Source organism: Saccopteryx leptura, chromosome 2 (assembly GCF_036850995.1).
Source record: "Saccopteryx leptura isolate mSacLep1 chromosome 2, mSacLep1_pri_phased_curated, whole genome shotgun sequence".
Lineage (NCBI taxonomy): Eukaryota > Metazoa > Chordata > Mammalia > Chiroptera > Emballonuridae > Saccopteryx > Saccopteryx leptura.
In genome coordinates, this window is record NC_089504.1 from 137,140,352 (window position 1) to 137,428,709 (window position 288,358).

The following is a 288,358-nucleotide window of genomic DNA, read 5'->3' on the forward strand; positions in this document are numbered from 1 at the left end:
CCCCCCCCCCAAAAAGATACATTAGAATCCTAACCCCTAGTACCTCAGAATGTGACCTTATTTAGAAAAAAGTTCATTGCAGATATAACTAGTTAAGATGCGGGTCACACTGGAGTAAGGCAAGCTATTAATCTAATATATGTGATGTCCTTATAAAAGAAGAAAATATTTATGACACTTGTTAGACAGAGGTAAAGTGGGTTTTATTTGGGGGTACTATTGAGATAGTACAGAGAGACCACTGCTATGGCTTTTGCAGTAGGAGTGAGAGAGACTGGGCTTGACTTTGACCACAACCCAGAACAGTGGGAATTTACAGTCAAAGAATAGGGTTGGAGTCAGTGGGATGAAAAATTCCTAAAACTAAACAGCAGGGTAAGGAGGGATTTATTGGTAAAATGCCCTAACGGGATTCTTGCTGAATGCAGGCCAGGGCAATCAGACTTTATCTGAGGGATGGTGAGGGTGACGAGCCCAATCAGATATTGAGGGTGGTCAAACACAGTGTGTGGGGAGTCTAGCTGAAACTGGGCGGTGCCAAGGAGGACATGGAACTCCAAAAAGTCAAGTCCTCATTTGAGAATAGAGCTCAGAGGAACCTGACTGGAGCAGATCAAGGACAGAATCATCATCAGGAAAAACAGCTTGTGAAAATACGGGCAGGGATTGCTGAGATACACCTACCAGCCGAGGAGCGCTGAGGAGCGCCAGCTGTCATCAGAAGCCAGGGGAGAGGCAGGGGACCGATCCTCGGCCAGTGCTCTCAAAAGGAACCAACCCTGCTGATGCCTTGATTTCAAACACCAAGCCCCCAGAATTGTGAGGGAAAACATCTGTTGTTTTAAGCCACCCAGTTTGTGGAACTTTGTTCCAGCAGCCCTAGAACATGAGCATATATGGCCCCTTGCCCAACTCTGAACGGCCTATTGTCTCCTGAGCTCAGATCACATATCATTTGTCATGAAACCTCCCTATGTCATCTCACCAGCTTCTCACTATACTTCACTCTCTGTGGGGGTTCAAAACCTAGTTCAAGAGTCCAGCAGGAACAAGCGATGCTGTTACCACTGAACCTGCTCCACCATGCCCGTTCCTTTCTTCTCTAGCCAGCACCCGCCATCCCCCAAGGCACAGCGTGCAGGGAGAACTTTGGCCAACACAGGGACACATTGCCATGGGTGCTCTTACTGACGGAGAGAATTCTTTGACCACACTGACTCAATACCTGTTAAGTTGGGCAGTTATATTTTTTTTTCTTTTTCATTTTTAAGATTTTATTTATTGATATTTTTAAAGACAGAAGAGAGAGAGAGAGAAATGGGGGGAGGGGGAGAAGAGGGAAGCATCAACTTGTAGTAGTTGCTTCTCATATGTGCCTTGACCAGGCAAGCCCGGGGTTTTGAACCAGCGACCTCAGCATCCAGATGGACACTTTATCCACTACGCCACCACAGGTCAGGCAATTATTTCTCATTGGAAATAAACTATTTGGCATTCTATTTTATACATTACTATCTTCAAGGTTTGTTAGTGAGTTAGTATCTTAGTGCAGTTAACAGTAGAATGCTGATTAATTTAAGATTCTGAATGTGCAAGGGTGAAAGCCAACCTCTTAGGCCTACCTGGAGGGACTGTCAGAAGGCCCAGGCGACACCTGTCTCCATGACATCACATTGTTCCTTTCCATTAAAATGTCTTCATGGATAAAATGGACTCTGGTCATATCATCTTTTTTTATTAATTTTTTTAAAAATTTATTTTTATTGATTTTAGAGAGAGAGGAAGGGGAGAGAGAAACATTGACCTGTTGTTCCACTCATTCATGCATTCATTGGTTGATTCCTGCATGTTCCCTAACTGGGGATCGAACCTGCAACCCTGGAGCATCTGGACGGTGCTCCAATGAACCGAGCTAACCAGTCAGGGCCACAGCATTCTCTGCTGCCCATGGACCTCACTTTCAGTCCTATTGAGAACTAGAACTAACTGTGGCTGTTTTTTTACTTTATCTCTAAAAGCTGCTCTAACTTTTATTTTATCTCTAATTGATTTTTATCATATAGAAAGTAAAATATGGCCCTGGCTGGGTAGCTCAGTTGGTTAGAGCATCATCTCAACATGCCAAGGTTGCAGGTTCGTTCTATCTTCAGTTACGGCACATATAAGAAGAATCAACCAATAACAGCAAGAAGAGGTAGAGCAACAAATCAATATTTCTATTTCTCTCTCTCTCTCTCCCTTCCTCTTGCTCTAAAAATCAATTTTAAAAAATGTAAACTACTCCCAGCCGATTAACTCTACTGTAATTCAGTTGTTACTTCAAATTCCCCAAAATACTTGTCCTTGGGCATAACGTTTTTATATCACTAAGTAGTTATAAGTGTCTGTATGTGTGCACGGATGCTTGGCTTCAAATGAGTTGCTTTTACAACGTGATAACCTTGTGCCATATGTTGGGTAAATATCTTGGCCATAATTCACAGGCAACTGACACATTAATAGATCCTCTGCCGTTCTCATTGTGGAAGCTGTGTTAGCAGCCTTTGTCTACCAGGGATCTGACAGAGGGGCAGGATTAGCTCCCTGACACTGGGAACACAGTTGACAAGGGATTTCATGAAAACAAAGCCAAACAAACGAGGCTCCTTCCACAGGCACCTGGCTGAATAAATTAAACTTGATTGAATCCTCTATTATGTAGATGACAGAAAAGGAGATAAAATATGCCTTTCCTAATGGGTTTCTTTGCAGTCACTATTGAAAACTTGCTATTCCACAAGAACAGCGACTTTGCAAAGCACCTTCGATTGGGTCTTTAAGGCCCTTTGACTGGGTCTGGGTCCCCAGAGGGACTGGGCATGCTTCCTGCACGCATAGGATCTGGACGATGTTGCTTCAAAGCCAGTGTTAGCAAATGAAGCCAACACTCTTCCCCTTGGCCTGCCCTGGCTACTGAGTGGCCATATGGAAAGGGGAGATTGAATGTGCCCAGAAGAGAAAAGACTGACTTGAAGTAACAGTCTAAAAAGGACTATGAGGCCTGACCTGTGGTGGCGCAGTGGGATAAAGCGTCGACCTGGAACACTGAGGTCGCAGGTTCCAAACCTTGGGCTTGCCTGGTCAAGGCACATATGGGAGTTGATGCTTCCTGCTCCTCCCCCTTCTCTCTCTCTCTCTCTGTCTCTCTCTCTCTCTCACTCCTCTCTCTCTAAAAAAATCAATAAATAAGATATTTAAAAAATAAATAAATAAAAAGGACTATGAGGAAAGCTAGCCCTGGCCCGATAGCTTGGTTGGTTAGAGCATCGTCCTAAACAAAATTTGCGGGTTTGACCCCTGGTCAGTGCACACACAGGAAGAGTTTCTGTGTCTCTCTCCCTCTCTCTAAAAGCCAATAAAGACATTAAAAAAAAAAGTCTATGAGAAAAGAGACAAAATCATAAGCCCAGATTCTACATGAAAGAAAAATACAACAAGGTTTACTTCTAAGCTTGGTGTAAATAAATACAGTATCATTGAATTTAACATTATCTGTGGGTCTTTCACTCACTACAAGTGGGCATTACAGTCAGCACGGGGCACCCGAATGCAAAAGTACAAAGGAAAAACATATTTCGCTTTGTAAAAACGATTACATACAGGCTTACATAAGTGCCTCGCGGAAAGGGGGAAGTCTGCACAGTGCGATTTTAACAGTCACACCTTTCCAAATAGAAATCCCCACTAACCTGCCACTGTCCTCCCTTCCTACCGAGAACGTCCACCAACAGAGCCCCTCAACAAAGGGAGCTGTGTAGGTTAAATGTCTTTGAAACACACTGAGATGAAAGAATGGAGTTAAAATACACGGAGATTAAATTGTTACCTAGGAGTGAAAGGAGTAACTGAGGTTAGCTTTCACCAGTGAGTAAATGGTCGTTGACCAGAGAATGAGCTACCCATTTTGGTAGCTGTGGGGCTGGTGTTTGATTTCTGCGTGGGACGGGGCGCCCTCCCCAAACAGGAAGTGACCGACGGTCATGCAGAGTAGAACAAACGAAGCGAGAGAGGCGCAGGGGGGCCGTGTGTGGGGTGAGAACACTCCCTGCACCCACTTCAGAAAGCTCTTACCCCTGCCACTTTCAAAACTGTATAATCTCTGAACACAGTACTGAAGTTTCACGGGCCCCAGTTTCCACATTTATAAAAACTAGGGTCATAATACCAATGTCATAGGATTGCTGTATTAACTAAATCAAATACAGATGTAAACACAAACATGAGACACAGTATGCATGTGAAGATATACACTTCCTACCTATGCTTTCCTACTGGATAAGTTAAGCCACAACTGTGAAGCGGAACAGTTTGAGGAGGGCACCGGGGCACCTAAAGAAGGTTCTAACAGGTGGACAAAGCTGGAAACGGCTACGTTAATGAACAATAAATGCCTTTCTTCCCAGACCTGTAATAATCAGTGCTGGACTTCAACTGGGGCCTCGGCAAAGTTTTTCTGTAAAGGGTCAGAGAATAAATGTACCGCTCACAATAACTAGGGGATATTTTATCGCTTCATATTCATTTTGAAACATCCCCTAACTTTTGTGAGCGGTACATTTTAAGTTTTGCCCTTCTTACGCTGTCGCGAGTGATTATCCCCGAAAAGCAGATCATCCACAGACAGGACCTGCAGGAGTGGCAGGGCTCCGGTAACACTTTAAATGCTGCACACTTACATTTCAATTTCAGATAATTTTCATATGTCATGAAATATTATTCCCCTTTTGATTTTTTTTTTCTACTATTTAAAACTGGGAAAGCATTTCTTAGCTCATGAGTCATGCAAAATAAGGTAGCAAGGGTGAATTTAGCAGGTGAGCTGAAGGTAGCAGAGTCCTGTTCTGGACAATGGACTATTTTCTTTGTATCATTATCTCTTTTTATTTGCATATCAACCTGGTGAGGAGAAGGAACTCATTTTACAAAAAAAAGGAAACTGACCTTGGAGTCAGATGTGTGACCTTGGGCAGGTTTCTTAACCTTTCTCTGCCTCAGGTTTCTTGTCTACCTTGTAGTCATGGTACAGGATTATATGAGTTCAAACACACATCAAGTCTTCGACTGGCGGCTGAAACACTATAGGCACCTCATATATGTGGACTGTTTCTTTCCTAAAGATTACAAGCTTTTCTAAAACATGATTTTTAATGACTGCCTAGCATTTCATATAGAATTTTTATGATGTATTTAATGAAGTCTCTAATGTTGGAGATTTAATTTATCCTTCATTTTCTTTCTTCAAAAGGAACTCATGGCCCTGGCCGGTTGGCTCAGTGGTAGAGCATCGGCCTGGCGTGCAGAAGTCCCGGGTTTGATTCCCGGCCAGGGCACACAGGAGAAGCGCCCATCTGCTTCTCTACCCCTCCCCCTCTCCTTCCTCTCTGTCTCTCTCTTCCCCTCCCGTAGCCGAGGCTCCATTGGAGCAAAGATGGCCCGGGCGCTGGGAATGGCTCCTTGGCCTCTGCCCCAGGCGCTAGAGTGGCTCTGGTCGCAACAGAGTGATGCCCCGGAGGGGCAGAGCATCGCCCCCTGGTGGGCAGAGCGTCGCCCCTGGTGGGCCTGTTGGGTGGATCCCAGTCGGGCACATGTGGGAGTCTGTCTGACTGTCTCTCCCCGTTTCCAGCTTCAGAAAAATACAAAAAAAAAAAAAAAAGACTCATAATTATTTAGAGAAAAAAAATTGAAATGGCAATACAAAAAATAAATAAAAATTAAAATTGCTCATAATGCCATTATCCAGATTATAATTGCTGTTATTATGTTTTCCAGGTTTATTTTTATCTTTAAGTAAAATTGAGGATACATTGCCTGAGCTGTGGTGGTGCAGTGGATAAAGCATTGTCAAACTGGAACGCTGAGTTTGCCTGTTTGAAACCCCGGCTTGTCTGGTTGAGGCACAAGTTGATGCTTCCTACTCCTCCCCACCTTCTCTCTCTCTCTTTCTCTCTACTATTTCTCTAAAATGAATAAAGGTTTTTGTTTTGTTTTGTTTGTTTACGGAGACAGAGAGAGAAAGAGTCAGAGAGAGGGATAGATAGGGACAGACAGGAACGGAGAGATGAGAAGCATCAATCATCAGTTTTTCCTTGCGACACCTTAGTTGTTCATTGATTGCTTTCTCATATGTGCCTAGACCAGGGGTCCCCAAACTACGGCCCGCAGGCTGCATGCGGCCCCCTGAGGCCATTTATCTGGCCCCCACCGCACTTCCAGAAGAGGCACCTCTTTCATTGGTGGTCAGTGAGAGGAGCATAGTTTCCATTGAAATACTAGTCAGTTTGTTGATTTAAATTTACTTGTTCTTTATTTTAAATATTGTATTTGTTCTCGTTTTTTTTTTTTACTTTAAAATATGTGCAGTGTGCATAGGGATTTGTACATAGTTGTTTTTTTTATAGTCTGGCCCTCCAACGATCTGAGGGACAGTGAACTGGCCCCCTATGTAAAAAGTTTGGGGACCCCTGGCCTAGACCATGGGGCTACAGCAGACTAAGTAATCCCGTGCTCAAGCCAGTGACCTTGGATCCAAGCCGATGAGCTTTTGCTCAAACCAGATGAGCCTGCGCTCAAGCTGGGGACCTCAGGGTCTCGAACCTGGGTCCTCCGCATCCTAGTCCGATGCTCTATCTACTGCGCCACTGCCTGGTCAGGTGAATAAAGTATTTTTAAAAATTAAAATTAAAAAGGAATTGGGGAGGCCCTGGCTGGTTGGCTCAGTGGTAGAGCGTCGGCCTGGCATGCAGGGGTCTCGGGTTCAATTCTCGGACAGGGCACACAGGAGAAGCGCCCATCTGCTTCTCTACCCCTCCCCCTCTCCTTCCTCTCTGTCTCTCTCTTCTCCTCCCGCAGCCGAGGCTCCATTGGAGCAAGGATGGCCCGGGTGCTGGGAATGGCTCCTTGGCCTCTGCCCCAGGCTCTAGAGCGGCTCTGGTCGCGGCAGAGCGACGCCCCGGAGGGGCAGAGCATCGCCCCCTGGTGGGCAGAGCGTCGCCCCTGGTGGGCGTGCCCGGTGGATCAGGTCCGGCGCATGCGGGAGTCTGTCTGACTGTCTCTCCCCGTTTCCAGCTTCAGAAAAATACAAAAAAAAAAAAAAAAAAAAAAGGAATTGGGGGATACATTGTACATACTGTGGTGCAACCTGAATATTCACCTATCGAAATAATAAAAGATTTCTTCTTTTTTAAATTAAATTTTGGGGGGACTAAAGTGCTTCTTTTTTTTTTTTTAAAGATTTTATTATTTACTGATTTGAGAAAAAGGATATACCTATAGAGAGAAAGGCAGGGGGAAAGAAACAGGAAGCATCAACTCATAGTTGCTTCTCAGATGTGCCTTGACCAGGCAAGGCCAGGGTTTTGAACCGGTAACCTGAGCATTCCAGGTCGACACTTTATCCACTGTACCACCACAGGTCAGGTGGGACTAACAAGTTTCTTAATTGCCCTCTAAGATTCTGATTTTGATCTCTGACCTCTGACTTGGTTACCCTGGTTTCACTAGTGCCTGCCCGTGCCTCACACCCAGTCCCTGAGGGAGGCTGCTCTGACCTTCTGGTCTTCCTGGCAGTGTATTTCTCACGGAACAACTCCTGACTGGTGACTGGCTAGCTCGTCATCTCTTAGGAGTTTGGTCACTCTTAGCTCCCACTGTGAGCCTGAGTGATTGCCTCCCAAACAGCAAAATAGGGAGTTCGGGAATCTTCAAAGCTGAAAACCTTGGACTTTATGACCTAAATAAAGTAACACCATCCTTTCTGAGTAACCAGTCAAACGCTGTCAGCCTCCTTTCCTGACACTTTTATTTTGCTTTCTTTTTTTTCATTTTTTTTCATTTTTCCGAAGCTGGAAACAAGGAGGCAGTCAGACAGACTCCCGCATGCGCCCGACCGGGATCCACCCGGCACACCCACCAGGGGGCGATGCTCTGCCCATCTGGGGTGTCGCTCTGTCACGACCAGAGCCACTCTAGCGCCTGGGGCAGAGGCCAAGGAGCCATCCTCAGCGCTCGGGCCATCTATGCTCCAATGGAGCCTCGGCTGCGGGAGGGGAAGAGAAAGACAGAGAGGAAGGAGAGGGGGAGGGGTGGAGAAGCAGATGGGCGCCTCTCCTGTGTGCCCTGGCCGGGAATCGAACCCGGGACTTCCGCACGCCAGGCCGATGCTCTACCGCTGAGCCAACCGGCCAGGGCCTATTTTGCTTTCTTTAAGTGCCTTACCAATTATTATACATGGTGACTGATATGTCTCAGTGTAAATGGCACACAATTCTAAGCAGTTCTGGTGGGGGGCAAGTTCAGACATCACTGTTGAAGAAATAGATGAAAATAGATGCCCGTTTGGAGTATTATTTGAAGGGCTGACTTCAGTTTTACAAAATGCTAAATTACCTCCCACTGTCAAAATTATTTTTTCTACATCTCCTTCCTGTTTATGCTATCAGGGAGGTCATATGTAGACTTCAGAACTCAAATTTAAATGTGCTCTTGATTAAACTGCAGTTTATAGAATTATGGTAAGTTTTTATAATGTTGAAAAAAAGTTGAAATGTTGCAATACTGGATTTTCTACGGGTATAGAAACTTCTAGCACTGATTTCAGCATTTAAAAATGTCAACGTAATGAGTTTGGCTCCTCATCTGATTATGTGTCAAGTCAGGCACTAACACACACTAGACCAGTGGAAGTCAACCTGGTCCCTACTGCCCACTAGTGGGCGTTCCAGCTTTCATGGTGGGTGGTAGCAGAGCAACCACAGTATAAATAAAAAGATAGCTTGTTTTATAAAGACTTATTCTGCCAAACTTAGCAAAAATCTGACATAAAGTACTTGGTAAGTAATTATTATTATATGCTTTAACTTGCTGTAACTCTGCTTTATAAATTTTATAAAGTAAAGTTACTTCCCTACTTTATAAATCAACATTACTGTGGAACCGGTGAGTGGTTAGAAAATTTTACTACTAACAGAGATACAAAAGTGGGCGGTAGGTATAAAAAGGTTGACTACCCCTGGCCTAGACCATAAACTTGACTGATTTGAAAAGACGGCTGAAATCCATGACTGGCTATCCTACGTACTGCATCCACTGGGCAATAAAAAGAAAGTTGGATACGCTTAATTGTGTTGATCTGGAAATTGAGTGATCTGTACGGGTACTAAGGGTCTGTCTACCTGCAGATAATGGAGAGGACGTGCAGCACGCTAGCCGTCGCATTTCATGAGCTCTCAGCGGCAACGTGGACACTTCTTTTTCATCTGTCACAGGACCCACACAGAGGCACAGACACCTGAATACAAATGCGAAAAATACCTTCCCACCTGGGAGTCAGTGGCAGGTTCAGACACATCCGTTCCTCAGGCGTGTGAGCAGCTGGTTTCCAGAGCATTGCCCCTGAACAGCAGGGGCAAAGGAGTCAGATTAAAAACCAATGAAAGAGTGGCTCCCCTCACACCACCTTCAACCTTTTCCTTCTCCATTTCTGGCCAAACAAACAAACACCAAATGTGGCACTCTGTCAACATTTTAGACATCAAAATCTTCTTTGGCTTTATATTTATATATTTCCAAGGAAAAATTACAAGGATTGTTAAGGTCCCTTTAAAACACGACAAGAAGCATTTATTGACCCCTTTCCACTACCGCATGCCATGCATTTGCAGACCTGTAGTTTGTTTATTTGAATCTCAGAACAACTGGGGAAACAGCTGTTAGCAGACCCAATCCAAGGTGAGGCCTAGGATGGCCAGGTAACACAACCAGGCTCAGAAATCAGAAATGGCAGAGCTCAAATTGAAAGCAGACCTCTGGCCCTCAGGACAAGTCTGGAGCACAGTTGATGGGCACAGCCCTCTTAGCAACAGCGAGCAGCTGAGCAGAAAGCAATCGCAGGAGGAAGGGCCAAGAGGGAACCTGCTGAGTGCTGGAGTCGGGCAGAAAGGACAGAAGCACGCTGTCCCGGCTGCAGTGTTATCTGGAAGCTTTCTTTCTTAGACAGACAGAGGTTCATACCCAGACATGTCTCTCAAACACTCACTCATCCTACTTGGGCACTATAGACACGCTGGCAGATTGTGGCCACAGGGGCGGGAGGCAGGGAGTAGGTGGGGGACTGGGGAAGTAGCCACTGTTGCAGAGTACCGCCAGCACAGGGTAACAGAAGGGCCACCGGGAGGACACAGCTGCCCTCCCTCTAGCAAAGCCCAGGGGAGTGAACCGGAGCCCAGAGCCCGCAGGACGTGCTGTTAACGTGTCCCTGGGGAAGTGCCTGCCTGGCCGCATACTCCAGGAACTCAGAGGCGGACCTTATTCAGATCTCAGGGTTAGGTCAGAGAGTGAATGGCCTATAGGTTGAGTCATCAGGAAAATGAAACCAGCAAGAAGCACCAGCGCCTTTTTTGTTTGTTTCCAGGAACTCACAACCATGGTTGGCTGGAAATAGGGTGGAGGAACTGAGCAGTTTAAAGGCGGAAGGCTCAGTACCGGGGTGGCTCTGCCTCCCCACAGTTCATTCAGAAAAGCCGCAAAACTGTAGCCGGAGGGTGTGTGTGAAAGGACGAGGTGTGGCTCCACCCCCTCTCCTCCTGCGTGAAGGGCAGTGGGCCCTGATGTGTGTGTACAGGCCTCCTGTGCAAAGATGCACGGTGTGTGTGTGTCTGGGGAGGTGGGGAGGCTCTTCCCGGGGTCACAGCATAGCTTTAGGGCAATCTCCCGAGGATACGGTGGGTAGATAAAGGTGAGGCCAGAAGCCGAGCAGGGATTCAGGCTTGAAAAGGAAAATGGTGACTTTCTTTCCTCCCTTCCTTCCTTTCCCTGCAGAACCTACACTCTGGGGGCAGAGATAAGCCAGATCTCTCACTATAACACTAAGGGCCAAGTTGTGGGGAGGACAGGTGGGAAGACCATTAGCTCTGGAACTCAGAAGGGCAGTGACTTTGGTGTGGATGGTGGGCAGGGGTCCAGAGGTGGTATTCGTTATCTATTTCGGTGTAACAGAACAAAAACATAGCTGCTTAAACATCAAATGTTTATTATCTCACCGTTTCTTTGCATCAGGAATCCAGGCACCGGCTTAGCAGCAACCTCCTTGGCTGAAGGTCTTCCAACTCGGTGGGTGGGAGGCTCAACTGGGGGAGGACCTGATTTCAAGCTCCCCCCACAGTAGCTGGAAAGATTCAGTTCCTCACAGGTGCGGCCTAGAGGCCTCCCTCTGTTCCTTGTCGCAGGGCAGTTCACAATAGAGCAGCTGGCTCACCCCAGAGCAAGCAAGCAAGAGAAAGCCCCAAGAAAGAAGCCACAGTCTTTAGGGAACCTGTCAGGAGTAACATCCCATCACTTCTGCCATAATGTTCTTCAGGATGCCATAGGAAATGCAGCTCACACACCGGGCATGAACACTAGGGGGCAGAAATCAGTGGGGTGTCTAGGAAGCTGACCTGAAGAGTGAAGGGAGGTTAGCTGGGCATGAGGGGGCTGGGAGGGAGCCGGGAAGGGCAGGGGCAGTGAGCTGCAGCTGTCATCAGTGTGACTGAGCAGAGTGCAGCTCGCTGGGGCAGACATGTGTGGTGGAGAGGCCAGCAGGGCCCACCAGAAGGTGTAAGACCGTGTAGCCCCAGTTTGTGAAGGTGGACTTCATCTGGGAGAGATGGAGAGCTAATGCTAGGGGCTAACCTTTAAGATTTGAGTTTAGAAAGGTTATGCTGCTGTGGGGAGAATGGAGTGGGCAGAGTCAGGGAGACAGAAAGAGGCAGGCCATCACGAGGATTCTGAACTACCACATTGACTCAAGAGGCAAAATTAAGCTTCGAGAGATTAAAGATTAGGTCGGATCCATTAGATTTAAGGTCTGATTGTGGATTGTCTGTCTTGCCCTTCTGGAATGCAAGTTCGGTAAGGGGCAGAGATTTTTGGTTTGTGGACTCTGGGGTCCCCAGTGCCTAGACCACTGGCTTTAATAGATGAGCGGGTTGCCCTAGGTTTGTGGCTTGAGTAACTTGGCACAGCCCTTCTTGGACACATGGCAAGTGAAGGGAACCAAGGTTCTACCACCTGGAAGCTAATTTTTGGGATACTGATTTTAAGCTGTTTATTAAAGAAACAAGCCTGACCTGTGGTAGCACAGTGGATAAAGCACCCATCTGGAATGCTGAGGTCAGTGGTTTGAAACTCCAGGCTTGCCTGGTCAAGGCACATACAAGAAGCAACTACTATGAGTTGATGCTTCTGCCCCACTGCCCATCATTCTGTTTATCCTCTCTCTAAAATCAGTAAATAAAATCATTAAAAAACAAAAACAAAAAACAGGCCCTGGCCGGTTGGCTCAGTGGTAGAGCATCAGCCTGGCATGTGGAAGTCCTGGGTTTGATTCCTGGCCAGGGCATACAGGAGAAGTGCCCATCTGCTTCTCTACCCTTCCCCCTCTCCTTTCTCTCTATCTCTCTTTTCCTCTCCCACAGCCAGGTCTCCATTGGAGCAAAGTTGGCCTGGGTGCTGAGAATGGCTCCATGGCCTCTGCCTCAGGTGCTAGAGTGGCTTAGATTACAGCAGAGCAATGCCCCAGAGGGGCAGAGCATCGCCCCCTGGTGGGCATGCCAGGTGGATCCCGATCAGGTGCACACAAGAGTCTGTCTGTCTGCCTCCCTCCCTGCTTCTCACTTCAGAAAAATACAAAAAAACACCCCCAAAAAACAGAACAAAAATAACCCAAACAAAACTCAGAGGGAGACTTGGACCCTCTCCCCCTTTCCTGCCCGAGATGCAGACAGAGAAATTTGCTTTTGGATGCGGCCTCAGCCTAATTTGAATTAAGTGTGGTAAACAAGAGGACTTCAGGCAGGTGTCAGTTAGCTAGATTCCACTGTTTCCACATTGCCTCACAGGAATCCTTCTGCCATGCGTGTGTTCTGTTCTTCCTTTTCCTCAACTACCTGTAAATCACCTATTTCACTTCTGAAATCTAATATCCCTGCCCTCCCTTCTCATTTGTCCAAAACGTCATGTATATCCAATGTTGCCTCACTGTCTTTGGAATTTTCAAGCCTCTGTGAAATCCCCATTCACATCATTTAACTTTGATTTTCTCCTGTCAATCTGTTTCTATTAGCTTGATTGTTAGTCCAGCCAGAAGTTAGAAAGTGGAAGGAAAGTATTATCTTTTAGCCTTCACACCAGAATCTTTTTTTTTTTTAAGTTTTTTTTTTTTTAATTTTTTAAATTTTTTTACAGGGACAGAGAGAGAGAGGGATAGATAGGAAGAGACAGGAATGGAGAGAGATGAGAAGCATCAATCATCAGTTTTTCGTTGTGACACCTTAGTTGTTCATTGATTGCTTTCTCATATGTGCCTTGACCGCAGGCCTTCAGCAGACCTATTAATCCCTTGCTCGAGCCAGGGGTTATTACTCACTGGTGAGCTTTTTATTTTTATTTTTTTGCTCAAGCCAGATGAGCCCACACTCAAGCTGGCGACCTCGGGGGTCTCGAACCTGGGTCCTTCCGCATCCCAGTCCGATGCTCTATCCACTGCACCACCGCCTGATCAGGCTAAAGTTTTTATTTATTTATTTTAGAGAGAGGAGAAAGAAAGAGAGAGAGAAGGGGGGAGTAGTGGGAAGCATCAACTCCCATATATGCCTTGACCAGGCAAGCCCAGGGTTTCAAACCGGCGACCTCAGCATTCCAGGTCGACGCTTTATCCACTGCACCACCATAGGTCAGGCCACACTAGAATCTTAAGATTTGAGAAATATTGAATTTGAGTTGCTTTCTGGGGACATCCAAGTAAATGTTTAGCAGGCAGTGCCCTGGCCGGGCTGCTCAGTTGGTTGGAGCGTCATCCTAATACGCCAAGGTAGTAGGTTTGATCCCTGGTCAGCACATATACAAGAATCAACCAATGCATGTATGACTAAGTGGGACAACAAATCAATGTTTCCCTATCTTTCCCTTCCTCTCTCTAAAATCAATCAATAAATAATTTCTAAGATAATATGGTTTTTGGTGTTTTTTTTTTAATGTTTAGCAGACAGCTAAAATGTGGGGTTCTGGAGAGCTTCCCGGAGAAACAGTGAGACATGCAGATTTGAGAATCGTAAGCACCCAGATGCCAACTGTGGAAGTGGATAATAGGCCCAGGATCAGTTTCCCCGAGTGTCCAGGACACCCTAAACGGCAGCAGTGCTTGGAAAGACAGTATAATAAGAAAGACCGGGCCTGACCTGATCTGTGGTGGCGCAGTGGATAAAGCCTTGACCTGGAACACGCAGGACACAAGTTTGAAACCCCAGGCTTGCCTGGTCAAGGCACATGTGGGAGTTGATGCTTCCTGCTCCTCCCCCTCTTCGTTTTCTCTCTCTCTCTCTCTCCCCCACACCTCTCTCAAATGAATTTTTAAAAAAAGGCCAATGGTCATTCACAAAAGAAAGCCTGAAACATGTGGCCAGAAAGGAGAAACCAGAGAGAACCCCGTGTGGTGAGAGTGACAGTGTGCACTGTGAGGGAAAGACTGACAGACAGAAGGACTGACAGGCACAGGGAGTTGAAGCCATAGGGGGAAGTGAAAAGGAATGTTCTCCAGAAATGCAAACCAGTCTTTAATATTTTAGAGGTTACAACTGCCATTTCCAAACGTGGTTTAAAAACAAACAAAAATACACAAAGCACTTAGATATCAGTTCCCCAAAATTTGTCTTTATAGCAGCAACTTAAGACTCACCTGGGAGGCTTTTCAAAAACACCAGTCCCAGGGCATGTCTCAACCCTGTAGAATTCATCTCCCCAGAGGGAGGCAAGGAAACAGTAATTTTTTTAAAAGTCACCAAGTGATTTTGAAGTGTGATGAGGTTTTGAAATCATTCACTTAAACCTCTAAGTACTACTGTTTCATGTTTGACTTACGTCCTTTTAGAAGAATTAAAGTGGCAGAAAATTCAGATGGCTATTAGAAGCTGACTGTTCCAGTTCAGATTTTAATGAGGAACTTACAGCAATCAAGAAAATAAACTTCCCCACAAAGTTTAAAAACAACAGTGATAAAACACATCCTTGTATGTTTACTATCTAGAAACTGCTGATGACTGTAATTAGGACTATAAATTTAGCTGAGGGTAAATGAGAGCTAGATTCGTAAATAAAATTGTCTGTAAACATCTGTAAATCAGTTCCCCTCCTGGGGACGGTTTGTAAAAGAACGCAGTGGCCAGCTGAGGAGCAAGGGAGCAAATCCCGGCTCTGGCTGGGGGAGAAGTATTCATTGTTCTGTAGCCAAGAAAAAGGTCTGCATCGCACCTCTTCCCTGGGAAAACGCCAGATCTGCCTTCTCACCACTTAAGGATCACAGCCTGAGCTGCCCCACGCCTCCACTTCCGTACCACTTTCCTTTGTCCCTGGCAGTTTAATCCTCAAAAGTCCATTAAAAGCCCCTCCCGCGTCCTCAGGGACCCCTGGCCTCGTCAGCGTCAGCTCCACGCAGAACAGCAGCCTCTCCAGTACACGGTCTCCAGAGCTCCCCTCCCCAACCATGCAGGCAGGAGCCCCCCCACCCCCTCCCTGGGGACTTACCTCTCATCTTCTGGAAATAGCCTTCAGAGTTCACCCCTCACCCCTCCCACTTCTCCAGGACTTCAGGTTGACGTTGTTGTCCCATTTCTGCCTTTTCTTGCTGTGCTTTAAAGACATGTAGGCAGGCTTTTCATGTGCACGGTACCACTTAGTTGTTATCAGGAAATGAACATAAACACAGGAAAGCAAGTAAGCCTCAGCTCTGCTCCCTGGCTCAGGGGAAGCCTCTCGGCAAGGCTCAGGTGTTGACAACATTCGGGTCAAATCACCCCAAACACAGGTGCTCTTGGGTATCACCACACTGGGCAGGATGGGCCTCGTTGCACAGATCTCCTGCCCCACACAGGATTTCTCCGGGTTTCATAGTGTGTTTCTTTAAAATTAGTTCAATCTCTATCTACCACAAACAGAGGCAAATCACATAGCATTTTTATTCTGTCAAGATGGTAAACATAAACAAACAAACAAATAAATAAATGTAAAGCCTGATAATACCCAGTTTGGGCCAATTTATTGGGACGCTGACTCATTTTAAAGTTTTTTTTTTTAATTTAAAATTTTATTTATTCATTTTGGAGGGGAGAGAGAGAGAGAGAGAGAGAGAAAGGGGGAGGAGCAGGAAGCATCAACTCCCATTTGTGCCTTGACCAGGCAAGCCCAGGGGTTTTGAACCAGTGACTCTCAGCGTTCCAGGTCTATGCTCTATCCACTGCACCACCACAGGTCAGGCTTAAAACTCATTTTAAAACTCTGTTTGCTGGAGGGGTTCTGAATTAAGAACTTTAAATGTGTGTCTAGCCTTCAACCCAGTAATCCCACTTTTAGGAAAATGTCCTAAGGAAATAATCAAGAGGCACAGCCAAGGATTTATGAACAAAGGATGTTCATTTCAAAGCCGTAACTGAGAAAAACTGGAAGGGCCTTAACATGCCTCCCAGGTGGGGCTTGGCTCCCCCAGTTCCTACATCTCTGTGACAAACGGGTGCATCCGGCCCTGCAGGCCTCCAGGCGGCAAGGACTCTGCACTAGGCGCTGGGCTGGGTAAACAAAACAGATTAAGTTCCCAGCCGCCCTGAAAGATGTACACTCTAAAATTCATGACCTTGTAAAGCAATTTTAAAATTGTTCACGTGACATTTTCTGGGGGGACACAGGTTACACGCACATTGTATCACCCCCATTTTCTCATCCCATGCCGTAAGCAGTTACCAACCTCAAGGAAGTTTTCCTTCCCTGGCTCTCGCAGGTCGACCTCCGCTTTCCTTTTCAAAAGCAGAGCCCAAGGCTGCGAGGTAACCTGATAACAGCGAAAAGAATAGCAACATGGAAATCTCCTGATTGGTTTCTAGTTCCAGGAAGTTGCACAACTTTGGGCAAATCACGTCACCTCTGGGACTGTTTCTAATCAGAAAAATGAAAGAAGGGACTGGACCAATCTTTCCGGTTCTCTGAGTCCAATAATTTTTGGCTGTGTGATAGAACCGGTCATAGATGAGGGGTCATGACCCGCGGCTACAGGGGCAGAGAGGCCGTGAGCCCCTGGAGGATCTGTGCATTCCGTGATGAGGAGTTCCAGGACAGGAAGAGGGCAGGGGACAATCTAGGTGGGAGGGTCAAAGTGGTGGGAGACAGGCCCGTGGGTCGTGAGGGGTCGGGAAGTCCCAGCCAGCTCCATTTGCTTTTCTTTCCTGTGGGTCGCAGACTCCAGGCCTGCAGCTGACTTTGATAAGCAGGCAAAATCCTTCCTCCGAGTTGTTATTTAATATTGATAAAGAACAAATTAACAATTATTGGGTGTTTCTAGGTGCAAAACATTATGTAAGTGATATACAGTAAGGTGACCAATTGTCCTCCTTTAGGGAGGACAGTCCTTCTTTTGTAAGTTCCGTCCTCCCTCAAAAAGTATCCTCCTACGTGTCCTCCTTTTTGATACTGGAAGACTAATCTGTAAATGTCCGTATTTGATCGATGCAGAGTCCATCCATTGCGTGTGATGTGATGTATTTGTATTTGTATTTGACATGCTGATTCGTCAAGGATCGGTACAGTGCAGTGAGATGCGATTATGAGACGCATGCGCTCTGCTCTGGAGACCTTGAGAGAGAGTGCGATATACCAAGCGCACAAATGGCTTTGTGTACTTCTTACTGAAACACGACACAGCACGTACGACATTGTAGACTCATAATTATTTCTTTCTCAGTGAATATTCAATCATAGATAGGTAAGCACAATTCAGGTTTTATTAATTCATTATCTATTTAATAATTTCCAAATACGTATAATTTTATTTACAAGTATTTTCCCGAAACTCAAGTTTTAAAATGGAAATCTAACCTTAAACCATATCTATTAATAACGTGTTTTGATTAAATAGTTGCATAAAACAGACATTTTTTAATTAGAAAATGATAAATACACCTGAATATCACTCCAAATTAGTGGTTTTGTTTGATATTTAGTTTTACTAAATGAGTACTTTTTTCTTACAATTATTATTAAAAATTAATAGGCATGTAAGCATAATTACAATATAAAATATTACAAATGTTTTTATTATGCATTTATCATATTATAGTGTATTATTTTTGCAATGAATAAAATGTTTCTTTTATTTACAATATTGTTTTCTTCCATTTACTTTTGTCCTCCTTTTCATTGTAAAAAAGTTGGTCACCTTATATACAGTGACCTCACTTTCTGACAACAAAAGAATGAGGTCCATTTTGCTGTTCCCATTTCTTCAGGCAAAACAGAGACTTGGGGGCAGATGCGGTGGTCAAAGAGTTTATAGGAAGTCACACAGCTGGGCGTCAGGCCCTGGATCTTCACCTTTATCCTGGGCAGCCTTCCTCTCTCCCTGAAAAGGCTGTGGGAGTCTCCCTGCGCCCTCTCCTGCCTAAGGCAGGGACACGAGTCATCAACTTAGTAAGGGCTTGTAAGTCACAAGCATGTAGGTTAACAGGGTTGCGAAGTTTATAAATGGCCTTAAAATCTATGACTACCATTTAGAAACCTCCTTCCTCCCAGCCCGCGGTCCCCCAGGGCTCTTGCCCATCAGGGTCGGTTCTGAGAATGCAGCCAGGAAGAAACAATGTGCGTCCTCTCCTCCAAAGGGCGATAGCAAGTTGCATCTCAGAGAATCCCAGTCTTTACTCTGACCCTTACAGTAAAGATCTGCTGGGGGAATTTCCTGTGACCTATCGAAGTTTGCTGATACAAACAAGAAGAAATCTTTGACATGAATATCATTTAATTCAGAAATCTAAAAAGTCAGTGTAGTGGCAGGGTTGTGTGAGCTCACTGGAACTGGGCAGTGGAGTTGGTGTGTGTGCATAGGTGTGTTTTTCTGGGGAGCGTGTTCACTGCTCTTGGGTTTTCAAAGGGGTTTACAGCTGCTCCAGGGTAAGATCTTCAAGTGACTAGTGCTTCTACAGGAAACAATGGCGCAAATCCTGTGGGAGAGGAAAGAGGGAGGAGGAAAGAAGGAATGACTTAACTAACAGGGAGGCGGTGGTGGCAGGGAAGACATGCAGAGAAGGCTTCACAAAGAGGCAGGATTTTGAGGGGGGTGAAGAGGGAGAGCTAACATCTATGTGCTCTTCCCATGTTCCAGGCTTGTTCTAGACTAAAGTTGACTAGCATTAGTCAATTCTTACAACAAGTTGTGAAGTAAATAAGATTATTATTGTGGCTTTGTAGATGCCTTCACCTAGTAAATATGTATTGATACTAAGGCGACCAATCTTCCTCCTTTAGGGAGGACAGTCTTTCTTTTGTAAGTTCCGTCCTCCCTCAAAAAGTGTCCTCCTACATGTCCTCCTTTTTGATATTGGAAGACTAATCTGTAAATGTCCGTATTCAATTGATGCAGAGTTGATCCATTGTGTGTGATATGACGTATTTGTATCTAAATGAGTACTTTTTTTAAACTTATTGATTTTAGTGAGAGAGGAAGGGAGAGAGAGAAGATAGGAACATCGATTTGTTCCTGTATATGCCCTGACCAGGAATCGAACCAGCAACCTCTGTGTTACAGGACCATGCTCTACCAACTGAGCTATCCAGCTAGGGCTCTAAATGAGTACTTTTTACTTACAGTTATTATTAAAAATTAATAAGCATGTAAGCATAATTACAATATAAAATATTACAAATGTTTTTATTATGCATTTATCATATTATAGTGAATTATTGTTGCAATGAATAAAATATTTCTTTTATTTATGATATTGTTTTCTTCAATTTATTTTTGTCCTCCTTTCCACTGTAAAAAATGTTGGTCACCTTAATTGATACATATTACTATATGTATCAAGTACTGTTTCCAGAGCTGGGGATATAGCAGTTAACAAAATCAAAAACTCATCTTTTTATGGACCTACATTCCCAAGGGGAGACAGATGAGAAACTGGGTTTACAGAGGGTAAGTGACAAAAAAGAGTCCTCAGCTAGTAAGCAGTGGAGATTTGAATCCAGGCAGTATAGCACCAGAAGCTATTTTTTTTCTTTTTTTAAAAAGGAATAATGGCCTCTTTATTAAAAAAAAAAAAATTTGGCCCTGGCCGGTTGGCTTAGTGGTAGAGCATCGGCCTGGCGTACAGAAGTCCCAGGTTCGATTCCCGGTCAGGGCACACAGGAGAAGTGCCCATCTGCTTCTCCACCCCTCCCCCTCTCCTTCCTCTCTGTCTCTCTCTTCCCCTCCTGCAGCCAAGGCTCCATTGGAGCAAAGTTGGCCCGGGCGTTGAGGATGGCTCTGTGGCCTCTGCCTCAGGCACTAGAATGGCTCTGGTTGCAACAGAGCAACGCCCCAGATGGGCAGAGCATCACCCCCTGGTGGGCGTGCCGGGTGGATCCCAGTTGGGCGCATGCAGGAGTCTGTCTGACTGCCTCCCCATTTCCAACTTCAGAAAAATATATATAAAAAAAATTTTGGTGCTCTGTGGGTCAAATAAGTTTGTAAATATGATATATATGTTTGCTTGCCTATAGTTTACATTGGGTATGGGAGACAGGCTGTAAGCAAGCCAGGTCGTTATAGCCTAAGGCTTAGTTTTAAGACTAAACCTTTCCCACCCTTGACTGTTGCATGATGTGGGGTGGTGCACTCTCATGAGGAATCCCATTTATGCCTCAGATAAGTGACTTTGTATCAGAGTCTTCCTTATTTGTATATTGGATTAAAAGTTTTGATTTCTACACTATAAAATGAGGCAGAGGATACCATAATGGAGGAGAGCAGAGAAAGGCCACATGAAGGAGAGGAGGGGCAGCCAAGATGGCAGAGTGCTGAAAGAGAAGCCAGTTTGTGCAGAGTTTGTGCAGAGAGAAGGAGATGGGGAACAGAGGTGAATAAGGCTGGTGAGGTACAAACCTTTGATTCTAGGAAACTTGGATAAGTCAGTGGCTTTGGGAGCCCTGAATGGAAAGGGAAGTGTTTTCCCACTGTGTGTATTTCTTGCCCGCCGGGTGCAAGCTAGGATTAAAGCTAATGGCCCACTAGTTCTCGGCTCCATTGTTTCATTACCATCTGTCCGAATCAAATGTGAACTTGCACAGGCCAGGCGGCTGTGATGGTGGCCGTGGCTACTGGCTTTACATGCCCCAACCAGGGAATCAGCCTGAAATCTTCATGTGTTGGAGACTATGCTCTAACCAATTGAGCTATCCTGCTAGGGCTGAATGGATAATGACTTTAAATAATTGAAAACTAAAAATTTCTGTGCAACCAAAAAACACCAAAAATTAAAAGGAAAGTGAGAAAATATTTATTGTATAGAGCAGATGGAATAGCTTAAAGAATGTTTTCAAACTACAAATGCAAATATACACATTGATGCCGGGTGGATCCCGGTCGGGCGCATGCGGGAGTCTGTCTGACTGTCTCTCCCCATTTCCAGCTTCAGAAAAATACAAACAAACAAACAAACAAAACAAAAAAAATATGCACATTGAAATGAAGAAATGTGCAAAGATTATTAAAATAATTCATAAGGGGAAATAAGAATGACCAATAATGTTGATGCTGGCTTCCTTTATTACCATCGAACCAATCTGTTTATTGTTTGCACAGTAAGAAGGAGCATTACCTTGATGGAGTCTTAGCAGTTTATCAGAGGGCAAAGGGCAAAGTCTGGATATTTACTGAGGGTTTGAAGATCAGTCTAAAGCAGGTTTTTCAGTGGAGAAAGGGTGTTTGGATAGGCCTGCGTAGGATCATAATGTAATAGTTTAGGATTGATGGACACAGGCAAGAAAGGATTTTAAGGGGACGAGGTAAAAGGGCATAACAGCATGCCACACGGAAACCCGGAAGCTAAAATGCAAGTTAGCCTTCTCTGAAGGAGTGTATACCTGTGACTGCAGTCATGTGCTTTGAAGGGGTTCGGAACAAGTCTCCCTAGAAAATGCCACTTTGGCATGTGGACTATTTTGAGCTAAAAGTACAATTTGGTTCAAAGCCCAACAAGGCTGAGGAAAAGTTCATTGTTTCCCCTTTAACAACTTAAAAGAATTTAGATAGCTGGCCTAGCCCAGGAAGAAAATTATCACTAGAGATAACTACAGAGTATGAGCTAGGTGTGTTAGGTGGGCTGGGGGAAACTGGGCAGGACCTGGAGGTCAAAGTCCTCCCTCTGCCCCCCCCCCCCCATCTCTGTGCTCCACTGTTCTCTCTGCAGACATAGCAAACATTTGTTTACCAAATATTTGCTCTTCCCATCTTCCTGTGAATTGTCTTCCTCCCCCTTGCAGGCTTCGGCACCTACCCCTTTCTTAGCCAGAATGGCATGTAAGTTTCCTTCCTTCCTTCCTTCCTTCCTTCCTTCCTTCCTTCCTTCCTTCCTTCCTTCCTTCCTTCCTTCCTTCCTTCCTTCCTTCCTTCCTTCCTTCCTTCCTTCCTTCCTTCCTCCCTCCCTCCCTCCCTCCCTTCCTTCCTTCTTTCTTTCCGCACCTACCCCTTTCTTAGCCAGAATGGCATGTAAGTTTTCTTCCTTCCTCCCTCCCTCCCTCCCTCCCTGCTTTCTTTCTTTCTCCCCTTCCTTCCTTCCTTCCTTCCTTCCTTCCTTCCTTCCTTCCTTCCTTCCGTCCTTCCTTTCCTTTCTTTCTTTCTTTCTTTCTTTCTTTCTTTCTTTCTTTCTTTCTTTCTTTCTTTCTTTCTTTCTTTCTTTCCTTTCTTTCTTTCTCTCTCTCTCTCTCTCTTTCTTTCTTTCTTTCTTTTTCTTTCTTTCTTTCTTTCTCTTTCTTTCTCTCTCCTTCCTTCCTTCCTTCCTTCCTTCCTTCCTTCCTTCCTTCCTTCTTTCTTTCTTTCTTTCTTTCTTTCTTTCTTTCTTTCTTTCTTTCTTTCGGGGCCCTTGTGCATACATAATTAAATTTGTTTTTCTCCTGGGTTGGGCATATGAGTTTATAAATTTCATTTTTGAGTTTGCTCACTTTTATTGTTAAAAAATAACCCTGGGCAGCGCCAGGTACATGTGGCCTGTGAAATTGCAAATTACCTTCCTGCTTTGGAAGGGCCATTGTTTTGCTAATGTTTGCTGGAAGGTTTTTGCACCAGAAAGTTTTGAAAAGAGAGAGAAGCCATGTTTGCAGAGTGGGAGAGGGGGAAATGCAGAGTGCTGAAGAAGAAGCCATGTTTGGCAGAGAGAGAGAGAGAGAGAGAAAGTGTGCAGCTGGGGACCCAGAGGTAAAGGGCTTTGCGAGCTCCACTGAGACTGGTGGGGTCTTTGATTCTAGGAGAAACCAGAGAAGATTCCCCTGGTTGTGGAACTGGAGAATGTGTCAGGGCTTTGGGAGCCCTGACTGAATGAAAGGGAAGTGTTTTTTCTCTGTGGTCCTCTTTGGCCGGTGCAAGACTTGAATAAAGGAATGGCCCACCATTTTTTGGCTCCACTGTTTCTTTACTGTCTGCCCGAATCCAGTGAGAACCTGAACCTGCATGGCCATGAAAGCCACGACTGCAAGTCTTATATCCTGTTAATCTGTCTTATGTTATGTTAATTGGACCAGTCAAAGAACCTAGAGGAGTAGAAGAAAAATTTTTTTCTTCTGTAAAGCCAGTAGCTAAGGCCACCATCACAGCCGCCTGGCCCATGCAGATTCTCATTGGATTCGGACGGACGGTAAAGAAACAATGGAGCCAAGAACTGGTGGGCCATTACCTTTAATCCTAGCTTGCACCCAGCGGGCAAGTAAAAACACACACTGGGCTCCAAAACCCACTTATTCAGCACTCACAAAGCTACTGACTTATCTGAGTTTCCTAGAATCAAAGGTTTCTAGCTCACCAGACTTATTCACCTCTGTTCCCCATCTCCTTCCTTCTCCCTGCACAAACTCTGCACAAACTGGCTTCTCCCTCAGCACTCCACCATCTTGGCTATTTCTCCTGGCCTCCTCCATGTGGCCTTTCTCTGCTCTCCTCTCTAATGCTAATCTCAGGAACTAAGAGAGCAAGCTCCTGGTCTGCCCCACTTTATAGTGCAGAAATAAAAATCTTTAATCCAATATACAAAATAGGGAAGTCTCTAATACAAAGTCACTTATCTGAGGCATGATGGGATTGTACCACCCCACATCAAAAAGGGTGGGAAAGGCTTAGTCCTAAAACCAAGCTCCAGGCTACAAGGATTCTGCCTGCCCATAGCCCGCCCCAACACACATTAATATAATCACGCCCATCCCAAGCAAGAAGGGCAACTAATATCACCTGGGCAATGGGCTTCTACGTGGGCAGCGCCATCTTTAACAAAGTGAGCATAATATATTTTATCTGCCCAACATCTTTACAATAGTTTCTTCATATTTGGCTTCTTTTTTTGTGTGTGTGACAGAGACAGAGAGAGGGACAGATAGGAACAGACAGACAGGAGGGGAGAGAGATGAGAAGTATCAATTTTTTGTTGCAGCTCGTTGGTTGTTCATTGATTGTTTTCTCATATGTGCCTGACCAGAGGGCTCCAGCAGAGTAAGTGACCCCTTGCTCAAGCCAGTGACCTTGGGCTTCACACCAGCAACCCTTGGACTCAAGCTAGCGACCATGGGTTCATGTCTATGTTCCCATGCTCAAGCCAGTGACCCTGTGCTCAAACTGGTGAGCCAGTACTCAATCTGTTGAGCCCATGCTCAAACCAGCAACATTAGGGTTTTGAACCTGGGTCCTCTGCGTACCAGTCTGACACTCTTATCCACTGCACCACCGTCTGGTCAGACTAGGCTTTTCATCACTGACCCATGAATGCAGTATATCTGATGTAAGGAAGTTTACTGAGTTGGTTTTTTTTCTCTAAGACATGATTAAATGTTAGAATTTGTCAATTTTCCTCTTGCATCTATTAGATATGTGTCTAATTTGCTTTCATTTCCTAGTCTGTAAATATGGTAAATTATATTGCTTAATTATTAAATGTTAAACAAAATTTTCATTCCTTGATAAACCCCAGTTAGTCATGACATATCGTTTTTATCACTGAATTTGAATTGGTAACATTTTGTTAAAAATTTTTGTTCTCTATGTTCACGAAAGCTGTTGATCTGTATTTTTCTTTTCTTGTTATTTGTTTGGTACTAGTATCAGGGTAATGCTGGCTCATGGAATGAGTTGGGAAATATTTCCTTGTTTTGGGCTGAATTGTGTCCCCTCAAAATTAATGTTGAAGCCCTAATCCTTCATACCTCAGAATGTGACTATATTTGAAGATAAATTTTTTAAAGAAATAATTAAGGTAAAATGATGTCATTAGGGTGGGCCCTACTCCAATATGACTGGAGTCCTTATAAGAAGACATTGGGGGGGATGTAGAAGAGGTTATGGGGGAATAAATGATGATGAACGAAGACTTGACTTGGGTGGGGATGAACACACAATACATGTACAGAGATGTGTTGTAGAATTGGGCACTTGAAACCTGTTGATTTTGTTAACCAGTGTCATCCCAATAAATTCAAATTTTTAAAAAGAGAAGGTTGGAACGCAGACAGGTACAGATAGAAGATCACATGAACACAAAGATGGACATCTATAAGCCAACAAGAGAGGCTTCAGGAGAAACCAACTCTGTTGACACCTTGATCTCAAACTTCTAGAGATCAAACCTCCAAAATTGTGAGAAAATAAATTTCTGTTGTTTAAGCCTCCAAGTCTGTAAGGTATTTTTCCCCACTGAGAAGGAAGGAAGGGGGCCGGAGCCACAAAGTGTGGAATAAAAGGCTTTATTGAGTACAGAGTGCTTCCGTCCCAATGAGGTTCCCTAGCCCCGGGGACAGAGGCTAGGCAAGTCGCAAGGATTGAACCGTGCGAGGGATATTTAAAGGATCCCTAGGGTGGGCGAGCTAATATGATGTAGTGAAATCTCACTGGCTGATGGACAGTTGCTCTTTTCCAAAGGGTTCCTGGGAAGTTTCTTTTGGCGTGCTTGGTTGTGGGTGGTCCTACGCAAAGTTCGCAGGTCTGGGCTACCCACGTGACCTTCCTCATTATCCACCGACCTTACAAAGTCTATGGTACTTTGTTATGGTAGCCCTAAAAAACTAACATGTACTTCATCAATTTTTTGAGTTTGTGTAGAATTTTCATTACATCTTTCTTAAGTTTTTGATAAGATTCACCAGTAGCCTGGCCTGTGGTGGCGCAGTGGATCAAGAGTTGACCTGGAACGCTGAGGTCACCGGTTCAAAACCCTGGGCTTGCCTGGTTAAGGCACATGTGGGAGTTGACGCTTCCTGCTCCTCCCCCCTTCTCTCTCTCTCTTCTCTAAAATGAATAAATAAAAAAAATTAAAAAAACAAAACAAAACAAAAAAACCCAAGATTCACCAGTAAAGTTATCTGGGCCTAGAGTTTTCTTTGTGAGAAGGTTAACTACAAGTTCAATTTGTTCAATAGACATAGCTGTTCAGGTTATCTATTTTTTTCTTCTTTTTTAATTTATTGATTTTAGAGAGAGAAAGGGAGGGCGGGAGGAGTGGGAAGCATAAATTTATAGTGGTTGCTGCTCATATGTGCCTTGACTGGGCAAGCCCAGGGTTTTGAACTGATGATCTCAGCATTCCAGGTTGATGCTTTATCCACTGCGTCACCACAGGTCAGGCTATATTTCTTCTTAACTGAGCTTTGGTAGTTTATATTTTTAAGAAACATCCAGCCCTGGCCGGTTGGCTCAGTGGTAGAGCGTCTGCCTGGCGTGCAGGAGTCCCGGGTTCGATTCCCGGCCAGGGCACACAGGAGAAGCGCCCATCTGCTTCTCCACCCCTCCCCCTCTCCTTCCTCTCTGTCTCTCTCTTCCCCTCCCGCAGCCGAGGCTCCATTGGAGCAAAGTTGGCCCAGGCACAGGATGGCTCTATGGCCTCCGCCTCAGGCACTAGAATGGCTCTGGTTGCAACGCAGCAACGCCCCAGATGGGCAGAGCATCGTCCCCTGGTGGGCATGCCAGGTGGATCCCGGTCGGGCGCATGCGGGAGTCTGTCTGGCTGCCTCCCAGTTTCCAACTTCAGAAAATACAAAAAAAAAAAAAAAAAAAAAAGAAAGAAACATCCATATCATCTAGGTTGTGAAACTTACTGCCAAAAAGTTATGATATTCCTTTATTATCCTTTTAATATTTGTAGGATCTGTATTTATGTCACCTCTCTCATTCCAATATTGGCAATTTGTCTTGTCTGTTTTCTCTAATCAATCTAGTTAGAGGTCATCAATTTCATTGATCTCAAAGAACCTGACCTCATTAATTTTTTGCTATTTCATTGATTTCTGCTCTAATCTTTATTGTTTTGTCTTTCTTTTTTTAGTTTCTTAAGGAAGAAACAGGTCATTGATTTGAGACTATGTCTTTTTCTTTAATTTTTATTTATAGAGAGAGAGGAAGGAGGAAGAGAGAAACATTGGTTTGTTTATGCATTCATCGGTTGATCCCAGTGTGTGCTCCGAGTGGGGATTGAACTGGCAGTCTCTGCTTCAGGATGATGTTCTAACCCAGTGGTCCCCAACCTTTTTTGGGCCATGGTCCAGTTTAATGTCAGAAAATATTTTCACAGACCGGCCTTTAGGGTGGGACGGATAAATGTATCACGTGACCAAGACAAGCGTCAAGAGTGAGTCTTAGACGGATGTAACAGAGGGAATCTGGTCATTTTTAAAAAATAAAACATCGTTCAGACTTAAATATAAATAAAACGGAAATAATGTAAGTTATTTATTCTTTCTCTGCGGACTGGTACCAAATGGCCCACGGACCGGTACCAGTCCGCGGCCCAGGGATTGGGGACAACTGCTCTAACCGAGCTATCTGGCCAGGGCTGATTTTTTTTAACATAGGTATTTAGTGCTATTATATCTCTTTAAGAGCTATTTTATATACCTACCACAAATTTTGATATTGCTTGTTTTCACAAAGTTCACAATACTTTCTGCTTTCATTTCTTATTTATTTTGACATGTGTGTATTACTAATAAACACTGGAGATTTTTCAGAAATATTTTCATTGATTTATCATTTAATTCCCTGTGGAACATGCTATGCATGATTTAAATCTTTAAAAATCTATGCAACTTGTTTTATGGCCCCCAATATGGTTAATTTTGGTAAATTTTGTGTACTTGGAAAGAATTGTAATCTGTTGTTGGATAGAGTATTCTATAAATATCAATTAAGTCAGGTTGGTTGATTGTGTTGTTCAAGTCTTCTATGTCTACTGATTTCCCTTCTATTTACTCTATCAATTATTGAGAAAGGGGTGTTGAAATGTCCTACTATAATTGAGAACTTTTCTATTTCTCATTGATTCCATCAACTTTTGTTTCATGTATTTTGAAGTTCTGCTATTTCTTAATAGGATGTGAGAAACTTAGGGAAAGCTTTGGGCCATTTAAGAACCCAAGTTACATAAGTTATGGATAGGTAAATAATAGACCACAGGAATATGTTATATTGGAGTACAGGGAACAGTTGGCCCACATGCTAGCTCTAACTAGAGTGATTTATTTTTAGGCATTACGGCTCAGAGATTAATTGTTCTTTCTAGGTTATGGTATTTATTTCAATTAAAGTATAGGACAGTCAGGATAAAGAATAAAAAATTTTATCAGCATAACAAGGTGGTGGTGCAATGGATAGAGCATTGGACTGGGATGCAGAGGACCCAGGTTCGAAACCCTGAGGTCACTGACTTGAGTGTGGGTTCATCCGGCTTAAATGCAGGCTCACCATCTTGAGCGTGGGGTCGCTGGCTTGAGCGTGGGATCATAGCTCGGCTGGAGCCCCACAATTAATGCACATATGAAAGCAATCAATGAACAACTAAGATGCCGCAACGAAGGATTGATGCTTCTCATCTCTCTCCCTTCCTGTCTGTCCCTATCTGTCCCTCTCTCTGTCACACACACACACACACACACACACACAAATTATCATATATTAAGTTGAATCATACGGAGCTGTTAACATTGTTAGCCTTTGACTTACAAAAATGGTAATTTCTCACAAAGCAAGGATGCTTGTGTATTATAGTATTTATTGTTCAGAGTAGGGAAACATTGGGAGCTATCTAGATGTTTTTCATCATAGCATTGTTCAGAACAGTGAAATAATCTAAATGTCAAACAATAAATCATACATATCCATATTGTGGAATTAAAATTTTGGGAGATTATTTAATAACTCACTCCCTTTGTGTCCTCACCCAGTTTTCTGACAATAAATCCCATCTATAAATGTTGGCAACTCCCAAATTTATATCTGAAGTCCAAAGGCTCACAAAATCCAGATTCAGACATCCAATTTTTCTGTTCACTATTTCTACTTGGATATCTAATTAACATATGAAATTTTAACATATCCAAAACTACACTCCTCATTATCGCCAAAACCTGTTCTCCTTACATCATTACTCATCTCAGTTCATGGAAATACAGTAATAGCTTCAGCCTTCCAGTTGTTCAGGTCAAAATCCTTGAAGTCATTCTCAATTCTTCTTTTACTCACTCCTTACCTTCAATCCATCAGGAAATTCTCTGGCTTTAGCTAAAAATACACCTAGAACCCAACACCTTTCATCACCTTTATTACTACCACTGTGGTCTTTTTTCCCTGAGACTTCAAAGCCTCCTAACCAGGTCAAGGCACATATGAGAAAGCAATCAATGAACAACTAAGGTGCTGCAACGAAGAATTGATGCTTCTCATCTCTCTTCCTGCCAGTCTGTCCCTATCTGTCCCTCTCTCTCTCTGTCAGAAAAAAAATCTCTAAGAATAGATTTTTCTGTATGATGTGAGGTAGGACTCTCTCTCTCTATATATAAATATATATATATGTATGTGCTTTACCCCTTCTAACCAGTTGCCCAAACGGTTGTTTTTACTATGTAATGGTTTTGGTTTTCTCTCTCTACCTCTGACTTCACTTGCTCTGTTATATAGTCAGTATTAAGGTTCGATAACGAAGCAAAATAAATTATCAATCCCACAGTTTTATTTGTAAAGAACAAAGCATGAAAAGTCATAATTAAATGTACTCCAAAACCTGAAAAACCCACGTCAGTTTCTCTGATATGTATGCTAAAGTGCTTGATATCACAATACTCTTTTAAATTTTATATTACGTTCAGATGAGGGGAAAAAAAATCCAGTTCTGATGCATTTTGTTAACAATACAATGAAAAACAATATAATTTAAATGCAGAAACGCTCATTTGTTAAAAAGATACACAGGGTACATTTATACATGGTTCAAGTGTAACACAGATTTTTTTTCTATATGCTTAACACCTTCATTTGACTGACAACAGGAACTCCTCACCACACGTCTCTGTCAAGATTTGGTGTTTGGAATCAAGATTGGAACCACACACACATAATACATTCAGGTAACTGAGTCAGCATTACTCCCTCCCATATAACCCAAGGATACCCTGGATTCCTTCAGATGAGAATTGTTTTTCCGAAGGAGAGATTTGTGATGCTGGTTTTCACTCTGGTACTCATTGCTCAAGGCGCTACCTCTCTGGAGCCAATCATTGTATTGTCCCTGGGAGGACGGTCAGTCCAGTAAGATCTGAAAGGATGTGGTTCTCCTTGGATTCTCCATCAGAACTCTCTTCAATCAAAAAGTTTGGAGAGCAGTTTGATTCAAGAGATTTATAAGTGTATCTTCATAGGAGTAAGGGGCCTCATAGTTTATTATTTGTTTCTGTCTCCTTTTAAGCTAAATGGTGATGTAATAAGCACTTACGTAACAGGGACTTCAAAAGACAGAGTCAACTTGGAAATAGGATTCTCTTTATAAGAGCAGAGAGGGGCTCAGGACTCCGTTCTCAGTCCATGAAGGTGTGCTAATACTGAAATACAGTGAAGTTCAGACAGTCCTTCCAGCGTGGTGAAAGGGATCGAATGGTTTCTGTAAACCTCAACAGAGAAAATACTCACAGCTCTCAAAATAAAAAGCTTCTGAAAAACAATAATTCTTAGCAGAGAGATATTTCATTTAATAGTGACACTCTCGGTGCTGTCAAATAAATATTCCCCTGGGGATCTAGGTCCTCGTCTGCCGCCTCGTGTTCTAAAGTATCTTAGAGGCGTCAACATACACTGCACACCCGCTGCTATGTATGGCTCCACCCCCTTCCACTTACATTTATGTACAACAGTGATTTATTGCCAAAAAAGGAAATATAAGCACTTCAGTATATCCCCTATACCCATAGAGTGTGACAAAAGTTCACTAAAATGATTTTTTTAAAAAAAAGTCACGTTAATGTAATACTAGAGGGTTAAAAAAGGTACAAAAACCTGTGAAAAATTTAAAATAAATTTTAGAGGGAAATCACAAATTTTTGCTAATTTTAGGTTACTTACATCAGATTCTTGCCCCAGTGGGAAGGAGGATGGGGAGGGCTGGGAGGCCTTAATACTTTCTCTCCTGGCAGCCTGCTTCCCACCACCTAGAACCCCACTTTGTACTCTGGGACACTGCGCCCCAGTCGATTTTAAGGCGACAATGTGCCCAGATAGGGCACAGCTGTAGGTTCTCACGCGTAACACCAACAGCATCGGTGTGATGCTACTGTGTCACAAAAGTTAAGATTAGGCGTTTCAGGACACGTGCAAAACACTTGAAAGAAATGTTTCAAGAGGTAATATTTGTTGGCAATTTAACTTTAAAACAATTTCTTTTTCTTTTTAATGCATTATTATGCAATGGTTCCAGGCACTCCTCTTAATTTATTCTGAGGGAAAAAAAGTCAATTACAAAATAGATTTTTACTTTTTTTAACTTTGATGTGTGGTTATAAAGCAATATACTAATTTTAAAAATAAATGTAACAGGATACCTCTAAGTGGATATGGTCTTTCCAAAAGTCAGCTCGGAAGGCTATGTGCATTTATTCTGAGGATTCTGCCACTGTTCTGCTCAAAATGAATCGGTATTGGCTCAGAGACAGTTATAAGCCATGTAATAACAAATTCTTCTTTAGAATTGTGTTTCTTACGATACTCAAACTTTGAGCATCCTTTTTATTCATCAAGTCGGATCCTGTGGGCTGTAGGCCTTTCAAGCAAGCTCATAAAGAGGCCCTCACATGTCTGCTCGCTGTCACTGGAATAAGATACATGGGCTCCAAAGGTGACTGACCACTTTGCAGGGCCCAGTAGCATAGAGGGTTTGTCTCTTTCCTTTGGAATCAGCCACTTCTCTGTTATAGTCATACTACACAAGTGGGATAAAACTTCAGGACTTTTGGGGCATTATCTTCTGTTGGCAAATAAGTTTGTAGAATTTGTATTACTTGGTTTTGCTCACTTTTAATTAAGAATAGAGCTGCTCACATGGGGTGGCTGGTTACCTTAATGCTTGGGAAGGGGCTTGGTTATGCTAATGTGTGCTGGGGGAGGAACTGTCCCACTGAAAGGTTTTAAAAGGAGGAGCTAGGAGGCCATTTTGAAGAGGAGGAGACCATGTTGTTCCAGGAGAGAGAGGTGGCCTGGTTGGAGAGGAGGCGGCCAAAATAGAGGCATGCAGAGGGGACTGAGTGAGGCTGGTGAGGCCTTTGATTATAGGAAAAAAACAGAGAAAGTCAGTGGCTTTGGGAGCCCTGAATGGAAAGGGAAATGTTTTCCCACTGTGTGTATTTCTTGCCCACCGGGCGCAAGCTAGGATTAAAGCTAATGGCCCACCAGTTCTTGGCTCCGTTGTTTCATTACCATTTGTCCAAATCTAATGTGAACCTGCACGGGCCAGGCAGCTGTGATGGTGGCCGTGGCTACTGGCTTTACACCTTTAAAGTAATGGTTTTAGTCACATACCCCCAAATTTTCTCCCAGTTTTTACAATTTGTAAGCAATTTGTTAAAATGAGTATCAATCCTTATAAATAATTATACCGGAATATTAATCCTTATTTCCTATCTGTATAGGTGAATGAATAAAGATCCAAGGGTAGAAAGACTACTATTAATAGAAAGGCCCTGGAGGTCAGTCTCATGCAGCTTGCTGTAGTTAAAAAAAAAGAGAATTCTAGACCCTGTGTTGTCGGTGACCAGCTGTGGGAATAAGTATTTAATCTTTTCGATCTGTAAGTGTCCCCGTCTATAAAATGAGAAGGCTGGACTAGATGACCCAATCCAGCCTAAGTTGTCTCCCTGGCTGCCCAGAGTGTCAGAAGCATGGCCTCATGGAAAAGGGATTAAAACAAATCCCTGGATTGAATCATTCTATGGTCTGATCACTGAAACACATTCAGAGCTTGGAGTAAAACAGGTTCTGGAGATCTCCCATTATAGTGTCCACGTCCCTGAACAGCCACACCACCACAGACACACTTTAGCCGCAAGCAAACAAATCTCTGGTCCCAAGTCACCCAGAACCTACTTCCTAAACCCTTTCAACGGGTTTCTAAATCCTTCAACCCCCTTTTCCTCCTCAAGTACGAGTAATACATCACAATGGGGTGTGCCTCAGCTGCCCTGCCTGTACACAGTGTGATCAAGGGCACGAGGCACTTCTCATTCATTTCTTTCTCCAGGAAACAAGGGGGAACAGCAGTGCTGGCTAAAGCCCCAAGCCCAGGTCCCTGAGGCGGCACAAGGGTCTGGAGAGGCCATGGCTTTGCATCTCAGCCACAACTGGGAATAAGACCCGAGCTCTGCTGGGCAATCCGACTGCTAACGATGTGCAAACGCCTAATGAGAGTTACAGGACCTACTGTATGATCCAGTCTTCAGGTAACTAGCTAACACCACATTTATTTAAGTCCCTTATAAAATACCAAACTGGAAAGTTACAACATTTGGTCTTTCAAAAACGGTTGCCTCTTGTTTTGCTTGCATTTTGCCCGTCTGTGTGTACTGGCTCTCACCTTCCTGGGGCCAGTTGCGCATTATTACCCTTCTGACAGAACATACAGCTTGCCCGAAACACCCAGAAAGGGTTCATTCTTTCTCGTTCCTTTCTGTTATTTGCATTATCTTGGTCAACAAATACTTTCACAAAAACATTCCAAGCCACATAGAGCCCTCCTCCTTCTCAGACATTCCTTCCATTTCCTGAGAGGGGGATGGGCACCGGGAGAGGGGAGGAGGTGATGGGAACCCAACAAAGACAGGGCTTACAGTTTTCCTTCCGAGGTGAGTGACCACTGTAGGGTTTAAATGGCCAAATAAAAAGTGCAGGATCAAACTGCTGTTTGCAGTTGTTATGACTATGAGGCCAACACTCTGAAATTCACATCTGCCCAAAGCACCTCAAATAACAAGAATAAAAATGCCAAGAATGAAGTTAGTCTCGGCTAATCTTTCCAAAGTGTAAAGAAGTTATAATCTCACAATTCAACACACTTCTTGGGGCTTTGTGTGTTCTCTTTCCAGTTAAGCCAAGCTCCTGGGGTTCAGTATTTGAAATATATCTTCAACTTGGGCAGATGAAAAAAAATTTCCAGAAGACTGGAAAAGTGACTCAATTCATATGTATGAAACCATCTGCAACTTAAAAGATACACGTGAGGGCTGCCCCACACAGTAGGTGCAGCTGTTTACATTCACAACACAAGGGTCAGACAGCAGGCTGGGTGGCCGCACACAACCATGCGTGCTGGGCTCCCCCGCGACCCCTGGGAGGAGCCCGAAGCCGAGCTTGTTTACGTTTCCGGCTCCTCCCGGGGGCACCGCTCTACCGCTCTCCCAACGCTGTTAAGCTACTTATGTTAAATCACAGGGATATTCAATCTAAGAAAAGTATCTTATTAGAGTAATATAATTTCTTCAAGAAGATAGCATATTTACACACATCTAACACATGAAAATACTCTATTTTATACTAAATTCCTGGTTCAAATGAACTACAATACAGCATGTTGCCTTGTCTGCAGCGTGAGGACTGTTCAGGTTGGGGGCTCCAGTGCACTGCCCCCCTGTGGTGACTCACTGCCTTGCCAGACAAGTCCAAATGGGTCCCGGAGACCGGGAAGGTTCAGGAGCAGCGGGTCTGGACTGAGTTCCTAGCCAATCGGGTTACACATCCACTCCTTTGATGAGAGATCCTTCTAAGACTATGGTGAAGTCCTGAATGGTCTGCAGGATGCGGATGAGGGAGTTGACGGTCATGCGGTCCCGCAGGAGGGCGCTCTCCTCATACATCCGGGTAATGGCTGGACACTCGGCTAACAATGGAATCCACAGCGAGAGCAGGCGATCCCTACGGGCACAAACAGAAACACGGCCTGAGCTCAGCTGACCTCGCTGCAGAACAAGGCACATACTGGAGCTTTCAACGTGAGGGGAAGGGGTGGTGCTGGACGGGGCAAAATCTAGCCAAGCTGTGTGGTGAGCAGAGAGAGACCCCCAAGTCACGAAGCTGGATGTTTACTGGTTAAAAAGATACAGAAATGAGACAGTGTAAGCTACTGGGAAAACCCATCAGTCAAAAAGTAGGCCTGGACGAGATGGCCATAAGGATTTCCGCACACGAGGGAAATTCTTTCTCATTTGACCACTTTTAAAAAAGAGGCAGAATGTCATTTTGCATTTATTTTTACAGGGCTGTTACTTAGATATCTGTGGGCAGACATGCCAAAGTACACTGACCTTTTGAGAAGAAAGACTACATCAAATGGCAGAGATTAGCTTTTTTTTTAAAATGAAAACTTACACAAGGTAAGGAATAAAATCAAAGCAGAACATTAAGTAGATTTTATAAACCAAAACAGGGATTGCACTGGTCTAATAAATCAGAACAGTAAACAGATAAAATATGATAAGGATCATGTTCAAAAGGAACTTTAGAAGCAGAGCTGAAATTGGGCCTCTTTTGTCAAAAAAATTCAGAACTTAGTTTTATAAACCTGCTGTTTCAGGAGGGCAATCTCCGTCTTCAGTGTTTCCCGATTCAGCTGACACTGATCACCTGTCACTAAGTCCCTAAGGCACCCTTCCTGAGCGTCCTCACTGTGCCTTTCATGACCGGGAGGGCCCCGACCAGGCCATCCTGCGTCTCTCCTTGGGGCTCCAGAGGCACCAAAAAAAAGTCTAAAGGTCTGTGTGTGTTTCATTTCTTACAATTCAGAGAGCTGTTTTAAAATAAATAAATTATACAGCTCACATGTGTCACTTTCAGGAAATAAAGGGGTAGGAAAGTGTTTTTAAAAGATTGTTGAAGAATTCCGCAATGTTATTAAATTTAATATGGTGGTACATATACACTATAAAAGCTCTAAACATGAGTATATATGTGCGTATGTGTTGGTGTGTCTATTACCTACCAACCTGCCTATTACCTATCTACCTCTCTTTGGAACCAGTCGAGTGTAACGGTTGAGAGCCTGGGCTCTGGAGTGAGACTGGGTGTGAGTCTTGGTTTTGCTTCTTTCTAGGTCCCAACCTGTGTGACCTTGGGAAAATGTGATAACTGATCTGCACTTCATCTATTTTATACTTTCTTATCTGTACAACGGGGATACTGGTTGCTACTTCAAGTCATGGTGGTGGTGAACATGAGGATTCAATAAGATAATGTAGGTAAAGTACTTAGCATAGTGCTTTATCCAACACATAGCCAAGAACCCAATAAACAGTAGTCTTGTAATGAAACTTGAAATGAACAAAACCCACAGAGCTTTGGAAGTGGCACGGTCTGGTTTAACCCTTTCTGGACTCTTACTCAGCATGTAACAAAGATAGGGAAAGTCAAGAACTGGCTTTATACCGTGTTCCAAGGCAAACTAAAATCTGGAATTTGCCGTCCTTCCCAATGTTCCTGGGTGCAGTATTAATAGCATTCACATAGTGGCAGAAGGTTTTGCAGGATGATTTCTGAATAAGGACATCATCTTCATTGTCTAGAATCTGGTCAGTGGTTTCAAAATAAGCAACCGCTTTTTCTGGGGAAGGAAATCAGAATCACATCACAATACATATCAACATTTCATAACAGAAAGATTAATCACTAGCTTTATTTTGTAAACACTAATCATGCTTTGCATTACAGCCAGTCCTGAAACGAAAATTGTTACTTTATCATTGGTTTCACAATGAATTCTAGAGGTCCATGTTTCGTGGTGGAATAACATGCTACTGGGGATTTATTTTCTAATCTAAACTACACTCTAGAAGGCTGAAAAAAGTCTGCTCTCTTTAGAATAGCTTTGTGAAATGAAAATTGGCATAAAAGAAAAATAAAAACAGACTCCTTTGTTAAGACTGGAACCTATTAGGAGTAAATAGCAGAGACATAGTAGCCACTGAGAGGGTGCCCTCTGTTCTCTCTACAGAATGTCAGGCTCACATTTGGCAACAAAATCTTTGAAAAGGAACTGAATCAGGCAGTCTGAGAAAGAGGTATGTGTACACATATCAGGAACAGGAGCAATACTCTAGGCATTCTAGGATGAAAAATATATTACTCCTGGGACCCTAATCTGTCAACTTTCCTTTCTTTGTCCAAAAATTTGGAATTAGATGAAATCAACTACTTCACCTAGGGTTTATGTACAAAACACAAATGATTAATTGCCCCTTTAAGGAAACTGGGAATTCTAGAAGAACTGCATACCAAAATAAAGATGGTAAAGTGAAGCCAGCTAGAAGGGCACATTCCATGGCACTTTCTGTAATGATGGAAATGGTTCTCTGCCTGTAAGGTCCAACTGGTATCTACTGTAGGGCTGGGAGACTAAGGAAATAACATTTAAATTTAAATGAAATCAACGTTAATAGCCACATGTGGCCAGTGGTTACCATAATGGAGAGCACAGAGCCAGAGTCATCCTTTTAAAACATGAGTCATGTCACTCCTAAACTCAAACCCTTCAAATAACTTCCCAATTCACTTAGGATAATGGCCGAAGCCCTTCCAATGGCCTAGAAGGCCCTACACAACCTGTCTCTGGCAGTAAAAGCCCTTCTCCCTCAATATCCCTTCTCCCCTGCACTCTGCCCAGGCCCGTGATCTCCCTGATATTCCATGAAAAGGCAGGCGCACTCCTGCTGTGGCGGCACTGGCACTGGCCCTGGCCCTCCCTCAGCCTGAGGGCCCTCCTCCCAAGTAACATAGCTCACTTCCTCGCTTCCTCAAAGTCTTTTTCCAAATGTCACCTTATCAACAAAGCCTAGAACCACCTCATTTAAAAGAGCACTCACCACTTCATTTCCTCTTATTTTGTTCTTTTTTCCCCCAGATATATCATCACCTTTTGACACATTAGGTAAACTGTATATTTGTTATGTTTTCATGTATTGTCCTCCCTGTCCCCACCAGAATGTTGTTTATTGACCCCAGAAATTTTTGTGTTTTGATTATATTTTTTTCTTTATGCAAGAGAGAAAGAAACACACAAAGGGAGAGAGATGAGAAGCATCAACTTGTAGTTGCAGCTCCTTAGTTGTTCACTGATTGCTTTCTCATATGTGCCTTGACATGGGATCAGAGACATGATCCCATGCTCAAGCTGGTGAGTCTGTGCTCAAGACAGCGACTTCGGGGTTTTGAACTTGGGGCCTCAGCATCCCAGGTTGATACTCTATTCACTGCACCACGACCGGTCATACAGATTAATTATATTTTCTTTTTTTTTTTAAACAGAGACAGAAAGATAGTCAGTCAGAGAGAGGGATACTCAGACAGGAACGGAGAGAGATGAGAAGCATCTATCATCAGTTTTTTGTTGTGACACCTTAGTTGTTCACTGATTGCTTTCTCATATGTGCCTTGACCGTGGGCCTTCAGCAGACTGAGTAACCCCTTGCTTGAGCCAGCGACCTTGGGTTCAAGCTGATGAGCTTTGCTCAAACCAGATAAGCCTGCACTCAAGCTGGCGACCTCGGGGTCTGGAACCTGGGTCCTTCCACATCCCAGTCTGACGCTCTATCCACTGTGCCACCACCTGGTTAGGCTAATTATATTTTCTTAAAAATTTATTTCAGAGAAAGGAGGGAAAGAGAGAGACAGAAACATTGATTTGTTTCTTTATGTGCCCTGACCAGGGATCAAACCAGCAACTTTTGCATTTCGCCTAGATATCCAGCCAGGGCATAGTTATATCTTAATGTACATCTTGAGCATCTAGAACAGTGTTTGGAATATGGTACACACTATAAATATTTGTTGAATGAATAAAAAGCAAGGACAATGTTTATTTGATATTTATTTTTAAACAAACATCCTCCCTTATTACTCACCCTTATTTGCCCAATTCCTGGGTCTTTAAGTTCTCTAACAAGCATTTCAATGACCTTATCATAATGTCCATCTGCTTTAATTTACCTATGAAGTCCCAGATGAAGACGTTCTTGTGAAAGATGCGGGCAGATTTGAACCCATGGTGGAAAACTTGTTCGAGTGCTGCCACCAGGCCGTTTTCTCCACACAGCAACACGGTGAGGCTTCCCCTCTGTGGAGCATAACACACAGTGCCAGAGAATCATCTGCTAGGTCCATGTGTAAGAACGTACTAGAGAAACAAGTGCTGAGGGTAGCTGTGGAGCACATTTTAGCAGCTATTGAAAACTCAGGAAAATCAAAACACTCTGTTTTGCCTTATGTCTCATGCATAAAAGCAGCTTTAGAAACCTATTATACTAAGTTTCATAGCTCATCATACCTCTTTTTCAGGTTTGTGAAAATGCTTCACAATGTTGTTCACAGCTTCTCCAATTCCTTCTTGGATCTGTCCAGCATTCGGTTCTGGAAAATAATAAACAGTGCCTGAATTCTCATGCAAGGGAAATAAACCAAAGTCCGATGGGACACCAACCGTGTCGACCTTGGCAGGGAACACTTCGCTGGCGCAGGCTGGCTTTGCCAGGGGCTCCATGACACCTGCCTTGGGGCCAGTCTGGCCAAGTGAGAGGCACCCTGGAAAAGAATCCGAGAGCCTTATCTAATTCCAGCCTTATCGTGTGTAATCCATGACCCTGGTCAAATGTCTAACTCCCTCTGAGTTTGAGCTTCCTCATTCTAAAATAGGGAAAATAAATACTTCATACATGGGTCACTGGGAAAACTGAACAAGACATTCGGTGTAAATCACCTGGCACGGTACCTGTCAGAAGTGCTAGCAGTCCCAGCTCTGAGGAGATAGGGAAGACCTATAGCTTCCTTCCTCCTCACACCCCACCCACCTCCACATGCCTTAGAGGGCATGGACAGAGGCTTCTCAAGCCCTATACAGCTAACCTGGAATTGGTATTTTTTGCTGTTATGTTTCAAGTAAAGAGAATGCCTGACCTGTGGTGGCGCAGTGGATAGAGTGTTGGCCTAGAATGCTGAGGTCGCCGGTTCGAATTCCCGGGCTTGCCTGGTCAAGGCACATAGGAGAAGCAACTACTAGGAGTTGATGCTTCCTGCTCCTCCCCCACCGTCTTTCTCTCGCTCTCTCTCTCTCTCAAATAAAAATAAAATAAAGAGAAGATGCCAGGTATACTGGGACACCCTGGCTGAAGCCCAGTCCTCCTCCCTTCCTGGCTAGTCATTCTGTCTGGGCACTGCTTCATTCCCCCAGCCGGCCCTTGCTCTTCTAAGCCCTGAGGGAGAGCTTGGAGGGCTGCTGGATGGGATCGAAACTGCCTTTGCCCCTCAAGCCCCAAGAACGGAAAAAAAAAAAAAGATGGTGATAAACAGGTTGCATAGGGATAGAAGTCAGTAACAAAAGAAAAATAATATATTTGGTATTTCCTTGTGGTTATTAATTACTGTATCTAATTTACATATCACACTATAAAGGACAAACTATAAATTCTAGTTTTTAACTCTCTAAATTCATTAAATTTTTTTTTAATTTATTGATTTGAGAGAGAGAGAGAAGGAAGAGGAAGGGGGGAGAGAGAAAGAAACATCAATTTGTTGTTCCACTTATGCACTCATTGGTTGATTCTGTATGTGCTCTGACAAGGGATTGAACCCACAACCTCGGCTATTGGGATGATGCCCTAACCACTGAACTATTGGGCCAGGGCCTTTAAATTCATTTTTTTTTAAAGGTAAAACTCAAGTTTTTCCTTCACCATAAAGACTGTTAAAATTGAAACCTCTTATGATTGAAGCACTGATACTGTGGCTTCTTCAGCTCCTGGTAGTTTTCTTACTTTTATCATTCTCTGAATACTTTTTCTCTTAAACATGGAAGATCTATTTTGGAAGCCTTTATTTATCCCAAATGATACCTATGCTGATCACTAATATATTGAAACTGATTTAAAACTTTGAGTTCTCTAAACATCACCTTGTACACACTGTGAGAAAATATCAAGTTATCCATTCTGAGTTTTAGGTTATTTAAAATTTCAAGCTTATTGAGAAAGAAAAGAAAACACAACCAAAAGTGGGAGATAAGGCTTCTCAAAACAGTTTTACTCTCTGAAACTGGACTGATTGGAAAGTTGTAATAATTTGGATGGATTGAAGTGAAATCTATTTTTAAATTTTAAGTCGGCATAATTAAGATATTTCATACAATCAATTCAGCAATTTTCAGCGTGCAACTTGGTGAGCTCTGACTGATGTATAGTCATATAATCACCACCACTATCATAACAGACAACTTCCATCAATCCAACAAGTTCCCGTGTCTCCATTCAGTCAATCCTGTTCCCAGCTCTCAACCCCTGGTACCTGCTGATCTGCCTTCTATCACTACTATATTGCCTTTTCTAGAATTTAATATAAATGGAATCATATGGTACCTAGTCCTCTGTCTAGTTTCTTTCACTCGGCAGAATGTCTTTGAGATTCATCCATGCTGTTAGATGTATCAATAGTTTGTCACTTTCATATATTGCTGAAAATACCACAATTTGCTTATCCATTCACCAATTGTAGATACTGGTGGGGTTTTTGTTGTTGTTGTTTTTGGCTACTATAAATAAAGCTGCTATGAACACCTAAGTACAAGTCTTAGTTTAGATATATGTATTCGTTTCTCTAAATATCTAGGAATGGGACTGTTGGGTCAAGTATATGTTAAGTGTATGTATATCTTTTTTTTTTTTTGAGAGAGAGAGAGCCAGGAAGAGAGAGAGAGAGGAACACTGAGCTGCACCTGTATGTACCCTGACCGGGAATCAAATCGGCAACCTCCCCATTCTGGGACAATGCTCCAACCAACCAAACTATCTGGCCAGGGCTTTTTTTTTTTTTTTGAGACAGAGAGAGAAGGACAGAGGGGGAGGGTGAAGGGAAGCATTATTTGTTGTTCCATTCAGTTGTGTATTCATTGGTTGCTTCCCGTGTGTGCCCTGACCAGAGACTGGACCTGCAACCTGGTTGTTTTGGGACGACACTCTTAACCAACTGAGCTAACCAGCCAGGGCGATACACGTCAGAGGCTCGATGGAAGAAGATGCTCCTTGCCTCTTCAAGCTTCTGGTGGCTGCCAACATTCTGTGGCTTGTGGCTGCATCACTCCAACTTCTGTTCTTTCTTTACACTGTTTTTTCTGTGTGTGTGTCTGATTTCCCTCTCCCTCCCTCTTTAATAATATATGAGATAGCATTTAGGCCCCAACTGGGTAATCTATCTCAAAATCCTTAACTTAGTCACATCTTTTTACAAATATAGTGACATTTACAAAATCTAGTGATTAGGATCTGATATCTTGGGGAGACATTATTAAGCATACTAAAGCTCAAACTAGTATCAATTAGGAGTTTATTATAGTAGTAAAAGTGCCATGTGAAGACAGTACTCGCTCCTTTATAGTATCTTGTTTCATCACTTCTATACGAAGCTGGCGTGTGGGGAGAGAGATTTTTAGAATCTCTCTTAGAATAAGGGGCTCTAGATAGCTAATGTGGCTATTTGGGAGGACTGTAATAGAAAAGGCCCTTACTCCTCTTTTAGGTTTCAGGCAAAATATTATTTATTCATATTTCCAAAGCTTAACTGAAATAAAATGTGCATTTTTATTGACTTCTAACATCTAAATTCTTCAGGCTTTTAAATTTGTAATATCTTGCTTTGTTTTTTTTTTCTTTTCTTATCTCCTTCCTTTTCTAAAGTCCCTTCTCCCAAATTAATTTTCCTTAGTTTTCTTCTTTTTAACCTCCCTAGTACAATTCAGTAACGCAACAGTGTTCTGTGAAATGGCCACATAATGCCTGCAGCATTTGAGACATACTGAAAAATAAAAGAGCAGATACTTACTGGCGGCTTTTCCGGTCAGAGAGGTGATGCTCAGTCTCCTGGCCGTGGTGGGCGACTTCTGCTGGGGCGGAGTGCGGCACTGCTTTCCCAGATCCTCATCTGCCGCTGGCGCCATCAGCTCTCCAATCAGAATTCTTTCCAGGCTTCCGTCATCAATGCCTTTCCCCAGCCACCGCCCACATGGGAACCTAGCAAAAAAAAAAAAAAAAAAAAAAAAAAAAAAAAAAAAAAAAAAAAAAAAAAGGGCCAAAACAATCACAACACCTTCTGAATCATCAATATTTTACCAGTTTTAATCAGAATTTTAAAAATAGCACCATGGGTAAAGTCCATAATTTTAGTGCCTGTGGGTTGTATCTTTTAATTATAAAAATTTTCAAACATATAAAAATAGAGAGAGCCCTGGGCAGATAGCACAGTTGGTTAGAGCATCATCCCGACACACCAAGGTTGTGGGTTCGATTCCCGGTCAGGACACAGAAGAATCAACCAATGAATGCATAAATAAGTGGAACAACAAATCAATGTTTTTCTCTCCTTTCCTTTCTTTCTCAAATCAATCAATAAAAAATTTTTAAAAGGTAGAGAGAATAGTATAATAGACACTTAGGTGTTCTTATCACCTACACTTAGCATTTTGCTATATGCTTCATTTTTTTGTTGAAGCATTTTAAAGTAAATTAGGACATATCACCCCTAAAAACACTTCCAAATAAACCTCTAAATAATAAAGACATTCTCTCTTTTATAGATTGTTATTATACCAAACCAAATTAAAATAATTCCTTAATATTTTCTCCTAACTTACATTAAAATTTTGTGATTAGTTCTAGAAAGAATATTCTCAAACTGTAAGTTAATGTCCGAGTTAAGTCACGGAAAAGAAGAGGAGGCTGTGCCCAAAGAAAGTGCAGGTTGTGACTGCAGAGTCCAGAGGCCCTTTCCTCCTACTGAAATTACTTTAAGCTTCTTTTTTATCAGAGTTGCAGCAATCTTTTTCAGCACAATATGAACACTTGTGATTAGGCATTAGCAGCAAACACAGTCTGTTTTTGTAAAGTATTTTGGAGGCAATTTTGTATCACATAAACAAACCAAAACAAATCAACTAAAGTAACATACAGAAGGCAGTGGGAAAGCTTCAAAAGGAAAACAATTCTTAAACCTTTTCTTGTCTGAAGAATCTCTAAATAAGAATTCTGAGCTCCTAAGGACATTTACTTACCTGTATGTATGTCCCGTGATTTCATTTCTAACCATGACGCAATCCACTAGCCATTTAGCTAACAGTCCTGAGTTATCGTGACCAATCTGAACAGTGGTCAGCTTCCCCAAGTTCTGGCACTGTAGGGACAAGACCATAGGTTATTCAGTACCAGATCCCATCCCACTACCTCTCAGCTTCAGCTGTGGAACAGTGGTCCCACCTATCTTAACTGCAGAGGACCCCCTCTGAGAAGTGTGCTCTGCTACACACTAGAGAAACATGTCCACATCTAATACATCCCATCTAATGAGACAGGAATCAAGTGGACATTATCTACTGCACGAGGTGCTAAACTCGAGATGTAAACACGTGGTAGGAGAACACTGGGATGGAACAATTATTTCTAACTGGAGAACCCAGAAAGATCACACAGACAGTGAGTTGTGCCTTAAAGGATGAGAAAAATTTCAAGAAATGGAAAAAGAATGCTATTTAGATTCAGTTAGAGGTCAGAAAAACAACTATAGATAAAAAAAAATCACTGACACAGCTATTTTTCTGTTTCTAATAGAAAACTAAGGCAGAGCTGGCCTCAAACCTCTCTACTATAAGTCTTTGAAGCAACTGTAAAAGAAAAACATAGTTATCAACATCTTTCCTCGCCCTTTGTGGACAAGTACAAAAGAAAGTGATAACAGGACTAGTAAAAAGAAATGTCAATTAAATTCTGACTTTTAAATTCTGATAAAAGATCACAGACCCCACTGCCTATGTAAGGCTGGGAGATGACAGCTAATAGTTCTTAAGGCCCTTCACTTCTTTGTATTGCAGTGAGAAGGCATCACAGTGACCTGGTGAGGGAGGATGGCATCTTAAATTAGTAGTGGCTGCAGAGAGGGAAAAAGTAGACAGATGTGAGTTTGGAAACACCAGTGATGACACTTATAATGCAGTTTATGTTCCATACCTGATAGTCAAAGAAAAGCTAAGGTGTTTTTGTTTTTGGAGGGGGAGAGTGAGAGAGGGAGAGAGATGGAGGGAAGGAGAGACAAGAAGGGAGAGAGATGAGAAACATCAACTTGTAGATGTGTCTGTCACTTTAGTTGTTCATTGATTGCTTTCTCATATGTGCTTTGACCGAGGGGCTCCAGCTGAGCCAGTGACCCTTTGCTCAAGCCAGCAACCTCTGGGCTCAAGGCAGTGACCTTGGGGTCACGTTGATGATCCCGTGCTCAAGCTGGTGACCTTGGGGTTTCAAATCTGGGATCTCAGTGTCCCAGGTCGACACTCTACCCACTGTGCCACCACCAGTCAAGCAAGCTAAAGGTTTTAATCTTGCACACACAGATAGTTGTGAGCTCACTGGACAGTCAGGGCCAAAATGCGATCCTGATGGAAAGTGCTATGCCCAGACCACAAGAAACACGAGAACAGGCTGTGCAGTTAGTACTGCTTCAGTCCTGAAGCAAGAGCAGGCACTGTCCTCCTCCAACACACCAGGACTGATCTGCATGTGAGCTCACACATGTGGGGACACTGCACCAGCTGAGGCCTGAACTCTAACACTGATAGGCATTTTTACAAAATCACTTTATAAATGTCACCATGTGATCTGAAAACCATAAGCATGGATGTCAGCTCTCCTGTCCTTCTGTCCTCTTGGTCAGGTTCAGGCAAGGAGCATTCTGCAGGAAGGAGGAGAACCCCTGTGGGGAAAGCGTTTAGTGCTCAGGCACAGGAATCCTGGGACAGGGCTTGCAAAAGGCCCAAGGCGCACCATACAAAGAGACAAACAGAGCTTATTAATTAAAATAATAACAAAAATTCAAAAATGAACACATTTACAACTTTAGGTATATGATAACAAAAATGACCCTGCATGCTTGAGAGTTCCTTTGTATTGTCTGACTTAATTAAAAATGAAAAACTGATGTGCAGAACTACATGACACTTTTTAAAAAACATTTTTTTATTCTTTTTTTTTTTTTTTTTAGAGAGGGGAGAGCGAGAGAGAGAGAGAGAGAGAGAGAGAGAGAGAGAGAGAGAGAGAGAGAAGGTGGGAAGGAGCAGGAAGAACCAACTCCCATATGTGCCTTAACCAGGCAAGCCCAGGGTTTTGAACTGGGCACCTCAGTCCCAGGTCAATGCCTCATCCACTGCACCACCACAGCTCAGGCAACACTTTGTGCTCAGAAAAGGTATTAGCTAAACCGACCTCAAAAGTCATCTCGAGGAGGTTTTTTGGAATCTGCATTACTCCTGTGTCTCCCAGCTCTCCCGACACACAGATCCAGGGGTTCGATGTGATGATCGCATTGCTCAGCTTTTTGATGGGGATGATCACTGACCTATATGGAATCACTGAAAGAAAAATGCTAAAATTAATTAATAATTACAATGAAATTCTGATAACAAAATGAATGTGACTAAGAACTCTGGTGGCTTTCACAGATGATGCACTTCTTATATCTATCAAGACATACTCAGTCTAGAAAAAGGAGGTACAGTTCATAAGCCGTAAGTTCTGATACTTGTGGTTTTCCCAGCATACTCATCACCATGTGTGCATGGCATGCGTATCATCATGGTGCATTTATAAATAATCTTAGGCATTAGCCCCAGAATACCTGAAGACATGAACGCTAATGGTGCTACACAGAGGGTCCCTGGGTTACAACAGTCTTGACACACGATGTTTCGAGTGTACAATGCTCACTCCCATAAAAAACTTAAAAAAAATTTTTTTACATTCATTTGTTTTTGTCATTTTTTCTGTTACTATAGTACAGTGTACAGTACCATATATTTATGTCTTTCTTTTTCTCTGTGGCTTAGTTGTATTTTTCTGTTCTAGACTATGATTTTACAACTGTGTTAGGATAGGTAAGCGACTTAGGCTAGGCTGTGTTTCGACTTACATCAATATTTGCTTATGTTGCTGTTGTAGAAATGGAACTGTGTCATAACCGAAGGATCCCCTGCATAGTATTTTCATTGCTTTAACGTTTTTATTAATTTTGTCTCAAAATTGAGTACACATGAGCATGGTACCTGGATGGTTTCATATGACAAAGGGGGTGGATGACTTATTGGATAGTATCTCCCCCCCTGTTGCAGACTGTCTTGGACAATGCTCGAAAACACCGCACTTCTGAACTTTCCCATCCCAGTTTTACAGCTCAATACGCAAAGCCAAGAATAATAAACAATGGCACCTCCATTCTGGACACAACATAAGATCTGTAAACCACCACTTGGAAAACTACTAAGGTGACTCATGGGGGCCCCAAGAAAAGAATCAAGATGTGGAAAGAGCTGTCAAACTTTTCCTCTGAAGATTCTTTAAAAGGCTCACCACTAGATGTCGCCGTCCCACCACGGTCTTTCGGTCTAATGTGGACACAATCAAGTTAGACACTCCTTCCATTTTCTTTTAAAGAATGGGGATGGTTCAAACACAGTAGTACATTTTTATACTTCAGAGCCATGTGTTTTCCTTTTCAAAAAGCAAGGCAGAATCAATTATGTTTTGTTGGTATTCTTGAGATTTCTGCTCACTCGGTTACAAGAGGGTACATCAGAAGCCCAGTCCTTGAAAGAAGTACAGGTAAGATGAAGGGCCCTGACTGGACAGGCACCCTGATCCCACCTCACAACACAGGCTCCTGGTTCAATGCACTCTAGGGTGCATAGGGAAGACGAATGGGATAAATGGTTCACTTCCCGAATTGTACACAGACCACTTTCTTTATGTTGAGTGAATAACCTCCCTTTGTCTTTTTATTTTGGCTGAAGGAAAGAAAAATGTCAGAAGAAAGGCTATACTTTCATGGTTTACTAATCACAAGAATCAAATATTTATAGTTTTTGAAACTGAAAGCAGAAGGGTTAGTGCGAGACTATTTTAGGTGCCACAGGCTTCTCTAATTTCTTTCATTTTCAGTATCAGAAAAGCCACAGAAAAGGCCTCTGGGGGTCAGCAGTTCTGCGCCTGCAAAGGGCCCACAGACACACAACAGTGACTTCATTGAGTATAAAAAGTAATATTATTTAAACTCAGAATATTTCTTTGATGAAGTATTTCAATTTCTCATATTGAAAGAGTTTCTTGGCTAAAGAAAAACCTGCAGATATATGGAGGGTTTTAGAAGTCCCATTTCTCTTTTAAGTTTCTAAAAGATTTCATTTATTCATTTTAAAGATGGGGGGGGGGAGAGACAGAGGGAGGAGCAGAAAGCATCAATGGGATCCCATATGTGCCTTGACCAGGCAAGCCCAGGGTTTCGAACTGGCAATCTCAGCGTTCCCGGTCGACACTTTATCCACTGTGCCACCACAGGTCAGACCAGGAGTCCTATTTCTTCACTTTCAAACTTTATGTAACATTTGAGCTTCTCATACCTGCAATAACCTAATAAACTTATAGTAGCTTGAAAAATATTACAGGTTGGTCTAATAACCATTCGAACTCCAGTTTTCCTTGTCTGCCTCTACCAGAGACTAGAAATAAACAAAAAATCTACACAATTCTGGCCAGTGAAATATTAGTGACGTTTATTAAAATTTCTTGGAAAATTATGTTTTTCTAGCACAGATTCTGACCCTTTTGCTTTGGCATTCCTCCCTTCTTCCTGCTGGAAGGTGGACTCAGAAGAGCATCTGTGACTATGAGGTGACAAGCACATGCTGAGGATTGCCTAGGAGGAGAGGGGCAAACAGCCTGTGTCTCTGATGGCACTGTGGACTGCCTACCTCAAGATTTCTCATTCTGTAATAAAAATAAAACTATTTGTTTGCTTAAACTGCTGTTTGCAAGTTTCTGAAACTTGCAGCTGAATACAGCTCCAAACCAATACCAGTAAAAATTCTCTAAACTAGAGAAGAGTCCACACTGCTAATAAGAATTAGTAATGGCAGGCTCTGGCCAGCTGGCTCAGTGGTAGAGCATCAGCCCGGAGTGTGGCTATCCTGGTCAGGGCACACAGGAGGAACGCCCATCTGCTACCCCACCCTCTTCACCTTTTCTCTCTCTCTTCCCCTCTCACAGCCATGGCTCAATTGGTTCAAGTGCATCGGCCTCCATGCTGAGGATGGAGCCTCAGCCTCAGCCTCAGCCTCAGGCACTAAAAATATAGCTTGGTTGTGAGCATGGCCTCAGATGGGCAGAGCATCAGCCCCAGATGGAGTCGCCAGGTAGATCCCGGTTGGGGTGCATGTGAGAGAGTCTGTCTATCTCTCCTACTCTCACTTGGAAAAGAAGAAGAAAAAAAATTAGTAATAGCCAAGAGAATAAATGCTTTAATTCAGCTTGTCCAAAACCCATCTCCACTCAGCATTTCCTCCCTCTACAGACCTACAATATCCACTAGATCCTCAAGTCTTTCTGAGTCATCAAGGTTTAATGTTCAGTTAGTTTATTTTTATCATATTCTGATTATTTGAATTTATGTGTTTTGGATAAGATACAGGAACATTTGTTTAGTAAAACATTCGTTTTCACGTCCATCCCATTTCCAATTGCAAACTGGGTGTCCTGGGAGCAGACTCTGGGTCAGAAATTAGCATGCGGAATGTTGTTCTGGGACCAACAGGTGAGGCAGAAAGCAGGCCTGGCTGAGGGACAAGTTGGGCCGTGATGGCTGACCCAAAGCTGAGTTCCGGAACAGCCCTTTGAGCAGTCACAGAGGCTGGCCGGCCCTGGCAAGGGGCCACAGTGGGGGTACAGCACCTTTCTCTGGTGAGGCATACACAGGGCTGAGAGCTCTCTTTCAGCGGCTGGGGCATAACCTTTATTCCTAAAGGGAGATGGGGGTCGGGGGCATCGGTGTCTATCACACTGTACTGTTTACGTCTCACTTTTTAAAAAATTTTATTTTATTGATTTTTTAGAGAGAGTAGGGGAGAGAGACAGGAACACTGATCAGTTCCTGTGTGTGCCCTGACCGGGGATCGAACTGGCACCCTCTGAGCTTCAGGATGATGATCTAACCAATTGAGCCATCTCGCCAGGCCATCCAGCATGTTGTACTTTTAAAAATATAAACTCTTATTCCATTAGTCACCTAAGCAACTACTCACTTAACAATTAGCTCTGCAGACTTACTGATAGTGGTGAACACGCTGGTGAAGCAGAAGTAGTCCACAGCGTTGAGGGAGAGAAGATGGTAAAGAAACTGTTCTCTTTCTTCTTCGCAACGTAGGAAAGCATACCGCTTATACAGCTTTCTGGGAAAGAGTAAGACAAGCACAAAACAACAGTATAGTATATTTTCCATTATGTCTTCCATTAAAAGTAAACGCCTCTGTTTAGACACACTGGGTAGAAACTCTAATCTGGAAAGGACAATTCAAAAAAATGAATATATGAACAGTTAACATTTTTAACCTCGTCAGCAATTAAAGGGGGAAAAAAATCATGAGTCTATTTTGTCTATCAAAACTAATAAAGATCAGAAAGTGATGACCTGAGCTGACAAGTGTGGGGGACAGTGAACAGCTAGCTATTCTGACAGATAGTAGGACTGAATATTTCAGGAAAGAAATTTGTTGGTAATACTTATTTTAAACCAAACTTTTTGACTGATTCATTTTACAAGCTGGGCAATCTTGTGACCATGAAGTGATTAGCACAGACTGAGGATTGTGTAGAAAGAGAGGAGGAAAGAGTCTGAGTACTGTGCACTGCCTATCTCGAGCCTTCCTGTTGGCTACAAAAAAGAAAACTGTAGTTTGTCACCTTATTCAGCTTTTGTAAGCACACAGGCCATAGAAGCAGAAATGCCTTGAGAGGCCATCTCTTACCTGGTGAGTGGCTGGTTAGAGAGCAACTGCTTGAGATGCTGGGACAAGAGTTTCTTTTCCAGAGACAGTCTGATCCATGCCCGAGCTCGTCCGACGTCAGTCTTAATCTCGCTCATGTTTTGAATATGCCTAAAGATCAGTAGCAACAGAAAAGATATAAATCCAAAGAGTAACCTTGAACTGGAAAAGACCTCCTGTACAACACTGCACAGGAAAGTTCTTTTGTACATAAGGGAAGCAGCAGGTAACACACAATTTATGTGACTAAACCTTCAAAGGCTCCATCTGAACCATGAATGAATGTAGCCCATCACAATTACAACACAGCACACAGGCTGTGCCCTTAACACCCACTTCTTCTTTCAGGTTTTATCATGTTCTTGTTTCCGCCTCACCAGATCTGTAAACTGGCACTTGGTTGTTCCTGACTACCAGGTAAATAAAAAGACTGAATATTCAAGATTTTATTAAAAATAACTGTTCTTTGGTTTAACTAAGTATCTGTCACAAGTTTAATCCACTGAATTATTTGCAAGCAGCCCTAGACAACACATGGAAAATATGAAATCTTACTTTCTATGGCATTTGAAGTCAAGCTGATAAATTCAAAATTTTAAGAATTTGGAAGACTTTGAAAATTGTGTGGCTACAAAAAATAACTATGTAGCCCTGGCTGGTTGACTTAGTAGAGCTTCCGCCCAGCATGTGGAAGTCCCATGTTTGATTCCCAGTCAGGGCACACAGGAGAAGTGATCATCTGCTTCTCTATCCCTCCCTCTCCTCCCTTCTCTTTCCTTCTCTCTCTCTTCCAGTCCAGCAGCCGTGGCTCGATTGGTTTGAGCGAATTGGCTCCGGGCAATGAGCATGGTTCCGTGGAGCCTCTGCCTCAGGTGCTAAACATAGCTCGATGGAGAGCATGGCACCAGATGGGCAGAGCATCGGCTCTAGTCAAGAGGTTTCCGGGTGGATCCCGGTTAAGGTTACATGCAGGAGTTTGTCTCTCTGTCTCCCCTTCTCTCACTTGGAAAAGAATATTAAAAAACAAAACAAAAACAACTATGCGGTCAAAGCCCAATTGAATGTTACATATATGTGAAAATTAATATTCTGAGTAGAAGTCAGTGTTAGGCCCTGAGGGACTGAGTTTACCTTCCTAAATGATAATCCTCCTGGGGGCGGGGGCAAAGACTGGCCAGGACGGGCAAGCTCAGGGAGGGGTAACCACTACAGAGAGTAAAACCACTACAGAGAGTCACGAAGTCTTTGTGATTACAACCCACCACTCCTTCCTTTGGTATTTTTTTGTCTAAATGACTCATGCTAGCTGTAATAAGTACTGCAAAGAAACCCTTTGTCTGGTGATTCTAAGCATTCAGAATGAGGAATAGCCTTATTATGCAAAATACATATTCTTTCTCTATTTTTTTCCTTCCTCTCTCTTTCCCCTTCCCTCCCACTCTCCCTCTAGTCCCTGGATGTAAGGATGGAGGCCTCCATCCTCAGCACTGATTTATAATCAAACACTCCTGATAAACAAGATGTAAAGCATTACATCACATCACAATGACACACTAAAGAGGTGGCATAAAAATGAGTCAGAATGAGATTTATGACAGACTTATTTTAGTTTTAAAGGGCTAATATCATTACATATGGTTATGAACACAGAGCACTGGTGACAAGCAGGCCTCCTTAGACCATGGTTCTTTTTTTTGTTTGTTTGTTTATTGAATTTTAGAGAAAGAGGAGAGGAGGAGAAAGAGAGAAACATCAATCCACTGCACAAAAATCATTCATTGGCTGATTCCCATACAAACCCTGACCATGGACCAAACCCACAACCCTGGTGCTCCAGGATGAGGCTCCAACCATCTGAGCCACCCAGCCAGGGCAGAGCCTGGTTCTTACTGATGGTGGTGGCACTGGAGAGGCACCTGACAACTCAAGTGTGACCATGAAACAGCACTGGCTGTTCCTCAACCTTCCTGACATTCCTCAAATGATGACGGCCGACTTAAAAAACAACAAGGGGGAAATACTCAGGCATTTACCACTTCAAGTTCAACAGTATTTACACGGTACCCTGTGAGTGCAGTGCCGGGTCCAAGCTCACACAGTGAAGGGATACCAAGTTGATTCAAAGTAAATTCACTAAAAATGAATCTATACAAGGGTTGATATCTCCTATGTGTTCTTCCTACTCCTAAACAGTAACATCTACTGAATTCATTCTCTCTCTCTCTTTTTTTCTTTCCCTTCCTCCCTCCCTCCCTCCCTCCCTCCCTCCCTCCCTCCCTCCCTCCCTCCCTTCCTTCCTTTCAGAGAGAGAGACAGAGAAAGGGATAGATAGGAACAGACAGGCAGGAAGGGAGAGAGATGAGAAGCATCAATTCTTCATTGCAGCACCTTAGTTGTTCATTGATTGCTTTCTCATATGTGCCTTGACTAGGGGGCTAAAGCAGAGCAAGTGACTCCTTACTCAAGCCAGCGACCTTGGGCTTCAAGCCAGTGACCTTGGGCTTCAAGCCAGTGACCTTTGGGCCCAAGTCAGCAACCACGGGATCATGTCTGTGATTCTACATTCAAGTCAGCAACCATGTGCTCAAGCCGGTGACCTCGAAGGTTTCGAACCTGGGTCCTCTACAACCCAGTCCGACAATCTATCCACTGCACCACCACCTGGTCAGGCTAATTTTTTCATTTAATGATATTTTTAGAGAGAAAGGAAAAGGGGGGGAGGGGGAGAGAGAGAGAGAGAAACACTGATTTGTTGTGCTACTTATTCATGCATTCATTGGTTGATTTCTGCATGTGCCCTGACTAGGGATTGAACCTGCAACCTTGGTGTATTGGGACAATGCTCTAACCCAGTGGTCAGCAAACTGCGGCTCGTGAACCACATGCAGCTCTTTGGCCCCTTGAGTGTGGCTCTTCCACAAAATACCACATGTAGGCGCTACCTCAATAAGGAATGTATCTACCTATATAGTTTAAGTTTAAAAAATTGGCTCTCAAAAGAAATTTCAATTGTTGTACTGTTGATATTTGGCTCTGTTGACTAATGAATTTGCTAACCACTGCTCTAACCAACTGAGCTACCCAGCCAGGGCTACTGAAATTATTTTTATGCTGGCTTTAAACAAGTATCTGAAGAATAGTAGGTGAAGAATGACAAAGTAGAAAATAATTATAATTTGAAAAACTGTGTTTAAGGAAAATGGGAAGATTTGGAATACAAAATGAAACCTAGTTTATTTAGGAAGCAATTAGCATTCCCATCATAAAAAAAATTTGTGCTAGGTTTCTTGGTGGGAGGCAAGAGATTTGGGAGATGAAGCCACCAGACTCTCTCCTCAAGCCCATCTTGTTCACTGGCACCAGGGAAATTACTCTGCCTAAAATACTGTCTCCTTAATAAAATTCCTGTTCCTAAACCTTTTTTCTTTTCCTTTCTTTTGGGTGAGAAACAGAGAGAGGAACAGACAGGGAGAGAGAGACAGGAAGGGAGAGAGATGAGAAGCATCAATTCTTTGTGGCGGCTCCTTAGTTGTTCATTGACTGCGTTCTCATATGTGCCTTGAGGGGGGGGGGCAGGACTACAGCAGACCAAGTGACCCCTTGCTCAAGCCTGCGACCTTGGGCTCAAGCCAACGACCTTTGGGTTCAAACCAGTGACCATGGGGTCATGTCTATGATCCTATGTCACCCTGCGCTCAAGCTGGTGAGCCCACACTCAAGCCAGTGACCTCGGGGTTTCGAACCTGGGTCCTCTGCATCCCAGCCTAATGCTCTATCCACTGCACCACCGCCTGGTCAGGCTGTCCCTGAACCTTTTAAAGCTCACAGGATTCAGTCTGAACTGCTTACTAGTCCTCAGCCTCAACACATCTTCCTAATGAGAAATCCTGTTCCATGAAGCGGACTTTTAAAACTGCATTCCATTACTTGAAGTACTTATTCTTCTCTCGCTTCTCTCTTGGATTCTATCCCTGTTTGAACACCAACTCCTTCTGGAAGGCTTTCCTCGACCATGACAGCCTTCAATAACCTCTCCAATTTACGAAATTCTGTAGTCTAATGTACATTTATCATGCACTGCCTACTTTTATCATTTTTCTTGGCATGTATTTTTCTCAGCTTGCCAAGTTCCCTAAGGACAAGGAGCTTTGCATCCTTTTCTGTGCCCTATAAGGCCTAGTTTTTCAGGACCTCAAAAAACCCTGTTGCTTTGTATATAAATATCTAATTTTATGCTTTACAACAATTTTTATGTGTTGTGTTATTAAACTTCAATAGAAATCTATTAAGTATTTTCCTGTGTAGTTATACTGTTTTAATCTGTTTTTAGTTGAAATAATTTATTATAGGTAAATATAATGGCATTCAGCATAATATTATACAAGTATTACTTCCAAAATAGAGCCTACTCATTCACAGAAAAGCATATATGGTGGGGTTTAAATAAGTTACCTACTTGATTTATTTTTTTAACCCAGATACAAAGCTTTCTTATTTAGAAAGGTTTTTATGTACCTTGACTCCTTTAGACTAGGTGACTCAGCCAAGGTCACAGAGATATAAGTATTATTCTAGAGGTGCTACCCAGTTCCCACCAATCACTTCTTCCTGGCACTCACATTCTTGGAGAAGCTCCCTTTCCACAGACGCAGGGCCACGAATCAGGCACCACCACGGCCCAGGGCCCCATGCTCCTACCCTCAGCGACAACAGACTGGGTAAGAGGCATGTGCCAGACCTAAATTGAGCCAGTCAGATTTTTCTCTCAGAAACTATGAATTAGTCCATTAGAAAATCAAGTTAGTTTTTATTAAATGCTTAAAATAAGAAAGGAAGTTGAAGCCAGGGCTTGGGTGAGCATGAGCACAATAGGGCAGAAAAGGAAGGGAAGGGGGGAGGGAAGAAGTGAGACAGAGAGAGTGACCTGTGACAAGACTGTTTCCATTCTGGCCCCAATTCTTGTTCTTGGATTCTGGAAAATACAAAATACCCTCATATACCTCCAATGAATCCCCCATTTTGCTGAAGCCAGTTTGAATGAGCTTCTGTTTCCCCAAATTGAATTTTTTCTAAGATTGGAAGCACCTAAATAAATTTGAATCTACATTTCCTGAGTCCAAACCTGGTGCTTACTTTGCCATATTACCAATAAAACCATATTACCAGTAATATTTATTAGAGAAATAAAAGAATTAGCCAATTTTAGTTTAAGCTCATATCCTATAGAGTCATAAATATTCCTCAATATATTCCTTCCCAGGGGTAATAAAAATCAATCTTGACTACTCAGTTTTAGTATAAAAAAACACCAGACCCTCAAGCACACATGTACACATTATTTATAGAAAGATAAGGTGATCTGCCCATTTACCATCAAGTAATTTATTCCCATCTTTATGTGTAAACAGAATATTTTTAGAATTCACTCACATCCTGTTCATTTGTTTACATATTCAGAATATATAGACTTGGATTACAGTACTCACAATCTCCAAGATCATACACTGTTCTAGTACACTCTGCATCATTAATTATATTTTGCCATTAAGAATAGAAGTCTCGACAGATGGATGATCTGTGCATAGCTACTTTGGAAAGAAACTGGTACTGATGGTAATGCCATAATATTCCTTTCCTACATGAAGATCGTCTGTACAGTTCTTTCCTGTTACCAGCTTTTCTCTTTGGGAAAAAAAAAGTTTAGAACTTAGTTTGGTAATACTTGGTGACTATGGAGGTTTTGGGAAGTAGCCTTCAGACCTGTCTGTCCTGGACTCGATACAGCTGCTAAGTGGTTTGGTGCCAAGACTCTCGACAACTGTGAGAACTCGAAGTTCCTACACTTCCAATGTACAGTGTGTCCGTAAAGTCATGGTGCACTTTTGAGCGGTCACAGGAAAGCAACAAACGATGACAGAAATGTGAAATCTGCACCAAATAAAAGGAAAACTCTCCCAGTTTCATGCCTATTCAGTGCAGTTCGATGTGGGCTCATGCACAGATTTCTTAGGGCTCCTTAGGTAGCTATCCTGTATAGCCTCTACAGACTCGTCACTGACTGATGGCCTACCAGAATTAGGTTTCTCCATCAAACTGCCGGTTTCCTTCGACTGCTTATCCCATCGAGTAATAATATTCCTATGTGGTGGCGCTTCGTTATAAACGTGCCGATATTCACGTTGCACTTTGGTCATGGATTCGAATTTAGCGAACCAGAGAACACACTGAACTTTCCTCTGTACCGTCCACATCTCGACTGGCATGGCCGTGGGCTGCTCCGCTGTATACACGGTGTTACGTCATCATCTGCGCATGTGCACATACTGCCACATCATCCTACAGAAACTGGGAGGGTTTTCCTTTTATTTGGTGCAGATTTCACATTTCTATCGTCTTTTGTTGCTTTCCTGTGATCGGTCAAAAGTGCACGATGACTTTATGGACACACTGTATTTGCCTCAAGATAAGAGATACACTTGGGAAGATATGAGGTAACCACAGAAACATGTGCCCAGCAGAGCTTGGATGCAGAGACAGACCATCTAATCTTTAGAAAATGTCTTTCTTTAATTGTCCAAATTTAAAGAAATCAGAGTTTAGAATATTACTTGGGTGTTTTTCTTTAAGGAAAAGCATCTACTATACCAACTATCTAGGTAGCAACTAGGAACTACACTGAAGTACTTGTCAAGAATTTGGAAATAGGGAAACAAGCCTGTCTACTGAGAGCTGAATTCTAAAGTCAACGTCTCAGGAAGAAGAACAACAATATATAAAAAGTCTTCTTAATAAAAAGGCAGAACGAAGCAGAGAAAGGACAGAGCCAATCACGGGCAGTGTTTCTGCAGGGCTCTGCTGAGACGGCCTCGGTCCTGTGAGCATTAGGATCACTAGTACGGAGTTGGATGATCTGACTTCCACATGTCCGCTTCTGAGCACAAGAAGCCTTCTGATCTTAATCTAGCTTCTAGGCAGAGCCTGCCCATATCAGTGAAAGAATATCAAGTCACCTGGTTAAGGAAATTATAAGTTGATTTCACTGGCTTCCTGTGACGCCACCCTTACCTGGGTGGCCATAGACAACTAGATAAGATAACTCAAATCCAGCTCCTATTTCCCCACCTTTCTTAGGTATCTAAAGTAAGTCTCTTGGGTTAGTAAGGGTCAGTATTTAGAGCCTGCTTACATTTTGGTTTACACATGATTTGGTTTCTGAGCTTATAAAGCTGAAGAGTCCAGCTTCCTAGGTCTAGAAAGACCTCTAACTTTGTATGCCATAAGAAACAGGGAAGTCATACCCATGAGGATGGCTGTCATCAAAAACAGAAAATAATGGCCCTGGCCTATTGGCTCAGCAGTAAAGCATCAGCCTGGCATGTGGAAGTCTCAGGTTTGATTCCTAGCCAGAACACACAGGAGAAACACCCATCTGCTTCCCCACCCTTCCCTCTCTTCTTTCACTCTCTCTCTTTCCCTCCCACAGCCAAGGCTTCACAGAGCAAAGCTGGCCCGGGCACTGAGAATGGTTCCAAGGCCTCCACCTCAGGTGCTAGAATGGCTTCAGTTGCAACAGAGCAATGCCCCAGATGAGCAGAGCAGAGCATCGCCTCCTAGTGGGCATGTTGGGTGGATCCTGGTCGGTGAATGTTGGAGTCTCTCTGCCTCCCAACTTCTCACTTCAGAAAAAAAACACAACAACAACTAGGAAATAACAAGTGATGGTGAGGATGTGGAGAAACTTAATACTTGTGCATTATTTGTGGGATTGTAAAATGGTGCAGCCAGTGTAGAAAACAGTAGGATGGTTCCTCAAAGACGTTAACACAGAATTACTGTATGACCCAGCAATTCCACTTCTGGGTATAGACAAAAAGAACTGAAAGCAGGGGCTTGAACACTCACGTTCACAGCAGCACTAGTCACAATAGCCAAAGGTGGAAACAACTCAAATGTCCATTGTGGAGAACTAGATAACAAAATGTGGTATGTACATATATGGAATGTTAGCCTTTAAAAGGAAGGAAATTCTGATATATGCTATAATATGGATGAGCTTCAATAACATTATGCTAAGTGAAATAAACCAGATGCAAAAAACATGATTCTACCTACACGAGGCACCTAGAATAGTTGAATTCATAGAGATTGAAAATAGAGTAGCGGTTACCAGAGGCTTGAAGGAGGGGAGGGGGAATGGGGAGCTATTGTTTAAACAGGTACAGAGTTTCAGTTTGGGACGACAAAAAAGTTCTGGGGATGGACAGTGGCGATGGTTGCACAACAATGCAAATATATTCAATGCCGCTGACTATACATGTAAAAATGGTAGATTTTATGAAATATGTGTATGTGTGTGTATGTATTTTTTTACCACAACTTTTTAAAAAGCTATAGAAAAACGTAAATGGTAGAATCTAGGTGATGGGTATATGGATGTGTTTACTGTAAAATCTTGTAATGTTGCTGTATTTAAATTTTTCTATAATAAAATGTTAGGGAGAAACCCTGATATATCAGCTTGTCTTTCCTGGGCAACTCCTTTCTTCCTTACAAACACCTTTTGAAAGTAACCAACAATCAAATTTTCATTAAAAATATTTATCGGCCCTGGCCGGTTGGCTCAGCGGTAGAGCGTCGGCCTGGCGTGCGGGGGACCCGGGTTCGATTCCCGGCCAGGGCACAGAGGAGAAGCGCCCATTTGCTTCTCCATTCCCCCCCCCCTCCTTCCTCTCTGTCTCTCTCCTCCCCTCCCGCAGCCAAGGCTCCATTGGAGCAAAGATGGCCCGGGCGCTGGGGATGGCTCCTTGGCCTCTGCCCCAGGCGCTAGAGTGGCTCTGGTCGCGACAGAGCGACACCCCGGAGGGGCAGAGCATCGCCCCCTGGTGGGCGGAGCATCGCCCCTGGTGGGCGTGCCGGGTGGATCCCGGTCGGGCGCATGCGGGAGTCTGTCTGACTGTCTCTTCCCGTTTCCAGCTTCAGAAAAATACAAAAAAAAAAAAAAAATAAAAATAAATAAATAAATAAATAAAAAAATAAAAATATTTATCGGCCCTGGCCGGTTGGCTCAGTGGTAGAGCGTCAGCCTGGCGTGCAGAAGTCCCGGGTTCGATTCCTGGCCAGGGCACACAGGAGAAGCGCCCATCTGCTTCTCCACCCCCCCCTCTCCTTCCTCTCTGTCTCTCTCTTCCCCTCCCGCAGCGAGGCTCCATTGGAGCAAAGATGGCCCGGGCGCTGGGGATGGCTCCTTGGCCTCTGCCCCAGGCGCTAGAGTGGCTCTGGTCACAACAGAGCGATGCCCCGGAGGGGCAGAGCATTGCCCCCTGGTGGGCAGAGCGTCGCCCCCTGGTGGGTGTGCCGGGTGGATCCCGGTCGGGCGCATGCGGGAGTCTGTCTGACTGTCTCTCCCCGTTTCCAGCTTCAGAAAAATACAAAAAAAAAAAAAAGTGAAAAATATTAATCACTTGGCCCAAACTTCACTTTAGAATACTTAGGTTTTTTAATAAGATGAAGTGTGAAAATTAAAAGCCAAAAGAACCAATAGTGAGAAGTCATAGGACATAATTTTTTTTTCTTTTTTGAGAGAAAGAGAGTAAGAGAGAGGGGAAGGGTGAAAGGCGAAGGAGGAGAGAGAGGGAGGGAGGGAGAGAGGGAGAGGGAGAGGGAGAGGGAGAGGGAGAGGGAGAGGGAGAGGGAGAGGGAGAGGGAGAGGGAGAGGGAGAGGGAGAGGGAGAGGGAGAGGGAGAGGGAGAGGGAGAGGGAGAGGGAGAGGGAGAGGGAGAGGGGGAGAGAGAGAGAGAGAGAGATGAAGCATCAGCTCATCCTTTCACTTAGTTGTGCCACTGATCGCTTACCACATGTGTCCTGACCGGGGTTCACACCAGCAACCTCGGTGCTCCAGGATAACATTCTATCCACTGTGCCATGGGCCAGGGCAGGACATCAATTTTTTTAGTTGAGTGTCCTGAACCAATATATATTATCTAAGATTACACTAAATTATATTTAGGCTGATGTGCCCCCCTCCACACTACTACCAACCAGGGCAAGTGATCTGGAATTCATCCTAAGATCACCATATTACCCTATATATTATAGTAGGGCAAGCACAGAAATATCAGGACCGTGACATAAGCCAAGAGAAGTCACAGCTCACTGATCTAATATTCAATGGAGTAAGTTAGCAGTAGTTTACCTAGAACTGTACCTAACTATCCCTAGATAATGATAAGCTATCGACTCTTGCATATTTATAATAACGGCCCCTATACATTTATTTTGCATCAAGTCTGGTTAAAAAAATATATGTTTTACTTTGAAATAATTTACTTACAAAAATGTGGCAAAAGTAGTATAAAGAGATGAATACCGAAGTCCCTCTATCTGATGTTAACATCTTATATAACCAGATTTTTTACGTTTTTTTTTTAAAAAGCTGGAGATTATTTTTCCCTTGTAGTTACAACTATTCCTCCTATACTGGCTAGCAAAAGGAAGGAGCCACTACAGACAACTACATTTCAACCAAGGAATCATGACATTTAAGATGTAAATATATGAACTGATTCAGATAACAAAACCAACATTTACTGAACTCTTACTATAAGCCAAGTACTTCTTGAAATTTTTTACAGTAATAGACTAATTCATTTAGTTATCATTACAATCCTATAAAATAGACTACTTTTTTTTTTAATCTCTACAAATTGAGGAGGCACAGAGAAGTTACAAAAATCGCCTGAGGTCACACCGCAAGTAAGTGGTAAAGCCAGGATGTGTTACCATTACATATGCTGCCACTCATAAAAGTTATGCTTTTCATTTGCTAATATCTGGCAAATCAAATAAACCTCTATATTTAATATTAATAAAGCAATACACATAAAAGTTACAGGTCTTATGAATGTTATAATATCCACTTTAAGCCCGCATATTTTAACAGTGTAAGTATTTTACCTAAAATGTTGACAACAAAAGAGCCTCTGCCTTCCACATTCAATAAATCTTTTTAGATATACTGATGCCTTTGAATAATTTCTAAGACCAGTAATTGCAAGTGATAACTCTCAGATTGCCTTTGCATCAAATTAAATCTACTTGACAGCAGTTTTTCTGCTAAGTAACCTGTAACTGTTTGAGGATTTTTTTATTTGAATTGTATCTGTGGGTAGCAGGTATTTAAAGAGGTTTTGAAAAACTGAACAAAAGAAATAGTAAAATAAGTGAGGAATGCTTTAAAACCCCTTTCATCTGTATTTCCTTTGGATTTAAAGCCAGGAGCAATATAATAGTATGAAAGTAAAATAAACAAGGTTATACGAAAAAAATTTTTTGAGAATACAGAAGAAAAAAATACACAGAGCCAAAATCATTTGAGCAATTTCAGTGAAAGCCATCATATTTCAAAGTTTTCACCATATGCCAGCACATGTAACAAATACCTCATGTCTTGGATAAGGGAGACCCTGAGTGTTGGCAACATAACTCCCGAGTCAGATTTTCTTCTTTCTGGTCCCAGGGCAACTATGTAGAAAAATAGCAGCAAAATATTAGAAAAATAATGGTAAAAAAAAAATCTGTATGGTTCACATTCTATAAATAAATATTTTAAAATTACTTTGATAAGAACACATTTTGACGACCAAAGAAAAGCTCTAATTCTTTTTCTCGAATGTTGCTACTTTATTAATACAGTAAACCATCTATTTTCTTTCTAGTTAATCTGGAGCTGCGTCTGTAAATTTAAAATAAATCATAAAAGCCCACTTAGCAAATCACACAATGTGTACAAATTTTGGCCATAAAGGCCAGTCATTTTCTGAAGTTATTCATTCTAATTAAACTGGATAATTATATGAAAGCGATGTCTGTAAACTAAGCTGTGAGCATGCAAATTATTTCTGGGCTTATGAATTGCAATCACACAATTTCCCTATATAGCAAGACTTCAAATAGTGCTGTTTCTTTATAATACTGAGGAGATGGCCCAAGGAACCTAACTCTTGTTTACATCAACTAGACTGTGGTAAAACTGGTTTCATTATATGTCGCTTCACTTCAAGACACAGAACCTAGCAACAACAGTAAGTGAGGATTTACTATATACTCTGAGAGTGCTTAAAAAGGAAAATCTATTTGGGCCCTCTAGTCTGGTAAGTTTCTATTTTAAAGTTCAGAATCCAAGTTATAGTATGTGTAGCATGCAAAATCTAAACGAACATTTAGAAGTGTACTGTCCATAAGTCTCGTATGAAATCTGAACAGCTAACATTTACAAAAGGAAAGATTTTTCTCTTATATACCAATAGCTAAAGTAACTGATTATTTGATAATGTATTGTAGCTGAAGTGCTCAGTCTCACTTTCAGCGAGACGCTGAGGAGTTTCATACTCTTCCTTTATTTCCATTTTACCATTTGTTATTGAAAACAAAATTGCAACACCACGCTTAGCAAATACAATAAACCACATGGGTTTGAACTGAACACGTTCACTTATATGCGGATTTTTCAAAAATTATATTGGAAAAATTTTTGGAAATTTTCTTGTTACTATGAAACAATAGTATTGATGACACTAGGGCACCATAAAGCAGTCATATTATTGCTTCTTTGTTATCAATGCATGAATTGTTATATCTGCAAATAAATGTGAACTTAGTTTTCACATTAATCTTTTCACTTTTGATGTCTAGTGTTAGTAATATGTATAACATCGACAGTGCTTTATATCATATAATACAATATTGGTGGAGGTACTGACAGATGAGTTGTGTTGTAAACAGATGACAAACTAAACTTAATGTATCATAAATACAGGACAGTATCGTAAATTTATTTATTTATTTATTTATTTATTTTTTGTATTTTTCTGAAGTTGGAAATGGGGAGGCAGTCAGACAGACTCCTGCATGTGCCTGACCAGGATCCACTGGCATGCCCACCAGGGGGCGATGCTCAGCCCATCTGGGGTGTTGCTCTGTTGCAACCAGAGCCATTCTAGCACCTGAGGCAGAGGCCATACAGCCATCCTCAGCGCCTGGGCCAACTTTGCTCCAATGGAGCCTTGGGAGGGGAAGAGAGAGACAGAGATGAAGGAGAGGAGGAGGGGTGAAGAAGCAGATGGGCACTTCTCCTGTGTGCCCTGGCTGGGAATCGAACCCGGGACTCCTCCACGCCAAGCTGACGCACTACCACTGAGCCAACCGGCCAGGGCATAAATTTATTTTCTTTACAAAAAATTTTTGTTTATTTTTATATAAAGAGAGATATTAACATCAATTTTGTTGTTCCATGTATTTATTCACTGCTGATTTTACATGTGCCCTGACAGGGAATCAAACCTGCAATCTTGGTGTATCCAAATGACGCTCTAACCAACTGAGCTACCTGGCCAAAGCTTATTTTCTCTTCTTTATTATTTTCTTAATAACATTCTTTTCTCTAGCTTACTTTATTGTAAGAATATGATATATAATACATATAACACACAAAATATATGTTAACTAAATCCTTTTGTTACTGGTAAAGCTTCTGGTCAACACTAGGCTGTTTATTAGTATTTAAGTTTTGGGGGAGTCAAGTTATATGTGGATTTTTGACTACAGGGGAGATTAGTGCCCCTAACCCCTATGTTGTTCAAGGGACAATTGTATGTATATCATAAAAATGAGAATTTAGGATGTTGGTTTTGCTGTATATTAAAACTGTATTTTCTGTTTTCAGATCCATCCTATTTTGGGGGGCTAGGACATAATGTCGGAACCCAAATCTATCTGAAGCTTGCACTGAAGTAAGACAGACAGGGACACGTTGTCCGGGATCCATGAGTTTTGGCACTTGGTGGAAGAGGCTGGGCTCACACTTGGCAGGTACAAATGACTCCTGATGTGGCTGCCATGGCAAAGAAAATGTGGCCAGACCAACCTAATGGCCCTTTGGGGAGGGAGTTTTCAGTAGGTTGTTGAAAACACTGGTTCATCCGATACCCAGGAGGTAAAAGACACTGAGGAAATTGTTCCAAAGGCTGTGCTGTGTTAGTCTTCCTGTCTGAGGCCATCAAGCACGTTAAGTGTGTTATTAATCAAAGTACATCTCTCTTCTTGCAAACAAAGCAAAATACACTCCAGATGATCGCAGCATGAAAGAGGGCCACATGAGTGGGAAGAAGCAGGTTGAAAATAGGAAAAAAAAGAAAAGATCATGAGGCAGGAGGAAGGAGCTGAAACCACAATCAGCAAGGTGGCCAGAGGGAGACATGACACCAAGGAGAAATCATGCCCCTGGGGGCAGAGAACAAGTGACAGACTTAGTGATAGTGGAGTTGGGACACTTAGAGAAGCATCTACAGGCCTGAGCATGTTCTGGGAACCATACTTTGGGACCCTATGGTCTGGCCACCCTTTTCTGACCTGTGCTCTTTACACATGCAATGCCCTCTTTCAGATCACCGGTGCAATCTGTTCAAGTCTTCAGTGTGTCTTTCAGCATTCCGTACCTTTCTCCTTGCTTACAGCCCCTTTTCATTTTAGATCAAGAGTAGCACAGCTTAATGGTTAAGAACATGGCTTTTGCCTGACTTGCGGTGGTGCAGTGGTAAAAGCATCGACCTGGAACACTGAGGTCGCCGGTTCAAAACCCCGGGCTTTCCTGGTCAAGGCACATATGGGAGTTGATGCTTTCTGCTCCTCCCTCCCTTTTCTCTCTCTCTCTCTCTCCTCTCTCTAAAATGAAATAAAATCTAAAAAAAAAAAAAAAATCTATAAAAAAAAAAGAACATGGCTTTTCAGACCCTATGGAGAACTGAACTCACTGACTTTGAGTGAATGACCTAAACTCTCTATGGTCTGTTTCCTCATCTGCAAATTGGAAAGAGTAACAGCATCTACCTTATTCAAATAGATGTAAAGCACTTTAAAACAGTGCTGTGTGAAATCATTCCTGGATATTCTCTCTGCCCTAGGTTCCTAGATATCACTTTTCTCAAACAGGACCTTTAAAACTGAACATCTATCATAAACTTACCACTATTTGACATTCCTGTTACTCCTATGCAATGCTTTTTTTTTTTTTTTTTTTTTTTTGGTATTCTTCCGAAGCTGGAAACGGGGAGGCAGTCAGACAGACTCCCGCATGCGCCCGACCGGGATCCACCTGGCACGCACACCAGGGGGTGATGCTCTGCCCATCCGGGGCGTCGCTCTGTCACGACCAGAGCCACTCCAGAGCCTGGGGCAGAGGCCAAGGAGCCATCCCCAGCGCCCGGGCCATCTTTTGCTCCAATGGAGCCTCGGCTGCAGGAGGGGAAGAAAGAGACAGAGAGGAAGGAGAGGGGGAGGGGTGGAGAAGCAGATGGGCGCCTCTCCTGTGTGCCCTGGCTGGGAATCGAACCCGGGACCTCTGCATGCCAGGCCAACGCTCTACCACTGAGCCAACCGGCCAGGGCCATGAAACGCCTCTTGAGGCTAAGTGATAGCCTATTCTTAGAATACTTCAAGGGCCTGGCAGAGCCCCCATACAATATACACACTCAACAAATAGTCATTGAGGAAGATGAGACAATTTAGGGCCAGATGGCAGAACCTTAAAAGACAAGTTAGAGCCTGACCAGGTGTGGTGCAGTGGATAGAGTGTCGGCCTGGGATGCTAAGGACCCAGGTTCAAAACCCCGAGGTCGCTGGCTTGAGCCAGAAGCCACTGGCTCAGCTGGAGACCCTCCAGTCAAGGCGCCTATGAGAAAGCAGTCAATGAACAACTAAGGTGCTACACCAGGATTTGATGCTTCTCATCTCTCTCCCTTCCTGCCTGTCTGCCCCTGTCTGCCTGTCTCTCTTGCTTCCTTAAAAAAAAAAAAAAAAAGACAAGTTAGAAATTTACAGAAATCCTATGGGGGGGGGGTAGGGATTTTGAAAAGAAATTATATGCTCCTGAGTACTTTTTAGTTATTAACTGCAGCAACACTGTGACGGTGTAAAAGAAATGAGAGGTGCATGAGGTTATTCCAAAGGCCAGTGCATGGATGAACTAAGACAGTGGCAACCAGTGAGAACAAAGAGGAGCAGGTGTATTAGCAGAAAACAGGACTTAATAAGGACCAGACATAAAGGGTAAGCAAGACTCAAAGGCCAAAAACATATTAAGTATGTGTATAAAATATCGGAATATATATTATCATATCTAAGTATAACTTTCCTTTAAGTTTTATTATTTTAATTTTTCAGATGAAGAAACTGAGGCTTAAAGAAACCTGCCTGATCGTAGACATTCATTAAAGGGGCAGAGTCATGCCCAGGGGGCTTCTGTTACATTACAGATGACTTTCTAGCTTCTGAGCTTGACTGACAGAAGGATGCCAACACCATTAAACAAGATGGAGAGAGCCTGACAATGACAGGAGGGACAGGGGCTGGAATAATGAGTCTGACTTAGGACATGTTGGGTCTGGGATCCCAGTGGGCCATCAAAAATGGATGTTGAGGAACTAGGGCTAGAGACAGAGATCTGTGAATAATCTGCTAATGGGACAGACAGATGATGACATTGCAGTAGGCAATAGTAGTTACGAGGTCATTAGGCTGGGCCCTAATCCAATGTGACTCATGTCCTTATAAAGAGGAGAAATATGGACACAGAGATAGACATGTGGAGGAAAGGTGATGTGAAGACTCAGAGAATACCATATGCTGGCCATGCAGTTCTTGAGACTATCAGGTATGGGACAGATTCTCCTTTATAACCTTCAGAAGGAAACCACCCCTGCTGACCCCTTGATTTTGGACTTCTAGCCTCCAGAACTGAGAAACAAAACACTTCTGTTGTTTGAGGACCCAGTTTGTGGTACTTTATTACAGAAGCCCAAGGAAACTAATATAGTGATTAGTAACTTTAGAGGGAATACCTTAGAAGCTTGTGAGCAGAGGGCAGATAGGAGTTAAGAAGTGAAGCCATGCTCTGACCAAATAGTTCAGTTGGATAGAACATCATCTTGATGTGCAGAGGTTGCCAGTTCAATCCAAGGTCAGGGCACCTACAGAAACAGACTGACTTTTCTGCCTCTCTCTCTCCCCTTCCTCTCTCTTTAAAATCAGTAAGTAAAATTAAGGCCTTGGCCGATTGGCTCAGCTTTAGAGTGTCGGCCTGGCATGTGGAAGTCTTGGGTTCGATTCCCGGTCAGGGCACAGGAGAAGCGCCCATCTGCTTCTCTACCCTTCCCCCTCTCCCTTCTCTCTATCTCTCTCTTCCCCTTCCACAGCCAAGGCTCCACTGGAGCAAAGTTGGCCTGGGCGCTGAGGATGGTTCCATGGCCTCTGCCTCAGGCACTAGAATGGCTCCAGTTGCAGCGGAACACCCCAGATGGGCTGAGCATTGCCCCCTGGTGGGCATGCCAGATGGATCCTGGTCTTGCACATGCAGGAGTCTGTCTGCTGCCCCTCGCTTCTCACTTTTGGGGGGGGGGGAGATAATAATAATAATAATAAAAATCAATAAGTAAAATTAAAAAGAAATAAAGCCATACATTTAATCTAGAGATCTAAAATCTCAAGTTTCCATGGAGTTGACTCCAGAAGAGAAATTTATAAACTATTTAAATGTGCACCTCTATTACTATTTCTTACTTCAATATACTTAATTGCAACAGGCTACTTACTCCTTCAATAAAACCCGTGGTTTAATCCTCAGCCCCAGGAACTCCCTTTGTGCATGTGCCTGAATCAATGCTGCTGCACAGGCAGCAAGTTTGCAGAGGGCAGAGACTGTGTATTATTTTTACAGAACCATCTACAGTCTATAGGGAGGTAAATAATTAATAGAAAACTTTTGATGAAAATCAGATGATTGAAGAGTGACTCAAAATTCTTGGGCTAGACCCAGAATAACCACTTAAAAGCAGCATTTTCACCCTTTTCTGCATCCGACCCTGGCCCTTGCCAATTCATTTAAAAATCCATTTAAAGTTTAGTGGAAACTTGTCTGAAGATGTAAGGTTTATGAACAACATCTAGTGTAAGCAGGCCAACATTTTTAAAAATAGGAACTTTGGGGTGATATATCAAGAAAAGTCCCCTTTCTTAGGATCTACTGCATTCTGAGATCCTTTCTCTATAACAGGACTTTAAACTCCTATGTGCAGGGACTTTGTTAAAACCTGACTAGGTAAAAATTAAGACTGTCTGAAAGACATGGAGGAAACTTAAATGTTTATTACTAAGTGCAAGAAGCCACTCTGAAAAGGCTACATACTCTATGACCTGGATAAGGCAAAGGATGGAGACGGTAGAAAGGTCAGTGGTTGCCAGGGGTTAAGGGAGAGAAGAAATGAATAGGTAGAGCAGAGGATTTTTAGGGCAGTGGAACTACTCTGAATGATGCTATAATGGTGTCTACTGTCACAATACATTTGTCTAAATTCATAGTTCAACCCCAAGGGAGAAACCTAATGTAAACTATGGACTTTGGGTGATGGTATGTCAATATAGGTTCATTAGTTATAAGAAATGTACCACCTTGGTGGGAGATGCTGATAATGGGGGAGGCTATTCATTGGGGGGCAGAGGGGGGGCATATGGGAAATCTCTGTATCATCTGCTCATTATTGTTGTGAAGCAAAGGCTGCTCTAGTATATAAAGACTACTGAAAAAAAAATTAAGACAGCCTGCAGGGCTAAGACAGGTCTTTTCCATTCTCCTGCAACCCTTACAATGTCTCTGACTCCTGAAGGAGCAGTAATGCTCTAACAGCTAGCCTCATCCTGGCTCAACATTAGTAAGAGCAGTGTTCCAACCCACTGTGAGTCTCTGAGGACTTGCCTTAATGTGAACATGCAGTCTGTTTACTGCCATCAATTAGGAAGCTTAACAGTTGGCAAACAAAAAGCATTTCTTAAAAAACAAAACCAAACAAAACAAACCATCCAGATTTAAAAGCATACAAGTCATGGACTACTTATTTCTATATAGTTAGAACACACTGTTTCTCAGTACTGAAATACTTTATTTTTAAACTCACGTTTTTATATATATTTCTCTGTCATATTTTTAAATCCTAACTTCCTGGGCTGAATCATCAAAAGTGTTAGAGCAATATTTATAAAATCCATCACTCCCAATAGACAATAACTTGATATCAAAAGTTTCATGACTTATATTTATCCCATTAAGGGTCAGTAAAATATTGAGAATACATTCATTTTTGTTTCATTAACCCTTCAACACTTGACAGAGCAGCACAGTGACTACTTGGGGCTTTGACACATTTGGTGCTTCTTAGCCTTGACTTCAGAGTTTTGCTGGCCCCACTGCTGACTGACTGAAGGCCACTGAGAACAGCTGGGTCTCTGGTCACCAGCTCAACCACCCAACATCAGACCAGGCAAAGCCAGGAAGCTGTTGGTAGTGCCGGCAGCTGCTTACTCTAACAGCTGGACGTTCTCACATGCCTCCCTTGGCACAAGAGGCAAAGGCTTCTATCTTCCTGCCTTAATTGAGGTTGGCTTTCCAACATTTCATTCTAAATATGGTTATTGTCCTAGAAATTTATTTTTTCTAATTAGGGTAAGTTATTTTGGTTATGGTCTTATGGGCTGAAAAACTGTATTTTCTGTGAACACAGGTTAAGGGTCAGAGACCACTTCAAAGCATATGCTAATGCATTTTTATTTTTTTCAACAGAAAAAGGGGCAAAGGAGACAGACACTGGAGAATGCTTTTAATCTTGATCTTAGTCTTTATATACACAGTTACATTTTGGGGCATTAGAAACATAACATCCTGTTTAGAGGGGCTCCAGAGCAATGTAGACTGCTCACAAAAATTAGGGGATATTTCAAAATGAGTATGAAATGACAAAAAAAAAGAAGCATTTTATTTTTTTTAATTAAACAAGAACATCAGAAAAGCAAACAAGTCAAAGAAAGTTGTTGGATTACACAAATGAGATGCAAAACCAACTTTTATTTCATTGGTGAAAATGCACTATACAAAAGGCTGAAAGTACTGGAGTATCTGCACATTCCCTGATCCCCTAAATTTTGTGAGCAGTGTAGCGTTAAATTCTTTTTTGTTTCATTGGATACATTTAAAAACCTGTTTCCAACAATAAGCACCACATTTAGGGTAGTATTGTGCTCTAGCAGCAGTGAGGAGAATGGAAATAGAGAGCTTCAATCACATTTGCAAATTTTTATTTCTTAAGCTGTTAGTTCGTTTATGAGTTAAAAAAATCTTTTTACATTTCTGAATGTCTAAAAAAATCCATAATTTTAGAAAATTTTCCCAAATTCAGTGTAAAACATTTTATCTTTACTAGGCTTTCCACTGTTACTTGTACTTTGTGTGAAACAGATGGCTATTTTACATAAAGAAAAACAAGCTTCTTGCTGTGAAAAATACCAGCAGGCGGAACGTCCTAGAACCCTAGGTAACTCTGATTAGCTAAAGAAGTATGACTCTTCTAATATGTGATGTCCTGTTATAAACTGAAGAAGAACTCTGGCTTCTAAAGATTTTGGAGACATAGAGGCATGTTTTTTCTCCTGAAAGGTCAATGATGGTTATAATTCTTTTTTTTTTTTTTTGATGACAGAAAGAGGGACAGACAGGAAGGGAGAGAGATGAGAAGCATCAATTCTTCCTTGTAGCTCCTTAGTTGTTCATTGATTGCTTTCTCATATGTGCCTTGACGGCGGGGGGGGGGGGGAGGGGGGGGGCTGCAGCCGAATAAGTGACCTCTTGCTCAAGCCAGTAGCCTTGGACTCAAGCCAGCAACCCCTTGGGTTTCAAGCCAGCGACCTTTGGGCTCAAACCAGTGACCATGGGGTCATGTCTATGATCCCATGCTCAAGCCAGCAACCCTGCGCTCAAGCTGGTGAGCCTGTGCTCAAGCTGGTGACCTTGGAGTTTTGAATCTGGGTCCTCCACATCTCAGTCCAATGCTCTATCCACTGTGCCACTGCCTAGTCAGGCTAAAACTTTTTTTTTTTTTTTCAGAAAAACATCAGTATATACTTCACCCTATTACTAGTGAGAGTATACGGTAAATCCTCACTTTATTATATTGATAAGTTCTTAGAAAAATGCAACTTAAAGCAAAATAATGTATGACAAAACCCATTTTACCATAGGCTATAAAGAATTAAGTACCCCAAAGTATATTTCTGGTCACAAAAAATATCACCAAACTCCTAAATAAAGATCCAAAACTCCTCTAATATTAAACCCTGAAATAAACGTGGCCATTTCAGAAAGAGTAATAGAAACAAATAAATGGTTTTCCAATCTGCTTATTCTAGCTCAGGGTCTCACTCAGGGCACACTCACACCCACAACCACACTCTCTCATACTGGGGCGATGTAGACACGCCAGTTCACCTCACATGCACCTCTCTGGGGTGTGGGAAGAAACAGGAGTCCCCAGGGTAAACTCCAGACAAACAGTGGCCACGGCCAGCCAGGGACTGATATTTTTCCTTCACTTACGTTATAATGAAACAACACTGAATGAAACATTAATTGAGAACCTGCTATCCTGTAGGTATGATCCTTTATGTATGTATGATTCACATGTTATCTGACTTGCTCAACATTACAGACTTGGCATAGCTACCATTATTTTTCCTGTCTTGTGAACGAGGAAGCTGAAGATCAGAAAGGTCAAGTGACTTTTCCCAGGTCTCACAACTACATAGTAAACAATATCGCTCCTTCTACTTTACCCCACTGCTGACAGATGTGGTACATTTCAGCTGGAGACAGACAGGCAGAGACAAAGCTATACGGTATTGATTCTTCACGTGGTCCAGGGCTGCCGCTTTTATAGAAACAATCAAACCAACGAACTCTCACCTGGCGATTCTGCAAGGTGCTCTTGTTTCTCTTCTCTGTCCTGAAACTGAATTAGATGTGACCACAAAGCTGACTTCCCCTGCAAGTACAAGGTATGTAAAATTTACCATTTTATCATTAATAATTCATCAAAAAATAATTTCTGATCAAAACCATTCACATTGGAATGGCCATTTTGAAGTCTGGAGAACCAAGCTCCTCCATTCCTGGCTGGGAGACATTCTGAGCCTGTCCCTCTATGTGTCACGAGGGTCATTCTCACTGAGAAGACTGGCAACAGCCTGGAACGACACCTACTCAGCAAGAGGCCAGGAGCAGAGGCACACAGATTTCTAACTCCGGCCTGACTGTTACTGGGCTGGATGTATTGAGGCCAGACCACACCAGACACAGTAACAATCACAGAATCAAAATGCTCTAGCCGCTCAGGATGTGCTGGTGGACATCCACATGCAAAATGTTTGAATATACGGAATGCCAACGAGGAAAGAAAACTGGGGCAAGAGGAGAAAGAGAAAAGGGAAAGAAGAACGAAATCACCCAAAAGAAAAGCAGACTAGAGAGAAAAAAAGAAGAAAAAACCATTTTAGTTGTTCCACCCTAAATAACTCGACAACTTAAAGTGATAAAGAACTGTTAATTCTGGCTAACAGACTTCTTGCTGTACAGTGATGAAAGCGGACGCTCAGTGGATCGACAGGGGACACAGCCTCTGCAGTGAACGTGCTGTTTCATCCTTTCCTGTTTACCAAGAAAGAGCCCCAAACTGCCTCCTAATCATGGGTTTTCTTTTCTTTTTCTGGAATTAAAATGCCTATGGTGCATTTTCTAGTCATCCTGTGACAAAGAAACACACCTTTTATTTTTATGATACCCTTTTCCTTGTTCCACGTCCTAACAGGGCTCCTCCCCGGCCATGCCTCCAGGGCCTGCCGAGACCTCACCTGCTTGACCTGCAGGCCGTGGCTCCATATCCTCTCCAGCAGGTCGCAGAGGCTGGCGATCAGGGTGTTCTCCTCCAGGCCCGTTATGTTTGCTTCTCCGTGGCCCAGCTCCACGGCTTCATGGCCCATCTTCTCCACCAACATGCGCTTTGTCTGAAAGCATTCCATGTGGCCACAAGCGTTACCCCAGCAGCGGAGCCAAGCCCAACAAGTCCACTACTGGATCAGGAGACCTGGGTTTCCTGCATTGTATTTCTAATTGCAGACTTTTAGTCACCTTGGAGAACATGCCTTAATCTGTAGTCAACTAACTGGAATAACATCATATATACTTATACTATTTTGTCAGAGAAAGTCACTGAAGAGACATTATGATACTGATTTAAAGTATTCTCATGTAAATGTTTATGTATGACAATTTTCAGCCATACTGAGGATTACACCAGACCTAGAAACGGGCTGTCATTTCTGAAGCCCCGCTGCCGGCATCTGCGCATACCGAAGACACCGCACTTCGCTTTACTGCACGAGGGCAGAAACCACAATACAAACCAGCAGCTCTCGTTTTTTAAAGAACTCTATAATCTGTGAGTGAACCTGGTCTCTTTTTTTCTTCCTTCTTTCCTCTTTTATTTGTTATCTTCTCATGAGTATGCACCAAAAAATGGAAAGGAAATAGAAATCAGTTTCAGGTAAGTTAACTTACAGCAGTCTTCACTGCTGTTATAATAAAATGTAAAGTAAGAGAGAATTTAGTTTCTTGGCAGGATCTTGTCTGTCTGATTCAGCACTGTCATGGGCATTTACTGAACTCACGGATCAGGTCCTCGAGAAATGACTGTCAAATAAATGAATAAAATTTTTAACTAAAACGATGCTTTGAGGTGTGTCAATCTGTATTGCCACCTCTGACAAACATAGATATGAGAGAGGAGACTAGTGTGTAACACATACACAAACCGACAACACAGCTGAGATCTTCCTTACGGGCATCCTTACACACGTACGGGCACGGACAAAGTCCCACACAGAGGCACATTCAGACACACACACAAAATGTGTTGCCTTTCGCATAAGATGACAACATCCCTGACACAACTTCTGGCTGGCTCAGTCTCTGCTTGAGTTGGACAGGAAGACAGGAGTGGCCGAAAAGGTGACAAGAACTGTGCAGGGCTCCCATGTCCCCGATTCTGGAGTGACGAAGAACCCGTGGAGGTGCAGGACCTCAGTAGGGAGCACATGAGGTTTAGGCCCCTCAGGTAAAAGCTGTAATACCAATTTTCCTTTAGGGAAGCTACAGGCTCCAATGGGGGCTCACTCTGCTCATGTTAGCCACACACGGAGTGAATATGAACATACCCTGTCTCCGCACGTCCGTGAGCAATACGTACCTTCATTCTACATTCCTTTAATAAGCCTTCTACAAACTTCCAGTTGGTCTGTGCGATCACTGCAGGAGAGAGGTCTGACAATTTGGGTTGCCTTAGGTTTTTTCCTAAACTTCGTGCCTCTTGCATATATTTCTGAAAATTAAAGAGTGTTTTTAGTGCATAAACATCAGCTATTCTTCTGACTTACTGACCTTAAGTAAACAAACAAGTGCAGGAACAACATAAGTAGATATGTGCAATGGCAATTCAAGTCTTCTGTGCCAAAGGGCAGAGGACATTCACACTCCCCCATTCACCCCTGTGAAGACACCGGTGACAGAAATCCCATCAGGTTAAAACTCATTCAAAATGAGATGGAATTTCACCTAGTTTAGTCTTTTTATTGGGAAGACCCAAGGGTGTGATTAGTCAGGATCATGGTTGGACTGAAAAAAATCTGATGTCTGGATCACAAATCCCAGGTTCTGCAGGAACCCGGTGATCCTCAGACCACTGGTTCCTTCCACACGTCTCCCACAGATCAAGAGTCTCAACACACTCCTAGCCTCTTGGACATGGCTTCCAACCCAACCCTTTCCTCTAGTCAAGTCATAACAGTAAAATCAGGAACTCTAGAATTCGGGTGCAACTGATTTTACTACCTCTGATGTATTTGCTTATTCATCAAGTGGGCATAAAACACTCCCACCTACCTCATAAGAAAGGTTCTAGATCGCTCCAGAAAGTACCATGTGCTCCACATGCAGGAGGACTCTTGTTTCTCTGACATGTTCACTACATCCCTCCTCTGCCTTCTTCCACAATCAAGAGAAAGTGGAAACATCACATTACTTGTGATGGCTCAGAGACTGGCATAGAAACCCAGTCTGCTGCTGAGTTCTGGTTAGCAAACTTCCAGGGGAAAAAAAAGTCACTACATGTGATTTGCGTGGGACACCTGCTGTCTCTTTCTATGCCACCTGCAAAAGCTCATCAGGACTGCAGGACAGAATCCCCCAAAGTCCAAGTGTCTTAGGGCTATATTTAGAGAGTAACTACTCTAAATCATATAGTAAAACTAGCAGTTTGTTGGGGGGAGAGAGACTGCAGGCCAGCACATCCTCCCACAGACACATATGTGAAATCTTACTCTCTTACGGGGAGAAGTTAAAATTTTAAGTGAAGATGTGTAAAATCCTTTGCATTCTTTAAATAAAAGAGTTTGTACATTTAATTTGTTTCCCCTCTGGAAGAAAAATAACCTGCTAAATCTGGTACAATTTTTTTTTTTAATCCCACTGATTAGGGAGTCTATTGACCAGTGTTGGGTTTTTTTTTGTTTTTTTTTATTGACCAGTTTTCCTGCTACTTCCCAACCCTCCTGATGAACTGCCACATTAATGAAACAATCTGTTTCTTTTCTAGTGCAATCATTCTAAGGATAGGCTTAAAAGGCAAATGAACTCCGCCAGCATTTAGTTCCCATAAACATGTGTACACCCCTTCCTGCTGTAAATTATTTTTTAAATTAATACAGTGTTTGTCTTCTCTCTGTCTGACCCTGAGCCAGCTGCTTCCCCCAGGCTGCCCGGGGAGGTACAGGGAAAGGGACACACAGGGCAGACAAGTCACAGGAGAAAGAACTATGAGAGGTGGAGACGGCAGGGCCGGAATGGCGTAGGAGAAGTGCTGTGGCTTCAGAGAAGGATCCCTGGCATAACCAGTGATGAGGCCCCCACACTCAGCCCAACTTCGAGCCCCAGAGCCAGCCACCCCGACTGGGACAGCCCCAGCCTCAGTGACCCGGCCGCTTTGCCGATGTTCCTGGAGATGGCGCTGGTTCGAAAGCTCCCGCTAGAAATAAGTGAGTCAGGGGACATGGGGCCACCAGGCTGCCGGAGCTCTGGTCTGCCGGGCTCTCCGGCCCTTCCAGTACTGCTGCGGGCGCCCTGACCAAGGAGGGCTGGGGACAAACCTGGCGCAGGCGTACACTGCTAGGGGACGAGGAGCCGCGGTAGGACAGCTGCTCCCAGTGAAGTTCCAATCTTTTCTAAAGGCTCAACCAAAGAGGGAAAATTGAGAATGAGAGACAACTTCCACCACTAGGAAAACTAACAAGGTCTATTAAAATACCCTGAAGGTTAGATTTCAAATAAATAAAAGCAGGAAATGAAGTGTCAGAAAAACTAACCCCAGAGAGAGGCAGGGATCTTGTGTGACAGTTCTATCTGCATTTCCTATTATTTCAGGTTATATTAACAGTATTTGGTGTATTACAAATCAGAGATAAAAGGTTGGTGAAAACAAACACAGATTAGCCTGGCCTGTGGTGATGCAGTAGACAGAGTGCCAACCTGGAATGCTGAGGTCACTGGTTCAAAACCCTAGGCTTGCCCAGTCAAGGCACATATGACAAGCAATCAAAAAACAACTAAAGTGAAGCCACTCTGAGTTGATACTTCTTGCTCCCCCTCCAACTCTCCTTCTCCTCTCCCTGTAAAATCAATCCATGAAAATATCTTAAAAAACAAACACACACACATAGGTTAACTGGTGGACGTTGAAAAGGTTCTGTTTCTACCCAGACTTGTGCAAATGCAGAACCACTACAGGACTCAATTCTCAAGAAGATTTACATGTCCAACTAGGCTTAGGGAGAAATACTGCATGAAGACAAAGAGTGAGGAAGACATCAGACAAGAGGGTAGGAAGAGAAAGTCAATAATTGAATTAAAAATTAATCACTGTTTAAAGTTTATTTTCCATTATATAAATGAAAACAAGTTAGAACAGGGCTGTCCTTTTTGAGTGGCCATAAATACCGGGCCACCTGCACACCACCCGTGAAGGCAGGGACAGTTATGAGCTAACAGTGAGCCCCAGGGGCCACCTGTGAAGGCTCCTCGGGCCTCTCTGCTGGGGCCACTGAATGAGCAACAGCCCTGGGCATGCAAGGAAAGGAGCCGCTCCTCCTCACACGAGTGAGGCTGCCTCTGTAAACTGCAAAATCAGAGCACTGCCTTTACAGTCCCTTTGGGGCAGCTGCAGGAAAACAGATATCTTAAGATGAAAATGGAGGAGAAAGAAACCTTTCACAAGGAATGTTTTTTATAATAAAGCTTTAACTGCAGAGGGAAGTCACCTCAGATTTCTTTTGAGATTTCTAATATATTCTTCTTCGTTTCTGTCAAAGCCAAAAGCAAGAGACCACTAGGAACTACCTATGATAATATATCCCTACTAATTAATAACCACGGAGCTCTTTAGTACAGGTTCTCCCTGAAAATTTTAATAAACACCTTGTTCTAACTGGCTCTAAACTAGTGAAGAGAAGACCATTGTAAAATTAAATAAATTTATGCTAATGTCACAAGGGGAACAAAATACAAACAGTGACAGTCCTTCTGCCCTCAGGGATAGCAATTTAGTGCCACCTGTTATGCAGGGTCACTGGGAAGAGGCCTGGCCAGGAAGTGAGGGGGCTGGAAGCTCAGCTCTGCCTCTGTGTGTCCATCTAATTTCAGACAAGTCTCTCACACTTCAGTTACATCATGTCAAGTTGGACAAGATGACCTCAACAATTCCTCTGCACAAAGATTTTCTAATGATGACCCTGATTTTCTGACCATGTAAAATATAGAGCAGAAAAGGTAAATTAAATGCTGTGGGCATGGCCTGATCTGTGGTGGCTCAGTGGATAAAGCATTGACCTGGAATGCTGAGGTTGCCAGTTCGAAACCCTGGGCTTGCCTGGTCAAGGCACATATGGGAGTTGATGCTTCCTGCTCCTCCCCCCTTCTCTCTCTCTCTCTCTCTCTCTTTCTCATCCTCTCTTCCCTGCCTCTCTAAAATGAATAAAAAAAAATGCTGTGGAGATAATACCTAACCAAAAAACTGTTGAAAATAAATCACTTTTGAAAAATGCTTAAATAAAAGGGAGTTTAATATTTCATATATTTCCATTTGGAAAAAACAATAATTTGCTAATTCTGTTCTTATTCTCCACTCCCCCCTCCCAAGCCCACTAATTAGGGATTTGAACAACCAGTTTTCCCTGCCAAGAGTATAGAACTATCCATGTAAACACACACCACCATGAAAAGGTACCAAACACAAGAAGCAGTGAAATGCAAAAGGGAGAAGCTGCGAGGTCACGTGCCAGGGTGATGTGGGGCATTCTAGAGCTATGTGCACTCACGCAGGTGGATAACTCAAGAACACCAAAGACAAGATTCAGGAACATCTGCAAAGCAATTTCAGGCAAAGAACATACCAGGCAGCACTCAGAGAAGGATTTTTTGGGAAGTCGTGCAGGAGGAGGTGGACCCTGATCCCACTCCCAGAATGCCATGGAGTTCTGACAGACCAAATGTTCCCCGGAAGGCTAAGAGGACGAAGAATGCCAAGGACAGAAAAGCAAAAAAGAACAGGATATGGGAGAAAGAGACAAACAAAACAAGCATGCGTATAATAGTTATAGCAAAAGAAAAAGGAGAGGAGAATATATGGTAGCACAAGAAAATGTTTAAAATCATATAGTATGAGCACATCAACAAAAAGCTATACATATTTAGAATGTTTTCTGCTTTATTTCTACACATTTGAGTTTAAAAAACAGTTAACAGACCTTCTCACTGAATTTTCCTTTGACCACAAAATATAATCAACTTATTTAAAATTATTCAAATAAATATAAATAATTATGGTTTTATTTTCAAGTCATGCAAATAAAGCACAGGATCTTAATCTTCATTTAAAACTAACTTAAAAAAAATTTGAAATGACGCCAGCAAGACAAATACAAAGAACAATCAAACACATCTTTACTTACTAAGTTTAAATTATGCTTGAAACTTAGAAATATCTATGTTTGTTTCTTTTCCCTACAGGGGACATACTGACCAAAAAGTCATCTTAAACTTGGCCTTGTAATTGTGATATACAGGGAGATTTGTTTTAGAGCCTTTTGGAGATGTAATGAATTTACAAATATGGAATAAAGGGTGTTTTCTGCCATAAGTCAGTACAAAAGGATTATTCTTTTAAAATATAACCGAACCTTTTTTTTTTAATGGGAGACAACCTACACAGTGCCACCTGCTGAGCCCAGCTGGTGGCCCCTGCATGCAGGCATCCCAGTGAGGCACCCACGTACCTCCCTCAGGTCGTTGTCCAGCCCAACGTGCTCCGAGTGCTGGCGAAGGCGATCTTTCCTGCGCTGCGTGGTGGCGCTCCGACTCACCCAGCGACTGAAAAAACAGAATGTGGAGGTGAAAACAAACAAACCAAAAAGAAAAATTAGTCCCTTACCTTTAAAATAGAAAGAATGGACTGTTCAAAACATGACTGACAATACTTCTTTTTCTTTTTTAATTCTATAGCAGCTTTATTAAGATATAATTTAAATACCACACAATCAGTGGTGTGTAGTATATTCACAGAGATATGTAATCATCTAAAACTAAGATGAAAAACCACATGGTATCTCCTGTGTAATGATCCGCTCCTTTCCATCCTGCCTGACCAACAGAGCCCCACACCCAGGGTGAGCGCTACCCTCTCACTTCTTTATTCTCAGGTCGGTTAGTTCTTGATTTCACCCATGAACCACTTCCCTGCCCTTTATCAAGTCTCCCTCTCCCCCCTCAAAGACAAGCCCCTATCTTTCACTTTACTCTCAAGTACCTCCACTCAGCTGAAGACCTACCTTGCCTCCTTCCTCTTGCCCTCTGTTTAGTGATGCACGGACACCTCAGCTTTCTCCTAATCCCAACATATCATATACAGTGTGTCTGTAAAGTCATGGTGCACTTTTGACCAGTCACAAGAAAGCAACAAAAGACGAGAGAAATGTGAAATCTGCACCAAATAAAAGGAACACTCTCCCAGTTTCATACTTATTTAGTGCAGTTCGATGTGGGCTCACGCACAGATTTTTTAGGGCTCCTTAGGTAGCTATCCCGTATAGCCTCTACAGACTCGTCACTGACTGATGGCCTACCAGAACGGGGTTTCTCCACCAAACTGCCGGTTTCCTTCAACTGCTTATCCCACCGAGTAATGTTATTCCTATGTGGTGGTGCTTCGTTATAAATGTGCCAATATTCACGTTGCACTTTAGTCATGGATTTGAATTTAGTGAGCCACAGAACATACTGAACTTTCCTCTGTACCATCCACATCTCGACTGGCATGGCCGTGGGCTGCTCCGCTGTATACATGGTATTACATCATCATCTGTACATGCGCACATGCTGCCACATCATCCTACAGAAACTGGGAGGGTTTTCCTTTTATTTGGTGCAGATTTCACATTTCTATCGTCTTTTGTTGCTTTCCTGTGACCGGTCAAAAGTGTACCATGACTTTACAGACATACTGTATATTGGCCATGGCTCAAAACTATTTCTTCCACTTCTCTCCTGCTTTCTTCAATCTGCTCTATTAGTCACCTCCTTTGCTGTCTCTGTTTTTCTCTCCCAACAGAGTATTTGTTTTCATTTCCAAGCATGCTGGCATCTCTCTCTTGATCCTCTATAGCAGCGGTTCTCAACCTGTGGGTCGCGACCCCGGCGGGGGTCGAACGACCAAAACACAGGGGTCGCCTAAAGCCATCGGAAATACATATTTTATTTAAAAATGTATTGTATAATAAATATGTATTTTCCAATGGCTTTAGGCGACCCCTGTGTTTTGGTCGTTCGACCCCCGCCGGGGTCGCGACCCACAGGTTGAGAACCGCTGCTCTATATTTACGTATTTTAAAATCTCAATTCACTCTTCTCATGTAAAAATTCTTAGAGAAAAAAGTTTAGATGTAAGGCTTCTACTTATTTACCTTTAGATCTTTAGTTCATGTCAAATCAGCTTCTTCCCATGAAAATGCTCTTGAAGAAGCCACTGATACCCTTACTCGCCATATGCAATGGTATTATTCATTCAATTCTTAGCTTACTCCAATTATGCTACATTTAGTACTGCTGATCGCATTTTATTTTTTCCAAAAATTTTTAACTGATTGCTTTGGGGGAGGAGAGGAAGACAGAAGGGGAGGGAGGGAGAGAGATGGAGGGAGAGAGAAAGGAAGAGAGAAGGGGAGGGAGAGAGAGAGAGAGGAAGAGAGAAAGGGAGGGAGGGAGAAGGGGAGAAAGAAAGAGACAGGAAAGAATTCATTTGTTGTCCCACTTAGTTATGCATTCATTGGTTCCTTCCTGTATGTGCCCTGACCAGGAATGGAAACCACAACCATGGCATTTTGGAACAATGCTCCAACCAACTAAGCTAACCAACAGGTCACTTCTTCTACCTTAAAACTCTAGCTATTTTCAGCTGCCTCAGTGTTTCGAATGAGATAAGCTCTCTCACATTTGAGTCTTTGTCCATGAAGTTTTCTTTCAACTTTTAGTCACCTTTCTGATAGCTTAGATGGCACACAGAAAGTATTCTATGATTCTTCCAAATTTAAATTAGCTACTCCTCCTAAATACTCCCAATTATTGTACTTATCAGTGTGTTATTCCTACTTGTCTCTATTTTCTATAACATCCTCTCTACTGGAAACTCTCAAAGGGCTCCTATCATGTCTGTCAGCCACTTTATTGGCAGAGTCTATTACATCGTCTGCCCCTCCTATAAATACACCTTAGACAAATAATCATAGACGCAACTAACATTTAGGTTTACAGATGTTCATCACAGAATATATGCAGAAACAAATTCTGTCTTTCCTTTATTCCAAGGTACATTTTAGCTTTGAAATGTTCCTGAAATTAGGATATAGCTTTCATTCCAAAATCATGCTGATTGCCTAATTCTTCCAAAAAACTGTTGAGTTAATAGTGGCTCTTACACCCAACAGTTACTTAAAACTAAGTAAATATGCTCAGAACAACCTAGGTATTCAACAGTAGGGCAGGTGCTATATAATAAAGTATCATATAGTCATTAAAAAAATCAAGTTTTTAGGAATATTAATATGGGAGAGTGCTCCTGATACATTAAGGAATGAAAAAGCAAGATACAACACTGTTAAAACAATATATTAATTTTGTAAAAAAAAAAGTGTGAACATCCAATGGGAAAACACCAAATGTTAATACTTCATGATAAAATTATGATGGTTTTAAAATTTATGCTATTACTTTCCAATATTTTAAAATTTTGAATGAACATGTATTATTTTACATTACACTATTTAAAAAATTTTCCCCAGGTCTCACCTATGTATTCATTGCAACATCCCTAGAATATCTACTCTTGAATATATTCTTGACAGCAGAGTTACACACAATTTAAAATAAATTTCTACATTTCTGCCATTCAGCAAAAGTCATACTGCACTTCTGAGAATTTATTACTTTTAATTATTTTATTAATAAATTATTTAATTTACAAAAAACTTAAAATGAGAAAGCTGCTTCTTTTGTTTCTTTTAAAATAATTTATGCATGGCCCTGGCCAGTTGGTTCAGTGGTAGAGCATCGGCCTGGCGTGCAGAAGTCCCGGGGTCGATTCCCGGCCAGGGCACACAGGAGAAGTGCCCATCTGCTTCTCCACCCTTCCCCCTCTTCTTTCTCTCTATCTCTCCCTTCCCCTCCCTCAGCTAAGGCTCCATTGGAGCAAAGTTGGCCCGGGTGCTGAGGATGACTCTGTGGCCTCCACCTCAGGTGCTAAAATGGCTCCGGCTGCAATGGAACAGTGCCCCCTAGTGGGCATGCCAGGTGGATCCCAGTCGGGCTCTCTGCCTCTCTGCTTCTCACTTCAGAAAAATACAAAAATAATAATAATAATAATAATTTATGCATGCCTTTGGTTCCAAGCTTCTAAATCATCTCATTTCAGTCTGCTAGTGGAACACTAAGTAATTTTAATAAAAATGGTAGCAAGAAAGGCAGGGCTTATCTAAGAAAAAAATGTACAAAGATATAGTGATAGCTCTCTAAAGTGGAATCCTTTGAAATGTTCCTAAGGATCAATGTAAGAGGCCCTGGCCGGTTGGCTCAGTGGTAGAGCATCGGCCTGGCGTGCAGAAGTCCCGGGGTCGATTCCCGGCCAGGGCACACAGGAGAAGCGCCCATCTGCTTCTCCACCCCTCCCCCTCTCCTTCCTCTCTGTCTCTCTCTTCCCCTCCCGCAGCCGAGGCTCCACTGGAGTAAAGCTGGCCCAGGCGCTGGGGATGGCTCCTCGGCCTCTGCCCCAGGCGCTAGAGTGGCTCTGGTTGCAACAGAGCGACGCCCTGGAGGGGCAGAGCATCGCCCCCTGGTGGGCAGAGCGTCGCCCCTGGTGGGCGTGCCGGGTGGATCCCAGTCGGGCGCATGCGGGAGTCTGTCTGACTGTCTTTCCCCGTTTCCAGCTTCAGAAAAATACAGGAAAAAAAAAAAAAGGATCAATGTAAGACTGTAAAAAGGACACAAAGAAAATTGGGAAAGCAAATAGGAAGATGCATAAAAAACAGTAAGATATTGACAAAGATTTTTTGTTTGACCAAACTACAACCAAAACCTTCTCATAGGTCCATCTGTGCACTTTCTTGTAAAATCCAGTTTTAGTGAAAAACTCTGATAAATCATTTTAGAAGGAACCCCCCCATCCTCAGGGTACACCCTGACCTGGTTCTTCATCCTTCCTCATCCCCTAGATAATGCCTAATCACCCAGCCTGCCTTCAGCAAGAATCCTGTTGGGTGAGTTTAGTCAGAATCCATCCTTACCCCTAAAGTTCCCTCTTAGTAATTTTCTATCTGCTGACTTCCACTCTGCTCCTTGGCTATAAATTTCTCCTTGCCCATCATGTATTTGGAGTTAAAGTACAATCTCTCTTCCCCACTGAAAAACCCCATTCTGGTGGTCCCTACAACTATCACCATGGCCTCCCTTGAATAAAATCTGTCTTACCACCTTCAACAAGTGTCATGAATATTTTTTTCTTTAACAATTCTGAAGCAGACTATTATAAACATCAGCTAATAAACTTATATAATAAGTAAAGGGGAAGAGTAAAATATAAGTAACAAAAAAATGTAGTAAGACCTTGGTATAGATTTTTGACTTGGAGGCCTTGGAAAAAGCCCTGCAGGAAAACAAAAGTCAGTGTTCAGAGTTTTAAAAAACTAGAGCTACTAGATAGGGTAGTTCAAATAAATAGTAAAAACCTGAAACAGAATAGAAACATCATCTAAAGAATTTATGCAATAAAAAGGAGAATAAAAAGAGCAGATGTTTCCCTTGAGAGGCAAATAGAAAAGACTTTAGGTAAAGAGATAAACATTAACTTACACAATATAATTAGCATCTTACTATACATTCTGTGGACAAAATGCCGCATTTGATTTTATTTTCAAAACAGATAAATAGCACCTGCTTAAGAAAATTACTATGAAGGTCTCATGTTCCTGGTCTAGTTAAACAATTTATTCTTTGCATTATTAAACCTCATTTATTAAGTATAATTTTACCAAAGGCAAGCATATTTGCTAAATCCCTAAAGCTTGCTTATTTGCTTTTGGCTTGTAAACAGCACATTAAATTCTCTCTAGCAGTTGATCAACCATTTACATGGGCATGGTTATATATCCCTTCACCCTGCAATTAGTTCTGGGATCTTTTTTTTTTCAGAGTACAATCTACCTGAAAATATGCTTGGCCTCTGCGTGGAAATGAGAAACCTTGAGATTAGATCCAAGATTAAAAGCAAGAAAATATGGCAGTAAAGTTTAAAAACTGAAATCTTCCCTCCGGAGTACTCCTAACCTCCTTTGCCTTCCCTGCTCTATTTTACTTCACAAATCTTACCACAGTCTGAAATGTTTCTTCTTCTTATTATTATTTTTTTGTATTTTTCTGAAGTTGGAAACCGGGAGGGAGTCAGATAGACTCCCGCATGCGCCCGACCGGGATCCACCCGGCATGCCCACCAGGGGGCGATGCTCTGCCCATCTGGGGCATTGCTCTGTTGCAATCAGAGCCATTCTAGCGCCTGAGGCAGAGGCCATAGAGCCATCCTCAGTGCCCGGGCCAACTTTGCTCCAATGGAGCCTTGGCTGCGGGAGGGGAAGAGAGAGACAGAGAGGAAAGAGGGGGGAGGGGTGGAGAAGCAGATGGGCGCTTCTCCTGTGTGCCCTGGCCGGGAATCGAACCTGGGACTCCTGCACACCAGGCTGATGCTCTACCACTGAGCCAATCGGCCAGGGCCTGAAACTTTTCTTATTTTACACATTAAGTTTCTTTGTTTTTTTCCTCTTACTTGAAAGCAGAGATTTTTGTTGTTTTGTTCACTGGTAGGCTTTCAGTGAACAAGACAGTGCTTTACATTTAGGAGGAGATCCATAAATATATTGCTAACAAAAATTAGGGGATATTTTATAGCTTTATACTCATTTTGAAAATATCCCCTAATTTTTGTGAGCAGTACATTTGCCAAATGAATGAGTAATCTAATGCTATCAAAAGAAAAGAAAAACTATTGAAATTAATAGTCTACCTACATCAAAGTGATTTAAACAGGATATTTACAAATAAAGAAAAAAATGAATAGCCTGACCAGTGGTGGCGCAGTATATAGAATGTCAACCAGAATGCTGAGGTTGCAGGTTAGAAGCCCCGAGGTCACTAGCTCTGAGCGCAGGCTCCTCAGCATGGCGTCCCTGGCTTGAGCAGAGTAAATTGTCCACATGATCCCAAAACTTGCTAGCTTGAGCCCAAAGGTCGCTGGCATATAAATCCCAAGGCCATTGACTTGAGCAAGGGGACACTGGCTCACCCAGTCAAGGCACATGTGAGAAGCAATCAATGCACAACTAAAGGGAAAGCAACTATGAATTGATACTTCTCTCTCTTTCAAAAAACAAAGCAAAACAAACAGATGACTAATCTGTTCTGATGGAAAATTCTCATCCACTTCTGAAAAAGAGGACATTAAAAGCCTGACCAGGCATTGGCACAGTATAGGACTGGGACGCGGAGGACCCAGGTTCAAATCTCGAGGTCGCTGGCTTGAGTGCAGGTTCATCTGGTTTGAGCAAGGCTCACCAGCTTGAGCCCAAGGTCCCTGGCTTAAGCAAGGGGTTTCTCGGGCTGGTGTAGTTTCCGGACAAGGCACATATGAGAAAGCAATCAATGAACAACCAAGGAGCCTCAACGAAGAATTGATGCTTCTCATCTCTCTCCCTTCCTGTCTGTCTGTCCCTAACTATCCCCTCTCTGTCTCTGTCACAAAAAAGAAAAAAAAGAAAAAAAGAGGACATTATGTCTAATACTACCAAGAGTCAACATCTCTTAGCACATTTTTAAGTTCAGTATTTATAAAAGTAGGAACAGCTCTTTAATGGAGGGTAAAACCTTGTCAATTAACTGTATACACTGCTGCTGCTTTTTCTTTAAGAGTCTAGTATTTATCATTATAAATCTCTACCCCTTATAGCTCTCAGTCACAAAATTTGGAAATTTTCATCAATGTTTTATTAAAAGCATCTTGGGAAATAAAGAGTTAAGTACCAAACATTCTGCAACATATAGTTCAGCAGTTCATCTGAAAGATAGAAACATCATATACCCTTAGGCCATCTTTCAAGAACTTTAATATTACTTATTTAGTTTAGGCCACTTAGATCAAAGCATACCTCTTTTTCACTGCTATCACCGATTCTATGCTTGTCTGCTGAAAATTTAGGTGGCTCAATGCCACTTCCATTTTGTGCACACAGTCTTTATTTCAGTCTTCTAGCCCATTTCTTTGCTACAGCCTGGCTTCTTTCCCCCTCCTTCTCTGACTCTTCAATAAGATCACAGATGTAGAATTTTATTTTCAGACTAAAAGAGAGGAAAGTAATTCCAACTTGTCCAAAGTTCCTAAGCTGGTTAGTACTTAAGAACAAACTAAGTTCCAGAATCGCTGATTTCCCATCAAAGCTCTTTCTAACCTATTGTCTTCCCCATTAATAACCTTCTTTACACCCTTTTTTGTTAATAAAACACCTGTATTCACCTAAAATCAAGGACTTCCCCTAAATCTGAATAACTGCTTTCATTTCTAACCACATTCAGATCTTTTCTGAATGAAATCATCTTTCATAAAGAATGAAAGGGTTTACCTTTATTTTTGGTTGTTCTGCAATTTTTGCACTTATACTTAAAAAGTAGAAAGCTGGTGTTATGAGTTGATTTGTGTCCCCCAAAAGATATGCTGAAGTTTTAACCCCAATACCTGTGAATGTGACCTTATTTAAAAATAGGGTCTTTGCAGATAAAGACAGGTTAAGATAAGGTTATTAGAGCAAGCTCTACTCCAATATGACTTATAAAAAGAGAAAAATCTGGACACATTCACAGAGAGATGACAGTCATATAAACAGGAAGACAGAGACAGGTTTTATGCTACAGCAAGACAGACGAATTTTATGCTACAAGAAGCCAAGGAATGCCTGGGGCCACTAGAAGTTGAAAAGGCAAGGAAGCATCCTCCCTTTGAAGCCGCAGAGGAAGCATAGCCTTGCCAATACCTTGATTTTGGACTTTCAGCTTCCAGAACTGTGAAAGAATAAATTTCTGTTGTGCGAAGTCACTAAGTTGGTAGTACTTGGTTAGGGCAGTCTAAGGAAACTAATACAGATAGTGAAATAATACAGATAATGAAAGTACAACTTTCTTAATTCCATTAGATAGTATTAACATTATATTTTAACACAGTTAAAGTAAAGCTATTCCCAAGTGCATATTACCTAAAAACGGGAAATCTCTAGTCTTTGTATATTTTTAAATGATTGGATTAAAAGACAAATAAATTGTCAATCCATATCTCAAGTGAATTAATTTGGTCTTTGAAAAAAGTAATCAGATAGGTAAGATGTTAAATGGCTTAGCACTAGTCCATCAGAGTTGCAGAGTACTCCACCTTTCATTTATTCCAACAAACTACCCAAGTAAAGAATGTGCTTACTTGTTATTAGTTGGTCCTGTTGCCAAGACATCAGACTGTAACTTTGGAAAGAACCCTTGCTCATATTTGCCTTGACCGATTTTCATATCAAGTAGATGTGGGTGGATTGCAGTGTGGTCCATTTTCATCAGCCGCTGCTCAATTGACTGGGCTATCAATTAAATGTACAGCAAATCAGAGATACTTCATTGGCGAAGTCTTAAAAAATAATGCTTCCTCCACTCATGTACCAACAAGGAACTCAATCTTTCTGACACTCTGAAATAGATTTTTATTAAAGCTCTTCGGAAATCAGTATAAGCACAAAAAGGTTAATTTAAAGTTAATACTGGATAATTAATTTTCACAATACTTCGGCCTTCGTCAAAAGCAAGGCAGTGGGGTTTAAAAATCTATAATTTAGTATTAAGACAATTTACCACAAGTGGGAAATGCAATATTCTTAATGAAAATATGGTTCTAAGTACAATATTAAAGAAAACAATGGGAAGTATTTCCCTTGAGCTGGAAGACAAGAGAAGGGAAAAGCAAGAAGTCTTATATTAACTATACTTCTTTGTACAAAGACCCATTACATATTCGTGGTTCTTTATTTATTTTTGATTGATTTCAGGGAGGAAGAAAAGGAGAAAGAGGGAAAGAGAGAGAGAAAGAGAGAGGCATCAATTTGTTGTTTTACTTATTTATGCAGTCATTAGTTGATTCCTGTATGTCTTCCTTGGCGTATTGGGATGACGCTCTAACTAACTGAGCTTCTCGTCAATGGTTCATGGTTCTTTTCGTAAAAACAAAGAATTTGTAAAATAGGAATTGTGTGAAGTTTATTACTTTTAGTAACAGTCACATTCTCATTAGTAGGAGTCATTTAGGCGTGTTTATTAGATCAAGAGGGGTGATGCAAAGAAAAATAAAATAAGCAGGCATTTAGAAAATGTCCAGAGGCTAAGAAACTGACCTTTCAAAGAATAAAATAGGACAAAGTTAAAAGATAGGAATTACTCAACATTCCTTTTTTTTTTTTCTTTTTGTTTTTGTATTTTTCTGAAGCTGGAAACGGGGAGAGACAGTCAGACAGACTCCCGCATGCGCCCGACCGGGATCCACCCGGCACGCCCACCAGGGGCGATGCTCTGCCCACCAGGGGGCGATGCTCTGCCCCTCCGGGGGCGTCGCTCTGCCGTGACCAGAGCCACTCTAGCGCCCGGGGCAGAGGCCAAGGAGCCATCCCCAGCGCCCGGGCCATCTTTGCTCCAATGGAGCCTTGGCTGCGGGAGGGGAAGAGAGAGACAGAGGAAGGAGGGGAGGGGGGTGGAGAAGCAAATGGGCGCCTCTCCTATGTGCCCTGGCCGGGAATCGAACCCGGGTCCCCCACACGCCAGGCCGACACTCTACCACTGAGCCAACCGGCCAGGGCAACATTCCTATTTTTAAACCACTGAAAGTTAGAGGATATCTCAAAGACCCAAGAAATAGTGAACTATGGCTCTGGTACCAAAAAAATAAATAAATCTGATCTTAAATGTTTTCATTAATTGAATTTTCAAGAGGGAATATAGTATTTGAGAATCAAGACTGTATCTGCAATCCTCTGCTTAGAAATTACTAAAATGGGAGAACAAACAGTGATTGTGGTTGCATGATAAACAGAGCAGCTAACCTTGGGATTTAAGTAAAAAAATATTTTTATAACTATTTCATAGAATCAGTTTATTTTGCCTCTTACAATATCAGCAGACTGAATCCTGCTAGTTATTCCCCAAATATTGTTTAAAAAATTATTTTCGGCCCTGGCCGGTTGGCTCAGCGGTAGAGTGTTGGCTTGGCATGCGGGGGACCCGAGTTCGATTCCCGGCCAGGGCGCATAGGAGAGGCGCCCATTTGCTTCTCTACCCCCCCCCCTTCCTCTCTGTCTCTCTCTTCCCCTCCCGCAGCCAGGGCTCCATTGGAGCAGAGATGGTCCGGGCGCTGGGGATGGCTCCTTGGCCTCTGCCCCGGGCGCTGGAGTGGCTCTGGTCGCGGCAGAGCGACGCCCCCGGAGGGGCACAGCATTGCCCCCTGGTGGGCAGAGCATCGCCCCTGGTGGGCGTGCCGGGTGGATCCCGGTCGGGCGCATGCGGGAGTCTGTCTGACTGTCTCTCCCCGTTTCTAGCTTCAGAAATTTAAAATAAAGAAAAAAAAATTATTTTCTGAGTGGGAGGGGTGTGCCCATGACACACACTCTATTCTTGTCAAAAGAACATGCTTAATACCATCTTCTGTGAGCTCAGTGTTTCCCCAAACCAGCTGTTTGTGTCTGATGATAACAGTGTTAAGGGAAGCTTTGAGGGAAGTCACTATTACCTTCTATGACTTAAACTTCAAATACAAACTTCCTTAACTTTTCTTCACAGGAATTTATCCAAAACTTTTTTGAATTTCATGTTATTTTTAATGTGTAACTTGTAACTTCTCTTGAAACACAATCCTTATGTTCTATGCTGGGCTAAAGGATGCCATGTTTAAATGTGAAATGATATTTAATTTTCAACAATGCCATGCCCCTGGCTCTCAAGAGCCCTATCTGTGCTCTCAATGCCGCCTAATATTTACACAGCACAGTTAACAGATGGTTTAGGCAAAATAATGCTTAGATTCATGGCATGGAATTTTCTGAAGTTCCTGCCAATTTTATGTTCCAGGAAATACTATAATTTTTCATTGCTGCCAATTAGTGCCTCTGTCCTCACGAAAGGAAAAAGGAAAAGTAGCGCCAGTTTTTCTGTTGATTTAAAATGACAGAGAAATCCATCTGATACTAAGTTATTCTCCTTTAATAGGAAGCTTCTAAAAAACAAAAATTGTAATTCACAATGAATTACTCGGGTTTCCATTTAAGACTGCCAACATAACGCAATGTTATTTTTCAGTGGTTATACCACCAGTGAATACTGAACATTCAGAGACGGTTAAATGCCTGCTTTGAGAGGGCATGGGCCCGTTGTTATACTCTGAAGGGTTTGTGCCAATACTCAGTTTCTGTGATCGGTAAGGGAAAAGAAAACTCCGCATTACTATCAGCTTGTCGCTTTTCTGCAGAGAAATCAGGAGGTTCTGGTGCCACAATGTCAACAGCAGATGGCCTCTGCCTAAAGAGTTCACCTGCAAATCAAAATCCTTTTTAGTCAGAGGCAAAAGAAAAACAAAAGCAAACCAACAAAAGATAAAAACAATACACAATAAAAATCCAATGCTGACAACAAAACCCCAACCTCTACAGCTTCTGTTGGGAGAAGGGAGGGAGACAACTTAACCTGATAAAAGAAATGACTGCACCCTCTTTGAGGGCCAGTCACAGCCAGCTGCCTCCCTGCACTTTTTTTTTTTTTTAAGTCTTTGATAAATTAAGTTCCTGGGAAACTACTTAGTGCTTTAGCTGAATCTCATTTTCATAATATGTTAAATCTATAATGGTATATTTTCAAGAGTATCATATAATTTCTGTCATGATAGTGGGAGTATCAAATTCTTTAAGAAGCTGAAAGAAAATATTTTAATTGAAAAGATTTTCTGGAAGCACACAAAGAAATCTGCCGAGCTCCATTAAAAAGAATTCTGTCAGGAAAGGAGGAATGAAGTTGGCTCAACAAGGCATTCTATTAGTCACCTGCACATTAAAGCTCTGAAGGTCATACTAGACTCTGAACAGGCAGGGGTCAGTTCATTCATTCCACCTCCTCAATTTCCAGAAACACAGCAGTACCTGCCACTTCCTGAAAGGCTCCAAGGATGTACTCTCAGAACATACAACAGGATGATGTTCCAATGACTTACCAAAGAGACCAATAAGGCTAAATAAAAGACATTCTTTACATATTCCTTTCCTTAAATATGCCACAACTACAGCATCACACCTCCTGTGACTTTGACCTACTTACGTAATGTGAGAAAGGCAAGCAACAGAGGCAAAGGAACTCCACATTTGTTGCCTCCTTTTCCCCCAGAGGAAATTGCTTTCAAATAGCTCCTACATTTGAAGAAAAATAAATCAAAGGAAGGGGCACTCAGGTAATAAATACCAGTTTAGCTGGCAAAGAAAGAGTTAGGAACCAGGTCTAATTGCATAAAATTGTGTGGAATGGCACATTTTAGGTGTTTCTTTACTGAACATACAGCTAATATCACAGTAGGGCTTCAGGGGCTAGAATCAGTCAAACCTGGGTTCCAACAAGATTCCACCAATCACTAGCTACGCAATCAGAAGTGAGCGGCTTGGCTGCTCAGTTTTCTGGCTACAAAATGAGAATAGTTATAAAACAAAACAAATATGCCTATACCCTCCTTCATCATTAAGTTCAAATGCAAAAAGGCACGTACAACACCTGGTATAATATTCAGCTCATAGTTAAAATTCAGTAAACACTATTAACAGAACTATTTATTTAGTGGACTACTATATAGCAGTGCCAGACAACACTGGCAAAATCTCATAATTCTCGGAGGGAAAACTGGTATCGGGGTTGGAAAACCTCAAATTTGAATATAAGAATCCAGAGGTGTAATTTCAATAAATAAAGCTACTATAATTAATGGCACCCCTAAGCTAAATATACTGTCATCATTATATAAATTTGGCAGCATCCCAGACTTACTACTATCTTAAATCAATACTTACCTTTTCCTGGATAAAGAGAAAAGAGGCCAGGTGTAAAAAGGCAATATAAGCAGCAAGATAGTAATTAACATTTTTTTCCATTAAGGTAATAAAGAAAACAATACAAAAATCATAGCAGTCTTGTGGCTACACTCCATTCAATTCTTTAAATTGATTTTTAGAGAGAGAGGAAGGGAGAGAGACAGAGACACAGAGAAACATCAATCTGCTGTTACACTTACTCATGCTGTCATTGGCTGATGCCTTTATATGCCCTGACTGGGAATCAAACCCACAAACCCTCAGCATGTTGGGATGATGCTCTAATCAACTTAGATAACTGGTCTGGGTCTATACTCCATTCAATTTGTTATTGCTTCTCCTCTTCCAAGAGAAAAAAAATGTCAAGTAGGGCCTGACCAGGAAGTGATACAATAGATACAGTGTTGGCCTGGGACCAGAGGACCCGGGTTCAAAACCCTGAGGTTATTGGCTTGAGCGTGGGGTCACTGGATTGAGTGTGGAATCATAGGCATGACCCCATGGTCACTGGCTTGAGCCCAAAAGTCGCTGGCTTGAGCAAGGGGTCACTCACTCTGCTGTAGTCCTCCGGTCAAAGCACATATGAGAAAGCAATCAATGAACAACTGAGGTGCCACAACAAGGAATTGATGCTTCTCATTTCTCTCCCTTCCTGCCTGCCTGTCCCTATCTGTCCCTCTGTCTTTCTCTTAAAAAAAAAAAAAAAAGTCAAGTAGGTAGGAGGTGGACCATAACTAACAGAAACAGAAGGAAACAAAACTAAAGAAAGCCCCTCTTGATATACAGTGTAAGGATTAACCAAGAAGTCTAAAACTGCCAATTAATTTTGCGTTTTAGAAGGCCAACAATTTATAAAAATATCATAGACTTTTACTTAAAAAGGCAAGGCAAATATACCTGCTTCTTTTAAAGTGCTGCATTTCTGATATATAGATGTCCTCAAGGTGGGGGCCCTTACATTATACAGTCTTATTTTCTCAATCCGAGAGTCAAAGACCCGAAGCAAAGGATCTTTCTCCTCCCACTGAGACATAATTTTATTATCAATAAAGGTGGCAAACATCTGTGTCTCAATGAAGCGTGAAAGGAATGGCAGGTATGGCTCAGGCTGGTCAGACAGAAAGGAAGCCTGTAATGAGAAAATTAAAAAATTATTAGTGCAAAGAGACCCATCCTAATACTACATGATGTAAGTCTGAAAATTATCTGTTGCTAAGATCCTTTTTAATTCTTTTAACACACAAAACTGACACTTAAAATTCAAAAAGCCTTAAAATTTCACTTTTCCTTTTTTCTAAATTCACGGAATTTAGGTCACTTAGGTCTTTGTACTGATCCTACCTTTCAAAACTGATCTACATGCTAATCTTCATGACCATTACGTAAAAAATCACTAATGAAAGATGGTTGATCAGTTGTTATAGGATTGTCAATCATCCTCTTCACTTACCATTAAATGTGACCCCTTTCCCCAGTGAGCTGTAATTTCTTCTGCTCTTTGCTTCTAGCCTGTGCAATATACCTCCAAGTCAAAGGTGATTAACTGATACAATAATAATACATACAAAATAACCTTAAATAAAAGCAATATGGAGTTGGTCCTTATGGGTGAAATCTTGTTCTAGTGAATGTTTTTCTAGGCCCCAACTCTGTTAAGAGACTGATGCGTGAGTGTTAATTCAAGATCAAACTCCTTCCACACCTGTGCTGACAGAATGGTCTGGGCCTTAACAATACTAAACTAAAAAGTTCAATGCCTAGAAAACCATCTGAAGTAAGCCGAGCCTTTGGAAAACACATCCAACACATTCCTGTTACCAGTTTGCTGCATAGAATGGTTCAATAAATTGTAATCAGTTTTTAATTCAAAATGTTCATTTTTTTCCTGTGTTTTTTCAGGTCTATATGTGTCTAGAATTCTTTTTTTTTTTTCCTGTATTTTTCTGAAGCTGGAAACGGGGAGAGACAATCAGACAGACTCCCGCATACGCCCATCAGGGGGCGACGCTCTGCCCACCAGGGGGCGATGCTCTGCCCCTCGGGGAGTTGCTCTGCCGTGACCAGAGCCACTCTAGCACCTGGGGCAGAGGCCAAGGAGCCATCCCCAGCGCCCAGGCCATCTTTGCTCCAATAGAGCCTCAGCTGCGGGAGGGGAAGAGAGAGACAGAGAGGAAGGGGAGGGGGAGGGGTGGAGAAGCAGATGGGCGCTTCTCCTGTGTGCCCTGGCCGGGAATCGAACCCGGGACTTCTGCACGCCAGGCCGATGCTCTACCACTGAGCCAACCGGCCAGGGCCTAGAATTCTAATTGCAGTTTGGTGCTAGCTGAAATCTGGAGGTGAATTATTATCTCAGCTGCTGGGCTGGTTTGACTTTTCATTCCTTACAGCCGATACAGAAGATGGAAGGGGAAAGATGGAAGGGTAAGTTCTGACATAAGGCTACTCTCCTTAATACTCATCAGCTTCTTCCTAGCATTTTTTTTGTTCTGAAATTTAGAAGACTTTGAAAAACTTCCTTATAGAAACCCACTTCCACAATTTAAGTGCTTCCACTGTTCAAATGTATTTACATAAATCCAAATAGCCAGAAAAAGGTTCACCGTAGTCTCTATAAATCAGCTCACTTCTTTAAAAAGTGTTTTAGAGATAAATATCAAGTTTACTTTTTATAGAACAAAAAAGTCTTTTTTTCTAAATGGGCCAAATGGCTGGCTGGCTTTTGATATTCAGACCTCACAGACTACAACATTTAAAATTAGCAAATGCTTGGCTTGCAGGACTAGTATGTGATAGTCCTGTAAATTTTCCTAGTGAGAAATTAGAAGATTATAAGCCTTCTGGAACCTGACATAAAACTTTCATTTTTCTAGGGGTACTATAAAAAGAACTCCATTTATAGTTTGAAGTTACATAAAGATTAAGGAGGAAGAAAGTACCAGTGCTTGAATTAGGTAAGAATTTGAACTGACCCAAGGGTAAATCATTAGTGTACACAGCACATCCAAATTGAAAAGCAAAAACATGTGGATAAATGGTTAAGCTTAACAAGAAAGGAGGGGCGCAAATACATTTGAAGTGAGGTCTTCTTAATCTATTAAAGAAGTTTACTCAAAGATAAATTGCACCAGAACTTAACTGTTCAACAGTTTATATCCTCCACCTGAAAATAGTATCTAATGAAATCAGGAAATAATCTTTTTATACTACCCACTTTTACAGAATTTTTTTTTTTTCATTAACACTTATTTGTCAGATGCTCCAAGACTCTAGATTAGGCTCTTAAAATGGATTGGCCCCTTGAAGGGTTCTTTCACAACACACAGATACCATTCAGCAAAAAGCCATAATACATGTTTGGTTTTTTTTTCCCCCCTTTTTTTTTTTTCTGAAGCTGGAAACGGGGAGAGACAGTCAGACAGACTCCCGCATGCGCCCGACCGGGATCCACCCGGGGCGATGCTCTGCCCACCAGGGGGCGATGCTCTGCCCCTCCGGGGCGTCGCTCTGCCGGGACCAGAGCCTCTCTAGCGCCTGGAGCAGAGGCCAAGGAGCCATCCCCAGCGCCCGGGCCATCTTTGCTCCAATGGAGCCTTGGCTGCGGGAGGGGAAGAGAGAGACAGAGAGGAAGGAAAGGGGGGGTGGTGGGGAAGCAAATGGGCGCTTCTCCTATGTGCCCTGGCCGGGAATCGAACCCGGGTCCCCCGCACGCCAGGCCAACGCTTTACTGCTGAGCCAACCGGCCAGGGCCCATAATGCATGTTAATAGCAGTATCATGCCTCAGCTACCAGAGGCAGGGGACTGAACTATACCCTGGTGACCCGAAGAAGTTCATGCTCATTCCCTTAAATGCTTTTGTCTGGGAAAAAAAAAAATCTAATGGATCTGTCAAGAAAATCTGGCAGGATACCCTATAGCAGGGGTCCTCAAACTTTTTACACAGGGGGCCAGTTCACTGTCCCTCAGACCGTTGGAGGACCGCCACATGCAGTGCTCCTCTCACTGACCACCAATGAAAGAGGTACCCCTTCTGGAAGTGCGGCAGGGGCCGGATAAATGGCCTCAGGGGGTCGCATGCGGCCCATAAGCAGTAGTTTGGGGATGCCTGCCCTATAGTAAACCTTAGAAAGAAGCTTCAACATAAGCAGGACAATCAAAATCTGGTGCTATTTTCTTTCTTCCCCCCAAAACTGGAAGAACAGAACCTTAGGCTTATAGTCATAAATCTAATTCATTTATCTTTCTCTCTTTTAATCCTAGAATGAGGTAAAAATTTGGCTTCTGAAACTAAACTGGCTCTGGCTGGTTGGCTCAGCAGTAGAGCGTTGGCTCGGCATGTGGATGTCCTGGGTTTGATTCCCAGTCAAGGCACACAGGAGAAGCACCCATCTGCTTCTCTACCCCTCCCCCTCTTGCTTCTCTCTGTCTCCCCATCCTGCAGCCATGGCTTGACTGCAGCGAGGTGGCCCTGGGTGCTGAGGATGGCTCCATGACCTTTTGCCTCAGGTACTAAGAAGAGATTAGTTGCTGAGCAATGGAGCAACACCCCAGATGGGCAGAGCATTGCCTCCTAGTGGGCTTGTGGCGTGGATCCCGGTCAGGGCGCATGCGGGAGTCTGTCTCTGCCTCCTCTCCTCTCATTGAATTAAAAAAAAAAAAAGATTAAAACTAAACTGCTACCATTACCTGGACAAATCATGACCTCATTATATTGAAGACAGAATAGAAAAACAAGATTAGAAAAGGAATAGACCTTATTTAACTAGACTTGACCTTAAAGTAAGAGTAAATAAAACTTACAAGGTCAGAGCGTATTAACTGATTTGAAAATCTGAAAATTTGACTTTCTATAAATTCAAAAATTTTCCAAGTATAGAACATTTAAAAATGAGATGAAAGGCAACTTAACATGCAATCCAATGGCCAGCTTCATGAGCTTGCTGATTTGCTTTCCTATGAAACTGTTTTGTCTAGTGTAAAATACTAGCAGAGAGAAATTCTTAATGGGAAGGGAGAGAGGGGAAAAAAAAAATCTGTGTTTAAAAAAAGTTAATGGCCTGACCAAGCAGTAGCACAGTGGATAGATTGTCGGACCGGTACACAGAGGATCCAGGTTTGAAACCCAGAGGTTGCCGGCTTTAGTATGGGCTCACCAACTTGAGTGCAGGGTCACTGGCTTGAGTGTAGGATCACAGACATGACCGCATGGTTGCTGGCTTAAGCCCAAAGGTCGCTGGCTTGAGCAAGGGGTCACTTGCTCTGCTGTAGCCCCCCAGTCAAGGCACATACGAGAACGCAATCAATGAACAACTAAGGTGCCGCTACGAAGAATTGATGCTTCTCATCTCTCTCCCTTCCTGTCTGTCCCTATCTGTTCCTCTCTCTGTCTCTATCACACACACAAAAAGTTAACAAAGTAAAATAACATAGCCCACTAAGAACCATAAAAAAGGAAGTTACGGTTCTTTTTACTTTGTCAAAGTTCTGCATCTGCTCCCGGTTGGTGAGCCAGGACTCCATGTCCTGGGCACTCTGGATCACAAAGGCTTCGTAGTCTGCAAACATCTGCGTGAAGCGGTTAGCAAACACCTCACGGAGCTGGACATTGAGCTGGTAGTCCCTTAGCTCTGCCTCTTCACACTGCAGTTTCAAATCCTTCTCTTTTTCACTCAGAGAGGCAGAGAGGTCCATTTTTTCCACGGTCACACCAGTCCTCCTGGCCAGGGCCTGGAGGCGGGCTATGGTTTCGTTGCCCTTCAGTAACTCATACATGCTCATGTTAGTGGAAGAGACATTGCCGTTCTTCTTGTCATTGACCAAGTCTTTCAGAACCAGGTTCTTCAGTTTGGTGGCGCTCTCACTGCAATGAACGCTGCCCTCAGGAGGGATCCCAAATTGAAGAAGAACTTCAGCAAGTTCCTGGATAAAATCCACTTTGTTGGGGAACTGTGGAAACTCTTCCGGCAACTCGATGAAATGGTTGTCAATATCCACAAAACATAAATTAGCCTAAAAAGAGATAAAAGAAATATAAAGGTTTTAAAATAAAGGTATTTTAAGTGTTAAAATATTGTTGGCAACTATTATTAACAAAATCACAAATTACAGAGCCTTTTATGTTAACCTCAAGGTTAAGAGTTTTTTATTTTTTAAAAATGAATCTCCATTGCCAGCAGTTTTCCCTATGTGAGTATTTTTATGCCATATTTAATATAAATAAATAATTTTCTCTGGGTCTCATCAATTTATAAACAAGACATGCGTCTGTAATTTAAGGCATCCATTAGGCATTCCTAAATAAGTAAAGGTGCACAGACTAATAGTACCTTACAAATCAAAGGCATTGGGTAAAATCCTCGCTAAGCGACCTTGAACTTTCTATGCCATTGCACTGCTCTCCTATCATCTGTGATGTAGAAATAACAATTGCTAAAATTTAACGGTTACAGTACCCCACCCCCCACAAATGGAATGACACTGGCAAAGAGCAATCCAATTAACAGAAGATCCACAAATTTTCATTTTATCCAAAATTACCTGCAACCTCTTGGACAATGAAACCATTCCAGAATCATTAGACAAATAGCAGGGGGTAGGGGAGGGAGGTTGTAGAGGCAGTGCTAGGGAACTAGAAATGATTAACCCTTGGATAATTAAGAGTTGACTCAGGAGATATTTCTGAGTTGAGAAAGGGGAGATAGAAATCAGAGGAAATGGAATTTTGCATTTGCTTATACTCTAGATTGGGGTAGTCAACCTTTTTATACCTACCGCCCACTTTTGTATCTCTGTTAGTAGTAAAATTTTCTAACCTCCCATTGGTTCCACAGTAATGGAGATTTATAAAGTATGGAAGTAACTTTACTTTACAAAATTTATAAAGCAGAGTTACAGCAAGTTAAAGCATATAATAATAATTACCAAGGATTTTATGTCGGATTTTCGCTAAGTTTGGCAGAATAAATCTTTATAAAACAACTTACTATAGTTAAATCTATCTTTTTATTTATACTTTGGTTGCTCCGCTACCGCCTACCATGAAAGCTGGAACGCCCACTAGTGGGTGGTAGGGACTAGGTTGACTACCACTGATCTAGATTATGAATAAAAAGACTTAAATACATTCTGATTGTCCCTCAGGTACTTGATTACAGTAGACTCCAAAACAGTATTTTACTTTCACTGTTCATACCCTCTTAATCTGAACAAGGTTGTCAGTATAAAGGACGACTGTGTTTCTAGAGTGGGGAGGAAGGGGGGCAAAGGTGAAGCCATCACATAAAACTATCCTGACAGCATTAGGGGCTGAACACAGGGCATGGGGTAGAAGTCAACAGATGGAACAGAAAGCTTTGCCTTGTGTCTCCGCATCTGCCTACCCTCCCCGCCAGCCCCCACCCATTCCCCCCTCCCAGGTCAGGAGGAGAGAATTCACATTGTCCTCTGACCCTGAATGCCAAGGGACGGTGAAAAGAAGAGAGCAAACAGTTGGATCTGTTTTTCTCTTCATGTTAGATACTGATGAACAAAAAGAATAATAAAGTTCCAAATCAAGCTCAATAAAAACTCAAGATATCCCCCCATCCTAAAACAGAGAACCAACAATGATTTCTTCAAGTCTGGTGCAACCTTTGAATCTAACCTATCAATTCTGCAGATGAAGAAACTTAGGGCCAAGAAAGTAGGTGACTTCCTGACCCCTGTCTCAGATATGGATCCTGAAAAGGCCTGGGGGCTTAAGGGATTTTTTCCTACATCTTTCCTCTTCTCCAATGTCTACAGTTTTCTGTAAATAAAAAGCTGAAGTCACATCTTGCTGAAGACAGTAGTGCTGCCTACAGTTTTCTTTAAATCCACATCTTTATATGTTTCTAGTCTCTAGAAAGCAGGACATAAAAAAATGCTTAAAGGGAAAAGTAGGTCACCATAATTCAAGTGGATGACTCAATATCTTTAAAAATGGAAGGAAAAAACCCCACTAACTTGCTAATCTAAATGTTAAACAGCAACCTCCCACCACTTACATTTTGTACTATCTCCTTCATTAATGCTTTCCTGCTATCCTTTTCTATCCCTCACCTTCTCCTATGAAAAGAAAAAAGATTATGCACTTCGGGAAATGTTACAGCTTGTTATGCTCATGGAATCACTGCTGAGCAGCAGGTATGTGGCAGGTGTGCTCCAGCCCACAGCCCCTGCCTGTGCCCGTGTTCCCAGGAGACTTACAGCCTCCTATGTCTGCATGGAAGAGCCCAGGTTGGGGTTGTGATTATCACTAAGCAGAAATAGGGACTGTGAGCTGTGTCATAAAAATTTATTGAAGAAAAGCCAAAAAGTTGTTTTCTAAAACAAATAAGAAGTCCATGCAATAGAGTATTCTGCTAAGTCACTTTCTCACTTTTTAATACCATTAAATTTTTAAAAATTCTATGAGAAAAGCTCAAGAAGTATTATACACAATAAAGAATATACTCAATATCTCAATTGTAAATTGTTTTAAGACTCAATATGTCTATATTTTTACTGATCAACAATGCCCAGAAGCCTTCCTGACATGTAATTACTTCCAATGAAAAACAATAAACATTCCCTCAAAAGTAAGGGAACAAAGACTTGAAGCTTAATTATCTCTTCTGCCAAGAAGCCTTCCTATGTCCCTATCCTAAAAGCATTTTGATTTCCTCTGCATATTTTCTTAGTTTATTCATTCCTCTTATTAACATTTTATTTTTAGCCTCTGTTATTGATATTGGTAAATGACTTATTTTGGTTTTTTATTTTAATATTTATTCTTTTTGGGGGGGAACAGGAAGAATCAACTCCCATATGTGCTTTAACCAGGCAAGCCCAGGGTTTCAAACAGGCAACCTCAGCGTTTCCAGGTCAATGCTTGCTTTATCCACTGCATCGCCACAGGTCAGGTGGTAAATTACTTATTTTGGAAAGCAGTAATCACCTCTTCTTGATCTTGATGCGTCCCAATGTATCCTACACTAGTAGTGTATGAAACACCTATTTGCTGAATGAATAAACAAGGCTGAAGGCGATGGTCATTTTGTGGAATTCCAAAAACGTAGGCAGGAGGGGGAAGTATCCAGGAATGCCAAAGAAACTCTCTCCATGCTGAGTAACAGATTTAGTTTCTCAATGGCAGAAGTTAAGCAGGCATAAGCATAAGCCAGAGAAGACCATTTAAAACATTCCCATAGAACTGCAGAGTAAGATGTGGCAAAAACAATTTCACTGCAATTTTCTCTTTTTTTTTTTGTCCACCATTTACGCAAAAGATGAACAAGAATGGTAGAAAGTGAGGTGTCATTCTAAGCAATTATTTCTTAGTGCTATATCCATCCACCATCACTCCACCCACCCTCCAAAAACAATACAACAAATGGTTACCTGTGCCTATCATTTTGGAAGCAAGGGAAAAGTGAGTGGGTGGTTAATTATAAGTCTAGTTACATTAGTCAGCTAACAACTAAAATCAGACCTTAAAATAATAATTTCGTAAACATCACTTTCTCAACTATTCTAAGAAGCCCTATTACTATTCTTAGCTATTATTTTAGTTTAGTTTTCAGAAATATTACTAATGAGTGTATTTAAAGCACATTTTTAAATGGCTATTTTTACATTCTTTCTCCCAAAATTATGTGAAGGAGGTTGTTTCATCTCATTGTAAAACAATCCCAGAGCAAAGTGATATACTTTTCTTCTAAAGTCATGTGCTAATTTATACTTTCTATAGAGAAGCACTGCTCTTTACACTGCTCATTCAAGTAGTTTCATATTATTCTACTTCATGAATAGGTAGACTGGTGTGTATATTTATTGAGGTAGGTTGATTTAATGAATAAAGAATTATAAAATCGCAGACATTACTGTAAGAACTTACAGAATTTTTAAGTTTGTTTATCTTTAAGAGTCAGAGGATGCACACAGACAGAGACAAAAAGATTTCCCGACTACATCAAGGTAGTATTTTTAAATCCTCAGCAATTATTACTCATGAAGAAATAGAAAGATAATATTTATATACCCAAGCAAAGGATCTTATAAAATATCACCTGACTAACATACAAACAAATCAGATAATCAAGAAACTAAAACATGCCACTGTTTAAGTCTTTAAATTGCATTTGGTTAGTCTATTTCTTTTTCCTTGAAAATTTACAGGATCTATGTCTTTGAACCAACAAGCTATTGTGATTAATTCAACAAATGAGAAAATAAGAGGGCTTAGATAACAGAAGAAAAGCGCTGTAACAGGGAGGCAAAAGCAGAGAACACGCACAAGCTCAAAAAGACCAAGACCGTTTGCATGTATATTTTATTTGATCTGAATGAACCTATTTTCCCCTGAACAAAAATGTTAATTTTAGTAGGGAAACATTCATTAGCATAAAGTAAGCAATAAATTATTACAGGAATCATTACTGGGTATAATGGCTATGGCTTATTGTGATATTTCAAATTCACTTATTAAAATGAGGCTTTCTGAGAAATAAGAAAAAAAAATGAAGCACAGCACAAAAGATTTTATTTTAAAAGGTGCTAATTAAATAGCTAATAATATAATGTAATGAATTATTTTATGTTTTTTCAATAGGCCACGGCACTCTCATCAAGATTTAATTTCAAGGCCCTGGCTAGCCGGCTAGATCAGGTGTTACAGAATTGGCCTGATAAACCAGGGTGGCAGGTTTGATCCCCGGTCAGGGCACACACAGGAATCAACCAGTGAATGCATAAATAAGTGGAACAATAAATTAATGTCTATCTCTCTCTCTCCCCTCTTCCTCTCTAAAATCAGTAATAAAAACAATATTTCATTTCAAAGGCTTAACATTGTAATTCTGAGTAGAATGAACAGCTAAAAATCGGATTCAAAATGCTTTCAAGGATTCCTACTGTCTTCTTAAACAACATCTGAAAATACAACACACAGAAAGCACAGTAACCTGAAGGTGGCCTAAAAGCTAGGGGTTAGAATTTTTATTTCTACCATCTAAACAAGTTGATATTTAGAAAAAGTTGATAACTATCTTTAGGTCTAAAAACAAATACTCAAGTATTTGATATTTACATTATCCCTAGCTTGCTGAAAGATGTTACTTTTCATATGATGAGGGTAAGGAATCAAACTGACCTCAATTAATACAATGATTTTAAAGGATGTTAAAACTTGGCTGCATCATGTAAGAAACAAAATGTACAATACGAGTGGAGAAAAAAAGAAAGAAAATGTTATTAGAATAATAAAGCAACTAGATAATACATTCTACTATTGTTCCATTTTCACAAATTTATAGCTGTGATAATTTGCTATTGTCCTGCTTTGAACCGTGTTAAATTAATGACTGTCACTGTAACCACCAGGAGTCAGGATCTGCATTCCGTGGCTCCGGCTGAGACCTACTTGGGAGATTCAGAACAGAGACATAGTTTGGACAAAGACAATGCTATCTAAGGAAAGTATCCTTGACCTAAATCAACAAACAGCAAATGCTTCATCATTCATTATAACTTTTACCTCTTGAGGAAGTTCTAGTTTAGAACGGTCAGTTCCTTCTTTTGACTGAAGGCCCATCAGATAAGGAACAGGAGCATCAAGAAAATGCAGCAGAGAAGCAGGGAGGATGGGCACATAAACATGCTGCCACTGAAATGGGAACAAAAGTGTGGTGATGCCTTCCGCCACAGTCATCAGGCGCTGATAATCTGCACAGAACAAGGAAAACGAGGGGAAGATTCCAAGTAAAAACAATTACTGCATTGAGCTTGAAAATATCAATTTCCAGAAAAATTCTTGTGCTAATAAATAAAGTATTTTTTTACGACCATATAAAAAATAGGTCATTTTTACCCCCACCATAATTAAAGAGTTGAATGGTTTTAAGAGAGTAGAAATATCATCACATTCTTTGCTTCTGAAATCACTTAATATGTGGAGGAAACAAGAACTAACAAAACTGCTCTTGGTACTTCTCCAATATCACAACTAATTACTTTTTGTATACATGTGTATCTACACGATCCCCAATTCAGAGGCTCTTTTTTTCCTCTTTCTATGATTATCCTGATTATATTGTTGTTAACCTTCACTTTGTATGTTCAAGAAATCAGCAGACATATGTATTCATAGTCACACTTTCTTTCTATATTTAACCTCCAACTATAGATCAAATCTGGAGACAATGTGAAAGTTACTACAAAACTAAAGGCTGATTTTTCTTATTGTGCTTTGTTTACATGAACTAATTTATCAAAACCAAAGACTCTAAAATTTTAAAGTGCTCTTCCCCTAGTTTTGAGATATAGCTGACATATAACACTACATTAGTTTTGTATGTACATGACGATATGATACATGTATATATTGCAAAATGATTACCGCAATAAATTTAGTTAATATCTATCACCTCACATAATTACAAATAAACTATCTTCTTAAACCACTCTGCCATGGATGCTTTATACAAACATATGGCTAGAACCTCTTGGAAGCAGGCATGTTTCAGAATTTAGATCCTTTTCTTCTTTTTACTTTAGAAAGGTAATATTGGGCATACACATGAAATATCTAGGGCAGCACCCTGCAATCAAACACATTAACACTTCTGCTGCAAACCATTAAGAGTGTCCCAGAAGGGCAGATAACGAAAAATTAAATAGATTCACTTTGGTTCTGGTGTGGTTTGCTAATAAATGAGTTACAAAAGAAATGTTTGGTTTTCAGAACGTTGTTTGGATTTGAGAATTGAAGAGATGAGATGTTGTATAATTGTAATAATCTCTCACAGAATTCATTGTGCACAAATACAGTAAAATCTGGGGGAGTAACACTTTGGAGAGTCTTCTTAAGAAAGTTGAAGAAAATTATCAGATGCTACTTAGTTCACATCAACTCAAAGAATACTTAACCAAACAAAACAGAGTATTTTCCATTTAAATTTTTTTCTTATGTTGTTTTATAACTTGTAAATTATTACCTTTAAGAGTCTACAATTGGGCCCTGGCCAGTAGTCTGTTTTATTTTGTTTCTTAGATTCCACATGTAAGTGAAATTATATGGTGTTTGCCTTACACTGTTTGACTTATTTCACTTAGCATAAAATTCTCTAGATCAGTGGTCCCCAACCCCTGGGCTGCAGATCAGCACTGGTCCGTGGGCCATTTGGTACCGGTCCTCAGAGAAAGAATAAATAACTTACATTATTTCCGTTTTATTTATATTTAAGTCTGAACAATGTTTTATTTTATTTTATTTTTTAAAATTTATTCATTTTTTTTAGAGAAGACAGAGAGAGGGAGGGAGAGAGAGAGAGACAGAGAGAGAGAGAGAGAGAGAGAAGGGGGGAGGAGCTGGAAGCATCAACTCCCATATGTGCCTTGACCAGGCAAGTCCAGGGTTTTGAACTGGCGACCTCAGCATTTCCAGGTCGACGCTTTATCCACTGCGCCACCACAGGTCAGGCTAAATGTTTTATTTTTTAAAAATGACCAGATTCCCTGTTATATCCATCTAAGACTCACTCTTGCTGCTTGTCTCATAAGTTCGACAATTATATTTTAAAATACCACAGTTTTTACACCGGTCGCATAATTTTATTTTGTGCATTTATCCGTCCCACCCTAAAGGCCGGTCCGTGAAAATATTTTCTGACATTAAACCAGTCCGTGGCCCAAAAAAGGTTGGGGACCACTGCTCTAGATCCATACACATTGTCACAAATGAGGTTTCATTCTTTTTTTATGGCTGAATATTATTCCATTGTATATATGTATCACTTCTTTATCCAATTTTCTAATGATGAACATCTGGGTTGCTTTCATATATATCTTGGCTATGATAAATAAAGCTGCAATGAACATAGAGATGCATATATATTTTCGAATTAGCGTTTTAGATTCTTTCAGATAAATATCCAGAAGTAGGATTGCTGGGTTATATGAAGTGGTGGGATTCAGCTGGTTCACCCTAGTTAAGCAGAACCAATACTTAATTTTTTGAAGAGTTCAGTGAACCAGTTGTTAAAATGGCACTTATAATTTCTTAATTTTTTGAAGCTAGATTACTGGAATATTGAAAAAGTAGTAGTTCCATGGAAAGCAACTGAAGAACAATTGTTCGTATTTAATGATATTTTTAATTATCAAATTGATATTAATGATCAATGATAGATTTTGTGGAAAACGTTTTAAAAAATTCCCAGAAATATGCAATTCTCGAAAGTGTTCAAAGAGCTAAAAATATTGTCAGAACAATTGCTTTAAGTTCAGCAGAAGTGGAAAGGGGTTTTTCAAAGATGAACAAAATATGTTCAGAGAAGAGAAGTTGGCTTTTTCTAATATGTCAAACACAATGACTATTAGTCTAATCAGCCTGTCTCTAAAGGAATGGGGTCCTACTCCTACAGTGAAAAGATGGTAAAGGATAAATCACACAGCTGATGAAGCTCGGATAAAAGTGAAGAAAATCGCAAGTGAGGAAGCCAATCAAGAAGCAATATAGAAATATCTTAAATAACAGTTTTATTGTTTTATTGTTTTTTTGTCAGGTATTATTTAATATTGTTTCATTGATATTTTAAAGCTCTTTCTTATAACATAATCTAGTTCTGTGTACTTCTTTTATTCTTATTTAAGTATTAAATGCATGAAATAATAAATTATCTTTCGGTACACCATTTTTTTTTAAAATACTTAAAACGGTCATTAAGGCAGAGAACCAGTTGTTAAATTATTTGAATCCCACCACTGGTTATATGGTAAATTCATTTAAATTTCTTGAGGAATCTCCACATTGTTTGCCACAGTGGCTGCACCAGTCTGTATTCCCACCAGCAGTGCAGAAGGGTTCCATTCTCCACACCCTCATCAACACTTGTTTGCTGACCTTTAATGATAGCCATTTGGACAGGTGTGAGGTGGCACGGTATTTCCTCACATATAACATGCACCCTTTTTGGAAAAATTTGGGGTCTAAAAACTGGGTGCATCTTATACAGTGGTTGTAGATTTTTTTTACTTTCATTCCCACTTTTTCGCACTTGTTTTTGGGCTCATTGTTGAAGACAGTAATTCATCATCAGACACAGATGAGGACAAGCTAATGGATGGGAGTTTTGACAGTGATGAGAAGTTGTATGAATTTTATGATGAATAAAACTTGAGTTCAATAACTTCATGTAATACTTTTTTTTCAAATCTTGGGCCCCAAAATTAAGGTGCATCTTATAAATGGGAAAATACAGTATCTCGTGGTTTTAATTTGTATTTTTCAGAATTGTATCTTTTAATCTCATTTTGCCCACAAAATACAGAGCCTAGTTCACAGCTAGTGCTAACCAAAATTTACTGATGCTACTAAATATTGTATTTTTCTCCTCGTACTGCAAAAGAGTATCCTAATAAAACACAAATATAAAAAAAGAAATAGGAAGGTATTCAGATAAGTTAACTATAAAAATAGCAAATCCAGCCTGACTAAGCAGTGGTGCAGTGGATAGAGTTGGACTGGGACATGGAGGATCCAGGTTCAAGACCCCGAGGTCGCCAGCTTGAGTGCAGGTTCATCTGGTTTGAGCAAGGCTCATCAGCTTGAGCCCAAGTTCACTGGCTCAAGCAAGTGGTCACTCAGTCTGCTGTAGCCCCCCCTCAAGGCATATGTGAGAAAGCAATCAATGAACTAAGGTGCCACAATGAAGAATTGATGCTTCTCATCATCTCTCTTCCTTCCTGTCTGTCCCTATCTGTCCCTCTCCATGACTCTCTCTGTCTCTGTTATAAAAAATAAGAAAAAAAAAAGCAATCCAGGGAAATGTCCTTAAGATTTTCTTCTGTGGGCATCCATTCCAAAGACTGGCGTATTTATTTATTTATTTATTTATTTATTTATTTACTTATTTATTTTTGTGACAGAGACAGAGAGAGAATCAGAAAGAGGGACAGATAGGGACAGACAGACAGGAAGGGAGAATGAAACCATCAGTTTTTCATTGTGGCTCCTTAGTTGTTCATTGACTGCTTTCTCATATGTGCCTTGACTGGGGGCTACAGCAGAGCGAGTGACCCCTTGCTCAAGCAGCGATCCTTGGGCTTAAGCCAGCGACATTTGGGCTCAAGCCAGTGACCATGGGATCATGTATATGATCCCACGCTCAAGCTGGTGAGCCGGCACTCAAGCCAGCAACCTCAGGGTTTCAAACCTGGGTCCTCCGTGTCCCAGTCCGATGCTCTATCCACTGTGCCACCGCCTGGTCAGGCTGGAGTATTTATTTCTGTAACCACAGCACTTAGCACAGTTTCTGACATATAACTGATGCTCAAAATATTTTTGAATAAATAAGTGAATCAATAGGATAAGACTATATAATTTTGCTGGATATAAACAACTTAAATAGAATCAATTAGATTTTGTCCACATGGGCTTAAAGAACCACCGATTTTTCACTAGGAGAAAACAGTAACTCCTCAGACAACTATTGAATCAAAATATACTTTTCCTGGATATTCATATATTCAGTTAATTATGTACATGCCCAAGCACAGTATAAAAGAAATTCAAATACACATTTACTAAGCCTTAAATATTGTGCATTATGCAGAGAATTGTTACCAAGTGACTCATTCTAACTATACATTAGTGGACTTTATAGGGATCAGAACTAGAGGACTTTGTAGGGATTATAAACAACTATCATACTTTAACATTTTTCCTCCTCTATATTATCAAGTGTAAAGATTTAAAATATATATATAATGCAGGCCTCTCAAGGCCCCTCAGAGTGGGAAAGGACTCCCAGGAAGCTCCCACAGCACTCTGGAAGTGACTGGAGGATGAACCCTTCATGCCTCCCCATCAGGAAGGGGCATTTCATGTGTCACTGTGGAAGTGTGAGAAAAGTAAAAGAAAGAAAAACATAATTCTATATCCATCTCATTTAAGTATTTCATGATTTGACTATATTCAAAATGTACAGTATGTCCTATGCAGATGGGATGTTACAAAAATAACATCACCACTCTTATCTATACTTGCTAACATTTTTTTTTGACAGAGACAGAGAGAGAGAGTCAAAGATAGGGACAGACAGGAAGGGAGAGAGATGAGAAGCATCAATTCTTCGTTGTGGCTCCTTAGTCTCCTTAGTTGTTCACTGATTGCTTTCTCATATGTGCCTTGATGAAGGAGGGGGGTGCTACAGCAGAGCCAGTGACCCCTTGCTCAAGCCAGCAACCTTAGGCTTCAAGCCAGCAACCTTTAGGCTCAAGCTAGCGACCCTGCACTCAAGCCGGCGACCTCGGGGTTTCAAACCTGGGTCTTCTGCATCTCATTCAGATGCTCTATCCACTGTGCCACTGCCTGATCAGGCTATATTTGGTAACTTTTAAAAATCACTATTCGTTTTACTCTGGGTTTCTATGGACATTTGCTGTCATAAAAATAGTTATAGAAATAAACTATTTTTGGTCTTTTCAGGGGTACTGTTAATTAAAGATTAGTATTCTAGAAAATTATTTCCTTAATAAAACAAAATACGAGTCAGCTACCTTCTTTAAAGGAAAAAAACCTAAAATCTAGGTTTCAAAAAAGAATTACATTTTTTATAATAGTGGTAGGCAAATTGTGGCTCATGAGCCACATGTGGCTCTTTGGCCCCCTGAGTGTGGCTCTTCCACAAAATACCATGTGTGGACACTACCTCGATAAGGAATGTACTTACCTATATAGTTTAAGTTTAAAAAATTTGGCTTTCAAAAGAAATTTCAATCGTTGTACTGTTGATATTTGGCTCTGTTGACTAATGAATTTGCCGACCACTGTCTTATAGTAATTGGAAGGAAAATAACTACTTAATAGTCCTTAAATAATTTGAAGTAGGGGTTACTGTATCTTATCCACCTTGAACTTCTGAATACTTTTTTTTCTTTTCTTTTTTTTTCTTTTCATTTTTCTGAAGCTGGAAACAGGGAGAGACAGTCAGACAGACTCCCGCATGCGCCCGACCCGGCTCCACCCGGCACGCCCACCATGGGGCGATGCTCTGCCCTCCAGGGGGCGATGCTCTGCCCATCCTGGGCGTCGCCATGTTGCGACCAGAGCCACTCTAGCACCTGAGGCAGAGGCCACAGAGCCATCCCCAGCGCCCGGGCCATCTTTGCTCCAATGGAGCCTTGGCTGCGGGAGGGGAAGAGAGAGACAGAGAGGAAAGCGCGGCGGAGGGGTGGAGAAGCAAATGGGCGCTTCTCCTGTGTGCCCTGGCCGGGAATCGAACCCGGGTCCTCCGCATGCTAGGCCGATGCTCTACCGCTGAGCCAACCGGCCAGGGCCAATACTTTTTTTTCTAAAGAAAAGGAATGAGGATATTCACTTGGTTAAGATATACTCAGTTTTCAGGTCAAGATGTTGGCATAGGTAAATGCAGTACTCACATTGTCCCACAACCACATCAAAATTACAACTTAAACTACAGAACAACCATCATTCAGAATTGCCTAAAGTCTAGCTGAATGGAAGTCCTACAACTAAAGATATAAAGAAGCAACCACATCAGTAACTGGTAGGAGGGGCAGAGAATGGAATAGGCTGTTCCCCCACCCACGTGGCAGATAAAAACTGGGAGACTGCCTGGCGTGTGGCGGCGCAGTGGATAGAGCTTTGACTTAGAACGCTGAGGTCGCCAGTTTGAAACTCTGGGCTTGCCACAACATGCATGCAATGAACAACTAAAGTGAGGCAGCTGTGGGCTGTTGCTTCTCACTACCCCCATCGCTCTTCTCTCTCTGTAAAATCAATAAATAAAATCTTTTAAAAAAAATCAGGAGGGATATCTCAGCTGCAGAGGTTCCTCCATAGGAGCAAGGGTCCCAATCCCACACCAGCCCCTCAGTCCAGGGACACAGTGGTAGGAAGAGAAGTCCCCAAAACTTCTAGCTGTAAAAACCAGCAGGAATTGTGGCCAAGGGAGATGGAGGGCTGCTGGAGGCCCTGGCAGTTTCTCCTACAGCTCACTCCCTCTGAGCTGCAGCACTGGGACAGCATTTCAAAAGGCACCAGGAAATTGTCTGGCATCAAAATGAGAGCTGGAGGGCAGCTTTCTACCAGACAGAAATGCTGGCAGAGGCCACTGTTCCTTTTCTGAGCCCTCCAGCCATGAAGCCAGCTGGTGGGTACCATACCTGAGTCTTCATCACCTGGCTAAGGAAGGATGTTAAGCCCTGCCTTGGTGATTCCCTGAGACCCCACCTCACCCAATTTGCAGGCCCACCTGATGAGCTATTTCCAGAGGCTTTTCCATAAAAATGGCCTGTCAAGGTTCATGCTTCAGACTTTCCTAAAATCTCTCAAACAAGCAGCACCTGGCCTCTACATACACCATACCTCTTGCTAACTGGCCTCAGGCCTGGCACTAGTGGCAGACAACCTCAGTTCGCAGCTTGACTTTTTCTGGCCACCTCCAAACCTAGAACAAGTAGCAGACATCTGCAGATTGCTCTGTAGCTCAAGTCAGGAGGCCCTGAGCAGAACACAGATGGCGGCTGACCTTGGCCTGTACCTCCTGGGAAGCCGAAGTCCAGTGCACCCAGTGGACAGCTTTAGACCCTGTCCAAGTACCACCCAACCACCTCCACAAGTGACACACTCAAGAGCCGGATTCAGTAGACACCATACACCAGAGCCCCACTGAAGTAAATTCTGATCCTCTATGGTGGTCCCAGCCAGTCCTCAGAGCTGATCGGCTTTGGGGTAAATCACTCCCATGGACAAGATCAATGATGACTCAACTAAAACAAAAGGTTGTACATAGTCTGCATGGGCTAGGAGTACACCTGGAGTGCCCAGCTGGGGTGAATGTAGGCAAGGCTGTGCCACTGGACCCTACAGAATATCTACTACAATTAGGCCACCGTACCAAGCACAGGAGACATCGCAGCTCTACCTAATACATAGAAACAATCACAAGGAAGCAGCCAAAATGAAGAGACAAAGATACAGGTCCCAATAATAAAAAGAACTAAATGAAATGGAGGCAAGCAAACTAACAGATACAGAGTTCATAACAATGGTTATAAGGATGCTCAACAAGTTCAGCGGGAGCTTCAACAGCATAAATAAATGACGTGGAAACCATAAAAAAAGAGTCAGAAATGAAGAATACATTAACTCATTGTTTTTCAACCACCAGTCCAGTGATTTTAGACTCTGTAATCTTCATACAACATCAGGGTGGCTAACTCTTTCACAGACTGGCAGGAAATTTCTAGCAGACCAGCACTGGTCCACAAATCAGTGGCCCTAGTCAGGGCATGTACTAGAAGCAATCTATGAGTCAATGAGTAAACAACTAAATGGAACAAGTGAAACTATGAGTTAATGCTTCTCTCTCTCCCTCCCCCTTCCTCTCTCTCAATCAATGGAAAATTTAAAAAGGATCCAAAACCATGAGGATAGTGTAAGGAGCCTCTAGGACAACTGCAAGTGTACCCATATCACATCCTGGGGGTGCCAGGAGAGAGCAAGAAACTGAAACACCTACTTGAAAAACTAATGACAGAAAATTTCCCTAACCTGGTGAATAGAAATAGAAACACAAGTCCAAAAAGCACAGAGTACCAAACAAGATGACTCAAAAAGGCCCACATGAAGACACCCATGAAGAGGCCCCTCATAACTAAAATGCAGAAGTTTAAAGACAAAGAATCTAAAAAGCAGTTACTTAAAAGGGAGCTCCCATAAGGCTGTTAGCTGATTTCTCAACAGAAATTTTGCAGAAGGGAATGGCAAGAAATATTCAAAGTGGTGAAAAACACGATTACTCCACCCAGCAAAGCTATCATTTAAAATCAAAGGACATATAAAGAGCTTCCCAGGCCAAAAAACGCTAAAGGAATTCAGAACCACCAAACCAGAATTCCATGAAATGTTAAAGCGTCTTCTATAAGCAGAAGGAAAACAAAAAACAAAAAGAATAAAATGGGCCCTGGCCAGCTGGTTCAGTAGCAGAGCGTCGGCCTGGCGTGCAGGAGTCCCGGGTTCGATTCCCGGCCAGGGCACACAAGAGAAGCGCCCATCTGCTTCTCCACCCCTCCCCCTCTCCTTCCTGTCTCTCTCTTCCCCTCCCACAGCCAAGGCTCCATTGGAGCAAAGTTGGCCCAGGTGCTGAGGATGGCTCCTTGGCCTCTGCCCCAGGCGCTAGAGTGGCTCTGGATGCAACAGAGCAATGGCCCAGATGGGCGGAGCATCGCCCCCTGGTGGGCGTGCCGGGTGGATCCCGGTCGGGCGCATGCGGGAGTCTGTCTGACTGCCTCCCCATTTCCAACTTCAGAAAAATACAAAAAAAAAAAGAAAAAAGAAAAGAATAAAATGGCAGTAGATAACATTATCTATCAACAATTTAATCTAAAAAACAAAATAAGCAAACAAGCAGAACTGAAACAGACTCTCAGAGAACATTTTGATATAGCTGCCAAATGGGAGGAAGGTATTAAGAAGTACAAAGTGGGGAAGAAAAAAAAAAAAAAAGAAGTACAAAGTGGTAGTTACAGAATAGTCATGGGGATGTAAAGTACAGCACGGGAAATATAGTCAAGAATATTCTAATTACTATATATGTTGTCATATGGGTATAATATTTATCAGGATGATCACTTAGTGAGTTACATAATATTCTATTATTGGAGTGAACATGTAAAATATAATGTATATCAACTGTAATTGAAAAATAAAAAAATACATATTTAGTAATCATTTATTCTGTCAATGCTCTCCAGTGAAAAACCTCCCAGCTGGCCTGTAGTGGAGCAGTGTAGATAAAGCATCATCCTGGAATGCTGAGGTCGCCAATTTGAAACCCTGGCCTTGTCCAGTCAAGGCACATACAACAAGCAACCAATGAACAACTAAAGTGAAGCAACTATGAGTTTATACTTTTGCTTTCCCCTCACCTCATAATATCAATAAATAAAATCTGAACACACACACACACACAGAACACACCTACATTTGAAGAGTTGAGTTTATTACTTATTGGAGAGAAGAAGAATGCATAACTGTGGGATGTCTTAGTAAGAGGGTTTAGAGAGAACCTATTATAGGATTTGGACTTTGTTGGGTAATTTTGGGCAGGGTCAAAGGAAGTAGAGCTTTGTTTTATATAGGATGCTGTCAGAAACCAAGGCAATTCTATCCCTGGAAATCTCAGTAAATCGGATCTATGGGAAGGGCAGACTGAAGTGGGGATGCAGCTGTGGTTGGTAAGGAAGTGAAGTAGCAGTTACCAATAAAGCGAGAGAGAAGGGTGCTTATTGTTTGTGGGTTGCATGTACAGTGACCTTGGTTGAAGTGGATGTTCTTGTAAGACTGTTTATGTTCCGCAGGAGAACAACATGGCTTAGTTGTGAGCATCAGGTTAGACTGCAGTAACAGTGAGGCCCAGCTCTGAGAGCTACATCAGTTCCTAAATGTTAGGGACTGCTTTTTTCTTTCTTGATTTAAAGTCAGACACAGACGAAAGGCTCTGGGTTTAGAGAAGTCAGCTTGTGTGCCAGTGATTTATTTTTTGCTTCTCAGCTCCAAATTCACTCAGTATATGGTCTGTGACAATGGACTGGACTGTAGGCATTTCTTTTACAGTGAGTATGATGTTAGGCTTTGGCAGTAGAGGGCACTGGGAGACACTGCAGGAGGAAGGGGCTTCTCAGTTCTGCTGTGCAGTGCGCAGTGTTTTGTTGTTCTTGCTCCTGTTGCACGTCTAATCAGTAGGGTGGATATGTGAGGACATCCGGTGTTATACTTACCCAGCCACATGCCCAGAGTAAGGAGTCTCAGTGATGGGCCAGTGGTCCCCTTCCTATGACTCTCCTAACATGGATACTACACACTCAGATCTCACATGCACAGTGGCACCCTGACAACTGGTTTATGTCTGCTCATGCCTGGGGGTTTTGTTTTCCACCTACTCAGTGAAGAGGATCAGCTCAGGCCCAGACAGCCTATTGACCTCCACCATCCAATGACCTGCAACCACACTTTCTTCAACGATGAATGAAACTTAGTCTTGTGAACTGGGGCCCTCTTCCAACTTTGTCCTTCCTAGGGTGCCCTTTAGAGTAGTGGTTTTCAACCACCAGTCAGCCAGAAATTCTATGCAGGTCTGCAAAAAAGTTAACTACCTTGATGTTATATGAAGATTATAGAGAAATTTCTGGTGGACTGGCACTGGTCTAGGGACTGGCAGTTGAAAAACACTGCTTTTAAGAGTTTCCTTTGTGTTTATAGTTTCTTTCCAGTATAACTTAATCATTCTCCATTTTATACTCCTTTGTTTAAATTATTGTACAGTTTAATCTGTCTCTTGAGTGGATCTAGGCTGAAAAGCAGAGGGTTTTAAGCAGTTGAATCAAACCAATAACAGCTTTGCTACTTCATGGTTGATGGGAAAATGTTCAATCTCATAGAAAATACAAATTCTTAAATAATAGAAACTAGCACCCTAGGCGTTTTTTCTTGCTCTTACTATAGAAAAGTTACACCCGGGAAGTGAAAATCAATTTTTCCTTCTTCTACTAAACAATAAGACTGATACACATGACATATTTTTCCTTTGACAAAGACAGCAGAACCTCTTGCATTAAGCTAGGACCCAAGAAGGTAAAAAATAAAAGCTCAAGGAAAAGAGATCAAGAAAGGAGGGGGAAAAACCCACAAAATAATATGATACCACAAAAATAAACCCACAACAAACTATACTGCCAAGACAGGTCGTCTGTCCTGCCCTGGCTTTGGGATAAAAAGGAAAAAAGGCTCATTGAGAATTCCTACGTATTGGCCAGCTGTCAGGTATGTCTGGAGACCAAATTCATGCTATCCTGTATGTCCCAAAAAACACTAAGTTGAGAATTTTAATTTCAAGTAAACCTGTGTTGCCAGTGAACTCAGTCAGATCCCTGGTCAGAGAAAATACAAAGCCTTCATGGAGAAATATATGCTCAATACATAACCCATCAGACACTGAAAACTATCTGAGAAAGAATATATACTGCCTGACCTGTGGTGGCGCAGTGGATAAAGCGTTGACCTGGAAATGCTGAGGTCGCCGGTTTGAAACCCTGGGCTTGCCTGGTCAAGGCACATATGGGAGTTGATGCTTCCAGCTCCTCCCCCCGTCTCTCTCCTCTCTCTCTCCCTCTCTCTCTCTCCTCTCTAAAATGAATAAATAAAATAAAATAAAAATTTAAAAAAAATTTAAAAAAAAAAAAAAAAAGAAAGAATATATACTATGTATATTTTATGTTTAAAGAAATTAAAGGAAGAATGAAGTAGATTTATAGGCTGCTGAAATTAAAATGTCAAAGGAAGGGTTAACTACAAATTAGATACAGGTAAAAAAGAGAGAGTGAGCTGGAAGATAGATGTGGAGAAATCACCCAAAATGCAGCACAGAGACAGAAAAAGAGGTTGAGAGACATGAGAAGTTAAGCAAGACAGATTTACATGCTTAATTAGTGTTCTGGAAAGATTTTTTTAAAAGATGAATGGAAGTAATATTTAGAAAAATGATTGAGAATTTTGCAATACTAGTAAAAAGTGTTAGATTTCAAAAAACACAATGAATCACACGCAGAACAAGTAAAGAAACCCTCATCTAGATAAATCACAGTAAAAATACAGGACACCAAAGACAAACAGAAAAATCTTTTTTTTTTTTTTTTCAAAACAAGTATTTATTTCCCTAGTCAAAATATTTTTTTTATAATTTTATTTTTTTAATGGGGTGACATCAATAAATCAGGATACATATATTCAAAGATAACAAGTCCAGGTTATCTTGTCGTTCAATTATGTTGCATACCCATCACCCAAAGTCAGATTGTCCTCTGTCACCTTCTATCTTGTTTTCTTTGTGCCCCTCCCCCTCCCCCTTTCCCTCTCCCATTCCCCCGTCCCCCCCCCTAACCACCACACTCTTATCAATGTCTCTTAGTTTCACTTTTATGTCCCACCTATGTATGGAATAATGCAGTTCCTGTTTTTTTCTGATTTACTTATTTTGCTTCGTATCATGTTATCAAGATCCCACCATTTTGTGTAAATGTTCTGATGTCATCATTTCTTATGGCTGAGTAGTATTCCAGAGTGTATATGTGCCACATCTTCTTTATCCAGTCATCTATTGATGGGCTTTTTGGTTGTTTCCATGTCCTGGCCACTATGAACAATGCTGCAATAAACATGGGGCTGCATGTGTCTTTACATATCAATGTTTCTGAGTTTTTGGGGTATATACCCAGTAGAGGGATTGCTGGGTCATAAGGTAGTTCTATTTGCAGTTTGTTGAGGAACCACCATACTTTCTTCCATAATGGTTGTACTACTTTACATTCCCACCAACAGTGTATGAGGGTTCCTTTTTCTCCACAGCCTCTCCAACATTTGCTATTACCTGTCTTGTTAATAATAGCTAATCGAACAGGTGTGAGGTGATATCTCATTGCAGTTTTGATTTGCATTTCTCTAATAGCTAAAGAAGATGAGCATCTTTTCATATATCTGTTGGCCATTTGTATTTCTTCCTGGGAGAAGTGTCTGTTCATATCCTCTTCCCATTTTTTTATTGGATTGTTTGTTTGTTTGTTGTTGAGTTTTATGAGTTCTTTGTATATTTTGGATATTAGGCCCTTATCTGAGCTGTTGTTTGAAAATATCATTTCCCATTTAGTTGGCTTTCTGTTTATTTTGTTATCAGTTTCTCTTGCTGAGCAAAAACTTCTTAGTCTGATGTAGTCCCATTCATTAAATTTTGCCTTCACTTCTCTTGCCTGTGGAGTCAAATTCATAAAATGCTCTTTAAAACCCAGGTCCATGAGTTGAGTACCTATGTCTTCTTCTATGTACTTAATTGTTTCAGGTCTTATGTTTAGATCTTTGATCCATTTTGAGTTAATTTTTGTACAGGGGGACAAACTGTAGTCCAGTTTCATTCTTTTGCATGTGGCTTTCCAGTTTTCCCAGCACCATTTATTGAAGAGGCTTTCTTTTCTCCATTGTGTGTTGTTGGCCCCTTTATCAAAAATTATTTGACTATATATATGTGGTTTTAGTTCTGGACTTTCTATTCTGTTCCATTGGTCTGAGTGTCTATTTTTCTGCCAATACCATGCTGTTTTGATTGTCGTGGCCCTATAATAGAGTTTAAAGTCAGGTATTGTAATGCCCCCAGCTTCATTCTTTTTCTTTAGGATTGCTTTGGCTATTCGGGGTTTTTTATAGTTCCATATAAATCTGATGATTTTTTGCTCTATTTCTTTAAAAAAATGTCATTGGAAGTTTGATGGGAATTGCATTAAATTTGTATATTGCTTTGGGTAATATAGCCATCTTGATTATATTTATTCTTCCTAGCCAAGAACAAGGTATATTCTTCCATCTCATTATATCTTTTTCGATTTCCCTTAACAATGGTTTATAGTTTTCATTATATAAGTCCTTTACATTCTTTGTTATGTTTATTCCTAAGTATTTTATTTTTTTTGTTGCAATCGTGAAGGGGATTATTCTTTTGAGTTCGTTCTCAATTGTTTCATGGTTGGCATATAGAAAGGCTATTGACTTCTGTATGTTAATTTTGTATCCTGCGACCTTACTGTATTGGCTTATTGTTTCTAGTAGTCTTTTTGTGGATTCTTTGGGGTTTTCGATGTATAGGATCATATCATCTGCAAAAAGTGATACCTTTACTTCTTCTTTTTCGATATGGATGCCTTTTATTTCTTTGTCTTGTCTGATTGCTCTGGCTAGAACCTCTAGTACCACATTAAATAAGAGTGGAGACAGTGGACAACCCTGTCTTGTTCCTGATTTAAGGGGGAAAGCCTTCAGTTTAGTGCCATTTAATATGACGTTAGCTGATGGTTTATCATATATGGCCTTTATCATGTTGAGATATTTTCCTTCTATACCCATTTTGTTGAGAGTCTTAAACATAAAATTGTGTTGTATTTTATCAAAAGCCTTTTCTGCGTCTATTGATAAGATCATGTGGTTTTTGTTCTTTGTTTTGTTGATATGGTGTATTACGTTAACCGTTTTACGTATGTTGAACCATCCTTGAGATTCTGGGATGAATCCCACTTGATCATGATGTATTATTTTTTTAATATGTTGTTGTATTCGATTTGCTAGTATTTTGTTTAGTATTTTAGCATCTGTATTCATTAGAGATATTGGTCTGTCGTTTTCTTTTTTTGTGCTATCCTTGCCTGGTTTTGGTATGAGGGTTATGTTGGCCTCATAAAATGTGTTTGGAAGTATTGCTTCTTCTTCAATTTTTTGGAAGACTTTCTGTAGAATAGGAACCAAGTCTTCTTTGAATGTTTGATAAAATTCGCTGGTATAGCCGTCAGGGCCTGGACTTTTATTTTGGGGGAGGTTTTTAATGGTTTTTCTATTTCTTCTCTACTAATAGGTCTGTTTAGGCTTTCTGCTTCTTCTTGACTCAGTCTAGGAAGGTTGTATTGTTCTAGGAATTTATCCATTTCTTCTAGATTGTTGAATTTAGTGGCATAAAGTTTTTCATAGTATTCTACAATAATTCTTTGTATATCTACGGTGTCTGTGGTGATTTCTCCTCTTTCATTTTGGATTTTGTTTATATGAGTTCTTTCTCTTTTTTTCCTTGGTAAGTCTTACCAAGGGTTTGTCAATTTTGTTGATCTTTTCAAAGAACCAGCTCCTTGTTCTATTAATTTTTTCTATAGTTTTTTTGTTCTCTAATTCATTTATTTCTGCTCTGATTTTTATTATCTCCTTTCTTCGGCTGGTTTTGGGTTTTCTTTGTTCTTCTTTTTCTAGTTCCTTAAGGTGGGAAGTTAAGTGGTTCACTTGGGCTCTCTCTTGTTTGTTCATATATGCCTGAAGTGATATGTACTTTCCTCTTATCACTGCTTTTGCTGCATCCCATAGATTCTGATATGTTGTATTGTCATTTTCATTAGTCTGTATATATCTTTTGATCTCTGCACTTAATTCTTCTTTGACCCATTCATTTTTTAAAAGTATGTTGTTTAGTTTCCACATTTTTGTGGGATTTTTTTCCTCTTTTTTGCAGTTGATTTCTAGTTTCGAGGCTTTATGATCAGAAAATATGCTTGGCACAACTTCTATTTTTCTGAATTTGCTGATGTTGTTTTTGTGGCCCAACATATGGTCAATTCTTGAGAATAATCCATGTACACTGGAGAAAAATGTATACTCAGTCACTTTGGGATGAAATGTCCTGTAGATGTCTATCATATCCAGGTGCTCTAGTGTTTTGTTTAAAGCCACTATGTCTTTGTTGATTCTCTGTTTGGATGACCGATCTAGAGCCATCAGCGGTGTATTGAGGTCTCCAAGTATGATTGTATTTTTGTCAGTTTTTGTTTTAAGATCAATAAGTAGCTGTCTTATATATTTTGGTGCTCCTTGGTTTGGTGCATATATATTAAGAATTGTTATGTCTTCTTGATTCAGTGTCCCCTTAGACATTATGAAATGGCCATTTTTGTCTCTGAGTACTTTTGCTGTCTTGTAGTCAGCATTATCCGATATGAGTATTGCTACACCTGCTTTTTTTGGGATGTTATTTGCTTGGAGTATTGTTTTCCAGCCTTTCACTTTGAATTTGTTTTTATCCTTGTTACTTAGATGAGTTTCCTGTAGGCAGCATACAGTTGGATTTTCTTTTTTAATCCATTCTGCTACTCTGTGCCTTTTTATTGGTGAGTTTAATCCGTTTACATTTAGTGTAATTATTGATACGTGTGAGTTCCCTATTGCCATTTTATATCTTGCTTTCTGTTAGTTTTGTGTCTTGTTTGATCCTTCTCTTTCGTTTTTCTATCTTTTGTTTTTATTTGGTTGTATTCCATACATCTTTCCTCTGTTGCTATCTTTTTTATCTCATGTGCTTCTGTGGTGGTTTTTTCAATGGTGGTTACCTTTGAGTAATGAAAAGGGTCCCTACCCTGTTCATTGTAGCAAACTATTTTGTGAGTACTTTTGCACTCCATCGTCCTTTGCTACTGTTAATCTCCATCTTCTCCCCCCCTTTCTTTTTGTTGTTGTCACAGTTTAAATTTGGTTTTATTGTGTTCTTCTTGGAGCTTTTACTGTGGCTCTGTTTTTTTTTTTGTTCTTTGTATCTGATTGGAGAACCCCCTTTAGTAATTCCTGGAGTGGGGGTTTTCTGATGATAAATTCCCTCATCTTTTCTGTATCTGTGAATGTTTTTATTTCTCCTTCATATTTGAAGGATAGCTTTGATGGGTATAGTATTCGTGGCTGAAAGTTCCTCTCTTTCAGGACTTTAAATATTGGGGTCCACTCTCTTCTAGCTTGTAGAGTTTCTGCTGAGAAATCTGATGATAATCTAATGGGCCTTCCTTTATATGTTGTATTCTTCTTTTCCCTGGCTGCCTTGAGAATTTTTTCTTTGCTGTTGGTTTGTGTCAATTTCATTATGATATGCCTTGGAGTAGGTTTGTTGGGGTTAAGAAAACTCGGAGTTCTGTTTGCTTCTTGAACTTGAGGCTTTAGTTCTTTCCACAGGCTTGGGAAGTTCTCATCTATTATTTGTTTGAGTATGTTCTCCATTCCATTTTCTCTCTCTTCTCCCTCTGATATACCTATTATTCTTATGTCATTCTTTTTGATGGAGTCAGATAATTCTTGTAGGGCTATCTCATTTTTTTTAATTTTTGAGTCTCTTTTTTCTTCTTTCTGTTGTGCCTCAAGTTGCTTGTTTTCTATTTCACTAATCCTCTCTTCTATCTGACCTGTTCTATTAGCTAAGCTTGTTACTTCGTTTTTCAGCTCGTGAATTGAGTTTTTCATCTCTGTTTGATTTGTTTTTATAGTTTCAATTTCCTTGGACATATATTCTTTGTGTTCATTGAGTTGTTTTCTGAGCTCCCTAAATTGTCTTTCTGTGTTTTCTTGTATATCTCGGAGGATTTTTAGGATTTCTATCTTGAATTCTCTGTCAGTTAGCTCCAAGGTTTCCAATATATTAAATTTTTTCTCCATAGATTTTTCCTCATCTAGCTGTGTTACCTCTCTTTCTTTTGTATCCATGATATTCGATTTTCTCTTCCTTAATGGCATCTGAGGGTGGTTTTGTTGATAGTATTAATGAAATTTAATAAAGAATAAAAAGTTAAAAAGAAGGGGGTATGGACCCACAAAAAAGCAAATAAGGAAAAAATTTGGGTCAAGAATAAAATGATTTGCTTTTAGGTGTTGGTTGACTAAGAGTTATGGGAGGAATAAGATGAAAACAGAAAAATGGGGGGACAAATTAAAAAATTACTATTATATTTAGTGGAACAAGGACTAGATGAAATGGAGAGCCAGGGATGGGAGCACTGCTAGTGATTTAAAAAGGTGAAGTAAAAACCCCCCAAAATGCCACAAACATAAGTTTGAGTCCCAGATAAGATAATTTGTTTGTTATTGAGGTTTGAATGAGAGGAGATGTAAAGGAGAAAGGAAGAAACTAATATAGAGGGAGAAAAAAGAGAGAGAGAGAGAAAAAAAAGAGGGAACCACTAAAAGAAGAAAAAAGAAAAAAGAGGAGACAGAGAGAGAGAGAGAGAGAGAGAGAGTTAAGGGTTTTGGAGTATAACCCTCATAGAGAGAAAGGAAGAGGAGAGAAAAGATCATGGGAGATGTAACACTTATGGGTAGTGTAGTTCAAGGAGAGGAGAGAGTAAGACCAGCAGAGAGTTAATCGGCCAAATTGGAGGAGGAAAAAAAATATCAAGAATGAAGATAAGAGAAACAAACGAACAAATATAATAAAATGGGATAGGTTATAAAGTCTGCAGATTATTCTTGATTTTGAGAGGTTATCTTCTTGCTTTTTCTTTTCTCTCCCTCTTCCTGGTCGGTGACTCTGTACCCCGGGTTCTGCCCCTTTGGCACGCTCAGGTAGAGGTTTGCAGTTGATAAGTCTCTATGGCGATGTATATGTATTGTGCTTTAGTCTCGTTGGCAGTCAAGGCTCACTAGCATTTATAGGCTCCCACAGTGAGAGAGTCCGTGTTCCTGGAGCCTTTCTCTTAGTCTTTCCTTCCTCAATTAGTAGCCTGATAATCCAGCTATGGGGTTGCTGCTGCCTCTGTCTGGATAGTAAGAGGCTCAAAGAGCTGGCAACTCCCCACTCTATTTCCAGTCAGCACAGGGCTCTGGGTAAGGCTCAGTCAGTCAGAGCTGCTAGCATAATCAGGCGGGGTTTCCGCCACTCAAAGACCTCTGGCTCTGCCACTCTGTCCGGTAACACAGGCGGGCTCCCACTTCCAGGACGCTTGGAGGAAACTCTCGGCTCACTATCTGTGCGCGCAGACCAGGATATCCGGCCAGCAGTCTCACGCTCTGAGTGAAACCCCCAACCGCATGGAAAAGTTGCAGCGTTGGAATTGGCTCTCGCTCCGTCCCCATGCGCGGCTTTTGCAAGGCGCTGGGGCGGCCTGAGATTCCGCTTTGGCCCACACAAAGGCCCCTGACTCTGCCCCTCTGTGTGATAACAGGGGCGCGCACTGCCAAGGCACTCGGAGGAATCTCTCGCTCACTATCTGCGCGCGCAGACCAGGATATGAGGCCGGCCATGTTTCCCTCTGAGTGAATCCCCTACCAGAACGGAAAAGATCCACTGTTGGAATTAGTTCTCGCTCCCTCCCGTGCGCGGCTTTCCCAGGGCGCTGGGGCTGCCCAGAGATTCCGCTTTCGGCCCAGAGAAAGGCCTCTGACTCTGCCTCTCTGTGGGGTAAAACGGGCACCCACTCCCGGGGCTTAGGAAGAAATCTCTCGCCCACTATCTGCGCATGCTGACCAGGAGATCGGGTAAAATGGCTGCCCCGCTTGTCTTTCTTTGTTTGGGTTTGGCGCAAGTGTTAGCTTGTATTGCCCGGGTTGCCACAGAATCAGTTTTTCCTCGGCTTGGATCTCCGTGTCACAGCCTGGTTCGGCCGTTTGTGCTGCGGCCTGGATCTATTCACCCCCTTTGCCCACCTCAGTTTCTATATTCACGGATACCAGAGAAAGCCGCCCTGTTTAAGTTAGTGAGGAAGGCGGAGCATTTCTTACTCCCTATTTCCTTCAGGGTTTGGTTATATATTTAGCCAATTTTTCGCTCGACCATACCTTCGGGTGTATTGCGAAACATCTGGAGGCTCCAAGGATAGGTTTTTCTGTTTCTGGTTGAAGATCTTGTTGAGTTTTGGGGGAGATTTATCGGTATCGCTTCCTACCCTGCCATTACTCTGACGTCATCTCCCAAACAGAAAATCTTACAAATAGCCAGAGTGAATAGACAGATATCTGGCCAAGGAATGACAAATAGTTATTGTAATAGATGACCTCTCAACCACTAATTTCGAAACTGGAAGACAGGAGAATATTATTCTCAAAGTTCTAAGAGAGCAAAAAAACAAACAAACAAAAAAAACAAACCCAAAAACTAACCTAGAATTTAATATACAATAAAATCATCTTTCAAAAACAAAAACAAAAAACAATTTCATATAAATAAAACCTAATAGAGAATGATGCCATCTCACTTAAGGAACTTCTAAGAATATACTTTGGGAAGAAGAAGACTGATCCCAGAAGAAAAATCTACAACATGAAATGAAATGTAAATTATCAAAAAATGGCAATGAAGGTAAGTTTAAACAAAACCAAGTGTATAAAATGAAATGTCTGCATTGAGAGGTTACAAGATTATTGAACAACTATAACAAGTAAGCCATGGTGGGGATGACTGGAGTCAAAGCATTTTACAGTATCTATATTTTAAAGATTCTGATTAACATGAGACTAAATGTTTATGTTAATATTTCAAAATTTACCATTAAGAAAAAGAAACAGCATATAACATCTATACTAATTAAATGAAAAAAGCTAAAATAAAAAAAACATTTTATTTCAAAGAAGGCAAAAAAGTAGTAAAGCAGGACAAATAGTTAAAATTAAAATATTTTTAGAACTGAATAATGAAAATATCAGATTTACTAAGACTTAGGGAATGAAGCTATCACAAGAGTAAGATGCTAAGTTTTAACAGTGTGTGTGTAAAATACTAAGCTCAAAGGAAGTAAAAACCAAAATCACAGAACAGAAAACAAAGATAAAATAGAAAGTACCAACAAAGGTAAAAGTTCTTTTAACATAACTGATACCCTTTAGGTTTAAAAAATCAAGGGGAAAAGAAAGAAGGCACAAATATGCAGTATTAGGAATGAAGAGGGGGACAAAACTACATATAGAGATGAAATTAAGAAGATAGGGAAATATTAAGACTGTATGTCAATAAACTGAAAGCTTAAGAAAATTATTCCTATATGTGATAAGAGTGGGGAAACTAGACGTATTGTGATCATTTTGCAGTGTACACAGATATCAAATTATTATGCTGTACACTGAATCCAATATCCTGTTATATGGCAATTATACCTCAATAAAAAATAAATTTAAAAATAAAAAAATAGGTCTGCATCTGGCGGCCTTGAGCTGGCAGACAGCTGCGGGAACCTGGTGGTGCGTGGGCGCGTGGATGCCATCGAGCAGGGTCCCTGTGCCCCTCCTCGCGCAGCCCTCGGTGGTGCCTCACAGAACCCGCTGCAACCTGCTCATTCAGAAGTTCTTCAACCTGGCCAGCGACCAGCTTGACGTGCACCACAAATTCGTGGTGCGGCTCTTGCGCTGAGGAGTGGGGCCAGTACGTGGACCTGCCCAATGGTTTGGTGGTTTTCGAGCACTGTAAGATGTGCCTCCTGCTGCTGCAGAGCCAGCTCATTACCGTGGGAAGTCTTACTCCTTCAAGCACTGAGTTTTTCCCTCTTTTTTTTAGTTTTTATTTAATTAAATTATTTTTAGTTTTATTTATTTTATTTTATTAAATTATTTTAATAATTTAATTAACATAATTAGAGAGGGGGAGAAGGAGAGAGAAAAAAAGGTAGGAAGCATCAACTCCCATATGTGCCTTGACCAGGCAAGCCCAGGGTTTCAAACCGTGACCTCAGCGTTCCAGGTCGACACTATCCACTGGACCACCACTGGTCAGGCCGAGCACTGAGTTTTTCCGCTGTGATATGCAGGAAACGTTCAGACCAGCCATCGAGAATTCTGGGTATATGATTAGTGTGAGACAAAGATTGCTACAAGGGGCCTGGATTTTAGGAATTCCGGTATTGTAACAGAACAGTACCCTAAAAGGTCTTGGAAGCACTGTTCAAGAAATTGATTTAACAGGTGTAAAAATCGGTATTTCCAAAGACCAAGTTATCAATGGTATTACCATAAGTAGAAGCAGTATTAGCAGAGATTTCTGGAGTCAGGAGTGTTGTGTTATTTGGGGTTCAAATTCATGTGTGCCTCCAACAGCTCTGGAGCTGATTGGCTGAGGCATCAAGGTTGATACTGTTGCTCATGCCACCCCACAGGATGTTTGCTCTCAAGCGTTTTGCTAGAACTGGGATCACAGTGACTACCAGCGAGGCTGTTCTGCTCTGTCTGGTGGCTGATAAAGACCATACACAATTCAAGTCAATTCAGAATCTAACTGGGGCAAGTGCTCTGGAGTGGGGTCTGCTTTCCAAAGTAAAGGGTGTTTGAAGAAATGGTATGCTACTCACCATCAGGGAACAGGACTGTAAGTGCAGACAAGCTGTCTCTACTAGAATTAAAATGTTAAGTCAATGCCTTCCCAGGTGGTGGCACAGTGGATAGAGCATCGGACTGGGACACAGAGGATACAGGCTCAAAACCTCAAGGTTGCTGGCTTGTGAGAGGGCTCCTCTGGCTTGAGCGTGGGCTTGAGCATGGGGTCATAGACATGATCCTATGGTCACTGGCTTGAGCCCAAAGGTCACTGGCCTAAGCAAGGGGTCACTAGCTCACTGTAACCCCCGGTCAAGGCACATATAAGAAAGCAATCAATGAACAAGCAATCAATGAACAACTAAAATGCTGCAACAAAGAATTGATGCTTCTTATCTCTCTCCTTTCCTGTCAGTCTGTCCCTATCTGACACCCTGTCTCTGTCAAATAAAAAAAAATTTTTTTTAATGTCAAAAATTGGCTTTATTTTTTACTCCTCTTAATAAATCTTAACCAATTAGTCCAGCATTCAGTTACAAATGTCAAAGGCTTCAGGTGCCACTTACCTTCCTTTTTCTTAATGTACTTTTATTTATATATAAAAAAGGTATAACAGAAGTATCTGTTTAGTCTATACTGTACATAATGATTACAACTTTCCGAAGTGCACACTTGTGAAGTTTTCTTAAATTGTGCACTGTAAAAAAAAAAGATGCATTGATAATAGTTTGACTTTTGTATTACTGTAACATAGGTTAGAACATTATGTGGGTCTGACCTATGGTGGTACAGTGGATAAAACGTTGACCCAGCTACTGTGCAGTGTATAAAATGGTGATGTTGCCAGTTCGAAACCCTGGGCTTGCCTGGTCAAGGCACGTATGGGAGTTAATGCTTCCTGCTCCTCCCCCTTTCTCACTCTCTCTAAAATGAATAAATAAAATATTAAAAAATAACCATTATGTGGATTCAGTGCTTTCACTTTACAGGTTGGCTTTTTCTTGATTATGCTAATTTTCTTATTCTGGTCACTATCACTATTTTCTGTTAATGTTCTCTTTTAGTTGAATCTTTTCCTAAAGAGATTTACTGCATCATTGTTTTAATTTTGTAAACAGATGAAATGATTTACAATGTCCTATAATTATTGGAGGTGATGTTTTAAAATTTCTTAAGTATTACATTAGCTGAATATCTTAATAAAAATCTTGAATATATCTCCTAACATACATAAGTTTAGCAAGAAGATAAAGGCTGGATAAAATATATTTTTTAAATGTTCATATTTTTGTTTGATATTTTCTTCACCTACCCTCCAATTATAAAGGCACCAAGAATGATTTGGTAGTATTAATTTTGTAGTCGTTGTTATTCTTCAATAAATTTATTTTCATGAAATACTTAAAAATAAGTAAAAAATAAAATAAAGAGGAAAAAATAAAAGTAATCCTGGAGAAATGAACAAAAACTGATTCAAGAAGAAGGAGAGAGGCGTCTGGGTTGGCGAACACAGGGGGGGTGGGAGGGCGGGGCGCTGGGGGAGGCAGGCAAGCTCCGCGCCCCTCCCCCCACACCCTCTCCTATGCCGCTCTTCCGTTTGACTATTCCTGAGTTGCAGCCTTTATAGTAAGCCCGTGACAGTAAGTGAAGGACTTTCCTGAGTTCTGTGAATCATTCTAGAAAATTATGAAACCTAAAAGGAGGGCTGTGGGAACTCTTGCACTTGTAGTTGGCTAGGCAGAAATGTAAGTAGTCTGGGCCCTACTTGTGGCTGGAGTCTGAAGTGAGAGCATTTCTTTGTGATGCACCCTTAAACCTGTGAAATAATCTGATGTTAACTCCAGGAAGTTAGTGTTGAATTGTTGGTGTTAGAAGATGTGGGATTCACTAAAATGGCGCAGGCCCACGGAAGCGTGTGATTTGGGAAGAGAAAGGGCAAGGACAGGGGATGAGAAATCTGATTCCCAGGTGTCCACAGACAGGGTCAACCATGGTATGGAGAAACAGCTACCGTGAGATAAATTACTGAAGGTAAAGTTACCAGTGGAATTTATAGATGGATCCAACTTCCAAGGAGGTGCTTCACTGGATGCATAAAGAAATGCAAACCAGTAAGAAAACAGCGAACTATTCAATCCCTTGGTTATTGTTACGTACAGTAGCTAAAACGGAAGTGCTGGATCAGACTCTGATGCTAGACTGAGCTCAGATTTTGGTCAATCTGAGCTTCTGCCAACCAGTTTGTGCCCAAAGAGAAAAATTACACAGGGACAACAAAAAGCACCTCTAAGACCTCTAGTCACCAAAGTCCATGGTGGGTGTGGGGGAACGAACCAAGAAACTACAGAAATCAGGGGATATGATGTTAAGGAGCTGTCTCATTTTGTAGACTGGTATCACCAGCCTCCTGAAAAACGTTTACTAAAATGGATTGAGAGAGTGAGGTAGAAGCAGTGTCCCTGTTTTTAAGTGCTGCAGAGGGGAAGAGCATGTCTGTGCTGATGCAGGCCCCACAGCTCACTATGAGACAATCACAGACGGCTATCTACAATCCAGACACACAGGAGGTAATGCCCGAGGTGGACTGGGTGAAAGCTATGCTCAAGTCTGTTTACCCTGAGAAGGGGGGCTTCCCAACTCCCCCTACAAATACCAAGCAGAGTACCCCCAGAGGAATCAGTTGATGATTCATTCATACATAAGCCATATGGAATTGGCTTTATGATAACTGGGATATTCACCCACTGACTAGGGCCATTATCCAAGTCATGATAAATACTGCAGCGGCACCCAGTGTGACTCACTACCAAAATCAGTAGATTTGCTGTCCCAGCTTCTCCTCTTGAATCTCACAGATCCTAATAAAAACATCAGATTATGTAACAAGAAAATACAAAGAATCAGAGGAGAGAGCTAAGGGACTAAACTCCAGTAGGGTAGAAATTTTTAAACAGTTATTAAGAAATCAGCTGAATAAAACAAACATGGATAGAAGCAAAACAAAGAGGAAAAACAAAGGGAAGTGTGAAGAAAACTCATCCCAGCAGGGTGGAAGTCTGTAGATGGATATTAAGAAATAGGACAAATAAAATGAATACTGATGTGGTTGAAACAAAGGTCTTAATATAGCACTACTATGTAAGATTAGGCAGACCAAAGGGCCCCTGCTGACCCCTACATTAAAGGTCTCCAAGCCAGTTTAGTCTCAATAACCCTATTTTGGAGAAATTTGAAACAAGGAAAAGGCAAAACTTGTTATGAGAAAGCAGACCTGGAATCGTCTGGGACAACAGTCAGGCAGAGGAATCAAGATGAAGACTGACAAAGGGCCAGGCGCTCTTGGCTCAGTCCCTGCTGGGACCCAAAGCCTAATGCACAAAGTGGTAACACAAGGGGTAGAGATGTTTCTAGGTCCCCTTTATACAGGAGCCTCAGGCACTGTGGTACCAAAACCCTTTACAAAGTCTTAATGCAGGCTACAATGAGGTTGATAGAAAATAAAAATTTTAAGGTTGACAGAGCTAAGGTGGAAGTTTGGGTGAAAACTGGAATGTTTAAACAGGCTTTAGGTAAATGTTTTATGGGAACAGATATCATGTTTAAACAGGGAACACTTCCCCTAGAAGTAAGACAGGAGGCATGTAAGTCACCCTTCAAGCCATATTAATTGGACATGCTAAATGGAATAAGACTGCCTGGGCTGAATGAGTATAGAAAATAAGCTGGAATACTGGTACAGACAAAACTTGCTCAGTAGCCCTCTGTGACGCACAGACTCTGGGGCTTTATGGTGACAGCCTGCAAGCGCCTCCCAGAGATAACTTTCAGGATGCTGGACTAGAAATTTGCCATTTGAGAAGCAATTACTACTAGATTGCTATTGAACATTAACCTAAACTATTCTTATGACTGAAAGACATTAAACAATCTTGAAACCTAAAATACCCATGGTATTTTGGGTGATGTTGGAAAAACACGCTAATGAGGGAGGGCAATGCTCAGAAGAGTTCCATAATAAAGGAAAATGGTTTACATTGGAATCATGTTTCAAGGGGAATGCAAGGAGGAGATACAAACAGGAGCCTCTTTTCCCACAGGACAGACTTTGGAACTGAGTGATGAGTGATGAGCTGCTAGGTTCTATCATCACTTGGACAGTGCCCTATAAACACCTCTCAAATGATCAACAAAGAACTGCTTGGTTTATAAATGACAGCTCCAAGGTGAATGGACAACATTCTGGTTGGAAAGCCACCACTGTGATTGAGGAAGGTAAAAACAGATCAGCTCAGTGGACTAATCTGCACGCTGTTTTCCTAGCAGTGATGGAAGACCTGAACAATGGTAAAAGCCCATGTTTGGGGATTTTTTACTGACTCATGGACAATGGAAAACTGGGCTACAAAAAGGATATCTTATGAAGCATAGCTCTATAGAAACCACTCTGGGAATTTATGGGGCACAGTAAAGTAGAACATGTTGATACCTGTCACAAGAACCTCCTTTCCAGGTTCTGGAAGTGACTGGCACTACCTAGTGCACCTTTTGAAGTGGCCACCTGGGTCCATACCTGGGTCCATGAAATGAGTAGACGTGGTGGGCAGGAGGTGCTGTAGCAATGCAGAGATAAGTTGAATCTCGACATATTCCTCTGACACCCTCTGAGGCACAAAACGCCAACAAGAATTGTTTTGTTTGCAAACGACAGAGATAGAGGCTGCAGATGGCTATGAGAAAGATTCCTGGGGAGGGGGTGGCCCTCCCCCCACATAGCTGACGAGTGGATTACATTGGATCACTGCTGGGAGCCCTGGGGGTTGAGAGGACTATAAATGAATCCTAACAGGAGTAGACGCTCACTCTGGATTTAGTTTTACATACTTGGTGTTAGAAGCAAATACTCAAAATACTAGGAAAGGACTGAAACAGAAATACTCTACCAATCTGGGCTGGCAAATTGCATTTCTTCAGAGCAAGGGACGTCCTTTGCACTTCACAGCACATAGTATTCAACAGTAGGCAAAGAGATATATCAGATGGACTTATCATATTGCTCATCATCCTCAGAGTAATAATAGTGTAATAGAAAACTGTAACAGCCAGCTGAAACATTTGCTGTCTAAATGGGTGGCAATAAAGGCATTAACGGTTGACTCACATGCCTTCCTGAGTGAGTGCTCATGCTCAACATGTGGGGGCTTAAGGGTGGGTCCCCATTAGATAAGAGTCCTCTGTTCTTCTGTTGTATATGGGAACAGGGATAGAGATGGATGCTGTACCATGACTATAGTTTTTATTTTCCTCCTATATCACCTCTGCTTTCTTTTTCCTACCTGATGCAGGACCAGACTACAAGTGGCAGAAGCAGGGAGGATTCCAAAGCAAGAAACTGTAAATCTACTTTTAAACCTTTATGTCAGAATTCCTAAGAGTCTGATTTGTCCTGCCTTCACCCCATCTGGCAAAATTGGGGTTAAAAGGCAATGCAGCTATACTGCCTACTGGTAAAAACAGCCCACTAGCTCTGTACCCATGTAACCTTACGCTGTATGAATGGTAGTGAACCAAGTAGGTAGTACTTGCTAGACGAATATTGCTGCCTCCAATCTAAACCAACTGTGGCCAAACCTAACGACCCTTCCAAAAGTGAAAACGTTCATTTGGGTATAAATGGAAGGAAGGAGGGATAGGAACTGAGGGTAAAGGAATGAACAAATAAGTTACGTAATAAGGTAAAACCGATATTACATTAACACTTCGAGAGAGACTCAGAACAAGAAATAATACTGACCCTTATCTCAATTATACCGAATGCCTTGAAACAGTGGAGCCATATATTGTTGAGACACTCCTGCTTTTGGAACCTGACAAGACCTAAAGGAAACCTGCAAACCTCAGTGGTCTTGCCCTGGAAGACATTCTCATCCAACAGGATGATGGAATGAACTAATTGTTAATAACGGAATGAGACTAGTAACGTGCCAGCATCTTTTAACTGTATTTTTTTTTTTTTTTGCTACAATGGATCCCTAGTCAAAGACAAGGGGGTAGCCTGTCATATAATAAGAAACATTTGGTCTTTGTCCCCAGTTGATGATGACAATGCTGATGATAATGGTGGTGATGGTGGTTGTGGAGAAGGATGGGAGGGAAGAAGAGAAGTAGAAAACTTAAACCATTAAAGACACTGAATTGTTACTTAATAACTGTTCCCAACAAGAACAGTTTACAAACCAGTTTTCTCAAGTAGTCGTGGAACAAATACTTCCAACCTTAAAGAAACCCTTCTCGACTTTATCCTCTAGAAAATAATGGAATACTTTCCAACTCTTTCTATGAAGCTAGAATGACCTTACTACCAAAAACCAGACAAAACAACATAAGCAGCCTGACCAGGCGGTGGCGCAGTGGATAGAGCGTCGGACTGGGATGAGGAGGACTCAGGTTCGAGACCCCGAGGTCGGACTCATCTGTTTTGAGCAAAGCTCACCAGCTTGGACCCAAGGTCACTGGCTCGAGCAAGGGGTTACTCAGTCTGCTGAAGGTCTGCGGTCAAGGCACATATGAGAAAGCAATCAATGAACTAAGATGTCGCAACAAAAAACTAATGATTGATGCTTCTCATCTCTTTCTCCATTCCTGTCTGTCTGTCCCTCTCTATCCCTCTCTGTCTCTGTAAAAAAGAACACAAAAAACAAAAAAAAAAACCCATAAGCAATGAAAATTATAAGCCAAATCATTCAAAAACACAGATGCAAAAATTCTGATGAAAATGTTAGAAAACTAAATCAAGAATGTATTAAAAAAGTAATAATACATCATGACAAAGTCAGGTTTACGGCAGGAATGTAAGGATGGAATGTAGATTAAAAAAAGAAAACGTGATCATGTTACTTGATACACAAAAAGCATTCAATAAAATACAACCCATAGTCATGATTTTTTAAAACTCTGAAGAAACTAGAAACAGGAGGAACTTCTTTAACCTAGTATGAGGTTGTTTACCAAAAACACTAGAGCAAATGTTGTGCTTCATAGTAAAACATTAAAAGTATTCCTTTTAAAATCAAGAAAAAGACAAGAATGCCTGCTACTATCAATTCCATTCCATACTGTGCTGGAGAGCCTATTAATATGTAAGGCAAGAAAAAAAAAAATGTGACAAAGACTGGAATAGAAGAAACAAACTGTCATTATTTGCACATTATCTACTTTACTATAATAAAATTTTATTGGCAGGCATTAAAGAGAATCCTTATAAATGGAGGCATATATCCTTTTCGTGGAAGGGGAGACTCAATATTTTAAATGTTAATTGTCCCAAAATTAAATTAAATGCATTCAATAAAAAGATGGTGGTCAAGAAAAGTGTCCTATGAGATACCATGACTTACTGTAAAACTACAGTAATTACAACAGTGTGATTTAGTACTGAGACAGAAAGGTTCTCAGAATAAACTGAAAGCTCAGAAATCCACCCTTACACACAAAAACTTGTATATATGACCACAGTGGCACTGCAGATCACATGGAGGAGAATGGTCTACTCAATATCTAGTTCTCACATAACTAGTTATAGATAGTTCTAAAGCATTAAATTCAATCTCTTTCTTATAACATAAACAAAAATCAATTTCTTATAAAGGCTTTAAATGCTAATTGTAACTTTAAAATATTTAGAAAAATATGTAGATATTGTTATGATGTTAGCATAGAGGAATTCATAAATAAAATTCAGTGATGAGTTTAAAAAGTTGATAAGTTAGGCCCTGGCCAGCTGGCTCAGTGGATAGAGCGTCAACCCAGTGAGCAGACATCCCAGGTTCAATTCCCAGTCAGGACATACAAGAGAAGCAACCATCTGCTTTTCTTCCCTTCTCTTCCCCTCTTGTAGCCAGTGGCTTGATTAGTTCCAGGGCTGGCCCCGGGCGCTGAGGATAGCTCGGTCAGTCTGAGTGTCTGCCTCAGGTGCTAAAAATATCTTGGTTGGTTCAAGCATCTTCCCTAGATGGGGGTTGCTAGGTGGATCCCAGTTGGTTGCATGTGAGAGTTCATCTCCCCTCCTCTCACTTAAAAAAAAATTGAAAAATTGGAATTCATGAATATTAAGAGTATTTTAACTCATGAAACAACTCCTAGAAAAAAAAATTAAGAAGCACAAATTGGCTCTGGCTGGGTGACTTAGTGAATAAAGCGTTGTCCCAACACACCAAGGTTGTGGGTTTGATTCCCAGTCAGGGCACTTACGAGAAGCAATCAACAAGTGCACAACTAAATGCAACTAAGTTAACAAGTTGATGTTTCTCTTTCCCCCTTCCACCTCTCTTCTTCAAATCAATGGAAAAAATTTTCAAAAGAACCACAAAATGGAAAAAATATTACACATAAATGAACAAAGGATTAATTTGACTATATGACAAAAAAATTAAGAAAAATGTCTAATATTAAGATTCCGGCCCTGGCCGGTTGGCTCAGCGGTAGAGCGTCGGCCTAGCGTGCGGAGGACCCGGGTTCGATTCCCGGCCAGGGCACACAGGAGAAGCGCCCATTTGCTTCTCCACCCCTCCGCCGCACTTTCCTCTCTGTCTCTCTCTTCCCCTCCCGCAGCCAAGGCTCCATTCGAGCAAAGATGGCCCGGGCGCTGGGGATGGCTCTGTGGCCTCTGCCCCAGGCGCTAGAGTGGCTCTGGTCGCAACATGGCGACGCCCAGGATGGGCAGAGCATCGCCCCCTGGTGGGCAGAGCGTCGCCCCATGGTGGGCATGCCGGGTGGATCCCGGTCGGGCGCATGCGGGAGTCTGTCTGACTGTCTCTCCCCGTTTCCAGCTTCAGAAAAATGAAAAAAAAAAAAAAAAAAAAGATTCCGGCCCTGGCCGGTTGGCTCAGTGGTAGAGCGTCGGCCTGGCGTGTGGGGGACCCGGGTTCGATTCCCGGCCAGGGCACATAGGAGAAGCGCCCATTTGCTTCTCCACCCCTCCTTCCTCTCTGTCTCTCTCTTCCCCTCCCGCAGCCAAGGCTCCACTGGAGCAAAAGATGGCCCGGGCGCTGGGGATGGCTCCTTGGCCTCTGCTCCAGGCGCTAGAGTGGCTCTGGTCGAGGCAGAGCGACACCCTGGAGAGCTTCGCCCCTGGTGGGCGTGCCGGGTGGATCCCAGTCGGGCGCATGCGGGAGTCTGTCTGACTGTCTCTCCCCATTTCCAGCTTCAGAAAAATACAAAAAAAAAAAAAAAAAAAATTCCATTATCACAAAATAGAGCTAGCTAATAGTACAAAAATACTGGCCAAAGCTAATCAAATTCTGCTGCTTTTATTTTATTGATTGATTTTTAAAGAGAGAGGAGTGAGAGAGAAAGAGAGAGAGAGAGAGAGAGAGAAGGGGGAGGAGCAGGAAGCATCAACTCCCATATGTGCCTTGACCAGGCAAGTCCAAGGTTTCGAACCGGCAACCTCAGTGTTCCAGGTTGACGCTTTATCCCACTGTGCCACAAAAGGTCAGGCAAATTCTGCTGCTTTTAAGACACATATCACAAGAATCCACCTTCTGCCATTAAAATATCAAGTTTGCTTTTATGATTTATAAACCAACAAACTATAATGTTCAGTTGAATATGATTAGCAACTTGTGATTACAAGACTCCCAACTTTTACAGGAAAACTTCAGGTGGCTTCCACTTTGGGACAAAGTTATTTCATGCACAACTTACAGGAGGGAGGAAGAAGAGCGCTGTGCAGGGTGGGCTGTAGGTAACTGCTTATTTTCACCATGAAGAATCAAAGGGCCCTGGCCGGTTGGCTCAGTGGTAGAGTGTCGGCCTGGCGTGTAGAAGTCCCGGGTTCGATTCCCGGCCAGGGCACACAGGAGAAGCGCCCATTTGCTTCTCCACCCCTCCCCCTCTCCTTCCTCTCTGTCTCTCTCTTCCCCTCCCACAGCCGAGGCTCCATTGGAGCAAAGATGGCCTGGGCGCTGGGGATGGCTCCTTGGCCTCTGCCCCAGGCGCTAGAGTGGCTCTGGTCACGGCAGAGCAACTCCCCGAGGGGCAGAGCATCGCCCCCTGGTGGGCAGAGCATCGCCCCCTGGTGGGCGTGCCGGGTGGATCCCGGTCGGGCGCATGCGGGAGTCTGTCTGACTGTCTCTCCCAGTTTCTAGCTTCAGAAAAAAAAAAAAAAAAAAGAATCAAAGGATAAAAGGAAGGCCCAGAGATGTTCCTGAGACTTTAGTGACTGGTATCAAAAGTTAGACACTGGTGTTTAAATTCCCCTATCTTTTATTCCTCCACCATCCCTTTGAAAAGAGGAACAGACTCCTCTCTTTCCTGTCTTACTCCAGGCATTTCCAGGCTGCAGAAGGGCTCTTTTCTGATCTGGGGTCCTAGAAAAGAGCTTTTACCTCCTGGGTGCGTCTTCTACCTAAAATTTCTAGCTAGTTACCACAGCAAAGTGACTGTGATGTATACACTCTCTAAACAACAGAAAGAATTTGTTTAAATGGGCTGTGAACAGAATTTCAAATCAGTAGATGGACATTTTCATCACTGAAATTCATTTATTTTGACTCACTTTGGAATTTCAGGGTATTTATTTTTTCAGCATCTGCAGTATTTTAAAATATTATGGTGCAGCTTTATTGGTGAACAAGAAATAAAGTATCAGGCCCTGGCCGGTTGGCTCAGCGGTAGAGCGTCGGCCTAGGGTGCGGAGGACCCGGGTTCGATTCCCGGCCAGGGCACACAGGAGAAGCGCCCATTTGCTTCTCCACCCCTCCGCCGCGCTTTTCTCTCTGTCTCTCTCTTCCCCTCCCGCAGCCAAGGCTCCATTGGAGCAAAGATGGCCCGGGCGCTGGGGATGGCTCTGTGGCCTCTGCCTCAGGCGCTAGAGTGGCTCTGGTCGCAACATGGCGACGCCCAGGATGGGCAGATTATTGCCCCCTGGTGGGCAGAGCGTAGCCCCTGGTGGGCATGCCGGGTGGATCCCGGTCGGGCGCATGCGGGAGTCTGTCTGACTGTCTCTCCCCGTTTCCAGCTTCAGAAAAATGAAAAAAAAAAAAAAAAATGAAAAAAGAAAAAACAAAAAAAAAAAAAAAAAGAAATAAAGTATCAGATGTTATTAAAACCCCTTTAAGCAGTCAGAAATAATGAAGGGGTGTACCAGAGTACAAATCAACATAATGACGCTTTTATTTCACTCATTTAAATGAAATGTCTTTCTCTAATGGGAGAGACATAGTCAATGTTAAAATCTGCATTTACAGAGAGCTTTCATTTTATATTTTACAATTACTTAGCATGGTACCTTTACACTAGACCTGCAGAGTGAGTTTAATTTAAAAATAAATATTGAGACAGATAAGGAAAGGTTACGTACAGTGCCCAATACAATTATCATGCTGGTTAATTGCTCTGCAGAAAGAATGATCTAAGCGCCATTTATAGCTCTACCACATTATGTAATAGTCATGTGATCTTGGACACATTACTCAGCTTCCCTGACCCTCAATTTCCTTCTTGATAAAACATGGATAACAATACTTATTGTTGGGAGGATTAAAAGTAGAGGAAAAACAAACATAGAGTGATTGCAGTGAATGATTATAAAATTATTATATGAGACCGTTTCTGTATAATACTCTTAAAAAATTTTATATATATATATATATATATATATAGAATGCTCATAAAAATTAGGGGGTAGTTCAAAATGAATATGAAGCAATAAAAAAAAGCATTTAATTATTTTGGTTATACAAATGAGATGCAAAACCAATTTTTATTTCATTGGTGAAAACGCACTATACAAAAGGCTGAAAGTACTGGAGTATGGGCATGTTTCCTGATCTTGAATGTACACATCCTGTACACATTTCCCAGCCCTTGCAATGCCCCTGCAACACAATTTGCCCAAATGCAAAGCCTGGAAAGCCATAGGACGTCTTGAAGCTGCTCAAACACAGACGACAGTGGCAACAGAACTTGGAACATCCCGAAGCATGATTAGTAGACTGTGGAATTGCTTTCAAGAGACTGGCACAGTATGAAGAAGATGAGGGCAGGGTCACCCATCTGCCACCACAGCAAGAGATGATCGCTACTTGACCTTATTGGCAAGAAGGAACAGGAGCAGCAATGCAACAGAGCTTTGGAGACAGTTTCCTGCTGCCACTAGAAAATGGACATGCACCCAGACCATAGGAAATCGGCTTCATTGTGTTAGACTGCATGCCTGGCAAGCAATGGTATGCATTCCATTATCTGCTGAACACCACAGAACCCGTAGAAGGTGGGCTGATGAGCATCGTCATTGGACCTGTGATGAGTGGTCAACTGTCTTCTTTGATGAGTCATGGTTCAGTCTGCAGCCTGACAATCATCGTGAACTGATCTGGCATGAATGAGGAACACAGGAAAATCCACGTTTCATGTGAGAAAGGGACTCCTTCAGTGGTGGTGGAATCATGGTGTGGGCTGGCATCAGCATTGGTGGTCGAACCACCTCCACGTCATCAGAAATGGATTGCTGACTGCTGTCAGATGTTGAGATGAGGTCCTGTACCCTATAGTGGTACCCTATACTGGAGCAGTTGGAAACAATTTTTTTTCATGGACGATAATGAGCCACCATGCGCATCTCATCAACAGCATGCTTCAGGAGGCAGGAATTGAACGCATGAACTGGCCTTCATGTTCTCCAGACCTGAATCCCATTGAACGTGCTTGGGATGCACTGGGAAAACGTCTGGCAAACCGTCCAATGCCTGCCACAACACTTCTTGGGCTGCAAATTGCCCTGGAGCAAGAGTGGCAGAGGATCTCAAAAGAACTGCTGGACACTCTGATCCTGTCCTGCCCCATCGCTGTGTGTTTTGGCAGTGTTGGGTGACTGTACACCCTACTGGACAGTCAATGTCTGGCACTCTCGTTCAGTTTGACATGATTCTGTTCACCCCCACCAATAGGTCACTTGCTACTCAATCACAATAATTGAGTTTGCATCCCTTTTGCATAATCGAACTTTTCTTTGACTAGTCATTTGCTTTTCTGAGGTTCTTGTTTAATAAAAAATAATCAAATGCTTTTTTTTATCGCTTCATATTCATTTTGAAATATCCCCTAATTTTTGTGAGCAGTGTATATATATATGGAGAGAGCGCGCGCGCGTGCTATATCAGGACTCACTCGTGTTCTCAACATATGATCAAATTACCAAAAAATATTCATTTGAATACCAAAACATGCTTATAAATAATTCTTCATTTGAAACTGAAATAAATAGGTAGATATCAATCCACTATTAACTTTCAACAGACTCCATAAACCAGATTGCAATAAGGTAATCAAACAGCAGAAAGATAAGAGCTCAGGACAGACCACAGCAATGAGACATACAGTGGTATTTAAAACAGGAAGTGTGATAAACAGGAAGTGTGATAAAAAAAAAAGCATGACATTCAGTATAAGAGAATATTTATTAGGTTCTCAATCCTGACATAAAGGCTTTTACTATTTAATTTAAATAAGTTATACTTTAAATGCAATTTAAGATATACATAATTCATAGAGAATTATGTAGGACTAAAAAAACTAATTACAATAACAATGACTAATAAAACAAATAATTACAGCAACACTGGCTATCATTTAGTCAGCCAATTATGCCCAAAGTATTTTATAAAGGTTTTATTACTTAGCTTTCACAATAAATCAGTGAGGAGAGAAAGAAAAAACAAACCAAACAGAAAAACCTGCTATCCTTGTAAAGAAGAATAGACTAACACCCAGGAAGAATATGTAACTTGTCCATGGTTACAGTCAGTAAGGGACAGAGCAGAGATTTGAACCCAGGATTGTTATGACTTCAAAAATTAACATTCTTTGTAGGCAGAACATTAGGGCACTGAGCCAAATGACCTTGAAGATGCCTTGTATATCTAGGATCTAAAATTCTCTTTTTTTTTTTTTTTTGTATTTTTCTGAAGCTGGAAACGGGGATAGACAGTCAGACAGACTCCTGCATGCGCCCAACCGGGATCCACCCTGCACGCCCACCAGGGGGCGACGCTCTGCCCACCAGGGGGCGATGCTCTGCCCCTCCGGGGTGTCGCTCTGTCGTGACCAGAGCCACTCTAGCGCCTGGGGCAGAGGCCAAGGAGCCATCCCTAGCGCCCGGGGGCTATCTTTGCTCCAATGGAGCCTCGGCTGCAAGAGAGACAGAGAGGAAGGAGAGGGGGAGGGGTGGAGAAGCAGATGGGCTCTTCTCCTGTGTGCCCTGGCCGGGAATTGAACCCGGGACTCCTGCACGCCAGGCTGACGCTCTACCACTGAGCCAATGGGCCAGGGCTAAAATTCTCTTTTCTAATGGGTTAATATACCCAAGGTTATTAAGGCCCAAGCCCCCGCCCCTTTCAGCAACTCTCCACCCTTACCCCCCTTCAGGTAATAAAACAAGAAAGGGAGAAATGGAAAGGAAGAATTACTTAAGGTTAAATCTTTCAGAGATAAAGGGGGTGATCTGCTGGTAATGAGGAGCACTAAGAAAGTGAGAACTCAAGGAAAGGAAAGAATTTAGATTGGCTATTAGAGAAGAACTGTCTGGCAACAAGAACTGAGACACTGGAACACATTATCAAAGAACATTATGTAGGATCAACGGAAGAAAATACAACCTAGTGAAGGGCTGTCAACACGCAAATAGTGTCAACATACACATAAGATGGGGGAAGTACAAATATAGCCTACTTGGCTCAGCCTCAGTTATAATTTAAAATAGAAAAGAAAAAAATGGAAAGTGGTAAAAGAAGCGTGACAGCCGCAGGCAGGAGATCGCACCACAGTTCTGCCAGCAGAGATACAAGTAGCAAAATGATAATCCAAATATTTGTGCCACTCTTCTCAGTCCACATCCATGCACAGGTACCATTTCATATTTTCCTTTAATTCATCATCCATCAAGACACAGCATCTCTATTGGCCCGGCAAATTCACATTCACACTGATAAAATCCAAAATTTGTTTCTTAAGTATGCGTTGGAAAATTTTTTTTTTTAAATTAAGTGAAAGATGAGGAAGCACAGACTCCCTGCATATGCCCCGACTGGGATCCACCCGGCAAGCCACCTATCAAGTGATGCTCTCTGCCTGTCTGGGCTGCTGCTCCGTTGCTCAACGACCAAGCCATTTTAGTGCCTGAGGTGAGGCCATGGAGCCATCCTCAGTACCTGGACCAAATTTGCTTGAACCATTCAAGCCATGGCTGTGGGAAGGGAATAGGGGGGGAGAGATGGGGGGGGGGAGGGGAGAGAAGCAGATGGTTGCTTTTCCTGTGTGCCCTGAAAATTGAACCCCGGACTTGCATACGCTAGGCTGATGTTCTACTGCTGAGCCAACCGACCAGTGCCATGCTTGGGAAAACTTTGAACGAAAAATATCACAAAGATAACTTCCTTCTGGGATTAAAAACAAAACAAAAAAAACCCATATAATCCTGCTGGAATTGTCAGACCTAAGAAAGTTGTCTGTTTCATGTCTGTACCCCTTTTCTCACCACATAAAATCACCCGCAGGCCAAGATCCAAAGGTAACTGCCTTAGGAAGCTGCAAAGTCCTAACACTTTTGCTTCTCCTTTGCCAATGTCAGCTGACTTTTGAGGTGAACCTTTACTAATCTGTAAAAAAATGAGACGTCTGTATGTTCCTGATAGTAACAGGATTCTTTCATTATGAAATGATTCTTTTAGGAAAACTACGTATTGTCAGGAAAAAGAGGATTTTCCACCAAAAAATAGACTCATCAGCCAAGATATTGCTTTTATATTCTTTCCTGTTTTTCTCTACAGACACCACCACCCTAAAGAGATGGGATGTCTCAGCCTGCACCTGTTCCTTCTACATGAACAGAAAAAACTTCTGACCAATTATTTGGTTCTGTAACACATCCTATGGAAATAACAGCAGATGGGAGCAGAAACACTTGTCTCTAGGGAAGACCTACCTTGTGAGTAGAGAAGGATCTGCATCTCTAAAAGAACACAGGTGAACACCTGCACCAGGTTCTCCAATCCCAGGAGCTCGAAGGCCTCTCGAAGAGGGTAATCGGAGAGGGGGAGTTCATTGGGCCCAGGCCTCTGGCAGATGACGGGTTCATAAACACCATAGAACTTCAGCGATCTCCCTGGAGGCGGAAGGGGTACCTCGTAGAGAATGTTATGAATGTAGCTCTCCAGCGGCAAGGGTGGCGGCTGCTGCGAGGTGACCGCCCTGTAAAGCTGGACAAGGAACTTCTTGCAAGCCTGCATGAAAGGCAGTGGTGTGATCAAACATATACTTTTGGAAACATACAGGGTGTCTCTGCTGATGTCATAGGAGTTGTATCGCTGGAGTTTCAAAAGGGACGTTGTATCTCCCTCATCGATGCTGCTGGCCAGCGAGTCCATGCTGCAGGAGGAGGAGGCGCAGACGCTGTTGTAATGCTCCGCGTTGTGCATCTGGTACAGTGTCTGCATTGCTGTGCAGATTTGCTTACTTGTCACTTCTTCATAAAAAGTGAGAACAAAACCGTAGGTGCGAGAACCATCTTCCCGGGTAATTATAAATGAGTGGAACTGGGGGTCTCTATTGTCAGTCTGTGTTCTGAAAGACAGCCCTTTGGGCATGCACAACTGTGGAGGGAGGGGGGAGAAAAGCATCAGAAAGTAGTATACGAATAACTTCAAACCAGAAAATATAGTTTGTGGGCCTCTATCCAAGCTTGTGGCCTCCAACAGCTTCTCTGAGCCACAGTTTCTTTATAACATTTGCTACATCAGTGACTTGAAGACAAAATATGCAAGGGCAGTTTACAAATATTTAAGTACTAATTTTGGAGTAATGATCATGCTTCAAAGGAATAGGAAAATAGGTGAAGTCTCATTTGGTAAATAGAAAAACACAAAGTGATGTTATTTTCTCTATTTTGAACAATATGATACTTCATCCTCGAAAAATAAAATTTGAAAATGGAATGATTTCTAATTTACCGAAGCAGAAAAGTAGAAACCAGACATTTTAGATTATTTCCAGTAGGGATTATGTTCTAGGTCTTGGAAACTACCCAGGATTCTGTCAAATTTGGGAATAAAATTAACTGATGAGTTAAAGATGTTCTATTTAAGATAACTGACATGCATAAGAAGTTAGAATTTTTTTTTAATTCTTCTAAAAATATTTAAAATAAAACAAATTACAGAAAATTTGAACTATACTAAGGAAAACAGAACTTATAACTCAACTACCCTAACACGATCATTATTAATTTTTTATATATTCCTTTTTACTTTTATATTACAGTGTGCTTTCTGCATAGAAAATATCTTACCATACATTACTACATTTTTCTTTTTTTTGCCAGACATGATCACTGTTCATGTAAAACTGAGTTTTCCCAAATTCTCACATTATCAAAAAACCCCACAATTTACCTTAAAAGTTACCCGTACTTTAATTTTAGTCAATCTGTCAACAAACACTAGTTGCCTTTATAAGCTGGGCCCTTCATGGTGACATAACAGTGAGAGACAGACACAGTCCCTACTCCTTTGGAGCTTCCAGTCCAGTAAAAATGATAGATGATTAAACAATCATAAACTATAGTATGGGAAGTACTATAATAGGGTAAATACAGGCTGCTATAAAAAAATATAGCAAAAGGATATAAACGAGAAAAGCGGGAGATACCAGGAAAAAAATGCAGAAAATCCAAGTAGAAACCTAAGCATAAGAGCAGGTGTTAGTGAGATGAAGAGCGGCAGAGAGGACGGTTATGTGCAAAAGCCCAGAAGACAGAAATGTGAGGGTCTGAGGAACTGAAGCTCATTGTGGGTGGGGAACAGTGTGCAAGGTCGAGGGGAGCTGAGAGAGAACTCAGGAGAAGTAAGTAGGGGCTTGGTCACAAGGGCCTTGGTGAGTCCTGTCAGAAGCCTGGGGAAGACAATGAAGGGCTTTTAGCAGGAGGGGTCACAATTACATGTACCCCTCGGCTCATCAACCTTCCTGCACTGAAGGGCAGGGGTTTACAAAGCGGTCCCAAGAAGGCAGCCAGAATGCCTCAGGGCCTTGGGGTCATCTTCGACTTCTCTCTCTCTTATCCATCATCCAATGCATCAACAAAGACCATCGATTCTACCTTCAAAACTACATTCAGAAACGAATTTCTCTGTTCTATCTTTACTCTTACTACTCTAAGCTAAGTCACACTCTTCTCGTGCCTGACGACTATTTAACATCCTGGTGACCAGTTTCCTGCTTTTGCTTTTGTCCTCCATAATCTATCCCCATATGAAGCCAAAGTGATCCCTAAAAAGTGTAAGTTGGGGTTTTGTCTCTCTTCTCAAAACTCTCCAGTGGCCTCTCATCTCACTAAAAGCTGAAATCCTTCACTGTAACACCCTCAATATGCCCCACGTGACTTGGCTCCAGCAATTTCTCTGCCTTCATTTCCCACTCCTCTTTCACTCACCTACTCTGCTCCAATAACACTAGCCACACTAGCTCTTCTGTGATGCACCCAGCCAGCTCTTGCCAAAATTTGCTATTCCCTCTGGCTGGAATGATCTTCCCTAGATATACACAGGGATCATTCCCTGTGGCAGATTGTAGTTTCTAAAAATGGCTCCAAATTTTTTTCTAGTTCCACATGCTCTTCCAACACCTAGACATTCTCCCATCCAGAATCTGTGTGGGATGCTGAGAGGGCCCACACCAGGGACCCAGTAACTTGTTATAAATAGAGCCAGATACATATTTTAGGGTGTTCAGGCCATAAAGTCTTTGTTACAACTACTCACCTCCACCATCCTAGTGTGAAACCACCTGTTGCCAAGATAAAGGAACAGACATGACTTTGAGAGAGGCAACCCTGCCAAAGACTATCCAAATTGCAGATTTGTAAGCAAGATAATAGTCTTGTTTAAATCAAGAGTCAACAAACTAGCCCTGGTCGTGTGGCTCAATGGATAAAATGTCAACCCAGCATGCCAAGGTCGTGGGTTTGATCCCTGGTCAAGGCACAACAAGAAGTAATGAATGAGTGCAAAACTAAATGGAAAAGCTAAGTGAAACAAGTTGATGCCTCTCTCTCTCTCCACCTTTCTCTTCTCCTTATCCTCTTTCAAATCAATGAAAAAAATTTTTTAAAAAGTCAAGAAACTACAGCCTTTAGGTCTGTAAATGAAATGTTACTGGAGCACAGTCACACTCAGCCAGTGAAGCACTGTCTATTGCTACTTGTGCATTACAACCGCAGAGCTGAGTGTCCGGGGCTGAGATTCTATGGCCCACAAAGCCTCAATTATTTACTACCAGGCCCTTTGTGGGGAAAACCTGCCAAACCCTGTTAAGCCACGTAAGTAGTTATTGGGATGGCTTGTAATTCAGCAATCAATAACAGAAACACTAACTTCCTTTAAGTCTCCACATAAATACTACTTTAAAACAGTATTTTCATCTTGTGTTATTAAAAAGTCACTTTCCTAAAAAGACTTGAGTGAATGAAGCAATTAAAATATTGTGCAATTATATACATATGTAGACTATATATTAACACACATTACTACTTTCTCTAATTTTTATTTATTTATTTAATTCAGTGATAGGAGGGAGGCAGAGACAGACTCCCACATATGCCCCAACCGGGATGCACTGGCAAGCCCACTAGGGGGCGATGCTCTGCCCATCTGGGCCCCTTGCTCCATTGCAACCAGAGACATTTTTTTAGCACCTGAGGTAGACACCATGGACCATCCTCAGCACCCAGGGCCAACTCGCTCCAATTGAACCATGGCTGCAGGAGAGGAGGAGAAGAGACAGAAAGAAGCAAGAGGGGGAGGGGTGGGAAAGCAGATGGGTGCCTCTCCTGTGTGCCCTGACCAGGAATCGAACCCAGGACATCCATGTGTAGGGCTGATGCTCTACAACTGAGCCAATCGGCCAGGGCCACATTACTAGTTTCTCTAATTTTGTTTAATCTCTAGATTGCAAACTACTTGAGGACTGATAATAACCTTAAACATTCAAGAATACCACACATGGAAAAATAAACTATTTAGAGACAAAATAAATGATGGTTGATAAGAATAAAAAACAAAATCCGCCCAGCTCGGCATCAGCACACCATTAAAAATCTCTTTATATTTCATATCACTGATAGTAGACCTTGAAAGAACTTTAAATTTTTTTCTAAAATATTTACAAGAATTAAATTACTGGATGTATGTGAATGGAGTAAGATATAGACCAGGGGTCCCCAAACTACGGCCCGCGGGCCGCATGCAGCCCCCTGAGGCCATTTATCCGGCCCCCACCGCACTTCCGGAAGGGGCACCTCTTTCATTGGTGGTCAGTGAGAGGAGCATAGTTCCCATTGAAATACTGGTCAGTTTGTTGATTTAAATTTACTTGTTCTTTATTTAAAATATTGTATTTGTTCCTGTTCTGTTTTTTTTTTTACTTTAAAATAAGATATGTGCAGTGTGCATAGGGATTTGTTCATAGTTTTTTTTATAGTCCGGCCCTCCAACGGTCTGAGGGTCAGTGAACTGGCCCCCTGTGTAAAAAGTTTGGGGACCCCTGATATAGACTTAGACGAAATACATGAACACCTGGATTTGCTAGGGCAAAAATTGTTTATTCCTAATCTTGGGGAAGATTATATAAGGAAAAGTCATGGCAGGATCTTTGCATAATTATGCCTTAACATTACGGCTGCCTTCATCATAACAACTCAGTGAGATCCTCTGCTGTTTTATGAATGAAAATTCATGTGATACATCTATTATCATCAATAAAGACTATAGGAAGAATGATTTGAATCTTGCTCCAGGCTAAACTCAAACTTGTTTAGCAAAGTGCATGGCACATAACTATTTCCAGAAAGAACAAATGAATGAACAAGAAAACAAACAAAAACAATAGCTAGGGGGTATAGGATCAGACTTAATCCATCTCCCGATTCAGTCTAGCGTTCTCTTTTTACATCAAGGAGGCTATAAACAAACATAGTGACCTCCAAAGTCAACATAAAGATTTAATTTAATTGATAGGCTTTCCTTGACACTATAAACCACAAAATTACAGCTTGTACTATTTTTGAACAGCTGCCAAATATTCCCTTAAGGATTTGTAGCTTTCTTGAGCACGCACTCAAACATTTACAGGAAAAGCTTGCCAAAAGTTGTGCTCCAAGTAAAGAATGACTTTCTACACTACAGATAACAGATGTAAAACTTCTTACATTCTCTTACTGCAAATTAAAAAAAAGTAAAAATTATATTTCTAATGTGAGAACCATGAACTAGAAAATGCTACTGTTTTTTTCATTATTTATGTATGTATGTATGTATGTATGTATTTTCCCGATGTGAGAAGCAGGGGTGGGGGGATGGGGGTGGGCAGCAGACAGACTCCTGCAGGTGCCTGACTGGGATCCACCCAGCATCCCCACCAGAAGGCGATGCTCTCCCCATCTGAGGCGTTGCTCGGCTGCAATCGGAGCCATTCTAGCACCTGAGGTGGAGGCCCTGGAGCCATCCTCAGCGCCCGGGGCCAACTTTGCTCCAGTGGAGCCTTGGCTGCAGGAGGGGAAGAGAGAGACAGAGAGGAAGGAGAGGGGGAGGGGTGGAGAAGCAGATGGGCGCTTCTCCTGTGTGTCCTGGCTGGGAATCAAACCCAGGACTCTTGCATGCCAGGCCGACACTCTACCACTGAGCCAACTGGCCAGGGCCTGTTTTTTTCATTTTTAAAAGTAAGAATTGTTATATGAATTGTCAGGTTTATTTCCAGAAAACTTGAAATATAAATCAAGATACTCAGTAAGCTATTCAACAATCTCTTGTTATCCCCTAACATTGCTGTTGACTAACAATACTGCTTCCCAGTCCACTCTCTCACAGTAAAACAACTAAAATTCCAGCTGTGACTGCTGACCAGATTGCTTCTGGTAATCAGATTACTTTAGCCAAAGCGGGCTCACAATGCTGTGTACATCTCCTGGTTTGAGTGACCATTGTCTTTATTGTCTCTTTGGACTCTCTCAGAAAGTTTAGATAGAATTTTAATAATTCCTTTTTCCATTTTCTATCATTCCATGACTCCAACGCCCTCTCTCTTATTATAAAAATAAAAATTATTCAGAAAACTCTCAAAGAGTTGGTCAGTTGCTTTCCTTCCTTCTTTCTGTCTCTTCCTCCTTTCTTTCTTTAATAAACATTTGTTTTATACCATGTAATACATCAGATCTTGATAACTCAAGGTATGAAAATAATTCCTTACTTCAGGGAGCTTACAGTCTAAGGGAAGACAGACATACAGACTGGGGCAAAGTAGGTTTACAGTTATTCGTATAAAAATAATATAATAATTAATAAAATAATATAAGAATAAACTTTTATATATTCATAACTGTAAACCTATTTTTGCCACACCCTGTATATACCGACAGTTACAAAATGACAAGATCAGTGCTACTACTAAGTGTGTTCAAGATGTTACAGAAATAAGAGGAGAGAGAGCACCTAACTACCCCTGCCTTAAGAGAGGGCTTTGCAGTGGAGGTGACTCCTGGATAGAAGCACTGAAAGCAAGTAAACAACCCTTCATCTATTCAATGATTTGAACCTCTACTATGGCAAAGCTAGGGATCTAGCAATGAATGAGAGAAAGCATTCCTGTCCTAGCAGTGCTTACATCATAGTAGGAGACAGAGTTGACAACTACGTAATTAATTAACTGCTATGTGGTAAGTGCTATGAAAGGTACAAGGTGCTAAGAGAACCTAAGGGAACTTGACTGAATGTTGAAAGGATGGTGGAAGATGGTGGTAAAAAATGGCTTTTTTGACAAAATTATGTTTAAAATGAAATCTGTGGTCCCTGTCTGGTTGGCTCTGTGGTAGAGTGTCATCGCCCAGCATGTGGATGTCTCGGGTTCAATTCCTGGTCTAGGCATACAGGAGAAGTGACCATCTGTTTCTCCCCACCTCCTTTACCTCCCCCCCCCACCCCCCACAGCCATGGCTCAACTGGTTCAAGCACATTGGCCCCGGGCTCTGAGGATGGCTGTATTTCATATAACTTGCTTAAATGGTATTGATCATGTATTCTTCCTAACAGTTTCTAGGTTTACTACATTTCTAAGAATAAGATCTATCTACTAACCTGACCAGGTGGTGGCACAATAGATAGAGCATTGTCCTGGGATGCTGAGGACCCAGGTTAGAAACCCAGAGGTTGCTGGCTTAAGTGCGGGCTCATCCAGCTTAAGCACAGGCTCCCCATCTTGTGTGTGGGGTCACTTGAGCGTGGGATCATAAACCCCATGGTCGCTGGCTTGAGCCCAAAGGTCGCTGGCTTGAAGCCTAAGGTCACTGGCTTCAGTAAGGGGTCACTGGCTCAGCTGGAGCCCCCTGGTCAAGGCATGTATGAGAAAGCAATGAACAACTAAGGTGCTGCAATAAAGAATTGATGCTTCTCATCTCTCCCTGCCCTTGTCTGTGTGTGTCTCTCTCTCTCAAAAAAAAATCTATCTACTAGAACATTATATAAACTTAGCAAAACTTGTAAAACTTATATCTAGAAAGCTCATAGATGCCAATAAAGATTACCTCAAAGATCGCTTCTTGGCCTTTTGGCTAAGATCAAGTGTAGTATCTGTTCTTATCAGTTTAAGATTACCTCAAAGATCTAAAATGGGGGAAAGGCAGGGAAATTTCAGCTCTATCTGCAATGCTTTTCTTCATTTAAGAGAAACGTATGAATCTGAAGCATTTTATCAATGTTGATGTGTTAATTCTGGGTGGTGGGCATAAGATCATTGTATTGTTTTCTGTTTTATGATACTTCCATTTTTTTTCCATAATAATCTCTGAATCAGCAACCAAATGAGATATAAAAAGCAATTAATTCAAAAACAATTTCACCTTTCACTTATCTCTGCATTGCATTCATACACATGGAATTTTATTATTTAACAAAGTTCACTGACTTGGGGTACTTAATTTCTGTGTGAAATTAATGACCCTTATTTTGAAGCACTACTGGTGCTTGTTAGAGGAATGACTGATATCACAGAAGGTGATGACTCACTGGAGTGAGATTTTTCTAACGGCAAAAACAAAGCTTTTTACCTTTAGGTGGGAATAAATTATAGCTTCTTAGAGATGTACTCACTAGTAAATCAGAGAGGAAATTAAGGGCAGTAAATCTATGACCCAAGTGCAGACTAGTTTAATAGGATGCTTTTCAGAGAGTTTTCAAGGAGTGCCAGCAAATCCTTTTAGATTTGCAGCAATAAACAAAATTCTGAGTGGTGCCTAAACATCAAAACACAAGCCTATGTGTTTGTTCTTCAGAGGGAAAGTTTTGCTGCTTACATAAAATAGTCTCAGAGGCAAGGGGTAAATAAAATATCAAAGACAGAGCAGGGAAATAGAGAATTACTTTAAAAATTAATGTTCTGCAGATAGAAGCAAAAGCTATCACAAATGTCTCACTTTTAATACAGTCAAATGATTAAAAAAAAAGAGAGAGAGAACATGTCAAGTGTGGTACTTGGTTCCAAATGGCTGTGGATTCATACTGTAGCTCAGACCCTTGTTTTGGACACCATTCTGATTTCTCACAGAATAATTTATACTTTGAAATACCTTTTTAATTTAAGAGGACTACGTGTTATAATCTATTTATAGTCTTAACCATTTTTCCATTTCTTCATTTTGACAGACTTTTAATATTTTTCCATTAATTTGCTGCCATAAACAGCTGATAAATTATTTTTGCCACTGCTATTTGTTGACTATTTTAGTCAGAAACCTGTCTATGCTTCTCCAAGTCTCATAGACATAACAGTTGTGTCTGACTAATTATCTTTAGTTTTGTCTTCATCAAAAATGAGGATGGGCCACCAGTATTAACTTCCTATAAAATGGCATCTCTGGTTATTTTGGTATTGAGTGACAGTTTAGAGAAATAACTATACTGCACTCTGTAATGAATCAAAGTCAAAGTACCAAATGGCTTAGGCATTTGTCCTCAAAAGAATTATCATGCGACCCCCTCCTTGGTGCAAGCCCAGACTGACATGGGTTTACTGAGATACAGAAATATCAGAAAGGGCCAATGTGACCCATATAATTTCGGTGCAGGTCAAAACTAAGTTACAAAGCTTTTCTTTGGGGGTGACAGCATGCAGGTGGGAAAAAAAAGTGAGCTAGAGGGAAAAATAACCTGGATTTAACTTCTAAGACTCCCTGCATAACTTTAGATAAGTAACTCCACCTCTGTAAAATATGAGCTAGAGCCCCCCCCCCCCCCCGGGTACATAGAAGCATATATATGAAAGTAATATACATGAGGTATCTTGCAGGCATCTAGTAAACATTAATTTCCTCCCCTGATAGTATCACATCATAACTGGGTCTTCTGGCTCTATCTGTAAAATGGTTATAAAAACTATTCCAATCAGTGTCTCAGTCCACCTTTACTCATTTCTGTGCTTACCATGCCTGATCTCTAATTTGTTCAATTTGGGGCCCCTGATTTTCATAATTAAAGAGTTCACAGAGGTCTAAAATATTACCCAGGCTTCTCTACAGGGCTCTGCCTAAATGATCTGAAACTATGATCTACTTATACCCAAGAATCTCTAAAGGGACTTATAATCACCACTGGTAATTCATTATTTTAATTCAAATTCCTTATAAATAAATTTCTGTCTAAATGATATACTGAAGTTTCTTTCTTTATTTTGTGAAAACGATAAATTACAGGCCCATCATACAACACTCCCGGAAATATGAAAACTGTAATCACACTCCTTCCATCAGATTTCTTTCCAGGCAAACAAAGTTACCATTGTTTATCAAAGCCATCTATGTGTTAATTAACAAAAGCTCACACAACACAGCTCAATAGTAGGAAAAGAAAATGGTCTTGGTGAGTCTGTTCCATATACTTATTAGCTACAGGGATCCTAGGCTAATTCTGAGTTTCATTTTTTTACATCTGTAAATGAGGATATGATCTTATAAAGCTGTACATTTAAAGAATTACATGAAGTGAAATAAGGCAGGACATTCAAAATAGTCATTATTGTCATCTTAATAAAATAAAAAGAAGGCCAAAGAGAAAAAGAAAATGCATACCATGTTCACTGCATCTTGATCAAAAGGGTTCCATTCTATATTCTGAGGATAGTGGGCCAGAACCTTGGATTTGAATGTTCTTCTCAAAGGACTCTGGTCAAAATTTTCACCTATAATAAATAATTAACAATTAGTTCTTATCTAGAATTTTTTCAAAAGCATGTCATAGTTCTATTTTGTAGCTATAGTGACCAATAATATTGAAATCTAACTCAATTTCTACCTTTAACAGTTTGCATTGTAAAATTCTCACAAAGAACTGTTTAATAAGAAAGAGGTCTGCATTTAAGACTTTAGAATTAGAATTTTAAAATTCTGACTAGACAACTGATACTAAAAATCAGGTATGATAAAAATAATCCTTGCTGTAACCTAATTATTGTCCTCACTGCAGTATGTGGAAATACAAATATCTATTTGAAAACATTTAACTCATTGAAGAAACATCCTAAATTAAGCTGAACATACCTTTCATGATCGAGAAATTTTGTACATGGACCAACCCAATGAATGCTCCAGTGCTCAAAAAAGGCAATGGGCTTAAAATTCCAGAAAATTCTCTGATAAATGTGACTGCATCTCCAGGATTTTACAAATAATAGAATTAACAGAAACATTATTACTGAATTGCCTAGTTTAATAGACAAAACACATTAAACACACTAAACTCTGAAAAGAAACAATCTATTTTAAACCAAATTTATCACCTGTCAAAAATCTGGAAAGGAAAGTAAACTTCACTTTATTATATATAAGAAAATTTAATAGCTGTCAGCTCAGTTTTTTATCTCCTTGACCAAATTAACTCCCATGAGACCTGTATCCTACCATACCTTACAAATGCCTTAGTTTCGTAATATATTTCAGTGTGGATGGATCTTAAATTCTCAGTGTCAAAGAGTTGAGATTGAGGAATTAGAAGACCTTGGAACAACATTATTCTGTCTCTTGTGTTTTATGCACTTTCTAAGCTTACTTTTTAAGTGCAAAACACAAGCTGTTATATCAAAAGGTAAATGCCACTTATCAATATTTGTACAAGTAAAAACATCACAAAGCAATTTATGAGTCACACTTGGACATGTACTCAGACTCAGTTTTCATTTTTGGTAAAAATACAAAAAGGATGAGTATTAAAACACCTTTTAGTGCAAAACTTAGATCACAGAAGGAGGGAAAAGGCATCTAAAATCTTTCTGGAGAATGCAATGTAAAATACACAGAAGCTTTTTTAAATTAAGGCACATAATTTAAATAGATTTGCTGCAAGTTACCTACTATTTCTAACTTAAGCCCTTGGCTAATCACACTTTCCTGTGGGTTCTTCTTACTTATTTAGGCAAGCACTTCATCTCTGTATCTTTCTACTCTACACTTCCATCTTCTAAGAGATAAAGAGCTTCCAATTCCAGAAGAAAAACTGCCAAAGGCAGGCCCTGGCCGGTTGGCTCAGCGGTAGAGCGTCGGCCTAGCGTGCGGAGGACCCGGGTTCGATTCCCGGCCAGGGCACACAGGAGAAGCGCCCATTTGCTTCTCCACCCCTCCGCCGCGCTTTCCTCTCTGTCTCTCTCTTCCCCTCCCGCAGCCAAGGCTCCATTGGAGCAAAGATGGCCGGGCGCTGGGGATGGCTCTGTGGCCTCTGCCTCAGGCGCTAGAGTGGCTCTGGTCGCAATATGGCGACGCCCCGGAGGGGCAGAGCATCGCCCCCTGGTGGGCAGAGCGTTGCCCCTGGTGGGCGTGCCGGGTGGAGCCCGGTCGGGCGCATGCGGGAGTCTGTCTGACTGTCTCTCCCCGTTTCCAGCTTGAGAAAAATGAAGAAAAAAAAAAAAGCAGAAAAAAAAAAACTGCCAAAGGCATCCCTAAGGAAAGTTTATCAATTTTTACATCATGCTTCTAGAGAAGGTCAACATCAAAAACTCAATGAGAAAATGTGAACCAGTCCATGAGTCAATGTGTCTGAAGAAAAGAGTCAGGATTCAGAATGGTTGATTTCAGGAAGGGTGAATGACAGCTTAAGGCTAATACTGGATTTTCATGCAAACATTAAGATTTTCAGATTAGTCATTTCTTAATTCAGAAAAGGGGGGCTCACTTTTTACTTCACTTCAAGTCAGAGAAAAAATAAAACAAAATCTCCCTCCTGGTTCTAAAGGTCTATCTACTGACTATGCTATGGACACAGGAATAGGATATCCTCAAAAAATATACAGCCATCAAGAAACTCTCTCCTTCATCCACCCTCAACTACCCAAAATGCTTATTCTTATTATCCATAAATGCAAATAAAATATGAAACACTATGGGGCAGAAGAAACAGCAATACACAGGATATGACTCCTTGAAACACTTACCTTTTAATGAATTTCTGCCTGAGTTTATTAAAATAGTAACATTATCTTCATTCATATATCAAGTTATTAATGGGACAGGAGATAAATCAAAAAAATCATGACAGTGCCATTTTCAATGTAATTGTTCTGTTAACTAAGGAACACCACACCCTCGAGGCACAATTAATCACCAGAATAGAGGAAAGGAAAGCCACTTCCAGAGGAAAAAAAATTTCACAAAAACAAAAACCGAGAAAACCCATGAAACAGAAACACAAATCTAAGAAAAGAAAAACAGAACCACGACCACCACCACCACCTCTTATTAGATTTAGGGGGAGGGGCAGGGGCACAGTAGGAAAGATCATCGTTATATGTACAGCTGTCTTGGCAAATATTATTTTGAAGAAAATTAGGGGAAGAAACAACTATGTAGAATTTCTGGTAACACTGCTAAGGATTTTAGAAATGAGTGGATGCAGCTCTTCGGACTAGTACCAGCCAGAGAAGAATCTTGGAGATGCCTTTTGGAGATATAAGATGGGCAAATAACCTTATCTTCCCATTTTGAGCCCAGGTTTTAATAAACCTCCAACTACTACTAAGATTTAGCAGGAGATATGAACCAATCTAAGAATTTAGATTCCCAGGAACTGGAAATTCTACATAAACATCCTTAACTTAAAATCCACCTTTCAGGCCTGGACTGGTGGCTCAGCTGGATCGAGTGTCAGCCTGCCTACATATGTCTCAGGTTTGATTCCTGGTCATGGCACAAAAGAGAAGTGACCATCAGCTTCTCTCCCCCTCACTCTCCTCCTTCTCCTCCCACAGACAGTGGCTGGACTGGTCTAAGCATCAGCCCCAGGGCACTGAGGATAGCTCTGTTGGAGCACATCAGCCCCAGGTGCTAAAAATAGCTCAGCACTCAAGCATTGGCCCCAGATGGGGTTGCTGGGTGGATCCTGATCAGGGCCTATGTAGGAGTCTGCTGCACTATCTCTCCTCCTCTCACTTAAAAAAAAATCCACCTTTCAAACATTATCCTGAAATGAACAAGGACTATAAAGTGTGCAAACAGTAATATTCCCCACTACAACTATATACATATAGAGTTAATTTCAAGTAATATTGTCAAGTAACCTCCTACTAAACCTAAGCTGTAATGAAGTCTTTCCTCCTAAAAAAATAGGACATATCTGCCAAGAGAGCTTAAAGGCTCATGAGTAATTTTTTTCAAGGCCTGAAGTATATGTGATCTTTAAGAAAATTAAGATGCAGATTAGAGAACAGAAATACAAAACAATACCTATTTTTAGCCTGAGCAAAACTGAATAAAGAAACAGTTATGATGGGCCTGGGTGAATTAAAATAATGATTTCTAATACCTCAACTTTTTATTTTTACCTGTGGTCGTATTTGCAGCATCTTGGCTCTTGCCATGACGATCTGCTTCTAGCCATTGGTACAAAACTACATCATGTAACAGAAACAAAAAAGCTTTATGAACAAACAAACAAACAAAAAACAAAAAGAAATTTTGACTTTGAAGAATGGAAAATGAGGATAAAAAGTTAAAAGCAATTAAACATGAGACATTAATATCAATGGAGTGTAACTTAACACCAATAGTATGCAGCGTATAAGTTATTAGTAATAAAGCAAAGAGAACAGGTAATTTTATTGTAATAAGTGAAACCTATTTAAACATCTGTAACAGTTATTCAAATGAGGAAAAGCACACATATCCTTTTCTTAATGCTAATTTGAAGTATCAGGAAAGAGCTAATGTTTCTATAGTCAGATATAACAAAATATGATAGTAAGACTAAGTTAAAAATGATATCTCAACCTCTGCATACCTATAAAAAAAAACCTGCCTTGCTGGCAAGTATGCAAGTGACAGAACTCGCAAAAATTGCTGGTGGAAATGCAAAAATGGTACAGCCACCTTGAAAAACAGTTTGGCAATATCTTACATGGCTAAACATGATCTCGTCATATGATCTACAGCCCCAGTACAATCTGGAGAAAAACAGACAAACTCCAAGAGGAAGAATCTACAATATACGTCATAACACTTGTCAAAACTGTCATGGTCATCAAAAAACAAGGAATGTTGGGAAACTGTCACAGTCAAGATGAGCCTAAGGAGACAAGGTAACTGACTATAATGTGGTATAGTGGATGGGATCCTTTAACAGTGAAGGGACGTTAAATAAACCTGAATAGAGTACAGACTTTAGTTAACAGTAATGTATCAAAACTGACTCACTAACTGTAATACATGTATCATACTACTAGAAGATGTTAATGACAGGGGTAATAACACCACGTGTGGATGGGGGTGTGGGGTATGGGAACTCTGTATTATCTCCTACATTTTTCTATAAACCTAAGACTACTCTAAAAATTGCATCTGTTTTAAAAATTACATTCCAATAGTTACAAATATTAAGTACAAAAGCATATTATTATATCCAACATTATAAGTAGTCTACCTTTTGTAAATCACTATGCAAGAATAAGATGAAGTTTGCTCTGTCCCAAGATTCCACTTAACCAACTTTCCTCATAAGCACTATTAACTAAGAAGTGTCAACTTTTGGAGGAAAGTTTACTATAGGGAGGACACAGGCTATTAGAAAATTCACAGCAGAGCTCTGTAACTTAGAAGTGTTGAAGAGCATTAAAACTTACAAATGCCACCCTGGCTGGGTAACTCAACTGATTAGAGTGCATCCCAAATGCCAAGGTTGTGAGTAGGACCCCCAGTCAGGGCACATACCAGAATCAACAAATGAATGCATAAATAAGTGGAACAATAAATCGGTGTTTCTCCCCCCCCCCCTCCTCTCTAAAATTAATTAAAACAAAAAACTCGGCCCTGGCTGGGTGGCTCAGCGGTAGAGTGTCGGCCTGGCGTGTCGGGGACCCAGGTTCGATTCCTGGCCAGGGCACATAGGAGAAGCGCCCATTTGCTTCTCCACCCCCACCCCCTCCTTCCTCCCTGTTTCTTTCTTCCCCTCCCGCAGCCAAGGCTCCATTGGAGCAAAGATGGCCCCGGGCGCTGGGGATGGCTCCTTGGCCTCTGCCCCAGGCGCTAGAGTGGCTCTGGTCGTGGTAGAGCATCGCCCCCTGGTGGGCAGAGCATCGCCCCTGGTGGGCGTGCCGGGTGGACCCCGGTCGGGCGCATGCGGGAGTCTGTCTGACTGTCTCTCCCCGTTTCCAGCTTCAGAAAAACAAAAAACAAAAAACAAAAAACAACAAAAACAACAAAAAAACTCTTGGATGTCTTTTATGGATTACCTAAATGTCTACAACATTAGACATCTTTAGAGTCAAATAATGGCAAGACCTTATGGAACTCCTGCACTGACATAAAAAACTGACTCATAAATGGCTAAAAGCACCCTGAAATCATCAAGAAAATTATTTGGGATTTTAAGGACAGCCAGGACTGTGAAAGGACATCCCCCACCAGGGACAGAGGCTCAAAGCAGACCTCTGAACAGTCCATCACACACACCCAGTGTGTGATGTCCCTGGCTGAGTAGGCGCACAAGTCAGTATGCTCCTCCAGGACACTGCACACTTCTGGAGACAAATAATTGTTATAATTGGTACTAGCACGAAAGAATTCAACCCTGACCTGTGGTGGCACAGTAGATAAAGTATCAACCTGGAATGCTGAAGTCGCCAGTTCAAAGACCTAGGCTTGCTCAGTTAAGGCACATACAGGAAGCAAGTACAGCGAATTGATGCTTCCCGCTCCCCACTTCTATAAAAATCTTTTTAAAATATGATATTAAAAAAAAAGAATTCAAGAAGTAGACAAAACTCATTTTATATATACAGTATATAGTACAAGTATTCCCTCTTTCTAGTTTGCAGGAATAACAACTATTCACTAGAGTAGTAGAGTGGAATAGTGTTAGAACATGACACAAAAATCTTCCCATTTGGAAAAGCAGCATGAACTTTACAAATGATGCTAAATATCACTCTCACAAAAATGAGACACGAAGTAGGGAAACTAAGCCATTAACTGGTCTAACAATTCTGCCTAGCTCTTATCTAAAACCTATTCTGCCTTGATTAAAGTGAGAACTTTTGGCTGTGTTCAGAGTATCACTAGGAATATTTACCAAGAGTTCCACTTACTTCAAAGAGCCCTTGTTTCTGATTTCATTACAGAAAAAAAAATATATATATATATATATATGATATATATATACACACACACATACATACAGTGGTCCCTCATCTATCGCAGGACTTAGGTTCCTGAAACCCCCGCGATAGGTGAAAATCCACAAAATAGTGGTCTTACATTTATTTTGTTATTTATATGTATTTTAAGGCTTTATAAATCCTCCCCACACTCTTATAAACCTTTATCCACACTGTTATTAACCTTTCCCACACTCTTAGAAACACTTCCTATGCTCTTAAAAACTTTCTACACTCTTAAACCTATGTAAACACAGTGCTCTGGTTGGTTGCCTCCCATCCACCAGCCAATAGTGTGCCTATACCATCTCAAGTGGGCAGAAGAGCTCAAGCAGAAGCGGAGGATACATGTGAGCCTTTGTCTACTCATCTGTTATAGGCTACGTATTTTATTTCAATTTAATATTCTTTTAATATATTTTATTATTTTTATATTGTTTTCCATTTTTTAGGCTAGAAAATGTTTATTCTACCACAAAATAATTAAAATAATAAATATATAAAAATATCTATATACTGCAAAATCCCAGGATACAGCGAAAAATCCACGAGATTAGATATATATACAATTTTAAAATCCACCATACAGTGAGACCATGAAAAGTGAACCACGCTATGGCGAGGGACAATTGTATATGCAAATCATTCCAACTAGTTATACAGAGAATTGTATACAAGCAATGATGAGACAGACTACCAAGAACACACCTCTCCTCACTGTGGCTGGGAACATGAAATCTGGCCTTTTGGTGGCTCCATGCTTCCTCTCCATTGGCACTGGAAGTAGGGACCCTACCCCCAGATCCAAGCCACTGTTGAGGATTTCTACAGACTGTGCATGAGGTTGCAAGTAGAGAGGGATCCGTGAACCGTGGAGCTATTTCTTAGCCTGGGCAGCCCTGTTACATATTTCTTACTTCTTCCCTGACTGCTCTCACAGGATCTTATGGCCCCATTGAGAGACCTCCCTCATTATCCATTTCCACCACAAATTACTTCTGACCAGGGTGTTTCTCTACAAAACAAATCCAAGTTTCACTCTATTTCCCTATCTTCCTGTCCCTGCAGGACACCACAGAAGCTAGATGTTTTAAAGAAAGTCTGCTGATAGGAACAATGAAAACAGACAGGAAGTTTAATAAAGTAATTAATCTATTCTGCCCTGTCCCTTTTCTCTCTAAAAAGAACGGTAAAACACACACATTAAAACAGGGTAACTTGTACACAGTGGTGAGAACTTTGATTTACTGTAATGCTAAGTTAAGTTATCATGGGAAGTAACTGGAATGTTTCGAACAGAGAAGTGACTTTGTTCTAAAAGGATCACCCTGGCAGCTGAGAGAACAGACTGTACTGGATGAGACTGAAATCAAAGTGACCTATGGAGGGTTCTGCAAAAATCAAGTCAGAGATGGTGACGGTGTGGCTTAGGGAAACAGTTGTAGGGAGGTTGGAAGAAATAGGATTCTAAATAATTTTGAAGGCATAAAGATATGACTTGCTGACAGATAAGATGTGAGAGTGAGGAGTTGTCAAGATCATGATACTACAGTTTTTGGTCTGAGCACCTGGATGAATGGTGTAGCGATTTATTGAAAAGAGGCACAATGGAGAAGGAGGAGGTTTGGGGGTGGGGTGGTCAGGGGGCTGGAACAGAAATTCAGTTTGGAATATGTTAAGTCTGAGATGCCTATTAGATATCTAAGTGAAATTTTTGAGTAAGCATTTAGATACATGAATATAAAATTCAGGGGTATCAAATAGATGGTATTTAACATTAGAGGTCTGGATAAGATCGCTTAGGAAATGAATGTAGATAAAGACAGGAAGGCCAAGGTCAGAGCCCTAGGGGACTCACGTAACAGTAAGATGCTGGGAATAGAATGAGAAACTGGTAAAAAGGTGAACAAGAAAAAGTAGCCTGTAAGAGAAGAAACAGAAGCATGGCCATCATGGAAGCCAAGTAAAGAAAACCTTTTTAACAGGGAGGGAGCTGATAACAGAAGACATGCTGACCTTGACAAAGAGACTTCTGTGGAGTGGTTGGGGTGATAACCTGTGTGGAGTTGTTCCAAGAAAGAATGCAAGAGCTACCCTGGCCAGGTAGCTCAGTTGGTTAGAGCTTCATCCTGAAGCAGAGGTTGCTAGTTTGATCCCCGGTCAGGGCACATACAGGAACAGGTCGGTGTTCCTGTCTCTCTCTTGCTCTCTCCCTTCCTCTCTCTAAAATCAATAAAACAAACAAAAGGAATGCAAGAGAGGAAGTACAGGCAGAAAGTACAAATAACTATTCTGAAGAGTTCTGCTGGACAGATGAGGAACGGATAATATCGGAGAAGAGTATGGGGTTGAGGGGAGGGTTTGGGGTTTGTTTTTTTAAAGATAGGAGATATTAACTCATTCAGGTAAATTTTCTGTGTGTTTACACTGTGCTAGGAACTCAGGACAAAGACCCATCATGCTTGGCCTGTGGTGGTATGGTGGATAGAATTTCAGCCTGGAACGCTGAGGTCGCTGGTTTGAAACCCTGGGCTTGCCCAGTCAAGGCCAATATGACAAGCAATCGATCAATGAAAACAACTAAAGTGAAGCAACTATGAGTTAATGCTTCTTGCTTCCTATCCCTCTCTCTACAAATTAAAGAAATAAAATCTGTTAAAATAAATAAATAAATAAAAAGACTCGTCACACAGGCAGTCAGTCCCCAGGTTACAAATGAGATAGGTTCTGCAGGTTTGAAAATGTTTAAGTATCTACATGCACAGAGGGTAAAAATAAATACTATGTTAAGACAAGCATCTATTTAAGTTAAATTTAATAGGTAAGTGTATCTGTTTCAACTTATATACAAATCCAAGAACAAACCTACAGAACTCATCTTATTAATAGCCCCCAGGGACTGCCTGTATTTTAATTAGGCACTGTGCATTCTACCACCAAGCACAGAACACACAGTAGATGATTTAATTGCAAAAATAACCAAACAATGAATCCAGGATTCACAGTCCTCTGATAGTGAGAAATAAACAATATTCTGCTTCTAATCATGCTTGTCATACTATCTCTTTTGTAATAAAATATGAAACAAGAAAAAACCTTTTAGAAGTCACTTAAGTATTGTAACTACTATCATGAAACTCTCTTAAGAAAAAGTTTCCATAATTTTTAGGTTAGTAATCAAGTAAAAACCATGTGTTCATCAGTGCTTAGTAAATGAATTTTTTTTTTTGAGAGACAAGGTGAGAAGTATCAACTCATTATTGCTAATACTTTAGTTGTGCATTGATTGCTTCCCATACATGCCTTGACTGGACCGAGCCAGTGTCCACCTTGCTCAAGCCAGCAACCTTGGACTTTTCATGCAAGCAACCTTTGGGTTCAAACTGGTGGGCTTTGTGATCGTGTGGATGATTACTGTGCTCAAGTCAGTGACCCTGCACTGATGAGCTTGTCTGTACTCAGAGCCAGCAACTCAGAACCAGCAACCTCTGGGTTTTGAACTGGCAACCTCAGTGTTTCTGGGGTTGACGCTTTATCCACTGCACCACCACCACCAGTTGGGCAGTAATGATTTTTATTACTCTGAAGAATACGTAAATGATTTTCAAATAGTAATTGCAGCCAAGAAAACAAGGTCTAGTTCTGGTTGAATATCCTGGAGTAGAGTAGCCTATAGGACAAATCACAATTTCTTTAAGCAAAGGTTCCCTCATATATAAAATATAAATTATTTTATTACTATAACAATGAATTATTAGTAATATTATTAAATATCTATCTTCTATGAGATTCATTTATCCAATTAGTTGTGGGAGAGTACAGTAATGTTATTATTCATGTTGTATTTTATCATACATAAAACAAATCTTCCCCTATTACTAAATAACTTATTCTTTGCTAATGAGACTGAGAGAGAGCCACCTGTTGCCTTCAGGAACATAAGAAAGTCACCTACCAATAAAATATTTATATCTGACAAGTAATACAATAGAGCTAGAGTTCTAAGATGATTCAAACTGAAACTTTTCTGCTACATCACTCAAAGAAGCAGTTATTTGCACAGAGCTAAAATAGACCTTTCCCTCCAGTTCCATTCATTACTTTTTGCTGACAATATTCTCACACACAAAAAATGTATATAGAAACATAAGCAACTCAGTTTAGTTTACATAGGGATATCAATTAATGTACACCAAAAAACACACACGTTTTCCTCTTCTACTCTCTTCAAAAAAAAAATCCACATTAAAAAATCAACAAAATTCTCTAAATGAAATTCTCTAAATTACAAGGTTAGGAAGGGGGTACATCTATTTTAGTAATAATCCTACCTCGTGGCTTATGCAATTATTCCAGTATGAACAAACAGGACAAAACAATGTTTTAACAACAAGACTCAGTGAGGAAGAGAATCTTCCTACATGAACCATACAGAGGCATAATTATTCTAACAACTACCTTAAGTTGTTGGTACCAAAATGCTCTATTGATGTGATGTTTGCTAAGCAAAAACAGCCTCTAAGTCTCTTTGCATCAGTGTGACTTTCAATTTTAATTTAAAAACCTAAGACCAATATGGACTTGGAGACTTATCACTCAAGGGAAACTGAGGAGAAGTCGCAGTCTGCACGTGCTCCACACAACCCTTTCAAGTGACAACCCACATCTTTATTGTCCAGACTGAGAGGCTGAAAAATTCCCCCCCAAGTCACACCACCAGGAAGCAGCAGAAATGTGAAGAAACCAGGACCAGTTGCCTTAAAACCCCATCTCCTCCCCACTGGACTGCTGCCCACAGGACACAGCACAGCAGCCACAGGGATCTCTCTGATTTAAAGCACTGACTAGACCCCACTTCCCTGCGGGAGGGAGGTCACACTCTGGGGCACCTCCACATCTACTCACGGAGCCAAATTAACCTCTCCTGAAGCACCAGCACCGAGCAGTTGAGAGTATACTTCAAAGTAAAAATAACTCGAAAGCATAAAGCTAGGAACTGACATACATAACAGCAGAAGAGCTTCTTTCTAAAAACAAACATATATAAAGACCATTTTCAGCTCTCACTCTACTTGGCCTTTCTATATATAGTACTTGACACTTCAATCTCCTTATTTCCTTGTGTTCTGTGATGCCAATCTCTCTCAAGTTCTTTTACCTCAATGTTTGCTTCAAGAGTCTCTCTGCTGTAGTATGTGTTTATCTTAATCCTTTATTGGACAAATATATTCGGAGATGGCTACCCATGTGGATCCACAGAGTAATGTCATACCCTCGTGGGTAAAGGGTCTTATCTCTCCTGAAGGAGGTGGACATTCCCATTGTTAATCGCCTTGAGAACATGCATCTTATGACATGGAGAGAAAATATGAAAGATGAACAGAGCGTCAGCCTGGAATGCTGAGGACCCAGGTTCGAAACCCCAAGGTCACTGGCTTGAGTCGAGCTCACCAGCTTGAGCACAGTGTTGCCAGCTTGAGTGTGGGATCACAGACATGACCCAAAGGTTGCCACCTTGAGACCAAGGTCGCTGGCTTGAGCAAGGGGTCACTGGCTCAGCTAGAGCTTGCCCCTTTCCCCGGTCAAGACAATCAATGAATAATTAAGGCACCGTGCTGCAACTGTGAATTGATGCTTCTCATCTCTCTCCTGTCTGTCTGCCCCTCTCTCTCTCTCTAAAAAAGAAAAAGAAAAAAGATGGAACTTAGACTGATGTGAAGACGAAACTTTTTCTCTCCAGACCTTAATTCCCTTGAACCTAGACTACAAGCAGTCCAGACATGCTTAATGACTCTCCTGACTTGTGAGAGAAAAAGAATCCCTGCCATGTGGCGGCAGACCTTGGTTTCACCAAGAGGCAGTCTCCCACCTGGGAAAGAACACGAGTTCTATGAGCAATGAAAGCAGCCACACATATACTTTCCTAAACTGGTTATGTTACTTTCCATTTATGATTTCCATCTTTACCTATAAGAATTTTGAGTCTTACAAGTCTCAGCTGTTAAGAAATAAGAAAGAGCCCAGCACAATCAAGAGAGAGTTGTACTCCCCCAAACCTGCATGGTGGTAGTAGCAATGTTTGGTGAGGTCCCCAAGTGGTCCCCAGCTATGGAACTGGAAAGTTCAGTGGACCATATCCAACTTGGTATTTTCTCTTTTTTACTAATTCATAAGTGAGCAGTTATTAAGGGAGCTTGCTGTTACCTTCATGGGTTTCTCTTTTTCTACTGCTCCCAATATATTTGTGTTCCACTGGACTCTGCTCATTTTTTCTTACACTACATACTATATTAATGACTTCCAAATACATATATACTCCAGACTGATCACTCATCTCCCCAGGTCAACACTTCCAAGTGCATATGGGAAAGCTTTACCACATGCTATTAAAAGTCAAAGTACCCGAAACTGAACTCCTTGTATGTCTCTCAGGCCACATCTTCTTCCTCGATTGCTTGTATCAATAATACCAAGATCCACCCATTTCAAAACCTGGAATTTGCTCTCCCTTGTCTTGAAGAAGGGTGAGGAAAATAAAACGGAATGAGGGAATCCTTTCTGGCATACAAAGTGTTTTCTGTAATAAGGAGGGTTCAATGTTCTCATAATGCAGAGAACAAACCTTAGCTTTTCTGTTCTTGGAACATAAATATAGAATGACTAAGTCATATGTGACCTTGGGTAAAACAATTAGTCTTTCTGTGTTTTCCAGGAAGGAAAACGGTATTATGAGTAAAGTTATGTCATAGAAAAATGTGTCATAAATATTGTAAAGGTCCCCACCCCCCAAAAAAAATCCTCTCCAAATGTTAGGAAAAGTGAGCACGACAGCAAGCATGCTTAACAGCATTCTTGACATACAGAGTTAGTTCTCCATTTGCTTTCCATTGGAAAAAAAAGTCCCAACAAACTATCCAGTAGTATATATCTTTCATTAGGTATTGACTTACAGTTGGAAGAAATGCCCTATAGTTACTAATGTAAGACAACGTAAGCAGTATTTCCAACAAATATTGTAAAAGCCAGAAAAAAATATTTGTACATATAAGTGGGTGTGTGTGTGTCTGAATATAAGGTAGCCCTGAATAAAAGATAATCCACACATCATTATCACCCAAAGTCCATAGGTTACGACAGGGTTCACGTTTGGTAATGTACATTCTAGGGATGCTGACAAGTGTATAATGACATGCAATCACCATTAGAGTATGCTACAGAATAGTCTCACTGCCCTAAAAATCCTCTGTGCTCTGTTTATTCATCCCTTCTCTCTCTCTAACTGCTGGCAACCACTTACCTTTTTATCGTCTCCATAGTTTTGCCTTTCCCAGAAAGTCACATAGTTGGAATCATATAGTATAGTTTTTTCAGGTTGGCTTCTTTTATTTAGTAATACACATTTAAGGTTCCTCCATGTCTTTTTGTGGCTTAATTCTTGTTTTTCTTTAGCACTGAGCAATATTCTATTGTCTAGAAGTACCACAGTTTATTTGTCCATTCACCAGCTTCCAGATTTTGGCAATTATGAATAAAGCTGCTAGAAACATCTCTGTGTAGGTTATTTGTGTGGATATAAATTTCAGCTCCTCTGGATAAATACCAAGGAGTGTGATTGATGGATTGTATGGTGAAGTAGGTTGAGTTTTGTAAGAAACTGTCACACTATCTTCCAAAGAGGCTATAACATTTTGCTTTCCCACTGGCGATGAATGAGAGCTCTTAAATGTTTACTTTTAACATTTATTTCTATATTATAGTTATGTTGTCAGCCTTGACAACAGTGGCTGTTGTCATTACAGCTACTTTGAGTCGTCTAACATGTGACTATATTAACCATAAAAGGTTATACACAATACTTACATATGTAACTGGAAAGAATTATACATGCCTACAGAAAACAATGTTCTTTTAGAACAAATAAGCCGATGAGTTCTAACAATGAATCTAAACTATTATTTTGAAGTCTGTGAGTAACCAGGGATATGGACTTCTCAGGAATGACATATTTATATATTTACCTAAGTAGCAGTAAAAATGGTCTAATCTGCAGGATACAGAAAGAGTTTTCTTCAAGAATCACAAATTCTTGGACTCACTATAGGAAGAGTTCCTAAAGACCAAAGAGGCGATCACTTCCAACACCTCACCTGGTCATTTCTCTAGTCAACGCGTGGTACAACCATTCACCCAGTGGTCAAGTCAAAAAGCTGGCACCATCCTTGACTACTCTTTCTCCCTCTTATTCCCCACAGCTAATCAATCACTTCATCCTACTGATTTAACCCTCATTTTTCTTAAATCTATCTAACTCCATTCCCACTGCCACTGCACTAATCCAATCCAATGTCATTTCTCATCTGAATTATTACAAATGTCATCACCTTTTCACTGCCTCCCGGCTTACTCCTACCAATTTCTACTCCATAGAGCAGCCAAGAAACCTTTCCAAATACAAATTTGATGTTACTCCCCTTTCAAAACCCTTTAAACAAAACAGTGCTTCATTATCCTTAGGATAAATCTCAAATTGCTTAAAATAGCTTCAAAGTTTTTTACCATCTCACTGCTTATGCCTTAGCCCTTCCCTAGAATTTCCACACCCAGTGGATTCTATGCTCCAGCCATGCAGAAATCACTAGCTGTTCACCATATGTACTATGCTCTCTCAAATTAGCCGGCTTTTATATATGCTGTTCTTTCTGCCATAAATATTTCTTCTAGCATTTCCGTACCACCCCCCATCCCACCTGCAAATTCTTGGCCATCCTTCAGATCTAAGCTTACAATAATTTCTTCTGGAAAAACTTGCTGCTCTATGAGGGTAAGAGTGGTATCTTGTCCACTACTGAACCCCAGAGCCTGCAGAGTGCCTAGTAAATATGAATTCAAGAATCATTTACTACATAAATGAATAAATATGAACATAAGCTAGCTGAAAGAACACGTGATTGCTACTAACTGTAAAGATTTTTATCTTGCATGTACAAATTCTAGAATTAATAGTGGCATGAAGATCATTTAATAAGCACTTCGGAATTGCAGTTATAATTATACTAAAATTCTAAACTAAAATAATCATTATTATTTTTTAAATATTTGTTTCTTATACACGATGTAGAAATAGCTGAGAAATAAAAAGGGAAGATGCATTACAGATTTTGTTCTCCTGCAAGACCATTCCAGATACTTATAATCTTACATTTATACTTACACGGTGGATAAATTTTTTGTCATAAATGTTTGTTAAATTATACTTTGGTGAGAGAATATAGGAAGTAAAATTTCTTTAGGATGTTTTTTCCCAAATTTTTTATTGCGGTAAGATACACATAACATAAAATTATTATCTTAACCCTTTTTAAGTGTACAATTGAGTGGTAGTAAGTACAACCATCATCACCATCCATCTCCATAACTCTTCATTTTGTAAAACTGAAAACTCACATCCACTGAACCTTCTTCTCTATATTTGCTTTTCTTTCCTTTCCTACCTCCTTCTTACCTCCCCCCATTTACTTTGCCCCCAAAGGGTGTGGAGTGTGGCTGCAGCTCCTTCCAGCCCTGCCTGCACCATAGGGGCGACGAGGCTCTGTGGGCAGGCTCAGCAGGGGAGCAGCACTGAGGAGAGGGATGGGAAGGGGGCAGGAACTGAAGCCTGACGAGTCCCACTCTTAGGTTCTCTCATTACATAGCTCATCTTACCTCCTCTTCTGGACTGGAAGCCCCTCTACCAGAGATCACTCCATAAACATGTAAAACCCAATCCAAATATTTTCGAAAATAACACTACATAAATTAATAATTCATAATATGCTAGACTTGAATAATCTTTAAAAGATTATGCAGTCCATCCATCCATCTTCCCCATTTACAACACGTAAATCTTTCAAGTGGCTTTTAATCAAGTACAGTATACTACCTTCCCTTCTCAAACTAATGTGAAATCACCTGAATTCCATACTCACTGCATCATACTCAACTAGTATAGGTAGTTTTCTGTTTTTTTTTTCCTATCCGTTTTTGCTTCATGCTGTGTTAATTTAACCTCATCTTGGTAAACAAGAAAATGGTCCGCATTCAACAAACTCTAGCTGCAGCAACTGCGGCTGGTCTGTGTGCAAACCAATTTTGTTCACTCTTTATGCTGGCAGGGAGCCCTGCCCTAGAATTGTTTTGGGACTAATCAGCATGAAACCTGTGTGGGAAAGGTTGCTGAAAGCAGGCCCAGAGCAAGGCCAGGTAACAAGGCTGCTCAGGAGAGGGATTAGGACAAATGCAGTAGCTGTGTACAAACCCAGGCGTTTTGCTCAGGACAACCTGGGGCCCAGCTTCTCTTCTGTGCCTTGGCACTTCTCTAGAAATTACTTGGGAAGAGGATTGGGAGAAAAGATGCATCAAATTTGCTTCTGAGATGATGGGTGCTTGGTGACTGGCCAAACAATGCTACTTACTTCAGATGGTAGCAAAGTGTAAAAGAAATAAAGGCATCCTTTGCTACTCTCTGTAGCTGAAAACACTGTATGACTTTCCTTTGGGTGTCTACTGAGTTAGATGGCATGATTTTCTCCAGGATGAACGCAAGGCATGAGAAACAGAAGATGTCTCTAACAAAATCCAGAGTAGAAATGAACAATTCTAACTTTGTCTAAAACCTTTGTTAAAGAATAAATTCCTCAAAATAAAATGATCAAATATTGAAGTATTTTTTTTTTACTCACTTGTTAGATTCAGTCTACACTGGAGTATGCCACATTTATTTTGTATAGAACTTGAGTGAGAATGAAATACTATATATGCAATCTTTCTTTTTTCTTTTTTCTTTTTTTTTGTCATTTTTCTGAAGCTGGAAACAGGGAGAGACAGTCAGACAGACTCCCGCATGTGCCCAACCGGGATCCACCCGGCACGCCCACCATGGGGCGACGCTCTGCCCACCAGGGGGCGATGCTCTGCCCATCCTGGGCGTCGCCATATTGCGACCAGAGCCACTCTAGCACCTGAGGCAGAGGCCACAGAGCCATCCCCAGCGGCCCGGCCATCTTTGCTCCAATGGAGCCTTGGCTGCGGGAGGGGAAGAGAGAGACAGAGAGGAAGGCGCAGCGGAGGGGTGGAGAAGCAAATGGGCGCTTCTCCTGTGTGCCCTGGCCGGGAATCGAACCCGGGTCCTCCGCACGCTAGGCCGACGCTCTACTGCTGAGCCAACCAGTCAGGGCCTATATATGCAATCTTTCAATCCAGTTAGCTAGATTAACCTCTTTCAATAACTTCACACGTACCTGTCAAAGAAGGCCTCTAACTTTCCTCTGTAGGGCTGGTAAAGAACCCAAAAAGTACAGTCCATTTTGTCTGATCACAATATTCTTGAATATACGGTTGCTTTTGGTGAGTCTACTCGCATAACTCTCATCAAATGACAAGCAAGTCAGTAACAATAACAGATGTGCATGTAGAGGGTGAGTTTTCATAATTGCTCTATTACTATCTATTTCATATACCCTAACGTTCCCCCTTTTAAAGTACACAATTGAGTGGTTTGGGTATATTCATAGAGTTGTACCACCATCACCATTGCCCAATTTTAGAACATTTCATCACCCCCAAAAGAAAGCCAGCACCCAGTAGAGACAGAACTTTTGATACAGCAGCCATTTATTTGCTAGGAGCGTTTGTTACCTGTATAGGCATTTCTTGACCTTTGTCAGCTGGAACATGGCAAAAAAAAATTTATTAGAGTATTTAGACAACACCTACAAACTCTTAAAATGTTTTTCAAATAAACATTTTCTCTAGTTCAATCATTCACGCAACAGCTTGGAAACTTTCACTGCAAAAATAATTTATTTGCAAAAGAGTGAATAAACATGGGATTTCAAACCACACTGTGACCTTATCTGCAAAAGCCAGTTTCTTGCAGATATTTCCTACTGAGGCTCTTATTAATAAAAATTATAAGATCCTATCAAACTTTTCAAGTTTGTTTCCCAAAGATATAAAAACAATTTTGCATTATTTGTTTCAATTTTGCATTATTGCAAACACCTATTATAAATGAAAATGAAATACTTTTTAGTCAAATAGATAGTCAAAAGTTAGGCAAGTACCTGCAGTGAAAAAAATATAATGTGAGCTATATATGTAATTTAATATTTTCTAGTAGCTACATTTTTAAAACAGTAAAAAGAAGCTATAAAATTAATTGTAATGATATATTTAACCCAATGTATCCAAAATATTGCTTCAACTTGTCCCAATATACAAAAATTATGCAGAGATATTAAGTTTTTGAAATTTGGTATTTTACATCTACAGCACAACTCATTTTGGAAGAGTCAAGTTTCACATGGCCTGTGGTGGCGCAGTGGATAAAGCATCGACCTGGAACGCTGAGGTTGCTAGTTCGAAACCCTGGGCTTTGCCTGGTCAAGGTACATATAGGAGCTGATGCTTCCTGTTCCTCCTCCCTTCTTCCTCTTTTTCTCCCTCCCCCCTCCTGTCTAAAATAAAAAAATAAAATCTTTAAAAAAATGTTAAAAAAGAAAAAAAGGAAGAGTCAAGTTTCAAGTACTCAATAGCCACAACATGTGGCTGAGTGGCCCCGGTACTGAGCCATACAGCCTCAGTTTCTCTTTCAATTCATCACAAGGAATTGCTTTAGTTTAGGTACTTGTCATCTCTCGCCCAAATTATTCCAGTGACTCCTAACCAGCCTCCTTGTCAATTCAGCCTCTACACAGCTGCCAAAATTATCTTAACATACTAATATGCTAGTTTCAACTTTACACTCCCCTGCATAAAGTCTTTCTATGGTTCTTTACAGCTGAATAAAAATCCAAATCCCTTTGCTTACAAAATAAAACTTTTATTTGGCCCTTGGCTACCTCTGCAGTTCTACTTCCTACTTTTCCTCTTCTCTTCCATGTTGGCTAAAATGAATTACTTGCTCTCGTAATCTTATCCCTTTCTGCCTCCACAAGTGCTTTCCCACATTTTAAGACATCCTCCCCTTAATCCTTGCCAATTTAACAAACATCTACTCCTACACCAGTGTCACATTCTCTGTGAAACTTTCCCCATTTCCCACCAGAGAGAGTTAGATGCACTCCCCTAAAATTCCTTTACAGCATCGATCCCTTTGTGCAGTGGAGTCAAATTTTATGAGGGTATGACTCTAATGTGAGGCTAAAATCAGAGTCAAATTACCTTTGGAAATTTCTTAGAAAAGCATAGCCATGTTGAAACCTGAAATTTGCTGCACTCTGCAGTCCTGAATGTATCTTCCTCTGGGAACTGAACAGATCTCCATTTCATACAGAAGGGAAATGTCAAGGAAGTTATATCTGGTATGAAATTTTAATCAGTAAGGTTGCTAACACTATTTTTAGTGTATCCCATAATTATCAGGTCTCCTTTTGCAACATCCCCCCCCCCTCAAAAAAAATCATTGGGATACTACTATCTAAGGAGGTTATTATTCTCTTTAATCTTGCTTCTGTTCTATCCCATTCCCATCATTAAGATGAATGTTGAAATGATTGGTTCTTCTGAACAGAGTAGTTCTTTTTCCTCGTGGATGCTTCTCTCCCCATCCTTCCATCCTTTTTTAGGTCAAGGGAGGTGGTAGTTAATTCTTGAGACTGTAGGTGTATGATAAAGAGCATAGCAAAAATATTTTAAAGCATCTTTAAGTCTCTAATCTGTTCAGTTCTTACCTGATCCCAACAAAGCACCAATGACAAAAATTCTAAATGATTTTTCATGTTTAGAGGGGGAGGAAGCAGGGACTGCATGCAGCCTGCAACGTCCAGTTTATTGAGGATGACCACAACCCTTAGGACAACTTATTTGTCAGTCATTCTTCAACTATGGAAAATGAATGGCCTAATTAGTAGAGACTAATGAATGGCCACAGTCTCTACTTCCAGGGAAAGGGCTGTTCTCAGGTCTGCAATGGGTCTGTAAAAGTTCCAAGCCCTGGGGTATAAGGGACTGATTTGGTAGGTCCCCTGAGGATGCTTACCATCCCTAGAAGAGGGAAGGTAAGATACAAGTGATCTATTGCTATTTTGGATGACTTATATAGCAAGCAGGAGACAAGAAGGAGGTTGCTTACAGCATCCTGATGCTGACCATCAGTGGTCCCAGTATACCAGTCCACCAGATACGTTATTTCTGAGTTAATGTTTGGACAGCTTATTAGTCAGTTTTGCAATAATTCTGTTGTTCTTCATTCCTATAAAAATAAACACTTCCTTTAAAACATATATTAGTAGTATAAACTGTTAATATACTAAATGCCACTAAACTGCACATTTAAAGTGGGTCTATGGTTGGCCTGACCTGTGGTGGTGCAGTGGATAAAGCATCAACCTGGAATGCTGAGGTTGCCAGTTCAAAACCCCAGGCTTGCCTGGTCAAGGCACATATGGGAATTGATGTTTCCTGATTCTCCCCCTTCTCTCTTACTCTCTTTCTTTCTCCTCTCTCTCTAAAATTGAATAAATAAATTGAAAATGGTCCATGGTTAACTTTTGGTTATGTGAATTTCTGTCTCAATTAAAAAAAAAAGTATAAATGGGCCTAAACTGTGGTGGTGCAGTGGATAAGCATTGACCTGCAACAGAGGTCGCCAGTTTGAAACCCTGGGCTTGCCTGGTTATGGCACATATGGGAATTTATGCTTCCTGCTCCTCCATCCCATATCTCTCTCACTCACACATACTCTCTCTCTCTCTCTCTCTCTCTCTCTTTCTTTCCCCCTCTTTCTCTCTCTCTCTCTCCCCCCTCTCTCTTTCTCTCTCTCCCCATCTCTCTTCTCTAAAATGAATAAATAAAATGAAAAAAACTTTTAATTAAAAAGAAAGCGTATGATGAGAAAAATACTGCAGGATTACCGAGGCCACCATATTTTTTCCTCACTGTGTGCCCATGCCTCACTTGGTCCTTCAGTGCTGCTTAGGGATAGATCTTAAATCCTAAAACTGCTAAGACAGGCGTTGAGAGAAGAGATTATCATGTCAGAGCTCTGAGGAAGTGATTAAACTCATTTTGTTTATCAGTAAAGTGGCATCATAACCGTCTCTCTAGCATATTAAAGGAAATGAATCCTAATTAACATCTGTAATAGCTCAGTGAGCCTCCTTGTTGTCTAAGTGAAAGCTACTGAGCCTTCTTTTTAATCTCCAATTTTGTATCTTGTCTCTGAAACACTGATGGCAGAATGTATGCGGTAGGAAATAAATGCCTGGAATAAAAAAAGAGATGGAAAGATGCTTAGCAATAAACATAGGACTAACTTTTAAATTACATATTTTTAATAAAATTATCTTTATTAGGAAATTCTAAGCATCTATTCCCCTGTGGTAAAATACTACCCAAAAAATAGCCATTAAAAATTCTTCCCTTCCCTGTATGTACATGCAGCCTGTTCTACCAAGAGGAGGGGGCTATTTTCCTGCCCTTGAATCTGAACTGGTCTGGGGATTTGCTTTAACCAGCAGAATGTGACAGAACTGTCACTGTGCCAGCTCTAGGCCTAGTCCTGAAGAGTCTGGCCAGCTCCTGTTCTTTCTTAGAGTCCAGCCGCATTTAAAGAAGCTTGGGCTGAACTGCTGAATAACAATGAGATGACATGGAGAAGTGGGGAGAGGCCTGTCTGGCTCCTAGTTATTAAAACTGCCCAAGTGAGAGAGGCCATCATGGACATCTAGCTATATTAGTGACCCTTGTGAACACCATATGACCCAGAAAATTCTAAGAAATAATAAATCCCTGGTGAATTAAGCCACTATGCAGGATTCTGTTACACAGCAATTAGTAACTGATAAATCCCACATACCCCCAGGTCATTTTTTTTCTAGAATCCTTGATTTAGAATTGGAATTAAATTTCTGCCAATAATAAATTGGCCAATCAGTCTGATAGCCAAAGAATGTTGAAACATCTAAACTATTTTTCTAATTTTCAAAACTTAAAGTCCTTATATCTGACAAAGGATTTGTCATCAGAATAAAGAATTCCTATTAATCAATAACAACAACCAAAAAAGAAACCCAAACAACCCATTTTTAATGGACAAAAGATCTGAGCAAGAGAATAAATATGGCATATACAAACAGCCAATAAGCAAATGAAAAGGTACCCAACATCATTAGTTGTCAGGTAAAACGCAAATTAAAACCACATGAGGCATCAACTCACATCCACTACTAGACCAATCAAAATTAAAGAGACTTAAACACTAATACCAAGTATTGGTGAAGATATGGACCCACTGGAAATTTTATACATTGTTGGTGGGAGCATAAAATGGTTAAACAAATTTAGAAAACTGTTGAGCAGTTTCTTATAAAATTAAATATATATCTAACTCATTATATCTACAGTTTTCCTTGAAAACAAATAGTCACAAAATGATTTGTACAAGAATGGCAGCTTTATTCATAATAGTAAAAAACGAAAAACTAAAACATCTACCAGAAAGCAAAAGGATATATAAATTGTAGTAAATTCACTCAGTAGAACTCAACTGAGGAATAAAAAGCAATAAACTAATGATACACACAAATGGATGAATCTTAGAAATATTTTGTTGAATGAAAGAAGCCAAACAAAAGATTCACATGAAGTCTAAGAACTAATCTATGGTTATTTCAGCTGGAACCATCATCTCCCTGTAATTGAGCAATACCAAGGCAAACCGGAGAGGCACCCACTATATGTTCTCTAGGCCCTTTAGAAAATATAGAATTGTTCTTTGGGCCACATATGTGTGAATCTGTAAGAAAGGTGATATTGTAGACATCAAGGGAATAGGCACTGTTCAAAAAGAAATGCCCACAAATGTTACCATAGCAAAACTGGAAGAAGTCCACCTGAAGAAAGCATACGTAGTACATGAACAAGTAAATTTTTTGGAAGTTAGGCAAAGAGGAAAATTATTTTTATAGCTATGTATCATAAGTTTGAAATAAGTAAATAGAGCATCATTAATTAAGCCCTGTTGATATAACAAGAATAAATTAACGAGGTACTTTAATAACCTTGGTATTCAAACCAAAATACTTTTGGTTTATTAACTTTTTTTTAAGATTTTGCCTAACCAGGCAATGGCACAGTGGATAGAGCGTCAAACTGAGACACAGAGGACCCAGGTTCAAAACCCCGAGGTCGCCAGCTTGAGCGTGAGCTCATCTGGTTTGAGCAAGGCTCACCAGCTTGAGCCCAAGGTCGCTGGCTTGAGCAAGAGGTCACTCAGTCTGCTGTAGCCCCTTGGTCATGGCACATATGAGAAAGCAATCAATGAACAACTAAGGTGCCACAACGAAGAATTGATGCTTCTCATCTCTCTCCTCTCCTGTCTTTCTGTCCCTCTCTCTGTCTCTGTCACAACAAGAAAAAATCATTTTTAGAGAGGGGAAAGAGAAAGAGAAGGAGGAGAAAAGGGAAGAGGAGCAGGAAGCATCAATTCCCATATATGTCTTGACCGGGCAAGCCCAGGGTTTTGAACCAATGACCTTAGCGTTCCAGGTCAACGCTTTACCCATTGTGCAACCACAGGCTAGGCGGTTTATTAACTTTTTGAAAAAACAAAAAATAATTCTCAAATGGGTGCCTGGCTTTTTAAGGACTCGAGATTTTCCAGCCTTTTAACAAATATCTATTGAATGGATTATATAAATAAGATACTCTGCTAAGTGCAGAGATAGGTAGCAAAGACCCAAAAATCCATAGTTCTATATATATACTGTAATACTCTCATAGTTATAGCTCAGAGAACTTACTGATTAAAATATGCATATTGATTACATATCATATGCAGGAACATAATGATTACTGCACTCAGCACATCAACAAACATTACTGTACTATGAGCAATCTGATGCCAGATTAAGTCATACAACCATCTGTACAACTAACTAATGAAGCAGACAATTAGAACTTTTCAAAATCCATGTGATTTATCAAACACCAATCCATCAAAATTTCTAGACTACAAGAATAGCATTAAAATTTCTTTACTGTACAAAGATGCAGTATCTGCTTTCCACCAAACTGTTTCTCTTGTAAGACACGATGGCTGGTGTTTGTCCTCGGCCAGAAATGCTCACGGCCAGTAGCCCCTCTGCTCCCACACCCTGAGTCTGCTTGCCACAGAACTGTTCCCAACCTGTTCATGCAGCTAGCTGTACATGATACCAAGTTTATAAGTTCACTATTAAGTAAGCTATGAAATATGATTATGAAAAGAGGTGTAATTTCTATGAAAATGAAGCTCAATATGAATCAAGTTGCTAAAAAACACATTATCTAATTAGATACATAAAGAGTAAAAATTAGGGTAGAAAATCATAAAAATCTAAAAGGATTTTACACTCAAATTTCTTTGAAAAGGCTTTAAATTCTCACTCCACTGTGAAGAAATGTAAACTAAAAATCATAAATGACTGATTACCTGTGGAGTTTATATAGGAAACACCACAAAAAAATTAGAGTCAGCAGATCCCATTCAAAAGAAAATAAAAACTTGGTCCTAAAACAAAAGATTTATGAAACATAGATATGTATGTATGTTTTAAGAGAAAATGTTTTCTTTATAGCTTATGAGACTTTTTGATTAATTGGTACCAACTACGGTGGAAAAACAGAACTTTATCTACAACAGTCCCAAAAAGAGAAATAAGGATGCAATGAGGGATTTCAGGCTGTTGCTGTATAAGTGGAGATTAAAATTGAAGTCTGAAAAGGTAAAAACTGAAAGGAGGTATGATCCAAGCCAATAAAATCAGTAACAGCATGAACAAAGGAGACCTGATTTATTTATCAAACCCTGAAATTCTGGGATAAAGACAGCCTCTAACAAGACTTTTCTATTGGTACAAAAGCATCCCCACTAATAAATAAGTACCATGAAAAGCAAGGAGCTTCTTTGCTCACTGGTCCACGCCTCTCACCAATGGGGCCTAGAACTCCTGGAATGAAGTAAGTCCTCAGTAATTCTCATTTAAGGTTGAATGAATCTATCAAATGAGCTAGCCACAACACTCTCTGACATTTACAAAAGAAGTAATATCCTTGAAATCTGAGCAATGTAAGCTTAAGATAAACAGAGGACAATATGAGTTGACCCATCAAAAATAAACTGAGAGCCTGACCCGTGGTGGCGCAGTGGATAAAGCGTTGACCTGGAATGCTGAGTCGCCGGTTCAAAACCCTGGGCTTGCCTGGTCAAGGCACATATGGGAGTTGATACTTCCTGCTCCTCCCCCCTTTCTCTCTCTCTCTCACTCTCTCCTATCTCTCTAAAAATTAATAAATAAAATCTAAAACAGAAAAAAGTTAAAAATAAATAAATAAACAAACTGAGATAGGCCCTGGCCAGTTGACTCAGTGGTAGAGCATTGGCCCAGTGTGTGGATGTCCTGGGTTCAATTCCCTGGTCAGGGCACACAGGAAAAGCATCTATCTGCTTCTCCACACACACACCCCCCTCGCTTCTCTCTCTATCTCTCTTCCCCTCCTGCAGCTATGGCTCGATTGGAGCAGGTTCGCTCAGGTGCTGAGGATAGCTCCATGGCCTCCGCCTCAGGCACTAAGAGAGCTCAGTTGCTGAGCAATGGAGCAACGCCCCAGATGGACAGAGTATCGCCTGCTAGTGGGCTTGTCAGGTAGATCCTGGTCAGAGTGCATGTGAGAGTCTGTCTCTGCCTCCCTTTCTCTCATTGAATTAAATAAATAAATAAATAAATAAATAAATAAATAAACAAACAAACAAAATAAACTGAGAGACCCAAACAGTTTTCCAGCATCCTCTGAGGATCCTACTCTCTAGTTTTACTGCTTGTCTCACCATTTCTCAGGCCCTGTTCTTTTAGGCTAACGTGCTCCCTTCCTTTTCCCTTTCTTCACCTATTAAAATTCTGTGCCTCATAAGAGGTAACAAATGGCTAATACGTACATGAAAAGATGCTCAACGTCATTAGTCATCAGGGAAATAAAAATCAAAACCACAATGAGCTGCCACTTCATACTCAACAGGATTAGGCTAAAAAGAAAACAACAGCAACAAAGACAGTAACTCATGTTAGCTAGGATATAAAGAAACTGGAACCCTCATACATTGTTGGTGAGAATGTCAAATGGTACAGTGGCCATGTAAAACAGTCTGAAAACTCGTCAATCCAGCAACTCCACTCCTGATTTCAATACTCAAGAGTAATGAAAATACGTCCACATAAACACCTGTACATGAATATTTACAGCAGCATTATTCCTAATAGCCAAAAACTAGAAACACCTACATATGTACATCAACTAATGAATGAAAAAACAAAATGTAGTATTTTCATTAAATGGAATTATATTTGGCAATAAAAAGTAATGAAGAACGATATGTACTACAACATGCACGAACTTTAAAAATATTATGCTAAGTGAAAGAGGTCAGACATTCTGTATGATTATGCGAAATGTCCAGAATAGGCAAATCAATAGAGATAGAAAGATTTGTAGTTCCCAGGGACTGAGGGGAGGAGAGAATAGGGAGTCAACACAGATATAGGGTTTCTTTTTCAGGATGATGAAAATATTCTGAAGCTGATTGTGGTGGTGGTTTCACAACTCTGTGATTATACACTCTGTGAATGTACTAGAAACCACTGAAATTGTTTGCTTTAAATGGTATGTTTGGTATGTGTAGGCCAGGGTATGTGACTTATATCTCAATTAAGCTGTTTTCACTACCATTTCTTACCGTCCCCAGACAAAATAAATAATTTCTTCTATGCTGTCCAACCAGTTGTTACTACACTGTTAGTTACATATTATCTATATTAGAACCCACACTAGTCAATAATAAAAAAAAACTTCCTATTCTACCTTGCCTCCACATTCCCATGACCTAACAGTGCATTATACACAGTAGGTACTCAATATATCTTTATTGTACCATGGAATTAATTACCCTCAAAAACTGATATAGGCAGATAACATGAATGAAATTAAATTTATTTTTTAGAATTTACCTATAAAAAAGACACAAATAGTTAAATCAAAAGTTTTTCTAGATTTCATTTCTTCAAATTATAACATGGATAGGGTTGGGAATTTCTGATGGCAGAAGAGAATGGAGTAGACAGACTCTGCATCAAACCCAGAAAATACATCACATCATATAATCTTCTTGTCTAAAGTTCAACCATGTGTAACCGCACAGAAACTTCATTTCTTTAATATGACCTTTTCTCCTTTCTCTCCTTTTTCAGACTGGTCTCATCCAGTACCCTGATTCACCTGCCTCCTTCTCCTTGTATATCACTCCCTTAATCGTTAAGCCCTCGGGACAATGAGGTTCTGGTAGGCATCAAATAATCTTAGAAAACAAAACTGCTGGTCTGTCAACCACAGAGAAAGAGTTTTGATCAAACTAGACATAATATCTAGACCTCTGCTGTGTTTCAGCTCCAAGTTCAGAAGAGGGGAAACCAGGAAAAGTGATGCCATGGCTGGTCAGGACCAGATGCACTGATCAACTAACTACCGTTACCCTAGCGCCGACCCATCAGTAGAAACCATGACATTGACCATGACTCTACCCTTAATCAGCATGATTAATAACGTTTCCCCCATATGACCCATGCCCTGGAAGCCATCGAGGAGCAAGGTCTTTTGAGCACAATTCACCTATCTCCAGGCATGAGCCACCTCCTGAAAATAAACCCTTACTTTCTTTGATGCAAACTCCCGTTCATGTCTTATTGGGTTTTCCTACACGCAGGCAAATGGACCCCTTTAGTCTGGTAATAACATATGCCCTATGGCTAATAATTCTAGTGCTACAGATCCTTATTTTCTTTCCTTTAGAGATAGTTTCTTGCTAAAATAATGCACAAGTTGCAAGTGTTTTACACAAGTTAGTATTCCTGGGAAAGATTTACAGTCTTTTAAAAATCAGTTTCTTTGAGGACACTAAAGAGACAATCATACACAATGTAGTATCCTGGATAGGTCAGTGAAACAGAAAAAGGCCAGTAATGGGAAAATAAGTGAAATCCAAATACAGTATATATACATAGTTAGCAGTATTATTCCAATGTTAATTTCTAAGTTTTGATGAAAGTACCTTGGATATGAGGGATATTAACATCTGGAGAGCTGGGTGAAGAGTATACAAGAACTCTGTACATTTTGGAACTCTTCTAAAAACCTAAAGTTATTTCAAAATAAAGTGGGTTTTTTTCACTTTTTCTTTCTTTCTTAAGCAGACTCTCTATTGTAACAAAATGTTTTCAACAGGTGGCTCTAGCAGGAAGGGTTTATGGGTGTTCATTATATTATTCTTTCAACTTTTCTGTAGATTTGATATTTTTAAAACAAGAATTTGTAAGCCCTGGCTGATTGGCTCAGCGGTAGAGCGTCAGCCCAGCGTGTGGATGTCCCAGGTTCCATTTCTGGTCAGGGCACACAGGAGAAGCGACCATCTGCTTTTCCACCCCCACCGTCTTTCTGTTTATCTCTCTTCGCTCCCGCAGCCATGGCTTGAATGGTTCAAGCAAAGTTGGCCCTAGGTGCTGAGGATGAGTCCATGCCCTGCCTTAGGTGCTAAAATAGCTCAGTTGCTGAGCTACAGAGCAACAGCCCCAGACAGTCAGAGCATTGCCTCGTAGGCTTGCCAGGTAGATACTGGTCATGTCACATGCAGGAGTCTGTCTGCCTCCCCACCTCTCACTTAATAAAAAAGAAGGAGGAGGAGGAGGAGGAGGAGAGGAAGAAAGAAGAAGACAAAACAATTTTAAGCATAAACGGAGGGGGTGGGGGTGGGGCAAAGGTAGAAGAAGCAGAAGACTGTGGAAGCTGTAATCTATAATCTAGACAGGAGATAATAGTAACTCTGACCAGGGTGGGTGAGACAGTATAGGAACTTGGGCCCGGAAATGGGAAAATACCAAGTGCCCAGGAAGTCAAGTTAAGACCAGGTGGCTAGGAGGAACTCAAAACTGTCACCAACCATCCACCCCATCATCAAATAATGTAGAGGAAACTGATTTCATCTACCTTCTGATTGCTTGCTTAAACTACTAGTCCGCACGTGCAGCTGATCAAGGTTTGACCATCACAGGACCTTCCTAGAGTGGCATCAATGAGTAGTCTGTCATCTTACCTCCACAGCACAGCTGCCAACAGTTACCAGGTAACACAGCTGGAAAAGGAAGTCAGCCAACCCTGAAATGGAAAATGCCACAATCCCGCCCTTTTCAAAAAGCACGTCCTTCCTTTTTTTTTGTGACACAGACAGAGAGACAGAGAGAGGGACAGATAGGGACAGACAGGAAGGAAGAGAGATGAGAAGCATCAATCCTTCATTGTGGCTTCTTAGTCTCCTTAGTTGATCATTGATTGCTTTCTTATATGTTCCTTGATGGGGGGGGGGGCACCTAAAACAGAGCAAGTGAACCCTTGCTCAAGCCAGCCACCTTTGGACTCAAGCCAACAACCATGGGGTCATGTCTATGAACCCACACTCATGCCAAATGAGCCCTCATTCAAGCCAGTGACCTCAGGGTTTAGAACCTGGCTGGGTTCTCTGCATCCTAGTTCCATGCTCTATCCACTACACCACTGCCTGGTCAGGCAAAAAAAGCCCACTCTTGCGAGCAGGCCCACTCTGTCCTCGGCTTATAAAAGCAGCTAAGCAGAGCCAGCCCCTGACACAGCACAGACGACCTTCCTTTCCGCTGTGCTGCCTCCCTTGTGCTTGAGCATAAGCTTAAGATCTATCTGGAAATTTTCTCTGGGGTTTCCTCTCAATTTCTATATTGGGGAACCCAAGAACCCCAATGCCGGTAACAGCAGCAATGGAGTTAATGAGATGTAGATGAATTCTGAATATGTTTTGAAGGTTTATTTATGTTTTTGTATTTTTCCAAAGTTAGAAGCTGGGAGGCAGTCAGACAGACTCCCACATGCGCCCGACTGGGATCCGCCCAGCATGCCCACCAGGGGGCGATGCTCTGCCCATCTGGGCCGTTGCTCTGTTGTGGCGGGAGCCATTCTAGTGCCTGCGGCAGAGGTCATGGAGCCATCCTGAGTACCCAGGCCAACTTTGCTCCCATGGAGCCTTGGCTGCGAGAGGGGAAGAGAGAGATAGGAAAGAGAGGGGGAGGGGTGGAGAAGCAGATGGGCACTTCTCCTATGTGCCTTGTCCTGGAATCAAAACCCGGAACTTTCACATGTTGGGCTGATGCTCTACCCCTGAGCCAAACAGCCAGGGCCTATTTTGAAGGTTTAGGTAACAATTACACTGGGGAACAAAATTTTTGTTGCATCCACAAAAATACTTGTTCTTATCTAATTCAAGTGTGCTGATCTCAAATCTGACATTAGTTTTTCCCTATAAGCTACAGTGTTTTTGCAATTCAAGATTTTAGGCTTTCATCTTATTGTAAAATTTTCAACATTTAGTTTAACATAATGAAGTAGAATGTCTTCTTGGGCATCATCTTTGTGAAAATATAATAATTTATACAGTGCAGTAAATACACTAAAACACTAAAAGATTTGAGTGCATCAGAATTTGTCTACAATTTTGAAACAGAACATATTAAAACACTTATTTTAATCATAAAATTTGCACAAAACTTATTTAAATTCTATTCAGGCAAAAATTTGCGTTTGTAGCTCTTGTGTTTGTGTACTTGTTGAAGACAATCTCGTTTGATGCTCCAGCAGTAGTCTGCTCATCACTAACAGCTCCAAGATTTTCGGGAAACTTATCAAGGTGACTGTTCAGGAAGTGAATCTTAACGCTCATGTTACATCCAATGTCGCGGAAAGCCAACAGCATCCTTTGAACCAGAAGTTCATAGTTTTCTGCTTTTTTGTTGCCAAGGAAGTTCTTTGTAACTGCCACCAAAGACTGCCATGCTGCTTTCTCCTCCTTATTCGTCTTCCTGGCAAATTCTTCATCACGTATAAGGGTTCAAATTTGAGGTCCATCGAATATACCTGCTTTTATCTTCTTGAAAGACAAGGCAGGTAAAGCAAAAATAGTGTGTTGAAAGCATTCACTTTCTCTATTCAAAGCCTGAACAAACTGCTTCATTTTTTTTTTTTTTTTTTACAGAGACAGATAGTGAGTCAGAGAGAGGGATAGACAGGAATGAAGAGAGATGAGAAGCATCAATCATTAGTTTTTCATTGCGCGTTGCAACACCTTAGTTGTTCATTGATTGCTTTCTCATATGTGCCTTGACTGCAGGCCTTCAGCAGACCGAGTAACCCCTTGCTGGAGCCAGCGACCTTGGGTTCAAGCTGGTGGGCTTTTGCTCAAACCAGATGAGCCCGCGCTCAAGCTGGCGACCTCGGGGTCTCGAACCTGGGTCCTCTGCATCCCAGTCCGACGCTCTATCCACTGCGCCACTGCCTGGTCAGGCAAAACTGCTTCATTAAGCCAAGTTTGATGTGAAGTGGGGGGAAAATGACCCTGTCTCAATTAACTACAGGTTCATTCACAATATTTTGCATCTCTACTTCCAGAGTTTCACGTTTTGGCCACTCCTTCTGTGTCCACTGTTTCTCCCGAGCTCGGCTGTCCCACAAACACAGAAAGCAAGGATACTTTGTGAAACCTCTCTGTTGTCCTAGCAGGGAACTTACCATTTTAAGATCCACAAAAATAATCCAATTATGCTCCTCATAGTTCAGAAAGTCGAGGACAATTTTTATGTCATTATAATCTTCTCGCAGATCAGTTGAATAACCAATTGGAACCGCTGCATAAACATTCCCATATTGTAGGAGAACACATTTCAGACTCCTTTTAGAGCTGTCAAGAAATAGCCGTCATTCTGTTGGACTGTAAGTGGTAACACCTAGCTGGCTGAGAAGACTACTGATATCATGACAGTAAACAAAGAGTTTATCTCCAGGAAAAAAGTCCACAAAAATTTGTTCACGCTTCCTGAAATGGGATACTTTAGCTGACCGGTGAAGTACATTCTTTTCTTGAAGCCTGGAGGCTAATAACTCAGCTGCTTTCTTTGATAGGCCCAAATCTCTTACTAAGTCATTCAATCCGGGTTGGCTAAACTGCTGAGGGGTTAATGACTGCTTGGCATCAGAAGAAGACCCTTCAGATTCTACAACCATTTCCTCATGCATTTTTTCAAAATACACTTGATCATCATGTTCACTTTCTTTGTCCTTAGAAGAAATAAAACCATTGAAAACCGGAACCAGGAGTGTCTCAGAGTGTGGAATAGGTTGTATTGCTGAAGGAATATTAGGACATGCGATCATATGCCATTTTTTCTTGCCGATGCCCTTTGTATGGATCAGACAGAAATAACAGTCACTGCTGTGGTCCTTAGGTTCACGCCAAACCATGGGAATACCAAGAGGCATTCCTTTGCGTTTTCTTTTTGTCCAGTCACGAAGCATTTCTTCACAATTATGACACACAATATGAGGAGCCCAATTCTTGTTTTGATCGCCAAGGGGAACTTGAAAATAGGCAATATATGCACGTGTCACAAATGATGAAATATTGAGCTTTTGATGTTGAAGTGTGTAACAGCTGCATATATAACAGAAGGTGTCAGGACTATTCTTACATTTACGCCTACTCAAAGAAGCCATGATTCAATCTTAAAACAAAATAAGAGGGTATTTTTATCAGATAATTTTTTACATTTAAAAACAACTACAATTATGTAAAAGTGATGTTTGTAAAACATTAATTGCCTTGTGGTTATGTTCAATCCAAGAGTTGTTGCCCTTTAACTCCAATTTAAAAACCAATGTATGCCATTAACTGTAACAAAAAGAAATTAAAATTGCATAAAAACTAGAGCATGGGCCCTGGCCGGTTGGCTCAGCGGTAGAGCGTCGGCCCCGCGTGCAGGAGTCCCGGGTTCGATTCCCGGCCAGGGCACACAGGAGAGGCGCCCATTTGCTTCTCCACCCCTCCCCCTCTCCTTCCTCTCTGTTTCTCTCTTCCCCTCCTGCAGCGAGGCTCCATTGGAGCAAAGATGGCCCGGGCACTGGGGATGGCTCTGTGGCCTCTGCCTCAGGCGCTAGAATGGCTCTGGATGCAACAGAGCGACGCCCCAGAGGGGCAAAGCATCGCCCGCTGGTGGGCATGCCGGGTGGATCCCGGTCGGGCGCATGCGGGAGTCTGTCTGACTGCCTCCCCGTTTCCAGCTTCGGAAAAATGAAAAAAACAAACAAACAACAACAACAAAAAACTAGAGCATGCACCAAAAAACGGATTTCAGATTTGGAATCAGTGATGCAGAAATATATAGAAACAGTTCTAAAACCTCATGCAACAGAAAATGAAAAAAAAATTGTTCCCCAGGGTTAACTGGGGGGACTTGGGACCAAGATTCCACTGAAGCATTCCACAACAGCATTCAAGACTCCCAACAAGAATTAAACAACCATCACTAAAGAAAATGCATTTTAAAAAATGTCCAACAAAAAATTACGTCAATTTTTTTTAAAGAATCGCATTTTAAAAAGACAAAGTAATAAAAGCAGGTACAGCTATATTTACCATATTAGTAGCCATTGCTTTGAATTCCACACCCTTCAAAAAATCATTTAGCACAACTGTCCCTCCTCTGTTTTATTATTTCTTCAAGTAGAAGATCTAGAACGTTTGTATAATGCAAATTCAGCACTATAGCAATGTATTTCAATTTTAATGAAACTGAATACAATGGGACACATATCTAAATAGAAATAGACTAATACTATACCTAAGGAGGAGCAACTTTTTTACAAACAATAAATGGGCAAGTTTCAGGATATTTGTAAAAAGTGTAAAATTGTATAAAACATTTTGGACACAGCCATTGCAGTACATTGAGCTCCATAGAGACAGTGCCGGGGCAAGTCGAGCCGGATGGGCACTGGGTGACTGCTTGCTGAGGAAAAGTAATCAAACATGGGCAAAGGAGATCCTAAGAAGCCGAGAGGCAAAATGTCATCATATGCTTTCTTTGTGCAATCTTGCCGGGAGGAGCAAAAGAAGAAGAACCCAGATGCTTCAGTCAATTTCTCAGAGTTTTCTAAGAAGTGCTCAGAGAGGTGGAAGACCATGTCTGCTAAAGAGAAAGGAAAATCTGAAGACATGGCAAAGGTGGACAAGGCCCGTTATGAAAGAGAAATGAAAACTTAAAAAAGAAGTTCAAGGATCCCAATGCACCCAAAAGGCCTCCTTCGGCCTTTTTCTTATTTTGTTCTGAGTATCGCCCAAAAGTCAAAGGAGAGCACCCTGGCCTGTCCATTGGTGATGTTGCAAAGAAGCTGGGAGAGATGTGGAATAACACTGCTGCAGACGACAAGCAGCCTTACGAGGCGAAGGCTAAACTGAAGGAGAAATACGAAAAGGATATTGCTGCATACCGAGCTAAAGGAAAGCCTGATGCGGCTAAAAAGGGAGTTGTCATGGCTGAAAAAAGCAAGAAAAAGAAGGAAGAGAAGGAAGACAAGGAAGATGAAGAGGATGAGGAAGAGGAGGAAGATGAAGCAAGATGATGATGATGATGAATGAGTTGGTTCTAGCGCAGTTTTTTTTCTTGTCTATAAAGCATTTAACCCCCCTGTACACAACTCACTCCTTTTAAAGAAAAAAATTGAAATGTAAGGCTGTGTAAGATTTGTTTTTAAACTGTACAGTGTCTTTTTTTGTATAGTTAACACACTACCAAATGTGTCTTTAGATAGCCCTGTCCTGGTGGTATTTTCAATAGCCACTAACCTTGCCTGGTACAGTATGGGGGTTGTAAATTAGCATGGAAATTTAAAGCAGGTTCTTCTTGGTGCACAGTACAAATTAGTTATATATGGGGATGGTAGTATTTTCATTTTCAGTTGTCTGATGCAGCTTATAGGAAATAATTGTTGTTCTGTTAACTGAATACCACTCTGTAATTGCAAAAAAAAAGTTGCAGCTGTTTTGTTGACATTCTGAATGCTTCTTAGTAAATACAATTTTTTTATTAGTAAAAAAAACAACAAACAAAACACTTTGAATGAAGGTTGAAACATTACATTCTCAATGGGATCCATAAACTCACCATAGCTTAAACTTTCAAGTTTAAAAATTAATATTCCTAGAGACCTGGAAATCAAAATAAACCATAAACTAAATATGTCAGAATTGAAATAATATTGAATTTTAAAATCTAGAATACACTTTCATACCTTTACAATCAATAACATTGGCAACAAGAGGGAAAATCTGTCAAGATTCTCTGAGAACATGCTTCAAAGAATTTTCTTAAAAGAATAAGTACATTTATTTCTGAAAGCTTTAAACCTTAGGGGAACACAGTCTAGGACCTTAAATTTAAATTGTTGCTGTCAGTTAGCAGTAAGGTTATTAGCTTAATTTCTTCTGCTTCTAATAATCAGCCAAAATTCATCTATTTTTACTACAGGCCTCTAAAAAGTGCTTTTAAATTAAAGAAATGGGTAAAACTGAGGAAGGCCCTCTTGTAAAACACGGAAGGAAAGGAGAGGCAAAGACAGGATTAATCATTATTTTCAACTTGGTTCTGTTTATTCAGGTATTTAAAGAAATTCACGCTTTTCTGAATTTAAAAAGCTCCAAATACATTTAACAGCAGACAAAAGTTGGCTTAAATTCTCTGCAGTTCTATACACAATACCAAACACTAATTACTATGTGATAAGAGCTGGGCTAGCACTTCCTTTGTATTAGTTCATTTAACCCATGTGTATATATACATTTTATGTCCTGTTTTGTCCTTAAGCATGATAGTAAACTTGTCCCTAAGGTCTACGATTTTTGTGAGACTTGAACTCCCTGAACTGACAAGAATCACCAGCCTCATATCCTCATTATCCCTAAAGGTTCACTTTAGGGTCTGAGTCAGAGTGCGATTTTAAGAGGCTTGAAAGCCCTGAATCCTGGCATCAAGAGTTATCACAGCCCTGAATCCTGGCATCAAGAGTTATCACAGCTCTGGACTAAAGGTCATATTGTTTCTCTGTTCAAGCACACGGAGTCTTGTCTCTCTATCTCCCCTCCTCTCACTTGGAAAAGAAAAAATATATGTATAATTCTCAAATTATTAACTCTATATATGACCTATATAATTAATCTAGATACGTTAGCTTTATATAGGAGCATATTTGTTTGTTAATATCAACATGTTATTTCTTAAGCTGTCATTCTATAATCATTTTCTGATCATTTCTCCAAATCCTTACCAAAACAAAGTTCTCTGAACTATATGCTCTTTCTCCATTTTATTTGTTTTCAGTTCCTTCCTGAAAAATACAATTTAGTTGGAATCAAATTTTTATTTCATAGAATGTAAAATCATTCTGGATTTAAAAAGCAACACTATATAACCCCACATCTAAAAGAACCCTGGAGTAGCGGGAAACATCTGTTGCATATACACTTCCTGTACCCTATTTTAAGTATCTTCATCCTATTTTTTAAAATGGTAATATTTGATTGATACTTTCAATAACAGCAACCAAAAGCTATTTTGAGTTTAGTTTGCAAAGTGAATTTCCAAAAATATCATGCTAACACAGTTAAGTTTAGTTGGCACAGACACATTTGCCAATGTTTAAGGGAGAAACAAATAGCTCAAGTCTCACACATGGAGAACTGCAGCTCTGAGTTTCTCTCTTTCCAGCAAATGTGCTTTATTACACATTATGCTTTCTTCCTTCAAAGAGGTTCTCTCAGATGACTGCCACCTTGCTTCCTATTAGACAAGCTGGCATTGAGAAACCAGTGTCTGAAGGAGAGAGAGAGAGAGAATAAATATACATACGTATATATAAATAGCTCAGTCTGTGACCCTGGCAGATTCACATTTATTTTTGTGTTTTACATTTCTCTTTTAAAATACATTTTCAAACATACACCTAAGGATAGAAAATAAAGGAAAAGTATAATGAACCCCTATGTACCCACCACACTACTTCAATTACCAATATTTTGTTATTCTCATTTTATCTCATCCCCTCCCAACTTTTTAAGGGAAAGAGTGCTGGAGTATTTTAAAACAAATATTAGACACAATCAGAAAAAAAAATTTTTTCACTAGCAAACTTGAAAGTTGTAAAGACACTTGTCTTCTTTCACTTAATATTAAAAATATAAAAAAATGTGAAGATATTCAACTTAATATCTAGAATAGCTCGAGTTAGAATCGGACTTTTAGAGCTGGAAGGAAACAGATATCATCTACTTCCTTGCTGTTTAAATAATTGTGACACCTGGGCCAGCAGCACTGGCCTTACCCAGGAACTTGTTAGAAATGCAGACTCTCAGGCCCAGCACAGACCTACTGAACCAGATTCTGCAGTGTAACAAGATCTCCAGGCATTGGCATGTTCATTCAAGTTAGCAAAGCGCGGCTGAGAAAACTGAGGCCTAGAGAGCAAGCAGCTCTCCCAACAGCAGTAAAACCCAGAGTATCTGATTCTGAGAACAGGGTTTTCCTTACATAACACACTGCCTCTCAACAAGCCTGATTCCCATCAAAACACCCTCTTAGACTTTCATATCTTTCTAGAAAATAATTCAATTGACAAGTAAGAGAACATCCTATATAACTTTTTTTAATTTTTAAGAGCCTGACATTTTTCCAAATACTGTATTATATGCTAGAGCAGACCTGTAAATTAATCAAACCCCTTCCTTCTTTGGGGAAAAGGAGAGCCCTTATCTTATCAGCAAGAGTATCTTCAAGAGGTCCAATTTAATTAATTAGTGGTTATGTATTTTTTCAAAAGTCAATACAATAGTTTCCACATGAAGAGAATATATTAATATATTATTGGATGCAGCTAAAAACTTGGGCCTTTTAGCATAGGATTGATAAACAACTACATTGAAAGCCAAGCTCATTTTCTAATTGTGGCTTCAGTAAGAAAGTTCAGAAATGATTTAAAATGTATCATTCTCTCCCATCAGCAATGATAAACAAGTCTTCTTGTTACACTAAAAAGGCACAGCCTTTTTTTTCATTCTTAGAAAAGAAATTGATTTTTTAAGGAGTACTGTAAATGAAACCTAATATTAAAATTCTTTTATGAAGCAAATATTACTCAAATTATGGTATCTATATATTTTTTTAGAAAAATAATGGTTTTGGTCATATGGGCTTCCATAAAAGGCCGTTCTTAATTTTCAAAAGAGAATTTTATGACATCTGGGAATTCCAGGAACTTTGCAAAACACTATTAAACCTATTGTTGATAGAATAAAGAGATTCTGAACCAGTGGGGAGTGTTTTCTTAACAAAATACACAGTGAAGGATTAAAAATGTCAAAACCAGTAATATTGCTTCAAGAACACTGGTAGAAGAGCAAACCTTCACAGCCTTTATGAAAAGTAGTTTGGCAATATGCATTAAAAAATGAAATAAGCCTGACTGGTGGTGGTGCAGTGGATAGAATGTCGACCTGGAACACTGAGGACCCAGGTTCGAAACCCTGAGGTCACTGGCTTGCGCGTGGGCTAATCCAGCTTGAGCACAGGGTCAACGGCTTGAGCATGGAATCGTCGAAATGATTCCAAGGTCACTGGCTTGAAGCCCAACATCACTGGCTTAAGCAAGTGGTCACTGGCTTAGCTTGAGGTCCCTCCCCCTCAAGGCAAGTATGAGAAGCAATCAATGAACAACTAAAGTGATGCAACTACAAGCTGATGCTTCTCATCTCTCTCTCTTCCTGCCTCTCTCTCTCTCGGTAAGTAAGTAAAGTAAGTAAATAAATAAATAACATAAAACAAAATAAGCATCTGACCAGTGTTGGCACAGTGGACAGAACAACAAACCAGAACACCAAGGTCGCCAGTTTGATCTCTCATCAAGGTATATATAAAAAGCAATCAGGCGGCAAGATGCTGCCCCTACCCATTTCCTCCGGTAAAATGGGCCCTCCAGGGGCCATGTAGAGTTGGGTGCCCGCTCCCACGGATGCCCCTACTGGCAGTCTCAGGGGAGGCTGCCCCCAACATGGGTCTAAGGACCCAGAGAAAAAATAAAAAGCAATCAATGTACAACTAAATGAAGTAATGAGTTGATGCCTCTCTCTCTCTCACTTTAAAAAAAAAAGGAATAATTTCAAGTGTGAACAAAGATTTTTCTACTAGAAAGTTTTCTGCAATACTGTTTATAATAAAAAGTTTCAAAACAATCTGAGATTCTACAAGAAGACAGTATGTAAATAAACAAAGATACATCATCAAGTACATGGTGGTGTTCTACTATTAAAATTATAGATCTAGCCCTGACTGGATGGCTCAGTTGGTTAAAGCATCATTCCAATGCTCATAGGTTGTTTGGTTCAATCCTCAGTCAGGGCACATACAGGAAGATATGTTCCTATCTCTCTCCTGCTCTCTGCCTTTCTCTCTCTGAAGTCAATAAAATAAACATTAAAAATACATATATATATATATATATATAGAGAGAGAGAGAGAGAGAGAGAGAGAGAGATCTAAAACATCATCATCTACAAAATGTATTACTGGGTTTTTAAAGTTTAAGACAGTATTTGTATATAATGAAATATAATAATTAAGCTCTATTAAATTAAAATATTTAAATCATACATATTAAAGTTACATTATTATATATTAAATTAATATAAATTATCTATTATATGTTGTATCTTACTTACATAGAGAGATGATCTCCACTAAAACGTATCAGTAATTATCTCTCAACAGTTGGGTTGCTATTCATTTTTACTTCTTTTATACTATATTTTCCTATACAGCTTGAATTTCCTACAAAATTGTGTATGATATGTTTACAATCAGTTTTAAAATAAAATTATATTCTTGTTTTTATGTATTACTTTTTGTCTCTTTTATATTTTTGTTTTTATGTGTTTGGGTTTTGTTTTTTTTTTGTATTTTTCTGAAGCTGGAAACAGGGAGGCAGTCAGACTCTCGCATGCGCCCAACCGGGATCCACCCAGCATGCCCACCAGGGGGCGATGCTCTGCCCATCTGGGGCATCACTCTGTTGCAACCAGAGCCATTCTAGTGCCTGAGGCAGAGGCCACAGAGCCATCCTCAGCACCCGGGCCAACTTTGCTCCAATGGAGCCTTGGCTACAGGAGGGGAAGAGAGAGACAGAGAGGAAGGAGGGGGGAGGGGTGGAGAAGCAGATGGGTGCTTCTCCTGTGTGCCCTGGCCGGGAATCGAATCTGGGACTCCCGCATGCCAGACCAACGCTCTACCACTGAGCCAACCGGCCAGGGCCTATATATATTTTTTTAAACAAAAAGTTGGAAGTAAAAATTCAAGGCTTGGGCTGAATAAGGAAGCTTAGTAATAGAAAAATAATAATAGAAGTGAAAGACACCCACCACTGACTACATTTCAGGGTTTTTGGAGAGTAGGGAAAAGGAGAAATGAGAAAAGGAGCTGCGGCAGTGGGAGCCATCAGTAACCTGTTACGAGCAGGGGGATGCTCACCACTCCTGCCACATCAGAAGCAGTACAGGGGAAGCTGCTCTTAGCTCTGCCAACCCCAAACAAAACCAACCACACAGACTAGACTTCAGGAGCTCACTGTCATGCGAATCTAGCTCTAGGTATACTCAGACAACAGAGCCCATTTTAAAGTAACATGGAAGTATATCACAGACCACACCATTTTACTGTTCTTTTCAGTAATTGAACAGTTCTAAATTTCCTTATATGTGATATACCAAGATGGATCAGAGCTTCCCGGTTTTTGTTTTTCTTCTTTTTTTTTCCTGGGCTTGGAACAAAAGGCAACTGCACTGGTGACATTTCACAGTAACATGAGCTCTCACTTTCCCCATCAAAGATCACTGCAGTAAAACTGCAAAGAGCAGCAAAATACGAACACTGAACCCCAGACTTCTGATCTCTGGAGACTTACAGACTTCCAGGGTCCACAGAAAGTTTTCCCCGGAATTCCTAAAATTTGGATGCAAGATCCAAATAAGTACCTTTCCGAGTCTTTTAGTTTGTATCCAACTGTCATAACTTTTATTTACAAGGTTTATTTTGACCTTACAAATAAAATTTGAGCTTTTATTAAAACTTCTCTGAACCCATTACTCCATCAATAAAACCAGAAAACTACTCATACTGATGAAGAAAAACACATTTTGCAAGTACTCTAAATCAACTCCCTGTTCCTAAAGAACTGGCTTAATTACAGCAGTAAAACCTAAACACAAATCAATCTAATGACTAGGCGTTGACTGCATCCATTTAACAACTGGAAGTTTATTTTAGTATTTGAAACTCTGGTTCTTCAAACTAGAAACCGCATCAATATTATCTGATACTGATTTTTTTTATTAGTAAATGCAACTAACACAATTTCATCCCTCATTAGGTATGATTTAAGACTCTTCTGAATGCCAATTTTTTCAGCATCACTTCTGAAGCATTATCTGTATGGAGAAGAAATAAAAGTATACTTGTCCCTTCAAGTAAGTATCAGTCATTCGATCACCAAATGCACCTTAATTCAATCGTGTATGTCATTTGAAACAAAAGTTTTAACTACAGGTGAGAAATGAAAAGCAAACTTTCTTCCATCCCAATATGAGAGCCCTTATTACTGAGGAAGAGGGAAAATCAGTCTCCAATCTGTTTTAGTCTAACCTTTCCATTAGTAAGGAAAATGTACTGATGGCAAATCAAGCTACTTTCCATAAGTTACTTTCCCTAAAGATATCAGATTCAAAGCCAAGTCTAGGAATTGGGAACAGAGCATGGAAGAAGAGAGGAGAAAGGAGGCCACAGACTCCTAAGTCCCATTATAGTTCAGAATCAGCTCCATTAATCTAATTGAAAGTACCAGCAAGGGTTTTCCATTAGCTAGATAAGCTACTATCATTCATTATGATGTACTGCTTATGCACATTAAGTTGCTAAAACACAAATATTTTGGACTTATCACAGGCAAGGAGAAAAAAGCACAAGAAAAAAATTTAAAACCCTAGTATGTCTAACAGCTAGTCATTTTCAAAATTTATAATACTAATATATTGTTAGCAGGAAGGATATTTTCTGCCTGTACTGTTTCAACGTTCAGCTTAATAAAAGGCAAGTGGAAATGTAAGAATCTGACAGCATTTATTAATATGTTCAGTAAACACATACTTGAGTTTTAACCGAGGATTTAAGAACTTCAATGAAATAGAAAGGAACAAAATCAAAAGATGTCAATCCACCATGTAAAAGGTTAGCTCCGTGTTCACTCTGACCTTGAGCTTACTATCAAATGAAAAAAAATTTTTTCTGGGGGGGAGGCACTCAATTTTATTTACCATTTTATTACTGATGAGACTTTTGAGTAAGGACATAACATTTTGCCGAGCAAACAACGTGGGTTTGAGAGCCAGCCAGACAAACAAGAGAGATGGCTTTATCACTTCTCCAAATGAAAAATTTTAAGAACAGACAAGGGAAGGAAAAAGGAAAAAGAAAAAAGAGATACTCTGAGTGTTGCTGCCTTCCTTCTTAACTATGCTAGTCTTTAAAAAATACTCGTAACATTTTCCCTAAAATGTTTTAAATGTCTATATTGACTGGTCTTAACATTACAGTGTTTATGAGCTATTTGGTCCCTTTTCTCTTCTCCATCTACCATATTTCCCCATGTATATAATGCACCATTTTTGAAAAATGTGGGGTCTGAAAACTGAGTGCATTTTATACAGTGGTTGTAGATTTTTTTTTTACTTGCATTTCCTGCTTTTTCACCTTGCTTTTGCGCTCATTATTGAAGACAGTGATTTGTCATCAGACACAGACAGTGATGAGGATATATGAATTTTATGATGAATAAAACGAGTTCAATAACTTTATGTAATACATTTTTTTTTTTCAAATTTCAGGCCCCAAAACTAAGGTGCGTCTTATACATGGGGTTGTCTTATATATGGAGAAATGCGGTACATTCTCTTCCATGGTAATTTCATCCAGTATTAAGAATTTAAAAAATAATTCCAGCTTTGTCTTTTCTCCTAAATCCAAACTCATACATCTAATCGCTTTCTTATCTTTTTTTTTCATTTCTTATTTTTATTGATTAGAAAGAGAGGCAGGGAGAGAGAGAGATAGGAGAGACAGGAACCTTGGTCTGTTATTGTGTGTCCCCTGACCAGACACTGAACCAGCAACCTCTGTGGTTCAGGACAATGCTCTAACCAACTGAGCCATTTGGCCAGGACACTAATTGCTTTCTTGACTATGATATCTAATAGGCATCTCAAATTCAGCATGTTCAAAAGTGAATTCTGCACCACCCTTCTTCCAACTTATGCAACCCATAGTCTTCCCAGTTGAAACTGACGGCCAAATCCATTTTTCTAGTTGCTTAAGTCAAATCTTTTGGAGCCATGCTCAATTCCTCCATTCCTCTCACATTCCACATTTGGTAATAAAATCCTATTGCTTCAATTTTCCAGATGTATCCAGTAACTGATCATATCTCATCATCTTTTCTGACTTACCACAATCTCTGACCTAGATTACTGCAAGCTTCCTAATGGATCTCCCTGCTTCTATCCTTGTACTCTTATAATTCAGTGTTCAGGGAGTTACCAGATAATCCTTTTAAAGCTAAGTCAGAGGTCTCATCTCTGTTAAAACCCTGAAATGGCTCACCATTTCCTTTGGAGTTAAACCAAAGCTCTTTCAATGAATGCTACAAGGCCCTTTTATGATCTGGCCTCCTGTGACTTTTCTGCCATCCCATCCTGTTATTCTTCCCCCTCTTCAATCCCTGGGTTCCTTAGGGTTAAGTCATCAGACAACCACTAAGGCCCCACTGAGGGCTTTTGTCCAGCCTGTTCTCTTAGCCTATCCCAACTATCCACTTGGCTAACTCCATTACTTCCTTTAAGCCTTTGTTTCAAGATCACTTTCTCTGTCCACTCTATCTAATATGGCAACCAGCACCACCACCCCAAACACAAGAAGAATTTACCTTTGGTGAACCCATTTTACCTAGCAAAGACTGTGGAAGAAAACACTAGAACTAGAAGGAATATATTCCTATGAGAAAATGAAATAGGAGATTAGCTGATACCTTTTTCAAGACCCAGACATGTTTAGGGACTTGAAAAGAGAAATCTCTATGCAAAGGACAAAGAAAGGAGATAGGTACCAAAAAGGTCTATAGTCAGAAGCCCTTATCTGAGTAACAGATACACAGTTATTACATACTAATTTAAGAGTCTCCGGGGAAAAAAACAACAAAATAATCTAAAGCATAGCAAAGGACTTCCTTACCTACATATGGCAAAAGAGAAACAGCAAGGAAATATATCCCGATTCCAGGTATATGCAAATAAACAATAATTTCTGCTCCATATACCTGTGCCAGTTTTGTCTCTAAGAAAAGAGGCTTACCTGAGATTTGATACTCAGCTTTAAAATAAGAACAGAAAAACTCATCATTTTGAAATCTGATTAACCAACATCTGACTTCCTAATTTAGTTTGTTTTCAAAAAAAGATACCTAAAACTCCAATCTGTTTAGGAAAACATAAAGAGACAAACAAAAACTTTCCATTTCAAAGGGGAATGAAATTCAGTAATTTATTCAAACATGTAACAAGAGTGTCTCATATTTGTCAGGTCTATTGTAAGAGCTGATACGATCTCAAGAGTGTAGTGACTGCAGTCAAAATGATGTACAAATATCAAACACACAAGCTTTCTTTTTGTTTTCAATATATTTATCAATTACATTGATAATGGCTACACATTCTTAAAGTTTTCCCATTCAGCCGATGTACCAGGAGCATCTACAATATTATTGGCACAGCAGTGTACCAGGTGCTGGGGGGTGACAGAGGTGAATAGGTCAGGTCCTATTTATTTTCCCTATGTACCCCTGACACTGTATATTCTCTCATTTATCAACCCAGCAACTTAATGAGTAAATACACCCCTGCTTTAGAGACGATAAACTAAGGCTTAGAAAGTTTAAAAGGTAAAACTAACAAATGGCAGATTTAATCTGAGACACTTTAGAAACCCCAGAACCCATACTCTTACTTACTTATACTAAATGGTTTCCCTCAAGTAGCTTTAAGTCTAGAGAGCAGAAAGAAGTGCTTGGAAATAATGTTAATACACGTGACCAGCCCCATCTCCTTAGTGCCCAAAAGTCTACTCGATAAATAAAAATGGCAAATTAAGTACCTATAGATAAAAAGTGCACACTTTTTATACTACAAAATTACTCACTGAAAGACAAGTTTAATTTCAAATAAATAGCTTGTAGCTATGTCTGATCTAGGTAATGACAGTGATTTTATAAGAAAAGTAAAATGAATGAAAATAATAGATAAAAGCACCTGACCAATTCCCAGCCTCTTCCTTTCTACTCTAAAAAAAACTGCTCTGTAATACCTTTAATTTAATTACTTCAGTGACAAGAATGAATTCTGTTCAATTCATCTCTAACACATGAGAACAGTCAGGTAACATGTAGTATGGCACAAAACTACTAATTTAAGTGTTTACCTAGAAACTGCTTTTTTTAAAATTCTAAATACTTATGTAGAAAAAGGCTTCCCTCTGCCTCTAAGTAAAACTTGTTTTTGCACATTAACTACACAAAGCTTCCTAAGACAGATGGGCAGTCTGCAAGGCCTTCAACCCTTTGTTTAAAAAGCGGCAAATGTGTCCCATTGACCAGTAAATTCAGCCAGGTTTCTGGGAAGCACTGACCCCAATAAAGCCATTATGTTTCTTCATCTTTTAAAACCAGAGCAGCCAAAGAGACCTGAGCTAAAAGAAGAGGAACCAAAGGAAAATTAAACATTAAATCCATATTAAAAACTTGGGGTGCTGAATACACAATACAATATATAGATGAGGTAGTATTATAAAATGATACTCCTGAAACCTATGATTTTATTAACTAATGTACCCCAATAAATTCAATAAAAGTTTTTTAAAATCGTATCATAAAAACCCGTGACATAAACAGCCCCTATTCTTCAACACTGACTCCACTCTGTTTTTAAAATCTTAATTTACCATTCAACTAGGTAAAGTTCAGCAGTTGGTATGAATACCAATAGCCAACCTTCTTTTTAAAAAAATATGAGGATATTTAACTTAAAAATTATTTAAAAAATATACTGTATATGAGAATAGATGGTGATGAAGGAAGTCTTGACGGGGGGGGGGGGTGAACACACAATATGGTGTATGGAGACGTGTTGTATATGTAGAATTGGGCACCTGAAATCAGTATAATTACGTTAACTAGTGTCACCCTGATAAATTCAATTTAAAAAACCAAGACGGTTCTCTTCCAATGTAAAATAGGGAGCTAATGAAAGAAAATCTGTTTTGAATACTGAACACACTCCTAATAGGGCAAAGTTTCTTCTTAAAAATAAAGTGAGAATAACTAGGTAAATCTCAAATTACTATTCAGTAAAAACAGTGGTCTCACATGCTTTGAGAGAAATTTATAAGACCAATTTTCAGAACTCTTGGTTCTGAATGCTAAATAATCCTATCAACATTCTGAAGTAGTTCTTTTTAAAATAGAAAAATAGAATGTAGCTCTCCCTGGATCTACATACTAGATCATTTCAAGAAATTTCTGGGAAATTAATAAGACACTACAAATGCCTTTTACAAATAAAATTTTTTAAAGTTTATTAATCTAATGCTCTCTAAATAAAAAAAATTTTAATAAAAATGAAAGCTACTGCTTAATGATCAGAGGAGGTTCATAATTCAGAGGGGTTTAAAATATTCTAGCTACCTTAAAGCACACAGAGTGGATTACTTTAGCCAATGTTTTGTTTTCAAATCCTAACTGATTTGCTCCATGCCTTATTTTGCAAGAGAATTTTTGAATATACACAAACTTTTCCTTGTCTGTCTATTCGTTATTGATTATCCACAGCAACAAGGAAACAAAACAAGGGCAACCCACTGGAACTCCAGATTGGCTGCTGGAAGATGAGAAGATGTGAGGATGAACAGAAACAAGGCAAGGGACTGTTGGAGCCCATGAATATTTCAGAATAATAATGAAAAAGTGTGCCAGATGGGTTCACTTGCCGCTGGCTAACAACTACATTTCTGACCACAGCCAAATGCTTCCTTATGTAATTTAGCAAGCAGTTTTCAGTTCCTTCCACTACCACCCTTTTCATTTTCCTATTCATCTTCCTTTTTTAAAGAGCAATACCATCATAAACTCTTCTTTCAAAGTAGGACTTTTATCAAAAAAATTTTTAAAGAAAAGAACACCTGTGTACCCTATACAGCCAAATCTGAAGCATGAATCCAGGTGTTATTACTGAAGCAAAAAAGGACAAAGGAAGTGCTAAAAATGCCTAACCACTCTTTTTTAAACAAAGTAGTTTAAAATAAGCACTAGTTGCCAAGGGTTAACAACAGCATAACAGTTAACAACTGATTATGAAGGTTCACCCTTCCCACAGCACACTGGTCTCTGCCCACCTCTCCACTCATCTGCCAACATTCACGCCTACAAAAGCAGCTGAGTTCACTTGTATTCTCAAGTTATTTGGCAATAAAAATAACAATCACGTAACACCTGAGCACCTACTATGTCCCAGGCACCATTCTAAGCATTTGGCCAGCAAATCCCAATAGGAATTAGAATAGCATTATTATTAGGTAAAGAGAATTTAAGTAACTTTCCCAAAGCAACCTGGCCTCAGAGCCTGCACTAAGAACTCTGTCACACTGCCTTTCTAAAATAGATCTTTACTATTTATTCAAGTACAGACTGCATCAAAACCCTGCACACTACTATAGTTTGGGCATACTCTATTTGAAATCATAGCTAAAGATTCTAAGTCCTAAATCAGAAGTTTAAAAGCTTTGAAAAACATGGACAAAATCTGTGTAGTAGCCAGCCTCCAATAGCTCCCAATGATCCTGTCCTCCTGGTAGTCAAGGCCTTGTGGACTTCCTTCTCACAGTGTGCCAGGGTTGATCTATGTGACCAATAGCGTAAGGCAGAAATGATGATGTGCCACTTCTGAGATTAGGTTATATTAAAAAAAAAATACTGTCTCCACCTTTATCTACCCTCCCAATCACTTGCTCTGAGGGAAGCCAGTGGCCATGTCACTAGGACATATTTGGGCCTATGAAGAGACTCAAGTGCTAAGGAACAAGTGACTTTGGAAGTGGATTCTTCAGCCACAGTTGGGCCAGGCCTTGAGATGACTACAGCCCCTGTCAACAGCTTGACTACAACCTTAGGAGAGAGACTGAGCCAGAACCCCTCAGCTAAGCTGCTCCTGGATTCCTGACCCTCAGAAAGTATGCAAGAGAATAAATGCTTATTTTGAGAACTGTATTTTAAGATAATTTGTTCCACAGAAATAGTAAACTAATACAATCAAGCAGCCCTACTGACAAGCTTATTTATAACAACAACGTTAAAAGAAAGAGCCTTCTGATTCCAGAAGTAGCTTTCTGAAGTAGCACAGGGCTTACTTAGTGTGGTCTTTGTCAGCTTCCACTCTGCCAGGGCCAGAAAGCATAGAAGGTCATGATACAGACCAACAACCTCATTGTCAGATACTTGCAAAATAGATCTCTGGATTCAGGTGTGGCTTTCTGAGCAAGTGAACATGTGGACAGAGGGCTGTAGCACTGGATTTGATGAGTAAGTGAACTCGTATTAGATGATACAGAAGAGATTCACTGTAAAACCGAGTCAAGAAAACAACTCGGTAGGATTACACAGAAAGAAGATATTACTCCGTTCCAGAGTGCTTCCCACTAGAAATGACTAATGAAGTGAGAAATGGTTGAGAAGAACTACAGTTTGTGTTTTTTAGGTGTCCTTTGTTGGGAATATAGTTCTTAAAACATTTATTCATACTGCTTTGATTACACTTGTGTTACTACAGATGACAGTAAATGCTGTGGGATTTTTATTTTTTAAAATAAAAGGAAAGAAAGAAAGAGCCTTCTAAGATTTCTAAAGTTCCAAGTTGAATTAACCCTGATGCTTTTAATAATTACTTACTTTCTCAAAATCTGTCAATATAACTTTTAAAATGCTAAAAGCACACATTTTTTCTGTTCAATTTAATTACTGCACTTGGTTAATGAGACTATAATGTTTCATATTGTTTCACTACTTAAATTGATTATAATGGGGATCTGATGATTAAATAGAAAATCAAAACTCACTTTTTAAAGAACTATACATAAAATCTGGATTTTGTTTCAAAATAATTGTGGTGGTAAGTTGGAGTGAGACTGGAGTAAGCTGAATTAGCAGTGAGCTGATAATTAGTTGGTGGGCACATGAGGATTCATTATACTATTCTCTCTTTTGCGTATGTGTGAAATTTTCCATATCAAAAAGGCTGGGGTTTTTTAGTTTAATTTTCAAAACAGACAATACAAAACATACTCTACACTGAATAATTTCCTACTTTCCCACCATAATCCATCAAAACTTCCACTTAACATAGCAAGACTCCATAAAGTCAAGGTGATACTGTATAATCTATAGAAATGTACCTCACCAAAGAAAGGTTAAATAAACCAAAACATGTTGTCTGTATTTCTCCAGATAATAAAGTGATTTTTCTTAAATAAAATTTTTATTAATGAAACACGGACAGTTACCCTTGTGGATGATTTCAATTATTAAAAGTAAGGATTATATCTTTGAGTCCTTTTACATTTTATGTTGGTGAGCCCTCAACCAACTTGGATGTCTTGCTTATGTGAGTGCCTTTGGTCAATTACACATAGTTAATCTATTTCATTTTTTAAAATATTTTTTTAGAGAGGAGAGAGAAAGAAAGAGAGAGAGAAAGAGAGAAAGAAAGGGGGAGGAGCAGGAAGCATCAACTCCCACATGTGCCTTGACCAGGCAAGCCGAGAGTTTCAAACCAGCAACCTCAGCATTTCAGGTTGACGCTTTATCCACTGTGCCACCACAGGTCAGGCAATAATCTATTTCTAAAACACATGGGCAACCAACAAAATCTATCATTCTAATGTGTACAAAGACCCCAAAGTTGGTCCCATTTTCATTCAGAATGTGAGTTAACATATAATGGGTTTATTACTGTACTTTTTAAAGTATAAGTGCACTGCTTTCCATCAGATTAAAGAGGTGAGCTGTTTTACACATAAAAGTAATTAAGTTCTTCTGGAATCAAAGGGGCCTGGATGTGAATCCAGAAGAACCTTCCAATTCTGCCACTAGCAATGCAAACTCAAACAACTCCTTTAACATCTTTCAGCATGGTTGTCAACTACAAACTAGGGACTATACCTGACCTACAATAAACAATATAATGTGCATGATACCTTTATTTTTAATATTACTAATAAAGTGAAGTAAAAAGGCAATAACAGACCTGACCTGTGGTGGCACAGTAGATAAAGCACTGACCTAGAACCCTGAGGTCGCCAGTTCAAAACCCTGGGCTTGCCTGGTCAAGGCACATATGGGAGATGATGCTTCCTGCTCCTCTCCCCTCTTTCTTTCTCTCTCTAAAACTGAATGCATGAATGAATGAATTTTAAAAAATGGTCTATGGATAACTTTTGGTTATGTGAATTTTTGTCTCAATTAAAAAAAAAAAGTGTATGGGCCTAAACTGTGGTGGCACAGTGGATAAAGCATCGACCTGGAACAATGAGGCCGCCAGTTGGAAACCCTGGGTTTGCCTGGTTGAGGCACATATAGGAGTTGATGCTTCCTGCTTCTTCCCCCTTGTCTTTTTCTCTCTTCCCCTCTCCTTCCTCTCTAAAATAAATAAATAAATAAAAAATTTTTTAAAAGGCAATAACGTGGGTAAAAGAAATATATCAGGCCCTGGCCAGTTGGCTCAGCGGTAGAGCGTCGGCCTGGCGTGCGAGGGACCCGGGTTCGATTCCCGGCCAGGGCACACAGGAGAAGCGCCCATTTGCTTCTCAACCACCCCCCCCCCTCCTTCCTCTCTGTCTCTCTCTTCCCCTCCCGCAGCCGAGGTTCCATTGGAGCAAGGATGGCCCAGGCGCTGGGGATGGCTCCTTGGCCTCTGTCCCAGGCGCTAGAGTGGCTCTGGTCACGGCAGAGCGACGCCCTGGAGGGGCAGAGCGTTGCCCCTGGTGGGCGTGCCGGGTGGATCCTGGTCAGGCGCATGCGGGAGTCTGTCTGACTATCTCTCCCCGTTTCCAGCTTCAGAGAAAAAAAAAGAAAAAAAAATATATCAAAGCTCTCCCAATCCAGATAGCTCAGTTAATTAGAGCACCACCATGATATGCCAATGTTGTGTAATCAATTCCCATCAAGGTAAACACAAGAATCAACCAATGAATGCATAGATAAGTGTGACAACAAATCAATTTTTTTCTTCCCCCCCTCGTTCTCTCTCTCCCTTCTCTCTCTAAAATCAATAAGTGAAAAAGAATTGAAAAAGAAACATAGGTAGGAGTGTACTCCAAGAGTAATGAACATGTCATGAACAAAGAGACCACCTCTGGAAGTATGCACAAGAAAGTGGTAACGATGGTTCTGCCTGAGGAAAGGCAGGAACTGAATGGCAGGGAAAGGAATGAGGCATATTTTTAACAATCTTTTTGTATCTTCTGAAAATGATACCACATGAATGCATTATATATTTTAAAAATAATAGATAAAATTGGCCTTCAGTGAAAAAAAGGAAACAACCCCAGGGGACTGTCTTTGAACATCTAAAAGAGAGTTCCAGCAACACTTTAAATGTCATCAAAGTGCTTGAGGCTTAATCACATCAACTATCTTACCGAGGATGAAGCTCATGTTTACTGAGCAATTACATCCCACCAGGCTCTAGTGAGCACTCCGTGCAACTCATCAGCCAATTCATTCATATACACTGCTCACAAAAACTAGGGGATATTTTATTGCTTCATATTCATTTTGAAATATCCTCTAATTTTTATGAGCAGTGCAGCTGTAGGGCGGTACCAGTTGACCTGCACATTCTAAGAGGGAATGCCTAGAACCCAGTGCATGCACCAGCAATTCAAATTGGTCCGACAGCGTCTGCTGTACAAACTCCAAAATGTTAAAGAGCATATGGTTCACTGCCTCATAGCTGAAGAGCACAGATGCATTCTAAATGCACTACCAAAGCCTGCCACAGAAACAACTGTGCATTTTAACTACAAGCTGAAGCACTGCAGAAAATAGGGAATTTATTTACAAATGCCTAACAAGTTATCCTAACTCAAAAGTAAATTTCACTTTGTATCCTGGGCAGTTTCTATATTTTTCTTAATTATGGTATTTTTACACTTCATATTTACAAAAACAGATTTAAGTTAACATACACACAAAAAATAAATTAACATGCACACATTCTTGGTTGCCTTATAAAAAGGAAGAGAGGTAGGGAAAAAGAGAGGGAAGGAAAGAGAAAGAATGCATGAATTATGTCTATAAATAGAGGTAAGTGTGATATTATGGAAAGAATATAGAACTGTGCATCTGAAGCCTTTAATTCAAGTTCTAGCTCCACGACTTGCTTACATACACATCCTTTTACATGGTTAATCACCACTATCATCCTAAAATGTGGTGAAAATGGTTTTAAGCCTCCCTGCTATAATGGAAAATAAAGTCATACCAGCTCCATCACTGCCACAAATTCAAAATTAATGTAACCATCCATCTTCTGAAACTTATTTCCTCCTATTCCTTCCGTCCATGAACAACACTACCCCATCCCTGCTGCCTGGACCCACAGTCTCAGTCATGTGTGTCTCACCTCCCCTTTAACTTCACATACAATAAAGTTGTCAAGTTCCATTCATCTAATGTCTATCCTGTCTCTTATATTCATCCTCTCTTCTCTACTCTCATGGACACTATCCTGATTCAGGCCCTTTCCCCCCAATTTAACTGTAACATATCCTAATTGGTTCCCCCACTTCTAGTCTCTTCTCAATCTGACCCCATTCTATACCCCTCATCCAGAGGGATATTCCCAAAGCACAGCTGTGAGCATGCCGTTCCTCGTTCAGACCTTTGAGGGACTCTGTTCTGTCTTTCAAGGGGCCCTCTTCGTAGTCTAGCCTCCAGCTGCGCTGCTCCCCAGTGGGCACTTTCTTCCCTTTCCCACTGAGAAGCAGTCCTGTCATTTCTATCACAAACTGGTCTCCAATCAATCACTTTAATCCCATCCTTCTTGCCACAATCATGGTTCAAGGATGAGCCCCAAGGAAATGTGACCCCAAAAAAAAAAAAAACCGGTGGTCTAATCATAACAATGATCCAAATTTTTGTTTCATGACATGAGTGGGCAGTGGATGGGGTAAGTTAAGTCTTTTTCAGGGAAGGTGTGATGTGCAACCGTGAAGCCTGAACTGCTGCACCACTATTACCATGAAGGAAGCTACCCTGAAGAGGAAGTCAATGCTAGGGACAGACAGAGCATAAGGAGCTGCGGTGAAATAGAACTTTGTTCAAATTATACCAGCACATCCCACCCCCAAAAAACTGCTATGTGAACCAGCCAAATTCCTTTATTTCTTAGGTCCTCTTTGACCTATAACCACAAGCATTCTGACAGAAAAATCCTCCAAAAGCTAGATTCAACCTCTCTTCCCAACTCCTCTCCCATTCCATGAACAGTTTTAAAGCAGGCTACTCTACATTTCTTTTTTAAATGTGTACTGTATGCATCTGGTTCTAGAAACAAAAAAGTGGAAGCAGCGATCCAGACATAAATAAGCCCCTCTTCCTCATGGTCTGCCTCTCTTTCTTTCATGCCACTCACAGTACTTAGAGCAACTAAAATTCATCTCAATTCAACCCATCCTAAAAATAACAGAACAGAAACAAAAATGCAAATAATACCTATCCAGATAAGAACTAGAATTCTCTCTCTCTCTCTCTCTCTCTCTCTCTCAATGTCTTTTTCTTTTTAGAAGAGGACTTTTGTTTACTCAAAAAAAAATTGGAATGCACTGTCATTACTAACAAAAGTCATATTCTTGTTAAATTGATAGGTTTAAAGGAAATGAGAGAGGCACATTTGTCCTTGTTAAAGGTTTTCCAATTATGTAGTGTGACAAATATATCCCTTCTTTTTAGCATCCTGAGATCTTTATTTGGTTGGTTTAAATACAAAATTCATAATAAGTGTGTTTCAGGAGAAAAGTCATTTACAGAAGAGATCTAAAGTACCAACAGCCAAAATATTGCCAAGACAATTAAAAGACTGTTTCTGTTCTTATTCTTCTACTACAACAAAGGGGAAACTTCAAGCATTCTCTGTATTCTCTGCAGCCAGTGCCAGTACTGATCATGAAATGTTTACACAGACCTGACAGGGGAGACAGGAAAGGAGCTTTGAGGGACAAGTGTCAGATCTGCTCTGGCTTCTAGATTCAGCCTCCGGCCTAAACCACTCTACCCTCCCAACAACCTGAAGGGAAAGGAACACCTTTTCCATCAGAGGTTTCTCACGCCATCTAAACCTATATATTTCCTCTCTGCTACTTAAGACAAATAAATCAGATTCCCAATGAGACGAAGATAAAGAGTTTACCTTATTTGTCACTGAACTGTCTCTTCTGCTTACTATCTTTTCTTTCTTCTGTATTCTATCTCATTTTTCCATAATAGGAAAAGAATTTTTAATAATTATTTTAGCTTTAACTTCTTGAGATTCAAAGCTACTCTTCTCATTTCACTTTAATTCTGATAGTATAGAAGAGTTTGGTTTAGGCCCTGCCAGATGGCTCAGTGGTAGAGCATCGGCCTGGCGTGCAGGAGTCCGGGGTTGGGTTCCTGGCCAGCGCACACAGGAGAAGCGCCCATCTGCTTCTCCACCCCTCCCCCTCTCCTTCCTCTCTGTCTCTCTCTTCCCCTCCCGCAGCCAAGGCTCCATTGGAGAAAAGTTGGCCCGGGCACTGAGGATGGCTCTGTGGCCTCTGCCTCAGGCACTAGAATGGCTCTGTTGCAACAGAGCAACACCCCAGATGGGCAGAGCATCGCGCCCTGGTGGGCATGCCCGGTGGATCCCGGTCGGGCGCATGCGGGAGTCTGTCTGACTGCCTCCCCGTTTCCAGCTTCAGAAAAATACAAAAAAAAAAAAAAAAGAAGAAGAAGAAGAGTTTGGTTTAAAAAAATATATTCCAAGTACTACGGACTTAATTTTTATCCCTCAAAGTAAACATGTCAAGTAGGCAACTCCATTTTGTTTATTCATTCACTCTTTCAATCAATTATGAAGGTCTTTACAGATGCCGTTTACTCACTAAATCAGTGGCAAAGACTTGGATAAAAAAAAAAAAATCTTGTGTTTCTTGGGTTGTTGCTCAGCTCATTTAACAACCACAGTACAATAAACAGGTACTCTCTGGCTTCTAATTAGCGACCAGAAATTTTTATTTTAAATTCCTCCCCTTTAGGATAATAGGTGATTATTTTTATTTTCTTTAATTCAATCCTACATTGTCCAGTTCTTAAATTAAGCATATGTTAATTTTATAATTTAAAAAGCACAATTTTTTTACAAGCAGTTATTGAATTTTTTCCATTCTCACTCCTGGTGGAGTCTTCGGTAACAGTAGCAAGAAAGTGCCATGTAAACCAATGTCCTACAGCTTCATTACTATATATTCTTCTAGCGGTGTTTAAACAGACATTCTGCGGAAAGCCCTACTACTAAAATGTCTGAATCAGAGAAAATGCTTAATTTTCTAGATAAACTTTAACAGAGTATGCAAGAAACTAATAAAATACAGATAATGTCCAAACCCTTATTTTGACACTAATATTATCCTCTTTCCAAAAAAAAACCCCCAAAAAACCCCCACCAAATCAAAACAAACAAACAAGAAGAAAAACCACTCTTATAAGAACTACTAACAAGCCACAAAAGTAAATGAGTTCATCTCCTATTGTCTGTCCCTGATTTTCTTCCTACCCTATTTTAGGCATCTGCTAAGGTGTCTAAGAAAGTGTTTGATATAACATAAGCAGATTAAAGTGTTGATTCTCTCTGAAAATATTTGATTTGTTGCTCTTGCATGACACCCTCAGAATCCACATTTTAACTTCTCATACCTAAAGAAGCAACACTAGGTAGGTAACACCTAGTTGGGGCTCTCAAGTTCTCTTATCATGGAAAGCTCTAATTGTTAGCCTCTTTCTAAGTAGGCAACATTATTTTCTGATGTTTTATTTCAAAAGAAAAACATATTTAGTCATACATAGCCACAAAACCTGGTGATTCTATTTCTTTTGTAGGAGATTAAGAAAAATTTAATGAAAAAGATTTACAAAATCCATGCCCATGATTGAATCTGAATGTTCTGCTCAATGCTAAGAACATCTTTTAAGGAAGCTTAAAGCTTTATGTTGCTATGTAAGGAAATCTGGGTAGACTGGAGGAAAACTTGAAGGCCCGTAATCTCAGCACAAAGCAGCAGGGTCAAAAGGTAGAGGTCAGGGAACAGGGTGCAGAATAGTTCCCACACTTGAGGGGAGACTATATCTCATTATTTTAGAAGACATTCAAAAACTATTCTGTTGTATATACTAAAATAATACAGCCATTTATACTCTACTTTATGCCCCAAGGCAAATCAAAATTTTACAAAAGAATTTATTTTTAAGAGCAAGTATTTAAGTTACTTCTATCTTCCCCCTACGTGGGAGGGGGGGGGGGGGGACAAAAACAAAAACGACCTGTCTCTTTCACACACATACACCAATGTTTCAGCTGTCCTTCAAAGACTACCATCTTTCAACAAAATAGACTAATCTATTCAACAGAGTTCAATGGGGCACAGAAATAAATACTTAATGTGCATACATGTCAACAGACATTTCACATCAAGGCTTCTGCCCAGTAACAATTCAACAAGTTATGTCTACTGCTTGGCCTTATGGCCACATTCAAAAAAAGCTAAACTTTACTCCTGCTTAGAGATTTCATTCCAGGAAATAGTGAATGCAATTTTGTTAAACTTTCAGTAGGTACAACATTTGTAAAGGAGACTCTATAATGACTCCTCTAGCAGGCAATTAAATCTGTGGGGACTCTAGGGCATTAGTCTGGATATCCCTGTACCATTTCTCCCACTCTAACCATAAACAGTTGTTTTCCAAGTAGAAGAGAGGGTGAGCAATTGATTGACAGATCAGGAAAAGAGAATTTTGGAATAACAGGTGTGGTTTTCATTTTTGCTTTTCACTATCTCTCACACTTTTAATGCTCTCCCAAGGAGCCTCTTCCACCAGAGACAAGAGGCTCACAAGTGGTTTGCAGTAAGTGAGGCCCATCGGTCCTTCACTAGGAAGAATACACAAAATCTTATATTCAAGCACATACAGCTTTCATGTATTTATTTAAAATCAGACCGTAACCAGGGCTGCCAATGGAAAAATAAGCACTGCCAGACAGGAGTTAGAACAACTAATAATAACCTATTTTGGCATAATCACCTCAGTTGTACCAATGCTTGTGTTTTAATAAACTGTGAAATCAGTCATTATTCTCGTGAACAATGGCACAAAGCAAATGAAGTCAAGTACAAAAGCTCATTTCCTTGGAGCTCAGCCAGAATACTTTAAAATCCAGACAAAAAATTATTTATCAAAAAAAAAAAAAATACACTTGAGACAGTAAATGGAAAACATTTTTAAACAATCTGTTATCTTTCTACCCCAGGCATTTAAATTTCCTTAAACTGAAGAGAAATTAACCTAAAAACTCAAAACAAAACACTGAGGTCTGGGAAGTGAACCATCCATAAGCTTTAAATCTACAACCAGTCCTAAATTCCTACTGCTCACACTATCCTCATGGAAGTCATAGCTTATCCTTAAGCTTATCTTTACTGAATGCCAGTTGACAGGGCGAACATTCAGTTCGAGATGCTCCCTCCCCCACAAAACAACTTCTGTCTGATCTGCCTATTGGGAAACAATCCCTCCTTGCCATTTTAGTACGAGCTACAGAAAAAAAACAAGCAATATAAATTCAATATATTGGAAGAATACTGTTGATCTAGAAGAATGTCCCTGTTTTCTCAAAGGACTATGACAGAAAGATAAGGAAAGAAACAAGGGATATTAGAGAAAGTAGGAAACCTGAGAAGTTATGGGAAATAAACTCTTCCCAGTTTCTGCTGGGGATGAAGGTAACTGAAGGATTCAGTTAAACCAGCGATTTTCGATCAGTGTGCCGCAAGAATTTTGAAAACATGTAATACCTGAATATTTAGTCAGGGACACTTTTCCTGTAGATTGTCAAATAAAAAAATGACAACCAACTCAGTTATAGCCATCTAGTGTGAATTAAAATTACATCTATTTTGTCAGATTGGCAAAAACTATTTTCTGGTGTGCTACAGAATTTTAGTAATTGGTTTATGTGTGCCATGAAATGAAAAAGGTTGAAAAAATCACTGCATTAGACATAAAAATTTTTTCACAAAGGTTTTAGTGACACTGAAAATTTTTGCCAAAAGATCAGGTTTCTATAGAAAAGAGACAAAAAAAAAACAAAAAACCAGCAAATATGAGGTGGCTTCCTGAGGACTAAGGTAAAAACAGGGGTGATTTTTGAAAAAGGAATTAAGGGCGAAAAATCCTGGTCTGGGCCCTGGCCAGTTGGCTCAGTGGTAGAGCATCAGCCCAGTGTGTGGATATCCCGGGTTTGATTCCTGGGTCAGGGCACACAGGAGAAACACCCATCTGCTTCTCTACCTCTCCTCCTCTCACTTCTCTCTCTCTCTCTCTCTCTTCCCCTCCTGCAACCATGGCTCAGTTGGCCCAGGGCACTGAGGATGGCTCCATGGCTTCCACCTCTGGTGCTAAGAAGAGCTTGGTAGCTGAGCATTGGACTATTGCTCCCTAGTGGGCTTGCTGGGTGGATCCTGGTTGGGGCCTATGTGGGAGTCTGTCTCTCTATGTGGGAGTCTGTGAGAGTGCCTCCCCTCCTCTCACTGAATTAAAAAAAAAAAAATACAAACAAAAAAACCCTAGTCTGAGCAAACCTGTGCCAAGCTGTACTGAGGAATGAAGACAATTGAAAACTTAATTTATGTACCACTTCCACATCAATGTTTCTTCACACTTTATCTATCTATCTATCTATCTATCGAGAAGGACAGACCCCTAGGGCAGGGGTCCTCAAACTTTTTACACAGAGGGCCAGTTCACTGTCCCTCAGACCGTTGGAGGGCCAGACTGTAAAAAAAAACTATGAACAAATCCCTATGCACACTGCACATATCTCATTTTAAAGTAAAAAAACAAAATGAGAACAAATACAATATTTAAAATAAAGAACAAGTAAATTTAAATCAACAAACTGACCAGTATTTCAATGGGAACTATGCTCCTCTCACCGACCACCAATGAAAGAGGTGCCCCTTCCGGAAGTGCGGTGGGGGCTGGATAAATGGCCTCAGGGGGCCGCATGCGGCCCACGGGCCATAGTTTGGGGACCCCTGCCCTAGGGACAGACAGGAAGAGAGATGAGAAGTATAAACTTGTCGCTGCAGCACTTCAGTTGTTCATTGATTACTTTCTCATATGTGCCTTGATTGGGGCTGTAGCTCAGCCAGCGACCTTAGGCTTCAAATTCAAGACAGTGACCATGGGGTCATGTCCATAATCCCACACTCAAGCTGGTGAGCCTGCACTCAAACCAGATGAGCCCCTGCTCAAGCCGAAGACCTCGGGGTCTCAAACCCGGGTCCTCAGCATCCCAAGTTGATACTCTAACTCTGTGCCATTGCCTGGTCTGGCTATTTCTTCACAATATAGAAGAATTTGCTGTATTTTATGTATAAATGACAGTAAAAGTGTGTTGTACATAAAAGAGGAAGCTGAGCAGGGCAAGAAAACATGGTCTTCAAAGCAGAAACCTAGATTCTCCAGGCGTGGGCAGGAGAAAATCAGGGACAACAAAGGGATTTACATCACAAGGCCTCTGGGATCTAGAAAATAGACTATCTAAAAATATCTTTAAACTGGGTTTCACAGTTTAAAACCTAGAGCTAGAGTTCCACACTATAAGGATTCGGCATGCTTGTCCTCACAGCAGGGTTGAACTTAAATTCTACCTCATATTTCTACTGCACTCTAGTTTACAAGCTCGTTGCAAGACTTCATCACATTTTACAATTGAGAAAAGTAATAACAGTCTAGATCAGCATTAGTGTTGAAAAACATACTCCCATATATATGTCTTCAAATTATAAACAATTAAAATAAACGTACAGGGTAGGGAACCATATGGACTACTTTTGCAGTGGTATTCCTAATATGTAGAATATGAATATGTGAAAACTATTCATAGCACATCAGTAACCACAGCTTAGCAGTAGTCCTAACAAGATACATTTCCCCTTATTTATGAGCTATCCACATTTACTGGAGTGGTGCATATAATGCCACCTCTTTCTCACCCAGCCAACAAAAGCACATAGGAATAGAACTGAGCAACAGTGGTATTATTAATGGGAAGACCTTGAATCAATTCCACTTACTTAAAAAGTTATACCATTTATAACCTCAGTATGCAACCACTGTTAATAATTACTAGTGATCCAGCTCACAAATGGCAGGTGCACTAATGTGTCACTACCTAGCAGTTGAGGACAGCTGGTCTGAAGGACATGGAGGGACAACAGGACAGACTGGATAAGGACCACTCTGGAATCAGCCTCGCATGCCGCAGTCCCAGTTTTGGCCTTGACTATCTCTGAGTGGCCTAACACCTCACTGAACCTCAGCCTCCTCCAATGTAAAGTGAAGAAAATAATATAATACCTTCAAGTTATTGTGAGGATGAAAGACAATGTTTAGAATCACCAACCACAATTCATGACCCAATAAATGTTCACTACTTTCATAGCTCTATCGTTATAGAGGTGATTTCCTGGAACTACCTCTAACTTAACAGTCTAATACATAACTTTGAAAGTCATTTAAAGAAAACATTATTTCAGCCCTTGCTGGTTAGCTCAGTTGGTTAGAGCATCATCCTAATATGCCAAAGTTGCAGGTTTGATTCCTGGTCAAGGAACATACAAGCATCAATCAATGAATGCATAAATAAGTGTAACAACAAATTGATGTTTCTTTCTCTTTTTCTCTCAATAAAATAGTTACAATTTTTAAAAAAACATTTCAAAAACAGTTTTTGTACTAGTGACTTTATACGTTTATACAAGAAAAAATGGTATTAATTCAAGAAGTCCATGTTAATGAAAACAGTTACAATATTAATTTAGAATAAAGTGTTAAAAGTCATGGGTTCTTGGGAAAGGTACAGGGTTGTCTGAGAAAGCAACTGTTTCATGTTTTTCTATCCTCAGGGTGTGCTGTCCCAGCAGCTTATAAAATACTTCCACTTTTATTTCTATAATTCTCAGTTCTTACTTCCTTACACTCAGCGAATCATCTTTGCATTTTGTTTGAAAGTAATGTGGAAAAGACAGTCACATACTGAAAATGTTTGGAATCTCTGGCTGAAAGGTCTTTTTATGGTACCATTTTAAAAAGCCACGTCTTAGGCCGAACATAATATTATTATACAAGGTACAATAAAGACAAAATATAAATGGAAAAACAAATATAAAGAGTGAAACTTTAGAGAAACAAGGAGAACAATCCTGGCTAACCATGCTCCAAACTGAGGTGAGAGCCCATGAAGAAGGAAACTAAATGCAATTTCCTAAGATATTCCTCTAAAACCATGCAAATGCAGCTACAAGTGCACTTTAATACAAATACTTCCTGAAATTCCATAAACACTACTTGCCATTTATGTGCTCATCACTTGGCACTTGTTTATAAATAAATAAGAGGTGTTATTTGCTTTAAAATAAAAATAAAGCCTTGCTGATAAACTACTATGCATAAAGTTGGTAAAGAAAAAAAAGGTTAAGAATTTTATCACAGTTTATTTCAAGAGGGAAAGAATAGGCTAATAAATATTATAGACAGGATAAATTTCAGTAGCTCACCACAAAGCTAATGATATATGCCTTTTTATCCATCTCAAGCTTCTCAATTTCAAAAACAACTCCAGTTTCCGTTTTGGAGGTTAAAAAACTCACACATAAACTCACACATAAATACTAACTTTTACTGTCGGTAACTAAAGAAGTGCCAGTTTTGTTCATTTCACATTATCTCATTCATTTAGTAAAACAATCTATTTGAGTCCCTGTTATGGGCTAACACTATTTTGGTCACTGGGTGTATAGTAATAAACAAGAGAGACAAAGGTCCCACCCCTTAGGATCCAACAATCTATTGAGAAAGATTGACATTAAAAAGTGAGAAAGTAAAGAAAAGTACTTACAATATATTGTCAGGTACCAGTAAAGGCTATGAGAAAAATTAAGCAGGGTAACTAGCAAGAATAGTCACTAGGTAGGCAGGAAAAGGAAGGATACTATTTTATACAGGATGGTCTGGGAAGGCCACTTCATTCAGAGACCTAAATGAAGAGAAGTCAAACTTACTAAGACATAAGGCTGCACTGATCAAGAGGGAAGCCGCTAGCCTAGCCACATGTGGCCATATAACACTTGAAATGCTGCTAGTCCAAACTGAGATAGGCTGGATTTTGAAGATTCAGTAAGAAAAAAATGCAAGTATCTCATTAAAAAATTCTTTTTACCTTTTAAATGTGACTACTAGAAATTTTTATATTATAAATTTGTCTCATATTTTATATTTTATGGATGATAATGGTCTGGGAAAAGAGGATTTCAAGATGAGAACAGAAAACAAACAGGCCTTAAGAGAAGCAGCAGCTCGATGTGTTTAAGGACCTGTAAGAAATCCAATGCAGCTGAAGAGAGTGATCCACTCAGAAAAGGTTGGAAAGGTAGGCAGGGACCAGATCATGAAGAGCTTTGTAAACCAGGGCTTTGTGTCCCACCCCCCACCCACACCTCAAATTCATGTTAAAATTTAATCACCAATTGATCTATTCAGAGGTGGGGCCTTTGGGAGTTGCACAGGGTAGAGCCCTCATGAATGAGACTTGTGCCTTATAAAAGAAACCCCAGAGGTCACCCTCACTCCATCCACACATGGTCATCTATGAACCAGAAAGAGAGCCCTGCCCAGGCACCAGATCTGCAGGGACCTTGATCTTGAACTTCCCAGCCTCCAGAACTGTGAGAAGTAACTTTCTGTTCTTTATAAGCCACTTGGTCTATGAGTGGCAGGCAGCCTGAAAAAAACTCAAAGAATAAAGTTTAAATCTTAATCTAAATACAAAGGAAGCTACTGAAGAATTTTAACTAGAAAAAAATTATTCTAAGACCTCATCAGCTATTTATTCTAAGACCTCATCAGCTATTTTGTAGAGAACTGGCAGTATCATCCACACTGCTAGAATATACACTTCTAGAGGTTATCTAATATGGTCATTTCAAACAAGGGTCCCTGGGTCCCTAAGAGTCCATGTAGGTAATACTGGAGAGTTCATGAACTGATATTATCCTTTTTTTTTTTTTTCAGTGTAAAAATGTTATATTTAGAATTAGCCAGCAGAATGCAGTTTTAGATGATCCCAATTTTATTGGCAACATCCAAAGCATCCTAGTCAGGAGCCAATTGAACATATGCCTTCTTCTCTCCATTAAGACTAATCAGCCTGACCAGGCGGTGGCACAGTGGATAGAGCGCGGACTGGGATGCAGAAGACCCAGGTTCGAGACCCCGGGGTCGCCAGCTTGAGTGAGAGCTCATCTGGTTTGAGTAAAAGCTCACCAGTTTGAGCCCAAGGTCGCTGGCTCAAGCAAGGGGTTACTCAGTCTGCTGAAGGCCCACGGTCAAGGCACATATGAGAAAGCAATCAATGAACAACTAAGGTGTTGCAATGTGCAACAAAAAACTAATGATTGATTCTTCTCATCTCTCCGTTCCTGTCTGTCTGTCCCTGTCTATCCCTCTCTCTGACTCTCTGTCTCTGTAAAAAAAAAGACTAATGTTGCCCTTGGCCACATCAATGTCATAGGGCTTCTTCACAGCCTGTCTGACCTGGTCCTGTTGGTCTTGACATCCACAATGAACACAAGTGTGCTGCTGTCTTCTCTCGTCTTCATGGCTGACTCAGTAGTCAGGGGGAACCTGATGGCTGCATAGTGGTCAAGCTTGTTTGTCTTGGGGCGCTCTTCCGAGGACATTTTGGCGGCCTCCAAAACCGCCGTGTCTTCTGCCATCTGTCGGAAGGTGGGTGACATACGGGTTTTCTTTCTTTGTGGCTATGGATGCCTTTCAGAACTGCTTTCTTTGCCTTCAAAGCCTTTGCTTTTGGCTTTGGCTTTGGGAGATGCAGGGGCTTCTTTCTTCTCTTTCAGCACTATCTTCACGAAACGGGTTTTGATATTAATATTTTCAATAGCTTATTAAAAATTGTCCTTTCCTGTAAAGGGAACTGCATAAACTAACTGATTTTTTCCTTTCTTTGTGGCAGAAATTATAATTACTCTATCGGTCCTCATGTGGTGTATGTGGTATATATTAGTCCACATGTTTTTATGCCTTTTAAATTAATTTTAACTAACATTTAGTTTTTTTATTCAAAAACAATTTCAGGCCAATGGAAGAGAGTGGTGGTATGTCTGGAATTCAGTCATCTTATTTAACCCTTCAAGACGGACGAAAACACTGAGGCCCAGCACTGTCCTCAGTGATGAGCCAGGACTGTGTCCAGTGCACTCACTGCCCTGACAGTAATGGTTTCACCAGCAATCATACATTCCCTTTAAAAATTATAAACTTTCCTGGCCGGTTAGCTCACTCAGTTAGAGCGTCATCCCAAAACACCTGTGGGTTCATTCCCCGTCAAGACTCATATGGGAAGCAACCAATGAATGTACACCTAAGAAGAACAACAAATAAATGCTTCTCTCTCTCTCTCTCTTTCTCTCTCTCTCTCTCCCTTCCTCTCTAAAATCAATTAATAATAGTAATTTAAAAAATAAAATAGTTATAAACTTACCTAAGGACAAATAACAATTTACAGAGGCAGCAAATGTAGCAGCTATGTCCATGGATAGATCATGTCAGACAGACTTTCCAATCCAGGTTTCTCCTTTATTAGAGAAACCTGGGGGAAATACTTGAAACTCCCTAGCCTCAGTTTCCTCTTTTACAAAACAAAGAAAATAGTGCCACCTCCTAAAGTTGTTTTCAGGATAAAATGAGGTAGTAACTATGGAGCATTTAGCACAGTGCTTGGCATATAGGAAGTGCGGAATAAATGTTATTTTATTATTGTTATTTCATTGTCAATTCTTACAGAATGGTGACTCACCAATATACTCCACAACCTGGCACACTATAAGCTTTTTATATTAAATAATTAGAGGCAGTCCCTGGGTAACGAATGAGATAGGTTCTATAGGGTTATTCTTAAGTTGAATTTATACATTTACCTATTAAACTTAGACATATTTTTGTCTTAACATATTTATTTTTACCTTCCTGTGCATATAAACACTTAAATATTTTCAAACCTATCTGGTTTGTAATACAGGGAATGCCTGTAGTCCAAAGTGTAATGGCTAGTTATGGCTTTATTGAAAACAAAATTTAGGTCATTGTTAAGGATCTGGACAAATGGCTCGTTTCCTAAAGTATCTTATATAGGACCTGCTTTATCCTCCAGTAAATGATAGAAGAGGAAAATGTTTTCTTCTGAATGGAGCTTCATGAAAATTATGACTAACAATGCACTGTATTCTAGACATTTACTTTTACTACTCCAAGAGTATTTGTGACCAGCAAAAGGATATACCACCTAGAAATTTCAGAACAGCCTGTCATCATACCTTAGCAGCAGATTCTATTGTACTTGTACTCTTACAGCCTCCTACATCTCTCCCTGTCCCTTCTTTCCCTTCCTCTATTTTCCCCTCTCTATGACCCCACCTCATGTCCTTCCCTTCCCATCATCTCATCTTCTCTGGTCTGTCCTGCATTAATAAATGGAGCAAGGACACCTGAGCCCTGGGGTTATCACAGGGAGTTTAGCTGCACTCACTACTGGGCCAATTTCACCATAAAGAATTTTGTTCCCAGTGGATTTTAGAAGTTGAGTTATCACTATACCACAGCAATTAAACCTTGACTTTTCTTTGGCCTCATTAGAATGGAGGCTGATCTTTGCATTACTACCCTCCCACCCCTAGTTATCAGACCAGACCTTCCAAACCTCAAAACATCATCTATTCGGGGCCAAGGATGTCAACAAAGCTAACAACTGAGGCACTACCAATGGTGGTCAGATCAAGGCTGCCCTACCCCACTCAAGCCTATACATTTGGCCATTACTTTTATTTATTTATTTATTTTTAAACGACTGATATCTTTTCCCCCCACTGATTTGAGAGAGGGGGGAAGGAAGGGGAACGAGAGAGAGAGAGAGAAAGAGAGAGAGAGAGACACACACACACACACACACAACTCGTTGTTCCACTTAGTCATTTCATTTTAGTTGAGCACTCATTGGTTGCTTCTCTTTTGTGCCCTGACTGGGGAACGAACCAGTATGCAACTTAGGTGCATCAGACAACTCTCTACACAGAGCCAGCCAGCCAGGGTTTATTATTATTATTATTATTATTTCTTAATTTGAGAGTACGTTTACTAAAGCTGGGAACAGTGAAACAAGGAAGGGCTTAGGATAGAAGAAGCAACAGGAGAGCCTAGGCGGGTTGCATTGGCTCACTGGAAATGTTATAGGAAAGAAATGATTCCAGAAGGAACTGCTTTGGCTCACTGGGAAGTCAGAGAAAAGGGGGCCTTGGGGACAGGTTCAAGGGGTTAGCCCAGGATGAGTTGCTGCTGCCCATGCTCCCCTGGATGCAAGTCTCACAGGGACCCTTAGAGTTTAGGAGATGTACACTTGTGGGGGAAATAGAGGAAGAAGGGGAAGAAGGAAGGAAAGGGGAAGGCACAGCCTTGCTCCTGGGATGGACAGCAGGCCTGGCCACAGCAGGCAATGCCATAGTCTTCACTATGACATTCAGTTTGGAACAGGGTAAGCCTAAAATGCATGCTGAACTCCTCAAGCTCATCTTCTTTCTGACCTTAAATAAAATAACTATGGAGCACAGTGTACTGGAACTACCAGGCTCTAGTCTGGTGTCTGCTGCTTGTCAGTGTGATCTCTGAGAGGGCCCTTAATCTCTCAGCCTTGCATGATGATGAGACTGTCAGTCTCAACTAAATTTATATCTGAATTTAGACACTGCCTCTAAACTCTTCTGGAAACCACACCCAAGATAACCAAAGCTAAAAATAAATAGCTAGAGGCACCAAGGAAGAGAGCTAAACAAAAGCTTGAGGCAGGAATCTCACCATCATACTTCAGTCTCAGCATAACTGAATCCAGGCAACCATGGAAATGCTTTCAGAATATTCTGGCATGACCTTGGTTTGACTTCCTCATCTGTACAATGGGAGTTAGCAATAATACTTAACTCTCAGTGTTGTTATGTGGATTCAATAAAAGTGGCTCATTTATGCATAGAAAAGAAAAAGAATATTCAGGTCACCACACAATTTACTGATTCACATTTAAACTTTATAGTCATTCACTTATTTAAACTCTGGGTGCCATGTATAAGGTGCTATGGAAGAAAGAGGAAAAGACACCTCTTTCCTGTGGACCTGCATATTTACATTACTTAAGCAAAGGTCTAATGCCGTCCTTCATTTTTCCATTGCCTAAGACGATTTGTTGCTGTAAATCAAGTCTTCTAAATTCCTAAAGTAATTAGGACTTAGAAGGCAATGAGCCACAAAGAAAACTTCAAAATGATGTTTGCTTTCCTTCACATCAACTAATCCCAACAACTTTACTTTTGTTTAATCCTTTCTTATGTAGTAAAGAATCAGTTTGAAACCTTTTCTGTATCTTTAACATTTAAAGGAAATTTGAACAGTTCTGCTTTACCATTTAAAGGACATTCTTGTTTATGAATGAAGTATCACTTGAAAATATACAGTGAATAAAAGCACAACAGCTAAGTGCCAGAAAAAGAACTGTGGGCAATATCAGTGTATCTGTATGTAAGGCCAGGAGCCGCCATCGTGGCCATTCACATGCAGGTTCGCATTGGATTCGGATAGTCAGTAAAGAAACAACGGAGCCAAAAGCTGGTGGGCCATAGTCTTTAATCCTAGCTTGCACTCGGCGGGCAAGTAAAAATACACACTGGGCTCCAAAACCCACTCACATTCAGTGCTCACAAAGCCACTGATTTATCCGAGTTTCCTAGAATCAAAGGTTTCTAGCTCACCAGACTTATTCTCCTCAGTTCCCCATCTCCTTCCTTCTCACGGATACAAACTCTGTACAAACTGGCATCTCACTTAGCACTCCGCATCTTGGCTGCTTCTCCTGGCCTCCTCCACGTGGCCTCCTTCCACTGCTGGCTCTACTCTCTCTGCTCTCTCATGCTAATCTCAGGAACCAAGAGCCCAAGCTCCCGTTCTGCCCCTATTTTATAGTGTAGCTTCACAACCTCTAATCCAATATACAAAATAGGGAAGTCTCTAATACAAAGTCACTTCTCTGAGGCATGATTGGATTGTACCACCCCACATCAAAAAGGGTGGGAAATACTTAATCCCAAAACCAAGCCCCAGGCTACAAGGATTCTCAACACACATTAATATCACCTGGGCGATGGCCTCACGTGGACAGTGTAATCTTTAACAAAGTGAGCATAATACATTTTATCTGCCCAACACTGTATATGTACATACAGGTGTGTATACTGTGTATCTCTCAGTAAAATCTCCAGGTCCAACATTAAAAAATATTTTTATTTACATATTTAAATTATTTTCAGCTGTTAAAAAACTGATCTGAGATGAAAGAAACCCACTGTTGGTAAAGCTAGGCTTTACTGGGAGAAATGTATAAAAAAAAATTTTAAATCCTGATAACTTTATCATAAGGTCTTAGTCTATTTAATTATTACTTCATTATATGGTTTATGTCCTTAACTTGATTCCAATGTCCCACTACCTGCAGAGTATAAATTCTAAGAACATTCATATATTAAGAAAAAGCCCATCAAGCAATAGGTAAAATTTATGTTTAAGAGCAGTCAATTAAAACCTTCTACAGTGGTCCCTCCTCTATTGTGGAGGCTAGGTTCCAGAACCCCCCGCGATAGAGGAGAAAATACGTGAGGTAGTAACTTTATATTTATTATATATATATATTATAAAGCCTTATATATATAATTTATAAAGCCTTATATTATATATAATATATAATATAAGGCTTTATAAACTCTCCCCACACTCTTATAAACCTTTCCCATACTGTTATTAACCTTTCCCACACTCTTTTTATATTGTTTTCAACTTTTTAGGCTAGAAAATGCTTATTTTAATGCAAAAATAATTAAAATAATAAATATATAAAAATTGCTATATACCACAAAATCCTGTGTTATAGCGTAAAATCCGCGATACAAAAGTAGATATATACAATTTTATTTTGTTTTTTTTTTTCATTTTTTTTTTTTTTCTGAAGCTGGAAACAGGGAGAGACAGTCAGACAGACTCCCGCATGCGCCCGACTGGGATCCACCCGGCACGCCCACCATGGGGCGACGCTCTGCCCACCAGGGGGCGATGCTCTGCCCATCCTGGGCGTCGCTCTGTTGCAACCAGAGCCACTCTAGCGCCTGGGGCAGAGGCCACAGAGTCATCCCCAGCGCCCGGGCCATCTTTGCTCCAGTGGAGCCTTGGCTGCGGGAGGGGAAGAGAGAGACAGAGAGGAAAGCACGGCGGAGGTGTGGAGAAGCAAATGGGCGCTTCTCCTGTGTGCCCTGGCCGGGAATCGAACCCGGGTCCTCCGCACGCTAGGCCGACGCTCTACCGCTGAGCCAACCGGCCAGGGCCGATATATACAATTTTAAAATCCACGATACAGTGAGACCACGAAAAGTGAACCGCGATATGAGAGGGATGACTGTACCGGCAGAGTGACAACTTGCTATGAAACAGTATAAAAATGGATCAGTTCCAGAAAAGTAAAATAGAAACTTAACTGTCATTAACTTTGAAATTAATGCAGCAAGCACAACCTTCTGGATAATTTGCCTAACTCGCTGGTCTTATTTAGAAGATGGTTAACTGGCAACATGATACTACAGTCTCCTGTTTTCCTTTCATTTCACTGGCCTCGCATCTTCATCTCTTGAGCAATGTCCCCTCTTCATCCTCCCACTTCTGAATGCTGGAGTGTCCTGGACTCCCTCCTTGAGCCTCTTTTCTGTCTACACTCACCCCCTGGGTGATGTTACCCAACTTCATGAGTTTCAACTTATATCTAAATACAAATTTAGACCTTTGAAAGATGTCTTGCCTACTTGACATCTCCATTTGACTGTCTAATGGGTACCTGAAACTTAACATATCCAAAACTGAACTAATCTTCAGCCTGCTTCTCCATCAGTCTTCCTATTTCAGTAGAGATGCTTATAACTGTTTAGGCTGAAACTCTAAAGAGTCATCTTTAATTACTCCCTTTTAATATGAATACATTATCCAGTTCAACAGCAAGTCCTGACGGCTCTACCTTTAAAATACATCCACAGCTTGGTCCTGGCCAATTAGCTCATTCAGTTAAGAGCATGGTCCAGAAACAAGGTTGTGGGTTCAATCCCACACACAGGAAGCAACCAAGGAATGCACGACTGAGTGAAACAACAAATGCATGCTTCCCTTCCTCCTCCCCTCTTCCCCCTACCTCTCTCTGTCTCTAAAAATTAATCAGTAGTAATAAAAAAAAATTTTTTTAAGGGGCTGGCCAGTTGGCTCAGTGGTAGAGTGTCGGCCAGGTATATGGAATTCTGGGGTTGGATTCCCAATCAGGGCACACAGGAGAAGCAACCATCTGCTTCTTCACCCCTTCCCCTCCCCCCCCTTCTCCTCCTGCAGCCATGGCTCAAACAGTTTGAGCAAGTTGGCCCCAGGTGCTGACATGGCTCCAGTGGCCTCCCCTCAGGTGCTAAAATAGCTCGGTTGCCAAGAAACAGAGCTGGAGTCCCAGATGGGCAGAGCATGGCCAAGCCCAATGGATCCCAGTCAGGGCGCATGCAGAAGTCTGTCTCTGCCTCCCCACCTCTCACTTAATTTAAAAAAAAGAAAGGGAAAGGGAAAGGGAAGGGAAGGGAGGAAGGAAAGAGAAAGAAAGAGGAAGAGAGAAAGAGAGAAAGAGAGAAAAGAGAGAAAAGAGAGGAAAAGAGGAAAGAGAGGAAGAAAGAAAGAAAGAAAGAAAGAAAGAAAGAAAGAAAGAAAGAAAGGGAAGGAAGGAAGGAAGGAAGGAAGGAAGGAAGGAAGGAAGGAAGGAAGGAAGGAAGGAAGGAAGGAAGGAAGGAAAAGAAAGAAAAGAAAGAAAGGAAAGAAAGGAAAGAAAGGAAAGAAAGGAAAGAAAGAAAGAAAGAAAGAAAGAAAGAAAGAAAGAAAGAAAGAAAGAAAGAAAGAAAAAGTTACACCCTGGCCGGAGAGCTCAGTGGATTGGAGCATTGTTCTAGAGCGCAAGGTTGCCATTTTGGTTCCGCCATCAGGGCACAGACAGGAGCAGTTCGATGTTTCTGTCTCTCTCTCCCTGCCACTATCTATAAAAAAAAATACACACACATGCTGTATATATCCAGCTTATCACCACTTCACTGCTACTGCTTTGTTCCAAGCCATCAATACTTCTCATTTCAAATAGTGAAAAAGAGCCTACTAACTGGTCTCTCTCTATCCTTACCCTTGATAGCATCTAATCAACAGAGCCGCCTCAGCGATCCTTTCAGAGGACTTATCAGATCTCCTCATTACACTATGTACTCAAAAACTTCCAGTGGTTTCCCTAACATTTGTTTATGAGGTCCTACACAATCTCCCCTACTCTTTCTCTATGGTCTTATTAACTACTACCTCCCTTACTCAGCTCCAACCATACGGGCCTCCTTGCTGTTGTCTGCACAAACTAGACACTATCCCATCTCAGGTCTTTGCTATTCCCCAAGACAATCCTAATAGCTTGCTTCCTTGCATCCTTTAGGGCTCCGTTCAAATGCCAATTTATCCGGAAGGCCTTCCCTACCATCTCTGTTCAAAACTGTAAACCCACCACCTGCTGGCACTAGCCTAGTCTCATTTGCCTGCTTTATTTTTCCTCATAGCAAGCATTAACATCTGGCAGACTATATATTTTCATTTTTGTTTACACTAGAATATAAACACGAAAATGGCAAGGATTTTTGACTGCTTTGCTCACAACTGTCCCCAATGCCTAGAACACATCTAGAAAAAAATCTATACCTAAAGACTTTCAAAAACCTTTCTTTTTCATTCAAATATTTGTTGACACTGAAATATTATCAGGCAAAATTGTTACTTCAAAACACAAGTATTAAGAGGAACAGAAATCTCAATCACCCACTCACACATAGTACTGCAAAAAGAAAAGCCAGTCTGTGTCTAAAATATCCATTGAAATTAATTCTTTGTTTCATTTTGTTAACAAGCCTTAGCACTGTGACTGAAGAGTCCCAAACCACGTTACAGGTGGTATAGCTTCACTGGGCATAGTCAAGTCTTTGGGATGAAGAGAAAAGAAATACAAGCTTTTACCTTTCATCATTCACCACTGACAGAAGGCCAGGCCTCCAAGTGGCCTGGTGGCACAAATGTTTAGGATGTCCAGGGAAGAAGGGACTCTTGAAAAAAAAAAATCTTTCACCAATCCCAAAAGAGGAATCTCTCCAAATACCTCTGTAAACATCTTTTCTAACTTTCTATCCCCTGACAAAGGCATTTTAAATATGTACATGAAATCTTAGCTGAAGAAACATTACATAATTATACATACAGAAAAAAAATGGTATTCAACTCTCTTTTAAAAAAATTTTTTTAACTTAAACTAGACTTAGAGCTTGTTCTGAAAACGTTTTGCTGTGAAACTGCCTTAAAAAGACACTCACTTGGCTAATACATGGGTTGAGGGGTAGAGTATCTTAAAGCTGAACAGTTCTGTTTACTACTGTTTATTATTTAATACATTACTCACAGCCCCTATCCACCTACCCAAAAGGAAAAAAAAAGGGGGGGGGGATAACACATTGGTGCAATCAGTAAGGAATGTTATGTCCAGAGGAAGCTATTCTACAAGGCTATGACCTAAGTGTTTTAACACTGACACAGATAAAGTTCAGACAGTAGATGTCACTTGTCTCATCCATTAAAAAAAAAAAAAAAAAATTAAAAACCAAGATTCAGATCCAAGAAGGCAAGCAGAAAGAAACAGGCGTGAAAAATGAAATCAGTCGTTTCTCCCAGATCTCCTTGACACTATGCACTCGTTTCCCCACCCCCAGCCCCCCACCTTTTCCCAGCGTCGGTTCCCTAGTTCAGCCCTGCACTGCGCCATCAAATGAGTCAAGAGGAGGGAGCGGAGCCCCTCTAGGAAAACCCAGGCAGTAACACACGGAGCGGCCAACATAGAGAAAAATGTCCAACTACTAAAACTCGGGAACAGTATACGCAGTGTTAACAAAGCGTTGTGCCGGTCCCGAGCGTTCAAAGGTCCTCGCCAGCTCCGTGACACTGCCAAATCGACAAGATTCCCAAAGGTGACTCGGCCGTCATCGCAGAACCGGGAACAGTCAGGGATGAAGTCCAAGGAGCCTCCCACCCTGCGCTCGCCGGACAGGCAGCCCAGCGGCCTCCGACGCCCCCTCCACGGCCCGGGGCTGAGCGCCGCGTCACGTGCCGGGGCTGAAACTTCGCGGCCCGGGCGCGGAGGGGTGGGGGGACACGCGGGATCGCAGCGAGGCCGGGGAGTTAACGCACCCGGTGACTCACTGGCCGCCTCCGCGTGCAGCCTCTGGCGAGGGGACCGCGGTGCCGGTGAGGGCCGTGCCCTCGGGGCCACCTCCGCCCCAGCTCGGTTCCCGTTATTAATAACCCTGCGCCCCGGAGGCGAAAGCCCCCCGCCGGCGCCCGGGGTGGTGCGGCGCCCGCGGGCTTAGGAGCGCACCCTACACGCGGAATAAATAACAATGTCAATTAAATCACCGCCAGAGCGCTCGTCCGGTCGGGGAGCGGGCGCCGCCGGGATCTGACTTTGTCTGGTGCCCGCAGCCCGCCTCCCGCGCGTCCCCCGCGTCCCTGAGGGGACCCCCGCGCCGCCGCAGCCTGGCCTTACCCGCCAGCTCGTCGGGCTCCAGCCCACTGTCCGCGTCGATTCCGCACAGCACGAAGTAATGTGCGAAGCGGCAGGCGGCCGGGGAGGAGCCCGAGCCCGGGCCCGGCGCCGCGCCGCTCCCGCTCATCCCGGTCCCGCTGTTCCTGCCGCCGCTGCTCGGAAGGCTCGCTGCCGCTCCGGCTGCGCCTCCGCGCTCCCGTCCTAGGGCGATACCGGCGCGCCCATGGCCGCGCAGCCGCCGCTCGTCACCGCAGCCTCCCTCCTCGCGCGGCGCCGGGGAAGCTGCCGCAGGCTCGAGCCCAGTCAGTCCCGGTCCCGGTCCCGGTCCCGGGTGGGGGAGGGGCGCGGAGGGGGAGTGTCGGCGTGAGAGGCTCGCGCCGCCGCAGCTGCGCTCGCGAGCCGTGAGCCCCGGCGTCTGGCGCCCTCCGGTCAGCTGAGCGGCTCTCGGGCTGTGGGAGCGCAGGGAGGGTGGGGGAGCTCGGGACCGGCGCGTGGGGCTGAAGAAGGGAGACGCAGGGGAGGGCGCGCGCTCGCGCGAGATGCACGCGTTTCGGTCGTGCGCGCACGCGCTCTGCGGGCTCGAGGGTAGCGCCAGGCGCGGGCGGGCTACGTGCCCGCCAGCCGGGGTAGCTTCGCAGGGGACGGCTATGCACACACGCACACTGTCGCCTTCTGCGCTCCGCCTACCAACTAGGGGGTTAGCCACAGAATGGGATTCTGTCTTCTAACGGGATGCTACCTATTCTAATTTTTTCTTTTTAATGCAGCTTTGGGCAAGGTTAACAGCCACTCAATTTCCCACAGTGATCTGGTTCATCAACATCTTTTAAACAGTGACATGAGCAGATGCCTATCTCATTTTATGATCCTGGTCTTTGCATCCTTCTCCGCAGACCACAGCCCCATTCACAAGCCATCCTTACTCAATGAATTGGTGACAGCTCAGAGGTGGGGCAGCTTGGGAAGAACAACTCAATATCCACAAAGTATTGAGACTTCTAAAAGGACTACCATTGCCAACTTCTCCTCCCCACCTGACTCCCCAATTCTGTAATTTATCCTCACATTTTCCAGGTCAGTGTAAAGTTGCCTAGGCGCTCCAATTCCCCAGCTCTGTACTCATTTGATATTATCAGCTCTCCCTACAGGTACAATCGGAGCCTGATAAGGCAATGGGAATTCCACCCTGAACTCTGCTCTTCACAAGGCCTTGGCTTTCTTACCCTGCTCGGCTCTGAATATACCTTACATTCTTAAGCTCACGGACCAATTGAAAAACTGAATGAATTCCATCTCCATCTTGTCGTCTCTACCGCATCACTCCCTACTCTATTCTTTTGGGATTTGAGTATAAATGCTGGGGTGGAGTAGGGTGAGGACATCGTGAACACCACTGTCAACACTCACAAGCAGACTTTCCAGGGAAGTAGACAGAGAACGAACGTCAATTATTTCACCAAATAATGTTCTTCCTGGGACATACGCGTGCATGCTTGCCATCATTTACTGTAGCATCTATCCTCATTTCTGTCTCTCTTCAATTTTGAAATGTAAGAAAAATCAAGAAAGCAAGTTGAGCCACAGCCAGGGTAATTGACCTTTAGCGTCTATTGTACTCTGCCCTTTTCCTTCAAAACTCTTGTAATGACTTTATCTGTGTCTGTTTTAGCTGGACTGTAAGCTTCACAGAGCAGGAGTCATGCTCTCTGGTTCACCATATTTCTAATATCTAGCAGAGCACTGGTCCCACATAGCTTCTCAACTTACATTTGTTGAATAAATGAAAAAAAGGGTGGTTATCTAGGTAGTAACAAATTGTCATGCTACTAGGAAAAAACACAAACTTTAATATCTGTAATATATTTATGAACATATGCTAATTTGTTGTTATATAATTATTGCTTTTCCTTATATAGAGGGTACTGAAATATGTAAAACAATTTCACTAACAAGAAGGGGAGTGATTGGCCCTGGCTGGTTGGCTCAGTAGTAGAGCGTTGGCCCAGTGTGTGGAAGTCCTGGGTTCAATTCCAGGTCAGGACACAGGAGAAGCGCCCATCTGCTTTTCCACCCTTCCCCCTCTCCTTTATCTCTCTCTTCCCCTCCCACAGCCAAGGCTCCACTGGAGTAAAGTTGACTGGGGTGCTGAGGATGGCTCCATGGCCTCCTTCTCAGGCACTAGAATGGCTCCAGTTGCAACGGAGCAATGCCCCAGATCGGCAGAACATTGCCCCCTACTGGGCTTGCTGGGTAGATCCCAGTCAGGCACATGTGGGAGTCTGTCTCTCTGCCTCCCTTTTTCTTACTTCAGAAAAATACAAAAAAAAAAAAGGGGGGGGGAGTGATTGAATGTATATGCATTTCTCCTAATTTTGTTGGTAGCTTCTTACAGAATGTTTATTGATTCTAGACTAATCAAACAAAGCACAATAGAAAATTAATTTACTGTTTGCACTAGCCAAGAGACATATCACTTTTTGTTCATTTAAAAAGTAACTGATTTATAAGCTTGGAAGTCCTGCATTAATGTTTTTAAGATGATGAAATAGAATGAAACCCAAACAATGTACTGAATTATGACATATAAATCTAATCAAAATAGACAAAAATCTCTAGTCTTTCCTAAAGATTTCAAGAAAAATCTTGAAAATCAAGAACAATCACACATTATAAGATTACACACCAATTTGAAAATATATGGGTATGTTTTTAATTATCACTTCAGAATGATACTGTGTAAGTATACTTTGTGTTAAGCTGCAATGAAAGAGTTGAAAGGATAACCGAGAATTAACTATACATCATTGCATATATGTTTTTCTCCAAAATAATGACAGAAATAAATTAGCTTGGTGAACACAAGATGACTTGAAAAAAATCTTCCAAAATGTTTAAATTGTTGTTGAGAGAGATCATGTTCTCTTCCCGTGCTAAGACGACCGTTGTCAACACCGTTCTTCATCACCAGCCATCCTCACATGCATACAAACAGGAGAGAAGGGGTTGCTAAAGTAACTATTCAGAGCCCCAGACAGTCATTGGGCCACAATTTTCCTTGTAGTCAGTCACTGTATGCCACCAGGTTAGCAGTGCTATCAATTTCTACTCTTGTTTCCAGCAAGCAGCAGCTGCTAGTAGGGCTCAGCTACTCCAAGCGTAAGTCATGTCCTCCGTTTGAAGTTTTACCTGGGTCCTTCAAAGGTAGCAGATCACTGCTCAGATACTTAGAGCATTTGCTTCCATTCTGCTGTTATATCTTGTGCATTTGCTGCCTAAATTGAATTGAGAATTTATTGCAGCGGAGGCAATAATCCCAACTTTAACCCCTATATAACACAAAACATGCCAAATAATCAAAATTCCAACAAAAGGAAATCTTGAGTGACATTTTCTCCCACCAGGGTGTTAGCTTTCTGGGAAAATATTATCCAAACAAAAGGTTATTTGGAAAATCAATAATCATATTCCCTTGTCATAGTTTCAGTCAGTTTATGCCAATAAGACTTTGTTACAAAACAGATGACTCACAATTTTGAATAAATCTTTCTACCTTATACAATAAGTCCAATATTATCCGCAAAAAAGTGTCCTTTATGTAAATCATTATGTTATGCTTTGAGCACATGAAACTATTAAGATATGATCCTTCTTCTTCAGGAGTTTACAGTCTAGTAGGAAGGAATATATTTTTCAAAAATAATTAAAATACCAAAAAGAGATGAAAAAAACAAAACGTGGTAGATTCCACATGACAAGTTCAGAAAGTGACTTGAGATTTAGTGAGCAAAGATGTCGAATCTTATTAAGAAATCCAGTTAGATATTATGAAAGTGCTAATATTTGAGATGAGTCAGTCGACATGGGAAGGAAGACATTCCAGGCACAGAAGAAAAGACTGGAGTATAAAAAGTGTGTAGAGGACAGTACTTCAGTCGGAGCCAGAGCATGAAGAGCCTTGTTTGCCAGGCAAATGAGGCTGACTCACTTTCTAATACTCTGATATAGCTATCTTGCTGATACTTGAAAGCTAGTCTTAGCTAGCTTTCAGTGAGCTTAACACAGAATATTTTAGATCAACTCAGCCAGCCCTTTCATTTTACAAATAAATATCCAAGTCTTGCAGGATTTTTGTGACACACACATTGTTTGTGAACTAGGAGCAAAACTTAAAAGACAGAATTATAGGATATCTTAAAAGGCCTTGCAGCCTGCCTGACCAGGCAGTGGTGCAGTGAACAGAGCATCGGATTGGGATGCAGAGGACCCAGGCTGGAGCCTCAAGATTGCCAGCTTGAGCGCAGGGTCACTGAGCTTGAGCGTGACATGACCTTATGGTCGCTGGCTTGAGCCCAAGGTCGCTGGCTTGAGCAAGGGGTCACTCACTCTGCTGTAGCCCCCCAGTCAAAGCACATATGAGAAAGCAATCAGTGAACAACTAAGGTGTTGCAATGAAGAATTGATGCTTCTCATCTCTCTCGCAGTCCCTATCTGTCCGTCTTTCTCTCTCACTTTAAAAGAAAAAATAAAATAAAAAACCACTTCAGCCCTGGATATCTCAGCCAGTTAGAATATCGTCTTGATATAACAGGGTTGTGGGTTTGATCCCTAGTCACAGCACATATAAGAATCAACCAATGAGCCTGACCAGGCAGTGGCACAGTGGGTAGAGCATCGGACTTGGACACGGAGGACCCAGGTTAGAGACCCTGGGTCGCCAGCTTGAACTCAGGCTCATCTGGTTTGAGCAAGGCTCACCAGCTTGAACCCAAGGTCGCTGGCTCGAGGAAGGGGTCATTCGGTCCTCTGTAGCCCCCCAGTCAAGGCACACATGAGAAATCAATGAACAACTAAGGAGCCGCAACAAGAAATTGATGTTTCTCATCTCTCTCACTTCCTGTCTGTCTGTCCCTATCTGTCCTTCTCTCTGACTCTTTCTGTCTAAGGCACAAAAAATAAAATAAAGTAAAATAAAAACCAACTAATGAATGCATAAAAGAGTGGAGCAACAAATTGATGTTTTTCTCCCTCCCTTCCTTGTTCTTTCTAAAATAAATAATAAAAACCTTTTACAAATAAAAAATAAAGGCCCTTTCAATTTTAAGTCTTTTTTTTTTTTTTATTTATTTATTTATTACAGAGACAGAGAGTGAGTCAGAGCGAGGGATAGACAGGGACAGACAGACAGGAACGGAGAGAGATGAGAAGCATCAATCATTAGTTTTTCATTGAGCTTGCAACACCTTAGTTGTTCATTGATTGCTTTCTCATATGTGCCTTGACCGCGGGTCTTCAGCAGACCGAGTAACCCCTTGTTGGACCCAGCGACCTTGGATTTAAGCTGGTAGACTTTTGCTCAAACCAGATGAGCCCACGCTCAAGCTGGCGACCTCGGGGTCTCGAACCTGGGTCCTCTGCATCCCAGTCCGACGCTCTATCCACTGCACCACCGCCTGGTCAGGCGGCCCTTTCAATTTTAATGTCTATGAACCTATGAAATCTCTCTACTTAAGTAGACTAATCTTTCCCCGTACATGCTGCTTATTGAGGAATTTGATTATTTTTTCTTTTTATAATGAAAAATTTCAAATATACAGAAAGACTAAAATAATAAACACCTACATACCCATTACCTAATTTTAATATTAACATTTTGCCATTTTTGTTTTATATTTGTTTTTTACCAAAGTATTTGAAAGTGAATAAGGTGTAATATTTGTCAACATTTTGATTATGTCTGTTAAAGTATCACGTGAATATTTTTTTCTCAGTGAAATCTCCAGAACTTCTCTCCTTTTACCTCAAGTAAAATGTCCTACTTCAGTTCCCATCCATGGTCAACTCCCATTTTCTCACACTCTTTTTCTCCAATAATACAACAGTAGATTCATACATGTGATGGTTTTCTCAGGAATGCCTCCATCTTCTGAGAATCCACTTCCCTTCATTCCACCCAAATTGTTCTCTCAGAAGCTACAGTGACATGATACAATTTCACACACACTCACAATACAGTTGATTGGTCTAGAAGAAGGTTAGTGGCCCAGGAAATGAGCAATTTCCCATTGGTCTCAGACTTAGGTCCCAGAGGGTTGAGGTGGTCTCTCTGCAGGTGGACAACATTGTTAGCTGAACCTCAGGGATATCAGTGGTCATGTTTCCATTATGTGAGGAAAGAGCCCTGGAAGGATAGCTCAGTTCTTAGAACATCAACCCAATACCCCAAGGTTGTGGGTTCTATCCCCCACTCAGGGCACATACAAGAGTCAACCAGTGAATGCATAAATAAGTGGAACAATAAACTGATGTTTCTCTCTCTCTCAAACAAAAATTAACATGTCTGCAATGAGGGAGGAGAAATGGAGCAAGCATCCTCTATTGTTATCACAGTTTTACTTTTTTGTTTCTTAAAATTTTATTTTAGAGAGAGAGGAAGGAAGAGACAGAAAAAAAGAATTGATTTGTGATTCCCTTTATTTATAAATTTATTGGTTGATTCTCTTATGTGCCCTGACCAGGGATTGAACCTGCCCTTGGCATATTACTTTTTTTCCTAGGCTGGCTTGCTTATTTATTTATTTATTTATTTATTTTAGAGAGACAGACAGACAGGAAGGGAGAGAAATGAGAAGCATCAACTCATAGTTGCAGCACCTTAGCTGTGCATTGATTGCTTTCTCATATGTGCCTTGATGGGGATGGGTGGGCTCCAGCCAAGCTAGCGACCCTTTGCTCAAATCAGCCACCTTAATCTTCAAACCAGCAACCTTTGGGCTCATGCCAGTGACCAGGCGGTCATGTCTATGATCCCATGCTCAAGCCAGTGAACCCACACTCAAGCTGGATAAACCCATGCTCAAACGGCGACCTCAGGGTTTTGAACCTTGGTTTTCAGTGTTTCAGGTTGATTCTCTGTTCACTGCGCCACCACCTGGTAAGGCTCGTAGGCTGATTTAAATTGAGATTCTGGCTCTTGTAGCCAAAGCGTGATTTGTAAGCGTGATTTGGCCTGGGGGATAGCAATAGGAAGAATCACGCAAACCTACAGGCTACTCCCAACATAAAGGTTTGAAGACCACTTTAAATATTTACCCAATCCCAATTTCAAAAGACTTAAAGAGAAGCTATAATTCTGTGTATGTTTTCAAGGTCTTTATTTAATTATAAAATACAGTACATAAACCTACTGTATAAAAATTAACTGTATACCTGACCAGGTGGTGGCACAGTGGACAGAGCGTCAACCTGGGACACTGAAAACCTAAGTTCAAAACCTCAAGGTCTTCGGCTTGAGCATGGGCTCACAGACATGATGCCATGGTTGCTGGCTTTGAGCCCAAGGTCACTGGCTTGAGCAAGGAGTCATTGGGTTAGCTGGAGCGCCCCCCCCCCCATCATCAAGACAGGTATGAGAAAGCAATCAATGAACAATGAAAATGCCACAACTGCGAGTTGATGCTTCTCATCTCCCTTCTTGTCTCTCTGTCTCTGTCTGTCTCTCTCTGTTTCTCTAAAAAAAAAAAAAAATTAACTGTACCTTATCTGTCTACATATTGAGACAATAGCAAAACAATATTAAAAATATACTGCTCACAAAAATTAGGGGATATTTCAAAATGAATATGAAGCGATTAAAAAAAGAAGCATTTTTTTAAACAAGAACATCAGAAAAGCAAACGACAAGTCAAAAAAAGATTGTTTGATTATGCAAATGAGTTGCAAAACCAACTTTTATTTTATTGGTGAAAATGCACTACTATATAAAAGACTGAAAGTACTGAAGTATCTGCATGTTCCCTGATCCCCTAATTTTTGTGAGCAATGTATAATAAACTTCTTTTTCTTCTGTTGGTAGATTGTATGATATTTTGTGTTAAAAAAATTAGTTTTCTTTTGTGAAGGAGAACCAAAGAGACAGAGAGAGGGATAGATGGAGACAGACAGACAGGAAGGGAGAGAGATGAGAAACATCAATTCTGCATTGCGGCTCCTTAGTTGTTCACTGATTGCTTCCTCATATGTGCCTTGATGGGGAGGGGTGGGCACCTACAGTGGACCGAGTGACCCCTTGCTCAAGCCAGTGATCTTGGGCTTCAAGCCAACAACCTTTGGGCTCAAGCCAGCAACCATGGGGTTGTGTCTATGATCCCATGCTCAAGCCGGCGACCCCACGCTCAAGCTGGTGAGCCCACGCTCAAACTGCACCTCAGGGTTGCACCATGGGGTTTCAAACCTGAGTCCTCTGCATCTCAGTCCAACACTCTATCCACTGCACCACCGTCTTGTCAGGCTTGTGTTAAAAAATCTTCATGTTACAATGTTTGCAATATATATCTCTGACAAAAGACTTTTATACAGAATATTTAAAGAACTCTTACAACTCAATAAGACAACCCCATTTTTGTTTTATATTATTTAATTTAAAGATATTATTTATTGATTTTACAGAGGGTGGGAGACAAGAAATATCAACTCTTAGTTGTTTCATGTTAGATGTTCATTGATTGTTACTTGTATATGCCTTGATAGGGAATGCCCGGGGTTTCAAACCAGCAACCTCAGCATTCTAGGTCAATGCTCTATCTACTGCACCACCACAGGCCAGGCACAACCTCATTTTTAAAAGGGTAAGATTTGAACAAGCACTTCACACATGAAAATATATGAATGTCCAAGAAGCACAAGAAAAAATACCCAATATCATTGTTGCAACAGATAGAGATGGAAGAGTTCAAGGAATGACTAGATCACATCAGGATGACAAGAATCATGAAAAGATACCACTTCCTATGCTCGAGAATGGCTAAAATATAAAAGACTGACAATACCAAGTGTTGGGAAAGATATGCATATGCTGGTGGAAATACAAAATAATACAACTTGGAAAACAGTTTGGTAGTTTCTTATAAAGTTAAACATACACTTATTAAATGTCCAGGCAAATTCCACTTGTATGTATTTCTCAAGAGAAATTGAAACATACAACCACAAAAAGACTTGATCACATAAATGTTCATAACCTATGCTGGTCATCAACGTATTTTCTCTCGGGTTTAAATCCACCTTTCTCTGCCCTGTTCTGTGATACTGAGGCTGAAGCCTGTGAGCATTTCTCCTCTGCCCGTTAGCATAATCTCAGGCTTTGCCAAATTGAGGGTATTACAGGAACAACACAAGATGATATCAGCAGAATAGCATTTTCCCTCTGAATTTTCGTCCTTCTCTCATATTTTTATTCAGCACACGTACTAATGCCTGGTAGCACTCACTTCAACAGCCCTCACTGACCAGTTCCAGCCACAGTCTCTGGCCTAGTTCTTCCCACCCTCAGGTTGCTACTAGAGACCATCTCCAAGCTGCCCATATTATCTGGAAGCTGGGGTCCTTGTAAGGGCCAGCTCTAGCCTGTATCCTTGGCAAGATTCTTCATCACAGGCAAGCTGTGCATTCTTGTGGTAGCCACACTCTTATTTTTCTTTTTTTTCTTTTTTTTTTTTTTTAGAGAGAGAGAGAAAGAGAGAGGGACAGATAGGGACAGAAAGACAAGAAGGGAGGGAGATGAGAAGCAAACATCGATTCTTCATTGTGGCACCTTAGTTGTTCATTGATTACTTTCTCATCTGTGCCTTGACCAAGGGCCACCAGACGAGCCAGTCACCCCCTGCTGAAGCCAGTGACCTTGGGCTTCAAGCCAGTGACCATGGGGTCATGTCTGTGATCCCATACTCAAGCTGGCAACAGCCATGCTCTCTAGCTGGTAAGTCCGCTCTCAAGCCTGTGACCTCAGGATTTGAACCGGTGCTCTGTTCATTGCACCACCGCCTGGTCAGGTGGCACACTCTTTTCAAAGAGGTCTGAACCAATGCCTGTGAGGGGCAGGGCATCCTCTCCTGAGTCCTTCATTCCTCTAACTTCACTCTCCCTCAGCCCACTTGCTACTTCTACATCCTCTTTTACCCCTGCAAGTCATTAACCACCTTTTCCAGTTGCCAATTATACTAAATTTTCCCATTCAAATGAATGGTTCCTGTCTCCTGACTGATACCTAACCAGATGTCCATCCCCGGGTAAATGGATAAATAAATTGGTGTACTATGTAGTACCCTGGAATATTACTCAGAGTAAAGAAAAATGAACTCCTGGTACAGGCAACCAGGTGATGACTGTCAGAAAGTATGCTGAACAAGAAGATGCCAGAGGCAAAAGAGTCCACTGTGCATTATTCCATTTATGTGAAGTTCTAGAAAGGGCAGAAAGCAGGTCAATGGCTGCCTGGAGCTGTGATGGTGGGAGGTTGAGGGGTAGGGAATTGACTACTAAAGTGCACAAGTGAACCTCTTGAAGTATGAAAACATTTAATGCCTTGATTGTGGTGGTGATTTCACAGATACATACATTTGTCAAAACCCATTCAATTGTGCTCTTAGAATGAGTATATTTTAATGTATGTAAATTATACCTCAATTAAATCTATTTTAAAAAAATAAAAAATTAAGTCAATTTTTAATGGCATCTTATGTTTCAAAATTTTACAGTTTCTAAATTCTCATTTTAGTTGATTGACAAGAATGATTCAAATTCTTACAAAAATCTTGTTCAATATTCATTTTTTCAGCTGGCTGCTTTTTTTTTTTTTTTGATAGAGAGAGGAAGGAAAAGAGGGGGGAGGGAGAGAAAGAGAGAGAGGAGCATCAACTTGTGGTTGTGCACCCCTTGATTGCCTCTCAAACGTGCCCTTACCAGACCTGGAACTGGCTACCTTGGGGTCTAGTTGGCACCTTCGGAATTGAGCTGGCGACCTTAGGATCGAACCTGAGACCTTGGCTCTCTGGGATGATGCTCCATGCACTGCACCACCAGCCAGGGCTCAGCTGGCATGTTTTGAGGCAGTCTGGTCTGCCAGTGAAGAAGACGGCCTCTTGGGTTACACTGCCTGCGTTCAAATGTCACTTCTTATCTATAAGACAATCTACTTAATGTTACTAAATTTGAAGTTCCTTATTTGCACAAAAGGGGTCACTGTGAAGTTAAAAGGAGATCATACACTTAGAGTGCTTAGCACAGTGCCTGGCACACAGAAAGCATAGAATACACATAGGCATTGTTTCTATGAGCCAGGTATTGAGCTAAATAGTTAACATACAGTATGTCATTATTTGACTTAGCAGAAATTATGGGTTTGGAAAGCCAGTACTTGGATATTACTATAAATATTTGAAATTCTTAATAAAATTTCCAAGAAGTCCAGCGCTTCTAGGGTAGCCCCTCAGAATACATCAGGATATGACCAATTATAATCAGGGGATATCAGACCCTATTCCTGGACCCACTCAATAAAGTGTGATAAACACTGGGAAGTCGGGGTGGGGGTAACCCAGGGTCTGTGCTGGTGCCAATAGTAGAGGTTGAATTTGGCGGTCAAATATGGCATCCAAGGTGGGCCACAATCTCTAGATGGTATCTAGACAGTCAGCAAAAGGGATCATAAGCTTTCTTTGTTGCAAAAGATGGCAGAAGAGAGGATTTAATGCAGTCAGCCTTCAGAAGTCTGAGCAACCTGTCAGCTTCAGGAGGTTATAGGAGTCACAGTTTTTCCAGTTGGATTAAGAAGTAAAGTTAGTGGGTTAAATTGCATCCTTCCAAAAGATAGTTTAAAGATATAATCCCTGGCACTGGTGGATGTGATCTTATTTGGAAATAGGGTCTTTGCTGATGGAATTAAGTTAAAGATCTCAAAATTAGGTCTTCTGAATTTAGAATGGGCTCTAAACCCAATCCTGGTGTGCTGGTTAGAGGAAGGGAGATTTGAGATATGGAGACACAGAGAGGAAGGCCATGTGAAGACAGAGGCAGAAAATGGAGTGATGTTCTTACAAGCCAAGGAATGTCAAGAGTTGCCTGCAGACACCAGAAGCTAGGACAGAGCCATGGATGGACTCTCCTCACGGCCCCCAGAAGGAACCAACCCTTGATTTTGACCTCCTGGCCTCCAGAACTGGGAAAATAAATTTCTGTTCTTTTAAGCCACCAAGCTTTGCGGCAATTTGCTGTCCTAGCCCTAGGAAACTATCAGAGGGGAACTGGCAAGGGCCCAGTCTGAGAAAGGAACTGGAGGCCTAGTTAGGTTACCAAAGTTGGATCCCAGACACATGAAGACTTGGGGCTCATCAAAGGAGAATGATGTTTGCATATAATGTAGGACCCAATTTCAATAACCTAGGCATAATGACAAATTCTAAACAGACAACACTAGATTTGTTAGATGATCTAGATTTGAAGCAGAAAATGGGGCAAGGAGAGGGCTGGAAAATCATATTCAGGTGTTTCCACCTATGGGAAGGAAAAGCCCTAAGAGGGCAGAACCTGAAACGGTGCAGTTTTGGGTTTTAAAAAGTCAATAAACAGTCCTGGCCTGATAGCTCAGTGGTTAGAGCACCATCCCAAAGCAGTGGAGGTCACTAGTTTGATCCCCGGTCAGGGCACACACAGGAGCAGCTCGATGTTCCTCTCTCTCTCTCTCCCTTCCTCTCTCGCTAAAATCAATTTTTAAAAAGAGTTTAATTATAAAATGATAAATAAAAATAAAAGGTAAATAAACAATTTCTTCTCTGTAGGAAGACACTGTGAAGACACACAGAGTTAGGAAAACAATTAGAGGCAGAGAGGCGCCCTTGGGTGAAAGCCCTGAGCAAAGGAGAGTCCAGGGGCCTCTCTGACCCTGTGCTGGAAGCAGCAAAACAGCAGGATAAGATTCAGCAACAAGAAAATGTTTAGGCTATTAGAAGTCAGCATGTTCTTCTTACTTCACCCCCCTGAAAACTTCTGTTTCCTTGAGTTATTTGTACTGGCTAATTAATATCTGAGTAAGGCTGAGGATGGGGCTTCAGTCCTTCGGTCTGCTGGGGTGGGGGGAGGCTGTTGCCTCCCTTCAGCTCCCCGGAGCATAGCTCGTCTCTGGGCAGTTCATTGTCACCGTGACACTTCTCTCTATCCCAAGATGAGAACCAGTTCAGAAATAAGGCATAGGATACCAAGAGATGGGGAACAAAACACAGACTCTACTTTCTACTAATAAAGCTCATTAGAAGAGAGAAATAATCTCCGCAGACAAAATGATCTGCTGCATTACTCCAGGTCCCTCCAACCGCCTCTTCAGTCAGGCCAGACCCTGGCACAGCACACAGAAAGGGATATTTGGGGCTCCAGAGCATCCATATTTATCCTAGGATTGCTGTTCCATAGATGCTCCAGATCAAAAGAAAAGAGCTGAATCTTCAATGTTTGCAACCTTTTAATTAGATTAGCTTCTTCCAGTGGAGAAATAAGGACCAGGAGTGTCAGACTTTGCTATCCACCAGTCAGGCAGGAGTCAGCAAGAAGTGAGGGAGCGGCCCATAGTAGAAGTCCCTCTGTACAGAAGCATGAGGCAAGAAGACAGGAAGTTCCCCCCTAAGAGGTGGTGGTTTAATCAGAATCTATCCCCCACCCCTTAATTGTGAAGCATTCATGTTGTTTGACGTTGGCCTTACTCCTAGCTCTAGGGTGAGGCTTTGTGAACCTATGTTCCTTATAAGAGTTATTGATTTAGGGATGGACATTTGTTCTAGACTGATCTAATTAGTTTGAGATTCAGGACTTTTGTGTGATGCTTGGAGGAAGAAACACCCTCTTCCTATATCTGACTTGAACAAGGAAGTATACAGTTCTGAGAATTGTTGGTAGTCCTACAAGGAAAGCCACGACAAGAATGAAGCCAGTAGGTAGAATGGGGCGGAGCCAAGAGAAACTCTGAAAAGTAGATTTTATCATAAATTCTCTGGATCAAGTCACACAAAAAGCCTGCAGATATCTAGAATTTGTCAGTTAATGTGAGCCAATACATTTCACTCATTGTTTCAGCCAGTTTGAGTTATCTTTTTTTTTGAAGGGGAGGGGGGACAGACAGATAGGAAGGGAGAGAGATGAGAAGCATCAACTCATAGTCAAGGCACCCTAGTTGTTCACTGATTGCTCTCTCATACATGCCTTGAACAGGGGTGGGGGGGCTCCAGATGAGCCAGTGACCCCTTGCTCAAGCCAGTGACCTTGGGGTCATGCCTACTATCCCACGCTTAAGCTGGTGACCCTGCACTCAAGCTGGTGAGCTTGTGCTCAAGCCCACAACCCCAGGGTTTTGAACCTGGGTCCTCAGCTTCCCAGGCCAACAATATCCACTAGCCACCACTTGTTCAGGCTGTTGTCTTCTTTTACTTGACACTAAAAGTATACCTCCAGAATAAGAGCTCTCTAAATTCCCTTCCATTTAAAAATTATATTTTAAATCTAAAAGGAAAGAAATATATAATTCCATATTCTGGGGGGAAAAGTACCAGAAATATTTCTTCTTAAGGAGATGACAATGATAAGCCCCTAGGGCTTCAGGCAGCTAAGGCAGGCTTCCCTCTGAGAATCAGGGCCCATAGCATGAGAAAGAATTCTTAGCTGTTTTCTGGAATAGACCTTTTCAGTGGTTGGCTGGGTTCCTTCTCACTAAACCAAGATCAGCAATATAAGAATAGCTATAAACATGCAGATTTCCTATCAGAATTTAGAACACTAATACCCTTAGATCAGGGGTCGTGAACCTTTTTGGCTGAGAGAGCCATGAACGCCACATATTTTAAAATGTAATTCCATGAGAGCCATACAACGACCCGTGTACATTATGCATTATCCAATAAAAATTTGGTGTTGTCGCAGAGGACAGCTGTGATTAGCTCCAGCCACCCACAACCATGAACATGAGTGGTAGGAAATGAATGGATTGTAATACATGAGAATGTTTGGGGGTTTTTTGTGGGTTTTTTTTTGTATTTTTCCAAAGCTGGAAATGGGGAGGCAGACAGACTCCCGCATGCACCCGACCAGGATCCACCCGGCATGCCCACCAGGGGGCAATGCTCTGCCCATCTGGGGCCTCGCTCTGTTGCAACCAGAGCCATTCTAGCGCCTGAGGCAGAGTCCATGGAGCCATCCTCAGTGCCTGGCCAACTTTGCTCCAATGGAGCTCCAGCTGCAGGAGGGGGAGAGACAGAGAGGAAGGAGAGGGGGAGGAGTGGAGAAGCAGATGGGTGCTTCTCCTATGTGCCCTGGCCGGGAATCGAACCTGGGACTCCTGCACGCTAGGCCGACACTCTACCACATGAGAATGTTTTATATTTTTAACATTATTTTTTTTATTAAAGATTTGTCTGTGAGCCAGATGCAGCCATCAAAAGAGCCACAGCTGGCTTGCAAGCCATAGATTCCCGACCCCTGCCTTAGATTCATCAGCTCTGCTTCTCAGAATCTCTCTTAGAGAATTACACAAGTGAGGGTTATATGTACAATGATGTCCCCAGAAATGTTTTTCATGACAATTAAAAAGTAAAGACAAACTTATTTCTATCAAGAGGAACTGGGTGTATAAATTGTGGTATATCTATGCAATACAATGGTAAGAGTGAGGTTGCACCAATGGAAAAATTTATTTAATATAGTTGAATGGAAAAATCAAGAAAGAAAAATTATAATATGACCCCATTGTTTGTGTTAAAAGTAAACTGTATACATATGTTTGCACTTAAAAATGAAAGGCTTCCACTTTTTATTTTTCATATTTTTGTATTTTAAAATATTTGTACAATAGGCATCTATTGCTTTTGTAATTCAAACTTTTTTTTTTAAGTGTGTATATCTTCAAGAATTCTTATTGTTTGCCTATAACAGGAGAGCCCAAACCACAGCCCGCAGGCCACATGTGGCCCCCTGAGGCCATTTATCCAGCCCCCGCCGCACTTCTGGAAGGGGCACCTCTTTCATTGGTGCTCCTGGAGTACTGTATGTGGTGGTGCCACAAAGTAAGCATCGCTCACGTACAGTACTACTTCTGGTGACTTGGGATGCACGCATCACGGCTCCAGAAACGCGTCATATCACTTGTTACGACTAGCAGTGACAAATATGGAACCAGACATTGACCATCTCATTAGCCAAAAGCAGGCCCATAGTTCCCATTGAAATACTGGTCAGTTTGTTGATTTAAATATACTTCTTCTTTATTTTAAATATTGTATTTGTTCCCATTTTGTTTTTTTACTTTAAAATAAGATATGTGCAGCGTGCATAGGGATTTGTTCATAGTTGTTTTTTTATAGTCCGGCCCTCCAACGGTCTGAGGGACAGTGAACTGGCCCCTGTGTAAAAAGTTTGGGGACCCCTGGCCTACTATATACCAGGCAGTGTTACAGGGATATGTCAGTGACTAAAAGTTCTATAAATTAATTGTGCTGCATATATATAAAGATCCAAAATAGTCTCAAAAATATAAGTAACTAAATACTGAGATGAAGCAAAATATATATGCTTATATATGTATAATTTTCAATCACCAAAAACATTTAATTTGGTTATTCAGTGATGAACTTGATTTCATGTTATATAACTTCGTACTCTTTTGCTCAATTTCATCCAAAAACCTTATGGTTGAAGGCACTGAATCAGATAGCCAACTAAATAAACTAGCAATCTTTTTTTTTTTTTGACAGAGACAGAGAGTGAGTCAGATCAGGAGAGACAGGAAAGGAGAGAGATGAGAAGCATCAATTATTTGTTGTGGCACCTTAGTTGTTCATTGATTGCTTTCTCATATGTGCCTTGACCAGGGGAAGGAGGGGCCTACAACAAGTGATCCCTTGCACAAGACAACGACCTTGGGCTTCAAGCCAGTGAGTGACCTTTGGGCTCAAGCTAGCAACCATGGGATCCCACGCTCAAGCCAGTGACACTTTGTTCAAGCCAGATGAGCCCGCGCTCAAGCCAGTGACCTGGGGGTTTCAAATCTGGGTCCTCCACATCCTAGTCTAATGCTCTAGCCACCGTGCCACCGCCTGGTCAGGCAAAAACTAGCAATCTTGATCTGAGTAAATTTTGGATGCAGCATCTTTAGACTCTAACCACATGGCAGAATTTCAACCTGAGTTCTCAGTTTTAAACTTCACATACAATCCCTAACACCTCCTTTAAATCACAGAAATCTCACCCACTTTCTTTGCCCCTCTGAATTCAGAGGCACTTTTAATTAGTCCTACATAATTTAGTGTTGTGAAAATAATTGATTCGGGTACATACATCTCTTCTTTCCAACTTGTGCAACTGAGAGCTTCTGGAGGTCAGGAACTCTTTTCTTACTCTCATATAGCACATGGTTTATTTTTTTTCAAAAAATTGATTGACTAAATGTATCCTTCAGCTTCTGCAACAAAGAGCATTCATTTAAACTAAAAATAGAATGCAGATCCTCTGTGCTTTTCAGTCATAATCAATATTTACTATTCATGAGGCAATTCTTTTAAGTTTGGCTAATTAGATGTAATCCCATTATTAAATTAGGTTTGAAATCTTAGAAAGAAATTTTAGGATATTTATTTACCTTCTTTCACATCTAAGCAACTATCTTCCAAGCTTGCTCTAGGGAACAATTTTAGCTTACACAGCAGTTTTTGGAATACATGGTGGAAAGTATCTATTATGTTTTAGGAAAACTATGAACTCTCTTTCTTTGTTTAAATAATTCTTCTCCTGGCCCTGGCCGGTTGGCTAAGCGGTAGAACGTCGGCCTGGCGTGCGGGGGACCCGGGTTCGATTCCTGGCCGGGGCACATAGGAGAAGCGCCCATTTGCTTCTCCACCGCCCCCCCCTCCTTCCTCTCTGTCTCTCTCTTCCCCTCCCGCAGCCAAGGCTCCATTGGAGCAAAGATGGCCCAGGCGCTGGGGATGGCTCCTTGGCCTCTGCCCTGGGCACTAGAGTGGCTCTGGTCGCGGCAGAGCGACGCCCCGGAGGGGCAGAGCATCGCCCCCTGGTGGGCAGAGCATCGCCCCTGGTGGGCGTGCCGGGTGGATCCCGGTCGGGCGCATGCGGGAGTCTGTCTGTCTCTCCCCGTTTCCAGCTTCAGAAAAATACAAAAAAAAAAAAAAAAAAAAAAAAAATAATAATAATAATAATTCTTCTCCTATGACTATTTCCTTGAATTTCAGAGTCTAACAATAATTAAAGGTAGTAAAAAAAAAAGAGGCAGGGAGAAAAGATAATTTAATTGTACTTTGTTGAATAATTGTTTCTGAACTCTAGCTTGCCCACTGTGACTTTTTTTTTGGTCAGGAAAAAAACTAATATCAGGCTCTAACAATCTTTAAACAAGTAAAAACTATAATTTGATGGGTACCTATTTAAAGTAACAGAATCCAAGGCAACCCAAGAGGCTTAATTTTAGATATGCATGTTATTAACTAACTGTAGGAAAGAATATTATCTAGTAGTGAAGAGCTAGGAGCATAAAACAACCGTTTTAAATTTATACTCCCATTTCTTCATAGTTTGAGATAGATAAAATAACTTTAACTCTCTGTATTTAGCAGCTCTATCTTGAAATTTAATTAAGTTTAACTCTTTATCACGTCACAAAATTATTGACTATCTAGACTTATAAAACATCAAACTTTTTGTCTTAGTTCAGGCTGCTATAGTAACGGACTGCTATAGAATTGGTGGTTTAAACAACAGAAATGTATTTTTCACAGTTCTGAAGGTTGGAAAGTCCAAGATCAAGGGGCCAGCACATTGGATGTCTAGTGAGGGCTCTCTTTCTGCTTTGCAGACAACTATCTTCTTGTTATGTTGTTATGTCCTTACATAGTGGGAAGGGGAGGAAGCAATGAAAAAAATATGTATATATACACACATATGTATAATTTATAGTTAGAAATGTTGAATATAGTGCAATCACCTTTTCAACATTGCTGGGTAAAAAGCGAGTTCTGGAGGCAAAATATGGCTAGATTATAATAAAGAACTAAACTAATAACAGAACTAAAGTTTTATCCATGTCCCAAAAAGTAAATTAATAAAAAATGGAAATCTTGTTAAATTAGCATCTGAACTTGACACTAAAACGTCTGTTTTATTTAGAAATGTATTTTCAAATGTTATCACTGGCTACAGGCAGGCAGTAGCTACATAAAGGTAGCAATTAATATGACAGCAGTTGAGTGTTGAGACCAAATTATGAGCAATTATTTACTCTCACTGCTATAATTGGAAATATATCTGAGGCACCCAGAAGCTACTATAAAGGAGGTTATGGCTAAATACATGTTACTTTTTATATTCATCTTGAATATACAATTTCACAAAATCCTTTTAAAAGAACAAACAAACCCTATAGCAAGTGAAATATAGAAAACAATTTACAATCTTGTATCCTGTGTATTCTTTTTTGAACAGCGGCCAGAGTCTCCAAACATTGGGTATATATTGAACTCTTTTCTTAAACCTTTGTTATGGAAATTTCCAAAATACACAAAGTAGAAATAATAGATTAATGAGTACCCATGTATCTGTTACCTGGATCCAACATTTATCAACATATGGCCAATCTTTTATCATTTATAACTCTATTGTCCCCAAACCCTCTCCACACTAGATTGTTTAAAATCAACTGTCAAATATAACATATCATTTCCCCAGAAAATAGTGCAGTTTATGGATTTCCACATACTGTTTTGTATTGAAATTATTTAAAATTAATATATTGTATAAATGACATTCCCATATTTGATAAAATGGTTAGTTGATTGATTTTTATCCAAGGATTAGAAATGAAGCAAGTTGATGGCTTGCAGTATAAGAAACAGAGCAAAACTGAAATCCAACCTCTCTGCTTTTGAAAATAATTTCTCTGAATCCAGGATGGAAAGAGAAATATTTTGACATCCTTGTTTCTAATGCCATGGCTGACTTTCAGCTGGTTTACACTGCTCTTGTTGTATTCAGTGTTAAAATATTAAAGTTCTTCTTAAAAGGTGGGAACTAGAGTTTCTACCCACCTTCTCCCCCTATCCCCAAGCCCTGGCTTCTCTGGCCAGGGGCTAGAGGAGTCCTGAGCTCTGAAAGACAACTCTGCTAGGACCCTAGTGGGCAATCCTTGAGGCTCTTTTGGTTCCCTCACCCTGGTTGGCTAGCCTGACATCCCAAAGATAACATTGGGAACAATTTTTTTTTTCATTTTCCATTGCATGAGGTTTTAGAACTGTTTCTATATATTTCTGCATCGCTGATTCCAAATCTGAAATCTGTTTTTTAGTGCATGCTCTAGTTTTTATGCAATTTTAATTTCTTTCTGTTACAGTTAATGGCATGCATTGGTTTTTAAATTGGAGTTAAAGGGCAACGACTCTTGGATTGAACATAACCACAAGGCAATTAATGTTTTACAAACATCACTTTTACATAATTGTAGTTGTTTTTAAATGTAAAAAATTATTATCTGATAAAAACACCCTCTTATTTTGTTTTAAGATTGAATCATGGCTTCTTCGAGCAGGTGTAAATGTAAGAATAGTCCTGACACCTTCTGTTATATATGTGGCTGTTACACACTTCAACATCAAAAACGCAATATTTCATCATTTATGACACGTGCATATATTGCCTATTTTCAAGTTCCCCTTGGCGATCAAGACAAGAATTGGGCTCCTCATATTGTGTGTCATAATTGTGAAGAAATGCTTCGTGACTGGACAAAAGGAAAACGCAAAGGAATGCCCTCTGGTATTCCCATGGTTTGGCGTGAACCTAAGGACCACAGCAGTGACTTATTTCTGTCTGATCCATACAAAAAGCAAGAAAAAAATGGCATATGATTACATATCCTAATGTTCCGTCAGCAATACGACCTATCCCACACTCTGAGACACTCCCGGTTCCAGTTTTCAATGATTTTATTTCTTCTAAGGATGAAGAAAGAGAACATGGTGATCAAGTGTATTTTGATAAGATGCATGAGGAAATGGTTGTAGAACGGTTTTCTTCTGATGCCAAGCACTCATTAACGCCTCAGCAGTTTAGCCAACCTGAATTGAATGACATAAAAATTGTCCTCAACTTTCTGAAGTATAGGAGCATAACTGGATCATTTGTGTGGATCTTAAAATGGTAAATTTCCTGCTAGGACAACAGAAAGGTTTCATGAAGTATTCTTGCTTTCTGTGTTTGTGGGACAGCCTAGCTTGGGAGAAACACTGGACACAGAAGGAGTGGCCAAAACGTGAAGCTCTGGAAGTAGGGATGCAAAATATTGTGAATGAACCTGTAGTTAATGGAGACAGGGTCATTTTCCCCCCACTTCACATCAAACTTGACTTAATGAAGTAGTTTGTTCAGGCTTTGAATAGAGAAAGTGAATGCTTTTAACATATTATTTCTGCTTTTCCTGCCTTGTCTTTCAAGAAGATAAAAGCAGGTGTACTCGATGGACCTCACATTTGAACCCTCATCTGTGACAAAGAATTTGCCAGGAAGATGAATAAGGAGGAGAAAGCAGCATGGAAGTCTTTGGTGGCAGTTACAAAGAACTTTCTTGGCAACAAAAAAGCAGAAAACTATGAACTTCTGGTTCAAAGGATGCTGTTGGCTTTCCGTGACATTGGATGTAACATAAGCATTAAGATTCACTTCCTGAACAGTCACCTTGATAAGTTTCCCGAAAATCTTAGAGCTTTTAGTGATGAGCAGACTACTGCTGGAGCATCAAATGAGATTGTCCTCAACAAGTACACAAACGCAAGAGCTACAAATGCAAATTTTTGCCTGAATAGAATTTAAATAAGTTTTGTGCAAATTTTGTGATTAAAATAAGTGTTTTAATATGTTCTATTTCAAAATTGTAGACAAATTCTGATGCAATCATATCTTTTAGTGTGTTAGTGTATTTACTGCACTATATAAATTATTATATTTTCACAAAGATGATGCCCAAGAAGACATTCTACTTCATTATGTTAAACTAAATGTTGAAAATTTTACAATAAGATGAAAACCTAAAATCTTGAATTGCAAAAAAACAGTAGCTTACAGAGAAAAACTGTCAGATTTGAGATCAGCACACTTGAATTAAGTAAGGACAAGTGTTTTTGTGGATGCAACAAAAATTTTGTTCCCCAGTGTAATCTTGTGGCTACTGTGAGAACTGTGACCTGCAGAGGGTACTAAAGTAATTGTTAGATATTTTAAGTAATACTTTACCCAAGTTCCTTCATTATTTCCTCTCATTTGGGAGTTTAGGTGAATTTAATTAGGGTTACTGAGATGAACATGGATTTCAGAGTGAGGCCTGGTTCAGACTAGAATCTCTCTAAGCAGAATCACCTGTGTAAAATGGAAATAAGATATCCAACTCAAAACATTATAATCACATCTAACTCATGGACTTGGTGGGAGGATTGAAGAAGATCATCTTTCCATGTCTAAATTTCTGATAGAGAACTTGATTTTATCTACCAATTCTCCTCCTCACATAGTTCTTCCCCACAACAGCTCATGACATCACAATTCACATTTGCTGAGGCCCCTAATCAGAAGTCATTCTTCGTTTTTTTTCTTTTCCTTACTTCTAACATCTAAGCCCCCAGCAAGGGTGTGTGTGGGGGGGTCAACCTTCAAATGTATCTTCAATTCAACCCGTTTGTACCATCTCAACTACTGTCATCTTGGTTTAGCAATCCTTAGCCATTTTGGTTTCACGATTCCTTTACCCACTTTGAAACTACTGTAGACTCCAAAGACCTTATTTTTGTGGGTTATATTAATATTTATCATTAGAAATCAGAGATGAAATAAATTTAAAATATTTATTTATTGCTCTGGCAAGATAGGTCGGTTGGTTAGAGTGTAGTTCTGAAGCACAGAGGTTGCTGGTTCAAACCCCGGTCAGGGCACATACAGAACAGATTGATGTTCCTGTCTCTTTTTCTCCCCCATTCTCTCTCTCACTTAAATTAATAATTTTTTTAAAAAATCAGAAAAATAGGAAATTATTCTAAATATAAATATATATAAGAAATGAAATATTTATTTATTTATTAAAAAATAGTAAGTCCATAGCATATTGATATAAATAATATAAATTAATATATAATAATAAATTGATATATAATAATATAATATTAAATTGATATAAATAATATAAATGTGTTTTAAAGTAACCATATCATCCCCAAAATTTAGTGAGGGAAGTGGCATTGCTTTTTCTTTTGGGTTGATCTCTTTAACATCTGGCTTAAAAAAAAGTTAGATTTTCATAATTACTTCTGCATTCAATCTGCTGCAAGATCACATGTCACGTAGCCTCTGGAAAACTCTACTGTATAGTAATGAAAGAATGAGAATAAGAAAGGCAAAAGAGGTCCTAGTGTAATCATATGACCATGCAGACCCACTAAAATGTCTTAGGGATTCCCATGAGTCCACAGACCACAATTGTTAACATTTAAAAAAAATTGAGATACAATTTACATACCAAAAACTTCATTCTTTAAAGATACAGTCGTCCCTCGCCATATCGCAGTTCACTTTTTTCTGTCTCACTGTATTGCGGATTTTAAAATTGTATATATCTAATTTTGTATCGCAGATTTTTCACTATATCACAGGATTTTGCAGTATATAGGTATTTTTATATATTTATTATCTTAGTTATTTAGAAAGTGTTTAAGAGCATAGGAAGTATTTTAACAGTGTGGGAAAGGCTTATAAGAGTTTGGGAAGGGTTAATAAAGCTTTAAAATATATAAAAATAATAAAATAAATATAAGGTTGCTACTTCATGGATTTTTGCCTATCACACGGGGTTCTGGAACCTAACTGCCGTGATAGACAAGGGATCACTGTATACTGTTTGGGTTCTGGCTGGGTGGCTCAGTAGATAAAGCATTGTCCTGGCATGGGTTTGATCCAGGTCAGAGTACTCAATGAGTGCACAACTAAATAGAACAACTAAGCGGAACAAATTGATGCTTCACTCTCTCTCTCTTTCTCTCTCCCTCTCCCCCCTCCCATCCTCGCTCTCTCTTAAATCAATGGGAAAATTAAAAACAAAACAAAAACACTGTTTGGTCCTGGCTGGGTAGCTCAGTTGGTTAGACTTAGAGCATTGACCCCATACACCAAGGTAGTAGGTTTAATTCCTGGTCAGGTCATATACAAGAATCAACCAATGAATGCATAAATAAGGGGACAACAAATCAATGTCTCCCACCCTTTCTCTCTGTTTTGCTAAAATCAATAAATAAAAATAAAGGTGGACTAAAAATTAAAAGGAAAGACACCGTCCCTTAACCAGGGAACTCCACAAATTTAGTTAGCATTTATTAAGGAGGAAATCCTCTAAAGTTTTTAGCTGTATTGCAAATTATAGCATCTTTCCTAAAGTGGAATTATATGAACAGGAGTAAGAAAGTTTATGAATTATCGTGAGTACAGAACTCTGCTGCAATTTGATCAAAAGCATATACTTAGAGCCTGACCGAGTAGTGGCGCAGTGAATGGAGCATCAGCTTGGAATGCTGAGGACCCAGGTTTGAGACCCTGAGGTCGCCAGCTTGAGTGTGGGCTCATCTGGCTTGAGCCCAGGCTCATGGACATGACTGCATGGTCACTGGCTTGAGCCCAAAGGTTGCTGGCTTGAGCAAGGGGTCACTTGCTCTGCTGGAGTGCCCTTATTGCCATCAAGGCACATATGAGAAAGCAATCAATTAACAACAAAGGAACTGCAATGAAGAATTGATACTTCTCATCTCTTTCCTTTCCTGTCTGTCTGTTCCTCTCTCTCTTGTGCACGCTAAAAAACACTTAGACATGGAAATATTTTATTAAAGACTATAGCTATATTAGCTAAAATGGAATTCTGTCGTTTTAACCCAGGCAGCACAGTATAGTAGTTATGTATAGGACTCTGGGGCCCGACTGCTTGGGTTTGAGTGCTGACCAGGCTGCTTACTAGATGGCTATTTTGCACAAGTTTCTTAACCTCTTTATGTTTCTGTTTCCTCATCTGTAAAACAAGACTGGTGATAATAGTACCTACATAATGGGTTATTGAAAATAAGTTTGTTAATATGATACTTATAAAGACCAGTAGGTAAGCATTTGTTAAATAAGACACCAATTCCAGGAAAAAAAAATACGGAAATGGCCCTAGTTGGATAGGAGTTGCCCGTTCCATGCCTGGTCAGGGCACATACAGAAACAGATTGATGTTTCTGTCTCTCTCTCCCTTCCTCTCTTTCTAAAATCAAGAATTAAAAAAAATTAAAAGAAAAGCCTGACCAAACAGTGGCATAGTGGATAGAGCGGACTGGGTTGCAGAACACCCAAGGTTGCTGGCTTGAGCGCTGGCTCATCTGGCTTAAGCGCAGGGTCACTGGCTTGAACATGGGATCATAGACATGACCTCATGGTCACTGGCTTGAGCCCAAAGGTTGCTGGCTTGAAGCCCATGGTCGCTGGCTTGAGCAAGGGGCCACTTGCACTGCTGTAGCCCCCAGTTCAAGGCACACAGGAGAAAGCAGTCAATGAGCAACGAAGTTGCTGCAACAAAGAGTTGATGCTTCTCATCTCCCTCCCTTCCTATCTGTCTGTCCCTATCTGTCTGTCTTTCTGACTCTCTCTTTGTCTCTGTCAAAAAATTAATTAATTAATTAAAAAAAAGAGAATACAGAGACGGTGCTGGTCAGATAGCTCCATTGGTTGGGGCAATGTTCTGACACACAAAAGGTTCTGGGTTTGATCCCCGGTGAGGGTATATACAAAAACAGACTGATGTTTCTGCCTCTTTCTCTTCCTTCCTCTCTCTCTCAAAATCAATAAATAAATTTTTAAAAAGACTGTGGAAACATTAATTCTAATGACATCAATAGTTACCTTTATAAACTAGTAGACAGACTTTTTTAACTTGTCAAAGGCAATTAAACTAAGTCAGAATAGTTTACCAGGACGTTATCTAAACCCTTCCCTCTCCCAGGTTTTCTCCAATCATTAACTATATAAACACAACTAGTAGTCATGTCAACTAAACAGTTATTTTTAATATTTGTTTTTGAAATTATTTAATTAGAATTTATTATGACTTTGAGCTTTATTGCACTTTCTTTCTCCTTTCTTAATAAATGTTTTTAAAAGCTCGCCAAAAAAGGGCACAATAATGACTAGCAAGTTAAAGTAATATTGGGAAGCAATGTCTGTTCAAAGGTTGGGTTTGACTGGGAAGGGCTGAAGGTCACTGTAGCTAGGAGTGTCATAATCGAGCAGGGCTGGTCCTTGGTCTCTGGGACCCAGGTTAAATTCAAGGCCATTGCAGGAATTTTATTTGCTGTTTGATTAGAATAGACTATTGCACATTCTACAGCCTCTTCACCTACAAAACAGAGTCCCCATGCAAACCGGCTGTGGACTGGGGGCTAGAATTAATCTAGAGCATTCTAGGAGAAATTCCCAGGCCAAATTGCCAATGACAGTTTTAGAGACCATGGGTAAGATGAATTCATTATGAAAAAGATTAAAATATCACCTTATGTTTATGTGTCGTAGTAGCTTTTTAAAGTTTTTTCAGTGTTATATAATGAACACCCTAATGCACGGAGCAGAACAAATACAATGATTATTGCTTCCATGACAATCGGCTTTCCAAAGATGAGGGGTCAAAGCAGAAGGTTAATTATAAGTGAGAATATCTGCGGACCCTCTGACCTGGCAGTCTGTCCAAATCTGCCTGAAGGAGAGGGAGAGCTATAGGTTCCCTTTGTCTTCCCTGTGCTTCTTCAGTACATGTACTGGCCAAGTTCAGAGCACTGACAAAGCTTTGATTCTCTTATTTTATTCTAATTTTCATTTTTTGTGAAGCTATAACAATAAAGGGGAAAATGGAAGGCATGCATCATCTTAGCACCTCAATGCGATTACCTCCATTGCTATGTATTTTCTTCAGACTGTTCAGATGCATGCAGTTTCTCCCATATTATCATCAGAGTGCACATGTTTTTTAATTTTACTTTTTCTCCTTTTATAGCAACATTTGTTCATGTTGTTTCATAATCTTCTTAATTATTGTGGCTTTATGTTTCTGTTAGTTGGAACCTGTGTATTATGTGGTAATTTACTTAGTCACTTATCTATTAGTAGACATGTAGGTTGCTTCCGCTCTTTTTGTTGGCGGTGTTATAGAAGTTGTAGTAAACTTATCTGGTTTTTTTTTTTACCTTCTTTGGCAGTATTCCCATGCAATAAATTCCAAAGAAAAAGATCATGGATTATAGCAGATTGTATGTTCTAAGGACCACAACAATATCTCTTCCAATCTGATTGCTCTTCTGCAATGTGACCTTTATACTCTCCCTTGAACCTGGGTGAGCTCTGTGACCTATTTGACAAATAGTATATGGCAATAATCACATTGATCTTTTTCAGGCAGAACCCTTATTTGGCCTGGTAATATCTTTTCCCTGCTTCTAACTTTTTATATTAATTTTAGAGAGAGAGAAAAAAACATTGATTCGTTGTTCCACTTATCTATACATTGCTTACTTCTTGTATGTGTCCTGACTGGAGATCAAACCCACAACCTTGGCATACTGGAACCACACTCAAAACAATTAAACTACCCAGCCAGGGCCAGTATTTCCTGCTTCTAGAAAAGGTCACTATTTTGAGACCACCATGCTATGAGAAACCTCAGCTACATGAAGAAACCCTAAGGTCTGGGGCCGCAGGTAGACTGTAAGAAAATCCCAGGAGCACTGAGATGCCAGACATGTGAGCAAAGGTGCCACTTGGAAGTGAATCGTCTAGACCAGGGGTAGTCAACCTTTTTATACCTACCGCCCACTTTTGTATCTCTGTTAGTAGTAAAATTTTCTAACCACCCACCGGTTCCACAGTAATGGTGATTTATAAAGTAGGGAAGTAACTTTATTTTATAAAATTTATAAAGCAGAGTTACAGCAAGTTAAAGCATATAATAATAATTACTTTATGTCAGATTTTCACTAAGTTTGGCAGAATAAATCTTTATAAAACAACTTACTATAGTTAAGTCTATCTTTTTATTTATACTTTGGTTGCTCTGCTACCGCCCACCATGAAAGCTGGAATGTGCACTAGTGGGTGGTAGGGACCAGGTTGACTACCACTGATCTAGACCTTGCTGTCCCATATGAAGCCAGGCAGATCAACTGCCCAGTGCAGCTCTTCCCATATTCCTTATCCACAAAACTGCACACAAAATAAATTATTGTATTGAGCCACCAGGTTTTGTGTAGTTATCTAGTAATAGATATTTGAAACATGGTTCAAAAATGAAATTTTCCCCCAAAATACTTGCAAAAGCAGTTCTAACAGGACTGAACTAGTTTATACCATTTGCAGTGTTTTAAAAATTCTATGCTTTTTAAGGTGCAAGCCTTAGAAGGATTTTGCTTTCTGTACTCTAAGTTTCTTCATTAAAGAAAAGCAATGGCATCCAACTCTTTGGAGGGATTTTTCTTTTGCCTGTCCTCTGAGAGGACAATCACTCACTTTGGGAGTCTTCCGCCATTTTTAATCCTAATTATATCTAGTTTGCTTTCTTCTTCCTTCTTGCTCTCCCTCAACTTTAAGCTCTACTCATCTTCAAACAAAGATAGTATCTACCATTCATCTATTTTGAATTTAAACTCATGAAGCTCTTTGAACTCACTTGAAGAAAGGGAGCAAGAAGAACTGAAATGTGTGTAGATACCTGCATGGAACATTAAAGGCAAACACGTGCTTGTGAGGAAGGAAGAAATTTCCCTCTCTCCTTGGTTCTTATAACTGGTCTAATAATCAAATTGACAGATGACAGATGAACAAGAGAAAATAACCACATTTAACTACATATTTACATGCTGGAACCCCATACACATGAAAGGTTTAGAGACACAAAGGTAGAATGAGGCATGTCTGACATCCTGAGCGATGGATGAAGTAAGGCACCTTGAAGCTTCACAGTGGAGGAAGGTCATCACAGGATGATAAGAAGAGTAGATGTTTAGAAATTAGAAGTTTTCCCTGTCCTATTGAGAGGTCATAAAAAAAGTTATTTTTAGTGATAACTCTTATTATGAGCAAGGTTGCAGGTGTAAGTTCTCTAAGGGAGAGGTAAAGTTTCTCCTGAACCCACAGGGTCTTGATCACCTTCAGCTCAAAATAATCCCCATACCAAAGTAGCACATCAAAGCATAAATTCCCAAACCTTTTTGTGCACCTATTATATATTAATAATATTGATTCTCTCAGGTAGGACTCTGAGTATCCTGTGATAGAAACTAACTCAAATGGAATTAAAATGACTGGGAATTTATTTTTAAAAGATTTTATTTCTTGATTTTGCAGAGTGGGGGGGGGGGCAAGGAGTATCACCTTATAGTTGCTTCACTTTAGTTGTTCATTGATTGCTTGTCATATGTGCCTTGCCGGGCAAGCTCAGGGTTTCAAGCTGGTGACCTCTGTGTTCCAGGTTAACACTCTGTCTACTGCGCCACCACAGGCCAGGGAAGGTGACTGGGTATTTATTTGCACATGGAATTGAGGACTGGTTTCAGGAGAGGTCTGACTCAGGGCTCAAACAATATGAAAGAGAAGCAGATTTCTCTGGCTCCTGGCTGACTCTGTGCTCCTCTGTGTGCTGGTTCTGTTCTTTGGCTCTAAGAAGTTGTTGAAGCAGCAGCTCCAGCCTCACTGTCATTTAGGTTCCAGTTCAATGAGGGGGAGAGAGACATTCTTCCAGAGAGCTGCCACGCAAATCCTGGGATCCAAACAATGGACCATCTCGGATCTCGTGCCCATTTCTGAACCAGTGTCCTGAATGTGCTGATTGGCTTAGGCTGGACCACGCATTCCACCCCTCGTGCTGAGTCAGTGTTATGGGGAGCACAGGGACAGAGTGGGGCCAAAGGGAAGTAGGAGTACTATGTCCAAGATGTAGCTGCAAATATCACAGCTGCCTGACTTCCCCTGCTCCTTCTCAGGAATTCTCTGCAGACCCGATGGTATCATTGAGAGGAGTAGGGCACAGCCTTGTTCAGATCAAATATTCTGCTATACCCACCCCCTATTTAATCAATGCCTCCCTCCTTCTAAGAGTGTTATCACTGTACCCACAATACTCAGCTCTCTGTTGTTTGCCCTGGATGCAAGGATATTTCTAAGGTTTTGTGGGTTCTCTTTGGAGGTGACACAAAACACCCACCTCTACTAGAAGAAGCAGCCTCCATGGAAAGGAAGGAGGCCAGCAGCTTAAAAGTGACTTCTTTTTGCCTGACTGGGCAGTGGCGCAGTGGATAGAGTGTCGGACTGGGATGTGGAAGACCCAGGTTCAAGACCCCAAGGTCTCCAGCTTGAGCGAGGGCTCATCTGGTTTGAGCAAAAGCTCACCAGTTTGAGCCCAAGCTCGCTGGCTTGAGCAAGGGGTTACTCGGTCTGCTGAAGGCCGGCAGTCAAGGCAAACATGAGAAAGCAATCAATGAACAATTAAGGTGTTGCAATGCGCAACGAAAAACTAATGATTGATGCTTCTCATCTCTCTGTTCCTGTCTGTCTGTCCCTGTCTCTGACTCTCTCTGTCTCTGTAAAAAAAAAAAGTGACTTCTTTTCTTCCACTCTGGGGAAAATGCATAATTAGATTCTTCCAGGATGTAAAGAAAAGCGCTAGAGCTAGGTTTCCAAATGTGAAGTGACTGTATTCTACAAAATGAAAGCGGCGGATTAGACAACTCACTCATGTGCCTTCTGGTTATAGGACTCTATGATTCACATCCTTTCTTTCAGAACAGGCAGTGTTTGGCTTTGTCTTTAAGAAGGGGAGAGGGCACTGGCTTGGGGAAGCCTCTCCAGGAAGGAGGAAAGGGGCTGGGAGCGGAGACCGAGCGCGGAAGGAAAGACACACCAGCCGTTTCCCAGCTGGAGTTGTCGTGCTGCTGCCCCTCGTTCTCCACGCGGATGTTGAGCATTTTCACAAATCCTCAGAATTAGTTCGGATCACCAGTTTGTACTTGACAGTCCTATTCCTTCAGCTCTTGAAAGGGAAAGCAAATCAAAGCTTGATGGCTCGGAACCTGGCAGGAATGCTTAATAAAGATGTCTGCCAAGGATGGGAGCAGGTTCAAGGACCCACAGTCGCTGCTCAGGGTCAAATTCAGATCCAGGCTGGCTTCTAGGACACAAAGCGAAGTTGTAGGAATTACATGACAAAAGGCCACGAGAAGGAAAGGAGAAAGGAGAGAGAAGGTGTTATAGGTGCAAACTGGTTTAGAAAGCCCTGACATTCAAGCAAAACGTTTGCATTCTTTTAAGGGAAGCAAAATCAGCAACACAGGAAACCCTTCAGCCGTCCAGGGGAAGCAGGCCGGCGAGCAGCGTTTCAACGCTGAGCCCAAGGCAGAGACTCGCATCTCAGAAAGAGAGCTAGGCTGTCAATAGAGGTTGAAGTATGGTCTCTGCCCTTGTGCTGATATTGTCTCATTTTAAGTTTTACTTCTTCTTTTCTTTTTCTAACTTTTTGAAAGAGGCAGGGAGAGAGAGAGAGAGACAGGAACATCAAGCTGCTCCTGTATGTTCCCTGCCCTGGGAATGGAACAAGATATCCAGCCAGGGCTTAATTTTTATTGATATTTAGAGAGAGAGAGAGAGAGAGAGGACAGGAGAGAGAGGTGGGGGGAAGGGAAGTATTCATTTGTTTGTTGTTCCGCTCAGTCATGCACTCATGGTTGCTTTCCTCTGTGTGCCGTGACCGGATGGAATCTGCAACCTTATTGTTTCAGGATGGCACTTTAACCAACTGAGCTAACCGGCCAGGGCAAAGTTTTGTTTCTTCTCGATTTGCTTGTAAATCAGAAGAAATGCAAGCGCCACACAACAAGCAGCGAGGCTGTTCCCAACAGCTGGGCTTTCCAAGGGAGGTGCAAACAAAACAAACGAGCTCTGGTGCTTCTCCCTGAGGGACCTGCACCTCTGTGTAAGAATCCAGAACCTCTCACGGCACAGGAAAGTTCGAACTTCATCTTTTACCTGAAATACAACAACCTGAGAACCAGGAAACATGTGATGTGCAACCTGACAATGTTGACGCTTAACCTGAGCCCAGTGATGCTGGAACAGGGTAACAGGGATTAAGAAACCCCCCAGTCCCTAGTGTTCCACAAACACCCATCCTTTATCACGATTTAGATAAGACTCACCTTTGTTTACCTGCGACAAGGCTAGACAGAGACCCTCAAATCCCTTTCTTGGCTTCATCAATGATTAGCTGAACTGTTTGCCCCGCTGATCAGTTCCAATAAGATGCTGTTAATCAACTTTTGTTAATTTTCGCTCCTTCCTCTGGGCCGCTGAGCTTTGACCCACCTGCCCTCAGCCTGAGCCAGCACACAGCCCCTTCTGAGAATAGCCTGGCCTCATGGCCAAACATCCTCTGATCCACTAGCTGATCGTGCCACTTGTTCATCCCCCTTCCCCACATTGGACTCTCCCTAGCCTTGATTACTCTTGTTTACATGAGAAGAACTCCCCCCCCCCCCCCCCGCCTGACCAGGTGGTGGCACAGTGGATAGAGCGTCGGACTGGGATGCGGAAGGACCCAGGTTTGAGACCCCGAGGTCGCCAGCTTGAGCGCGGGCTCATCTGGCTTGAGCAAAGAGCTCACCAGCTTGGACCCAAGGTCGCTGGCTCCAGCAAGGGGTTACTCAGTCTGCTGAAGGCCCGCGGTCAAGGCACATGTGAGAAAGCAATCAATGAACAACTAAGAAGTCGCAACGCACAACGAGAAACTGATGATTGATGCTTCTCATCTCTCTCCGTTCCTGTCTGTCTGTCCCTGTCTATCTCTGCCTCTGTTAAAAAAAAAAAAAAGAAAAGAAAAACTCCCCCCCCCCTTTTTCTTTTTTGCCTAACTCTTGAGATGATTGTAGACCTTTAGGTTCCAGCATTCTCCTATTACAATAGTTGCCCTCCCTCCCTCCTTGCAATAATCCTTTGGGATATATTCTTCTTACGAAGGTCTTCTTTGTAAGATATTCTTTTGACTAAGTCTGGAATATTTTTCCCAAATTTGACAAACCAGAAATGAAAGACAACCAACCCATCAGCTCCTTTTCTGAACTCCTTCTATCAATACAAGCTTTATTGAAATCAAATATTGTTCGATTCTTTAGCCCTCTGGCTGTGTTTCCAGAGCACATGGTGGTATGCCAAAAGAAGGTGACGTGAACGCTGGCAAATGACAGGTAGATAGTGTAAATTAAATGCTTATTATGCGATAGGCACTGTGTTAAGTGGGTGACATATGTTATCTCATTAAATTTTCCCAGTTTCCATAAGAGGTAGGTCCTCTTTTTTAGGTCTCTTTTAGGAATGAGGAAACAGGCACAGAGAAGTTAAATAACTTACTCAAGGTCACACAGCCAGTGAGTGACAGAGCTGGAATGCAGTCAGGTTCGTCCAAGGCCACACACTGGTTGCGAGGCTAATCACTGTGTCAGGGCTTTCCTGAGGTACCGCTTCCTGGCGCGCTCCTTCTGGTGGTTGGTTGCTCCTTCCTAGCTGTGGGTAAGAAGCAGGTGAAATATATAAAAAAAAGAATTCTGACAGCTGTCAGCTGGGAATTGGCCTGGCAGCCACACCTGCAAACTGGTTTAACACCAAGCAAACAAACCCATTTCACAGAACAGCAATGTCTAGTGAGGTCACTTTGTGCGGGCCATGGAGCAGGACATAAAGGAGACCACTTGGCATTCAGGCCTTGAGCACAAAAGAACACTGTGTGAACCCCAGATATGGCCAAACACCCCCCTCTCCTGGCTAACACGAGCAACTGCTGCTTCTTTATCAATGAAAGTTTTAGCTGGATCACATTCCTGCCAGCTCCTCGATAAAAATTAAGATAGTCTCCAGTTAACAAGCAAATAAAATTCTGTTACTCAGAAAAAAAAAGTCTCCAAAGTAACCCCACTTTCTGACAGCACCCAATTCAGAGTAATCTTCACTTTGCAGAACTCTTCTCAAAATCATCTAATAGAAACCCAAATCCTGTAAAAGCCCACCTAATTCCCTCTTATCTATCTATCTATCTCTATTTATCTATCTATATCTATATCTATCTACTATATCTATCTATCTATCTATCTATCTATCTATCTATCTATCTATCTATCTATCTATCTATCTATCTATCTATTAGATAGATGCGGCACAATTCCCGGGGGTTTCTAGTCGTGCTGGCTTCATCTGACCTAGTGTATTGGTGAGCTAACACAAGCCTGTACGTAGTGCAGATTTAACTTTGATGCTTTCCTATATGCCACCTGGTGGTTATATCTTGTAATAGCAGGAGCTTCTTCTACCTGGGCTGATTCTGGAAAGACCACTCCCTGGGGTTGTTAGCTCCTTTATTATTGTAAAAAATAAAACTCACTCCTGCTTCCCTCTTCTTAACCACTCCCTCCACCCTCCACCTCCCACCTTTCCCTGGTAAAGGCTTTATTTCCTTTGGGGTAATGTAAATGGTTTACCATACTGAAGCGATCTCTCTGAGTTATCTTCAGCTCAGTTTCACCAGCTGGGGAACTTCAAGCCTCAACCAATACACCTGACAATGGAGGGGAGGGGTCAGTAGAGCCCTCATTCAGAAAAGTTACCTTAGGTTCTATCAGTGGGAATAAAACTCCAGAGGCATCAGTACCCTACCTAGCACCTTTTCCCAAAATTTTTGTCCTTGAAATGAAGGATAAAACTGTTCAAACAGCTAAGTCATCATTCTTGTTAACATTCCCAAACACTAATCACAAAAGTCAGAAAAAAATCCTTAGTAGTGGGCCAAACATTGGCTCTAAACGTAAATATTTATTTTAGTTGTAACTTTCTTTTACTATCTTTAGACATATGTCCTACGCAACAACTTATGGCTGTGGCCATGATGAAATGTTAACACCAGGCCACATTGGGACCTTTTTTTTTTTTTTGTATTTTTCTGAAGCTGGAAACAGGGAGAGATAGTCAGACAGACTCCCGCATGCGCCCGACGGGCATCCACCCGGCACGCCCACCAGGGGCGACGCTCTGCCCACCAGGGGGCGATGCTCTGCCCCTCCTGGGCGTCGCTCTGTTGCGACCAGAGCCACTCTAGCGCCTGGGGCAGAGGCCATCTTTGCTCCAATGGAGCCTTGGCTGCAGGAGGGGAAGAGAGAGACAGAGAGGAAGGAGAGGGGGAGGGGTGGAGAAGCAGATGGACGCTTCTCCTGTGTGCCCTGGCCAGGAATCGAACCCGGGACTTCTGCACGCCAGGCCGATGCTCTACCACTGAGCCAACCGGCCAGGGCCGGGAACTTTTTTTTTTGTCACGTGAATGTAAGTTTATAATGTGGAAACTCAAATATCCAGACTAAAAACAATGACCAATCTACACATCAGCGTGGTAATGAAAATGGATTGCACTGTCGTGTATTTAACTTCTGTTACAATTACACCTCATGCGATTTCTAAAATGATGTGATTGGAGCAACTGATGCAGTTTCTGTGACACTGCTTTACTTAGTTCCTAGAGCAACAATTTCCCATGGTAAAGTCAATGTGATTTTTAAAATTAGATCTGTGTTTTTTTTAGATACTTTCAGGATATCTTAGAATATACAAAACCTGTATTACTTAATAAAATTATAGGTGATTTTATTATATAATGGGGTGTTTTCTAAGAGTGCTGCAAATGACCATCCAGATCTATACATCTTTGTTAAAGGTCCACACACACACCATTGATAAATAAATTCTTATTGTAAAAAATAAAATTCAGAAGTAGACAGTAAATGGTGAAGTCACCTGTCATTCCCAATCCCTCCCCCCCAAATCTCACTTCCCTAGAATAACTAGTTACCAGTTTTGTATGCTTATTCCAGACTGTTTTTGTATTTACATATATATGCACATATTTAGTAGATAATAGTAAACATTTTCTGTATTGATGTGTTTCAGATACATTGTTATCTTAATCCTTGTAAGGGAGGCAGAAGTTTACCTTCTTAACCTTTTTATCTGGGTTTGAGAATGAAATCGGCAAAGGACAGACTAGCAAGAGAAAAGCATTCAAATGTATCTGGTGTAAGTTTTATGTGACATGGGAACCCTCATAAAGAAATGAAGACCAAAAAAAGTGGCAAACCCAAAATGCTTTTATAGTAGGTTGAACAAGGAGAGGCAATTGTGGGAAAGGCCAGAGGAAGAGGAGAATTGTACAATATTCTCTCCCCTTCAGCCTCCTGCCCTAGATGATAAGAAGGTTGCTTTCACATGGCGATGCCCAGGATGGGCAGAGCATCGCCCCCTGGTGGGCATGCCGGGTGGATCCCGGTCGGGCGCATGCGGGAGTCTGTCTGACTGTCTCTCCCTGTTTCCAGCTTCAGAAAAATGAAAAAAAAAAAAAAAAAGAAGGTTGCTTTCATCTTGTGTGAAGCCAGTAGCCACGGCCACTATCACAGCCGCCTGGCCTATGCAGGTTCGCATTGGATTCGGACAGTCGGTAAAGAAACAACGGAGCCAAAAACTGGTGGGTCATCATCTTTAATCCTAGCTTGCACCTGGCGGGCAAGTAAAAACACACACTGGGCTCCAAAACCCACTCACATTCAGTGCTCACAAAGCTACTGACTTATCCGAGTTTCCTAGAATCAAAGGTTTCTAACTCACCAGACTTATTCACCTCTGTTCCCCATCTCCTTCCTTCTCCCTGCACAAACTCTGCACAAACTGGCTTCTCACTCAGCACTCCACCATCTTGGCTACTTCTCCTGGCCTCCTCCACGTGGCCTCTCTCTGCTCTCCCCTCTAATGTTAATCTCAGGAACCAAGAGAGCAAGCTCCCATTCTGCCCCCATTTTATAGTGTAGATTCAAAACCTTTAATCCAATATACAAAATAGGGAAGTCTCTAACACAAAGTCACTTATCTGAGGCATGATGAGATTGTACCACCCCACATCAAAAAGGGTGGGAAAGGCTTAGTCCTAAAACCAAGCCCCAGGCTACAAGGATCCTGCCTGCCCACAACCCGCTCCCAATACACATTAATATCACCTGGGCAACAGCTTCCATGTGGGCAGCGCCATCTTTAACAAAGTGAGCATAATATATTTTATCTGCCCAACATCTTGGTATCAAAAGAACATCTTCCATATGGGGGTTTTGTCTCCTGCTTTTTAGGAGAAAAAAGGGGAGAGTGAGAGCACTCTTCTTGTGCGTGTGCTATGTTTTTAAATGCCTTTAGTTCAAAATAATCCTTATATCATGGCCTATTTTGGGGTGCCATGCTCTGCCACCTTCATCTTCACAACAACTTTGGAGGCTGGTGCCAGTATTTATCCATTTACAGATAAAGAGCTGGAATCACAGAAGAGCTAACTAAACTGTCGAAGGCGCACCACTGGAAAATAACAACGCCAGATACTGAACTCAGGCTGAACTCAGTGTCCCAAACTCTTGGCCACTGTATTGTACCACCTCCCACTAGCAAATTTAAGATCACCCCTGCTGCATTTTGGTTTGCCAACCACAGGAGTTGGGTGTACTACATGCCTAGTAAATATTCAAGGGGTGGCTCATGAGACGGCAACTGTGTGCAGCGATCCCGGGCTGCAGTGAAGCTTCCCTGTGGCAATCCACACAACAGGAGCACAATGAGAGGCGCTGCTGCTAGCCTGAAGCTGCAAATGCAGCCAGTCCCAGCCTTTGTGAGTCGTCAGAAACAGGGGTGGATTTCTCAACGACTCTGCAAGATTCATTTCACTCCCTTGGTTTGTCATTTGGGTAAAGTGAAATCTGGGATTATCCCATCACAATCACTTTCTTGCCACAGTTCTGACCCCCCAATGAGTTCCCCAAATTCTCTTTCAATTTATCAGGAGTGAAAGAGTCAGCTTGTCCTTTGTCCGCGGATTTCATTTGATGCCCCTGTCCTGGTTTCATCTGTGCAGTGAGGATAATCCTGGCCCTATTCCGTCAGGAGATTGTGAGGATTACATTAGAGGACATAAAAGTGAAAGCACTTTATAAACTAGAAATCACTTCAAGTCAGCATCTCTGACTTGTGCCCTGTGCCTTTCCCCTTGGGCTGTGAAGGTGGATGAATTAGCTCTTAACATCAATTATTGAGAAACAATTAATGGAAGTGGCCAGGCATGATTAATGCTTTCTAAACAACACACAGACTCTTCCTCTGTAACCTCTTGCTATGAATATCTGGTTGCAATATCCTCACCGTAGAATGCTACTCTTCTCTGCTAATGTGTGTTCCCTCATAAAGACTATAGAGCAATGATATCAAAGCTGCATTAGATGCCTGACACCCAGTAGGCATTCACGTAGATATTCAAAGAATAAAAAGGCAACACTGATCCCGGCCCAGCCCTGTTAAATGTTGACACATTTACATTCATTGCACTTTCCATGTGCATCAGTTTTTCTCATCTGAAGATAGAGAAAAAAATGTGTGTCATCTTCTTAGCCTCTCAGAGATATTATGAGATTGAGATGATACATGATGTATTTTATCTCAATATATAGATTTAAAATTTTTTTTATAAATGTATTGCCCTTTAAAGCCCACATAGGTATGATGAGCTTGTCAACATCTGCGTGTCACCAGAGCATTGACAGTAATGGGAGTTGGTGGTACTCACGGCTGGGAGTTAGGGTAGGCAGTTTGAAAGGCAGGGAAATGTGTGTGAGAAGAAACAGCTAGAGATCATGACAGGGAAGCAGCGTTCAGAGGAGGCCTCGGAATGTAAGTAGAAACTAGTTAGTATGGGGAAGAGGATAAAAGGCAGAGGGTTCTTCAGAGGTCAGCCCCAGCAGGCAGGGGCCTGCTAATCGTGGAGAATGAACTCACAAACGGGTTACTATTGCTGGTCTTAAGGCAAGAGTTATTGCATTTGCCCTGACTTATTGTGTCTGAGCTAGAATTCCTTCCCCTGCTTTGCTAACACGTGGAGCTGAGGGTTAACATCAGCTCTTAGAGAGAAGTGGTCACCATTTGATCAGTCAGTGTTGACTGTCCTATTCTGTTTTATAGGTGTGTGTATTCAAGGCCCCATTTACTGCTCACAGTGAGCCATCCTTGCAAATAAAATAAATATCAATATGTTTATGTGCATGATCTATATTGTGCAAATCTTATGAATGGTGTTAAAAGAAATAACACATTTTGAATTGACCTATGGTGGTGCAGAGGATAAAGCAGGGGTCGGGAACCTTTTTTGGCTGAGAGAGCCATGAACACCACATATTTTAAAATGTAATTCTGTGAGAGCCATACAACCCATGGACCTTATGCATTATCCAATAAAAATTTGGTGTTGTTTCAGAGGACAGCTGTGATTGGCTCTAGCCACCCGCAACCATGAACATGAGCGGTAGGAAATGAATGGATTGTAAATACATGAGAATGTTTTATATTTTAACATTATTTTTTATTATTATTAAAGATTTGTCTGCAGGCCAGATGCAGCCATCAAAAGAGCCACATCTGGCTCGCGAGCCTTAGGTTCCCTACCCCTGGGATAAAGCGTTGACCTGGAATGCTGAGGTCATCAGTTCAAAACCCTGGGCTTATCTGGTCAAAGCACATATGGGAGTTTATTCTTCCTGCTCCTCCCCCCCTTCTCTCTCCTTTTGCTCTCTCTCTCCTTTCTAAAATGAATAAATAAAATTTTAAATCACTTAATTAAATCATTTTAAATAAAATAAATCATTAAAAAAAAGAGCATATTTGGCAAGCAAGATGAATGCTCAAGTTGGCAACTTGAAAGTTTGTTAACCTTGCTGGTATATCTGAATGTTACATTATTCAATTACTAATTATGAATGTTCATTCATGGTTCTTTAGTGTTTGAATATTCTCTGTAGGATATAGTTCTTTGTAATACTTTCAAACAATATTTATTAATCATTAAACAAATTTGTCTCAGATATCCATAACAGTGAATAAAGAGGAAGAAAATCCACTGGCAGTATTTTAAGAACTTAACTGTTTCTGGGATTCCTGGGAATTCTGATTTCTCATTTCTGAATCTCAAAGATCAATATCTGTTAGGAAATTGAGAACATTACTCCAGTTTATTGTCCTTTGGCACTGTGAAGAAGCAAGACCCTCTGAGTGGTTGTGGGTTCTCACCGTAACATGGTGTAAAGTCTAAAGGCAGGAATGGTGAGGTGAGAGGAAGAAGAGTCAGTGTTCTTCCATCATTGGAGAGTGGTTTATCATTAGAATATTCTTCTAGGTTAAGTGAAATCATACATAGTTTGAAATACTTATGTAAGTTAAAATGTATTTGATAATGCCACAAGGACACAAAAGTTTCATTTAATTTTATAGAATACAAGAAAGTGGGTTGAAATGGAAAGATGAAAGTGATATTCAAGGAAATAAATAATAACTAATGATTGTGGCACAGCTGATGATGTGTTCAACCAACCATTTCATTTTCCTTTTGAGCTCAGAAGAAGACCACATTTCCCAGCACTCCATTGCATAAACACCTTTGTCCTTCAGGGTGGTTGTCTCTCCATCTGCAGAGCTGGAAGTGAAGGTTCCAAGGTGGTGGAGACACATGATAAGAAAAGCCCCAGTTCTTGAATTAGAGAACAGCTGCCTGGTGAACCCTCTGACCAGGATCATCAGCATGAATGAGAAACAAACCTTTATAGCATTAAGCCACTGAGAGTTCAGTGTTTATTTGTTACCTAGCATAGCCTATCCTATCTTGATAGCATGTTGTTACTTCCTTGCTCTTCATTGGAGTAGAGGATCATATCAACGTGAGGAGGAACACAATGTGGGATATACAGTGTGGTGAGAGACTATAAAATAAGGCATATTCACATTGTAGTATATACAGAACATTATAGGAAACTGTATCCCTCACAGTTGCAAATAATGTACCCACCAAGAATCAACCGATAAAACCCACATTTAATACGGCAACCGATAAACCCACATTCAATAACCCAACAACTCTTTTCATTAAGCAATGTGCCTCTATCATGACACCTATGCCCTATGTTCACTATAATTTAATAAATTACAATGTATTGTTCTTTGTATCAATCTTTTGGAAATATGGTAGCATAAGACACAGTAATCTGCTCTGCTGAAGTTGAGTTTTGGACTGCGATAAAGAGGACGAGATGCTGGATTGTGAGGTCCCCGCCAGCTTTCTGCTTCCCCTGGGGACCTGCTTTAGCAGCCAGTAGGCTCACCAGCCAAAATTTCTCATGCAACCCTGCTGGCCTTGAAAGTAACTTAAGATGTTTTTAAAAAGCAGATAGAAGAGGGAACAGCTGAAAGGAAAAAGCGAATTACTGAACAACAACAGAAGGGGGCACTGCAGCCATCATCCGGCAACACTGCCTGTCCACTGGGAGCAGCGTCCTGGGCACTGAGTGGGGCTGGATGGCTGCCGTTTTCTCGATTGAGGGTTTGGTTTAGTCTAGAATGCGATTCCTGTGTTGACAAAGTAGCACTTATGCAGATAAATGTAAATATGGTCGTTTAATTTAAGGCCTTATACAAATCTAAGGTCAGATTCTTAGATTTTGTGTTTCAGAGTCCAGAGAGATAAAATTATCTACTCCAGTAGATAAAGCGATGGGGGCATGTCAGAACTAAAGAACTGTAATCATTCCCTTGAGAACATGGAGAAATGAGTCATTACCCTCAAAACTGCATTTATTTATTTATTTATTTATTTATTTATTTAAATTGCTTTCCATTGACTTGAGAGAGAGAGAGAGAGAGAGAGAGAGAGAGAGAGGCATCAACTTGTTGTTCCACTTAGGAGTTCCATTCAGATGTGCCGCATTGGTTGTTTCTCCATTCCCTGACCAGGGATGAAGCCGTGAACTGCGTGCTCTAACCACCGAACAACCCAGCCAGGGTAAGACTATAGTTAAAAGCATGTGTACAAGGTATGTTAGTGACGCAGCAAAAACCTAACTACCTCCTGAATCTCTGGCAGTCTCGAGGTTAAAAATACTGATTTGTAAATGCCCCAACTGAATGAATGCAGAACCGATGTATTTTAAACAGCAGATTGTTTTGTCCTTCTTAAGCAGCACTGAAAGCGGCTCTCCCCCACTTTCAGCGCCCGCAGCCCCACAGTTATGAGTTGATGGTGTCCCCTGGTGGCCAACACGGGGAGCCCCTAGTTATGTGCTTCCTGGCTTTGTACTGGCCACCTCTGGTACCTACGCACAGCCTTACTGAAAATCAAGTTTAAAAGTTGGATTTATGTACTTTATATGAATTTACATGTTATGAGTTTTCATTTCTAGAGAACCCAAATAGATAATCAGATTCTTAGTTTTATTTCACAGTCTTCAAATACGTGTTTGTAATAGCTGGCCCACATTCCTTCACTTTCCTTTTCCTTCTCAGTTGGAGCAGTGGACATTCCACTGAGACTTAGGATGCTTCCTTTGAGAGTCATCACTGTTTCAGTTGTATTCTGTTAATGTGGTTTACATATTATCTTTATTTAAAGTTTTATATCATTTTTAAATTATCAATAAAATAAGAGAACATACAGTGCAATGTACAGATGACGTATTATGGAATTGGACAGCTGAAACTTACATAATTTTATTAACCAGTGTGACTTCAATAAATCCAATTAAATTATTTTTTTTAAAAACCAATGAAAAGCCTGACCTGTAGAGGTGCAATGGGTAGAGCGTCGACCTGGCACACTGCGGTGCCAGGTTCAAAATGCCCAGGTTGCTGGCTTGAACGCAGGCTCACCAGCTTGAGCCGCAGGGTTGTGGGTTTGTGCATGGTATCATTCCCATGACCCCATGGTCACTGGCTTGAAGCCCAAGGTTGCTGGCTTGAGCTCAAGGTCGCTGGCTTGAGCAAGGGGTCACTGGCTTGGCTGGAGACCCCAGTGAAGGTACATATGAGAAAGCAATCAATGAACAGCTAAGGTGCCACAACTATGAGGTGATGCTTCTCATCTCTCTCCCTTCCTGTGTGTGTGTGTGTGTGTGTGTGTGTGTGTATGTGTGTGTGTCTCTCTCTCACTAAAATAAATAAATAAATAGATAAATAAATAAATAATTTTTAAAAGAAGAAAAAAATAAGATATTAAAAACAATGCCAAACAAAGATGGCATGCTGTGCGGTTGGCTGGCAGGAACCTGTGTACCAGGGGCCAGCGCCGGCATTTGCTGGCTACCAATGTCTGCCATGTAAAAGTGCAGGTTTGAAACATGCAGTGTTTGAAAATATGAAAGTCAAAGGCTGTTACAAAATAGTTCTTTTTCTTTTGGAATCTCTATCCTGCCCTTATTTCATAAGGCTAAGTTAACTCCATTCCAGAGAGTTTTTTCCTCCTTCATACATATACACCTTGTTTTAAGGAAAATGTGTCTTCCTTTTGTCCTCTTTTGCCTCTCTATTCAAATTCCATGTATAAGTGCAAAACCACTTCTAATTATGGCTAGGGCGGAAAACAATCATGCAAGTACCGAACAAAAGAAAACTCTGAAAAATCCATGTCAACCTCTAAAACCTTTCAAGAACCAGATGCTTCTTGTTATCTTGCCACAGATTTTCATATTGCTTTCCATCCATCTAAAAATCGACCCTGTTTTTCTCCAAGTGTCAATTTCAAGATAAGTAAAAATCTACTGATTATACTATTTTACTCACTAGCCCATTTATTTTCTGTATTACAGTAGAGTGGTCTTACATTTGTTTCTGAACTGCAAACATGCCAATCTTAAGTGCTTGAACAGTTTAGGAACCACTTGTGCCTGACCTGTGGTGGTACGATGGATCGAGCATCAGCCTGGAATGCTGAGGTCGCCGGTTCGAAACCCTGGGCTTGCTGGGTCAAGACTCATACTACAAGCAATCAATGAACAACTAAAGGGAAGCAAGGGTTGATATTTCTTGCTCCCTCACTCTCACGCCTCTTTCTGTAAAATTAATAAATCTTCTTTTAAGAAAAAAAAAGAGCCATTGTTTTTGATGGCCTGGGAACCATGCATCATCTATTACAATGTTTCTGTGTAAAGATATACTCCCAAGAAAAGGAGGAAAAACCAACCTCCAAAAAAAAAAAAAAAAAAAAAAAAAAGATACACTCCAACTTTTGAAATAATGGACAAATAAGAACTTCTTGTGCTAAGTTTATAAAAATTCTAGCTGATTTGACTCATGCAGGGAAATAATGTTGATAGTTTACATAATAACAATTGTTGTGATGAACATTTATTGAATGTTTTCCCTGTTCCAGGCTCTGCTGAAAGAAGTGTACACACACAGACTCATGGCACAGGTGTCTTTCGTTGCCTCATTTTCCAGACAAGGACACTGAAGCACAGAGAGGTCATGTCACTCAATCAAGCCTAAAGAGCCTAAGTGATGGAACATTTTTACGTTGGAACCACTGTGCTCTGTTGTTTTATAGAATCTGTTTTGTAACATAGGCATGTTCTGAAATCTCAGTTAACTACCAAGAGTCATATTAAAGCTCCGTGAAGGTAGGCAGCACGTCTTACTCATTTCTGTTTCTCCCACAGCGTCTGCCGATTCTCAGTAGAGAGTCATTGACAACTGAGTTAATAGGGAATACCTCTCTCTAATGGCTGTGTCTATCATACACAGGGTTTCTCTGTTCCCAATATGCCCCCGAAGCACATTCCTTAGCAAATGTGAAAAAGATCAGCGCCAAAAGAGTTAATACAATCAAAAGAGTTGAAGAGTGACTTGAAGCACAGGCATAAGGGAGTCCTTCTAATCTACAGAGCTGGCTGGGAGGGAGACAGTCCATGCATCATGCATCCTATTGCAGAACTTGGCCTGGTCAAGGGGCATCTGTGTGTGTGTGTGTGTGTGTGTGTGTGTGTGTGTATTTTTTCAAAGTTGGAAACGGGGAGGCAGTCAGACAGACACCTGCATGCGCCCGACCGGGATCCACCCGGCTTGCCCACCAGGGGGCGATGCTCTGCCCATCTGGGGCATCGCTCTGCTGCAATCAGAGCCATTCTAGTGCCTGAGGCAGAGGCCACAGAGCCATCCTCAGTGCCCGGGCCAACTTTGCTCCAGTGGAGCCTTGGCTGTGGGAGGGGAAGAGAGAGACAGAGAGGAAGGAGAGGGGGAGGGGTGGAGAAGCAGATGGGCGCTTCTCCTGTGTGCCCTGGCCGGGAATCGAACCCGGGACTCCCGCATGCCAGGCTGATGCTCTACCACTGAGCCAACCGGTCAGGGCCTCAAGGGGCATCTTATACCCGAGGCACCTTCTTTGTGCTGGTCCCACCACCCATCCAAACACCAGCCTCCTGTCTAAAGCCTTGGATTCTACCTGCTGATCGTTGCAAAGTATAGTGGGGCTGGGACACTGTGCCTGGTGTGAACTCTTGTAAAATAGCAGACCCAGAAAAAGTGGGGCGAAGTTCTTGGGTTTCCCTTTCTCTGGAGTCTTTGCTACAGAATGGGGTGGGAGCAGGTGTCTGTAATGTGTGGGATCCGCTCCTTTCCTCCCCGGCACCCTACTGATGTTCCAGGCAGTATTTGTCCAAGCAGGCTGCTGAAGAAGAGCAATTTTAACAAAACTAGAGACTACCAATGGAAAAGAAAATGGTGAGATAAGAAAGGGCAAGGGACATAGTATAGATGGAAGTTTTGAGCTAGACAGACCTGCATTGGAATTCAAGTTCTGTTACTGCCAAGCCCGTGTGAATTTACGCAAGGTAGTTATTTTAGTTGTTTGGCCCCCAATTCCATATATTGTAATGAAACTAAGACTAATACTCTATCTCACAGGGTTGTTATGAGAAGTAAATGATATAATGTGACTAAACAGCCTGCCGTATAGTCACACTCAGTGGACACTGTTCTATTTTCCCCTGAATTCCTTTCCTGTATTTCTGGCATATGAAAAACAAAAATTGGTAGAAATAGGCTAAGTGCAGGACAGGAGAATAAACTAAGGTTTCTTGGATGACATTTTTATGTGGGTAAAGATCTTTGTCTTTGCAAATATAAGCAGTATCTTTAAGATATTAGTGATATATTTTTTTCCTGATGTTCTTTTAACTCCTGAGGGTAACTGTGGGCTGAAGGTTGGGAACAGAGTTTGTGAAATGCTGCCAGTGGGGGGATGGGCACACAACATAATCAACAGTTCAAATGCTATAGTGATGTTCACCTGCAACCTCTGTACACGTGAGGAAGGAGGGGTGGGCCCCCTCTTGGCTTAGAAGGAAGAAATGAAAAGAATGCAAAGGAAAGGAGCCTGCATGGGCAACTGAGTCAGCCAATTATAGATGAACTGTTTCCTATAGTTGTCTGAAACGTTGCCTAGAGCTAGTTGCAAAACAAAGCAAGAAAGACAGGACTTATCAATAGCTGAGACCAGTGGTCTGAAGCCCCTTCCCCCTTGCTTGCCCCACTGAAACTCGCCCTCCCCTCCTGGAGTCATAGGATGACGTATACCTCTAGACAAAGGGATCGCAAGCCCCCTGCCTGAACATATGTATTCTGTAAAAGGTATATAAGATGTAAGAGATCAAACTCTGGGAGCTTGTGACTGGTTGCCTCTTGTGGGATCATGCTGCTCCACCGGCTAATAAATCCTACTTCGTTCATCAAGCTGTCTGGGTAACTTTGTCCCCCTTGATTCCTGCTATATTCTTATTGATCAATGTCACCCTATTAAATTTAAATTCTAATTTAAAGGAAAGAAAAGAAAAATAAATGCTTCCTGCCCTTGTTAAGCCAAATTCGGAGGGACCCAAAACATGGAAGACAGGAACAAGGTCCGTTGGTTACACATCAAAGCTTTATTGTCTAGCTTGGCCAAGCGGCGGGAACTCCGACAGAAATCTGACGGAGAGCGCGCCGGCCCTTTGTTCTACTTAGTTTTTATAGTTTTGTAAGTGGGAAGTACAGAAGCAAAAATTGCAATTAGGAGCCCCTTACCACTATTGGTTATAGTCATATGTCCTTTAACATGACAGGACCATGTTCAATTTGCAAGCCATACATCCTTTTAGGGAAAACAAAGTTTACAAGCCAACACAATGGTAGAAAGATGTCTCTTTACATATTAAAAGGCCTTCCTATATTTTCTAGTGTTCATCTGCTATCTCTCTGTCTATAGTCACATGTGTTAACCACACGCATTTACATAGGAGAGGTAGTTTCGGTGGTGACAAATGCCCGCAAGTGGCTTTTGCTATGAGAAAAGGTTTATTTTGGCTTTTCTCTTCCTGCACCTGGCTAGCCACTCACCCCTTTCCCCACAGGCATAGTGGAATGTCTGGGAATCCATGTTTTTCCTCCCCTCTGCATTTGCAACACAATGCCAAGGGCCATCCTGACTATGCCAATCACACAGTACAGAGACTATTCTCACAATTTCTCTGCACACCTTAACCCAAATTAATAAAATGTTCTCCAAGCCTCCCAAAATATTAATATTAATTCTGTAGCCTTTGGTACTTTACACCACCTGCGGGTGAGGCGGCTCAGTGGCTACTCAGCCCTCAGTGTCTGCAGTCCTCAGAGAAACCTTAAAGAATGAATGAATAACTTGAGAAACTACCAGAGGTCTCTACCTTCACTCAGAGTGCCTGGGGTGTTCTTTCAGAATCACCATCTGAAAGTCTGATCAAGATTAAGATAAAGAATTATTCGAAAGTTATTGCTGTCAAGTGAATACAAGAGTGAGGAAATATTAGAGCTGGAATGCTCAGTAGAATGACTTTCAAATTGTATTTAAGGGCCGGTGTCTGCCAAACTTTTGGGATGCTCATCGCACGTGTTCCTGGTAAAATAGATTCCAGGGTTACATCCCAACCCTCCTGCATCAGCATCTCCCAGTGAGGGCCTGGGAATTGGAATAGAATCAAGTGGCTTGGGAGGTTCTTACTATCTGGGGAGTTTGGAATACAGAGTTCTAGAACTATGTTTGCAAAGAGAACTGTCCCTTGGAGCTTTTAAAATGACAGCTCCCAGCCTGACTAGACGGTGGTGGTGCAGTGGATAGAGTGTTGATCTGGTATGCTGAGGACCCACGTTCAAAACCCCAAGATCCCCAGCTTGAGTGTGAGCTCACCTGCTTGAGTGCAGGGTCTCTGGCTTGAGCAAGAGGTCATTGGCTCAGCTGGAGCTCTTGGTCAAGGCATGTATGAGAAAGCAGTCAATGAACAACTAAACTGTCATATGAGTTGATGCTTCTCATCTCTCTCCCTGTCTGTCTCTCTCTTGCAAAAAGAAAAAAAAAGGGTGTAATTTAAAGCTGTTTTCAGACGACTACCTTCCCTGGGAGCTCATTAGAAATGCAGACTCTTGGGCACCATCCTGAGCTGAAATCAAATCTGACTTTTATCCAGATTCCTAAGTGCTGGGTATGCATAGGAAGGTTTGAGGAACAGCGTGTTGGGGCACTGAGAGGTGCCGGTATTTTGAATCTCGTTCCCAGTGTAGGACAAGTGCAGGCTCCCCTCGGAGGAGAAGCGTAAAGCATCAGTGAAGAGGAGCCCATCATACTTTTTGGGTTCTGGGCAATGTTGTACTTGAAAACAGTTTCTTTGCTGATGAGAAATTTGGAAATAGGAAAAGGTGAAGTGCTGCTTTGGAAAGACAACTGGAGTGGGAGTAAGCAAGGCTCGGGGATCAGAGTCTAGGGGCTACAATATGGCTAGAAGGAATGTTGGGGACATACATGTCTTTTTAAATTAAAAAAAAATCTTTTAAAAAAATATTTTATTTATTCATTTTAGAGAGGAGAGGGGTGGAGAGAGAAAGAGAGAGAGAAGGGGGGAGGGGAGCAGGAAGCATCAACTCTCATATGTGCCTTGACCGGGCAAGTCTAGAGTTTTGAACTGGTGACCTCAGGGGATGTGTCTTGAAACTGTATTTGCACACTGTTTCTCCTTAGGGTTGTCAATCTAAGAAACTTCCAAACCTGTAAACATTTTTTGAGTTTATTTGAGCCATTGCCAGGAATCAAAGTCTCAATGAATTGAGAAAATGCTCCAGAAAATAGCAGGTTTCACCACTTATTTCATACACTAGAATCAAAGGGGAAGATGTAAGGGGGTTACAGGAAATGGACTGGTGATAGATCGGGGAGCCCAGGAGAAAGCAAAGCAGGGAAATCTCTGGGATTGGATAGAGAGTAAAAACGAAAGTACTGAAACTTCTTTTACATAGACAAGAATGAGTTAGTTAATGGTTAATTAACATGATAATAATAATAACAATGAGGGTTTGTTGGTTCCTGCTCAGGTGGGACCTTGGTTCCCCCAGGGCAGGAAAAGATGACTCTTACATTTCAAAGGCATGTTGTCAGGTACATTATTGTAGGTGCAAAAGACAGCAGGCAGGTTCCATTAAGGAAAGCATTGATCTTTGTTTAGACAAAAATACCTCCCTAGGACAGGACTACTCACCATAAACTGCTTTTAGTTAGGAAGTTTTCATTTCAGACCATCCTGGGTGGTTCCTCTAGGTCTCTGAGTTTGCCAGGCTGTCGTGCTGTCAGGTTCAGTCTGTAGCCCTGTCTTTCCCTTTTTTTCATCTATAGGGTGTATGCTTATTTGAAGCTGCTAGAAGGGGCTCATAGTCAAGACACTGGAAGAAAAAAAAATTTTTTAAATAAATCAAGATGTGGCCATGAACTGAACCTGACAAGCTCAGGGAAGGCTTACACAACGACCTTGAGAACGCAGGGAACTAAGGTAAACACAGGATGGTCTAAATCAAACCTTTCTAACTAAAAGCAGTTTATGGCGGGTAGTCCTGTCCTGGGGAAGAACTTTCTCTAAACAAAGGTCAACGCTTGCTTTTACTCAAGTCTGTCTGTTGCTTGCCTTTTGCATCTATGATAATGTATGTACCTGATTACATGCCTTTGGAATGTAAGAGTCATCTTCCTTTTTCCAACAGGCCAGAAATCCCACTAGAGCAGAAGCCAATAGATCCCTTGTACAGCCAGGATCTAAAGCCAGGATCCAAGGCCACCATCACAGCAGCCCGGCCCATGCAGGTTCGCAATGGATTCGGACAGTCAGTAAAGAAACAATGGAGCCAAAAGGTGATGGGCCATCATCTTTAATCCTAGCTTGCACCCGGCGGGCAAGTAAAAACACACTGGGCTCCAAAACCCACTCATTCAGTGCTCACAAAGCTACTGACTTATCCGAGTTTCCTAGAATCAAAGGTTTCTAGCTCACCAGACTTATTCACCTCTGTTTCCCATCTCCTTCCTTCTCCCTGCACAAACTCTGCACAAGCCGGCTTCTCACTCGGCACTCCACCATCTCGGCTGCTTCTCCTGGCCTCCTCCACATGGCCTTTTTCTGCTCTCCTCTCTAATGCTAATCTCAGGAACCAAGAGAGCAAGCTCCCATTCTGCCCCCATTTTATAGTATAGAAATCAAAACCTTTAATCCAATATACAAAATAGGGAAGTCTCTAATACAAAGTCACTTATCTGGGGCATGATGGGATTGCACCACCCCACATCAAAAAGGGTGGGAAAGGCTTAGTCCTAAAACCAAGCCCCAGGCTACAAAGATCCTGCCTGCCCCCAGCCCGCCCCCAATATACATTAATATCACCTGGGCGACAGGCTTTCCTGTGGGCAGCACCATCTTTAACAAAGTGAGCATAATATATTTTATCTGCCCAACAATCCACCCCTATGCTCACTTTACTACCCACAATCTACACCACTGGCATCCCTGTGCAAGGAAATTAGGCACATTACACAAATTACAACAGCACAAATCATACAGTTTCAACACTTACAAAGGTACACTTCACCAGTCTCTGAGCACTTTGCCCAAAGCACAAAATGTCCTCGACCTTCTTTCTAGCCATGTGTTGGGCAGATAAAATATGTATTATGCTCACTTTGTTAAAGTGGCACTGCCCACGTGGAGGCCGTTGCCCAGGTGATATTAATGTGTGTCTCTGTGGGCAGGCAGAATCCCTGTAGCCTGGGGCTTGGTTTTGGGATTAAGCCTTTCCCACCCGTTTTGATGTGGGGTGGTACAATCCAATCATGCCTCAGAGAAGTGACTTTGTATTAGAGACTTCCCTATTTTGTATATTGGATTAAGGGTTTGGATCTACACTATAAAATGGGGGCAGAACAGGAGCTTGCTCTCTTGGTTCCTGGGATGATTAGCATGAGAGAGCAGAGGGAGCAGAGCAGAGAGCAGAAAGAGGCCATGTGGCCAGGAGAAGCAGCCAAGATGGCGGAGTGCTGAGTGAGATGCTAGTTTGTGCAGAGTTTGTATCTGGGATAAGGAAGGAGATGGGGAACTGAGGAAAATAAGGCTGGTGAGCTAGAAACCTTTGATTCTAGGAAACTCGGATAAGTCAGTGGCTTTGTGAGCACTGAATGTGAGTGGGTTTTGGAGCCCAGTGTCTGTTTTTACTTGCCTGCCGGGTGCGAGCTAGAATTAAAGAAAATGGCCTATCAGTTTTTGGCTCCGTTGTTTCTTTACTGACTGTCCGAATCCTTTGCGAACCTGCATGGGCCAGGCTGCTGTGATGGTAGCCCTGGCTGCAGGCTTTACACCATGGGAAAAGCTTCCCGGGGCAGGGGAGTGCTTCCAGCAAAGCCATCTCCTACCCCCATCAGGGTATATCACATTGTCCAAAATCCGTAAGTCCATCCAACAAAGGAGCCAGTGCCCACTCCGGTCATAGTCCAGGAAATCAGTCCACGCACATGGGGCGTCAGCCACCCCCCTCATTCCTGCCATCCTGGCAGGTCTTACACTGTCCCAAGGAGGAGCACGTGGCAATGGCAGTCAGCATTTCCATCTCTGCTCCGGAGAGCATGATGGCACCACCCCTATATCCCAAAATGCAGACCTACCAGGGGTGTAGTAGATGCTCCTTCCAGCTGGGCTCTCATCTTTTGGAGACTGCAGATCACAACTCTAGCCCGATTCTCCGAAGAGGAACTGGAAACATCAGCTCCCGCTGCCGGGCTCAAGTCCCGGGCTGCTGCCGCCTTCTGCTCCGCAGACCTTGCAGCTCCAACTTCGGCCTCAGCCCCAGCCTCCTGCCACTGCTGGCTCTCCACAATGTCCAGGGCAAGCTGCAACTCACGAACCTGTGATTCCTTCTCCAGCAGCCACTCCATTTCCAAACAAGTCTTGCGAACCTGGGCGGCCTCCTCTGGTGCTTGCTTCAGCTCCAGGGTTGGCATCTCTTTCTCCCATATTTGCTCCAGTTCCTTCTGCTCGGTTTGCAGGTCCCGGGCAGCCTCTTCCACAAAGCTCTCGGTTTCCTCACACATGGCTGTAAAAGTCAGCCAGCCTACGGTCCCCAAAAGGACAGCCATGGGGAACCATAACAGCAGCCAGTACTCCACCGCTCAAAGGTGGTGGTGGCTCCTTGCTGATCTGTATTGAATCCTGCCACAGACTACGCCAAATGTAAAGCCAGGATCCAAGGCCACCATCAGAGCAGCCCGGCCCATGCAGGTTCACATTGGGTTCGAACAGTTGGTAAAGAAACAATGGAGCCAAAAGCTGATGGGCTATCATCTTTAATCCTAGCTTGCACCCGGCGGGCAAGTAAAAACATACAGTGGGCTCCAAAACCCACTCATTCAGTGCTCACAAAGCTACTGACTTATCCGAGTTTCCTAGAATCAAAGGTTTCTAGCTCACCAGACTTATTCACCTCTGTTCCCCATCTCCTTCCTTCTCCCTGCACAAACTCTGCACAAACCGGCTTCTCACTCAGCACTCCACCATCTTGGCTACTTCTCCTGGCCTCCTCCACGTGGCCTTTTTCTGCTCTCCTCTCTAATGCTAATCTCAGGAACTGAGAGAGAGCAAGATCCCCGGTCTGCCCCACTTTATAGTGTAGAAATCAAAACCTTTAATCCAATATACAAAATAGGAAGTCTCTAACACAAAGTCACTTATCTGGGGCATGATGGGATTGCATCACCCCACATCAAAAAGGGTGGGAAAGGCTTAGTCCTAAAACCAAGCCTCAGGCTACAAGGATCCTGCCTGCCCACAGCCCGCCCCCAACACACAATATCACCTGGGCGGTGGGCTTCCATGTGGGCAGCGCCTTCTTTAACAAAGTGAGCATAATATATTTTATCTGCCCAACAGTAAGGTACCAAAAATTTGCAAAATTAATATTGATATTTTAGGAGGAAAGTTCAGGCTTTATGTCCCGTCCTTTCCTTGGGGAAGGGAAGGAGAAGAATGTAAAAGGTTCTGGCTTGCAAGGATAATGGATCATTTAGTTTTAACTATAGAGTAAAGGTTGTCTGAGGAACTTCTTTTCTTTTTCAATAAGAGACAGAATTTACATACCACCCTACATTGATTTTGGCTCTTCCTCCATTCCTGGAATCCTGAGAGTAACATACCTCTGGGCAAAGGAGGGGAGACAGACACTAAAAGATTTGTAAATATCTTAGATTGTATTACCTTGAAAGTTTTAATGTTCTTATGAATCCCCTAAATGAATGTTATAAGCTTGTGTCATGATGTCATGCTCCCCCCCCCCAGGCTGTATGTAGTCAAAGGGTATATAATGAGGCTCTGAGATGTACTTGGCGTGCATGATTTGGGTCTGCAATGTCCCATGTTAGTCATATGGGGCTGGCATATTTAAGAAATCTCCTCCTGCGTCGGCCTAGTGTGCGGAGGACCCGGGTTCGATTCCCGGCCAGGGCACACAGGAGAAGCGCCCATCTGCTTCTCCACCCCTCCGCTGCGCTTTCCTCTCTGTCTCTCTCTTCCCCTCCTGCAGCCAAGGCTCCATTGGAGCAAAGATGGCCCGGGCGCTGGGAATGGCTCTGTGGCCTCTGCCTCAGGCACTAGAGTGGCTCTGGTCGCAACATGGTGACGCCCAGGATGGGCAGAGCATCGCCCCCTGGTGGGCAGAGCTCGCCCCATGGTGGGCAGAGCGTCGCCCCTGGTGGGCGTGCCGGGTGGATCCCGGTCGGGCACATGCGGGAGTCTGTCTGACTGTCTCTCCCTGTTTCCAGCTTCAGAAAAATGAAAAAAAAAAAAAAAATTCCTCCTTTAATAAAACCCTTCAAAATTCATCTGGACTTGGTGTCTCTACGTAAACTGCAAAAGTGAGGTACAGGTACTTTACAACACATGTAACCCCCTTACATCTTCCCTTTTAATTCTGATTGTTGGGCAGATAAAATATAGTATTCTCACTTTGTTAAAGATGGCGCTGCCCATGTGGAAGCCCGTCGCCCAGGTAATCATATTAGTTGCCCTTCTTGCTTGGGATGGATGTGATTATATAAGTGTGGGTTGGAGGTGGGCTGTAGGCAGGCAGGGGCTTGGTTTTGGGACTAAGCCTTTCCCATCCTTTTTGATGTGGGGTGGTACACTCTCATGAGGAATCCCATTATGCCTCAGATGAGTGACTTTATATCAGAGACTTCCTTGTTTGTATATTGGATTAAAAGTTTTGGTTTCTACAGTATAAAGTGGGGCAGACCGGGAGCTTGCTCTCTCTTGGTTCCTGAGATTAGTATTAGAGGAGAAGAGTGATTGCATTCTAGGAGGAGGGCAGAGAGCAGGTAGGAGAGCAGAGAAAGGCCACATGGAGGAGGCCAGGAGAAGCAGCCAAGATGGTGGAGTGCTGAGAGAGAAGCCAGTTTGTGCAGAGTTTGTTCAGGGAGAAGGAGATGGGAAACAAAGGAGAATGAGGCTGGTGAGGTAGAAATCTTTGATTCTAGGAAACTCAGATAAGTCAGTAGCTTTGTGAGCACTGAATGTGTGGGTTTTGGAGCCCAGTGTGTGTTTTTACTTGCCTGCTGGGTGCAAGCTAGGATTAAAGCTAATGGCCCACCAGTTCTTGGCTTCGTTGTTTCTTTACCAACTGTCTGAACCCAATGTGAACCTGCAAGGGCCAGGCGGCTGTGATGGTTGCTGTGACTACTGGCTTTAACTGATGTATAAAACAAGTGGTGAGGCCACCATTCTCCAGAGCACTTTCTCAATCTGTTGGGACTTTGCTTCCTGGCAACTGTTGACAGTCTGGCTCAAATAAACTCATAAAAATGCTTACAGGTTTGGAAGTTCTTTTTACATTGACAACATTCAGGCTACCCTTGGGGTCCCAATGGCTCTTAGGCAGACCATTTCTCTCTCTAGATCTTAATCTTGATCTCTGTAAACAATGAGGACTTTGGCTAGGGATAAATCCCTTTCAGCTTTAAGACCCAGGAAACTAGGAACAAGGAACCTTTTATTTATTTTTTTGTACTGAATATTAAAAACAAGTTCACTTTTAATATTTTACTTTTACTACTACATTTACTTAAAACAAAGGTGGCAGGCCTTAGAACTCAATTCTTTTGTTTATTTTCCTAGAACATTTTTTGTATGATTTCGTATCAGTCATCTAGGTGAGGAATTTCTTTCTTTCTTTCTTTCTTTCTTTCTTTCTTTCTTTCTTTCTTTCTTTCTTTCTTTCTTTCTTTCTTTCCTTCTTCCTTTCTTTCTTTTAAAGACTTTATTTTTCATTTTAGAGAAGAGAGAGAGAGAAGGGAGGAGCAGCAAGAAGCATCAACTCCCAAATGTGCTCTGACCAGGTAAGCCCAGGGCCTCAAACCAGAAACCTCAGCATTCCAGTTCGATGCTCCATCCACTGCGCCACCACAGGTCAGGCAGTAAGGAATTTTTAATTCCTTTCTGGTCTTCATGAAGAATAAAGGGATCTGTAGTTTTCCAAATATTTCCTCTGTGGCAACAATAAATTGTACAAGTAAGGTTCATAATTCTCTAGTGAAAATAAATGTACCACATTGTGAAAATAAATGAAGAGCATCTGTTGGGCAAATGAGTTTGTAAAATTTGTATTTTTTGAGTTTGCTCACTTTTAGTGTTAAAAAATGGAGCTGGGCAGCACCAGGTATGTGATCTGTGAAATTGCTAATTACCTTCCTGCTTGAGAAGGGTCATTGTTATGCTATTGTTTGCTGGAGGAGAGATTTTTACACCAGAAAAGTTTTAAAAAAGAAGGAGAGGCAGAGAGAAGAAGCTAAGATGGCAGGGAAAGAGTGAGAAGCCATTTTTGGAGAGTGAGAGCAGAGAGAATGCAGGGTGCTGAAGAAGAAGCTAGTTTTTTGCAGAGAGGAGATGGTGTGCAGATGGGGAACCAGAGGTGAGGGGCTTTGGGACTGGTAAGGCCTTTGACTTTAGGAGAAACCAGAGATTCTCCTGGTTGTGGAACTGGGTAATGTGTCAGTAGTTTTGTGAGCTCTGAATGAGAGGGAAGTGTTTTCCCTGTGTGTTGCTCGTCGGCCAGTGCAAGACTTGAATAAAGAAATGGCCCAACATTTTTTGGCTCCACTGTTTCTTTACGGTCTGCCCAAATTCAATGAGAACCTACATGTGCGTGGCCACAAGGGCCATGGTTACTGGCCATACAGCACCCAAATAAGAGTAAACAGGCTATCTAATCAGACCTGGCTGATTCAGCCAGGGATTCAGCCAGCATTGCTTAATTCAGCAGAGACTGGAAGGAGACTTGGAAGTCTCCAGGTGTGCTGTGATTGGACGTTTCCGGAATGGGGAAGCAGGAGGAACTAGAAGTAGGGTGTCTTATGAGGTTGTTTGGGAAGTATATCTTGCTGTCTCTGCTTGGTCCTGAGTTGGAAGTGGGGCAGATATTAGGGAAGCTGGCAGACCTAGTCTGAATGCTTTGGGCTAATGCTTTAGAGGTTGTGGTCTGGCTTCTGAGAGTGGTCGCTGTAAACATTGTGGTTCAGACTTCTATTGTCATACACTCTGATTATTGTCTGTGTAATCAGTCTCTCAATAAGAAATTGTTGGAAAAGATAATGTAAAGCCAGTAGCCACGGCCACCATTACAGCCTCCTGGCCCATGCAGGTTCACATTAGATTCGGACAGATGGTAGTGAAACAACGAAGCCAAGAACTGGTGGGCCATTAGCTTTAATCCTAGCTTGCATCCGGCAGGCAAGAAATACACACAGTGGGAAAACACTTCCCTTTCCATTCAGGGCTCCCAAAGCCACTGACTTATTCGAGTTTTCTAGAATCAAAGGTTTGTACCTCACCAGCCTTATTCACCTCTGTTCCCCATCTCCTTCTCTCTGCACAAACTGGCTTCTCCTTCAGCACTCACCATCTTGGCTGCTTCTCCTCTTCTCCACGTGGCCTTTCTCTGCTCTCCTGCAGCATGGGCTCCTCTGCCCCATTTTATAGTGTAGAAATCAAAACCTTTAATTCACTATACAAACAAGGAAGTCTCTGATACAGTCACTTATCTGGGATTAAATGGGATTCCTCTTAAGAGTGTACCACTCCTCATCATGCAGCAGTCAAGGGTGTGGGGAAAGGCTCAGTTTTGAAACTAAGCCTTAGGCTATAAGGATCCTGCCTGCTTACAGCCTGTCCCCCACATCTAATGCAGACTATAAGCAAGCAAACATATATATCATATTTGCAAACTTATTTGAGCAACAGATAAACTTTTTTGTTGTTTCAGAATTATTCTGTCACAAGCTATATTTAAAATGTAATTTAAAGCATAGAAAAATATACTGCTTACAAAAATTAGGGGATATTTAAAAATGAATATGAAACTATAAAATATCCCCTAATTTTTGTGAGCAGTATATATTCTAGAGCTAGTCTAGTTTAGAGAACTTTTGCTTTTAAAAGAAGCCATGTCTTGCCCTGGCCGGTTGGCTCAGTGGTAGAGCGTCGGCCTGGCGTGCAGAAGTCCCGGGTTCGATTCTCAGGCAGGGCACACAGGAGAAGCGCCATCTGCTTCTCCACCCCTCCCCCTCTCCTTCCTCTCTGTCTCTCTCTTCCCCTCCTGCAGCCGAGGCTCCATTGGAGCAAAGATGGCCTGGGCGCTGGAGATGGCTCCTTGGCCTCTGCCCCAGATGCTAGAGTGGCTCTGGTCGAGGCAGAGCGATGCCCCGGAGGGGCAGAGCATCGCCCCCTGGTGGGCAGAGCATCGCCCCCTGGTGGGCGTGCTGGGTGGATCCTGGTCGGGCGCATGCAGGAGTCTGTCTGACTGTCTCTCCCTGTTTCTAGCTTCAGAAAAATACAAAAACAAAAACAAAAAAAAAAAAAAAAAAGCCATGTCTCACCTGACCAGGTGGTGGCGCAGTAGATGAGTCAAACTGGGATGCTGAGGACTCAGCTTTGAAATCCCGAGGTCTCCGGCTTGAGTATGGGCTCAATGGCTGGAGCTCAGGCTCACCAGCTTGAGTGCAGGGTCATAAGCTTGAGCATGTGATCATAGACATGACTCTGTGGTCACAGGCTTGAGCCCAAAGGTCGCTGGCTTGAGGCCCAAGGTCACTGGCTTGAGGCCCCCCCCCCATCAAGGCACATATGAGAAAGCAATCAATGAACAACTAAGGTGCCACAACTATAAGTTGATGCTTCTCATCTCTCTCCCTTCCTGTCTCTCTCTCCCTGTTTGACCCACTCTCTTGTGCTAAAAAAAAAGAAGCCATGCTTATTTAAGACCAAGTTTCTGGGCCCTGGCCGGTTGGCTCAGCGGTAGAGCATCGGCCTGGCGCGCGGGGTACCCAGGTTCGATTCCTGGCCAGGCACATAGGAGAAGCGCCCATTTGCTTCTCCACCCCACCCCCCTCCTTCCTCTCTGTCTCTCTCTTCCCCTCCCGCAGCCAAGGCTCCATTGGAGCAAAGATGGCCTGGGCGCTGGGGGTGGCTCCTTGGCCTCTGCCCCAGGCGCTGGAGTGGCTCTGGTCACGGCAGAGCGACGCCCCGGAGGGGCAGAGCATCGCCCCCTGGTGGGCAGAGCGTCGCCCCTGGTGGGCGTGC

General features: G+C 41.3%; 1 protein-coding gene, 3 non-coding genes and 4 pseudogenes across 8 annotated transcripts; 6 read left to right on the plus strand and 2 right to left on the minus strand.

Annotated features, from left to right (window-relative positions):
• The first annotated feature begins 26,733 nt into the window (after positions 1-26,733).
• TRNAA-GGC (transfer RNA alanine (anticodon GGC)) lies at positions 26,734-26,809 on the plus strand. Its single transcript has one exon. It is a non-coding gene; the product is annotated as a tRNA-Ala (tRNA).
• A 2,872-nt stretch (positions 26,810-29,681) lies between these two features.
• Positions 29,682-230,319, minus strand: DENND5B (DENN domain containing 5B). Of its 5 annotated transcripts, XM_066368906.1 has the most exons (24): positions 229,599-230,319; positions 158,531-158,596; positions 154,794-154,903; positions 144,615-145,281; positions 105,524-105,711; positions 99,463-99,999; positions 94,890-95,121; positions 92,372-92,458; positions 89,321-89,471; positions 80,544-80,637; positions 79,662-79,772; positions 75,410-75,541; positions 74,016-74,168; positions 73,072-73,150; positions 62,675-62,756; positions 51,219-51,347; positions 50,521-50,642; positions 46,633-46,778; positions 44,436-44,554; positions 43,211-43,398; positions 39,672-39,754; positions 39,335-39,461; positions 36,779-36,953; positions 29,682-35,272 (listed from the first exon to the last, which is right to left on the minus strand). In XM_066368906.1, exons 1-24 carry the CDS (start codon positions 229,723-229,725, stop codon positions 35,089-35,091), a joined length of 4,089 nt encoding a protein of 1,362 aa, XP_066225003.1. In that variant the 5' UTR covers positions 229,726-230,319; the 3' UTR covers positions 29,682-35,088. The 5 variants fall into 5 exon arrangements, with proteins under 5 accessions (XP_066225003.1, XP_066224998.1, XP_066224999.1 ...); XM_066368901.1 differs by lacking the exon at positions 79,662-79,772 and having other exon boundaries at positions 229,599-230,314; XM_066368902.1 differs by lacking the exons at positions 79,662-79,772; positions 158,531-158,596 and having other exon boundaries at positions 229,599-230,314.
• On the plus strand, positions 127,587-128,650 carry LOC136393897 (isochorismatase domain-containing protein 1 pseudogene; annotated as a pseudogene).
• TRNAP-AGG (transfer RNA proline (anticodon AGG)) lies at positions 139,284-139,359 on the plus strand. The gene has a single exon. It is a non-coding gene; the product is annotated as a tRNA-Pro (tRNA).
• Positions 152,263-152,423, plus strand: LOC136396273 (U2 spliceosomal RNA; annotated as a pseudogene).
• TRNAA-CGC (transfer RNA alanine (anticodon CGC)) lies at positions 188,207-188,282 on the plus strand. The gene has a single exon. It is a non-coding gene; the product is annotated as a tRNA-Ala (tRNA).
• LOC136393149 (high mobility group protein B1 pseudogene) lies at positions 189,280-190,228 on the plus strand (annotated as a pseudogene).
• On the minus strand, positions 218,924-220,419 carry LOC136393898 (large ribosomal subunit protein uL23 pseudogene; annotated as a pseudogene).
• Positions 230,320-288,358: the final 58,039 nt, after the last annotated feature.

Excerpts from the sequence above, each read along its gene's own strand:
- DENND5B (XM_066368906.1), bottom strand. The coding sequence starts at position 229,725 with ATGAGCGGGAGCGGCGCGGCGCCGGGCCCGGGCTCGGGCTCCTCCCCG. Across the intron at positions 145,282-154,793 it reads ATCAAGATGCAGTGAACATG|TTGTGCATGCCCAAAGGGCT; the intron begins GTATGCATTTTC and ends CTCCCTCCACAG. Across the intron at positions 79,773-80,543 it reads TGGACAACGACCTGAGGGAG|CCTTCCGGGGAACATTTGGT; the intron begins GTACGTGGGTGC and ends TCGTCCTCTTAG.